This window comes from Cricetulus griseus, chromosome 3, assembly GCF_003668045.3.
Source record: "Cricetulus griseus strain 17A/GY chromosome 3, alternate assembly CriGri-PICRH-1.0, whole genome shotgun sequence".
NCBI lineage: Eukaryota > Metazoa > Chordata > Mammalia > Rodentia > Cricetidae > Cricetulus > Cricetulus griseus.
Window position 1 is genome coordinate 92,639,477 of NC_048596.1, and position 288,358 is coordinate 92,927,834.

A 288,358-nucleotide genomic window follows, 5' to 3' on the forward strand; every position below is an offset into this window, starting at 1 on the left:
CATTAGGATGACAAGACAAGGACACTAACTCAACCTCAGAACAAGATGAGGTAGAAACAGGCAAGAAAAAGCCAGGACAGCTAGACAACTGTCTTCAGCTTCAACGTAAATTCCCAGGACAACTGAATTACTGTTTGAGTTTGTCAGCTATCACATGCCAAGTAATAATTCCAATAGTGTCACCTACATTAACCTACCTACCTCTGCCTCAGCAGATGGAAGTGATCTCTGCCTTGAGGTCCATGACAAAGGCAAGACTGTCTAGGAAGGCCAGCATCTGGGAAGCTTGGCTGGTCAGAGAAGTGTAGAAGGGATGGGTGAGGAGGAGGAACTTCTGGCCCTAGAGCCACCGAGTCTCTCATAGATATCTCTTGCCATCCATCACTCAATCATCAGAACCCCTGTCCTTTTGTGGGCAGGAAGTCCTTATGACTGGTTTGCTGTCCCCAGCTAGCTGTCAATCCTAACACCTTCCCCTCCCTTCTCTCATCTATTCATCACTACAGTAGCAACATCATATGGAATATTGAATATGTCCCCAAAGTTTGTCTGGGAGAGAAGAGAGTGTTACATCCTTAGAATATACATTTCCAGTGAATTGGTAAACTGATTAATAGTTACACTCCCAGGAAAACCTGAATATACACATAGCAACATATACAGAACAGATACCATAAGGGGTTACCTCCTATGGAAAAGCCTCTCCTATGGAAAAGCCTCAAAACCAAGGGGGAAAAAAGCCTCCTGAGGATGATCATGATAGAAGGATGCTAGGAAGCCTGGGTCTCCAACTAAGAATGGTGTGTGGATGGGTACATTGCTCTGGGCTTTGCCATCCTCCTAGGTAAAATCATAAAGGGTAACCAAAAAGCCACTCAAGGCTCTTCTGATTTTAAAATGTATCACTACCCTCTTTCCCTTCCCTATTCTAAGTCAGAGGGTCCTCCATGGCCCCACACCTATTCACAATCACCTCGTTCTCTGCCAGTCAGTATCCAGTATGCCTTTTCTCTGCCTCATGTCCAACCAGTCATTTCTTGGCAAGCCCACTTCTCCCTTGCTATTGTCATTCATTGCCTTGGTTCAGGACTCAAGATTCTCCTATGGGTTAGTCCAATGCAATGTCCTTGTAAGTAAGTAGTCCCACAAGTCTACTCTTCACAGTCCAGAATCGCCCTGAAGACAGCCGTGCACAGAGCCTTTTCCATATTACTCAGAGCTTTCAATGTCATCAAAAAAAGTAGTACCAAAAGAAACTACTTTTAGGTGAGTTTTATCATGCTGCTAAGGACCTGAGATTCTCTCTCTCTCTCTCTCTCTCTCTCTCTCTCTCTCTTCTCTCTCTCTCTGTGTGTGTGTGTGTGTGTGTGTGTGTGTGTGTGTGTGTGTGTGTGTGTGTGATAATGCAAGTCAAATTCTGAATTCTTTAGCTACAACCTTCAGGGCCTTCCACCATTTTTTCCCTTCCCAAACTCCAGCTTTTCCTCTCTAACTGTCCCCATGATGTTGAGCCATTTCCACTGAATTGAAACACTTCCTACTGGTGGGAGCAGGGAGACTCACACAAATCAGAAAGCTGGTGAAACTTACCTAGGGGGACTTTACCTAGGGGGACTTGGGAGCCTCAGTTGGGAAAGATACAGGAAACATAAGCCCTCCCCCCGAAGTTATGAAAGCAGTAAGTAATTGCTGAAGAAAAGAGACTATCTAGTTGTGCTGCCTGCAAGTTGAGCAATGAGCACCAGGGGTGCAGCCTTCCTGCGTTCTCACACACACTAAGGGATGTAGCTGCCCTAAAGTCGCACACATTCCTGTCAGTAACCCCTCATAAAATCCATTGGTTCACCAAGCTAGGCTGGGTGGAATCATTTCTTTAGTGTGTCATCAGTGTCTTATCTGGGTTGAATAGACATCTGTTCATGTCTCCCCAGGAAAGTCATACAGCGCCCCACCACACCCAATAATTCTAGCCATTGAGCCATTCTTCCATGAGCCTGCCCTTCCTGTCTTTTAACTTCTGTCCCCTTTTCTTCCCTTCTCTCTCATAAAACAACCTGTTCCTTTCCCCCTTTACAGAAGCAAAGCCTGACAGCCAACATGGGACCCCGAACATGGGAAACTCTTGCTTATATCTGTTAGGTACTGAGCCTCACACAAAAACTAGTGTAGCTATAGCAGCTCAGAGTATGGACAGAGAGGTGGAAGGAACACAGCAGAGAGCAGTTTCTATTGTAATTCATATATGATATCCATGAATTCTCACATGCACTACAGAGCAGTGCCAACAGGTACCTCCGGGAAAAGGAAACTGTCACATTTTGTACAGGGTTACAATTGGTCAATGTTTGAACATTGTGTCTATCCTGTTTGTGTTCACTCTTATTTTGCATTGAGGGATCCACCAAGGGACTTTAAGCAGATAAGGATCATGAATAGATTTGTATTTCAGACTCATGGCCAAGCAAAAAAAAAAAAAAAAAAAAGCAATGTTCAAACATTATAATCTAAGAAGCATAATTCCTCAGATAAAGAGGCACAAAAGGATAGGGACAGTCTAGCTCCTCAGTTTGGGGAAACAGTGGAGATGGAGTTAGAAAACAAACTAGCCTAAAAGTCACAAGGATATTATAGTTTATCTTATCAGAAAGGCAGTCTTATCCTACCTATGTCTGCAGATGTGTTACAGACATGTGCAAATGAGTACCAGATTGCTATATAACATGGGGGGGAGTTAATAAAAGGCATCATACACAATGGATTCTTAATTCTTTTGTGCATAAATGTGCACAGGGACATTACCAAGGAGCATCAAATCAATGACATTAAGGTCCAGAGAAATTATCAGTTTGCTGCAGACAAAGCTCAGAGTAAGAATGCCTCTGGAAGTCTAAGGCCTTCTGGAGATGTCAGCAGGAAGCTCACCAGGTTCCTTTAAGGTACCCATCTCCTCTAAGGCTTTTTATCACAAGTATCAGAGATAATAACAGCTCCTGGGGAGAGTCACTAACAGACTGCCCAAAAGACTGCCCTTTAAGATTGTATAGAGGGACAGAGCTCACCTCCCCTAGAGTCCAAAAATAAACACACACAGGTGCCTTCAAGCACAAACAAAACAACATACTGGGATAGCAATGGGCAAAGGAAGTAAAACTCCTCCGAGGAAGGAGGAAGCAAGAAAAATAGTGACTCAGGAAAACCCAAGCCCAGAGTTTTAGTTTTAGTTTTGGTGTAGTTGGGCACATTGAGGGGTTATTGTCATATCTTACAAGGAGGCATAAAGTCTGTGAGGCTTAATACATGTTTAAAAGTGTCATCTGTTGTGTTTGCATTCATTCTTCCACTTCATAATTTTTACTAGAGCTCCATGAGGGGATCTGAAATAGGAATGAATCATGAACAGGTTTGTAACTCAGGAGACAAAAAAGACCTTATGGACAAGTGCAAATCAGTTGCTTACCATTATGACTAAGCAGCACACTAATCATTGCATCCAAAATTGAAATACAATTCTCCAATAGTTGTTCCTTCTCCTAGTGCCTTATTCTGCCAAATCAATATGATTGGGGCATTTTAGGCTGACACCACCCATTCCTTGGCCCCAACCCTAAAGACTCAGTATTTCTAGGGTCTCTTCTGTCTGCTCACATTCCACTCTCATCACATTTGCCTGAATTGGCCTGCTAGTCTCCTAACTGGTCTCCCAGCTGTGATCCTCCAAGCACTGCCAAGTCCAGGAGCCTATCCCACCGGGCTGTTACCTCGGGAACTTGGTAAAAATGCCTTGGACCCACTTAATCTGAAAAGTTTGGAAAAACTCCCCCAGGCAATTCCAAGGCCTTCAGTGCATGGTTTGTAGATCACTACTTTGAATTCTTGATACAGACAGGAGAGAGATAGGTTAAAAATGCAGAATGTCAGGCTCTACCCCTGACCCACATTTGATCAGGTGATTCTCAAGCTTGTGTTTGAAGAGTGATGCTCTAAAGTGTCATCTGACCACTCACTCCACAAATGTTTACTGGGTTTCATTCAGTCTGGGGGTTGGGAAGGTCAAGGTTCAAGGTCTCTAACTTTGATAAGCTCAGCTGACCACAAGCCAGTCTCTGCTTAACATCCCATGCATTGAGGCCCAAGGCCTTGCTTGTACCTGCCTCAGGCACCAGGTAGGACCATTGGTTTTGTTTGTTTGTTTGCTGTTTTGTTTTGTTTTGTCTATCACTCAAGCCAGGAACCAAGGAGGAACAATAATCGCTTCTTGGAGACAAACTGAGTTAGCCTTATAAGCCTCTCTGTGGCCCAAGTCATCCCTAATATCTTCCAGTGGGATATCTCACATAAATTGATCTTCTTAAAACTACCCCAGATTTTCCTTATTCTGATGAAAAAAACTAGAATTTCTGCAAGTTTGTTCTAGCCTTCTCCTGCCACTCTTAGATGTATTGCTTAAATTATCCACTTACTCTTAAAATCATAGTACATCTGCCTTAGTTACCACAACACACAGCATTGAGCCTGTCTCAACCAGAAGCAATAAACTAAAATTGGCACATCATCAAATCTCAAAGTAATAGCACTAACATATTATGTGAGGGCTGGGAGGCAATGCTCAGTGGTAGAGTATTTGCCTAGCTGGCATTCACAGGGTCTTAAATTAGTTTATCAATCCCTACCACCACCAACATTAAATAAAATCTCAAGTTAAAATAATAGCAAAAGACTTAATAATATTCCACTTTAAAGTCATTTCAATATGAATGTAAATAGAATATGGACAGGCTAGTTCTCCCAGGATGAAGAAAGAAATTTTTAATCATATATCATTTTGATATACCAATAGTAATCCAAGACTGTAAGTTAATTAGGTCTGTGGTGACCTCCTTCCTGTTGTTGAGCATTTAACTTCACAAAATACATGGGAACCTAACAAACACTACAATTTGTAGTATAATCAATTCAGAACCAAGAGATGAAGACTGATAGGAATAAGACCAAAATATGGGAGAGGAAGACTTATCCATATCAAATATCTCTACGCTCTAAAAGGAAGAGTTGAATGTCTTATTGAATCCTACCCAAATCTTGAAAGTGCTTGTTTTTAAACACATAACCTTATTTTCATCGGTCTGGAGTCAGGATGGAAGGAGGGAAGAGGACCCATTTTTTAAAACAGAAGCATCCTGACATCCCAACCCCGTTCTACAGAGACTCGGTGCCTCAGAGTCTTGGGAAGCTTGTTGCACTTAGCAATTGGTGTACAAAACTGCTCCTGGCCAAGGTGCTGAGGACCAAGGCTCTATAGAACAGAGATTAACCTGGGTGAACCGTGCTCAACTTCCTCACCACCACCAACTGACGCAACTACTGCTCTCATGGGGCACCACGCTGGGACATAATCGCCCGGAACACCCCAGTATCACGGGACCACCCTTGCACCTGTAGAGAAGCACGAGGCTGGTGGCACATTCGGAGCAAGGTTGGGTGGGGAACGCAAGCAAACCCCACTGGAGTTACAACGTTTAGTCTCCCAGTCAAATAAATGTGTCCCCAAGTCTTGAAAATGTTCAGAGGTCTAAAGGCCCACGAACCCCCAAACCACCCATGTGTTCTCTTGAATCTGGGGCTCTCAGTTGCCAGGATAGCGGTGAGCCTGCACCAGGAGAGCACACTGACCTGGATGCCTGAGCGCAGCTTCTCTCCCGAAGGCTCAGGTGTGCGGGTCGCTCCCGTGTCCCTCTCACCTTCCAACGTAAAAGCCGGGAACTCAGAGACAGGCCACTGGCCCAAGGACCAACTGCCAACTAACCAGCCGACCCGCCAGCACCGACCCGGTCCGGCGCCCACGTGACGGAGGCGGGGGCCCCGAGAGACTCGTCCTGGAGTGTGGCTCTCTGACTGCTTGGGCCTTCCCCTAGGACCGCCCCTCTGTCACCCCTCCTCTCTCTCCCTCTGTGGCCCGCTGGGACCCAAGAAGCTACCATTCCAGTTCCACTTGCCTGTTCAGCCCCGCCCCCCGGCAGTGCTCCGCGTGCGGGTCTCAAACTCCACCCCTCCCACGAGACCACGCCCCTCCCTGGGTCCAACCCACTGGTTGCACCTCGGACTCTCTCACCCTTCCGGCCAGCAGGGCGGCCCCTGTGCCTCACCATACTCAGGTCTCCTGAGCTTCTGCAGTCTGTCAGCATTGCTCCCGGGACGCGGAAAGTGACAGCGTGGAAGCAGGACAGTTGTGCGTAGAATTGCAGAGAAGAGCACCGAAAACCACACACACACACACACACACACACACACACACACACGTGTACACACAGTTACAGCGTGGAAGCAGGACACTTGTGTGGAGAATTGCAGAGAGGAGCACCGACCCTACCCCCCCACACACACACACACACCGGTCCGTGTGCGACTCCATTGAAATTTGAGGTTGGGCTAAGGCCTGCATCATTCCTTCTCTCAGACTAGACTACCCCCACTTTGGCGGGCTCCTTAGGACTGACTGCGCACAAACCCCTGCGACCTCTCATGACCTCTAGTGGCTGACAACCTAGGAAAAGCTCTGGTGTCCTGTCTAGAGAATAACACTTCCTGTGTCCAGCAAGGTTGGGTACAAGTAAGCCAAAGAAAACTGTGGTGGTGTCTGCCCATAGGGGCTAGATTTTCAAATCCCAAAGGACTGTGCCCTGGAGACCGAGTCCCAGCACCTACCTCCAGTGTGCAGGCCTGCGGTTGTATCACAGGTGTTTACCCTACTGGGGCCTCCAGAGGAGGGCTGCTCAGTTTAGCTGCTTAAAATCCCCAGGACCTCAGATGGCAGTGACACCAGGGACTCTGGCAGGAGTTCCTACTAAGCTGGACTTACACTGGAGTGTTGACATATTTCTACAGGACACAGTCTTTTCTTTTCTTTTCCTTCTTCTTCTTCTTCTTCTTCTTCTTCTTCTTCTTCTTCTTCTTCTTCTTCTTCTTCTTCTTCTTCTTCTTCTTCTTTTAAACCCTGGTAGTCTAAAATTACTGGTGTGGCCAGAGGATTCACATGTGAACAGAACATAAGAACTCTGGCAAACAGGTGTGTGAGCACTGCAGGGACCTGGCCAGCAGCAGAGCAAAGGCAAAGCCAGCAGAGAAAAGCTGGGGCCCAGGAGACTTGTGTCACAGCAAGACACCCTTTGGTTCTTTCACTTCCTTAAAATAGCTGAGAGGTCTTTGGAGACAGAGCCTGTGCAGTTCACATGAGTTTCCCTACATTAAGTGAGCAGTTCTAAATCTCACTTGTAGCCTAGGGGTCCCAGTTTCTTGCCAAGGCCCACAGAAACTGCTAGTATTTTCTCAGAAACATACAATTATTTTGCAAAAAATGTTGTATGACCTTGCCTTTCTCAGCCTTATTTGCAGTTTGGGTAGGAGCTTTAGACATACAGATGTTCTCTGCTCTTTGCTCCCACCTCCAGAGGGTCTGACTTAATGGCATTGGAGAGTATAGCCTGAACATTAGAGTTCTTAAAGCTCCCCAGGGGGTTCCTATGTGCTACAGTATAATAACCATTGATGTGGGTCATGGAGACATCATCAGTCCTCATTGAAAATCCAGCCAGACTAGAGCTGCAAAGCACATATGTGAAAGACACCGAAGCAGGTGTTTCAGGGCCTGCATGCTGTTAGGAAAAGTAGCAATCAACAGGTCCTTCCTGAAAAACATTTTTTTTTCACCTAAAAGAGATACTCTGCCTGTAGGGATTCTGTGCACTAGGGTGAGCAGTTTGGGATAGGTGTATCCTGCAGAGCTGTCGATGAAACATTTCCCAGCTAGAAGCCAGAAAGCATGATACAAGCACAGTATTCTCTTGACTTCAAAGGAGCCATGTGTAGAGGACTCATTCCTTTGATAATGCCCCTGCACCCTTCCATGTGAGTACATCACTTCTCAGTGAGGTAGGTAATGTGACTCTACCCATAAAGCAAGTATTGATTATAGATTCATGGAGTAGTTGCATCATGCTTATTCATTCATATCTGCTTTATTCTGCAAAATATTTGGGTTCTCGGGCCATTTCATCAGAACCGTGGGCCGTTCCTTTCTGCCAAAAATCTACTCAAATGGTATGTGGTAGTGGTATCTCTCTTCACTGCCTGTGGTCCCAGCCTGGACTTGGCAAAGACAGATAAACAGCTGCAAGCACACAAAGCAAGCCTTCTCATGTGACCAACCTGGAAAAGCAGAGACCTCAGCACATGACACAGGCTGGCACTGCAGCCTCACTTGTGACCTAGACTCAGCCAAATGGGACACACATGTGGCCAACACTTCGCAGATGCCCCTCTCAACTACTCTCTATAATGCTCGGCATGCCTGCTGTGGCAAAGCTGCTTGTCTGCTCCCTGGCTTCCATCCAGACTAGTATATTTACCAAGGGCCTCGGTGTGTTAGGGATCCGTTTACAGTAAGCCCAATACAGACAATTCTGGAAAGCTTTTGTGCTGGGGGGGATACAAGCAAATACACCCGATGATGTTATTTGTTTACTCTCACATTTATTATATTTAAAGCAAGAAGAAAGAAGCAGGCAACAGAAAGACAAGATGAGGCTGGAGTTTTGGCCTTACCCTTGGGCTGGTTTTCTGAAGAAAGCAGACTTTGAAAGACCTGTAAGAAGACCTTGTGCAGACATGACAAGGGCAAACTATGATTTTTAGGCTGAACTGATGGACATAATGATTAAGGATAGATGGGCAAAAGTATATAATTGATCCTTCCTTCCTTGGATGATGAAAAGACTATGATGTTTGCAGTCTTTTCTAGCTCTTTCATTTTATAGTTTGCTACTTTGAATAACTCACCTGGACTCTCAACTCTGGCTTAGCAACTATAAAGATTTGTACATACCTACAAAGGTAAAAAGAGAATTACAAAATGTTAACAATCTTTGTAACTAGAAAGTAACATCCAACTATTAATGGTTTTAATTTGATACTATATCTACTTGCCTTAGTAAAGGGCAAGGCTAGAGGAAATAAAAATTTAAAAAATCAACAAGAAATAGTGCTTCCTGGGTGCTATGGTCTCAATTGAAAGCTGCTGTGTTTGAACATTTAGTTCCCAGCTGGGTGCAGGCCTTGAAGTGAGGCCTAACTAGAGGAGGTGAGTTACTATGAGTGCAAGCCTAAAGGTTTCTTAGCACAGCCCCACTTCTGGACTGCTCCTTGCTTCCTGATTGCAGATGTAATGTGAACAGCTGCCTCATGCTCCTGCTACAACACTTTCACTACTACCATGATGGACTACATCCATGTTTTTTAAAAGACAAGGTTTCACTCTGTAGCCTTGGTTGTCCTGGAACTTACGTTGTAGACCATATTGACCTCAAACTCACAGAGATCCACCTTCCTCTGCTTCCCTGAGTTCTGGGACTAAAGGGGTGCACACCACTGTGCCTGGCTCCCCTTTAAAACTATAAGCCAGCAAAACCCTTTTGTGTCTTAAGTTGCTTCTTGCCAAGTATTTGGTCATAGCAGCAAGAAAAGAAGCTAATAAAGTCGGGCAATGAAAAAATATTTATAAGCATTTGAAAAAGAGGGTAGAGCCTGAGTGAAAGCTGAAGAAGAAATCAGTGAGGATCAGTAGTGGAAAGATCCTAATTGCTGGAGGAGTAATAGACTCAGAGAAAATGCTGGAAGGCAATAAGAAGAGATTGGGACTACTATAAATCAGATGGAGGAGGCCTTAAACCCCATCAGATTTGGATTAGGATGGAGTATTGGTCAAAACTTCAGAACGATGGTCTCATTTATGTTTTCAAAAGATACCTAATGCAGTGACATTGGGGAAAGGAATAATATGTATGTAAACTTTTGGATCTTATTCCTCTGTGTATCTAGAGGGATATTACACTGTAATGGGGCTGTGATCTCAGTGTCCTGGAAAAACACTGCCCAAGTCTTACAACTCTCCCTCCAAGCTGCCATCCATTACTCCAGAGGCAGCCTTTTCTTAGTCTGGAGTTTGTAAATGATCTGATTGCCTTCATTCCAGGCATACAGCTGCTTATCTCTGGGGTTGTAATGGATCATGGAGTGACTTCTTGGCCGCCTGGGGAAGAACAAATTGGGCAGATGCTCCTCCCTAACAGTGCCCAGTGGATCATACACACAGGTAATACGGTGAGGGCCCTGGCCACCGAAACTGTAGACCACATAGAGGACCCCACACAGCAGGAATGAAGCTTCAGCATCTTGGTTTCTACACGGTGTTTCCCATGAATGCTCTACTCCCAAAGTGTCCGGATCAATTTTCGTGACAACCAAATGGCCTTGGATACCCGGTCCTGAGTGGATGGCCCAGAGCCCATGTTCATCCACAGCAAGGTCAATGTAAGTAGATAGGGAGTGTTGATAGATGGGGGCTCGTCCTGCCCCTCCTGGGAGAAGCATTCGGTCCTCCACAGTCTTCTTCTGCAGATTATATTTAATTATCTCATTAGAAGTTCCTTGATTGTGAAAAAATAGAAAGCTTTTGTAGATCACTTGCCCTGATCCCTGCCAGGAAAGTGGTAAGATTAACTTCCGGGGACCAGGCTTGGTGCTATCTTCCATGAATGCCCTCAAATTTGCAAATTCCCAAACTGTGTTGTTTCTGGATCCAATTAATAAATACACTTTTGCAGAGTTACCACCAGCATCTTTCATCCAAGAGCCATCTGTGTCCATGGTCTTCTTCACTATTTTCAGAGATTTTATACTCATCAGCATGTTGTCACAGCCTAGCCAGACAGGAGAAAAAGAAGAGGTTATTCATGAACATGAGCTGTCTACTTTCTAGAAGACTCACCACACCTGAAGAACTTTGCTTGCCTTCAGATCTAATAGTAGTAGAGACTATCCTTTCATCTCTGTTATGATACCATGGTCTCTGACAGAAGAGTTTTCCTCAGAGAATCCTGGCACAAAAATGGAAAACAGGCATGAACTCCTTTGAAAAAGTAAACACCATTAGAACCGAACTCCCTCCATTTCCTGTTCCTTAATTATAGAATTTTTTAGAAGAAGCTATGTTTTTTAAAAAAGAAGAAGATATGTTATTTCTCCTTTCCATGAGAAATATAATCACTGTATTTTGATTACAGTCTATTCTAGCTTCTAGATTCCTCAATCATCTCGTAATCTTCAATTTTTTTCTTCATAACTAGCCCCTTAGTCTTAACTCACATGCATCTTGCTTATTATTATTTTTAAATCTCATGGTTGGACAGAGTGTGTATGTTCAGCACTGTGAAGCAGAGGCAGGCAGCTCTCTGTGACTCTGAGACTAGCTTGGTCTATATAGCAGTTCCAGGTCAGCCAGGGCTACAAAGTAAGATCCTATCTTAATAATAAATAAATATCTCCAACTTGCTAACCTCTGCATATTTTCTCTTTCCCACCATTTCACCCTCAGCTGCTCCTACAGAACAGTCTATATTTTCCATAGTTACTTTCTCACCTCCCACTCTCACTGTACAACATAATCTGTTCTTGATAATGCTACCAGGGAGCTCCTAAATGAAAATTCCTGCCAATCTTTCATGTGAGCATGTTACTTCATCTTCTGTAGTGTGACAGCATTGATCAGTGCCTCTTCCTTGATTATGCCTTCTCCCCCATCTTTGTCTCTGTTTTTTTCTCCAGTTTATCCTCTGACAATGTGGCAGAGATCATGATCTGTGTTCCTGCAATCCCATTTCTGTTCACTCTTTCTCGTTGCACATGAAACTATATTTCACAATCTCCTTTGTGGTTAGGCTGCTTTTGCCTGGTGCTATATAGACAGGAGTGCCATCTTCCAGATGACCTTAGCCCCTTGGAATCATCATTGTGACCATGTTCAAGAGGTCAACATTTCTGGTCATTTCAGCGAAAGTAGGTCATCAGTTCTAATTTGGGACTTTTTGGTAGATCTCTATAAATCTGGCCAAGAATCCATGTTAGGGAGCCACAGGCCACAAGGGTGAAACAATTATTATTATTTTGCTAAATGGATATAGATTCAAACTGCTCTCTAAATTGATATCTGTAGACCCAACCATTAGCACAGCTCTCAGACATCATCAGAGTAGTTTCTTTGTGCAATAGAAGTCAGTGAGCTTACAATTGGTCAATGCATGGAAAGTAAATGTCTGAAGAGTACTCAGCCACAAAAGGGACATCCTCCCTCCCCTCAAGGCTCAGGGACCACCACAGAAGAAGGCCCATAAATATTATAAGAGCCAGGGGTCAAGGAGGACTGGAGGGAAACCCTATCATTGGTACTAGACAGAACTATTGCACTCACTCTATCTGCATAAGACCAATCCAATCACTATTCCAGCTGTGGGGTGTGTCGGGGGGGTGGTACTTAGGGTCATGAGCTACATCCCTAGCTAGAGAGCTATTGATAGTTGAGGGTATCTAGGGAAGGGAATGCCAGATTTCTTTATGGGTGTGGTTCCTAGTAGGTCAGTTGTGCTCTGGTGATGGCCTCATATCCATGAGCACACGGGCAGTACAAAATGGACTTTGTGGGTTATAATAATGTTTAAAGGACGTGAGGAGGTGGGTAGTGAGTGGGCTGAGAGGAGCTGGAAGGAGTAGGAATGAAAATGATCAAAATACATTGTATGCATGCATATATGAAATCATCAAAGAATTAATATATTAAAATGTTTTTTTTGCAAAATCCAATAAAAATATTCAACTGTATATCTTACTGCCTACTCTTCCCCTGCAAACCCTGAGTCATAATTTCTTGTGTAGATCACTACAAATGTATATGATTTGTCTCTAGCTTGCTCATCTACATGTCAAGTATACTTTCCACAAAGCAGTAAGAAGGATCAGACATTTTAAAATGTTTCTCCTTCTCCAACAAACTTAGAATAGCATCCTAATCCTCTACCCTAGACTGAATTCTCAAAGCATTGGTTTAGGCATTCAGTACAATACTGAACATGAAGTTGAAGACCCTGTTTTTGGAGATTTTTTGTGAAATCTGACACTTGTTTATCATTAGTGAGCCACCCTCTGTGGCTCACTGTGTTGTGATTACATAGTTTCTTTATGTTCTGTGAGCATGCCAAATTTCTTTTTGCCTCAGGAATCTTGCACTTAGAATTCTTCTACTTGGAACACTCTTTTCCTTGAACTTTGCACAGTGGATTGGATCCCATTCATTCTTCAAAGAATCCACCTCTGAATATCTCCAACTCACTATGTCCCATAGGATGGCCTCAAACTCACAAGTACTAGAATTATATGCCTGCACTACCATACCTGACCAAATCTCACTTGAAGTTTCATCTCCTTAGTGGGCTTCTTCTTTTCTTGAGATCACCCAGTACACTAACTGTTTTTATCTGCTTCATTACTAGCTTAGTGTCCACCTCCCTCACAAGAATCTCCAAAAACAGGGTCTTCAACTTCATGTTCAATATTGTACCAAATGCCTAATCCAATACTTTGAGAATTCAGTACATGGCAGTTGAGTGAAGAAAATAAAAATCTCAGATGTTTTGCTTGGGTCTAAACCACAGAACCGTCTTAAGTAAATAATCATTCATAAAGCACTTCAAAGCTTTTAGGATACTTTCAAATCCATTATTTCATTTAAAAATGGATCCCAGGTTTTATGAAAAGAAAACATGGAATGGAGAGCAGGCTTAGCTGGACAGAGCCAAGTCCCAGAAAGCTGGTTCTTCAGATAGAGACACAGTGGCTTTACCTGGCTCATTGTGTGCCAGAGACCAGATTTAGGAAGAGAGTTGCAGAAGTCTCTCAGCTACCAGGAGCTGCCATGTCCTCCTACCATGCTCCAACAGCATGATAGTTTGCTTTCATGTATCAAAATTGTCCTGGTTGACCTGACTAAAGGAAGGTAGACACTAGAAAAGGAATCCAGGGACTTTAAACATCTCAGGAGCACATGGCAGAAGGTGCCTCTGCTGTAGTGAGCTACTGGGGACTGAGGGAATGTGTGGAAGTGGAACAGCCACCGTGATTCCCAGGGTGCCATCTCTACTGGAACACAGCTGAACCCAGCTGAGGTGAAGCCACTGCTCTTCCCTGATACTGTGCTGACTGCTGAGGAGAGGTGGGTGACTTTAAGCTCTTAAATAACCATAGACTGGTTGTACAAGGGAGGGCAAGGAGGGTCTGTGGGTTCCTAAAGATACCCATATGATATTCCATGTTAAAGAATAAGTTCAAGGGTTGAGTAGGTTATTAAATATTTTGCAAATACATAGAATATGTTTGGCACTGTACTGCATAACTTATAATAATTTATGTGATTCTTATAATAAGTAACCATGCCATATATTTTAATCACTAGTTTCCAAGTGAAGAAAGTTAAGGCTTGCATTAGTTTCTTGGAAAAGTCACACAGCTAGTCAGTGGTGAAGGGGTCTTCTTAACTCAAAGTTGGGAGCCAGGACACTTCCAGTGAGGGAAGTGTGTGGGGTAGGAAGGGTTGGGAGCCATGTATATTTGTGTGCCCAGAGAAAAACCATGGAAAGCAATGGGCTCTCAAGTGTGACAGAACATCTATTTCCAGTAGTTGGCCCCACAGTGCCTGTCACTTCTGCAGGGGAGGAACAGACTTGAATTTAAGCTGTATAAGGACTTTGTCTTAGAATGAGGAACATGTGTTTCTTGTCTATAAGAAAATATTCTTGTGGATTGCCTGCTTGGTGACATCTGGGCCTGGGTTGCTGCCAAGGGCCATGTCTTGGTCTGTGGCCATACCACAGCAAGGGTATGTGTTGATGTCTGTGGCTCCTGTTACCTACCATTGAAGGCCATGTGGATGCCTGGGATCTGGGCTGATACTTGAATCCATGTTGGTATCTAAGGTCCATGCTGCCCCTGGAGCCTGGCTGATCTGGGTGGCCTGCTGTGCAACCACTGGGGCCATGGTGACAAACAGGCCCAAGCTACTGCCAAAGGCCATGTCTGAGTCACTGGTCCTGCTTCAGCTGGGGTCCATTGTTTGACTTACCACAGGGGCCCATGCAAACCATGCATGTTGAATTCCAAAGGAAATTCCATCTTACACCAATCAGAATGGCTAAGATAAAAAACACCAATGACAGCTTATGCTGGAGAGGGTGTGGAGAAAGGGGAACTCTCCTCCATTGCTGTTGGGAGTGCAAACTTGTACAAACACTATGGAAATCAGTTTGGTGATTTCTCAGAAAATTAGGGATCAACCTATCTTAAGACCCTGCAATACCACTGCTGGGCATATATCCGAAGGAGGCACATTCACACCACAAGGACCAAACTAGACTCCCTTAATATAGGTGACAATGTTGTGACTGGGACAATGCATGAAGCCACTGACAGTGGGTCCAAGGTCTAACACTAATGCACAAACTGACTTAGTGGAGCCTATTCTATATGGAGACATACTTTGCCCAGTTTAGACACAGGGGTATGGGGGTGGAGAGGTGTCTTTCCTGCCTCAACTAGATGATGGGACAAATTTAGTAGACTTCCTAGGGCAGGCCTTACCCTCTCCGTGGAGCAGATAGTAGGAGGGGGAGGAGATGAGGGGGAACTGGGATTGGAATGTGAAAAAAATAAATTAATAAAAAAAGAAAATTCATCTAAAGCCATAAGCACTTCTCACCACATTATGAAACTTTGTTATAAATCTTGACTTTTTAAAGCCTTACTCTTGTCCCAGTTAATGAATGGTTCCATCTGTGTAGCCCTCTTTCAGGGTGGACAATATGGACAATATGGTAGTTTGAATGAGAATGGCCCCATTAGCTCATATGTTTGAGTATTTAGTCCCCAGTTGTAACTGCTTGGGAAGAATTAGGAGACATGGTCTTGTTGGAGGAGGTGCAGCACTGGGCTTTGAGGCTTTAAAAGCCCAAGCCATTCCCAGTTAGCTCTCTCTTTCTCTCTGTCTCCTGTTTGTAGATGAGACGTGATCTCTCAGCTACTGCTCTAGTGTCATTCCATCTTGCCTGCTGCTATGCTACCCACCAGGACGGTAACTGACTCACCTTCTAAAACTATAAATGCTAACAAACTTTTTCTTCTATAACAGTGGTTCTCAAATTTCCTAATGCTGAGACCCTTTAATACAGTTCCTCATGTTGTGCTGACCCCAACCACAAAATTATTTCTTCGTTACTTTACAACTGTAATTTTGCTACTGTTATGAATGGCAATGTTAATACCTGATATGCAGGATATCTGACCTGTGATCTCTGTGAAAGGGTCGTTTGAGCCACCAAAGTTGAGAACCATTGTTCTATAGGCTGGTGTGGTCACCGTGTCTCTTGGCAGCAATAGAAAAGTACTAAGACAGGCATTGTGCTGTACTGGATATTTGCTTGCAAGCAGGCTCCTCCTCCATCACCTTCTCCTCTTCCTCACCCTTCTTTTCTTCTTCATTTTTCTGCTTCTCACCTTCTTCTTCCTCCTTACCTCCTCCAGAGCCTAGGACACAATATATACCTGCCTCACTATCCAGACTCTTTCTGCTTGTGCTCCACACTCAGGAACCAATTAGTTTCAGATAGTGCAGTTGTTTGTCACTGCCCAAGCATGTGCTCTCAATTTCTACTATGCTAACTTAGAAAGCAAATAGATTTACAAGAGCTATCTCACTGTCTGAGTGCTTCAGAGGATGGATGGCAGGAAAACAGAATGGCTGTCTTTTGTGGGATGTTTCTCAGTGATCCACATGGATTTGGTGTTGCTGCAGAGCCATGCATTTCATATTAGGGCTTAATCAGGGCCTGGAATACAATACCATTGTATGTGTTGATCTTGATGACCACACAGAGCCTCTCAGTAAACACTTACTGCAGATGTTTCTAGGTGCCTACATTTTCAGTTGCTAAATTCAGAATACTCTAAGGTACCTAGAACCAAACCTAGTCAGCCTTATTGGCGATTAGCAGTAGAGTATGAGGAAGGAAACAGATTTGACCCATGCATCTTCACTTATTTAGGTATATGCCATTCATCAGCATCAAGCAGAGAACACTAGGAAAATTTCTGAAAGCCAGGAAGATGTCTAAGCTCTGAGTGTGAATCCAGCCAGCTTCTACCTTGGGGCTCCTATAGTTGGACCGCAACATGGGCAAACTTCCTTCTGATACTGTCTTCTAGAAGAAGCCAGCTCTCCATAACCTCCTTGTTGTAATAGATTTTCTTCCCTTGAGTGTCTGTTATGTTTTTATGATGCATTATATACTCATCTGCTGACATATTTATTGTCACAGTTCCTTCAATTGAAAGTAAATGTGGTGATATTCAAGACTTTGTCATATCTGTTTCATTCATTACTTTGTGTTCTCCCTGGAAGAACATCTGGTACATGCTACAACCTCACTAGCTCAATTATGAATGCGGCAAAGTCAGTATCTGTAACTAAATTCAGCATGCCCTCTTTGGGGCCCTGAATAAGTTTTAACATGGCAAAGGAGTTTTTGTGGCTGAACATTTGAGAACTGCTGCTCAAGAGCATTGTGACTGGAAAATACTCATGTGAGGCAAAGCAGGGAACTGGCCAGTCACTGGGGGATTTCTGATCTCAAACAACTGCCACTCTGCATCAGGTATCTGCCTATTTCAACTTCTCAAGCATCCCAAAGTTATAATGGTAAACTCCTTGATTCCATCTTTTTCTCATTTGTAGGACAAGTTAGTTACACACACACACACACACACACACACAGAGAGAGAGAGAGAGAGAGAGAGAGAGAGAGAGAGAGAGAGAGAGGGAGAGAGGGAGAGAGGGGGGAGGGGGAGAGGGAGAGGGAGAGTTTTCAATGTTTCACTTTAAATTTTTTCTGTGTATTTCCTCTATGTATGGGTGTTTTGCCTGTATGCATATATATGCACCACATGTATGCCTGTTATCTTTGGAAGTCAAAAGAAGAACTAGAGTTACAGATGAATGTGAGCCATCATGTGGGTGCTGGAAACCAAATCTGGGTCCTCTCCACAAGCCATGAGTGCTGCTGATCCATATCTCCAGCCCACTTTTGTTCGTTTTTAATTAAATTTCTTAGAAACTAAAAAAGGATAGACATGTTCTCCACTTCTAGTTGTGACATTGCCATTGTCTTACGTTTTTGGATAGAAAGCAAAGTCATCTACACTCCTCTAAAAGAAATGCCACTTTCTTCTCACCTTTCCATCTTGCCTCGCTGTGTGACCATCTAAGACATACTCATCTGAACCTGAACTCTAATAGCATTCTTGCTGGTTCTCTTTCATTTCCTCAAACCCATCAATCAACAGAGTGTCTGTTCTCACACACACACATTTGCATAACTAAAAGCTGATTTTGATTGCTTCCTGCTTCCATCAGCATCAAGACCAAAAACCCAATATGCATACAACTAGAGTTTGAAGAGGAAGGATGGACCCTGGAGTCAGAACTGGAATTTGGCCAAAAGAATGTGGTAAAAATGGCCAAGCAGTGGTGGCACACATCTTTAATCCCAACACTCAGGAGGCAGAGGCAGATAGATCTCCGAGTCTGAGGCCAGCCTGATCTACATAGCAAGTTCCAGGACAGCCAGGGATACACAGAGAAACTCTGTCTCTAAAAAACAAAACACACACACACACACACACACACACACACACACACACACACACACACACAAAGAATGTGGTAAAAATGACTAAGCTAATTCCCAGGGAACTTCTGTCCTCTCTCTAAGACATATGCATTCACCATAAAAATGAGCTCAGATTAGCCTCCAGGAGAGCCAGATGGCATGTCGAGGACAACCAAGTCATCTCAGAAGAGGTCCTCCTCAACAAGGCATTCCTAGGCAATGTGCCAAAGATGGAAGATATGCAGGCATGCCAGTTCTGGCCCATATCAACAGAATGTCCTCCCACCCTGCAATCTCCTGAGTAATAAAAATTGGGTGTTGCTTTAACCCAAATTTTGGAGTGGTTTGGAGTTCCATTAATGTGGTGAAAGGTAGATGATGTGCAATGAGGGTATTCAGGATGGAACCTGCATGGTTGGGGTGGTATGGACCCTAGGCTAGAGCAGGAATGTGGGGGAAGGCTATCTGAGCCACAGTGTTTTTATCTGGGAAAAAAGGTGTGATAGTATCTACAGAGCAATAGTAACTACAGAATGAGTACTGGACAACAGAAAAAGAAAGAAAAAAAAGGCTTAGTATGATCCCAAATAAACAGTTGCCTCCAATTTCTAATGAAGTCCTTTGGGTCAGAGCATACTGATCTCACGTTCATTCTAGGCACTCTGATAGCTTTTGGAAACACAGCATCCACAATGTGGGCATGAATGGATGTATGCATTATGTTTTTAAAATAGCCGGTTAAATAAACAGCACAGAACATCAGGGATGGGTGGAAATGAAGCTGAGAAATACTAATATTGGCTGTGTTTGCTAGTTTCTCATCTACCTTTATAATTACAGAAAACACAATAAATATAGTTTCAACAGTATCTGTAGTTTTTATTTCATCATCAGGCATTCCTTTTGTAGAGAAAAATTAAGTATTTAAAGATATCTATAGTAGGATAGGGCTGTAAAGAGCATTTTTTGTTTGTCCTGGGGTTTGCAGCTGCCATCAAAGGGGAAAGTGATGATGTTGAAATTCTAGTAAGATGATCATGGTGGCTATACAAGTCAGAGTGCTGGGGCAGGATAGAAGCAGGGAAGGATGCTTGTAATTGTGTGAAGAGAAAGAGCGGTGCAGATGGAGTGAAGGCATTTGAGAAATAGTGGGAAGAAACACTTCAGAAATGGTAACTGGTCAATTGAGGGTCACAGAAGTGAGTAGGGGGCAAAGCAAGGGGTGTTTTGTTGCTTAAAAGTCAAAGAAGGGGACCTGGAGTGGTAGATGAGTTGGTAGAGTGCTTGCCTAGCATGCCTGATGCAATCCTGTCATCCCAGGATTCCAGAGATAGATAGAGGTAGGAGGATCAGACATTCAAGGTCATGCTCAGAAAGGCAGTGAGCTCAAGGCCATCCTAGGCTACATAAGACCCTGTCTCAAAAAATAAAATAGTAAATTAAAAATATCAGGGGAAGGAAATTAATTTTTCTTAGCTAGGATTTAAGTAAATCAAACTTTTGTTAGATGGAATCATAGTCTTCATATGTGACCCACATTGAGTTTAGAAACTTCTAGCATAGACATCTACTCTTAGAGCAGAAGGCTCCAAGCCCATATCCTTCTGTGGCCACACTTGACACACCTTTGCTGGCTCTAGTCTTTACCTTCTATATGCCCTCAACCTCTCCTGTCACTAGGCTGTTCTGTACTCTGTTCAGAGTGACCTTTCCCAATCCTCTGTCTGACCTGTGGCACTTCCATGCTGATCACTGCTCAGCCCAGCAGTGGGATGATGGGAAGAGCTGGCATGTGTGCAAACCAAGGTTGGTTTGAATGTCATCCTGGGCATTTCTTTAGTTATGTGAGCTTGGGCAATTTTCCTCCCACAGTCTTGTTTTCCTGATATATAAATGGGGTGATGGGGTAGTGGTTATTCCCAACTGGTGGGATTGTTGTCAATTACATGATAATTGTCATTAAGATACACACATTGCCTTGAAGATGCCCTAAAATGTAGAATCAACAAATATTAGCTGCTATTCTCATTACTCCCATTGTCCAGTTGGCAAATGGGAGATTGTTTAGCATGGAGAGCTCAGATACCATTTGGTTCTTCCCCGCCTCTTTCCACAGCATCCTGCTGTGCCTGAGTTCTATAAACCAAACTGCTCCATGTGACGCAACAAGCCCCATTCCACCACTGTGCTGCTGCATGCAGCTTCATTTACCGAGGGTGCTCTTAACTCCAGTCCTCATCTAATGAGTTCTTTTCTGTGATTAAAACTGAGCCTGAGGGTTACTTCTAGTTTTATAGTCCCATCCCTATCACCATGGCAACCTTGATCCTATGACCTTATACATCCTGTGATACCTTATACATCCCTCCATCAAGTACTCACTCTGGACTGTTTCTTCTGTGTCTAAATTGCTTCTTCACTTTACTGTAAGTGGTTATAAGAACGACGATCATATGGGACCTCTTGTAGTGGATCAGTACTTATCCCTAGCATAGGAATGGACTTTGGGAGCCCATTCCACATAGAGGGATACTCCCTCAGCCTAGACATACGGGGGGTAGGGGTGGCCCTAGACCCTATCCCAAAGGATATTACAGACTCTGAAGACCCCCTGTGGAAGGCCTCACCCTCCCTGGAGAGCAGAATGGGTATGGGATAGGTAGGGTGTTAGTTGGGGGTGGGGCAGGGGAGGAGGGGAGGGAGAGGGAACTGGGATTGACATGTAAAACAATCTTGTTTCTAATTTAAATGAAAAAAATGGAGGGAAAAAGAACAAAGATCGAAGCCACGATTCCATCTCAAATGCTAGTACAAGTCCAAAATGTATCTGGAATTTAGTTAGACATTTATTGACCTTATGGAGACTTGAGTAAGAAAGAGTGAATGAATGAATGTCCATACCAACTGGAATCAAAAGCTACCAGATGACATGTTTGGAGACCTTTTGTTAAAACTCATAGTACCAGAAATAGCCTTACAGGAAACAGGATTTTTGATGAGTAAACAAAAGAAATTCTACAAATACAGATCTTTCTGGACTCATTGTCATGCATTTTCTAGGGAATGTACAGTAGCAGCTAAACTGTACACATATGTCCTGTGTTGTTGGTCTTGAGAATGCAGCAACACTGGGTTTGCGTGCACATGCACATACATGCACTCTTATGATCTCCTCCATTTCTGCCTGCAGACAGACCTTCAGTGTCATCCTATGTAGTTAATACATCTTTTACAAGTTAGTCATAGTTCTCTTAATGTTTTTTCTCTACTCATCAAGAACCAATGGACCTTGAGAGTTGTCTCACAGCAATGTTTTCTTTAGTTTTCAGTGAGTGAGGTGTTTCAGTGAGTGAGCTGTTTGTTTTGTTTGTAGTGGGTTTGAATACAGGCGTGCAGCTGTCTACTTGAATATATTCCAGAAGCATTCAGATATTCCACAGACTTCTTGGAAATATGATCTAACAAAAGATATGAGTTATCTAACAGCAGCAGGGTGAAGGTTACATGAGGTTACTCCCATGCTTCCTTGCAATAAAAGGAGCTGGACTAAACAAAGAAAATAAAATCTGTTATAATGGCTTGTTTTGACTGCCCTGAGAATTCTTTTTCAAAAGCTACTTACAAGTTAAAAGGAGGTCAATACTTTTATCCACTCAAGAATGCAGCCTGTGGACTCTCAAAGGCTTCAGCTGGATAAATTCTCAATCTAGTCTGGGGCTATGTGGCTGTGGGGTTGTGTAATAACTGACAACTATAATGGGCAAAGTTTTATTTTGACAATGATATTAGCACAAAACATTGGGAATGACTTTAAAATTTGTCAGTCACTTCAATTCTAAATCATGTATGTGTGAGAAAGGGGTTGGGATAGAAGGGGGGAGTTAGTCTAAGAATTTTGGGAGCTCCCTGATCCCTGAATCTGGTAGCACCCCACTCTTCAATCCTTTCCACCCACTGACCCAGGGACCAGAGCCCTCATCCAGTGGCTGATGGAAGCAGAGACAGACATCCACAGATATACACTGAGCTGAAATCGGGAATTTAGTTGAAGAGAGGGAGGACTGAAGAGTGAAGGGGTCTGTACCAGGTTGGAGAAACCCACAGGAACAGTTGACCTGAACAAAGGTGAGCACATCAACCCCAGATGCTGTCGGGGAGGCCAGTACAAGACTGATCCAGACCCCTCAACTTGGATATCAATAAGGAGGCCTCTGCACTCCAGGGAGCCTCTGGTGGTGGATTAGTATTTTTCCCTGGTGCAAGAAGGGACTTTGAGAGCCCATCCCACATGAAGGGTTACACTCTGGCCCTGGACACATGGGGAAGGGCCCAGGACCAGCACAGGAAGATTTGGTGGACTTTGCAGAGACCCTGTTGAGGGCCCTACCCTGCCTGGGGAGTGGTGGGTGAATGGGGTGGGGGGTAGGCTGGGGGTGGGGGAGGAGGGATGGGGATGAGAGGAGGGAGAGGGAGAAGAGACTTACATGTGAAACAAGCTTGTTCCCTAACTAGAACTAATAAATAAATTAAAAAAAAAAGAGTCTAAGAATTTCACTTCATCTCAACATTCCTCAGATTGGGGACCCATATTGACCTCATCTGGGAAAACAACTCAAAATAAAGGTTGAAGGCTTTAGAACAGCTCGATGGGGAATTGTTCAGTAAAAAGTTATGTTGTCTGTCCTTCAGGACATGGTCATTAGTGGTTGCTGAGAAATGTCTGAAAGAAGATGACCATTCTAACATGCATTAGAATTCACTTGTATCCTGAGGTACAAGACAGAATTTTCTAAGGTAGTTTTACTGCCCATTCCCTAAAAGTTTCCCAAAGAAATGTTCAGAGACAGAATGTCTGAATGAAACCCTGTAGCACGAGCCCTCACTGACCCATAATCCCAAGGCATTTGTCTGCACACAGGTGCTGACTTCAGCATTGGGATTTTAGTGAAAGCTGTTCAACTGTCATAGTCCTTGTAGGCAAAGAAGATAGGAATAGTAGAATCTTATAGAAAGACAAGTTCAGTTAATTAGTAGCAAACTAAGGCATGGTGGTAGGTGGAATTCCAAAATGGTCCCTGTGATGGCTAATTGTGACAGCTTGATGGGATTTAGAATCAAAATGGAAGGATGGAGACATGGCTCAGAGGCTGAGATCACTGGCTGCCCTGGTAGAGGGTCCGAGGTCTATTTTCAACACAGAGGCTCGCTGCCATCTGGAAACTCTAGTTCTAGGGGATCTGGTTGCCTTCTGACTTCCTCAGTATCAGGTGGTGCTTTTTCATAATGCAGGGAAAACACTTGTATACATAAAATAAATAAACAGTAAACTAAAATAAAGTTGAAATGAAGACAAATTTCTAGGTATGTCTGTAGTGGCATTTCTAGATTGAGCTCACTGAAATGGGAAGACCCACCCTCAAGAGGGCAGCACCACTCCATGGACTGGGGGTCCCGGACTGTATAAAAAGGAGAAAGCCATCACCAAGGGGATAGATATAGTTGAGTGGTGAGGTCCTAGGTTCAATCTAGCTCTCCGAAAGAGGGAGAGAGAGAAAGAGGAAGGGAGGGAGTTAGAGAGATTGATTGATGATTGATTTGATGTTCCCTACTTTCTGACTGATAACACAATACAACCAGCTACCTGCTGTTTCCATCTCTTCCATGATGGATGGTATCCCCTGGAACTATAAAATAAACCCTTTCTTCCCAAAATGGATTTTTGTCAGTATTTGTTGCAGCTATGAGTCAAATAAATAATGCAGCCCACAAGATTGTCCTGTATAGACTCCACATAACTCTCCCCAGAGCATGAACAGGACCTGGGCATATGAAAGGGTGTACACTGTAATCACATGGCACCATCAGACAAAAGTTCAGGGATTCTGTAATTAATAAGGCTCCAAATCAGTTGATTCTGATTAATCAAAAGGTTGATTATGATAGACAGGATGATGTGATCAAATAAAGAAATTCTTAAAAGAATTTCTTGAAGAAAACACTGCCTTTCAGTGGTATACTGTGAGGAGCCTACAGAGCTAGATCCTCATGAAGCCTCTGGCCTTGGTCATACAGTTAGAAGCCATGTGTGAACTTTGCAATAATCAATCCATATTGTTTTAGGACACTGGTTTTATGATGACCTGTTATACAGAGTTAGAAAACTGATCTGGCACAGTCACTACCAGAATAGTCAAGCAAAACCACTACCACCAATACCACAATAAAATAAGGGCAGACACATCATGAAATATATGTAGGACAGGGGACTAACCTAGTATTCTAAGTCTAGCCTTGTCTGAAAATAATGGTCATATGCTGATTAGTTTCTGTCAACTTGACACAAACTAGAATTACCAGGGAAGAGGAACCCTCTGTTGAGTTATTATCTCCTTTTGATTGGCCTGTGGGCCAGTCTATGGGGGGATTTTTTGATTGATGGTTGATGTGGGAGGATCCAGACCACTGTGGGTGGTGCCATCCTGGCCAGGTGGTCTTGGGCTATATAAGAAAGCAGACTAATCAAGCCATGAGGAAAAAGCCAGTAAGCAGTGTTCCTCCATGATTCCTGCCTCTGCTCCTGCTTGAGTTTCTGCCCTGACTTAATCTTAGTATTTGACTGTGATCAGGATGTGTAAGCCAAATAAACCCCTTTCTCCCCAACTTGCTTTTAGTTAGTGTTTTATCACAATAGAATAGCAGACTAGAACAGGTCAGGTCTGGGGACCACTAATCACAAGGCCGGAACTGTATTTAGAGTCACATGTCCTTAATCTGTTCTTCAGGGCCATTTTTCTTCTAGGAACAATTTCTTTGGCCTTCTCCCCCCATGCTATGTTCTACCCTCTATGAATACAGAGAAGATGATGTCAGGATCTTTAGTAATGGTCTGGTCAACCCTAAGTTGACCTCTGGCCTTCACATTCATGTGTGCATGTGCGCGCTTGAACGCACGCTCGCAGACACACACGCACACACACTCGCCTGCCCATATGCACACATATACAAAAAAAATAAATAAAAGGGGCTTCTGAGCTAGTTTGCAATGTGTTTGCATGTCATAATGCAGCAAGATGGCCTCCCCTGATGCCAAATAGACACCCACATCATATTCTTAGACTTCCCAGGCACTAGAAAACTTTTAATTAATCTAAGTAAACTTCTAATTTTTATAAATTAGCTTGTATGATTCAGTTATAGAAACAGAAAACAAATGAAGACATAAGTGCTTGGGTGAAATTTGTCAAGTTGAACATGCTTCCAAACTACTCTTGGGTTTGTTTGGTTTTTGTTTTTTAAAGATTTATTTATTTATTACAGATACAGTGTTCTGCCTACATGCCAGAAGAGGGCACCAGATTGAACTGGAGATGGTTGTGAGCCACTATGTGGTTGCTGGGAATTGAACTCAGGACTCCTGGAAGAACGGTCAGTGCTCTTAACCTCTGAGTATCTCTCCAGCCCTACTCTTGGGGTATTTTTTTTTTATCTTAACAGATTTCATACCAATCAATTAATGACCTAAGTCCCAAATCTTGGAAGTATCCTGGATTCATGTATCTCATTTATCCTATACTTTCAACTATCAGTTACCAAAACATGTAGATTTCAACTCTGAATGTCTTTTAAATCTGACAGCTTTTTTTTTTCTGTCTTGTAAAACTTCATGCTGAGTCATAATTTGCTTAAATTACTTCAATATTCCTGACAGTTCTTTCCTCTCTGGTCATAGTCTCTTCCTTCATATAATTTCCCTACTTAGAATACTTGAGGGGTTTCTCTAGTCACATTCAATCTCCTTATCATGGACCACATGATACTCATCATCTGCATCCAGTGCCTGAACTAGTATCTCTGTTCCAGTCAATAATCGTCAGTAAATAAGTGAACCAATGCAGGGATGGGGTGATTATGCCAGTCTCCCTACAAGGATCTAGGTCCATGCGTCTCCATTAAACCAAAGCCTATCAGGAGAGGACCCCAAAGCTGTCTCTCAGACTATAGACGTGACCTTCCATGAGGTTTTTTAGAAACTCCCTGAGAAAAGAAAGCCACTTTCTTGAAGTGGGATTGGGTTGGGACATGGGACCCCTTCCATGTGGCTCCCAGTCCATACACATAGGAATGCACCCAGTTCTCACTCATCACTTGATCACACTTTCTAAACTGCACACTGTCTGCATCTGTCTAAGAGTATTTGGCCCTAGAAGGAGTGGTAGAAGAATCCCTTACTTGCATTCAACAGAGTTCGGATCTTCTTTTCTTCTTCAGCTTCTTGAAGTACCTTTTCAGCCAGCGTTTTCTCCTCTGATTCGATACATATGTCAGCTTCCCGGAGGTATTCCAGGTAGTCAATCTCCCGCTGGGCACGCTCCACTCTCAGTGCCAGGTTATTGACTGCACTCTTATATTCACTCGTGTGGGTCTGACACTTTCCCAGCATGATGGAGATGTTTTTTGAGAATTCCTGGAAGTCTTGAATGTATGCCCTTGTTGTTTGGGTGCATTTTTCCAGCCCTTGCTTCAAATAGGAAATAAATTACCGAAGTTACCAAATTACTGTAAATTATTTCGATTATTCAAGTAATACAAATAGTTATCATTCTAGAAAAAGATTATTAGAAAATTATAACTAAAAGGGGACAAATAACCCATAATCCTAAATTCATAGGTATTACTAACATTTAGTATACTAGTTTTTAAGTTTTCCAAAGTATATCATAATGCATATAGACATATATTTGCAGGTGATTTTACTAAATATCTGTTTATTTAACTTCCTGATATATTGTTAACATTTAAATATCATTATTATATTATTATAATTATGTATTATTTCTCATATTTACTTTTGAGGTGGTAAAAATCTAACTCTCAATATCCAGGTATCAGCATATTGCTGTTTTCTATAGTAATGATAGGTACAATAAATCTCTTGGACTTAATTCTTTCTCTCTTGTGTGTGTGTGTGTGTGTGTGTGTGTGTGTGTGTGTGTGTGTGTATCTGTGTGTTTATGTGTGTATGGTATACATGTGGAGTCCACAAGGCAACATCAGGTGTCTTTAACAATCTTTTGGACCTCTTATGTTCTGAGGCAGTGTCTCTCATTGAATCTGAAGCTCACTAGCTGTCTAGACTGCCTAGCCAGCAAGCCCCAGAGAACTGCCTGCCTCCACCTCAACAGCACTGGGCTTACAGATGGACATCACTACACCTGAACTCAGGTCCTCATGCTTAGGTGCACACTGTATTAATTGAGTCAGAACTTATTCTAACAGAAACGTTGTATTCTTTGAGCAATATCTCCTCCTTCATTCCTCACGCTTCTCTGTTTTTATGAGTTTGGTTTTTTTCATATTAAATGAATAGTGAAATCATTCATTCAGTGTTTATCTTCTCATGGATGGCCTATTTCATTGAGCAGAAGATCTTGAAGTCCATCTATAGTATCATGTAAGAGCTCCATTTTAAAGGCTGAACAACATTGTATTGTGTATATGTACATTTTCTTTATCCATATGTAACATAATTTTAATAAGATGCAAGCTTTTATTAAATTGAAATCCTACTGTTTGTTCCATTAAACAGAAACATTTAGTCTTCATTTTTTCACTGTGTCAAGGAAAAAAAGCTATGCATTTACATTTTTATGTCCTTAGTTATTTTCTTAGGCTTGATTCCCAGAAATAAGTTCCATTCCCTTACATCTGGCATGAGCTAAGGCTATAGTAATACTCAATGAATATTTGGTGAATGAAGAGTAAATGAATGGAAATGGGTTGCTGGGTCACAGAGTTGGTAGTTAAAACTCACTTGGCGACATTGACCAAAACCTTCTCCACAAATGTAAAACTTTTTACTCTAAACATAATTATGTAGGGCACCTTCACTTGGAAGAGAAAGAGCTAGAGACATGAAAAGTAGCAGCAGCAGCATACACAAGAGAGAGAGAGATAGACACACATAGAGAGAGAGACAGAGAAAAATAGAGACAGAGAGGGACACAGAGACAGGGGGAAAATGAATATTAATAATTCACAAGTATCCAAGTATCTATTTTCCTTTTTCCTACTCTCCCACATACCCCTCTCAGGACAGACCCTGATCCCTGAGTTGTCAAGCCTCTGCATTAGCCAGCAGTGATTGTCACCTGGGACTTGGCTTCTCTTCCAGGTCAGAACCTAGTGGTCAGAGAAGCACACATCTTTATCTCCTACAGAACATATCTAAGCATCTACAGAGCAGATCTGATCTTCCATGTCCACATTCAGGGTTGTGAATGTCTTACTCTGTGTGTTATTCTTTTGTCTGAGACAAACTCTCACAGTACCAAAGGACAATGCATAGGAGTTTAGCTGCTGCTGAAGCCTGAGCAGATTTTTGGCACTTTTAGCAAGTGAGGTTGGTGGTGGGTCTAGAAAGAGAGCAGTAGAGCAGTAAGAGGCCTGAGGCCTGGGAGTGCTTCTTCCACAGCTTCCAAACCTCCACCTGCTTACTGGACAATGTGAGGAAATGTGTTTGGATTGCTCCATGGGCTTATTTTTACTGAGACTATAACTAGGTGACACCGTCATTTTGATTTACAGATTCTTTTTTTTAGGAAAACATAGAAAATAAATGTTTGAGGTAAGATTGTCCTTGAAAGAAGATGCACAATATGCCAATCTAACTTGTGCAAGAGCCAGTCATTCTAAACTGCAAGGTTGGGTTTGTCCCTGAGAACCTGAATGGCCTATAAAAATACTGGATTTTGTTCATTTTTTTTTTTGTTTTAAGATAGAGACCTATGTAGCCTAAACTGGTCTCAAATTTTCTTTGTATCCAAAGATGACTGAACTACTTGGTCCTCTTCCTGCCTCCATCTGTGGAGTGCTGACATTGCAGGTACATGACAACACATCTGGCTTATGCCGTGCTAGGCACTGAATCCAGGGCTTTGTGCCCTGGATAGGTTTTTGCCTACTCTAATGAGGTGAAAGCTCAAGTGCATTCTCTTTGTTTAATATCGCCAGACAAAAAATCTCATTTCTAAGCCTAAATCCAGTTAAGATTAAAAAGCAAAAATTCATGATCAGGCTCTGTGTATACTACATTTTATGGTCACTTAACAGTTTGTCATAAAAAGGGAAAAAGAAAAGCTGGAACTAGTTAGCACCCGAATACAATGAAAGATGAAAGAAGTGTGACTACAGTTATAATATTTCATACATACTTTGAAGACTGAACTGTTGGGTTTTAAATGTTCAGCAACCTGGAAATTTACTCAGTCCATCAGGCCATGTTCTGAGTATGGATTAATGACCTAAAATCAAACAACCCCAGTTTCTCAAAGTTGAAATCTCTTCATTAAGTCTTCAGAATACCATTTGAAGTGAAATTCTATGTCCATTTTATAGGTGAGGAAAACTGTCAGGGCAAAGTGTAGAATGAAGCCTCCCTCAAAGTCTAGAGCGGCCTGGACTGGAAGTGTTATCCTGAGCTGCTAGGCTATGCATGTCTGTAAATGTAATCACAGCAATGATTCATTCTGTATCTGGAAGACATGCATCCTAGCTGACAAGAAAATCTGGGACGATAGAGTGACTTCCAAGAGGCATCCTCCCAGTGAAGGGAACACACGTCACCTACCTCCAAGACTTGGAAGCGTTGGTAGATGTAGTGTACCATAGCTGGGTCCTGGGCATGTTGTGGTGGGGGCAGAAATGCTGCGAGCAAGAGAACCAGTAAACAAGCTCCCCGATGAGCCACCATCATCCTTCACTCTCCCCAGCAGCAGGGTTTCTTACACTTTGGTTCTCTAAAGAGACTCAAGGGTCCAGGTAGTGATCTCTGCTTTTCTGTTTGCTGCTGTGGCAATTCCTTGGAAAACAACGCTTTGCACAGCCAGAGAACAAAGTCCGCTTGTTATTCTATGCAGTGCATGATCTCAGTTTCAAGCTGGTGATCAAGTCCAGCTGTTGGCACGTCAGTCCCTGGAGGCCTTGCTTGCTCACTTGGTGCAGAGAGCTCCCTGGGTCCAGCAGCTGCTGCCCTCGGCCTGGACATGCATAGACCCTTTCCAGGCTAGTGGCTGCACATTGCTTCCAGGTCTAGGGTATATGGATTGGGGAAGGGGTGGGGAGGTCTTTCCACCCCTCCCCCAGCTCTTTTACTTTTGTTTTCCTCCTCCCTAATGGACTGTGCAGTCCAATCATAGGCCTAGCTCAATACAGGCCACCCCCTAGTTCTCGGCGTTGGAATTTCAGTTCAGTTTCTGGCAAACATTTCTAGGATCCTTTTCCAAGAAGTTCTGTTAGGAGACCCCACCTCTCTTTCCAGACTTCCCTTGCATTCTTGTAGCTCTTAAAGGCGTAGCAAGGAAATGTGAACACTAGTCTATAACATCTTGGAAAAGCCAGTGTACAGGGCTGCATTGCTTTGGGCAGAGAGGTATAGTGGGCCACAGGCCTAGCTACCCGAGCTGAGAGCTGAGAATTGTCAGGGTTGAACTTAGAAGAAAAATTTCTTTCCTTTTGTTTTTAGACTTTTTTTTGTTTTTAAATTTATGTGTATGTGTATACATGTGAATATGGGGCCCCACAGTGGCTGGAAGGTGGTATCAGAGATCCCTCGGGCCAGAGTTACAACCTGTCTCATGTGGTTGCCCAGAACTGAACTCCAGTACTCTGCAAGAACAGCAAGTGCTCTTATTGGCTGAGACATCTCTCCAGCCCCAGAAGAAATTTCCTGGGAGGAGAACGAATGATTGACTTGCCATACTGAGCCATCAGGAGATGAAATTTCATTGTGAGGAAGTCCTAGGGTTTCCTCAGTGACCAGTGTCAGAATTCCCTTTAGCAGAAGGCTAGAAACAGGACGCTTAGTCCAGCTGAAGATAAATCATATGGCTAGAGCAAAGCCATGAAACCTTCCAATTTTACGTCTCCTGTTCTGCTGTTGTCTACCTGTCTTTACCTCTTCTTCAATAGGCAGGCCCTGGACCCCACCATCATGTTTTCTTTTTTAATGAATCGCTTTCAAAAATATGGGAAGTTGGAGCATCTGTGAAGCATGGAAAGACCCCTAGCCACAAGTCAGAAGACCTGGTTTTGCATTTGGTCCATACACGAGAAGTTAAAACCTAAAATCTGAGAAATTCCCTAGTAGCTCTTGAATATCCTGGTTCTTAACAAATGTTCCTCTCCATGCTTCTTTGATATGACTTCTGTCCCTAACTGGTTCTCCTCCACGTCCTTGGTAAAATCATGAGCTATAGCTTCTTATTCTTAAGAATAATTGCTCCTGTTTCATAGAATAATCTTTGAACTCCTCCCCAAACCAGCTGAACATTAGCTGACTCCCTTGAAATCGTTATTAGAAACAAAATAAAAAACATAAATGCCCTCCAATCTGTGTCTTTCTACCCTTAAATAATTGTAACTCTAAGCATCAGAGAATTTTTGTTGTTATTGTTCAGTGGATGTTGGTTGATACACAAACTGACAACTGATCAAACTACTGAAAATGAGTGACTATGGCATACTCAGCTACAAATGGGACATTACATCATAGCCCTTCCTCAAGGCTCAAGTACTATCAGGAAAAGGGGACAGAAGGAGTGTAAATGCCAGAGGCTGGAGAGGACAAGAGCAAAACAGTATCTTTTGGTTATGGCAGGACCTCTGCACCCATTAATTCACAGGAAGTGTGGGTGGGTTTCCTACAAAAGATCAAGCCAGACAACTGCCAGCATGGAGTAGGAAGGGGTTCATGAGCTTCCACCCCTCAGGAGCTGTGGATCGCTGATAGCTTCTGAGGGAAAGAGAGTCAGATTTTAAGGGTTTGTGGTCTACCATGTTCCAGTGGGCAGCCCTAGACCCAGAGCTGCATGGACAATGCATATTGAAGGTGAAGCATTATTTTTAAAAGGTCTGAAGGGCCGAGGAAACAGTTCAGCAGTAAGTACTTGCCTGGCAAGCCCACAGCCCTGGGTTCCATCTCCAGCACACACACAAAAAAGAAGTCCGCCTGATTCAGTATCCTTTTCAAAGTGGGAATGCTCTCTCCAAAGCTGCTGCTGCTTCTTCTCCTCCTCCTCCTTCTGTTTGTTTTGTTTTTTGAGACAGGGTTTCTCTATGTATCCCTGGCTGTCCTAGAACTCCCTCTGTAGACCAGGCCAGCCTCGAGTCTGGGATTAAAGGCATTCACCACCACTGTCTGGCTCCACAGCTTCTTGTACTAGACATTTTTAAACAAAATGCCCCATACTGCTCTGGTTTACTTTCACAAATGCCTCAAGCCCTCACATGGAATTGTGAGCTAAGATGCAAACAGATCAGTGAAGAAGACCTTGAGTGAATTGCAGTTAACACTGGTGGTGTGGCTGTGCATAGCCTTCCCCAAGCATTTCTCTAACATGCTTACATTATTTATTTTTTAAAAACAAGGAAACACACAGCAAAGTCTTCAGTCTGTCTCTTGCTTACTGCTACTCTTTTGTTGTTGTTTTTGGCAGTGGGGAAGTGGGGGGAGGGGGAGGCGGATTCTAAAGAGCCTGGCCCCTGTCTTGGCACACTCGAGCTCTTGGAGACCCACTGCTGTTTTCTCAGGGTGAATAATCCTGGATGTGTAAGCCCAGCTCTGATCTAAGGGTCTTCCCTAAGTGACTGACCAGTTAGCCACCTTCATTGTTGGTGGCTCCTTTTGTTACACTTTCTTCATGTTGACTAACCACTCACTTGACTTGCAGAGCCTTCTTGCTCTCAGCATCTTCCACTTTGCTGAGAGATGCTGAACAACTCTGAGAATGTCTGTGAGCTGGAGAATCTGCCTGATCAAGGAGGCAGAACCCAGCTCAGCAGAACCCACCAGGAAACAGGCATTCCTGATTTAGATGTTGAGTGACTTAGGTGTTGAGTGGGGAAGTTTTCTGCTTCCTTTTCTCTCCTTTCTGATTCCTTTCTCTTTTCCCCAGCCTTATCTCTTTACCGGCTATTCCCCACTCCAGCTACCCACCCCCACCTAATAGCTATTGCCTTAATGTCTGCTCAAATCTTGCAACCTCTTACAAGTAATTGCCTTGTTTCCTGCATGAGTGATTGCAGTGGCCTCTAATTCCCTGTGTTCATCTCTAGATAAAGCATTGACTGATTTATGGCAAAATGAAAAAAGCTCTTTACAATATGACCTTAGCCAACCTTTTTTACTTCAACGTCTACCACTGCCCACATTCATCCTCCACAAGAGCCACTTGTGATTGTTTCCAAACATCACAACAAAATTTAACAATGTGCTGGTTTCTATGTTTGAATTGGGGGAGTGGTACAACTGAGCATATTTCTCCCATTGTAACTACAAGTTCTTGTTCATCCTCCTTCAGGTCTTCCTACCATCTGATTGCCACCCAGACAAAATAGCCCCCTCGTCATCTGTTCTAGAACACATGGAATTCTGAATTCCGGGAATTTGAGGGAAGGTTCTTCTGGACATGGGTGCTCTGGTAGAGAGGAATGGGTAGACAGCCTCTGGGCAGTGGATGTGGGAAGAGGAGCCATTTTTATGAGCTGAACTGCATCCCTAGATTTCTGTTTGCATCCCAGTCAGTGTGATCTCAGAATGTAACTGGAGACAGAATTGTTCTATTTGGAGACAGAGGTGGTTAAGTGAGAGTTGCTGTGATGGATCCTAAACCTGTTTAATTGATGTCACTACAGAAAGAGCAGAATTAGACATAGGTACAGATATAGGTAAAAGACTGTGTGGGGGAACAGTGAGAGTATGGCAACTGTAAGTCAAGGAGTATGGCCCGAGAGAGCCAAATGTATGGACACTTTGATCTTGACCTTCCAGACTCTGGAAAAGAGAGAAACTAATTATCTATTATCTAAGTCACCTGGTCTATGGTATTTTGGTTTGAAAACCCACAGCAACTAATATAAGCACTGACTTATAAAAAAAATTAAGAGTCTAATAATGGTGTTACTGGCCAGAGTGAATTGACAAGGGGGATGACCTGGGTGAGATATTGTTGAGCCTCAACTCCAAACTTCCCAGTGGACATTTGTGCTTGGATAGGGGCTAAATACCACAGATGTGTCCTGTTTTATTTTCTCTTTTTCATCAAACTTCCTTCAGAACTATTTTTTTAACTATTTATCTCTAACAAATGTAGAAATGGAGGTGTTATCCTGGATTATATCTATTACTCAATACCAAAAATTAAACATATCCTTTTCTTTTTTATACTGCTAATTCCTCATTTAATGATATTTCCTACTTTTTTTATTTGTTTAGCAAGATTTTTTGCTACCTATTTGTGCTCCAGGTATTTGAGTATTTGGCTGTACTCTATAGGGATATAGTGACAGACATGGTAGACAAAATCCTTGTCCTAATAGGTGAGTCAATCATATGGGTTCTTAAATATAGTGTACCATGATTGTTATAATTGCATAGTTATAAAGACAGCACTAATTGCCTTGACAGTACCAAGGAGGGCTCAGTGAATCTGGGATGACTTCTCAAAGGAAGCAAATCTTAACTGAGACCCAAAGGGTGCATAGAAATGAACTCCACAAGATGGATAATGGGGAGAAGCAAAAAAAAAAAAAAAAAACAAAAAAAAAACAAACCGTCCCTAAGGTAGAAGCAGCATTTCCTGCAAAGGATAATAACCTAGAGAGGAGTTTAGTGGACTTGGGGAACTAATGCAAAGGATACATGATGGCATTTCTATGGGGGATAAGAGAATGCTGTATTTTAGAACTCCCAGGAAATAGACTCCGAGGCAATTCATATTCATGATGTCTCTGAGGGTGTGCTTCTTGGAACAATTCCGTGAGGGAGGAATGGAAGAAGACCAGGAAGAGAGAGTAGTTGAATTGTAATACCAATGTAACACAAAGTCTCAACTGATTCCACAAGGAAGTTGGAGTCTGGATGTTCTATTTTAGTTATGTGTCTCACTGCTGTGAGAATAATGCTTGACAAGGCATCTTAAGGAAAGAAGGTTCTATTTTGATTCACCATTTGACCTAGAGGGAAGCGAGGATGGTGGGAGCATGAGGCAGTTGGTCACATTGCATCAGCAGTCAGGACACAGAGAGTCAGGTGCTGGGGCTCAGTTGCTTTCTCCTTTACACAGTCCAGAAACCCAGCCTACTCAGAGTGACTCTTTCTTCTTCACTCAAACCTTTCTGAAAGCATCCTCCTGGACACACCCACAGGTGTGTTTCCATGGTGATTCTGAACTTAACCAAGTTGACAATGTAGATTAACCATCACAAGAGCCCATTAGGTATGCCCTAAACTGAGGCAAGAAGTCCCTGCCTGACACTAACCCTAGTCAGTTCCTTGATGAGGTAGCTTTCTTTGCTTCAGGACAATTCCCACAGAATGCCTCAGTTGGGACATGGGAGTGGTTAAGAATTGCAAGAGATGAGCATCCTTGTCTTTAATAGTAAATTCAGTCAGTGTATTGGTGACTCCTTTAGCATCATAAGGAGAACCCAGACATTGTAAAGTGTGTAGGACAGGATGGATATTGCAAGAGTTACCACAAGTACAATAAGAGAACCACAGAATTTGAAGTAAGTAAGCTAAATAGATCTATTGTATGGAGACCCCTGTTTGGAGGCCAGGTAATGATTAGTTGGAGAGATGCAAGACTAAGTTTAAGGTACAAGATGGTTTATAATGTTGTTACAGAGATTTGTGGGAAAATATATGAGAGCTAGAATAGTGTCAGTGTAGAAAGTTCTAAATGAATGTCTTTCATCTATAGGATGTAGAACTGACAGAACTTAGTTATTGGGCTGGAGAGATGGCTCAGCCATTAAAGGTTAGGCTCACAACCAAAAATATAAGAACTTAGTTACCGATGGAGTGAATGAGGGGCATGGTGATGAAGGAGTCTAGCTGATGGTCAATCTCCATTCTTACTCCTTCAATCTATTGTTTATACTGTAGCCATGGTGATGAGTGAATGTGCCAACTTACTATATAATTTTCCTGCTCAGGAGCCTCAGTTGTCTGCCAATTCTTTCCCAATAAAGTCAACATTCCTAAGACTCATTGAAACCCTTGCAAGTAAACTATATCTTAGCTCATATTTATAGGAGTAAGTAATGGTTCATAAAAGGAGAGGGAATATGAATGAAATATGAGGGGACCCATATATGCAGTCCCATGTAACTCAGCTTTGGCCAGCAAGCTTCTCTCTTAGAACTGGGCACTCTTTCCAGATCCAGTCTCTGTAGTGCTGCCTTGTCCTTGTCACATGTCTTCCACTCAGTCTTGGAGCCTTGTTTGAACACCACACCCTTGCTTGGACTAACCCCTTTCTTCATGGTCTGGGCTCAGATTTGCTTCTGGAACTGACTCTTCGTGTAAGTCACGATTTCTTAAACCTTGGGTAATGCTACTCAGTAAGGCTCACATTGCTGGATATGTGAGTGGTGAAAAGTGTCAATGGTAAAAAGTTTGGAATACTCAGACTTGTGTGAGCTGTCATGCCTTGAGATTCTACCAGTGCTGCCTGAGAATCTCTGCTTAGACTTGACACTGTTGTGTGTCAGCAGTTTCAGCTTTTACTCTCCATATTAGGATTTCTGCTCTCATGAAACATAATGGTTTCATTATAGTGATGACTTTTAACTGTAAGTGGAAGGTTTTTTGTGGGATGGAGGTGAGGGCTGGGACAACAGCAGGTATGGGAGAGGTTAACCAAAACCAAGGATGTATGAAAAAAAAAAAGCCTGTGGAAACCTAATATTTTTGGTAAGGTAGTTAAAAATATAATTAAAAAGTTTGAATAAAGGTATCTTTTATGAGAGGAAGATGCTGCTCCCAGAAGCCACATATTATTAAATGAAAATCTCAGTGCCAGATGTGGTATACCAACCCATGAGTCAGGAAGTCCTCAAAGCCCCCCGCCCCCCAAACAACACATCACATTGCCATTGTTCTTGGTTGCCAACCAGAAGTAGATGGAAAGACTGTTGGTGAAGATACTATATACTTTGGTGGCAGAATATAGAAAATCAAACTGGAACTGATATGGAAGCCTCTTTCTGGATGGATAGGTTCAGAGTATAGGAAGATGCTATACAGGCTGCTGGGAGAATGCAAATCAACAACCACCTTACCCAGCTGTGAACTCTGTAAACTACAGTCCTGACCTGACAGGCAAGATGTGCCCACCGGAGCAATAGTGGCATTATGGTTACTGTGGGTAACCAACTGTTTTTGTTTATATTTGAGGCCTGCTTCACAGGAAGGAATTCATGTCTGGCACTGTAAACCCTGTCAAAAGTCCATAATTCCAAAGATAATGAGCAAGGGGAAATCTACTACTGTTGTTTGGCTAAATGGACACAGGGTCAAACTGCCTTGTAGATATTTATGTTTATACTCAAGTCTAGTGCTGCTCTCATCTTTGAGAAGTTTGTGTAGTGGATGATGAGTCATCATCAAAGAGCTTGCAACTGGTCAAAGAGCTGAGAACAAGTGACTGCTGGGCCCTGGAGGAGAACAAGTGACTGCTGGGCCCTCTAAAGGAACTTTGTAGAGAGGAGACAGAATGTGAGAGCCGGAGGATGCAGAGGGGTTCTGTCAACATTGTCTCCTGGAATGATATCGTTATTACATATGAACTCACAGTAGGTGTGGTAACCTGCACTCGTTTCTACAGCTGCTGGGGAATGAGATTGGCTCCACAAATAAATAAGTTTTCAGAAGACAGGAGGCATTTTCCCCCTCCACTGGAAAATACCAAAACATTTTTAGGCTTCTGTATTTTAATAAAATTCCTCCCAAGCATATTTCAAACTTATTTACTTTCTATAATACATTATTGATTTCATTTTAAAAATCAAGTATATTGTTATCGATATTATTACTGAGGCGCTCACCATAGCCCATTGTGGAGATGAGAAAACAACTTTGGAGTCAGTCTCTCCCATTTCCTTTACATGGGATCTGGGGGTTGACTCAGATCGTCAGACTTGCTTATTGATTGATTGAAATGGTGAGTCATCTCATTGGCCCATTTATCTTTTTTTTCCCCCCCATTTTTTTATTTTATCTTATTATGTTGGTGTTTGATAGCTTGTCTGTCTGTGGACCACATGTGTGCAGTGCCCAAAAAGGCCAGAAGAGGGCAGTGGATCCCCTGAGACTGAAGTTATAGATGGTTGAGAGCTGCCATGTGGGTTTTGGGAATTGAAACCCGGTCCTCCAGAGGAGCAGTCTGTGCTCTTAACTGCTGATCCATCTCTCCAGCCTCACTACTTGTTGTTTCTTGCTGACATAAAATCTCAGAATATTTGCTTCTGTACTCTTTTAGAGATTGTGAAGGTATGTAGAACAATTTGCAAGGGTGCTTACCAGGTCGGACTGCCAGGGAATTTTAGTTTCTGGATCTGCTTTTTATATGTTCTCTGACCTTCTGCCCACCTTGTCTCCATAAAGTTCTTTTAATGAAATGATCTAATGCTAGGCTCGTTTTCTCCTAGCATGTGAACTAGCCCTGTTTGGGATTAAGTTAAATGATGCTTCAGCAATTATTAGGGACTGTGTATTCCTTTTCTTATGCAACTGATCTATTTCTTCCTTTTCCTAGACCACAATTTGATTTGGTGACTGGTCCCTATAACAAGGTTTACAGTAGGATTTGGGCTGATTGTCATGAGTTCCCCCACCCCCCAGAAAGGATGCCAAAGAGCCATTGGACCCACCGGCCCCACACAGGTAGATGCTCACCTCTGCTCTCTCCTGAAATCACATTCTACTCTGAATTCAGTGCCAGAATTTTTTTTCACACTCTACTAGGCTACAGCACACACTTGTCTCCAAGGAAAGCATGAAATTTTGACAGAGAAGGTTGGAAAGGACTTTGCAGTGTTAAGGTTTCTTTGTTGTCTCTGAAGACATACAGAATTCCTTTCCCAAATATTGAGCATATTTTAGGTCCTATCACACTTCAAGGGGAAAACATCCTCCCTTCCTCCTCTCTGCCACCCTGGAGAGACAGGAAAAGACCAACTTGAGCTGATGGCCTTTGTGATAGCTGTGCAGAGAGACCTTTTCAGAAAGAATCAATGTTCACAGTCCAGCCTTCTTTGGTCAGTATGGCTGATGTCAAAGGAAGCATTGTTGGCTTGGAATACTAAATTAATTCTTTAATGACTTTATTTACTTATTTATTTATTTTCCCATTCATTTATTTAGCTCATAAATAAAGTCATACACAATTATGATACATGATATAGTATGTTCACAATGGCATGACTAAATTAAACCAATTAACATGTTATATCACGCATATTCATCATTTTTGTTTTGAGAACACTTAAAGTATACTATCTCACAACTTTTAAAATATAGCATATTGTTATCAACCATATTTATCATGCTCTCAGTAGACCTCAAGACATCACAGAGTCCATTCCTCTTGTCCCTTTAATGCCTTTCATAAGGCTAGGGAGGTGGCTTGGTTAGTGAAGTGTTTGACATGCAAGCATGAAGACCTGAGTTCAGTCCCTAGACCATGCAACTTCAAACCCCTGCTGCTACTTCCCCGGTGTTGTGATTGCCGGCATCTCCACTAACACACCAAAGTCCAACAACATTCGTAATTCGCTACTCTCGTGTTTTGCCACGTATACCTTTATCAGATCTGTCTGCAAAGTCCTTTTGCTGTGAGTCACCAACTGTCTTTGCTTTGCTGTAGCAAATACTGTAGACTCTTAAACAATAAGCATTTATTTCTCATGGTTTTTGAAGCTGGGAAGCAGAGGCTAAGGGGCTGCTGGATTCCGTGACTGGTAAGGGCTCACGTTATGGTTCATGTACAGCTGCCTCTTGATGCATCCTCATGTGCGCAGCATGCTCTGTCTGCTCTTCCAATTTTATAGACATTTTTAGGGCAAGGTCTATTATGTAGACCAGACTGGTCTTGAACTCACAGAGATCAGACAGACTCTGCCTCCTGAGGGCTATGATTAAAGGTGTGTTCACCACAGTAGGCTCTCGACCTATTTTTATAAAGATGTTAATTTACTCATGGTAGCCCTACCTAATTAACCCTCAAAATGCCAAAGCGCCATCACATTGGGGGCTGAGGATACAACATAAGAATTCAAGGGAACATAAACATTTTAGTTCATGATATCAACCTCCATTTATCAGTAACTTGTGAATAGAGATGAGTGAGGAATCTCCAAGCTGCTCTTGACATGGATCTCTATAAAAAATTTATGTGTGCATGTGTGCCTTCGTGTGTGCGTGTGTGTTTGTCATGGTGTGCATATGGAGATCAGAGGGCAATTTGTAGAGTTAGTTTTATTTCAGAAGTCACTTTTGTGTAAGCCTCTCTGCTTGCATGTATGTGGGTTCCAGGAATTCAACACAAGCTGTCAGGCTTGTACAGAAAACTCAGGCTGTCAGGCTTACTTGGTAAATGCCTTCACATTCTGAGCCATCTCAGTGGACCTTCGGCTATCTCTTTTAACCCTAGTTTCCTCTGGCTGAATCTGTTTAGAGCAGCCTCTCAAATCTGGATATATAACTCCAGCATTGACTCATGTTTTACTGGAAATGCTTTCTGCCCCAGTACTTTCCAATGCCCAGCAGTGGTGCTATTTCTTCTCTTTCAAGCAAAGAGCCAAGTCCAGCTTCCCCCAAGTCCCAAGGGTGAGGCAACTGCTTACCCAGCATTCATGTGGTAGAATAGCCTCCCTTTGTTCTTTGAAATTAAGACCGTGTACCCCAGAGTTCCTAGAACTGTCACACCTCATCATGATCATTCTGTGTTGGCTTTTGAAAATCACCTGTGCAGTTTCCCATTAGCTTATACTCTCTGGAGGCTGAGTCCTGTCCTACCTGGCATTCATCAAATGCTGAGCACACCACGTGCTGAGCTTCAGATGCATGCTGAGTCTGTTCTTTAGCACCTGATAACCATTGCTCTGCCAAGCACTCCCGAAATCTTTCAGATTGCCATATAGCTTGTGTAGCTTGAGAATAGAATAGGGTGGGGACTGCAGGGAAGTGAGAAACACTTGAGGGTAGGATGTGGGTTAGTAACTTTCAAAAGCATGTTGTGTGTCTTGATCATCATTACCTGAACAGGGCTTCTTTGTAAGACTCAAGGAGGAAATGGCTCTTACACAGCTGTGTCTACTAGGTAGTACTACTTACCCTTCATCTCTGCTGTGCAGGTTCCCAATTGAGGTCTCTGGGGTTCTTAGCTCATGGGATTCCCCAGAATGTAAAGCTTTCCTGTTGCTCTTATTGTGTATCTCTGGGTAGTGTTAGTGTTTCCTACCTAAACACTGAGTCAAATTTCGTGTCAACTATTTGGAGCCTTTCACCACTACTTTTAAGGTAGTCATCTGAATTTTAGACTGAATGAGAATGCATTCCATATAGAAAACATATCCCTGGCCATGATGGCTACTGCTTGTGTCCTCTATGTTCATAAGCTTTGGCAGTGAGGAGACCCCAAAGAAGACCTGTAGACTCTATCCAGACAGGTAGATGCTCAATTCCATTCTGTTGGAAACATCCCTTGTTCTGTCTTCCCATTCTTCTTATAAACCTCTCTTCTCCTCCAATCTTACTGATCTGGATTGAACTGAGCTTTGAGTTTTTGTTCTTAAAACATTGGTTAAGGTAGGAGGATGATGGGTTTTGTGGTTGACAGAACATCAGGCCCTTGGAATGCATATCTCAACCCAATGTACACAGGGATAGATACTGCGGCCTTGTGGGAGCTGTGCAGTTTGAGGAAGGAGGGTTTGTGCTTTGACATTGCTAGGCACCTCTGCCCTGGTGTTATCAGAAACATAGATGGTGAGCTGTGAACAAATCCACAAGCTTCCTGGGATGAAGACTTCTATCAATGCCTTAGGTGAGGGATCACAGGCTGGTGCTTAAACAAGTAGGCCAGGAAAGAATGCTCAGTGCCCTCCCATCTCCTTACCCATTGCTATGCCATCCACGGAGACATAATCATTCTTATTTCATCTCTATCTAGAGGTGGCCCCTCCTGAGAGCTCTCTCTGTGGCTCAGCTTCCTCCCCCTTTCCTTCCTTTTGGTGTACTTGCTGGACTATGATGAGCTCTCTGCAGGGTGGTTATAGGGAGAACCTGTTTGGGTTTGTAATTCAAGATAGAGTGTATAAATCTCAGGTTTATGGACTGCAGTTGTCTTTAGTGGTTATTATAGAGGCTTTCTGGACACTCAAAATCAAATTCCTTTCAGATAACTTGTTAAAAAACTGAAAAGACTTTGAAAAGGGGATGGAAAAAAAGAACAAGGAACACAGTAGAGAGGCTGTTGATGTCCTTTGACAATCAGACCCCTGCCACCCCCTCACAGAGATAGACTGAACTGGGGTTTCTAGACCATGTATGTCTAAAGCTACACAGCTCTGCCCTAATTTCATACCTTCCCTAGTGTTGCACACAAGAAGTCCCAGATGCAGAGATAGGAACTTTAAAGGTAGAAAAGCACAGGGCACACTGTGCCAACCATTTCTCAGGGGAGAAGAAAGAGATTTTTCCCAGAGAAGGCTTAGGAATCAGAGGCAAGAGAATTCTAGGCCCCAGCTTGCATCCATAGCTCTGTTTTCTATCCATAGCATATAAGGTGTGTCTTGGTCCTTGTTCTGTGTTCCTTGCAAACACTACCCATGAGTGGCAGCCTTTCAGATGAAATGACAGCTCTGATAAACTAACACATTGATGCTGGAGTCTCCGACATCCCTTAAAAATCACACATCATGGCCTTGAAGAGGTGAGATCACCTCAGGGATACATTTTCTGCCTGCAACATGATTAAGAAGGTGTTATGTAGAATCTTGTCTGAAATGAGAAGGGGAGGCTGTTGTGGCTGTAGGTGGTATTTAGGGAGATGGAAGTTTCCTGAGAAGACTGCCTACCTGCACTAAGTAGGCAGGTGCATTCATAGGCCCCTGACTCATTTATACAATTCCCATTAAGCAATTTCTGTAAGACCTAGAGAGCTCCTTGCTGCAAAGGAGCCAGAGCTCCTAGCCTTGACAGGGCCACAATTTCTATGTTCCCCTTGGTTGTTCTGAGCCCTGGACTCCATCCATGCTTGCATGTGTGCACATGTGTACAGTGGCATGTACACAAAGAAGCTAAGCACTATGATGAAATAATAGTGAAGAATTGGATCAAGAAAAAAGTTCTAGACAAGGGGTTCCCATGGCCATGCTTCTGTTGTCCAGCCCTCTGGGGATAGCTAGAGTGCCTTTTAAGCTCAGAAGAGCAGGGGTCAAGCACTACCATGGGTACTGTGTGTTTGTTAGCTTGATCTTTGTGACCTGGTAGCCCTGGGATTAACAAGGACCTGAGTGGGACTCATGATGGTAAGGAACATTGATGGGGATGTTTCTCCTATTGGTTGATGAATAAAAACACTGTTTGGCCAATAACCAGTAGAGGCAGGAAGATAGGTGGGGCTAGGAGATGAGGAGAAGGCTGGGAGAGAGGTGCCACAGGAGACACCGTGTAGTCGCCAAAGGAGTAACAGGTCTGGGCATTCTCTGATACGTCAAGACCACGTGGGAATATATAGATTATAGAAATGGGTTAATAATTAAGACAGAGCTAGCCAATAAGAATCCCCAGTCATCAGCCAATAATTTTATAATTAATATAGTGTCTGTGTGTTTATTTGGGGCTGAAAGGCAGCTGGGGGACCTGGCAGGACAAGAAACCCCAGCAACAGAACAAATAGGAACATATAGGAAGGGGCTAGCCAGTGACTGAGTAGTCTTTAGCTCCCTTCAGTGCAGATGTCTACAGTTTGTAGCTCTCCACAGCTCATGGCTCTCCACACAGCAGGGCTATCTATAGTTCCCACTGTACCACAGAGCAGGGTTGTCTACAGCTCACATTTTGCTTGGAGATAACCGGTTTGAAGTGCTATTGTTGTTTTGTTTTCCATTTTCTGGGAATTAGTCAGTGCCAATCACTGTGTCCATCCACCAGAAATTGGGTAAGGATTTTATGGCTAGAACCCCAAACATCAAGTTTATACACTGTAATAGTTTCAAGTATTGGATAGGAGTTCAATCTTCCTGCCTACCCGTTAACCCCTGGGTAATTATAGCTTCAAGCCTGAACTCTGTGTCTCCCAAACTGGTAATTTTACCTTGTCCCCTAGAATCAACAAAGGTCATAAAATGAAGGCTGGCAAAAAATTTTTCTCATTTATATAAACACTTTGCTCTAATGGGGCCTTCCTTCCTCTCAAAAATAGAAAACTTGAAGGCCATGCTGTTGTCCTGAACTGCCCATTTCTTCCAAGCCAGAAGAGAAACCCACCCCCAAGTCATACAGAAGCTTCATATGTAGGAATGGTCTTTTATGAAGGCAACAGCTGACAGCTGTTTTCACATGAGCTGGAAAGATCGACATAAGAGACAATACAGGAAGTGCCAATTTTTGATCTATCAGCTATAATAAGCATTTGAACAACTGACTAAATTTACTGGCTTTATAGGACTCTTTAGGCACAGATATGTACCTTCAATTTCCTTTTAGTTTATAGGTGTGTGTGTGTGTGTGTGTGTGTGTGTGTGTGTGTGTGTGTATTTTTGAGACATGGTCTCTCTACATAGCCCTCGATGTCCTGGAACTCACTATATTGAACAGGCTGACCTCAAACTTAGAGATTCTCTTGACTCTGCCTCCTGAGTGTTGGAATTAAAGGCCTGGCCTCATTGTGTAATTTTGAAATTATACTTTTATTTTTTCCTGAAACTTTGAGATAGTAAACTTTAAGGACTGAGGCTTGAGCTCAGTGGTAGAGTATTTGTCTAGTTGGCTTGATGCCCTGGGTTTGATCCCTAGCAAAACACATATGCACACAATCTTCAGGATAGCAAACTTTAAACATAGAAAAAATAGCGACACTGCATTTGGGTTTTAGATAATGTTCCTGACTGTTCTGCATGTGTACCTGTATGAGAGAGCAACACACACACACACACACACACACACACACACACACACACACACACGTAGACCATACAGGAGTTGTTCTTGTTCGTATCATATTTAGTGACAATTTTCCTTTGCTTTTTTCTCCCATGCCCCCAGGGTTGGGGTAGGGAGTGGGAAAAAGCCTTTTAGTAGTTTTAGAAAACAACAAAGCCCTTGTCATTGCAGCCAAGATGGTGTTACCTCAGTGCAGGACCCCCAGCAGGTTTGTTTAAGCTGCTCAGTAGATGGTTATAGCAAGGGTAGTCTCACCCATCTAGATGGTCACAGTGAAGGGCAGCAGGTACTAATAGTGAAGACACAGAGGTCCATCACAGCACATTAGGCATGTAGCCTCTTCTTGTCAGTGCTCCAGGACCATCTGCATCACAGTGAATGTCACTGACTTCTCACCATGGATTTCCAGTGTAGAAAGTACCAGAAGACTTAAAAATCTTCATGTTAATTTCATGATAGCAAATACAGTTATTTCAAAATCAGTAGTGTTATTTAAGATAACATGATATGCAAACTTTGCAGAGAACATGGTAAAATTGATGTATTTTTATACTCTCTCTCTCTCTCTCTCTCTCTCTCTCTCTCTCTCTCTCTCTCTCCCTGTGTGTGTGTGTGTGCATACATGTGCAGAGATCAGAGGATAACTTTTAGGAGTTGGTTCTCTTCTTCCCCTTTGTTTCAAGGCAGGGTCTCTCAATGCTGCCACTGTGGTTCATAATCCAGAGTAGTTCTCTCAAAAGTTTCCAGGTGATTCTCCTGTCTTCACCCCCATCTATCTCCCCATTGGAATGCTGGGATATGAGATATGCAATTTGGCTTTTGGGGGGTTTAACTCCAGTCATAGGCTTACATAGCTCGAAATTTTACCTGCTTAACCATCTTGCCAGTCCCACCTTCCTTTTTGAGATGGGGTCTTTTGTTGAGATTGGGTGTTGTCTGTTTGGCTAGATTCAGCTAGACTGTTGCCAAACAAATCCCAGAGTTCCTCCTGTTTTAACCTCCCAAGTGCTAGGATTTTAGGTGTGTGCCGTGGTGCTCAACTTTTTACATGGATGTTGGGGATTTGAACTTAGGTGCTCATGCTTATAAGCACTTTATAGACTGAACCATTTCTCTAGCCCCTTTTCTTCCTTGTGAAGAGCTGGCCAAAGCACCTTTTCTTCAGCAGGTGTTGCACAGGGTTGCCCAAGTCTCCTTTTCAATGGAACATTTTGTATTCACTTTTTTCCTCTTGAATACCAAATTGGAAGATATGGACCACAATATTTGGGCCACTCTTCAGCGATTGTTGCTTGGCTAAAAATGATGATGAACTTGCAGAGACCCAGCCTGTGTGGTGAACACAACCTATAGCCAGAGTAGTGCATTTATTTCTTTTAAAAATGCAGTATGGGGCTGAGCAGATGGCTCACCAGCTAAAGCATTTGATGGATGAGCTTGAAGGCCAGTTCAGATCCCACATGAGCCTCCTGTAGTCAGTTCCACTGCACAGGAGGCAGAAGCAGGGATCCCCTGAGCAAGAAAGGCTTGCTAGAGTAGTTGAATCAGCAAACTCTGGGTGTAAGGATGAGATTCTGCCTCAATAAATAGGACAGAGAATAATTGAGGGAGATATTGATGTCAACCTCTAGCCCCCCCAGTCATGTACATGTGTAGCTCTCTCTCTCTCTCTCTCTCTCTCTCTCTCTCTCTCTCTCTCACACACACACACACACACACACACACACACACACACACACACACACGTGCACAGTAATGCTCCTCTTTATTAAGTTCTTATGTTCGTTGTGCTTTCTAGTTTGCTTTTAAGAAAGGCTTGTCTGAAAGCTTTATTTTAAACATAAATTCCTTTAAGAGAAAGGTATGTATTTTCAAAATCATTACTTTTTTGCAGCTTCCTTCTGGAAGATTTATTTATCAATTCATACAATTTAGAAGCTCATCTCTGAAACCCTCAAGAGTATCTTCAGGTATTTGAAGAAGTTGTTTTTCTTTGCATTTAAGTATGTTTGGCAAACTGATGAATTTTTGACAAATTCAAATCTAGGCAAATCCTGAGTTTAGCCTCCGATGCTGTACTCATGAAAAAGACATTTTATCTAAATTTTAAGGGAGTTAGGATCTTAAAGATGATGTTTGATGGGCTGGAGAGATGGCTCAGCGGGTAAGAGAATTTGCTGTTTTAGATGATCTGAGTCAGTTCCCAGCACCCACATTGACCCACAGTTGTCTGTAACTCCAGCTCCAAAGGATCTTGTGTCTTTTTCTTGTCTCCACAGGCACCTGTACACATGATGTATATAAACATATTTATAAACAGACATAAACACACATATGCACAAGTAACAATAAGTCTTAAAATAGTGTTTACTTGATAGGAAAATCCATTAATATTCCCATGACAAATGCTGGCTTGGAAGTAGCTTGACTGCAATGGATAACCACTGGGATAAGGACTACAATAAACTTAGCAATGATGCAAAAAGAACAGAACTTGGTGGTGATAACAGACTGAATTTTCAAAGTTTATTATCTGAAAATATATTCATAGATTTTAAGATGTATCACCAGTATATTTCATATTGATAAACATTTTTCCTGCATTGTCTGCTAAGCTCACCCAGTTGTTAGGGTGAGCTTGGCAGACTTATAAAGTGTTTTTTGGTGGCTTTAACCATGACACAGGAGGGCAGAGTGGGCCAGATCTCTTTGACCTGTTCTTCCCTTTCCCACCAGAAGGAGGTGCTGTAAAAGTCGCTTTCTGATATGAAAGTTTGACCCTGGCCTGTGAGGAAGAACTGGGGACCTTAATGGCACTGAAGTTTACTTGAGAAGACTGTAACACAGGGCTGGATGCCTGGGGGCTCTCTTTTTTTGTTTTTTGTTTGTCTGTTTATCAAGACAGGGTTTCTCTGTTTAACAAATTTGGCTGTCCTGGAATTTGCTTTGGAGACCAGGCTGGCCTTGAATTATACAGATCTGCTTGCTTCTGCCTCCCGAGTGCTGGGATTAAAGGCATGCATCACCACCACCCATCTTTAACTTGAGTTCTTAATCCTTCCCAGAACCAGAGACCCTGGATCCAAATGGGGGAAATGGGACATAGGATCCTACAGCCAGGTGAATGTTGCAGCTCTGTGTCTAGAAGATATTGGCAGCAACAAGTAGGCCTTTTGGGTGGGGGAAGGAAGCAGCTCCTGTCACCACCCTGGGAATGGCTTGTCCAGTCATGTGGGAGACTAAATAAGGGGCCTTTCATTTGTTATCAAGTAATACCATGCTGGCCCACGATGTTGACCAGAGCTGCTTTGCTGCTGTTCACCTTTAATGTGTCTTTGACTAAGAGTGGAGACCAGGGCTCACCTTCTGCATCTCCCAGAATACCAGGCTGCCACCCCTTTGTCAGCTTTTCCTCAGTTTCTGCTGCAGGTTTTCCCTGGAAAGGCAACTTTCTCACTGTCAGGTTAATTTTTTTTCCCTTTGACAGTTTTCTTTTTTTCTCATGTTTTATTTCAGTTCCTTCATGAAAGTTTCTTGTGAAAGTTCTAGCAAGGGAGATGGATTAGGAGCAGGCTAAGGAATAGAGAGAAGCAGTGAACTAAACCATTCCGTTGGACAAGACAACTGCAGGAGAGATGTAGGCAGACAGTACCATGGCAACACAAATGACAGAAAGGCCTCCTGCAGGGGGGCAGCTGACAAAGACTTTCAGGTTCAAACTAGATTTGGTAAAATCCCTCTTAATTAGCCACAATGATTCTTTGTGAAGTCTTCTAAAGAGGGACAGACAACTTCTATCATCACTTCTATCTCTAGGGACAATCCCAAGCATGGTGAGGTCCTGTTTGCCCCTTTGGTTTGGTGCAGAGATGAAAGAAAAATTAGGTATCCACTCTAATTTCTGTATTGTTAGAATACTGATAGTAATCATAGTTGCCATCCATGTTTCTCATATCTATTATGCTCTATCACTCATAACTAGCTGCTTTTCTTTAGTTTATGCTATTGAACTCTGTATGGATAGCTCTTTCCCTTTCTCTATTCTTTGCTACCCATTGCCAGTGCATGTTAAGTATTGTGTTTTTAAAGTGGCAGCCATCTAGGCTGAGGACGTAGCCTGGAAACAGGGCACTAGATTACCACAGTCAAGGCTCTCGGTGGTTTTACCTCCAGTGTCAGCTACCTAGGGAGTTCTTTGACTCTGTAACTTCCCTATCCCCACTCCTATCCCTACTGTTCTCAAGATGACACCATTGAGTCATAACACTTTCCACTGTTGTAGAACTGCCCCCTTGAATTTGGGCTGGTCCTATGACTTGTTCCTCACCCACCTCATGGTGTGGAAATGACTGTTACTTCAGATGTTATTGAGAAGAACCACGACCTCCTAAAATATTAGTTCTGGCTGCTCTAGAAGTCTGACTGATGTGAGAGCTCTGAGTTGTGAGGAATCCGAGCTTAACACGTGGAAAGAAAGGTCCATTCTCCTGGTATCTTCCGTCATCCCAGCTGAGGAGCCAGACATGGCATCCAGCCCAATCAAGCTTTCAGATGGCATCAGCCCAGCTGCCATCTGACAGAAGAGAGAGAGAGAGAGAGAGAGAGAGAGAGAGAGAGAGAGAGAGAGAGAGAGAGAGAGAAAGAGAGAGGGAGGGAGTGAGAGAGAAAGAGAACGCTCGAGAGAGATATCACCCAAACCCACAGAATCAGAAGAGTTATCACATGACCATTTAAGCTGCTATAGTCTGCTGATAGTGGATGTGTCTACTCCCAGCACCCACGAAGCTGAGGCATGAGACCTGTGAGTTTGAGGCTAGCCTGAACCACATAGAAAGACTATCTAAACACACACACACACACACACACACACACACACACACACACACACACACACACCACTATATCTTGTCATGTTTTCTTATATAGTAAGATATATAGATATCTAGAACACCCACCATTGCAGGACAGTATAACCATACCAATAAGAAGCCATTCTCCACCTGTCTGTCAGTTCTCTTTAAGTGTAAGTGACTTTCTTCTTTTCATATGAAACATTGGCTACTAATGGCCACGAAGAGTTTGTATCCTTTAGAGAGGTTTAGAAACACGAACTATAGAGAAACACCTATCTTTCCCACCTCCTCAACTCTTGTCAGTGCTAGTTCATGTGCGGGACATTACATTCCTGCTGAATTCACACAGTTCATTAGCTCAAGAGACACTTTAGTGGCAACACACCCAGGTGCATTTCTCTGAAGTGAGGGCAGTAAGGAGAAGAGCTGGGGATTGCTGGGAGGACACCTGGTCTTTTTCTCTTGCTTAGCACCACATCTCCCCAAAGGGCTTTCCTAAAATCTGATCAAGGTGTTTATCTTTCCACCATGATTCCATTTTTTTTTTTTTTTTTCCGAGACAGGGTTTCTCTGTATTGCTTTGGAGGCTGTGCTGGAACTCCCTCTGTAGATCAGGCTGGCCTTGAATTCTCTGCCTCCGGAGTGCTGGGATTAAAGGTGTGAGCCACCAACGCCCGGCATAATTTCCATTTTTTTTCAAGATATTGTAGTGTCCTTCTGTCCTGGAAAAAACAAATGCCAGAAACTCACCTTCCCCCACAATTCAATGAGTCAACAATTATATTTTTCAAAAGGAATATTTACTAGGAAACTAAAGGGAGACCAAACAAAACACAAGAGAACAGAGGCAGAGTTGCAAATGAGCTGAGGGAATTCAAATTGATAGGCAGCTTCTGACCACAGCTGCACTGGCTGGGTAAAGCTATCCACACACAAAGCCATCTGCTCACCATGTGGGCAGTCTTTGACCCAATGCCCCTGCAAAGCTACCTTTGAGCCAGTAGCTTATTCACTCAAACCTTAGGGCTGCTAGCTCAAGGCAAGGAGATCCTGAGCTGGGAACAAAAGGCTATTTCAGCATCTCCAACCTGAGCTCCCATTGCCAAGGGCATGTCAAAGCTTAACAAGATGGCTGCCTGATAATCCTTTGTTGGAATCATTCTAGTTTCTTTGGGACCATTCTTCTAGGTGCATCTGCCTGGATGTAGTGACAATATTTCTGTTCACTATCCTGTTGGCACGCACCCTTCATGCTTTGGTTCTAAACACTGGTATGATGGAGGATGTCTGAATGGGAAGGGAATGTGTGGAGAGGACCCATGGGGGGAAAGAAAGGTGTGTTTTTCTCATTTGATCAGACATAGGCAGAACTGGGATTCCCTTTGAACCCCCTGCAAATGGAAGTTGGAAAGAGAAGGGAATGGATTAGGCAGGCTGGGGAATGCACTAAGCTTGAGTGCATTAACATTGCCTTACACAACCAAAGGCTTCCGCCCTTTCAAGATCTGACAAGATCTAACACTGGCAGTAGGATTTCTTGTACTAGGTGTGCATGGCAACCAGAGCTTTCCAACAACATGCCACGATGCTGCATCTATCCAGTGCAATCTACACTGAAACGCGAATTGAAATGAAGAGAAGGCTGATTGCAGGATGGTTAACTGCAACCCAACTCTGGATTCTGTTACAGAGACTGTATGAAAGGTAAATGCAGTCATGGAGTAGTGATGCAGGTGTGTGGAGAAGGTGCTTTGCACCCACAATGAGGACCTCTAGGTAACAGCTCCTGAGCCATCCAGGGTATGATGAGGCCTTTGGTTTCATTTCATGGAGGGAGAAGCAAGGAGGATGAGGTGCAGAACTGGCAGTAGACCGGCTGAGAAGGATGCTGGGTAATGGATGAGCTACCCTGGGGAGAGCCCTTGGCCTTCATTCTTGTAGGATTTCCATCCCCCAAGTGCTGCAAAAGTGATATGTGTCTGAAATGAGAAAGAGCCTCTATCTGTGGCTGCCCAAGTCTATACTCTGGGCTGTTGCATATGGAAATATCCAGAAGGCAGTCATGTCAAGAAAGGCCAAAAGCTATGTCTTTTCTTAGTGGATCCCGTGTCATCTCTTAGTTATCTCATAACACACACTCCTGTGCCCAGGAAAGAATATTCCAGAATGCACATGCATGCCATTGAGAGGCATGATTCTCTAATAAGGATGACATGTCCTATTCTAGTAATGTCACTGCTGGAGACGAGGTGGCTGCTGGCTACCTGGAAATAATGGTCTAGAATCCCAGAATCTGGGCTTAGCTGGTCATGGCTAAGTGGGACTCTGCCATGTGCATGGGAGGGGACAGTGAGTTTGCCTTGCATGAGACTTACTCCAGGCTTGCCTGGCCTAGTATTCTCTTGGGCCTTTCCTTGGAAAATTGGGGCAGTTTTGGGGGTGGAATTATTCTCTGAAGACAGTCATTAGCTCACAGTTAGTAGAGTTTGAATTGAAATCTGCTGCCTATTTAGCACCTGGATGTATTTTTAAAAATATTCTGTCTTTCCAGGGCATTCAATCAAATGACTTCCTGCTAGACTAACCACTACTGGGACCAGAATCATGCCCATACAACAAAAGGCCTTACGTTAGTCACTAAGACTCTTGGCACTCAGGACTTTCACTACGACAGTTGCTTTCTTCCAGAGTCCAATCTGGTTTTTGACAGTGAGGATGAGCTTCCCTAGAGCACATGAGCTTGGGCCACCTGAAGAAACTATGGACCATTCAGATTCACCAAATCCAATTTGGAAAGAGGGCCAGTTATTGCTGCGGTTACAGCTGAGTATTTCATCACTGAGTCGTCTGGGTGTTGCTAGGTGGGAAAAGTTACTTAAGATCTTTGTAACATAGTTGTCCAACTGTGTCCTTGGCACAAGCAGTCTTCTTATCCACAGTCACCGTTTCTGTAGGATGAAGAAACAAAGAGTGATTGGTTTTCACTTGTACATTTCTAATGTGTACCAAACAAATACCATGTACCATGACAGATGTTGGGAACACATGTGCCAGATATTCATCCAAATTTCAAAGGATGCTTAAAGGGATAAGTGAATCATAAAAGTGTACATAAACTTCTAAAGAAGCCTTTGAGATGATAAGGGGATTTTGAAGCACATGTGCCACTTAGGATGAATATGAGTTTGAGCCATTTGACTAGAAGAGAGAGCCTAATGCAGAGGCAGGAGAAGGAATTGGAGCTGTGGAAGGATTATCAGAACTGAGGTGAAGGGACTGTATTGTGAGGAGTAGAGCAGTAGCAAGTATGACTGGGCTGGACAAAGGAGGTCTGAGTGATGAAATATAACACTCAACCATTGTTTTCCAACTGTGAAAGGTACACGTATGTATGTACATGCATGTGTGTTTTGCTGGGGATAGATCCTAGGTCCTTGTGCTGGACAAGTGTTGTATCATTAAGATACAGCCCTGAACAGTGAACTTTCTTAGTAGAACCTCAGACTTAGATAATCATATTCTCTTGTGTTGCTTACTCAATCCAGTATTCTACTGAAATTCAACTCATGGTGTTACCTCTTAATACAGATTAAAGGTATTAAAACAGCAGACACAGATCGTGAAAGAGAGAAGCCAAAGTGACTTCTGTCGATATAGTAACAAAACTTTACACACATCCTGAGAGAACAGAAAATGTTCTCAAATTGGAAGGTACAGAATGCATTTCAGAAATCAAAGGTCTGTAATAAAGCTACCACATAAGTAAAATAATTAAAGGCAAACAATGGAGACAAAAAGCCACTTCTGGCTTTGAGGTATGTACATGCTTATATACATACGCATCCCTCAGGGAAAAGCAAGTAGATATTTGTCATTTGAACAAATCTTAACAGATTTCCTTGGGTGCATAAACAAGCCAGTACAGAGGTGTTCAGACCTGGAAGTCACCTCTATACTGGGTTGGTTATGACCTGTCTGGAGTATGTTCAGAGGGCCAGGCTTTTTTTCCTGAAGTCCCCCCTATTTTCTCTCCACTAGATCTACACCTCCTCTTTTCCCCTCAGAAAAAAGCAGGGCAAATATGGTATAATATGCTACAATAAGACCAGGCACATACCATCACATCAAGGCTGGACAAGGCAACCTAGTAGGAGGAAAAGAGTCCTACAAGCCGGCAAAAGAGTCAGCTACCCCGTACCCCCAACCCCACTGCCAGGAATCCCACAAGAATATCAAGCCAGTCATCCACAACATATATGCAGAGGACCTAGGACAGACCTAGGACCTACAGGCTCCCTGATTTCTGTGAACCCCCATGAGTTTCAGTTAATTGATTCTGTGGGTCATGTTTTGTGGTATCTCCAACTCCTCCGGTTTCTTCTATCCTTCCTTTCCTTCCTCTGCAGAACTCCCCGAGCTCCACCTAATGTTTGGTTGTGGGACTCTGCTTCTGCTCCCATCAGTTGCTGGATGAAATCTCTCTGGTCTCTTTGATGGGGATTCTGCTGGTCCCAGAACACTCTGCAGGCAGGACAAACTCTAGGTCAAAAGTTTAGTGGCTGGGTTGGTGTTCTAATTATTCCATTTGAGGCCTTGCCTGGTTACAGAAAATGACCTACCTGTTCAGGCTCTGTGTCCCCAATTACTAGGAGTCTTTTCTAGTGTTACTCTCATAGATTCCATGAGGCCTAGATTTTTAAAACTATTTCCCATATCCAGGAAAATCACACACAGAGGCCAGGCTGCCAATGACCCAAGTAATAGCATAGCTCCAAACAGACACTGTAGCAGCAGTGTTCTTATTTGGTGCCTCTCTTTGTGTGTGTAGCTACCAGTCTCTGACATAGCCTCAGGGAATGCTATGGAGAGGACTGCTAGTTTCTCCTGTTTCAGATGAAACCTTCCTGTTCAATGACTCTTCTGGGACCAGTCCTGTCAGAGTCTAATGTCCCTTGTTTTTCCTCCCCGGAATACTGACACTAGGTTCTAAAACACTTGTGGCCAGGGATCAAGCCCAAAGGCTGATAGTAGAAAGGAGTTTTGATATATCTGAAGAATTGCTGGTCATCTCTATCAATAGTGTTTACAAGAGAAGATTTTTAGAAAGATACCCATTCTAGAGAAAGTCAGATGTCCAAGTTACGTCTGAAAAAAAATGTTTGGCTGTCTCAGGAGAATTTTGAATTTAACATATAGATGGCTTATGCTACCACCCAATCCCCTTTTGTCTCTCATTGGGGAAAAAAAAGAGGGGCTAGAGAGATGGCTCAGCATTTAGGAGCAATGACTGATCTTCCAGAGGACTGGGGTTCAATTCCTAGCACCCACAGGGTGGCTCACAACCTGTCTATAACTTTAGTTCCAGAGTACCCAACACCCTCACATAGTAAAACACCACTATTTTATTTTATTTGCACATAAAATAAAAATAAGTAAATAAGTAACTTTAAGAAAAGAAAGAAGAAGAGAAGGAAGGAAAGACTGATACAGTTCCATCAAACAAAACAAACATATTGCAACATTTTTCTAACTTATATCATCCAATGAGTTGCTTCTCATCCAATCTTTTTATAAAAAGATCTTAGGGAAGAGCTCTCTCTATCTCTGAATAGCACTAACCCAGTGCGCTATGGTAGGGATGGAGAGTGAAGACAGAAATGGTGGTTTCAGCACTGTGTGTCCAATCTTGGCCTTGCTGGTTCCATTGCTACCACACTGAGCATAGCACCTCTCTCCCTGTTATCAGACCCAATGGCCTTCAAGGCTGTGTCATGGGTTTGGAAGGCTTCAGGAAATTCAGCAGCATGACAGGAAGTGGTGGTTACAATCTGATCAGAAAGGTTTCTAAGTGAATTCAATTGTACTGAGACATAGGACTTGATTGGAATTAAATTGAATTGAAATCAAAGATGAGAACTATCCCAATGAAAACTGTAATGTGCAATGACACTTCAATCATAAAAATGACAGCTGATGTGAGACAGGGAATTCAAACTGACCCCAAATTAAGAACATAGAAAGATTGAGTGGAGCATTCGATTATATCTCCCTGTGAATTTGAAAATGGGTTCTGATTATAGGAAGTTTCTAAGGGTTTTGAACTAAGGAAGTCTGTCAAAAATGGAAGTGGTTCTTATTGTCTGATCTTACATGTACTTAGTATTTTTATTCTTGTATTTGTTTTATTTAATTTAAAAGGTGCAAAATCCTCAGCATTTTGTTGGCTACTGTTTAGTACAGCTTTACAAATATTTATATAGAAAACATTACATAGCCTTCCCACCTAGGATTAGGTGTGCACCTCCTTCTTCAAAAAAATGGCATTAAAAAAATTCTTGTTTTCCCCTAGTAGAGCTATCATGTTAAAGAAACAAGGCAGTGTGTGGTAACCCATGGATGGGGAGGTCAGAATCCCTAAAATAGGACCTACTGCTATTGTGCTAGCTAGGTGGACACAGGATCAAAGTGACTTCTAAATACTTTCTTGATCCCCTGCTGCACCTCTCAGCCCTCATCGGATGAGCTTCTTTTTGCAGTTGGCTTTGCTTTATATAGCGGCTACAACTAGACAAATGCAGAGAAAAAGTGACCCTGGGGCTCAGTTCTAAATGTGATCTCTATCTCACTCCCTTCACTTGGGAACATGGCAGAAGAGAGCTGGGAAGAATGCAAGTCAGAGGTTGGGCATGAGTGCTGTGAGAGTGTTTCCCGGACATGTCCATGGCTGATAGACCGTGAACTCACTGCAGCTGGACTACCTGCATAAGAGCTGCACACCTGGTAACACTTCATCAAGAAAGGAGGAGGGCTGATGAGGCCTCACTCCTCCATGAGGGACTAATGAATTATTGGTGGCCGAGGGAAGAGGGGTGACTTGCTTCATTGGTGTAGTCACTGATAACCTGTCCATGATTCTGTAAATAACCTCCTGCCCATGCCCAGGCAACTTAATTAAACTTAGTGGGTTACCCACACCAAACATACAAGAAAGTAGGAGGGATACTAAGAGGAGGAGAGGGGATGAGATGGGATAATAGGTTAAAAAAAGACTATAATTCATTATATAAGTATATGAAACTGTAGAGGAATAAAAACTAAAACAAACAACCGAAGAAACCACAAGATAAAGCAGTATAAATGGAATGCATTTTCCATTAGGAGCTTGGGGTAACAACTTAGAAAATGGAGATGTCCATCTGAGTAAGAGTATTATGTTAAGTACCTGGGCTCCATCTTAAGAACTTTGTATACCCTATCTCATTTAATCCTTTCTCCAAACCTTTATGTCAGATGGACAGCTACATTTTTCCTCTGGTGAGGTTAAGGGATTTGACAAAGGTAGAAAATAGTAGGGCCAGACTCTGCCACCATGCCCTCATGGATCTAAACACATGCTCTGGAGGAACACACTAGGCTTGGCATGCCACTAGAGAACCTTTCTATAAAAAGGGTCTTAGGGGGCTGGAAGGATGGCTCCGCAGTTAAGAGTGTACAGAGCTCTTGCAGAGGATCAGTTTGCTTCACAACATCCATGGCAGGTGGCTCACAACTGTAAGTCCAGGGGAATCCAACACTCTCTTCTGGTTCCCATGGGTATCTTCTCTCACATGCACATAATAAAAAATTAAGATAAATGCTTAAAGAAGTCTCATTCTGGAAAAGAATAGAAATAGTGGATCAAGTCCACTGTCAAGTTGGCTGTGAGGTGAAAGGAGGTAAAAAGTAGTGTGTGTATATGTGTGTGTGTGTGTGTGTGTGTGTGTGTGTGTGTGTGTGTGTGTAGGGGGCTGAGTGTGTATGTGTGTGATGACATGTATATGTTATTCACAGAGAGGAACTAATTAGCTACACTCAGAGGCAAGGCTCATGTAACAATGCAATCCAAAAGGTAAATATCACATTTTTTTCAAATGAAGTAGCACAGTAGAAAATTACTAAAAAGCAAAATGACTACTTATTGAGATTAAGTGGAAGATACATGGAGCGTGATGCTCTATGTTTGTATCATTACATTTATTCATTAATAAATTCAACAAACATCTACTGAAAACCAGAACATAAAGATGAACCAACCATGTCTATTCATATCTTAAAGATCTCCAAGCAACGAAAAGATGGCAAGGATAATGAGTAACTGTCAGCAGAAAGCTTTGTGCATGTGTGTGTGGCACATGATATCATCTATCCAAATCCCAGAATCAGAAGGGAAAATATTACTATAAAAAATGGGTCAGAATCTAAGCAATAGTGGAAAGGCTACCCTAAAAGCCCTTCCCCTATAATGAGACTGATGACTACCTTATATGCCATCCTAGAGCCTTCATCCAGTGGCTGATGGAAGCAGAGGCAGACACCCACAGCTAAACACTGAACTGAACTCTGGAACTCAGTTGCAGAGAGGGAGGAGTGAAGAGCAAAGAGGTCAATACCAGGCTGGTGAAACTCACAGAATCAGCTGACCTTAACAAGGGGGAGCACATGGACCTCAGACTGAGTTCTGGGAAGCCAGCATGGGAGTGATACAGACCCATGAATGTGGATGTCAATGCGGAGGCCTCGGGACTCTATGGGGCCTCTGGTAGTAGATCAGTATTTATCCCTGGTGTAAGAAAGGACTTTGGGAGCCCATTCCACGTGGAGGGATGTTTTCTCAGCCTGGACACTTGAGGGAGGGCCTAGGCCCTGCCCAGGATGATATGACAGACTTTAGGGATCCCCCATGGGGGGGGCTAACCCTCCCTGGGGAGCAGAGGGTGGATGGAGTGGGGGGCTGGAGGGGGTGGAGGAGGAGGGAGAGGGAGAAGAGATTGACATGTGAAGCAGGCTTGTTACTAATTTGAACTAATAAAAATAATTAAATAGCAACAAAAAATGGGTCAGGATGGAAGTTCAAGGATATATGTGATGTAACGGATTATGAGATAAAATCCACAGTCTGAATTGTCTTTTAGTAGAGGGACTTGGCTTGTTAATGCCTAGCATTGGTAAAATTCCCCCATGAGGCAACTTGTGCCCATCCTGTTTCTGTGCAGTTATCTTACCTCTTCAGTTTGAGAGGCAAGTGTCTAGATGGCCACATGCATTTTCCATTGCTATTGAAGACCTAAACTTGTGATTCTATTCTTATTAATTAGAAAATTAACCTTGTAACACCAGACAGGTGCAATGTATACAATTTGTGAATAATGAAGTAATGAAGCTTTTGTACAAATGTTACTTACTCAGTAGCAATGCCTTTTCTGTGATACTAATTCTGTCTTATATCTTACTTTAAATTTATTTATTTAGACATGGTCTCACACAGACCACAACAATGTCCGACTTGACACATAGCTGAGGCAAGCCTTAAATTCCTGATCTTCCTACCTCCACCTCCCAAGTATTAGAAGTATAGGTCCAAACCTGTATGATGCACAGCTTGTTTTATAAGTCACATGCCTAGTAATCCTCTATACTAGAAAATACATAATTCATCATTTTAATGGATATATTTAGGATAAATTATTTTCTCTCTTTTTTGGGGGTGTGTTATTTCAGACAGGTGTCTATGTAGCTCAGGCTAGCCTCAAACTCTTGGTAATCCTTCTGCCTTAGCCTCTGGAGTCCTGGGCATGTGCCACTATGCCTGGCTTTAACTAGTCAAGTCTATGGACAAAGTCTAAATGCTCAGGAGAGCGTCTTCTAAGCTGATTTCAAGATGTTGATGCTAATTTAACTCAAAGATGTGTGGTCTTATGGTTTAAGCATCATAAGAATTATATGTTTGAAAACTACTTTGTTTAGAAGTTTATGGATATTAATCTCTTACATTAAGGAGCTGAGAATTCTAAAAAGTAAAGTGAATATTTTAGTTTAAAGACAAAACCAATTATCTCACCAGTTCACACTGTATAGCATGTGCTAAGTAAGGACTGCTTTGGAACTATCACCAGTAATTTACTCACCAGCACCATACTGGGGCATGTGTTGTTAGTCTAGTTTACATGCAAGCTCACCATACCTTTAAACATCCTTATTTTATTTTTATAAAACTACCTGAAATACTTCACAACATGCTCCTTTAGAATGCTTATTTTCTATTTTGCCCCTAGGAACATAAGTTCCATTACAGGCAAGGATTTCTGTCTATTCCCACCCTCAAATGTGTCATCAGCACCCACTGTCAGTATTCAGTTGATATTTGTTGAACAAATACTTGAAGTCAGCATTTCTATCCTCAAAGTGATTGTTTGAAAGGAAGTCTGGCTAATCCTTGCTTGAACAGCATGTCACAACACAGCAAATGATGTCACACAAATGGGAGTCTAGAAAGATCACAGAGACAAGCTGACAGCAAGGCAGACGGCAGTGATCCTAAGAATCAGGACTTCTGAGTGTTCTAGAGAAAGTACCTGCCCCACCCCATTCTGCCTTTGAAACTATGATAAGCTGATGAGGACCATCTGAAGCATTATGCTTGAGGCTGCAAAAAATCTCATCTGAGATGACAAATAGGCCCTTGACTGCCCTTGTCTTTAATGTGTTGTCCAAGGCTTGGAGAAGTAAGCGTCACAGAGAAAACAGGGCTCAACGAGTGCAGCAGGGCTCACTCATTATGTATTAAGAGAAACACTACACTTGCAGATTTGAAAGTTAGCATTCGGAGTCTGTAAGAAATCAGCAATCATTTTACATGTCACAAGATGGGAGAAATTGGTATTCCACCCAACAGGAATGTACTCAGTGCTGACTCTGCCAGGCATTGTACTGGGTACAGGTTATGCAATGATGAATAGCATGCTCCAGTCTCAAGCAGCAACTGGAAGTGCTGGGGATGGCATACACACAAGTAATATAAATGGCATTAAATAGTATGTCATGGTTAGGTACAGTGAGCTAAGAAAAGAAGCACAGACAGAAACCATTTAGCTCACACTAGAGGGTCTTCAAGGTATTTCCTGAGGATGGCAGCTAGCATCCAGCTGGATCCGCCCAGGTAATAGGGGCAGAAAAGAGCACAAAAAAGTAAAGCAGTAATGAGGATGTGGGGCAAATAAAAAATGTTAAGTAGATCAAGAGCAATTAAGTACGGCTCCAGTATAAAGTGTGAGGGGCATAAAGACAAGGGTTACAGAGGGGCTGGACAGCAAAAGAACTCTGATCTTCAGCTTGTTCAGGACAGAGGGCAGTTACTAGAGGATTTTAAGCAGTATGGGCATGGGAGGGATCTGGAACCCTGAACTCTGGGTAGGTCTATGGGAATGTTTCCTGGAAGGACTATGCCTCAGAGTGGACAGCGCCTTCTGCTGGCTGCCCAGTGACAAAGCAGTCTGAGGAGATACAGGCTTCGCCTGCTCACTTTTCACTCCCTGCTGGTGAGTGCATGAGCTCTATTGCTGCTGCTCTCCTTTTCTAACACGGGGATCTAGCTTCCTTCACCTTCCAAGATGGACTCAAGACCAGCAAACCTCCAGAAACCCTCCAGGCCTTCTTCAGTGCCAGCCAGGGACTGCTGAAGTATCCAGCCACGTGGACAGAGTAGCTGTCACATTCTCAACTCCTCTAACATACAGTCATTGCTGGGCTACCTGGCCTGTGCTGCGTAAACCAATCTAATAAATCCTCTTCATAATCTAGATTCATTCTATTGGCTCTGTTCTTCTAGAGAACACTGACTAATGCAGGTGGTGCTGTGCGAAAGGAAAAAGTACATTTCGTCCAGTTGTCCTATTTTTAGCCATTTTAAGATGGATCACTGCCTTCAGATGTTGTACCAGTCTAACCCGCCCCTCATCACATCATGTTCTCACCAGCATTCCCCTTTTCCTAACTGAGGCTGAACCTGAGACTTGCTTGGATGATGCAGGAGTTTTACACAGAAGTATATAGATCCAAGAGAATACAAGAGCCCCACAACAGAGGTCCTAGACACTGTAAACTGCTAGATTAAAACAGTCTTCTTATCTTTAATTTGCATAAAGCAATAAATTATTTCATTCTTCAAAGTAGTTTGAACTGAGGTTTCTGTTCCCAGAAGCCCGAAGTATGGCTTGTCTCAGGGTATGAGAAATGTCCCATTCAAAGTCCCCTGGACCAGCTAAGGACAAAGTTCTTCAGTGTGGGGTCCGCTGGCTAGACTGTGTGGGATTCCCACTATGCTATGAGCCACCTCTGTATGGAAGGATTCTGGGTAAGGCAGGTATCAAAGTTTGAAGTTCTCCAAATCCCACAGGGATGTTTGCCCTCAAAAGTCATAGTTATTGCAATTTGAGAGGTGAGATCTTTGGGATGTGATTGGTCCTGAGGGTTCTTGTCTCATGAATGAAGTTATCCATCATGGATTAACAGGTCTGTAGACTAGTGGGCTGTTGAGGCTCTGCTGTAAGAATGAATTCTCTTTTGGTCACCTGTACTGTCTGGTTAATATGATGTCCTGTGCAGCCTCGGGACTCTATTATTGAGTTTCCACAAACCAGGAAGCAGGGATCTGTATATGCAGCCCCTTGACCCTTTACCTTTAAGACGGCCCCTACCTTAGTATCTACAACCCAGTGGGAGAGGGGCCCTGGGCAGAGTCTGAGGTAAGTTCTTCATATGGGTAGAATTATAGGTCACAGAATTGTAGCCCTGTAGGTACAGTCCACAGCACTCCTGGCAGTCCCTCTGCCCATTAGACCTATTATGACAATCATTTGTGATACCCTGAAGGCCAGGTGGCACCAAGCAATAGTATTAAGGGACAGATTTCCTAGAAGCTAATGGTTACAGCTTTTGATTTGTTCTTCATTTGATGGTGCAGTCTCTTAAAGGGTTGTTTAAATTGTGTGGATGTTTTAAGTCTGCTCTGCTATCAGCTCTGTTCTATTTAGTGACCATTAACTGCATTCACAGTTTAAAATGAAGAACCAAGTGTGTTTGTATTGTCTCTCCGTGTTTGTGGAGGGTGGGGATTTTGACCAGGAGCTGTGTCAGATGAAAGGCTTCTTACTTTTCAACACAGGTCCATTTCATACATAAGAGACATATCCAGGGGCAGCTGGATCCAGAGGTTCAGACAATGTCATCAGGCCTCATCACTTTCTCCACCCTTCAAGTGACCTTTCTGATATTGGGTGCTAATGTTTAGAAGCAAGATATCTGCTAGGAACTTTACATTAGCACCTCATAGCTCTAGCTGCAGTGGACAAGTGTGGCCTTTCTCCCCCTCCTGCCTTTCCTTCTTTCAACAGTTCCAATCCTGGGCCTACTGGGTCATGATCTTACCCTAAAGCAATCCTTGGATGTGCTAACTGAAGGGGACAGAGACACTTAGGTTTGGTTATCTTCTCCTAAACTACTTGTACAGAGGGGAGGGAAGCTGAGCCTAGAAGGGAAAGGAGGTCCTTTTATCAGAACAGGAGTGCTGCATTAGCAAATCCCAACTTTTTCCCTTCAGGGTGTTGCAGGCTAAGAGAACTAGGGAAAATCAGGTATGCTTTAGAAGAACCAAGCCTTGCATCTACAAAGTCAGGACTGATCAGAATACATTTTAAAAGACACTAGTGGGTGGGGGAACTACAGAACACAGCATAGCACTAAATTAAAAAAATCCATTTGCTTTTCAGGTTTTTAAAAACAAAGGGCTTATGGTTCCCCAGCTTTACTGCATTATTGTTCACCATGCATCCTACTGAGTTTAGAAATTATGGTGATATTGAAGCAGATGATTAGGTGGGAGAAGAAATAGCAGGATCAAAACAACTGAAAGTAAATTAGCAAAAAAAACCTCCTTACTCACAAACCATTTGGGAATGTGAGGTCATCAGAGGCTGTGAATCTATGCCAGCAGGAGAGAAACAAAAGAATTTTTCCTGAGAATTCTCAGGCTTTGTTTTCATCTCACATTGTTAAGTGAGCCAAATAATAATAACACAGAAGGGGAAACCAATTTTTAGAGCTAGTTTATTTTGTGATCCCTAAACTGTGCAAAAGCCTGCTTGAGCTCTGAGTGGTATAACCATGTCTTCTAAACAGCTGAGATGTGGGGTTGCAAGTTGTGAGGAGATGTGTAGGCATCTGTATGCTTTTTCCACAGACACAGTAATAGAGGAAAAGGCAAAGTTCAAGTGTAATATCTACAGGTTGAGATTCATCTCAGTGATCATGATGGTTAATAATGAGTGTAAACTTGACAGGATCTAGAATTCCCTAGAAGACAAGGCTCCAGGAATGTCTGAGGGATTTTCTAGTTTGGGTAAATTGAGACAAGAAGAGCCACCCTAACAGGGGGCAGCACTCCCTGGTTGGGATCCCAGACTGTATAAAAATGAGAAAGCAGCTGGCCAAGACCACTCTCCTCCCTGTTACCACTCCGTGAGAACTAAGGCCTCTCTTGCACTGGGGTTTCCTTTCCCTCCAATCCCTGCCTCTGAGCCACTCCAATAAAGGAGGCCTGGTTGGCATTTTATCCTTGAGCATTCTGGCCAGCAGTCTGGGGAAGCTGTAGAGACCTGACCTCATATTCCATATGCCCACTGAAGAACTCTGCCTGAGGGATTTTGAAAGGTGAGTTATTTGGAAAGAATTATCTGTGTTCTACCACAGAGCAGATGATGTGAGGTTATCAAACTACTTCATGAATTCTGAGAACAGAACTCTGTGTGACACAGTGTTGGAGGCACAGTGGGTATGGCTGCCATTCTCAGGAGAGTTGAAGCAGAACAATCACAGCATGAGATAGGAAGTAAAGTCTGGTATCTCACTGCAGTCTGTGCCCTCGTGGAGGATGCTCTCTTCCTCAGAGCAGGAGGCTATGCTGCTGCCCTGTTCTTCCACATGTGGTAGGACACAGCAGGGATGAGCATTCTTGTCTGAGGAGATAAGATTTGCTTACAAGGCCAGTGTAAGTATCCAGCAGGGGCCATCAAAGAGAATGACACCTCAAGCCTGTCCCCTCATCTAAGTAAGGCCCCTTTCAGTGTAAAAGCTGCTCTCAGAAGAGTGACAAGACTGGAACCACTGGCTATAGAGGCCAGACTCTTGGTACCTCCATCTTGCTGTCCTTCTCTGTTGTCTCTGAACCTCTCACCTTCTCAGCTTCATACACAAACTCTCAAAGTGTCAAGGTCCATAGGATACTGAAGCCAGACTGCACTCCAGAGTCTAGTAGTGTTTCCGTCTTTGTGGGTCATAAGGGCCTTTTCTTAAAGTTCCTTCCAAGGGGGAGGATCTCGGGCTATGAGAGAAAGCATGGGATATTGCCAGCAGGGAATGTCACAACTTATACCAAGTGCCGGCCAAGCCACACCACTGCAGCAGAGTCTTGTCTCTCCCAGTAATAGTTAAACACATATATTCCGTAGGGAGGGTGGGGATCTCATTTGTCTTGTTAATCTCACACACTCCAAGATGGAACAATAGTTGGCCTGCTCATGTGAAGTGCTATGACAACACCTGCTCTAATTTCAAGATGGCAATGGCTATGGCATGCCTGGAGGACAGGGTTCACTTGCAAGGGAAGGTCATCTCTCTAAGTGAGAAGCCAAAGATGTTGGCAATCCCAAAGTCCTTTCTGGACCCCAAGGACTCAAGGACCCCAAGAATATACATTTAACATTTAAAGCATGTCCAACGTATACCAGGTAGAATCCTGAAGAAGTCAATGTACCATGCAGCTGGAGGCAGCCCAAGCAAAGGGAAGCACATGCGCAGGGCAAAGTGACTGCACAGAGTGCCACATTTCTAGGGTCTGCTGGGAGGCCCTGCTGGTCAGAGGTTGCAGTCTACCATGTCTGGACAGCTCTCTCAGAACTCAGTGAAAAATAGAAGACTCCCTCCCTCACCTAGTGAGGATTTCCTGCTCTCTACCTAACCTTATTTGGAGAATGAATGTAGGCCTGGATGCCTGACTTATCCCAAATGTGGCCCTTGACATAGCTCCCTGCAAAGGCTTTCCCCCCCTGCTACCCATATGGTAATCAGACATTGTGCTAGGAGCTTTGTGATAGGAGAGTACTGCCTAATGCAAATTAGGTGATGTCACAGCTGTTGTCCCTGTCCTATAGATCTCCCTGACTCTGGAATAAAGTTGAAGTGTAACACTGCAGCAGTCTCCCAGTAGGCTATTTCCATCATGCTCACAGGCCAGACAAAGCCCTGCTTGCTCATCTGCCCCTTTGCCCTGGTGGCCCAGTGCAGGGGAGGAAAGGGACCTCAAGGGTCCTGAAAGTAGCTCATATGTAAGTACTATGCCAAGAAGCAGTGATATGCTATAGACTCCAGAAAGGAATGAACCACGTTGTAGAGGGTTCTGTGTACATTCTAAGATTTGTATTCAAAGCAGAAAAAAAGAAAAGCTGAGGAGAGGCAGAGAAAACAACAGAATTGGGGTGAGGTGTTGGGGTGAGTCATGAACTGTCATCCCTGTGGTAAGAGGGAACCATCAGCAGCCATGTGCTGCTGAGAGGGATTCAGATCAAGGTCAAGACTGGTCAGACCTGAACCACACTGTCTCAGAGCACTGGACTACTTCAGAGGCGCTTCAGCCACAGTGCATGACTACATTTTCTCTGCAAACCTTCAAGCTTCTGTATTACCAAACTCCATGTCAACTCAAGAGGACACCAAGATGGATACTCCGGAGTCCCAGGGTGGATGATGCTAGGCAATGCAGGGGTGCCCCATGTTTCCTTCAGTACTTCTCTAAAGGACTGGGTCCTGATGTCCACTGCCTGGCACCATTTCATTCCAAATGTTCTTGGGAGCACCTGGGCCAAGGTGAGCTCAATGACAGAAGGGAGGAGCAGCTGAGAGGTACGGTTGTACCAACTGCTTTTATACCTCTTGACCTAACTGCTTTCCATCCAAGGAATCATGGTGAATCAGTGGGGATGTCAGGGAAGGCCTTCCCTTTCCCTGCTCTGGGTTTGCCAGGATCTGCTTCTTAAGGGACTACCCAGGACTTCATTAAGAGATCAGTATATTGTCATGATAGCATTGGGCTAGGCAGTCACCATATAGGAAGGCTAGTCTAAAGGGAATCCCCTGGGACCTCTCAAAGGAGGAGAATTGGGGTTTCTGACCAGATGACTACACTAACTGTAACTATTATACATGCAGTATACACTAAGTAATCTGTACCCTTGTAGTTCTTCTGTAATATTAACTTATTCAATTCATCTAATTTGTGAAGGCAGCTAGAAACCAATATCCTTTTTATATTCCTCCCAATGACAATCATGATTATTTCTGAGCATAGTCACTGGACATTCCTGGGATCGTGACTTCAGGGGTGGGAGGCCTCTCACTTTCTTTGCAGCACCCAGCTCAGTTAAGCTTAGCTGTAAGGTCCAGTGTCTGATCTTCAGGATAGCCTGGCATGCAGTTAGCATCCATGCTATGCCTGGAGGAGTTTGTTCCCTGACTGGCACTCCCACAGAGTTGTTGGTCATCCTAGTTAAAAACAAAAACCCAGCCTTGTGGCCAATTCCAAGCTAACTACAAAAGCTGGGCTTTTCAGTGACTTCAGCAAGGAAGTCATGTGCTATGGACAGGATGGACTGAGCCCACACACTAGCTGAGGATTGGTGTGGCAGTTTTGAAGATCTAGCTGAGAAATAGAGGACTAGCCTACAGTCCCACTGTATAGAGAGCATCTCTGAGATCCCAGTGCTGGGTCCTGGGTTTGAGGGGCTGCTTGTGTGCACGCAGCCATCTCATTGGAAGAATTATCTCTGGGATAACTTCTTGCATTCTACAGCACAGCTGGGAAACTGCAGCTAATAACAATTAATTGATATGTCTTAACATAAAGAAAAGATACATATGCCAATTACCCTCATATGATCATTACCCACTGAATACATGTATTAAAATGTTATATATTATAACTCATGAATACATGCAATTACTACATGTCAATTGAAATATGTATTTAAAAGCTTATCTCTCTGGGGTGAGGAGGGCAGGAAGCAGTTGTATCCTCATGGATCATCAGCCCCCTTGCTTAAAAACATGTTCATCAAGAAAACAAAGAGTGATTAGAATAAACTATGGGACATGGCCATATTCGACTGTTAACCCATGATAGTTGGTGAGAGAGTCAGCAGAAAGCAGGCTGGTATAGGAATCAGCAGAGCTCCAGGCTCCTGGGAAGGAATCAGGGCAGGAGTTGATGGACAGCTGGGTTAGGGTAGATGGGGTATCTTAGTTAGGGTTACTATTTCTGTGATGAAACACCATGATCAAGAGCAATTTGTGGAGGACAGTGTTTTTCTCATTTATATTTCCATATAACAGTTCATCTAAAGCAGTTAGGGCAGGAAACTGGAGGCAGGAGCTGATATAGAGGCCATGGAGGAGTTCTGGTTACTCATGCTCATGGCTTGCTCAACCTGCTGAATTACAGGGTTGGGAATCACCTACAAAGGCCCAGACCCTCCCACATCAATCACTAATTAAGAAAATGCCCCACAGGCTTGCCTACAGTCTGATCTAATGGAGAAATTTTCTCATAGGGGTTTCCTCCTCTCAGATGATGCTAGGTTATGTCAAATTGACACACAATTGCCCAGCACAGGAGTATAAAGAAGGGCAGCAGTCAGGGCTTTCCGGTGGACCACCTTGAAGAAGGTGAGAACCAAGAGGTCTGAGGCTGTGAAGTTCAAACCTAGAGAGTGAGGCCCAAGTGTCGGCACCAGCCAGACCATCACAGAGGCTGAAATCACATTTTTTTTGGACTCTCCAGGTCTCCATATGTATATACTTACATACTAAATAACAATGACTCCTAAAATCTACATAGCACCTAGTAAGTTCCAGGCCCTGTGCTAAACTAACATTACATTCATGGTCTCATGTAAAATTGGTAACAGCCCTGCTTATTTTCTAGGATCTATGATTGTGTGTCTAAAGTGTTGACTGATGTGGCTTAAATAAATTTAGCAACTTGTTCAAGGATACACATCTCAGAAAGAAATCAGGCAAAATCTGAATTCAACAGTCAGACTCTGGAGCCCTGAGGTTCCAATGTGAAAAGACCAACTTCTGAGTTTGAGTCAGTGGGGAGTTGCTTGCGGCTCCTTTAGAAAATCAGCAGGAGAAAGCCCATCTAGAAACTTCTTTGAGGAACACACCTCCCACCTGCCCCCTAGCTGCCGACCTCTAAGTACCAGGTTCTAAAGAACCTTGCTTTAGAGAACATGAACTCCAGTAAAGATCAAAGGCAAAGCCAGGGCTCTTGCCTGCAGTCCACCCCAGTTCAGCCCTCTATGTGGCACAGGCCACCAGGGAGGCAGTGACCACAAGCTAAGACACTGGCTCTGCCTTCACAGGGGTAGCACACACATGGAACTGTGTGGGCTATGGAAATTGAGCAATTTTTCACTTAAAATCATCTGAAAACAAACTTCAATGTCTTCAAAATTATATATTCACAAAACATTTCTAGACTCTGGAATGGGATTAGATGGTAATAATTTAATTGATGGTTAAGTGTGTAGATAAAATGAGTGTGCTGAATCCTTCCCGTAATTATCTCTCTGAGGAGAACTGGCAGCTCTAATTACTATCTGAGGCCAAAATTACAAACCAGCTGTAGTTTTAAGCAAACTACATTGCAGCCTCTGCTGGATCTTTAAGGAAAAGTCAGCTACCACCAGTAGTCGCATCACCATAGGGCCAGTCAAAGAGGAAGTAGAGCCTTGGAAAGTGAATGTATTTTTATAGGTGTTAGAATCCTTGCCCATCTCTGCCACTGAGCACTGCTCTGCTGTCTTTCTTGCCACAGGAAGTCTTTCCTCTTGCTCTTTCTTTTGCCAGGAAGAGTTCTCAGATCAGTTAGTAAGTATTACTGATACAGTGCCCCAGAGGCTGGACAGTAGACTCAACAAGGTGGGGCACTCTTAAGTTAACTTAGCAGTGGTGCTGGAGTCCTTACATTGAGAAAGACTAGTGGCAGCATGACAATTCTGTGCCTTGTTGGTGACCCACAGGTCAAATTAGATTCTCTGTCCTTATTTGGTGAGAACAGACAGGAATGGCTATCTCCACAGATCCAATGAGCCCAATCATGACAAATTCTTTCCCAAGGCTTAGTTCTTGCTTGGATAGTTATGCAAACTATTATGTGTTCATTCAACACTAACCACAGACATCTGGAGATGAGTAGAAATGAATGAATTCTTCTGTTGTGCCTCCGAAAGCTTATATAGGTTCATCATTATGAAGAGTTTCACAATGTTATGCCTAACATCTTCACTTAAAAAGTCATTTCTTGAAATTTGTTATTCTTTCCATGTTGAATGCATAATTGGGTATCTTTGACTTTCCTCTAGTCTGTGGTTAGGCTCCTTATAACTACCCTCTTTCTCTCTAGCATTTTAAGAGTTGTTTTCAAGTAAAAGACAATGTTCTAAGTGCTATATGAAAGACTACGTAATTCCATGATATATAGAGCAAACATAGTGCCTGTAACCACACTTGACTGTGGCTTTTGGGTTATTCTGCACCTGACTTTGAATTCAGCAACAATCTAATCTGAGACATCAGGACCTTGGGCTAAGTGGACAAGCTAGAGTTAAAGAGAATGTAATAAGCCACTAACTTAGGAGCTGAGATGGCCAGAGACACTTGCCTCTGTCAGTCCCTACAGCCTCTCAGGAATTTAGTATTCCTGGGGTGCTTTCCATGCTCACAGGTTGTGCTTCTCTGTGATTCAGTCACAGTATACCCCAAAATATGGGTCCTGAGTTATATCTTTGCCACATGGAACTCCTGTTAGGTATGAATCAGTCAGAACACAGCACAAGGTAACATCAGACTGTTATTAAACAAACTGTCTCCTTAGCTATAGGAATGAAATCAGCATTTGCCTTAGTCTGGCAGAGTGTCAAGCACCTGTTCAAAGATATTTATTTTATTTTTAAAAATGAGTCTTCAAATGCTATGGAGGAAGAAGGCAGATACGATGAACATATACACTGACTAGAGGAATGTCAAAGACTTCCAGCCCTACCCTCAAAGGGGGAAGAGAGGTCAATTTCAAGTGTTCTCTCTCTCCTTTTTTCTCAAAATTTTTAAAATTTGAATTAGAAACAAGATTGTTTTACATGTCAATCCCAGTTCCCTCTCCCTCTCCTTCTCCCCTTCTCCTGCCCCCCTCCCAACTAACACCCTACCTATCCCATACCTTTTTTGCTCCCCAGGGAGGGTGAGGTCTTCCATAGGGAGGGTCTTCAGAGTCTGTCATCAAGTGTTCTCTTTTAAGTGAGGATCTTGGGCAGTGGAATAGTGAGAAGCTACAAAATGATGAATAAATCTCAGCTTCCACGGGTACCCTAGCAGAATCCATTCATGCCATCCATTCTGTTTATCTCCTCCTATGCAGCCATTTTTCCTTCTTTATTCTTACTGGATCATACATTTATTCCTCAGTGCATGAACCTTGTGTGTAGTGATTGACCCTAAATATTTATTGGAAGAATGCATCCTTAAACCTTCAAGAGGATCTTGCACTAGTATCAATGGCCAGGGGAGGGCAGCAAAGGGTAGTAGAGTGATGGTAGCAGAGCTCCACACCCTCTGCCTCTTCCTCCCAGCTATGTACTCTTTGGTAGACAGATGCTTGGCATTGATACAAGGGTCCCATAACTCACTTTGACTATTTGCAGACATTGAGGGTATTGGGACAGGAGAAAATTGCTGACAAGTACCAATTGAATCTTAGTGTTATAAAGGAGGGAACCCATTTGAGTGAAAGCTGGAGAAGCCAGTGTCCAGGGCTGGGATTGAGATATGCAGATAGTTGAAAACCAGGATTCCATGTGATGTAAGTTAGCATCATGGTTCTCTTCCACAGGCAGAATAGGGGATTTATAGAAACAGCCTCTTGTCCTCCATTTTCACCAGAGAAAAGAGTGTTGACAGCCATATGCAGAGATGTGACATGCTGCAGTGGGGCAAGAGCCATCGGGGTCTTGCCCGACCCATCTCTTGTCTGGAAAGGTTCCATGGGACCTGCTGGTATGGGAAGGGATTGGATCTTTTCTTGACTTGCTGCTATGTGGCACCCATGCTGGGTTGAACCTCTTGGAATCCCATGATGAATTCTCAAGTTGAGGCTAAACTTTGAGTGGATAGGGAGAATCAGCTGGAAGGTTGGACAGGTTTTGCCTGGGAAAGAGATGATACTTTTATGTTGTCTCAGAAGGCAATTCATCTTCAGGGTTGGGTCTTGTGGTCTACATTGTTTCAATAACTAGCAAACTTAGGGCCATGAAATACAAGTGGAAATTCTGACAGGCACCTGAAGTTTTCCCTCATTCCTAAATGAGAGCTATAACAAGTGTAGTTTTACCATTTTCTCTCGACTTGATGTCTACTGTTAATGTCACTTGTCTGAAGATGAAACAAAGGAAAGATGTCTACTATCTTGGCATCATCCTTAGCTACTGAGTACCCAATCCCTCAGCTCTTATCCTCTCTCTGGACCCTCTGGCCAGATAATACATTTTCTCCTTGCTTACTCTATGCAGTCATACAATTTCTATTGTTTACATCCAAAGTAATGCAGTGACTTCATCTCATAGCAAAGTCAAACTGATCACTTGTCACATAGCATGTCCTTACCAAAAGAAAACTTCCACGAACTTTGATTTTCCTCATGACTAGATGGCTGTCTGCACTAGGGTTATGGCTTGTTTTGGGAGTCTAAGTTCTCACTGGATATTTCCTTATGGATAATTTCTGCTCAATCCCACACTTCAGTTTTTCAAGGCGTTTTCAACATGAGATGCACGCTTTCCAGGAAGCACTTCCCATTTATATATGTGTGCCACTAAGTGGCCTGCTGGCCTTTCTGCTTGGATACCAGTGATGCCTACAAGGTTGAAACACTGCCCTGGGACATTCTGCCCCTTTTCTGTGAAGGATGCATTCATACATATTTCAAGTAGATGAGCTTTCCATCTTATCTCCTGTGATTTACTAGACACTTCTTGTTTTAAGTTTCTTCTTTCCCCCATATCCAACTTAATGTCAATCATATCAAATGGTATCATGGGTTATTTGATTCTGTTGGCTCTTTGTCTTCTAATAACAGGTTTTAGTATTGATGAAGTTAGCTGACCAATGTCTGAGAAACAGTTCTTTGTAAGAAGAACTATGTTCTTGGATAGGAAATGATTCCCTTTGTTATCTGAAAACCAAGATACTGGTGGAAGCTTTGTAAACATAACTCTAATAGCACAGGAAGTAATCCCAAGACTAAACAGATGGGATTTAATGAAGTTAAAAATTTATGCACAGAACAGTATCAACCGAGCACCCAGCCCATAGAATGGAAGAAACTTTTTACCAATTATATCCTGGACAGGGAGCTAATATCCAAAATTTATAGAGAACTTCAAAAATGCAGAACCAAAACATCAATAACATCTGCCAAGCAACATGGGGCCCTGTGAAAAGGATATTTCTCAAAAGAAACCCAAATAGCCACAAATCATCATCTCTGATTACTTCGCAGAGTTCCAGAGTTGCAAAGGGCAGCATATGAAAAGAATGAGTGTGGTGATATCTTATTTACGATTTAATAGAGTCATTGGAGATCAAAATACAAAGCTAGCCACAGTCATAGAACCAGGCAGTAGTGATACACACTTTTAATTCAACAGCCATATTAGTTAGCTATACCGTCTTCAGTGGTAGCACACACCTTTAATCCTAGGACTCAGGAGACAAAGGCAGGTGGATCTCTGTCAGTTCAAGGCCACCAATGGTTACCTTAGAGTGAATCACTATAAAAGAGAAACAGCTCTGTAACACAAATAAATAAATGACCCAGAGACTGATATTGGGGTCCAAACTTCAAGCTGAAGAACAGAAAAAAGCAAAGTGGTGGGCCACTAACTCTTACTCTACCTCAGGCTCAATGGGCTGATTCTGCTGCCTCTCCTCATAGTGGCTGGAGAATCCTGAAACTGAATGTCTTTCTCAATGTGGCTGGAGAATGAAACCCTGATTGTGGCTGGAGAATGAATCCTACTGACTACTAAGACCCTGCTTCTATCTTTATTGCTGGGATTCAACATGTGTGATCTGTTACTCTTTTAGACTGATTCAAGCTTGTGTTTCACTGGGTGGCCTTGAACTCAGAGAGATCTGTCTACCTCTTAATCCTGATTAAACGTGTGTACCACCACCTCATTGCTTCTGGCTGCTGGGATTAAAGGTGTATGCCTGGCTTCTATGACTTGTGGCTGACTTTACTTTCTGAATCCTCAGAATAGCCTTAATAAATCATAAATAATATATTACCACAGAGCTCACACAAAAGAGATCTCAGCACTTGGGTTCCCATGCTTTTAATCCCAGCTCTAGAGGGGTATATAAGATAGGAGCAGGACATTCAGTATTCAGTCTCAGAGATTTATTTTCCAGCCACATTGAGGACAGGACAGCCCTTTCAACCTGAGGTAGAGGTAAGAGCTACTGGCTTAGCTGTTTTGTTTTACTGATATTCAGCTTGAACCCCAGTATCTGTCTCTGAGTTTATATTAACCATGTTCCAATGAGAATTCCACCTGCATGGTGCATCCCTCATTTTTCCAACTGTATTGTGAATTCATAGTTTTTTCCAACTGTATTGTAAATTCATCATCTTCCCAACTGAAACTAAGCAAGCCAAACCCAATCCAACTGTGCCTCTGAAGACACATCCAGGCTCACCCCAGTAGCTTTTACTATGCCCACAATAGGCAGTGAGTTTGACCAATTTTAGCAGACTCCAACACACCTTATTCAACAGCAGGATGGCATCTTGCTTTGGGTCCACACAGTAAGTTTTGCTGCTTTGTCTCTGTCTCCCCTTTGTTTTTCCTTGTCTCTCCCTCTCTGCTTCACTTCTCTCTTTTCATAGCCCAGGTTGATCCTGGAACTCCTGATTTTCCTGCCTCTACTGCTTGAGTGTTGGGGTTACAGGCATTTGCCATCACACCCTGTTTCTTTATACAATTCTGGAGAGGAACCCAGGGCTTTGTACAGGAGGAAAGTACTCTGACAACCGAGCTACATGCCCTGACTCCAGAGTTTCTTCATCACAACAAAACATGATTAGTAGTGATCTTTTTAGCTTGTCTCCATGCAGCTTTATTCACACTGTGGTGGAGGATCTCTCAACTGTTGCTTTTTCAGACAGTCTAGCAGACAGTCTAGTCCATCGGGATGAATCTCATCTCTGCTTGTATTATTTTTTTTCCTAGTTTCTTTCCTACTCAGGGGATTCTACCATTTAAGATCTCATCTTCAGCACAGCTAGACTGCAGAATCCTATGCATAAACAAGTGTCTAGAGCAAAGATTTATATTTCCTTGGCTTCTGGACATGCAAAAACCCACACTAGTTCTGGTGAGTATTGGGTTGCAGGGGGTGGGAGGACTACAGGTTCATTCATGAATGTTTAATATACATTTGGATGGCTTGCTTGAGATGATTTAAATACTCATGAAAAATAATAGCAGTGGATTTTTACAGAAGCTCCACAGAAGGAACCATGATATAAATGGCTGCAGGAATTCCCTTTGCCATCCAAGACAATCCCCAGACCATAGCATCAGAACCTCTAGTGTTTTGAACTAGCCTCTGTTATTAATAAGACGAAGATTTTCCTAGTTGATTGCTTCTCCATCTTCCTTTTTACCTCTTAGGTTCTTCATCCACTAGTTTTCATACATTTCTTCTCATTATTGTTCTGTAATGCATACAATTTATCTTTCATCATGGCCTATTAAGCTTTCTCGGATCTCTTTGTAAAATCTGATGATTTCAATTTCTGGTTCTGCTTATGCCTCATTGGACATGTTCATGACATTTCCAAAGTTTGCTGATAAAACACAATTGTCACAATATACCATGGGGTATCAAACTGTATCATAAGGCTTAGGGAAGCTCACAGAGTGAGCCCCCCTGAGTGCTATAGGAACTTTGAGCTGAGACAGGGTGTTCTCTTCTTCCAGACTACCTGTACTCCCATAAAGATTCTCCTTAGCCTCTTTTTCTTTTTTCTCACAATGTTGACATTCACATTTTAAATGAGGTAAAGGTCTCACTCTACCAGGTAACAGTGGACTGGGGGACTTTTCCTTTTCTTCCACATTATATACATGCCCGCATGTCCTTATTGGTCAGCATAAATCCAATCTGTATACTCTCTTCCTTTCACCACTGATTTTCTGCTTCCTACTCAACTGGGTTTTTATTAACATGTTTTCAGACTGATTCCTCTTCTGAGTGTCTTAGGGGTTGTCTGATTGAAACAAAGAGGCACAATGGCTGCTTTCTGACTGGTGAAGGTTGTCTCTTGCATCAGCACTGGGCTTTTAGGGTTGTAGAACAAATGCTCAAAGCCTGCCCACAGCTGGACTTGCTGAACATGAATGGAAGTTTGGGCTGTGAAGCAGACTTGGGAGGAGACGACTTAGCAGGAAAAAGTTTCTGTGTCAAGAGCTGATGCTGAAATCAGAGATGAAGTCTGACTGAAAATGTGGCATCCTAGAGTGAGGGGCAGGAAGTGGGAGGTCCATGGGATGACAGTACACACAAGGTCTGATGGAGGAGTGCAGTTTCAAGTGCAGAGTGGAGCGTGGAAAAGATGGGTCATTCTAGGCAATACAAAGAAGGCAGATGAGAAAATGAGTGCAGGGTCTAGAGCAGTGGTTCTCAACCTTCCTAATGCTGAGGTCCTTTATGTTGGGGTGACCCCCAATCATAAAATTATTTCATTGCTACTTCATAACTGCAACTTTGCTACTGTTATGAATCATAATGTAAATATATGATAAGCAGGGTATCAGCTAGGTGACCCCTAACGAGGTCATGACCTACAGGCTGAGAACCACTGATCTAGAGGTTGGCAAATGGCCCAATAAGACCAAAGTGGGAAAGCAGACCTTTCAAGGCTAGCTGGAAGAGGCAGAACTGCTTCCATGACACAAGACTGTGTAGCAATTATACAGAGAAAATCCAGGTAACCAGGAAGCCCTGGTGGAGGGGGGCGGCAGGAGGCAGGTGGTACTAGTTCCAGTATTTGGGGAAGTCCTAAGGAGGTACTGCATAATGTTGGGTTCTTTGTTCCTGGGCCAAAAGCAGCATACAGGGCACTTCCTAACACTGCTTGTGGAATAACACTTCCATAGGGCATGGACTCAAGAGGATATTATGATGGGCCTGTTAGGGGAGGGGCAGGGCATCCTGCACGCATGAGGTATCCCCTCTTTCTCCTGTATCAAGACAGTTTCACCTATTGATATTTTCTTATTCTCTGTAATGTTCACATTTCTTGCTTCTGGGCGAGAAAAACTTCTCTCTCTCTCCCACTACCTTTCATCCTTTTCTATAACCAGCCTATTTCCTGCCTTTCCTCTTTCTATCAAGACACATGAGGACTTGTCTATAGCCATGGACTCCACTTCCTCACTTTCCAATTCCACCATCTTTGTATTGCTTTCTCTCCATTCAGGGTGCCTGCAGATACCACCACTCCTTTGAAACTGCTATCTTCAATGAGAGGCCACCACAAAACTCTGTATATAGTCCAGCCTGTGTTCAGAATGACAAACAGCTTAGGGACAGGACATGATGCTGTGGTTATGTGTGGTTATGTGTGTACATGTATTGTCATGTTTACACACACAGATAGGCACAAGCAAGAAGACCTCAGGTGTCATTTCTCAGCTACCTCTACCCATTTTCCTTTTGAGAACAAGTCTAACATTTGGCCTGGAGCTCAGCAAGTAGGCTAGACTGGCTGGCCAGAGACAGGAATCCACCAGTCTCAGTTTCTCCAGCGTTGGGATTCTAAGCACACACTGCCATTCCTGGCTGTTTAAATGGGTTCTGGGGACTGAACACTGCCCTCATGCTTTCAGGGAAAACTCTTGACTAAGCTATTTCTCTAGCCCATGGAACAATTTAAAAATATTATCAAATTGAAATAGAAATTTATTTGAGTAGATTTCAGGCCTTTAATTTGCATGGCCTGCTGTGTATATTAATATAATTCATGTATCTTTCCCTGGCCCCTGCTGTAACTATGACAGCTACCACTGAACCATAACCCTGCCCCAAATACACACACACACACACACACACACACACACACACACACACACACACACACACGAGGTCATGATTCAGTTCCATATATTCCCCCATCACAGGCTCATTCTGAAACAAAACTGAATATGCTTCTCTGAATGTATGCATCTTTTAACTCAGCAGTTTTTGCCCAGAAAAATACTTACCCATTGCTGGATATGTTAAATTCATTTAATGATTCTAACAAGCATTCCTTTTTAAACTGAAATAAAAATGTAAAGAACCCAAGCACACTACATACATGAACATTTTTTTTCATTGAGTCTTTAAAAAAAGTTTTACAATTATGTGTCTACAATAATGTCAAATACATTTATTTTCCCTTTTCTTTTTCATTTTTTCTTTTTTTTTTTGGAGGGGCTCGTTATTAGGCCAGGCTGTCTCAGCCCCTTGAGGGATTGGATTATAGGCACATAGTACCATGCCCAGCTTAAATGTGTTTCTTACTGTTGGTCAGAGGCAAGCATGACTAAGGAGTAGATATATCTCACGCTAATCTGCGTGCGATGGGGAACTTGTTCCAATATTATGCTACAGCTTACCTTTCAGACACCAAAATCTCCATGAACCACTGAATACTCCAAAAGGGGGCAGGAAAAAAGGGAGGGGGAGAGGTAGGAGGAGATGAGGATGGGAAGGCGTTGGAGAGGAAGAGTGAAAGAGAAACTTGGAGTGAATCCATGCAGGTGTCCTCATCTGAGTGCACTGTAATAACACCACAGACATTTAGCTGCTGGGGTGAGGGATATAGCTGAGCTGGCAAAGCTCCCACCTAGCTGTTTGTCATCACAGAAAAACAAAACAAAAGCATAAAAGTCTTAAGCTGTGTGCGGTGGCATACACCTGTAATCAACTGCAACATTCAGGAAGCTGAGGCTGGGGGATCATGGGCTCAAGATCAATCTGAGAGAGACTGTCTCGAAAAAACAATAGGTGGAAGGAGAAGAAAATCATTATTTCCTGGGCTGAAAAGGGAAAGACACTTGCTGAGCATATTTTATTGCCAGATCCTTTGTCAGTCCTTTTCCTATGTCTCCATCTAATCACAACAGGTGCTTACAGCTTCGCATTAATGATCCTGGTGACAGGGCAGGAAGCTGATCCTCAGAGAAATTGGGTAACGTGCTCAAGCTCAGCAACTCTAAGTGGCAGAGCTGGCACAAGACGCATCCTGTTAGACATCAGTGACAGCAGCATACTGGGTAGCCCACCGGGATGTTTAATTGGGTCATGGGTTTCTCTCTGATTAAATGATTTTGCATTCTCAATTTCTGGTTGCTTCAATCACAGCAGTATTTGCATGGATCTGTTTTTGACATTCCTATTTCAAATAAGACTTAGGAATGAGTTTAAAAAAAAAAAACCCTAAACAGGTAATGGTTAGTTAATGGGAGGGTGCATTTTTTTTCAGTGGCATACCCACTGGCAAGATGCCCATGCTCCAGTAAGCAATCCTAATGAAACTCATTGAGTCATTTAAAAAGGCATTGAAAACAGGAAGGGGACTGGTTGGGAAGAGAAAGGATTAGTGGGAACAGGATGGGGACATAAGAAAGTATTGGGGAAGGGGATGAATATGATCAAAACACATTATATACATGTCTGAAAATATAATGAAGTGCTTCCTGAACGTAACACCAGTAGCACAGACACTGAGATCAACAATTAATAAATGGGACCTCCTGAAACTGAGAAGCTTCTGTAAGGCAAAGGACACAGTCAGCAAGATAAAACGGCAGCCCACAGACTGGAAAAAGATATTCACCAACCCCACATCTGACAGAGGGCTGATCTCTAAACTATACAAAGTACTCAGGAAGCTAGTCTCCAAAGCACCAAACAATCCAATTAAAAAGTGGGGTATAGAACTAAATAGACAATTCTCAATAGAGGAATCAAAAATGGCTGAAAGACACATATGAAAGTGTTCAACATCCTTAGTCATCAGGGAAATGCAAATCAAAACAACTCTGAGATACCATCTTATTCCTGTCAGAATGGCTAAAATAAAAAACACCAATGACAGTTTACGCTGGAGAGGATGTGGAGAAAGGGGAACACTTCTCCACTGCTGGTGGGAGTGCCAACTTGTACAGCCACTTTGGAAATCAGTATGGCAACTACTCAAGAAAATGGGAATGAGTCTACCACAAGATCCAGCAATTCCACTCCTAGGCATATACCCAAAAGAAGCACATTCATATAACAAGGACATCTGTTCAACGATGTTCATAGCAGTACTATTTGTAATAGCCAGAAACTGGAAGCAGCCTAGATGCCCCTCTCCCAAAGAATAGATAGAGAAAATGTGGTACATTTACACAATGGAGTACTACTCAGCAGAAAAAAAAAACAATAGAATCTTGAAATTTGCAGGAAAATGGATAGAACTCGAAGAAACCATTCTGAGCGAGGTAACCCAATCACAAAAAGACAAACATGATATGTACTCACTCATATTTGGATTTTAAACATAGAGTAAGGGATTACCAGCCTACAATCCACACTGCCAGAGAAACTAGTAAACAAAGAGGACCCTAAAAGAGACAAACTTGGTCCCCTGGAGAAGGGGAAAGGGTCATAATCTTCTGAGCAAATTGAGAGCATGGGAAGAGGGGGGAGGGAGCTACGAGATTGCCAAAGGAAGAAGAGGAAGGATGCAGAGGTCATGAGGGAGCAGAAAGGATGAGTCAGGTGTAGATTAGAAGAAAGGATATGTGATAGGTAGGGTTTTAGTTGGGGGAGTGGTAGGGGAGGAAGGGAGGGAGAAGAGAACTGGGATTGTCATGTAATTCAATCTTGTTTGTAATTCAAATAAAAAATGAAAATATAATGAAGCACATTATTATATAATTAATATACATTAATACAAATTTAAATAATTCCATGCCTTGTGTCTGGTTGCTGCTCTGGCACTTGTCTGTGTTCCAAGTCTATTCTAGTCTTTTAGTTTCTTTAGTCATAAGAAGTAGTCTAATGTAACAACCCCCAGCCCACCCCAATAGCTATCCAGCAAGCAAATCCCATTAGTCACACAAAACCTAAAAACAGAGAGCATATATTGAGTGTGGAGGGTGTTAGAGTCACAGGGAGCTCAGTGCTCAATTCTCATTCCTTCTAGGACTGAGGGGAGCCTGAAATCTGGTCCAGATATACTGCTTAGCTGCTTCCATATTACCCTGTCGTATGGAGTGCTCATTATAGAACTTATGGTTCTACCATTGTCTGTGTGTTCTTAGTGTCCTCTTCCCCTAAATCACATCATAATCACGTAACAAAACTATAGCTGTAGCTTCTTCACTAGGGCCTATGATGTCCTTATCCACAGGCTCTTAACTGGCATATAGTGATTTCTGTCAGGTGGAGCGGGCCTTAGTCCCAATCAGAAAGCCGTTGGTTACCCATCTCACAGGGTTGCCACTATTAATCCAGGGAGCATACCTTGCCTGGAAGGTCAGTAATGCTGCACTCAGGGTCCACAGCTGAGTAAGACTTGATGAATTTCCTCCTTTAGCACTGTGCTTAGAGCTCAACACCATTTATTTCTAGGGTTAATTTTAGTACTGATTCTGCTTAATTTCTGCTACTGACGGAGCTGACACTCAACAGGGCAGTGTCCTGGGCACCTATGAATTCAGACACAATCAGTGATGATGGGGAAGTTATATATCTGTGCTTGGGGGCTTGAGAGAATTATTGGCCTAAAACTGTAAGAGGAACATCTTCCAGACTGAGTAGTCCTCAAATAGTCCCATGTGATCCAAAACTCCTTTTTTCCCCCTATTATTCCCTCTCTTACTTTTCAAGCAGCTCCTCCGACAGCAGCAACTGGAGCTAAAAGTGATTTTCCTGTAACAAGGAGAGACTTTCTCAAGGTCTTTGCTGTTAACTCTTTTTATGCCCACTGCTGTATGGAAGAAGCAAAAAAGCTGGGAGCTGATGCAATGTTTCGCCAGGGATAAGGACTTAGATTCTGTCTTACTCAAACAGAGAACTGATGTCAGTGTGTTTAATTTTTCTTTGTTTCTTTGATAGTATAGGGCTTCATTCAGTTGTAATTTCTTTCTCTTTACTGATGAGATTTCTATATAGGTAAGCCTGAAGTCACATATGTTGGTTTAATATGTAAAAAATAACAAATTCCACATTATTTGTAAATAGCAACATAAGAGCCATTGGCTTTAATCCTGGAAGTGAATATTCTGCAACCTTTATGAATACAGAATTTAAAATGTACTTGAAAGATCAAATTCTACAGCCTCAACCAGAAACCCAGGTATGGTGATATCACCCTGAAGGCTCAAGGGGGAAAGAGAGGGCCTGTTCTCCTATGGCTATGCTTCATGCTTTGGGATCCTGTGATGCAATTTCCATAGCCAAGGGGCCTTGATTGTCAACTCATTCCTGGACCTTGTGTACTAAAGTGAGAAGCACTTACATACAGTTCAATTCTATCACCCGAGTGACCCAGCCTGATAGGCCAGGATCCTCTATGCAAGACCCTACACCAGTCCTTAAAGTTTGCAGTGAGGAGTTCTTCTATCCCCTTCTGGGACATCAGTTCCACTAGAGGGAGGCTTACTCATCACCCCTGCACAGAAGGTTCTAGAGCTGGGATACAAAAAATGATGCCCAGTACCATGCTGATGAATTCTGAGTGTCTATCTAGGGCAATTTCATTTTCCCTTACCAAGGAGGTATTGCCTGAACCAAGTCATCTTTGTTTCTTAATGTGACTGTGAACAAAGATAATATGGAGGGACCCTTGGTCTTCTGGGCTTCAAAGTACCTTAGACTAGATCATCTATAAGCTGCAGAAATTTACTACCCACAGTTCTGGAGACTATGAAGTCCAAGGTGAAGGCACCAGTGCTCTGATATCTGGTGAGGGCTAGCTCTAAGCCTTCACAGGCCACACCCTTCTTTCTGTGCACTTATGTGGTATGTTTCCATTTTAAGTGCCTAGTTCTACCCACTGGGGCAGAGACTCCTCACCTATCATTCCCTAACATTTAATACTACTTCATTGGCAAAGAAACAAGATTTCTTTCTTTTTAAAAAACATTCAGCCCATCACCGAGATAAAATATAGATAAGGCCCAGAGAAAAACACAAACAGATGTGGATTTCATTGGATCCAAATTTCCATGTCCCCTGCAGAGACTTCATTAAGCATTAATAACAGGAAGAAAAATCCAGAATGTTTACATTTTACAATTTGTAGTCAGTCTTAATCTTTTTGGATGGCATTTACTTGCTTGATTGGTTTTATGACCTTTCTCTAATCAACTGTCAATCTGAACATTTATTTATCAATATTAAAGTACCTAATCAGGTGACATTCAGATCCTCAGCCACACAAAGCAAAACTACTTTGATGTTTCCTGTCTCATACAGAAAACTTGTTTTGGACAGTCAGAGTATGATTCACCATTGTACTTGCAATTTGAGATTTTTTTTTAATGTAATTGTCAACAATTTGTGAAGTTTTCATAGTTTTGAGAAAAGTCCCCTTTAAGATTTTCAATTATAAATGTTATCACATATCATGTCCCCAACTATACTTAAAATGGGTGAAAGGTGTTATTCTACTATTTCTGACTGCCAACTTTCAACACACAGCAGGGATTTATTAAAAATCAGTGATAGGAGTAAAATCCAAAATTACTAAAGGTACTAATGTTAAATTATTTTCAAGTTTTAGTTATTTGTATTTATTTATTTATTTATTTATTTATTTTTTTTTTTGTGTGTGTGTGTGTCTGTGTGTCTGTGTGTGTGTACACGCATATGAAGTGCATAGGGAGTGTGCATGTACCACAGCATGCGTGTGGAGGTGAGAAGACCACTTGCAGGAGTTTGGTCCTCTCTTCTGAGGGTTGAGTCCTGGGAATTAAACTTAGGTCATCAAGCTTGGTAGCATGTGTCTTTCCCAGCTAAGCATCTTGCTGGCTCAATATTCACTTTCATTTTAAATCAATTGAAATATGGGGGCAGAGATGGAGAAATATGGGCACATGACTGAGATGAGAAACTGTCTTTTCAACACAGGGAACAATCCTAAATGAAGAACTTTCTGTAGGTCCTTCAGTTCCAAGTATGAATTGAATTCTCCCTGAAAAGTATCACATAGAAACAAAAGGAAAACAGGTTTTTTTTTTTAACTGTAAACAACATTCATGTATCCTGAGAGTGGGATGTCTTTCTTTTAGTTATGTTGGTGTCAACATGCAAGCTGTTTCTTGCACATTAATAATTGTTTCTTTAGGAAAGTTTTGTAGAGAGTTTAACATGTGCCAAGTGTTCTTGCACACTGTTACACTATATCCCACCATTAAAAAGCAGTTTATTTTTTAGTTCAAGAAATTTCAAAAGCAGGTCTTTCCTACTATCAAAAAAAAATACCTTTCTTTTCCTCTTCTTCATCTCCAGAGATGTTGCATCAAGGAATGCCTTTGTACAAAATTGGTACAGAATTATTTTCCTTGTGAGAAAAGCCAACTCGAGGGCTAGTGTTCTTGTCATTTCCCATATAGCTCTCACTCAGGGTACTGCTACTGGCCTCCAGGGTGTCTGTGTGTTACCTCTTTCTTATGAACCCAGCCAGCCATATCAGTTCATGGGGAGCCCCATGCTTTACTAAGGACTCTCAGTTGTACTGAATATTATCTTAGTTGTACTCAAAATGCAAAGCCATGGTGATTGGCTAATTAATGGGGAGGGTAGAGGGAAATGATCTTTATTCATGTACTTCTTCTAAACAGAGAAGTAACCAAAGCTTTAGCACCTAAGAATCAGCTCCATTTAAACACCTGTTACAGAGTCACTCTCAGAAACTTTTACACCTTGTCTGTTTCTACTTTGGATTCCACTGGATGGAGATTCTGCAGTTACAGCACAAAGGGAATCCAGTTGATTCTACTATACAGCTCATTTAATTTTTCCCTACACTCATCAGCTATAACTCACTATCTATGTAAACAGGGTTGGTTTTTCATTGTTTATGAATAATGTCCTATGCACTGAATTAATGCAAAATGAAGGGAGATAACATAGTCAACAACTCATAGAAAAAGTCTTAGAGATGGGCTGCGTTGACTTCTAATCTCTAAACATTTCCTTAAAACCTTCAGGGGACACCTTGGCATATGGGTCATAATCCTTAGGTGAAGAAGAATAATACTATGTTAGAAGGGGAGTTTCTAGAGAACCTTTAGCAGAGTCCCATGAACACACAGAGTGACCCATCAGTATGTACTTCACACATTAACAACAAAAATTTTATTGGGCACTGGTTAGATACCAGCTGTGGAGCTGCATTTCTCATAGCTTAACTTGGGGTATGCAGTGAAGCCATTCCAAGTCCCAGAGCAAGAAAGTCTGGGAGCAGAGAGAAGTGATTCTGGTTCACCCCAAATTTGAAACCATATGTTCAGATGGACTGAAGGAAGAACTAAGTGCAATCATGGGCCCTGGATTAACAGGAGCTACAGGGAAGAGGGAGAAGAAGGTATGTATCTGTACAGGCCTGTGATGGCACCCAGGCTCCCATAGCTCCATGCATCCTTTCCAATGACATCCTTCCTTGAAAACTGCTCTCATTGCCTTCCTCTGTTGTGAATAGCAACTTTCCCAGATGATTTAAGTCTCTTGCACCTTTGTGAAACAGCACAATTACTCTGTTGACTTTCCTTGTCTTGTCAGTACCTTACTCAAGAACTATACTCCCTACACTGTTGGGTTACGAGTTACATTTCTTTGACCCAGTCTGGGAGATCAGATGTTTTATCCTGGGAATGTGTAGATTGAAGACTTCTGTTGAGCACTAGATAGAAAATATCTAGAGATGCTTTAAAGGGGGACATTGGTGTAACTCTAAGGTGAGACTTGGTGACTGATGTATGCTTTAGGTTCTTCAAAATTTATAGTCTTACTGAGCCAGAGGAAGACAAATGATAGGGGATATCTTTCTGTGTGCTGTGAATATGCGTTTCTCTTACTGGTTAATGAATAAAGCTGTTTTGGCCAATGGACAGGCAAGATGTAGCCAGGAAGGAAGTATATGTGGGGCTGCCAGACTAGAAGAATTCAGGGAAGAGGAACTCAGAGAATGAGTTGCCAGGGAGATGCCATGTAGTTGCCAAGGAAGAAAGAGGCTTGGGCATTCTCTGGTAAACCAAGACCACATGGAGATACATATATTAATATAAATGGGTTAATAATTAAGAGAGAGCTAGCCAATAAGAAGCCCCAGACATCAGCCAAACAATTTATAATTAGCATAAACCTCTGTGTGTTTACTTGGGACTAAAGGGCTGCAGGACTGGGTGGAACAGAAATGTCTGTTCAGAGAAAAAGCTGAACTCTGATCATTACAGGATTGTAATTGTCCTGGGGAAAGGGTGTAGCAGGCTTAATCAGGTGATCTCAGCAGCTAGCCATGCTGGCATAAATCTTTTCTGGCCTGATGTACTTGTCTGTACAAAGTCTAAGCAATAGGGCAGGGAGATGAATCCACACAGAGTACCCTAGTATAGGATTATTTATATATATAATTATATAAATATATGTATTATAATAATATAAATGAGGCTATTTTACACCCTATGAATCAACATAAAATTTTCACTATATGTTTTATTGGCTTATCTGTCATTATCATTTTAGAAAAATAAGCATAATTCCATCAGATGTCATCTGCATCTAGTTTCTTATAATTCCAAGTCTTAATGAAGACATTATATAGCACTTTACAGGGAAGCCATGAAAAACATAGAACTATTGCCTGCTAATCTCTGGAAACTCTGGATGCAGGTCAACCTGACTGTCAGGAGGGTGAGAAAGGGGTGAGGATGTGACCAGATCAACACCATCTTATCTTGGATGCACAGAGGAAGATGCTATGTTAAGGGAGCCCTTAGTACTCTGTCATCTTCTGCAGTCCCAGGGAAGTGCCTTTCTTACCTTCAAGCCCCAGGAGAACTGCTCTGGGAAGTTTACCCAGTTTTCTGAGCTGATGAAATTATGAAGAGTAAAGGGGGAGTGTTGGCTGACCTTTGGGTGTGCAGAGAAGCCATGCGGAGTCCCAGAGAGAGAGATGGATTTTGAACTCATTGGTTCTGTAGATTCCATCTGCTATCTGCCCTGGCAATGTCAGGGTATATTGGATATAGCCCTGATTAGATGGCTTGATCTCTACAGGAACTGGGTTCATTTCTAACCTAGTCCCTTGGTCCCTAGCAGCATGGAGTTTCTGTCAGGTCAACCTCTTTTCACACTAAATCCAAACTCATGCTCACTTTTATTCCTTCTGCTCTGTGCACTTTTTGGTTTAAGAGAGCATAATAGCAGGTTATCTTTATAGTAGAGTTAAAGAGGAATAGGAAGTAGACCTTAAGTCTGTATACCAGAGCCAGGTGGTGGTGGCACACATCTTTAATCCCAGCTTGGGAGGCAGAGGCAGGTGGATCTCCGAGTTTAAGGCCAGACTAATCTACAGAGTAATTTCCAGAACAGCCAGGGCTACACATAGAAACCATGTCTTGAACATAAACAAAAAATCTATATATCCATGTCTAATCAAGTATTGAGTGAGCCACTCTTTTAACCTGGGATGATGCTCACTGGGGCTCCTAGCTGTCATCATGAAAAGCATCATGGTTATATTTCCTTATGTTACAGAGTCCCATGAAGACAGCAATCCATCAGAATATATGATACACAATAAAGAGAACTTTACTAAGCACTGGTTAGGTGCCAGCCATGGAACTGCATTCTCATAGATTAACTTGATCTGTGCTGGGGATACAGCTCAGTGTGTAGAGTACTTGCTCAGAAGAAAAATACCAAGGTTCAATCCCCAGAACTGTGTAAAATAGTTGTAGTGGTGTATGCCTACAGTATCAGCACCGATGAGGTGCAAGGGGATTAGAAGTTCAAGGTCGCCTTTGACTACATAACAAGCTTAAGGCTAACACTGGCTACATGAAAACCCACCTCAACCATTCCACCCCTTAAAAAAATGAATCTTTACAATGACCCTTAGAGACAGGCATTATGGCAACTTTACAGATGAGAAAAATCAAAGATGAAGAACAATCAACCAGCACGTGGCTGCACAGCAGTGTGAATCTAGGTCCATCCTGCTCCAGCACACATACTTCCCAGACCTGCCTGTGACTGCCTCCTTCCATACATTGGCTGACAAAGCACAGTCCATCTCCCACCTTCTTTAATCTCATCTGGTACCAGTGCCCTAATTTTGCCAGCTGCATGTTTATTTTTAAAAGAGAAGGCAGCATTCCCCCTCTGGAGATGGATTTAGAGTTCAAGACATGACTTCAAAGACAGGCAAGAGGCCACGGAGAAGGAGCAGCCTCACTTGCCTTTCATATCAGGGACATAGGCATTTCATTTCCTTAGTTCCACTGCAACCATTGAGAAACCACCAGCCACTGTACAAATGATTCCCAAGTTTTATTACTTTAACCCCCAAGATGTTTACTTCTCACTTACATAACTGTTGAACACAGACTTGCAAAAAGCTGGGCGCTAAAGATTTAAGGAGCACCACCCAGGGACCTGAATTGCATAACATTCTTCCCTCTGAGGTGGAGGAAACCTCCACCGTGCCTCCTAGCCCACACCTGGCATGCCACACCCCACCAAGGATAACTGTCTCCCAAGGCCACTGGTAAAAGTCAAGGCTCATCTCTCAGTCCCTGTGGACCTTACTCCTTTCTCAACTCTTGTCACAGAGCCTTGACATTTCTGACCACAAAGGAGAATTGAAGTCAGAAGTGACGTCTAAGGGTACAGGAGGTAGATTGCAATGGGTCTCATTGCCACTCATCAATGGTATCCATGGGCAATTTACTAAGCCCACATATGGGGTCCTCTGAGAATTCCACCAGGAGCTGAGCAAATGAGGCATAGTTCCCTTGGTTCTTTCTCAAGTGGCTTGCAGGTCTTGATGTCTCCCATAGGGATTAATTTTGATGCCAGAAAAGAGAGGTTTAGCTTCTATAGCCCAGGGCAGAGACAAACTCAGGGCCTGTAAATTACAGGATCCTACTCTATCACTGAATATAACTACTACCCTTCATGCTTGGAGTCTCACCATTCCCTCAAAGGAGGCAACCCCTTGTCTGCAGACCTGGGATGGAGCCTTTCTTCCTTTCTAGGTGCCTGTATGTTTACTCCATCACAACTGCCTGTCAAGAGCAGAGGTACCCACACTGGGCAGTGCTCTCTTTTGCTCTCAGGATGTCTATGTGGTGAGAAGCTGACTATACTAGGAAAAAAGAGGAAAGTTCTCTGCCTGGAACCCACATGCCTTTGGTCAATGACCCTGCTTGCTTCCTGGTGTTCCCATCCCCAGGAGCTCTAGTCTCCTGCAAGCTCAATGAGCACCTCTCCTATGTATCCTGGTAGCCCATTCTCTGGGGACAAAACTTATGGCTACACATTTATTTTAATGACTCATACTCCACTACCTCTCTTGGGCCAGTGAGATGGCTCAGTGGGTTAAGGTACTTGTTTCCAATTTTGAGAACCCCAAATCCATCTCTGGGGCTCACCTGGCAGAAGGAGCAAACTGACTACCAAAGCTGTTCTCTGGTCTCCACATTTGCCTCTACATGAACAACACCAACAAGTAAATGAACATATACATTTATTTTTAAAAAGCTTCTGTTTTGCAGTGTCTATAAGAGCTAAAGAGAAAGTGGCCTCCTCACCGTCCCTGGGGAGTGGATGGGGGATGGGATGGGGGGTTAATGGGGGGCATGAGAGGTTGGGAGGGAGAGGGAAATGGGATTGATATGTAAAATAAGATTGTTTGTAATTTAAATTATATATATATAAAAGAAAGTGGCCTCTCACTCACATGGGTGCTTCATGTGTCTATATCATATGGGATCCTCAGAAATGCTGCTCAATCAAAACTAGCTTTGGGAGAATACCCAAATAAAAGAGTCAATAAGCAAAGATAAACAGAAGAACAAGTGAGAAGTGACAGGGAAGTGCGTGGATGAGGGGAAAGTAGTAGGATGATGGCCTGTATACATTCTTCCTTTCTTTGAAAATAAAAACCTACTTCTTAGTTAGACACATAATAAAAAGAATATATTTATTGCCCTTCTCTGAAACTGGACATGTCCAAAGCCTTGTGACTAAATCACACATGAGAAGCAGTGTCTTGGGAGACCTCAAAGTGAACCCTGAAAGAAGCACTGTGTGTTCTTTTGACCCTTGCCTTGTTCCACATTTTTGTGGCATGAAAGAGATAATGTGTTTGAGTTTGGCAGTCACATTGCATAATGAGGTAACTTCTGGGACAGTTAAGGAGAAAGGTGGGAGAAGTCTAAGCTTCTGTTGACCATGGTGCCACACCCTACACTGTCTTCTTCTTCTTCTTCTTTTTTTTTTTTTTGGATTTGCTGTATGTAAAAAAAGAGAAAAATTCCCTTTACACAGGTTGTTGTTTTCTGCTTTGTTATTTTTATTAAATTCACCCAGCAGCTGGTGGAAGTAGAAGAAGAAGACACCCACAGCTAAACACTGAACTGAACTGGAATCCAGTTGCAGAGAAGGAGGAGAGATGAGCAAACGGGTCAAAACTGGGCTGGTGAAACCCACAGAAACAGCTGACCTGAACAAGGGTGAGCTCTTGGCCCCCAGACTGATAACTGGGAAACCAGCATGGGACTGATCCAGACCCCATGAATGTGGGTGTCAGTGAGGAGACCTCGGAAATCTACGGGTCCTCCTGTACTTATCCCTAGCATAGGCATAGACTTTAGGAGCCCATTCCACATAAAGGGATACTCCCTGAGCCAAGACACATGGGGGTGGGCCTATGCCCTATGCCAAAGGATATGACAGACTCTGAAGACCCCCTATGGAAGGCCTTACCCTCCCTGGGGAGCAGAAAGGGTATGGGATAGGTAGGGTGTTAGTTGGGGGTGGGGCAGGGGAGGAGGGGAGGCAGAGGTAACTGGGATTGACGTGTAAAACAATCTTGTTTCTAATTTAAATAAAAAATGGAGAGAAGAAAAAAAAACTAAAAACAAAACAAAACAAAAAAACCTGAACCTGATGCTAACCAACAGAAGACTTGCACACTAGGGTCAGAGGCAGTCCTAAAACTCATAGTTCCCTCTCTGTCTCATGCAGATGCCCTCTGAATGCCAGCCCAAAGTTGTAACATGGAGTCAGAGAATCCTGATCCTTTTAAAAGTTATTAAAAACGAGGGATGATCCCTGATCCAAACATTCTACACTGGTGGAAAGAATATACTGGACCTTAGATTTTATGCAAGTCCCAATAGTCCTGGGAAATGTCACCAGGGACAGTGCTGGTGATAGAAGAGCCTGGCACATTCATGCTGTTAACAGCAGCACAGCATTTAATCCACAGAGTAGAACATGTGGCAGTAGGTCTTACCTCCATCAGAGAGTGCCAGTGTGCAATGGGCTTCCGAGGATATGACAGCATCTCACTCCAGTGGTCTCTGCCCAGCCGCTCAGCTTCGTTGCCTACATGACACACGCCAATGACCTCATTGTGACCTACACTGTGAAAATGGGCCACAATAGTTTTTTCTTAAAATTTTGGCATGTGGAAGCAAAAGCAACAACTCAAATGAATGGAGGAAATTCAGAAGTAGTAAACTATTTTTCTTAAAATAAAAACTACAGTCCAGGCTAAACAGCAGAAAGACTTAGGGTTTAATACTGTATCCAACTCCCTAACACTGACATGGGTTCATTTGGTCCTGAGAACCTTTGCCCAAAGAATTCCCTGATGTGTGCTAATGATAGCACTTCTGGGTCTGGAGGCTAAGCCGGCTTCCAGATATATGGAATGGAAAGGAAGCCCTTAGGAATAAGTGTGTGATGTAACACCCACTCAAATTTCCACAAGAGGCAACCAAGGATGGCCAGGGAGAGCCCAGTGAGGAGAGCTACTGGGTGCTTCAATAGAGACCACTACCGCCATCCTTTCCACATCTTTCTTTCTGCATTCCACTTTGTTTCTCTGAGCCAACTTGAGTTCTCAACTGTGAAAGGCACCCAGCTCCTTCAACTTAGGGCTAACAGCCTAAAACTTTTTGTGAGTAAGTCTTGCTTTGAGTCATTTTACATTTTCCTCAACAATAATAATAAATAGTCCCTTGAAATAATTATTAAGTATGTGGCCCATTCTTTGGCTCTTTGGGGTGAGTTCTTTTTTCCTCTTAGAAAAGATGAGTGGTTTCTATTCTGTTTGTGTGGGGAGAAGGAGAAGGGATGAGGATGTTGTGTTTGGGATATTTAAGTCTGTGCTCATTAAAATCAAATGCATGCAGAGGCCCTGTGGATACTGCCATGGGTTTTTCCAGGCCAGATTCATGAGTTTACTGATAATTAAATTGAGGCAGAGATCATATAATCAGATTTGTTGATGCAGGAGCCTTGGCAATTGCTTGGGAAGTGCTAGCCCAGCCTCCCACAACTGGTGAACAGCATCCCCTCTTGGGAACTGGCACTATGGTGTCGTGTGTGTCCAGAAAAAGACAGGACAAGGTCTGTGCCCAGGATGGGCTGTCACACTCATGGGCAACTGTGTCAGAAGACAAAACATGCTTTGTGTAGGGATCTATTGGAAAAGCACTGAGGTCACTGGTACCGCTATGCTGACATTTCAGAGGTAGATGGAAAAAATTTTAGGTACAAATAATATTTGTGAGATATTAGAAGCCAGACTGATTTTTTTCTTTTATAATTGTGCCCAGACCACGTGGGAGGTTTCTAATTAAAAAGAGACTTTGCATTTCAGTCTAATGACTGGTTTAACATGTATAATTCCCCGTTGGTACTTCCTTTGCATATTAAAATGACTGTTTTTCAAATCTGTCCTTTAAATACACAATTGGCTACAATGCAGGTTATAAATATCTTCTCTGTGCTGTATTAATTAAAAAGTCTAGCATCTTATACATTTTAATGTACCCTGTCATCTATACTGATCCTAGCATTTTCAAGAGAACATTTCTGTGTTTGCTTTCAGACTTAAGTGGATGGAAATGATCTTTATTAAACACAGTGCAAGAAGGAAAAAAAAAAGATTGAAGTTATATATTTAGAAACATTCATGGTGTGGCTAAAGTAATCATCCTGTGTTTTGAATAGAAGCTTTCCACTAAAGGAGTCAGGCTGCTCAACGGAAAACAAGGCCTGTGGGGCCTGTGTTTGACACATAGGGACACCAGGAAGTGTGCAGAAACGGGAATGGAAAGAAGTGTGACAGTGGGACGTGGGAGGGTGGAGGAGAAAGATAAGGAGAGGGGAAGGAGAGATGAGGGTATTGGAAGTACTGAAGTGAAAGGGCTCCATAGCATGGTTTGGACAATGTGACTCCCTGTCAGCCTGTCTTCCACTGGCTTCCCCTTTGGTCACTCTGTGTCAGATGAGCATATGGCTGCTCCCTGATCTGCCCACCCTGCCCAGAAAACAGTGAGACTGTACAGAGAGAGAGAGAGAGACAGAGAGAGAGAGAGAGAGAGAGAGAGAGAGAGAGAGAGAGAGAGAGAGAGAGAGAGAAAGAGAGAGAGAGCTCATGGCATCTCACCGGTCATAGTCCATGACAGCTATGGATAGGTGAATCTGGTCGATGCTTTCAGGAGGGACATCAAAGACTATGGCTTCATTGTAAACAGGATTAAGCGTGTTCCTCTTGGTGGATGTTTTCCTTTTCTTTAGTCGCCGGCCATCACACATCAGTGAGACTTTCACGTAGGGATCTGCATAGACATGAGAACAGGGCACTGTGAGGACAAATGCAGATGCTGGAGGGGTGGGGTGTGACCAATGGAGGAAGACCTCCTTCCTCTGTCTGGAGACTAGAGTTTGAGGATTTTAATTCATGTGATATGTGATGTGGGCAGCAACTGCTTAGAATGATTAAGTCATTCATTCAAGAAAAAATACAGGACACTGTCTCCTCAAAATTCATGAAATTTAAAAATAGGGTGAAAACATCTGTTGCCAAATTAGAAAATATTCCAACCATAATTTAGGACCTGTCTGTCTGCAAAAGGAAGAGAAACAGAGACATTTCCCAGGAGTGGGAGATAGGACTCAGCACCCTGACTCTGGGCCACCCATGGAGATTGGGCTGCTAAGAAGGGGATGTTTCTCTCTCTACGTGCTCTGAATTTCTGGAGAATGGGACAGTCTGTCAGTGGATGGATGGCCTTAAGTCCTGGAAGCTCCTGGAAGTGTTTGCAAAGGGAGAAGCTGTTCATAAATCAGCAAGAGGGAGGACAGGGGACTGTTCACAGCATAACCATGGTAGAGGGACAGGTGTGACCAGGCTGACTGTGTTCTGGTGGGGGCACTTCTGGTCCTACTAGCCCCTCACTACTATGAAGCTCAAAAGGCAGGCCTGTATCTCTTTGCCTCACCAATTTGCCCTCACTCCTCATCCCTTCTGGAAGGGATGTATCCCATTTTGTTGTTGTTTTCCTTTTTTTTTTTTTTTCTTACTTAGAAACAGCTTGGAGTGTGGAACATAGAATGTGTCAACATCTTGGAGTAGACATCAGTCAGTAACAACCTGGCCATGTAAGCATGAGACTTGAGTTAAATCCTATCTTCCATTAGCACACCTGGACGTGGTGGGTGACATGCACTTGTAATCCCAGTGCATGAGAAGCAGAAGAGCATCCCTGGTGTTTACCATCCAGTCACAGCCTATCCAGTGAGCTCAGGTCTCAATGAGAGAACCTTTCTTAAAAATCAGAGTCAAGGATGACATTTCCTTCAAGATGTTGATATATTTTATGTTCTATACTCCAGGATGTTTTTAAGCAAGAAAAAAAAAAGATACAGCTCATCTGGTTTAAAGTACCTTCTGGAAGGGGTGAGAAGTCAGGGTGGCATGTGGTTAGGCAGAGAGATATCGGACAGTAGTGATTGGCTAGTGGGGGAATGACTCCTGGGGAGTGACACATGAGGTTGACCTCTGGTCTTTATATGTACACACACACACACACACACACACACCAGCAATAACAAAAGAATACATTACATCTCAGGCCATTACATCTCAGGCTCTTTGAGCTCAGTCAGTCTGTGTACCAGTGGTCTGTGTATTAGTGACCACTTGGCCAAGACTGGTATGAATGAGAATAGTATGTACTGTGTATTGAGACATTTTGTGTCAGGGTTTACAATTAAAAGGTAAATAAATGCTTGGTTCACTGAAAGAAAAAAAAAAAAAACTTTTATAAGGATTCAGAATTGTCTCCAGTCTTCAATGAGCTCAAGAGAGTGAAGTCTGAGGAAAGGACTTATTGGGTAGCACCAGTTAGAATATGCAAACTGTGGGTTGAATCCCAATTATGGGAAGGGAAAGGCTCAAGATTCAATTAACATCATGTAGTATCTTAATACACCACATCATATACATTAACTCAGTTCATCATACAACAACTCAATGGGTCAGACACTCATCTTACTCTTACTTTACCCATGGGAATTTGAAGTCTAGAGTGGTTAAGAGACTTGTCCAAGGTCACACAGCATTTAGATTTGGTAGACATTGTGGTCAAACCTAGGCAACTTGGTTCCAGACCCAAGGTACCATAATAGGAGTTTCATAATATTCTGAATGAGACCCAGATGAGGACCTTAAGAATGCCCCACCTGATGCTCCTGTTATGTCCATTGCCTTTAAATTCCTTGCTTTTATAATGGTGATGGTCAGCCTGCCAGCCGTTGGAAGATAGCAGAGTGAAAACATAAGCTCTCCAAGATCCACATTGTCCTGTTGAGAAAGCACAGACAGAAGCATTAAAAAGTATCCTCAGCCCATGTGCAGCCAGCAGCAGGGAGGTGTTAGAAAAGACACCTGTTCCTCTTCTTCAGCTTATGAGGTCCTAATGGCACACAGAAACTGCATCCCTGAACTTCCACATCGACACAGCTCAAATTTAAGATGGTAGAGCTGAAGAGGCTGTTCACAGGAAGCCACCATACACCCAGCCCACATGTACACTCTTTTTTTTTTTTTTTTTTTTTTTTTGGTTTTTTGAGACAGGGTTTCTCTGTGGCTTTGGAGGCTGTCCTGGAACTAGCTCTTGTAGACCAGGCTGGTCTCAAACTCACAGAGATCAGCCTGCCTTTGCCTCCCGAACGCTGGGATTAAAGGCATGTGCCACCAATGCCCGGCCACATGTACACTCTTATACACGTTCCCAGAGTCCAGAATGCAGCATTCCCAGATTGCGAAACCCCCCCCCCCCGCCCCCCATTGCTCTATTCACATGGCTGTTGCAATTCAGAGAGAGCTCTCAGCACAAAGTCAGGTAAAAAGGAGCTAACAGGGCTGTTCCCCCTAGCAGAGCTCAGGGACTTTTGTCTGCAACCTGCTGAGCTTCCTGTGGTCTTTCCAGCAGTTCACTCTAGCCCATATGCTTGCCCTCTCCACAGAACAGTCAAATGAGGCACATTTTCCCCACAATTCAGGCATAACCCAGTCTCCCCACATTCTACATTGCCATTTGTACCCTTAGTAGTGCAAACCACCTCTGTACATCAGTAGCATGTGGTTTGTTGGATCATGGAGTCTTCTAGCCCCTAATTAGCTTTGGACAAGGATACTGTTCCCACATAACTTGACACACTGGGACACAAACTGAGTCTTGCACAATACCCATGCAGGGAGAAAAGTTCAGAACCTAGACTTTAGGGAGCTTTGATGTCTGCTCCTTGAGGTGCCACTTAGTCACATCCCATTGTGAGTATATCTCAAGGAGTTCCATTCTCTCTACTGGGATCCTGGGGAAGACATCTCCTTGGGCAATGTACAGCCAATCCAAATAGGTCAGATGATATGAATCTCTGCCCTGCCCCTCCCCTCTTTTAAAGCCTTGGAGAGTATAACTAGGAAGAGTAAAAAAGCCAGTTCATTTAGTTTCAATCTCTGTGAGACACCTGAGGTTATAGATCTGGGTGTGCGTGTCTAATTAATACGGTTTCATACTGACAATGCTCCGGGGACTCGGGTTCTGGCCCTCAACATCCACAGCCTCCCCTCCCTTTCTGGATTCTTGGAGGATGCTTCTATTTTTAGAAGCACAGATTCAGCTTTGGAAGGTCACCTTGCCAACCTCCTGCCTTGACTGCTTCCACAGGAGGAGGAGGAGGTAAAGGATCTGTTTGGTAGCTAAGGCAGATGGATTGGTCTGTGTCTTCAAGCATCGCCTGGCTCATGCAAATAAATCACCTCACCTTGCAGCCCAAGCTGTCCTGGTTTCTGGAGCCTTGACCTCAAGGGACTTGGTGGCCAGACCTTTCCCTGTGGGAACAGGCTGGGGACCATTGCACAGGAGTGAGGTTTCACACACGGTAGGTTCTTGCTGCTGTGTGGTGCTGTGTTCTCTTCTATAGAAGCCTAACCCCCTCTTTGCTTGTCATACCCAAGTCCACTCCCATGTCCTTGATTTCTGGTCTTCCTTTCCACAGCACCTTGCTCTCTTATCCTACCCCATCTTGCCCACAGAATTCCAATTTGAAAAAGGAATCCTAGAACTGGCCAAAATCATGCCCATAAAGGCTCCATAGTCTATTCTCTCATCATGTATTTCCTGGGGGCTCACACTGTGTACCTCACTCTGAAAGATTTGCAATGTGAAACACACTCATTCTACTTTTGTCTCTCTAGGAGCATAGTTAAATGTGAAGTGTCAGATTCCTTCTATACTAAGTATGTGGTGGTATTCCCCCCTCACCCCCGCTATGAGTTCCATTCATAAATATTTCTATTGTAAGACTGTGTACTCATGATTTAAAAGGAAAAATAACAACAACCAAATTCTAAGACTAAAATCCATAACTGTATTTTTAAAAACATATAAGTTAAAGAAATAACTATCAAAGTGAACATACTTTTTTTAAATTTTTTTTCATTTATTTTACAAACCAACTGTGGTTCCCCTCCCCCCTCTCCTCCCATTACCTCCCCCTTCCTCCCCCACTTCCACTCCTCCTCAGTCTCCATTCAGACAGGGGCAGGCCTCCTCCCATGGGAGTCAACAAAGCATGGCCAAAAGGGAACATTCTTGATCTTCAAGTGATCTAAAAAGAAATTTTGTGTGTGTGGGATGTGACTCAGTTAGTATAGTGCTTGTCCAGCATGCAACAAATAAACCAGGGATAGTGGCATACTGCCAGCACTTGGGAAGCAGAGGCAGGAGGATCAGAAGTTCAAGGTTTTCCTTGGCTACATCAAAGTTCAAAGGCAGACTGGGCTACATGAGACTGCGAAGGAAGGAAGGAAGGAAGGAAGGAAGGAAGGAAGGAAGGAAGGAAGGAAGGAAGGCAGAAAGAAAGAAAGAAAAAGGAAGAAAGAAAGAAAGAAAGAAAGAAAGAAAAGGAAGAAATAAAGGAGGGAGGGAGGGAGGGGAAGAAGGCTACCCTGTAAAGCTTTTCTAAAATTTTACTCATAGAAGTACTTATGTATAAAATAATTAAATAAAAATAAAATGACACTGGAGTGATGGCTCAGTGGGTCAGAGTGATACTCTCACAACCTCCTGTGACTTCCACTCCAGAGGAACTGATGCTACTGGTACCTGCATTCACATGTACATATTGACATGCTTGCACAACACAGGACATTTAAGGTAAGTATTAAAAAGTAAAATGACAGTAAAATTTGAATACTGAAAGACTTAAGTAAAGCAATAAAATATCCCACCCCCTCCCCACCTCCTAAATATACAACCTATTGCCACTCTTCCACAGAGTAACACTGTGAATAATCATTAGGGCATGCATTAATTCATTCACTTAATTTTTTTTATTTTTTATGCATGTGTTTTGCCTGTGTGTATGGATGGGCACCATGTGTCTGGTGTCCACAGAAATCAGAAGAAAGGCAGCAGATCTCCTGGAACTAGAATTACAGGTAGTTGTGAACCACCATGTAGATGCTGGGAAGTGAACCTAGGTCTTCTCCAAGAGCAACAAGCGCTAATAACCATTGGGCAATCTTTCCATCTCCTTATTTCCTTATTCTTAGAACATCTTTTTTGGTTATAAGACCCCTAGGGTCTTGGGGATGAATCTGCAATAGTAACCCAGAGCCATCATCCCTTGAGGAGCCATGAGCTTCCCAGGCAGTGGGTCAGGAGACCCTGGCATCTGATGGTCATGTTGCTTTCTCACCATCATCTGATGCTGGTTTGGGATCAAGAACTGTGGATTTCTATGTCCATGAATCTTCCCTTAAATCAGTACTTCCCAATCAGAAGTGAATTTGCTCCTCAGAAGATATTTGACATAATCTGGAGTGACTTCTGACTGTCACTTTCAGGACTGGGATGTGTTACTGACATCTAACAGATAGATAGATAGATAGATAGATAGATAGATAGATAGATAGATAGATAGATAGATAGATAGATAGATAGAAAGAATCCAGTGCTGCAAAAATATTGGACAGGTAAGCCTCAGTTATCTAGTCCAAAATGTGACTGCGCCAGCACTGAGAAAACAGTGTGTATAGGAGCATGGAGTTTCTTAGTAAATTTTCTTGAATGCTGAGAAGAGCCAAATATAAAGAAATGGTGGAATTCCTGCCTTCTATTTCAGCCAGACATTATCAGAATGCAGAAGCATCACTGGTACTGAGTCCCCTGGAGGACACAGGGGAAGCAAGATGCCATGCAGAGAAATGCCTCATTGACTCCTGCTTGATGTGGCCAAGTGCAGCACTGTCAGCAAAGGACATTGGGAAACTCTCAGAAGTGTGTGTAAGTTCTTTGACTGCCAACCTGTACTCTGTTGTCACTGACTGTTCTTGTAGTAGTCAATGTTAGTTGTATTTTCTGGATAGCTAGTGCACTTTTATATTCTTCCTGCATTCTCCTAGTGAATTCCGTCCCCAATCTGTGATATCCTAGAAGGGTGCTGCTGGAAACTATGCTAACCACAATATTAGTTCACTACCCGGTGCTTTGTTGGGACAAGGGAGGGGTACATAACCCAAGTGGATTGTGGAATCATCCCTAGGATTGATAACTAAATATTTAAAAGAATTCTCATTTTACTGATGTTACTCACTAGAAGATAGAAGACGAAAATTGTGTGGTTTTTGCATGATGTATAGTAAAAGTAGAATGGCATCACTTTAAGTTGACTTATACATGTTAATGATATGTAATACATACAAGGAGTTTGTGGCTAAAACAGTAAAAACATGAAATAATATAGGTGTGTGAAAATACATAATCAAAAAGGGTAGGTAAACATGGTGAGGGAATAGGGTCAGACAGAAAACTCTAATAGAAATAAAAAGCAGATTATAAGATGATGGATTTAAGCAAATCTTGATAATGACATTAAAAATAAATGGTCTAAATCTTTGTATTTAAAAATCCCCAAAGCTTGGACATACAATATAACTGTGTAACTGATAGAAGCTCAGTTAAAGCCTTGAGTGTTCACTTAACCTTAGATAAGCAATGCCATCTATCAGTTAACTCTTCTCAGATTTCTCCTTTCAGAGATTAATATCTAAACACAGGATATATGGTAGTGGTGCAGGCTTTAATGACAGCATTCCAGAGGCAGAGGCAGGCAGATCTCCAGGTTTAAGGCCAGCATGGTCTACAGGGGTATTCAGAGAAACCCTGTCTGGAAAAACCAAAAAGCTCTATTTGTCCGTCTGTCTGTGGGGTTAAATAACACATAGGGGCTGTTTTGATAGTTCAGGCAGTACAGTCCTTGCCTTGCAAGCATGAGGAGCAGAGATTAACCATCAAAAGCATGGTGTGCTAACATAAGTATGTAACCCCAGCACTGGGGAAACAGACACAAGGCAGATGCTTGGGGCTTGCTGTCCAGGTAGCTGAGCTTCAGGCCAATGAGCCACAAGGCTATGGAAGTCCTGGTCTCCTGTCTATTCTTCCTCCCAGCATCATTTTCCTCAGTGTGACTGGCTCACTGAGAAACCCTATTTTTAAAGCACCCCTTTCAAAAATAAAAACCTTGTAAGAAACAGCATCTAGTACAATCCGAGTTGTGAGATTCCTCCTGGATGTCCTTGATCTTCACCCATAACAATTACATCGAGGGCCTAAACCAGGTCTTTTAGTAGCATGGCCTCTGTTAATGATCTACTCATCCCATATCCTCAGACACCCCAATGGTATTCTTCATACTATCCCAAGACATGGCAAAATGGGCAAAAAATAAAAAGCATGATAGAGGCCCCCTTTCAGCAACAATCCTACTGATAATTAGCATGCACCGTTAAAGTAACTGTTGGTTGCACTTTATTTATAGGTATTAACATGATTAATTGCATTGGAAGTGTGCCTGGAGGATGACACTTTCTGAGCTGCTGCTGGGACACAAGTGAACCTGCAGCCCTCACAGGGTAATGGGGGAGGCTGGGATCAGCCCACACTTCCCCCATATGACATGTTCTCAAAAGATTCTAGGTTGGTTCCCTTTAAGGAAGAATTTTTTTGACCCTAGAAATGGACAAGAGAATTAACAGTGTTCTTTGTGGTCAAAACAAATTTCTCATCACTATCTTACCTGGTCTTAATATGGCACTTAGTAGCTCCAATATTTAGATATCTAGCCTCTTTTCCTCCTTGCATTATAGATTCATACATGTGTGTCGTCTTCAGATCCCTAGCAAGTTGTCTAACAGGCACCTCAATCTTAATCATCCTTTACAATGGAGCTCATTTCCCTCACCTGCGCCCAGCCTTGCTATCCAGCCCTTTCCATCTTAGTGTGGCAGAAACCTCCCAAGAACTCGAGTTATAAATCTAGTTGTCACTGTATCTGTATTCCTCCTCTCACCCTCCCACATCTGCAAGTCATGTCATTTCTCCCTTCAAAAATATCTAGAATCTTCCCAATTCCCCCCTCTATGGTGCTACCCTACTGCAAGGCAAGGTGTTGTTTTGCACATGCACTACAGCATAGCTGAGTCTCAGGTTCAGTCTACTCTGATCATGGGCAAGGACTCAGATGGGGCTGATTCATAAGGGGGTGTCTATCTGGAGATGTGAGGAGACATCGGGGTGCCTGACCATTCTGTGTGACTAGGGCTTTCCCTTCAAAGGCTTCTGGGTGGTGGCTGGAGAACTCTAGTCTCACCTGTGTACACTCGAAGCCAGCTGCATCCCAGTGCTGCAGTGGCAGATGGGGCCGATGGTGATAATAACACTAAGAGGAGCTTGATGGAGCCACTTTCCCTCCCTATAAGAAAAAATGGTTTTGGTTGGTTTGGAAATTTGTCAGGCATTCACTGTGACATACTGAGGTGACAGTAACTCACTATGAGAGGTCCTACTCGGTACACAGCTTTTCTCAGTACCAAAGGCAAATATTTTCTGTCATACTTAAGCCGACCAACTGAGAACACAGAGTACAGCTTCACCATAGAGCAGCAGTCCTGGGTCCCAGATGGCAAAGGAAAGCCATTTTCTCACGTACAAAAAAGTAAGCTACTTTCTTGGAAAAATGAACATAGTTCTCATCTCAGGTATATTATCAGGAGCTGTTACTGATGAGTGCTCTCCAATCTTTCAAAAAACAATTTAGTAGGCTTGCTACACAAGCATGAGAACTACATACATGAATATCTTCACGCACTCATGAACATGTATTCACCCCTTCCAGACCAGAACTCATTTAGTAGTAGGTTCATTCAAAACAGTTGCTATCAGAATAATGTCTCTTCCTTTTCTAATCAAGACACTAGACTCAGAACAGGAAGTTTGTGTGGTCACAGTAAGTGTGACCTCAGCATGACATATGGGGAGTCCTCTTCTAAAATCTTTGCAAATGATCTAGATGATTTAGCTTAGGTAATAGCAAAGGCGAATTCATATCTGAAGTAATCACCATTTATAACGGTAGTAGTGAATGTTTTAATAACCTGGGTCTTATCCAGTTCCATTTTTTTCAATAGTCAAGAAGAAGCAGGATTTTATATGATACAATAGACTTTATGAGTACATGGGAGTCCAGACTCAAAATCCATAAAAATCTTGACAGGTGAGACAGATAAAGTTAATAATAAAAATTTATTTAGACAAATTATTGGAGGACCTAAAAAGTCAGTGGTACAATTCCCAAAGTAGATATACAGCATTGGGAGAGTGGTATGGAAATCTAGTGCAGTGGAAACTTCCTGGAATCTATGAGGGTGACCTACTGAAGACTCCTAATAACAAAGGATACAGAGTCTGAACTGGCCATAATTTGTAGCCAGGCAAGGCTACAAGTGGTGGGACTGGGTTACATCTGGTTGAGTTGTTGGCTGAGGAGGTCCCATGGAGACCTCGAAAACAATCCAGGCTGATGCTAAGACAGAAGGTTGCCCTCTGAAAACTGAGAGCAGGGCCCCATTGCCAAGGAAAACTGCCAGTCAGCTCATTGAACATAGAGAAGTCAATCTGGTGTAGGCTTGAAGACTTCACCCCTACATTTTAGTCTCTTTGGTGTGAGAAGGTACTCTGCAGGCTACAGAAAGAGAAACAAACCTAGGCACCAACACAGACACAAAATCCTCTACCCACAACCTGTCCTACCTGCAAGATGTGCCAGGACAATGGTGGCACAGAACCTGTGGAAGTGGACAGCAAGTGATTGGTTTAACTTGAGGCTCACCCCATGTGAGGGAGCACTGCCCTACACTACCTGGATGGTCAGGAACCAGAGACTGGAGAGGGTGAAACCAAATACACTGGCAAGCAATGGGACGATTTCTAATGATATTTCTGCTATATTTATAGATTAATGCTTTGTCCAGTTGTCATCAGAGAGGCTTCCTCCAGCAGCGGATGCAAGAAGGTACAGGGAGAGTCTAAATTGGAGGTCTCCATCAGGTCCCTCCCCTCAAAGATCAGGGAACACTGCAGAAGAGAGGGAGGAGTCAGAGGGAATGGAGGACACCAGGAGAACATGGTCCACTGAATCAATTAAGCTGGGCTCACAGAGACTAAAGCAGCAAACAGGGGACCTGCATGAGTTTGTACCAGGTCCTCTGCATATATGTTATGGCTGTTAGCTTGGTGTTTTTGTGAAACTCCTAACAGTGGGAGTGGGTGCATCTCTGACACTTTGGCCTGCTCTTGAGACTCTTCTTCCTATTGGGTTGCCTTGTCTAGCCTAAATATGAGGGCTTTTGCTTTGTCTTACTGTGTTGTCTTGTCTGGATGTCCTCCCTTAGAGACCTGTTCCTTTCTGAAGAGGAAATGGAGGGGGAGTGGGTCTGGAGGAGAGGAGAGGTGGAGGAGGGAGCTATGAGGAGTTGAGGGAGAAGAAACTTTGGCTGGGATGTATTGTATGAGAGAGGAATCTATTTTCAATTAAAAATAAATTTATTAAGATAAAGTATTTAAGCCAGGCAGTGGTCGTGCTGCACGCCTTTAATTCCAGCACTTGGGAGGCAGAGGCAGGAGGATTTCTGGGAGTTCGAGACCAGCCTGGTCTACAAGAGCTAGTTCCAGGCCAGCCTCCAAAGACACACAGAAACCCTGTTTCAAAAAACCAAAAAAAAAAAAAGATAAATTATTTGAGAACCAAAAAAGCCAATGATACAATTCCTAAAGTAGATGTAATGCATGTGAGAATCACGGGTTTTATTCTTATTTTAGACAAAATGTGGTATAGCTATCACAAACTAACTTTGCATTAGGCTACACCAACAGAGGTATAGTTTGAAAAGAAGGGTGTTGTATCAGCCCTTCTCCTCTACTTGAAATACAAATTCTATTCTGGGCATCTGGATTTCTGAGACATGGAAGTAGCTGTAATTTAAATATCGAGAAGACAAGCCACCATGGGAAAATCATAGGAAAAGTGAGTGCCTGGTAAGTCTGTGAGCACAAAGGAGAAAATAATAGTCAGGGAACACTATTGTTGGCATGAATAGAGAAGAGGGGCTGGATTTCCTCTTAATGGTTCCAACAAGAAGAACTGGGATCCATAAGTGAGAGCCATAGGAGATCTATAACATTCTTTTCTATCCTATCCCAAACCATGGGCTGTCTTTGAAAGTGATGTGCTTCCCCATCTGTTCAGGAAGTTTCAATGTGTTAGAGAAGAAACAAGTGTCAATAAAGCAGTTGAACAAACAGAAAGGCTTTTCCCTCTTGCTGTTCTGATCCCCTGTAATCCCATGGATCAGACACAGACATAAGGGGACAGGTAATGAGGCAGGGAAACACAGGGGCAAGTTTAGCAATCCCAGTCTACTTGGCTTGGCTATGCACACTCCTAACAATGCACCTAAGAAACCTTTTGGCATACCCCACCTGCATGTATATCTTCTTTGAACAATGGAAATATATTATTCCCCTTAGCAACTTCTTGATAATGCCCTGTTTGATTCAAATATGTCCTACAGTATACCCTGAAATGAAAGGAGATGGGTCCATCTGGCCTGAATTAGTTTTGGGTACATGTTCAGTAAGACAAACTGTGTCCTCTGAGTGAACCTATGAGGAACACCCAATTTGCCATATTATGCCTATGCATAATTGGATATGCATATTATTAAAATCACATGCATCACAGCAAGGGGCATTTGCAATAAGCAGTCTTATGTAATCCAAGCTTGTCAATCAAAAGAGAAGCAATGACATGAATCTCTTTCACAATCTAACTCCTCCTTTTCTTGAGCTCTGTAAAAGAAGACACAAGCAATAACCAGGGTCCCTTGAGTATTCTCACTCACATGGCCTGGTGTCACAATCAGCAGTGTGTCTTTCTTTTTCATCTGAATTATTGCTTTGCTTTTAAATAAAGTTTCCTTGTGACTTTGCAATCTGTGTGCACCCTTGGGACAATTCTTAAATAAAGGGCCAAGAACCTGGAAACACTTGGCCCAGACAGTAAGAGACATAACAGATTTCTGGGCCAGGACTGTTGTGTTATCAGAACTAAGACTAAGGGGGTATGGCTAGGTAGAGTGTGTGGCTGTTTTTGGAGGGAAGAGCTGGAGATGAAGTCTGTTGCTTAATGATGTTAATCCACTTTCTAGGAGCATAAAAGGAGATGGTAATATATGCTGAGTCCCTAACTCTGTGCCCTTGGCAAAGGAATTTGGGGTACAGTACCTTTTTTCCCCCCATCCCTTCCCCTTTCTCTAGTATTTAATTTGAATGTTCAATAACTATTCAGAGGATTTTTTAAAACAGATCCTCCAATGTCAATAGAAAAAAGCCACAAAGTAATTTTAGATGAAAATTTGTTCTTATTTAAAGGCTGTGGGAATCTCAGCACATCCTCAGAATTGAGCATTGTGTGCTGGCTTGGTTGGGTACAGCATGTTTCACTGGCTTTTGAAGAAAACATTAAGATGACTTGAAAGTGGTTTTGAATTCACCCTGCATCCTCAGTGCCTTTGTCATTCTGGAACTTTCCATATAAGAATTCATGCTGTTTATGGAAACTGAAGATGGGTCTCTAGAAAAGATGACCCCTGGAGAGAAGCATGGTGGAAAATGAATCAAACCAACATGTCTGTGGTGTGAACAGTCACACACAAAAGCCCATTTTTATTCTACCTTAGATGAGATCTAGCACTTGGGAGACAGAGACAGGAGGATCAGAAGTTCAAGGTCATCTTCAGCTGTATGATATGTTCAAGATGAGTCTGGGCTACATGACATCCTGTCTTTTTGTTTTCTTGAATTTTGTTTGTTTGTTTTTTGAGACAGTGTTCCTCTATGTAACTCTGACTGTTCTGGAACTCATTCTATAGACAAGGCTGTCCTTGAACTCAGAGATTTACCTGATTCTGCTTCCCATGTTCTGGGATTAAAGGTGTGTGCCACCAGACCCAGCTGAGATCCTGTCTTAAAAAAAAAAAATCTACATTGCCCCCACCACAAATTTCAGTCATCTCTCCTAATACTCTACCCCTGATCCACACCTGAACCCTCCTGTTCCCATCCCCACCTGCTCCCAGTTCACCAGTTTGAGCCCTCCTTGTAACTTAGCCTCTCTGGATCTAAGGATTGTAGCATAAATATCTTTTACTTAATAGCTAATGTACACTTACAAGTGAGTACATACCACGCTTGTCTTTCTGGGTCTGAGTTGCTTCACTCAGGACGATTTTGTCCAGTTCTATCCTTTTGCCTACAAATTTCATGATGCCATTGTTTCTAAAAGCTGAGTAATACCCTGCTGTGTAAATAAACTACATTTTTTTTTATCCATTCTTCTGTTGAGGGACATCTAGATTGTTTCCAGTTCCTGGCTATTATGAATAAAGGTTCTGTGAACATAGTTGAGCAAGTGTATTTGGGGGGCATTGTAGAAACCTAGCATAGTGCATAGCGGACACTCTCTGAAATCTATGAGGGTGACCCCAGTGAAGTCTCCTTGTAATGGGAGATATGGAGTCTGAACTGGCCATCTTCTGTAACCAGGCAAAGCTCCCAGCAGTGGGACTGGGACATAACCCCAGCCACAGAAACCTTTGACCTACAATCTGTTCTGCCTGCAAGATATGCTGGGGTTATGGTGATGTGGGCAACCAATGACTGGTCCAGAGCCAGGGGACTAGCACAAAAGAGGGGGAGGAAGGATTGTAGGAGCCCAGAGGGGTGGAGGAAATCATGAGAACACTGCTCACAGCATGAACCAACTAAGATGTCTCTGGGAGGTCTACTCTTCTCTTTTTGAGGAGAAACAGAGGAGGAGTGGATCTGGGAAGACAGCAGAGGTGGGAAGAACTGGCAGGCGTGGTGGTGGGGTGGAACCTGCAGTCAGGATGTAATGTATGAGATAATAATAATAATAATAATAATAATAATAATAATAATAATAATAATAATAATGATAGTTGTGAGTCTGAGATGCAGAAGGCAAGAGCAGTCAGTGTACTTCTTTTGCCACATTTATTCAGGGAAGTTAAGTGGGAGAGGTTAATTAGTTTTCTCAAGGTCACTGAGCTACTTGGTGTGGGAGCCACACTCCTAACCAGAAGCCTGACTGCATATCCTATAGTTCCCCTGCATGTGGGCCCTGTCACAGCCAACATTCTTGTTGAAGCTTACAGGGAAGGTAGGCACAGGGAAGGTAGTCACATTCTTTCTTGAATAGTGAAGATTTTAAGGAACTTACAAAAGTTGGAAGTGGGGGAAGGGGGGGGAAAAGAAAAGGATCAAGATTCTACCTTTTGCCACATAATATCCTCACCCTCAGGAATGACCTTCTGTCCCACCCCTCAGTTCAAAAAGAACTGCTTTTGACTTTTCAACTAGTGGGAGAAAAGAGAGAAAATCCAATTTGAGAACTGGGGCAAATGGTGCTTTAGCCAAAGAGGATCTACATTTCATCCAAGTGCAAACATCAGACTATTCTCCTCTATGTACAATTTTCTAACACTATTGAGGGAAGAGGAGATTTGGTACAATAAAGGGCTGTTTTAGGAAGGTGTAATAAGGGACCATCTTAGGAACACTTCATTCAGGGGAAATCATAGACTGTGCCTGAACCCACTGTTTGAGCTTACATGTGTCAGGCAAGCCTTATTTGTTAGATCATAAACAAAATATCATCACAGTCAAAGTTTAAGGCTGAAGACTGACAAGGGAAGCAGCTAGTTAGTGAAGGTGGTCCTGAGGCAGGAGCAGGTCTGAGCAATAGCAGAAGGCTGCTGTAGCTGGAGTGGAGAAAGTATGCAGGATGGTGGTAGAGAGGTGAGAAATGAGTGAAAGGACAGGTCCACCTCCTGGAGGTCATGAAGGACAATGGCTTTGTGTTATTCTTTTAAGGCAGGGTGTTATGTATCCCACACTGTCCTTAACTAATTATTGAAGATCACCTTGGACATAGATTCTCTTACTGGGATTATGGGTGAGCATCACAACACCCAGTTTATGTTGTGCTGGGGATTAAACCAGGACCTTCCCAATGGTAGGCAAGCACTCTACAACTGAGCTATACCTCTGGCTCAGGATTCTGGTTTTGCTCCAATTAAAGAAGGAACCATAAGAGGGCTATGGTCAAATTAGTACTAAGATTGAACCGAGAATTGAGAATAATCACCTCAGTTTCTGTAACCAGTTAAGGGGCTAGCAGAGAAAATTAGGATCATGCTATGGCATCCAAGTGCTGTTTGTTTAGCTAAATTCTTGAGACTGTCTTGATTTTATAAGGTCTCTAGTCATTAGAAAGTACTGCTGCATTAGATAATGTGGGGCCTGGAAGGGGGCTACTCTTGTTTAGACAGAGTTATAAATAGGGACTAAGAAAATATTCTCCCCAGGAACCCAGGGATATCAAAGCAAGAGACCTCCAGAGTTTAGGACAATATAGAGGAACCAGATATGGTAGAAGATGTACATAATTCTAGCACTTGGAGGACTGTGTTTAAGGCCAGCCTAGCTACATATTAAACTCTAAGCCAGTTTAACATATAAGTTATACTTTATTATTTTAAATTACATATATGTATGTGGGTCCATGTAATGGGCTATGTGCATATTAGTGCTGGTACCCGCAGAGGCCAGAGGCATCAGATCCCCAGGTGCTGGAGTTACAGGAAATTGGGAGATACCTGATTTGGGTAGCTCACACACACACACACACACACACACACACACACACACACACACACACACACACACACTCACACACAAACACACACACAAACTGAATTAAACAATAAAACAAAAACAAAAGTGAGAGACAGAAAGAAAGTAAGCAAACTACAAAAATAGCTTGAAATATTCACCAGGAAGCCTTTCCTTTACTGATGTGCCCAACTGTACCCACTGCAGGCCTCTCCTTCAGATCTCCAGCAATCAGAAAATGAAGGCTTTCTCAGTTTTCAGGAGTTTCCACACATCTCAGAGAAAACATCCTGAATTCTGTGAAGCTGCCTTTTTGTAGGTCAGAAATAGCATACTGTAAATTTTATGTTGTCCAACTGATGACACGGCTCAAGGTGAGGACTGTGATGACTGCAGCCCTGGATGCTGCCATGAAATGCCCTCCAGCTTAGCTGATGGGAACTTATCCCCAAAGAAAACTGACCCTGGATGACCCAGGCAACCAAGGGTTTTGACAAGAACTAAACTTGCAGAATCAGGGCCAAAGTAGGTAAGGATGTTACCATGGGGGACTGGAGCTCAGCACAGGGAGGCAACAACAATAAGGAAACATGGGATTTGAGGTAGAGAAAAAGAACTCCAGGGCAAAACAGACAGGAATAGAAATGATAGAGTAATATGTGTAGTCAATTTGGTTAAAAATGTGACAAAGAAGAGGATATAACAACTGTGTTTCACCACTTCCACTGAGTTTGGTCTAACTCTGAAACCAGGATGGGAAAGAGATTCACAAAACAAACAGTTCCACCAAAACAATACCAAGCAAGCAAATAAAGTGACAGGTTGACTCCTACATACATGTGGTTGAAAAGTCCCATATATTAATAAATTTTATCAGTATTAATATACTTGGACCAAGTAGGTTTATTTCTAGGCACATGGTGACTCAAAACTAATAAACAATGAATGCAATGAATCACATGAAGAGCTAAAGGAGAAAAACCATTAAGCACCTCAACAGAAAAGGTAACATGGCTAGTGAGAAGGCTGAGCTGAGTGAATAAAGTTCTTGCTTGCAAACATGAGGACGTGCATTTGGAACCCAGCATCCATGTAAAAGCTAAGCATGCCAGGGTACATCTGTAATTCCCCACCCTGTAGGGGGCTCACACACCCTCCTAGCTGCACTGTCATGCTTTGGATTCAGGAAGAGTCCCTGTCTCTAAAACAAGGTAGAATTGCTGAGAATGTAGCTCAGTGGCAGAGTGATTGCCTTACATGCATGAGGCTCAGGTTCAATTCCTGACTACTGCCAAAATAATGATGATGGTAGTGGTGGTGGTGGTGGTGGTGGTGTGGAGAGGAAGACAGCAGGCATTGACCTCTGGTCTCCACACTTGCACATATAGGTGAGGACTCCTACACGCACACATACACACACACACACACACACACACACACACACACACACACACACACACACACACACACACACAGGGTGGGGCACAAGGAGTTGGAAAGTAATCAAGAAGCTAGACAATGTTTCTGATGTTACTTTCTGGCCTTCACACACACACTTGCATGTATATGAACACAAACACACAAGTTTAAACAGAGGAAAATATATTATATATAATTGAGATCCAGCCCTAATAAACAAATATAAATCTTAGGGCTATTATCATTGAATTTAGGAACCGGACCAGAATTTCTGCTCTCACCCTTTTAAAATAGTTTGGGTTGTTCTATGAAATATTGGAAAATGCAAAAACAAACAAACAAACAAACATGGTTTTAAAAAAACAATTGCTATGTAATTATCCAAAGAGGCAATGAAAACTTAGTTGACAATCCAGATAACCAAGTAAAATACTATTGAAGCTAATGAGACAGGTGGCTAATTACAAGTGGGCAAAAATAAAGAGCTCCTACAAATCAGAAGATAAAAACAACCCAATTAAACCTCAACAGCAAAAATAAACTATAAATTTAATAAATGCACATATATAGGAATGTTCTCAGAATCATTAGTAATAAAGAAAAATCACAATAAATTGGCATCACTAGAAGGGCCAAACCGACAATGGTAACAGCAAACACTGGCAAGAATGTGAAGCAGTTGGAGCACACATGCACAGCTGTCATGAATGTAAAGCAGCTATGAAAAACCACCTTCATTTGCCTTTCTGTTTGATTGTGTTTGAGACATGATCTTGCAAAGTAGTCTCAGTTGTTCTACAAGGCACTACAGAAAACTCAGGATGAGTTTAAACTCACAATCCTGTGTCAGCCCATGTTACAGGTATGTGCCACCATACCATAACAAGTGTGGTGTGTGTGTGTGTGTGTGTGTGTGTGTGTGTGTGTGTGTGTGTGAGAGAGAGAGAGAGAGAGAGAGAGAGAGAGAGAGAGAGAGAGAGACAGACAGAGAGACAGAGACAGACAGAGACAGACAGAGAGAGAAAGAGAGAGAGAGACACAGACAGACAGACAGACAGACAGACAGACAGACAGAGAATGTGCATTTGTGCTGATTCTTCTAGAGGCAAGAAGAGGGCATTAGATCTCCTGGAGCTGGAATTACAGGCTGTTAGGAGCTGTCTGATGTGGGTGCTGGGAACTGAAGTCTAGTCCTGTAAGATCAACAACTAATCTCAAAAATGAGCCATTTCTTCAGTCCCCTGGTTTTTATTTTTATAAACGCAAGTCTATCTCAACATCAAGAAACTCTATTTCTATGTGTTTAGTTAAGACAAATAAAAATATAAACTCAGAGACTTAGACAAGACTGTCCATATATTCACATTATCTAACCAGCAATCAATCAAAAATCAACAACCCAAGCTTCCAAGAGCACTTTCTGATACAGAGTGTAACACTGTTCAGATGAAAAGGAAAAAAAAAAAAAACGACAACAAAACAAACAAACAAAACAACAAAGTTACTGCCACTCTCCACAGCACAGCTGAGTACCAAACACACCATAGCAAGCAAAGGAACTCTCCCTGTACACACACACACACACACACACACACACACACACACACACACACACACACACACACACAGTCAAGAGCAGGAAATCTTGGGAACAAAAGTCAAGAGAAGTTATTCATGGGGAAAAAAGTGAGAATGTAGCTGTTCTTGGAGGATTTAAAGGGAGCAAAGGACCAGGGAGCCCTCAGCAGAGACAGAAATATTCTATACCTGGTCTTACATGATGACCACAAATGTCAAATTCTTCAAATTGAACTGACCACTGAAGATATATGCTATTTATTAAATATAATTTATACTTCAATTTAATGGAAGGCTCTATGTTCAGGAGGGAGGCAAAATATTTTGAAAACATGAAATTTTCACTTCTCAATGTCAGCAAAAAGAAAAAGTATGAAGGAAAATATCTTTAAAAACTTATAACAAACTTAGATAAAGAAAGTTTATAAGCTAGGTGTGGGAGGCACATAACTAATCCAAGAGCTCAGGAGGCTAAGCAGGCGACCAACTACAGTGAGTTCCAGGTCAGCCTAATCTACATAGTGAACTTGTGTCTCAAAAACACTTTTTTCCCCCGGAAAAGGAGGAGGAGGAAGAGGAAGAGAAGAGGAAGAGGAAGAGGAAGAGGAGATGAAGGAAGAGAAAAGACTATTGCTGAAAACACCCAACACTTCAGATACAGGACATGAACAAATCAAACTGGTGCTGAACAGGAGGCTTCCTCCCTGTTGGCTAGCTTATTCAGGGTGCTGGGGGACAAGTCATCAACTGTCTTACCCATCTGTGAACCTTATGAGCTAAAACAATGATGGGCATGGCAAAGAAATCCCATGGCTATAATAGTGGCACAAATGTTATGAGGGAAACCAACTGCTTGTGATTAAATTTAAGACCCACTCAACAGGAAGAAAGATAGGCTTGGTGTTGTAAAAATGGTCAAAAACACATGGTTGGGGGAACTCATGGGCCCCAGGGATGAACATACTACTATTGTGCTAAATGGATATAATCTATACCCATAATTTATACATATAGGCTAATATAGCTCCCAGATATCATCAGATAAGATTTTTTTTCTGCACAGTGCATGATGGCTAACATACAAACTCACACAGAGAATAAGTCTTTATGAAGTGCTCAGTCATGAACTATACATCCAGTCCCCCCAAGGGTCAGAGGCCATGGAGGAAGATTGTGCAGAAAGACAGAGCTAGAAGTCATGGCAAAAATGTCTACTGGCCATGAGGGGACTGCTGCATTCATTACCTCACAGCAGATGTGGTTGTCTACACATGACTTGTACAAGATCAAGCTGGTCACCATTGTAACAGGGATGGGAGAGAGATTCATGCATTTCCATCCCCAGGTAAGGGGTATTGGTAAAATTGCTTCTAGAAAAGGGAATGTCACTTTTCTTTGACAGTGTGGCACTGATAGGTCAACTATGCAATGAGGACACAGGCAGCACAAATTGGACTTGGTGGGCTTTAATTTTTTTTCAAAAAAGATAAAAAGTTGAGAGGGGGTAAAGGTGGATCTTGGAGGAGTTGGGGGGAGATTAGGTGGGAAGAGTATGGAGTGAATACGAACAAAATAAACTTCATACAGATATGAAATTCTCAAAGAATTTATAAAAAATAGTATTACAAAGATTAGAAATTTGCCTAGTTAGATGGTAAAATTAATTATTATAAAATACATTTCCTATTATTGCTATTAGAAATGGAAAGATTAACAGAAGAAACTTAAAATGACAAAAGTGACCAAAGTACACAGATACAGACTACTTTGGTATATGATTGTCACATAATAACATATGGAATAAAATGCCTAAAACTTACTCAGAGGTTTTTTTTATTAACTAAATCTTATTGAACCCCAACCTCATACTAGTAACACAATATAAACATATGTACATGTGTGTGCATGTCCATGTGAAGGCCTGAAGCTGAAGTCTGGTATCTTCTGAGATCATGGTCTACTTTATTTACTGAGGCAGAGTCTCTCACTGAACCTAGAGCTGACTGATTCCAGTTTGCCCTGGATCTCCCAAGTGCTGGAATTAGAGTCATCTTCCACACTTGCCCATCTTTTATGTGGGTTCTGGAGATATGAACTCCAGGCCTCACGATTGTATAGCAAGTGCTTTATCCAAGGAGCCTTCTCTCCAGCCCAGTAGCACAATTGTAAACAATATGCTCTCAAACACCATCACTCATTCCAGTAAGTCCCACAACCAACAGGCTTAGAGTAAGAGAACGTCTGTCTGAGGACAACAATGAACAGCTTTTATATTCTAATTATTTCCATATTTATCTTAATTTTATTTCAGTTTTCAGGCTTCTACTTTATGACTGTGCCAAAAGTTAAAAATATCTGGATCTGTTATATGATAATATTGGTTGTTCAGCAAATGTTGGTTTATTCAGCTAGGAAAGAGGTAACTAGTTATTTGCTGGTAATTTAGTTAAGTCATTAGTTTACATATATACCAATTAGCTTCTAATGGATTCCCATTATAAACTAGAGACTGTGGTTTTAGATTGCTGCCCCTGGAGTCAGACTATCCAGGTTTGATTCTAAGATCTGTCACTCACTTTGACTCTCAGAGCATTTTGTGAGAAATGAAAAAAAAAAAAAAAAACAATGACTAAAGACTTCTTAGAGCAGGGCTTAGCAAATGGTTAGTGATCACTTAGCTGATGTTAGTTCTTCACATTGCTATGGTTGCAATAGGAGGTTTGGTTTATAATATGTGCCAAATTTAAATGCAAACCACACACTGTGACAAATTTTCACTTTTGATTGAAGATACAAACAATGTAAACAATATAACAGCAAGTCATACATAGACGTACTTTAAATGAATTCATGATCACTAAGTAAGATTTTATCAAATAATATATCTATGGTTACACATTAAAGCCATATGATGGCACTGGCACAAAAATACAAACACACGGTACATAATCCATTTCTAACAATTATGCAGTGAACTGTGGCCAACCCACCTCTAAAGTGAAAGCAATTCTGAGACCAGAAAGGCCTTGGAGACAAGTTCCTGGAAGGAGACGCTTTACAGTGTGGCAAGCCCAGTGATACTAATTCTTTTTCCCTGCAAGGAAATTGTGGATTGTCAAGAAGCAACTGAAAGCTGTAGTGATATCTTGCTTGTACAAATAAAGCCTGTCTGAAGGTCAGAGAGAAGGATTGAGCCACGGCACACCTTACCTCCTTAGTGTCTCAGCAGACAAGAAAGGGAGTTTCTGTTTCTCTTTACTTATATCCTCTTTCTGCCCAGCTACCTCTCTTCCTGTCTGTCCGCACAGACCTCCAGACCTCTATGGTTAGCTAGTGACGAGATCCATTCTCTGACCTTCAGACAGGTTTTATTTGTACAAGCAAGAAATCACCACATGTACAACCACCACATGTACATTCACAGTACAAACATTCAGACCCACAGAAAAGCTAATTTAATAATAATGTTTATGAGAGAATGATGAAACTAGTGTTTGGACAAGATTTATAAAAACATAAAATAGTAAATCTAGACTAGAGCTCAAACTGACAAGGCATATAGAAAAATCCTAAAATGTCTATATCAGAAATAATCCTGAGAAAATAATTGAATAATGTAAAAATGCACATATGAGAACTGAAATCTTAGTATAAAGCCAAAAATTAATAGTTAAATATTAATCAATATGAGAGTGGTTAAAATAGATTATGGTACATCTGCCTATGCAATGGAACATCAAGATTCAGAAAAGGTATCATCTAAATTGAAGATGTGTATGTCTCTTAACTGACATGGGAAAAGTTCATAAAGAGCAAAATGACATATTATAAAAGGACTATACGCAGAGTAATCTTGGGTTTGTTTTTTAAAAAAGATAGGTTTGCTTAAGTTTAAGCATTGAAGAAATCCTGAAATAAATATACCAAGGTATTAGTAGACTCTCAGAGTAACGATTCTGTATATAATGCTACTTTGGAGGTAACAAGAGGCCAGTACCTGAAAATCTAGTGGGGTAGGAGAGGAGCCTAGACAGGGAAGGCTGCATTTACCCATGAAGCACCAAGAACTCAGGGACATCTGAGAACCTGCTAGACATAGAGGAAACAAGAGGAGGTAGTAGCATATTCTCATGATCAGAATGGGCAATGAATTATGAGAGATGGCATCTCAAAGAGCTATGTGTTCAGAAGATGATCCAGTTAGAGCAAAGCTCTATCCCTGGAAGGGTTGGTAACACACCAAAGCCAGCAGGGCTTCCTTCAAGTGAGATTACATGATGACAGGACACACAACAGAGAAGGATTTGGTGATTAGTGCCAGCACAGGGCACTAATTAGAGACACAAGGCTACCAGTGTGCTGTACCTCTGGCTGTACAGACTATGGGCTGGAGCTAGATAAGTATGGTGTACCAATTACTCAGGGTATACATAAGCACAAAGTAGTTAAGCACAAAACACACATGGTCAGAATATGACACATAACAGACAGAAAAAGAGGTTTTCATTTTTAGGAGAGAAGATACAATCAACTATTCTCTGAAAGTGGGAAGAGAATAAAAGACTTTATAAAACAAGAGTGTTTATTTTCCAGTACAGTCATCTTTGCCCATTTCCCACCCATCATGAGGATTTCTAAGGAATCTCCTTGTTTTGTTTTCCTTCAGTGCTGAAAGCAAAAATGCTTAGGACAGTATTATCACAGCTTTTCATAGGCCTTGTGGTTTCTGGAGGGCTTCAGAGTAAGAGGGAGGAATAAGGAGGGATGAGGGCTGGGTGAGTCTAGGAAGAAGGGTGTTTAAACCTGAGATGCCCAGGAACATGTTCACCCAGACACACCAACAATGCAAAGAACCCCTGGCAATCGATCCATAAAGCCTGTCTGGGAGGCAAGTCTTCCCTGTCTGGCAGACGGTTCAGTTTAGGACAGATTCGTTTTTCTTTCTTCTCTCCCTCTAGCACTTGCTCTCTCATCCATCTGTGACAGCTGCAGAGTTCCCCAGCCATGAAGGGATCTGACCCCAAATTCTATTTTAGTCCTGGTGGTGCCTGGCATTTATCAGAGACATATGCAACTACTGCACACAATGGAACCCTACTTAGGCAAGTTAGACTTTTCAACTGGGTCATAAAGAGACCTTAAATTCTGAGACAGGAAATTCTCAGCTCTATAGCCAGGTTGTGACCAACCAATTGAACAGGCCTCCTATTCCTTCCCAGGTCTATGAATTTTTTTTTCCTATGAGAAAACGGCTTTGCTTCATAATTCACAGAGAAGGTAGATGTAATTAAATAGGCACACACATAATGCTGCCAGCATTTTTATGAAGAGTCTGGCATTGTCATCCTCTTTCCAGCTTGAGATGTATTCCTCAGCTTATCTAGTAGGATGAACACCCCACCCCACTAAGCTCTTCTGGAAACTCTGCACTTCTCAATCTCCAGTATTTCCTTCTCCAACAGGGCCTTTGCATTAGTATTTTTACCATAATTTCTGTATCTTAAAAAACAAACCTCTTTACTGAAAAGGTGGTCTTTTCCCCAGCCTGTCACTATCCTCATCTCTGGCCAAATTTCTCTAAAGGATTATTTGAGCAAAGGAACTTCATTCAATTTATATCCCACCCACTCTCCTGCTTATGTACCCAGGCTCTATCTGGATGAAGCATCTGCCATTTTGTTGAAAAGAACCCCTCCATCCTCATCTGGATTTCCCAGGCATTTGTGGGAAGAGGTGTCGTCTTCCTTGTGAACACTATTCGCTTCTGGATCCCATACTTGCTTGTCTTGATTTCTCCCTCCACATTTCCCCCATTCCTTTAAGGAAACTTTTATTCCATGCTCTTTCTAGAAGGCACAGCTCCCCTTTCATTTCAGATCATCTAGCATGGTTCATCCAATGTGTCTGCACTAGCCATATCTTTAAGTTCCAGGCCCATGTGTCTAATGGTCTATCCAGATTCATTTACTACTGTGGCAACCCAGAGATGCCTCATTTACCTTCACTGTGTACAAGGATGAATTTACAATCTTCTATTTTTTTTTAAAAGTGTCTTACTTCTAGTAGTATGGATTCTGTCAATGGAGTCACCATTCACCAGGATGCTAGTGTAACAAACTTCACTACCACTGTTTTTCTTTTATGTACTGGTGCTAATATAATGGCAAGAATACTCAATTTGATTGGACCAAGTCTTCCTAGTAGCTCTAGCTCATCCAGACAAGTCACTCAGAAAGCATAGAAGACTCCAGGAGGCTCATAAGATAGTTATGCAAAAATAAACAAACTCAGCACAATTGGTAGTTTGGACCAAGGTAGTAGCAGTGAAAATTCATGTTAATTATATGGATAGAGATATAAGTAATTGAAGGAATGTTTGATGGAAAGGTACAAGGGAGCTGAATCCTTAATAAGAAATTGGTGAAAGAAGGTATAGTGCTATCTGAATTTCTTTTCCTGTTTTGCTAACTCCCATGACAAGAACAACTTAAAGGGGAAGGGTTTACTTTGACTCAGTTCCAGTTTACAGCTAATCATAGTGGGGGAGTGTCAGTGTCAGGGGCTTGAAGGAGCTGGTTATATCACATCCATCCACAGCTGGACAGCATCAGTACTTGCATAAATGCTAATGCTCAGCTTGTTCTCTCCAGTCCAAGATCCCCTGTCTAAGAAATGATACCACCACAGTGGCTGGGTCTTCCCAACCTAGCTGAATTAGTCAATATAATCTCTCATAGACATATGCAAGAGGCCCATTTTCCAGGAGATTTTAACTGTTGTCAAGTTGACAGTTAATGATCACAGCTGGTCAGCTATAAAAAATGATCAGTTCAATAAATTACAAGGAAAAGATAAAAGGCAAAAAGTGCCCCCTACCTTAAAAAAAAAAAAAACTCAGCATGCTAACTAGAAGGCAAAAAGATAACATGGTGGAATCAAGCCATATATTCTTACCAATGTATATAAACATTAAAACTGAATAGGGTTAAATCTAGACCTATGTTATTCTATGATACAAGTTCTAAAATATAATAGCATATTAATGTTGAAAGTAATGTAAAATACCTGATCAATACAAGCTTATGTTATATTGGGCAACATGGCATTATTAAAAATCAAGAAAATATAGTATACACTGCTGACTGTCTACCTAACATTCATCTCTTTTCTTCCAAGCCAGGAGAATGCCTGTTCAACAGGCACAGTTCATTCAGTTTTCTAAGTCCACTTTCTTCAAGGGATAAACAGTAAGCCTTCCTTGTCAGCAGCATGTAGGTGGGAATCTACTGAGTGACACGTTTAGGGATTTCCACAATTTTCCTGAATTAAAGAAATAATTGGAATATGGCTGCTTTTCCTTCCACCTTCTAGCGTTATCTTATCTGTAATGTCACATTGTTACTGGAAAGGAACAAGTCATTTGGTGGCTATGACTTTAAAATAAGAATGTAAGATGGAGGAGTGGGCAGTGACAAGGGTGTTTGGCCTTGCCTATCTCCATATCTGGTATGCCCAGCCCTGAGCCATCTATTACTTGTCTTCTTGTTTCTTGAGACAAATGAAATTTTCTTTCAATCAGCCACTTGTTGGCTTACCAGAGCATGCAAGTTATCTCATTTTCAGTAGACATAATGACAGGAGGAAGTGAGCCTGATCCAGGAGATGTGTACTAGACAGGGAAATCAATAAACCCCTGGTGACAAAAGTCACTATATCTCTTTCAGTAAAGGATAGCCTAAATAGACAACATGCATGAGAATATAGATTATTTCAATAATGCAATTATCAAGCTTGATCTAGGAGACACATATGTAACTGTGAAAAACATTTGATGATAGGTAAAAAACATTCTTTTTATTTTATTTTATTCTCCAGTTTTTAATTTAACTTAGAGGGAAACATTCTTTTTATTATTTATATTTATGTAAGTGTATAAATGCTTTACCTACATGTATGTCTGTATATCACTTGTGTGCCTGATGCCTAAGGAGGTCAGAATATGGCATTGGATTCCCTGGTACTGAAGTTATGGACAGTTGTGAGCTTCCACACGGGAATTAAACTTAGTTCTCTATAGCAGCAAGTGCTTTTATCAGCTGGGTCATCTCTTCTGCCTTAGGCATCATCATCATTAATTATTTTTGTTGTTGTTGTTGTTAATTATTTTAAATTAAGGAACCATGGAATAGTTAGAAAACCTGACCTAAGGCCAGGTGTGCTATACTGCTATCACTTGGGAGGTAAAAGGAGGAGGATCAGACCCGAGCCTCACTATAGCAGTGACCCATAGTTGCCTCACCTTCACTGTTTTCAAGGATGCTTATTTTAGATGTGTTTTACATCTATAAAAGAAAAAAAAAGTCAAACAAAACAAAACTTGACAATTTAATACACATTTCTAAATAGTGACACAAGAATGATTATTATAGGGATTAGAAGCTGCTTAGAATCTTGGAGAGTTTCTGATAGGATGCAATAAGGTGTAATGAGGAGGGGTTCTTTTCTACTTGCTGACTTTAACTATGGTAGTTAATATCAATCTCCAGGTAGGCTCAAAATCACTGCTAGTTCTCAGGCTAGCCTTGAGATAGCTGATAAGCAGAAAATAAATTACCATCTTTGGATGACTTAGGCCATTCCCAAATGAAAGTCAAGGGCTAGATGTGACCAATTAGGTTCCATTAAGAAAGATTTCATAAGCTCCTACTCTGTGCAAAACGCTGGGCCAGGGTAGAACACAAGTTGTTCATGAGAAATGGGGCCATATGGGGCTGCTTGTATGGATGGGAGAGACGACCAATGGGAAAAACACCAATGCGTGTTTGTGAACTAGTTACACAAATCCAGGAACTCTGATTTCAGCTTCAGGTGACACTGGGTAAGCTCCAGGTAACCTAGCAAGGATCCTTTCCCAGTCTACATAGCAATGGACAAGATGAGCTCTAAGCTTTATGATTAAGTTTCTCAATGTCATTGACTCCTCCCCACTCTTTTTAAAAATTAATCTTATTTTACATACCAATCCCAGTTCCCTCTCCCTCCAGTCCTCTTACCCCCCCCACTTCCATCCTTCCCACTCTTTAACAGAGTAACAACATGTAAGAGATAACCCTGAGTCAGAGCTAAGTCTCTGTTTAACTATATACTTACTCTGATAGGGGAAGTCCTTCTGTGTATGTTTCTCTTTTTGGTTGATGAATAAAACACTGCCTGGCCAATGAGGCGGGAAAACAGGTGGGGCTAAAATGAGGAGAATTCTGGGAAAGGTAGGCAGAGAGAGCCCCCTCCCCCGCAACAGTCACCATGTGAGCTGCCAAAGGAGTTAGATGTCCGGACCCTTCTCTGGCAATATAAGACCATGTGGAAATACTTAGATTAATAGAAATGCTTTAATAATTAAGACAGAGCTAGCTAATAAGAAGCCCTTGCCACAGGCCAACAGTTTTATAACTAATATAGCATCTGTGTGTTCATTTGGGGCTGAAGGGTGGCAGAACCCCACCCGGGACAAAGAATCTCCTGCAACACTCACTCCATCAGATAATAACTGCAGGAGAAATCTATGGAGGAAGGCAGGCTAACCTGTATCAGACGGGTGTCTGTATTCCTTCTGGATGAGGAATACAGGGAGGAAGGTAGGATCTTGAGTTGGAGTCAAGAGAAGAGAAAGAGGAGAAAAAAGTGAAGTCTGTATGCATGTTTGCCCTATTTCTGGTTTGAGGAAAACCACAGAAAGCCACAACTACAGCACATGCTGGAGTGAAGAAGTGGGGCTGGAATGAAGGGAGCTCACTGTATCCCACAATGGTAAGGAACAATCAGTTTTTTAGCACATTTGGAGGTCACATGTGCCACAGACATGTTCTACACCTGGAACTCTGATTTCAGCTGGGAAGTTCAGAGCCAAGAGTCCCATAACAGTTTTTAGATAGGGTGAAGAGAGAAATAGGAAGAAAACATATGGAATGCACTCATGTTCCTTGTGGACCAAACAAAAGTTAGCAATTTCTACTCAAATCCATGCTCTACTACAGGTATTAGTTCAGACACTGACTCTTGTTTTTATACAACAACTCCATAGGTAAATACAGCTATTAATAACTTCATGAGAAAAGCGATGCTCAGAAAGAAATGACAGCAGAGCACTTATGGAGGCACCACCTGGCAACACTGTCTCTGTGGATGAGGGCTGTGGTGACAGTGTCAAGTAAGATGATGGCTATATTTTGTATGTCATCTTTACCTCCAAGAACACATTAGAAAGCAGCATAGTGGCCTGGTCGGTGAGCAGCTTCTTGACAGAAAGTGTCAAAGCATCTTGCTGAAGAAACAGCAGAGGAGGACACCCATCTGCCAAGAGAAGTGGGAAGCAGAGCCATAAGCCACTTAACTAACTGAAGCGCTGAGGAAGGGGCCACCTATCAGGTTGAAGCCTAAATTCAGACCAGAGTTTCAACAGGAAACACACTGGTGTAAGAATCCTCAGAATATATTTCTTTACTCCATCATGTTTGTGGGGTTAGGGAGAGTAGGTGACAGGACTGTTGAAGAAGACACAGGTTGACCCTCTTAGGGTTTGCATATCAGATCCACTGGAGCCAAAGAACTTTGCTGAATGTATGCTGGCAGCCAGCTCAAAATAATCTATGGGAAGCTGTTTATTTTGTCTGAGAGTAACAAGGAGCAAACAAAGTATCTCAAGGAAGAAGGTGGCATGGTTTTTCTGGGAATCATGTGGCTGCAGTATAGGGAACAGACTACCAGTAAGACTAGGAAGTGACTTTGATCATATGTTCTGAACTTTTCCACTTGTGATACTTTTATATCCAAGGTATTTTTTATACTTTAGGCATTTAGGCATCTAAAATAAGTATGTGAAAAAATGAATTGAGACTAAATCATAACAATTTATTTTAAAACAATCGTTTCAATTCCCATACAAATCAAGAAAAAGCAAATTTGCATAGTAATGAAATAGAAAAAGCCTGGTTATTTTCACATGGTGAATTAAATCTTGACTGGTCTGTTTATGCATGCTGACAATCCAAATACTCAGGACGTGGAAACAGCAGGATCAGAAGCAGGCCTTAGCTACACAGACAGTTCAAAGCCAGCCTGGGCTACAGGAGACCTTGTCTCAAAAAAGCTAACCAAGACATGGAGAGATGGCTCAATAGTTAAGAGTGTTTACTGCATTTCAAGAAGACTGGAGTTTAGTTCCCTGCACCCACAATGGGTAGCTTATAACTGCCTGTAAGAGCACTTTCGAGAATGCATCTTGATTTATAAAAGTGCGCATGTATATCAATTTGCGTTTATATGGGCATATACAAGAGAAATTAATAAAGTTGATAAAAATATACATGGAACATTTAATGTTTTATTCTTGCATTCTAATGTATGTCACTCTTCCACCCAAACTGTGTCACCTGAAGACCATTGCCAAACTGCTTTCTGCATGACAACTGCCATATCTCCCTAGTCCAAAGCTATTGCTAAGTTTCATATCTTTGCACACATCCTGTTTGTATTGCTACTTGTGTTTTCTAGGCTATGCCTTCTCTTTTCTAACAACTTCACACTATATTATTTTATATTTGGCATTGTTTCCACGGGTTACTTGATTCACTGGGTGTTCTGAAATGATATCAATATGGACCCCAGTCCTTTATTTTTGCTTGTTATTTGGATTGGTATAGGTATCATATGTTCTCAGACTTTAAACTCACATCTTTGGCACCCAGGGATAACAAGGGAATGAGTGCTTCACAGAGTAGGCTGTTGAAGACAGTACTGTGAGTTGAAACCCCACTTTCTGCTTAACTTACAGAGACGCCCTGTCAGCACAGCACAGGCATTCAGTTCTGTGTAGCACAGCTACTTTTCTGAGGAGCGGCTGATCTCTTCTCTGTCTCTGATTTGCATAGACAACAGTTGTACATAAGCTCCTGTGTTTACACTGCTCCTGGAAGAAAAAATTAAACCTGCTTTCTTTGAAATCATGTTATGTTAGAAGTCTGCCTGAGGCAGAGAGGGCTCTCTTTGTAAGATATCCTATCACCTCACAAAAACATCTATTTTCCAGCTCCCTGGGGGTGGTCAATGGTATATTAAACTAGTTGGAATTTGGCCAAATAGCACACATGCCCAACATCTGCCCCCCCTTGGGCTGATAGCAGATGTATACCTTCTGCTGTATCAGCTCTCCCCAGCCCCATTTTTCATCCCATTCTTACAGAAAGGTTTATTTCCCAGAAAACACAATCTCAAACCAGTCTCTGCTAGCTTACTCATTCAGATGTTTTAGAATGGAGTTGCTTGTTGTGGAACAAAATGTTTGTTTAACTATGTAAAGATGGGCTGCTTTTACTTATGCAGCATTTGTCTAACTGTGTAAATATGTGTTTCTGTTTCAACTTGCCTGCCTAAGCCATCTGATTGGTCAAATAAAAAGCTCAATGGCCAACGGCTAATAGCTAGGCAGAAGAAGGGTAGGCAGGGCTGGCAGGGAGAGAAAAAAAGGGACCTGCCATCTGGGGGACCAGCCAAAGAGCAGGATGGACAGGACAAAGATGGGGTAAATGAGCCTTGGAGCAGCAGTAGATTAATAGAAATGGGTTAAGTTAAAACAAAAAAACAAAAACCCTAGCTAAGACCACATATTCATAATTAATAAAAAGTTTTCATGTCATGATTTGGGGGCTGATGGTTCAAGAAAGGCTTCTATAGTTGTGTGTTATAACAGGTTTTTTTCTTTGGGCCACCAATCAGCTCCCAAATTGAGACAAATAGACTTATTAGTAATATTAAATGCTCAGCCTAGCTTAGGCACATTGCTAGCTAGCTCTTTTAACTTAAATTAACCTGTTTCTCTTTATCAACCTTTTGCCTGGGACTTCTTACCTTTCTTACTTCTGTATATCTTACTTTCACTACTTCTCTATGTCTGCCTGGCAGGCATCTGCTGGCTTCCTGCTCTGGGCATATCCCTCGTTCTCTCTTCCTCCTTCTCTTGTTCTTTTTTCTCTCTCTTTATCCTATATTTCTCCTCTTATTTATTCTCTCTCCCTGCCAGCCCTTCCCATTCTTCCTTGGCCTATCTATTGGCCATTGAGCTTTTTATTTGACCAATCAGGTGCCTTAAGCAGGCAAGGCAAAACAGATGTAACACATTTTTATAAAATTACATGCAGCATAAACAAAAGCAACACATCTTTAGACAGTTAAAGTAATATTCTGCAGCATAAACACTGTAATATCTTTGCCTAGTCAAAGTAATATTCTACAACAGCTGGTCACTTATTAGTTATTTTTCCCTTCCACTCCCCCTCCTCTTATGCTTGACAGTGACACTCCTGGTGATGTTTACAGACGGGACCCTCCCAGCCTGAGTACTCAAACACTAGCCTGTGTTTCAGGTGAGCTCACTATTTGAGAATATTCTGCTTACTAGAGCAGCAAAATGTTGACAAAACACAGCTCAGCTCCATCTCAAGTTTCTACTTCCATCTTCAAAATCGATGAGGATTCTGGAAAGTGCGTTGTTAATCCCATTACATCATCTTATTGAAGATGATGGCTGGTATTTAGGAAAGGAAATGTCTGCCTCATAAAATCAATAATGACAGGGTAAGGCCCTGAGTGGGAATGGACAATCTGGAGTGAAACAGTCAGACACACAGCTTCCACATGGGCAGTGTCACTCAGGAGTGGTTCTCAAAAGTAGGCTAGGCTCAGGGCTGCACTGGGCACTAGGTAGCTGACGTCAGGCAGGCTGCCCAGAGCCTCAAGGGCATTTTGCACTTACTGTGGGAGCTCAACCCTGACTAGTCACATCTCTGGTCAATTAGCACAGAAGGCAGACTCTCAAAAACATAACCACTGCCCCAAAGGACACACTGATAGTAGTTTTCTTATAAAGATCTTGGGAATTAATGAACTTTTAGTTTCTTTTCCCACCAAATTTCATGAAGCTCAGTCATTAAGAAGTAGGCAGTGGGGCTGGGGATACAGTACTTGCCTAGCATGTGTTAAGCCTTGGGTTCGAGTCTAGTACACACTGATAATCCACTCTAGCATACAGGAGCTAGAGGTATGAGAGGAAGAAGTTCAAGGTCATTCTCAGCTACACAGAAAGTTAGAGGCCAGCCTGGGATACAAGAGGGAGATGGATGAAGGGAGGGAGGAGGACAGGAGGAAGACTAAAGGGGGAGAGAGGAAGGAGAAGAGAAGGGGGAGAGGTGATAGAAGAAGATGGAAGGATGAGTAGGTGGGGGAGAGAGAAAGAAGGGCAGGGACAGGGGAGGGAAGGAGGAGAAGGAAGAAAGAGGCAAAGCCAGCCAGGCCACAGACTGCATTGTAGAGGTCCATGAAACACCTGCTGAGACACAGGAGACACGGGGAAGATAAGATGGAGATTTATGGTCTATGGGATAGACTAGTGCACACATACAACTCAGGCTAGAGATTAATTAGGCCCACTTTCAAAATGATATTATTTACATACTGTTTCAGTACTTATTAGAACAGAGGTCAATTCATTTGCCTAGTAGAGGAGGGGTTTTGGCAAGAAGTGTTATTTTTTTCCTCTGCCACTCAGGTGACCCAAACCTGAAGTTGCGCTGTCAAAAGACATTGTTGGCTGGTGAGCTCTCTACAACCTGAGCTATGCAAAAGTGTCATCACTCTTCCTAATTGGCTTATTAAAGTATTGTTTCCAACCATAGGTAATGCTTTCCCAGAAAGAATACTGATTAATAGTTCTTTCCACTTCAATGTTACAGTACCATTATTGATTAGGTCTCTGGAAATCTGTCTGGCCAGCCTGTTCCTTCTTCTCTTTCTGATGTAGCATCTATTTTAGAAACAACAAAAGTGACTATGGGTATATATAAGACACTACTGGGTGGGTCCCACTGGTATGAGTGACTGACTCATTGGGTATAGTGTAATGGGAACTGCTGAGTGGCCCTCATGAGGGTGCTAGAATCCACTCAGAGTACTCAATCCAGAGTGATTGAGGGACAAGCCAGGCACGGCAGCTCATGCCTGTAATCCAAGCACTTGGGAGGTAAAGGCAGGAAAATGGGGAGCTTAAGGTCATTCTCCACTATATACAGTGAGTCTAGGGACAACCTGGGCTACAGAAACCCTGTCTTAAAATAGCAACAAGAGGTAAACCACCATGCCAGGAGACAAAGTGTGCAGAGTGGTAGATCAGAAAACGAGAAGCTTGGATTTTGGAGCACAGACTTTAAATAGATTTGTATTCAAACTCAGGCTCACCTTTCAATACTAGTTCAAGCTTGCTGAAATCATGGGTCCCTTCCTGTCTACCTCAGTTCCATCCGTTTCTTGTAAAAAGAATCCAATATCATGTGTGTGTAAATTAACTGTGAAACTGGGGCCTGTGATAGAGGAGATATGGATGGATGCCTCTTGCTTCTCCTCCCTGCAGGCTTGTGAATCCTGCCCAGGTAGTAGTTCTACTAGAAAACATGGAGTCTCTCAGCCTGGAGAAATTTTTAATGGTGATTTCTGTTTTGTTTTTTGTTTTTTTTTTTAAGCAAGTGTATTCAGGAAATAACTTTGAATATGGGTGCTGAGATCAGAGAATCAGGGATAAAGAATGGAGCAGGTGGGTTCTGCAAAGTCAGAAGATGACACAATAATGGGGCTGGGTTCTGGGAATCAAAGGAAGTTTTGTTTTGTGTTTTTCATTGTGGTAGAGTAGACATGATACACCATCCACCACTTTAACCATTTCTAAGTGTGCATTTCAGTGGCTATTAGCACATTTGGGACTTGCGGCCACCGGCACTCTCCCTTTCCATTAACCTCATCATTCCAAACAGACACTTTGGAGCCATTAAACAAACTTCCCATCCCCCTCCCCTGGCAGCCCAGAAGAGGTTTTGAACTTGAAATTTCCTATTCCAAACCCAGCTGTGACTTTCTGACAGCCCTGGAAACCACTCCCTTATAAGGTGTAGGCAGCTCAAAGCCACATCAATGTCTAGCCATTCTGCCTGACGGCCCAACAGTACTGCTGTGCAGCTGTGGCCCCGGAATTTCTTTGGTTAATGGAGATCAGACTCCTTTTCTTTTTCCATGGTCAAACAGGCCTCAGCTACTTCTAAAAAGCAATTCTAGTATAGGGGGGAGGAAAGACTGTAAAAGACAGAAATGTTGGGTGACAGCAAGGAAACAGTGTCTTCTGGACACAGCAGGGCAGTTGCTGTGAACTCACAAAGATTGAGACAGAATGTAGGAGACTTGTTACAAGCTCAAGCCAGACAAAACCCCAGCACTGAGAGAGGAAAGCAGGCAGTAAGCCCCACCACTAGCTGGGTAGCCATTTGCATTTGATTGCTGCTGGGGAGTAAGTTTTCTTTAATTCTGTGACCCTTGTAGGTCAACCATACTCCAGGGCAGGCCCCATGTATAAGAGTAGCAAGGCAAAATAAACTGGATTTGAGTAGGCAGAGGAAGAAAACTCAAAGTTGTATGGATGTTAGGGAGGGTGGTTTGGGACGAGGTAGGGAAGGGACTGAATATGACCAAAGTACATTATATAAAAATCTATGGATTAATAAAAACATTTAAAAAAAACATGTCAGAATGGAGACTAACTATACTAGAGCCACAAAGCCCACAACTGGGCAGACATGACATCTAAGAGACAGGGAGTGATAAACTCACTGCTTAAATGGACCAGTTCAATTCCTAAGTGACATCAAGCCACACTCTGGAAATACAGAGGATTTCCGTGTGTGTGTGTGTGTGTGTGTGTGTGTGTGTGTGTGTGTGTGTGTGTGTGTGTGTGTGTGTGTTTGTGTGTTTTAAACCAAAAGGAGGTCTGATACCTGAAAGGGATTAAATGCCAAAAATAGCTCAAGGCATTAAGAATATGCAGGTAGTGAGCAGCTCATGAAGGAGAGGGCAGTGAAACCTGGCATGACATGCTAATGAGAGAGGAATTCTTTAGGAATTGTGGGTCAGTGGACCTTCTTCCACACAACCTAAAGAAACACTATTCAGCAGCAGTAGAATTACAGATCTTCCTCCCTGACCCAGTTTGTTAAGAAGTCTCCAAAGGATGTCAAACTGATCTGCAATGTAGGAAATGAGCTATGGTGGAGATAAATTTTCTAGCACGGCCCTGTTTTCAGTAAAGCCATGCTCATGGCCAGGTGACATTTGCATGGCCATCTGGTGACATTTCTTTTTGGGAACAGATTAATAGAGACTGGGGAGGGCTGCAGAGTTGGTATGGGGGCCAATACAAGATTCTCAGGTGGCTCCATGGAGCTGAGCACATCTCTGAAAGTCCCTATTTTGTTTATTTTCTCTAAGAATGTGTCATACAATAATTATTAATTACCCAGTGACTGGAAGGGGCTCTCCTTCAGTGAAGATGCAGTGCCTATTAATTCTGAAAGTATCAGTGAACATACAGTCTGTGTATTAGTGTGAGTTTCCTGGTAGGAAACTATAAATCTCCTGTTTCAGTGCTCTAGGGTAAGAGGGAAATAAATGCAGCTAGAACCAGTTTGATTCTTCATGGAATCACCCCTGTTCCAGTGTTCCAGAGCCATAGTCCTGGCAGCCTACAGTCCCCTTCTCCAGTGTGTGTGTGTGTGTGTGTGTGTGTGTGTGTGTGTGTGTGTCACTGGGGCCTGGAGCTCACTGATTAGGCTGACCTCGCTGGTTAGTGCCCCTGGTATTTGCCTGTCTCCTCCTCACCAGAGCTGAGATCACAAATGCAGCCACCATGTCTAACTTTTTATATGGGTGCTAAGGACAGAACTCAGGTCCTCATATTTGCATACTAAGAACTTTGTCAAGTGAGCTATCAACCACCTGCTTCCCCAACCTAATCTACTTTCTTCAATTTCTACATATGCCCCAGTGCCCAGTACTTGGCCGTGCTTTTAAAGAACAAATGCTTTGCTGGCCTTTGGCCCACTCCCCAAAGCTCTGCCTTCACTGAATTTCTCATCCCCATTTTAACATGACAAGACAACAAACATCTCTCTGTTCTGCTTCAACCCTCTTAACAAGCTGCTATCCATGTGTCAACAGGGCAGGTCAGTGCCTTTGCTTCCAAGCCAGTTGGGGGCCTCATCTGCCCTGTCCTCCACTTCTCAGGATCTATAGTGGGTGTTACTGCAGAGAAGCTGCAACTTGTGTCACTAACACTGTAAATGAGCTTCCTAAGCCTTATGATTGCCGCCTGCTCTCACTGGAAAGGATCAGTGAGGGTGATTTGAATGCAACATTGGTCAACTGATCAGTGCTAGTTACTTCTCCAGAGAGGAAGATCGGTCTCCAGATAGAATTGAGGGAAACTTCTTTAAAGGCTGTGTAGTTTGGGTATACCTGGCTGGGAGTGAAAGCAAGGTCTGTCCAGCTGTTCAGAGACAGGGCCCCATCCACTGGCAAAGCATCCTCAAATACACATAACTGTTATGCTTCTTCAGTGCACAACAACACAGCAAAGCAGCTCTCTATATGTGGGTTCAGACCCATATTGGGTGGAATGACGGTTTTCCAGGTGTCACATATCAGACATCCCGCATATCAGATATTTACATTACAACTCATGACACTAGAAAAATTACAGTTATGAAGTAGCAGCAAAAGAAATTTTATGGTTGAGAGTCCCCACAACATGAGGAAGTGTATTAAAGGGTCACAGCATCAGGAAGGTTGAGAACCACTGACACAGCTCTTGCGAATGAAGTACCATGGACAAAGGCTAAACCAGGGAAAAGTGGAACTTTAAAGATGGATATTTTTGTTGAGAGGGATTATGGAAGACATTCAGAATGATCTATGCTTCTATTTTAATTTTTTAATCAAGTAGATTACTTAATAAAGGAAAAACGCTAACACATTATTTTGAAAGCAAAAAATACATCCCAAAGTTTTAAAAGACCAAAATTAAAGATTGAGTTTAAAATGTCATATTTTGAAGCTATGCATGGTAGTGCATGCCTATAATTCTTGAATTCTGGAGGCAGAGGGAGAAGGATTAAAGTAGGTTTGGGGCCAATGTGGTCTACATGGGAAGTTCCAGGTCAGTTCCAGAGAGGGAGACCCTGTGAATGAGACAGACACACAGACACATACACAGGGTGGACGGGAGGGGTGGTAAGTAAGGAGAGAAATAAAGAAAGAAAAGTATTCAGTAGTTAAGTAAAAGAAATCTTGTTGTGGAATATTATTTCAAAGTGTGTTACATTTGTTGATGCCATAGAACATTCATTTTAATGATGCAAAGATGTGTTGCCTTCTTTTATGTTGTATTTGTTTAACTCCATGAAGCTGTGATTCTTTGCCTGTCTAAAACACCCGATGGTCTAATAAAGAGCTGAACAGCCAATAGTGAGGCAGGAGAAAGGTTAGGCAGGGCTGGCAGACAGAGAGAATAGATAGAAAGAGAAATCTGGGAGGAGGAGGAGGAGCAAGAGAGAATAGGGAGAGGAGAAGGCTAGGGACCAGCCACACAGCCAGCCATGGATTAAGAGTGGAGGGGCTTGGTCCTGACTCAACTTGGTATGTCAGACTTTGCTTACTCCCCAAGGGAGGTCTTAACCCCTCTGAGGACTGGATGGGGGGTGGGTGGGGTGGGAGAATAGGAAGGAGGGGAACTGAGGATGGTTGTAAAATGAAAAAAAATTGAATTAAATATGAACCCCCTCAAAAAAAGTAAGATTTACAAAAGTAAGAGAAAGACAAAATCCCAGAGGCAAAAGATAGATGGGATAATTTAAGCTGGCTAAAAACAAGCCAAGCTAAGGCCAGGCATTTATAAGTAATAATAAGCCTCCATGTATATTTATTTGGGGAACTGGGTGGCAGGCCACCAAAGGAAAAAAAAAGCAAAAGAGTAAAACCAACAACAAGCCCAGGGAGACAAGTATTCACAAAGATCACAAGCTCCTTGAAGGTGGGGTCCTTGAAAGTGGGGGCATCACAGACTTACTCAGTCTACAGGCCTGTCGTGCATCAGAGAAAAGATAGACATGCCACCTGGGCTTCACTACTCTTCATGCTTGGATGCATAAATACAGCTATCCTCTCCTCTCTGCTTAGGGCACAGGCAGAGCATCTTATCAAGAGTGAATTCCCCAGCTCCACCCTGGACCTCACCTGCTCTTACCTTCCAAAGGGCTCCCAGCCATGGGCCTTCACCTGCTGTTTCTCACCCTCTCCTCCTTCATCTTCAGGATCCTCTAATTATTTAAACAATCTATTCCCTACCATCTTGGGGGGAAAAATCTCTCATTTCTATTCCCCTCCTTCTCTTAATCTAGGCTTTGTCCTCAGAGATCTTACAAAAGTGACTGAACACTTTCCTATCACCGGATTCAGAGGATTCTTTGTGAGACTTTTTAAACTGATATCAGACCAGCTTTTAACCCATCTGCCTTCTCATGCGTCCTTGAAACATCCCTCTAGTGACTTCCATAATATTGTTGACCACTTCACCTCTTGTGCTGTCCCATTTCTGGTTAGTTCAAAGTCTCCTCCACTTAAATTCTACATGTTGGTATTCTTCAGGAATCCATCCCACACTTGTTTGCTTTAAAACTCAACATTCTAATATAAAGTCATTTCACTAATATCTAGTATTCAAATAGCATAAACAGTAGATGGTGGTGATCTATATTTCTACCTTAAGTCCTGTTTTTAATAAGCAACAGTTCATATTCTCATTCATCTTTCATATGTCTGAATTTCTTTTAAAAACATTATTTAAGTGTATATTATGTGCATATGTGTGGGTGCACATATGTGGAGGTCATAGAGCATCTTTTAGGAGTCACTTCATTCCTTCCAACATGTGCTCTCTGGGGATTGAACTCAGATTGTCAAGCTTAATGGCAGGCGGCGAACACTCTACCTATGCTTTATCTAAGGACTTATACTATATGCAACATCTTTCTATAGAGTGATCATGCTAGAAGCCAGAAAACCACACATCTTTGACTTTTGCCAAGTCTGACATGAGATCAATCCTTTGGGAGGGGGTTTTAATGATACAATGGTTCCCAAAACACAGCATCAGCCACTAAAGACTTGGTCTACAAGAGGTGGGAGATGAAATAGTTTGGTGGAGTTAACACTCAGAGTTTCCAAGACACAGCACAGGCAGAAGGGGATCCAGGCAAAGCCCAGAGGGACCATCCATCTGGAGAAATGGTCTTGAGCATCTACAGACAAATCCAGTCAGTTTGAAGGTCAGAGCATTAGAAAGAAGAAGCATGGACACCAGAGGGCCGTGGCTGAGGAGAATGAAGAATATGTACTCAGTGCAACTGGGAAGGCTCAGTATTTTTAAAATTTCAATTTTCCAGTTGATTTTATATTTGATACAATTTTAATCAAAACTTCAAAAAGATTATGTATATATAAGCTGATTATAAAATACAACAGAAATGCAAAGAATGTAGGAAAACCAAAACCATTCTGGAAAAGTAGGACAAAGTTAGAGCACATAGACTTCCTGACTTTAGACTTAACAAATCTACAATTCAAATATGGTGGAATAAAGTTAGATAAATAGAGCAATGGAAAAGAATAAAGAGTTTAGAACAAAATATATGATCAATTGATTTTCTTCAAAAACATAAAAGGAAATTATTTGGATAAAGTATAGTTATTTTGAGAAATGTTGCTAGAACAATTGGACACTACATACAAAACGTATTTTATACCTTATGCTATATCTACATATCAAAATTAGCTCAAATAGACCAAAGTTATAAATGTAGGAGATAAGAATATATAGCTTCAAGAAGACAGTAAGGCCACACCACATGAATCTGGATTATGTAAAGATTTCTTTGACACACTACTAAAACAGCACACTCAAAGATAAGATTAATAAAATCTGCTTAAGAAAATTAAGGACTTCCCCTTCCAAAACACAATGCAGGGAGAATAAAAATATAAGCTTTGGAGAGAATGTTTGCCCATTAGATAGTTGATAAAGACTGGCATCCAGAATACATAAAGAAGTCTCAAAAGTCAAACATATCTAACAGACAAAAGAGTTGAACTGACATTTCATGGGAGATGAAGAGACAGTGGTTATGCACATGAAAACATGTCACCAGAGAGAGGCAAAGCCACAATTACTTCTCTTTCACACCTGTTAGAATGTTTTAAAATTTATGGGCCAGTCCCCAATAACTTGTGGGGGCACAGAACTAGGGTCTTGATACACCGATACCAAGACCAGCACAGCTGCTGTGGTAAACGGTTTAGCAGTTTCTAAAAAATCATAACATAACATGCACCTATAATATGAGCCATTCATCCTGTTCCCAGATGAGTACATGAGAGAAGTGAAAGAAGGTGTCCATATAAAACATGATACTGATGAGAACTTTATTTGCAACATCCGAAACTGAAAACAAGCCAGCGCTGATCCACAGGCAAGGCTTCCCAGTAGCCAGCAGCAGGGACATCTCTGCCATGGAATGACACTGGACAGGAAAAGGGATGGATCTACAGACATCACATATCAGGGTAATACACTAATACATATCATAATAGTTACTCTAAGGATGCTAAAGCTGTATGATTCTAACTTACATAAAATTCCAGAAAACACGTGCAAATCCAGAGCAACAGAAAACAGATCCTGTTGCCTAAGGGCTTGGAGATGAGTGTCAGGCAGTGGAGACAGGAAGGTTACAAAGGGGCCCAAGTGAGTTTTGGGGTAATGAATATGTTCATTATTTTGATTATGGAGGATGGATTCACAAATGTAAACACATGTCAAGTATTGTCAAATTGCATACTTCAAACATATGCACTTCATTGTATGCCAATTATCCCTCAATAAGACTGCTTTGAAATGTATTTAGAATCTGCCACTTTTCTCCATGTCCATAACTACCACACTGGTGAGAATTACCTTCTCCCTCAGCCTTTGACAATAGACTGACTTTTCCCTCTCAGACTAGGAGTCAATTCTGCACTGTAGCTAGAAAGTAATGTATTAAGATGTATCTATTCATGTTACTGTGTAGCTCAAAATCCTTCAAAAATAACTCACCAAGACCCAAACACTTACTGTTGCCTACAAGACCCTCTTTACTGTTCCTGTTTGAGTTCTAGTCTTTCTTCCCATCTGCTTCTATCTTTTTAGTCACCCTGCATGATCTGCTCTGGGACTTGACCACACTACTCCTGTTGCAGGGCTTTTACATACCCAATTCCCTGGATGGAGACTTTGTCTTTATCTAGGCAAACTCCTAACCCATTCTTTGCTCTTTAAGTCTTTAATGTGATTTCTTCTGAGAACCCTGAAGCATTCACTGGCATCTCCTTCACAGTGCCAGCCACACATGTAAGTACCCTGTGCAATTTACTTATGATCTGTCCCATCTAAGCTTCAAGACAGTAGGGACCATTACATCCTCAGTGCCTAGAATGCTGCTTCCCATCTATAGAAACAATGAATGAAGGGCAAGAGATAGAACCAGAGTTTACTTTTTGATCCAGCAATTACCCCTGGACTTCCAAAGCAGAACTTTTTAGCAAGCCACCTATGCAAAAATCCATCCACAGGTATCTGACCCCAGGATGTACTTTCCCCTTGTAGTGATTTAGGTTTCAACTTGGTAAATATTACAAAAGATAATAAAGGGCTGGTGGTATGGTTTAGCAGCAGATAAAAGGGCTTGCTGCCAGGCCTGGAGACCCAAGTTCAATCCCTAGAACCTGCACAATGGAAGAAGAGATTAAACTCCCATAAGTTTTTCTCTGCCCTCCACATGCACGCCATACTGTGTGTGTGTGTGTGTGTGTGTGTGTGTGTGTGTGTGTGTGTGTGTGTATACATGTGCATATGTGCACACTTTAAATAAACACACACTTTAAAGAAACACAACAGAAAGATAGAAGGCTTGGGGTGCAGCTTGACATGTGAAAGGCCCTAGATTTTACTCATAACACAAGGGGAAAAAAATGAAAGGAGGCCATGGGAGGGAAAGGACGGAGGAAAAAAAAGACTCAAGGTAGGAGGGAGGCAGGGAGAAATGGGGAGAGAGAGAGAGAGAGAGAGAGAGAGAGAGAGAGAGAGAGAGAGAGAGAGAGAGACAGAGAGAGAGAGAGAGAGAGAGAGAGAGAGAGAGTATCTTTCAGTGTTAAAAATTTTAAAATCCAAGTACTAGGCTTTTAAGAGAAATGTTAGTGACATAGCTGAATTTATAGGTCAGTTGGAATTTTTAAAAAGTCATTCAAGCTCATCTTAATACTAACATGTATTCTGGATGTTCCATCCTGTAACAGTTAACCAAGGAGGAAACCAGATGGGGATGCTCTGGAGAGGATGGGCTCTGCAAGAAACGAAGCTTGCCTGGCCATTGACCCAGTGCTTCCTGTCTTTAGCAGTGCAATGGCCTAGATTTCCCCTGTAGCAGGAGAGCGGGACTGGGGAGATAAAGACTGCAAACATGGCTGCTTTCCAAAGCAGCTTCCTAAGAAACAGCTCACCCCCTCACTCCCCCACCATGTTTATTTAGACTCCCCTTAATTAGAGCATTTCAGCATGCAGGCATAATCCAATCTGAAGGAACATTTCCCTGGAGAGCCATCTGTCAGAATTAGACCACACTTAGCTACTGGACAGTAAGGCAGTATTGTAAATACCACAGACTGCTTAGATTCTCCAAAGGCTCAAAACTCATTTTCCAAGCAAGCATACGCCAATCCTGGGGAGGAGGCTTTCTGTCAGGAAGCTGGCTTGCTGTTCTGGATAGTAATGCTTCCAAAGGTAGAAGATCATTAAAGCTCATCCCAGGGGGACATTCTATCCAACTAGTGTCACCTTTCTTCAGAGATGAAATTGCTGCCCTTGACAAATCTATTAAGCTCTCCTTGAGTTGTTGCAGGATCTAAAGAACTTTCTCCACTAAGCTGATGTCCCCAGCCACAGGATACTGGAACTGGGAGTGGAGCTATGAAGAGCCCACTCCTACTTCCAACCTCTCTCTCAGGACTAGGCAGCTCAACCAAAGGCAAGCTGACTGGCCTAGAAAGAGTGAAGCGTGGGAGGTGGGCTTGGGGAAGGGGTAATCAGGTTTCTTCTTGACATCCCCATCTTGTTCCTCCATTTCAGAAGTGATGTGAGACACAGTCCCTCTGTGTCTTCCTGGCCCTTTCCCATCTTTCTGCCATGCCATTTTGCTCTGTTTAGATCTTTACAAGGCTGGTATGTATATCCCTCAGATGCCATTCTTGTAGGATGCTCACAGGTCATGCTGCCTTCTCTTGTGAGAATTCTTCTCAGCTCATAGGAGCCATCTTTAAAATGAATGGCAAGTTCTACCCTCTCCTTTGGGGTGATCTGTAGCCCCCTGTCCTCTTAGTGAGATAGCTCTGGGGTGCTTCATACTCCAGTACTCTTAGACTTCAGCTAGCCAGCCATTCATCTTTCCCAGTTCTCCGACCTAAGCTTTCTGATTTCCATTCATTTTTAGTGGTTTCACCAAAGAGTAGTCACTCAAAAAAAACAAAAACAAAAACAAACAAACAAAAAAGAAACCACTTGCACAAGAATAACTGTCAAAGCTGGAGATATAAAGTGCTTGCCTGGCATGCACAAAAACCTGGGTTACTCCCCAGCACTGCAAAAACCAGTCATGGTGGTGTACATCTATAATTCTAGAACCCAGGAGATAAAGGCAAGAAGATCAGAAAATCAAGGTACTCCTGGACCCCACAGAGTTTCAGGCCACCATTGGATACATGAAACACTACCCCCTCACAATATCCCTCTTAGCTGATGCTTCCAAGCAGTTCAACTTAAGATACACTGAGAATATCATCATAATTTACATTTTATGCTTCATTCATCCACATGCAAATTTACTGTGCTGAGTCACAGGTTTTGCTTTCAAGGGGCATTTACCCCAAGCAAAAACACAGGAGTCAGTGGATTTAGAATAGAACTCTTTTTAACTCAGCTTAATTTAGTTGTTTACCTTTCAAATATAGGGGGCACTAGAAATGTGCAAGTAAAAGGATAGTGAAAAAAAGACAAAAGTAAGCAAAAAGTTATCTGGTTCTATAAACACTGAAGTACACATGAGGGCAAAAAATATTATAAAAAGATACAAAATAATGACAAAAGCTTCAAACAGTGACCAAACACTAGATCACAGAGTAAAGTGCTTCTGGTGTAAGCACAAGGACCAAGTTCAGCTCCCCAGCATTCACATACAAAGCTAGGCATGGCAGTACATACTTGGTATCCCAACAACTGGGTAATAGAGATAGGATCCTGGGGGCTCAGTGGCTAGCCAGATTAGTCAATTGGTGAGCTCCAGATTAGCGGGAGACTTGTCCCTTAAAAAAGATGGATATCAGTGAGATGACCCAGTGGATAAAATATTTGCACAAGCCTGAGCCAGATGACCTGAGTTCAACCCCTGGAACCAACTCCCAAAAGTTGTCCTCTGATCTCTGCAGTTGAGCTATAACACACGTACACCACCCCCATCCATGCTGTAAACCCAATAATAGTAAATAAAGTAAAAAAATAAGGTGATAGGTGACGAGAAACAAGAATACAGTCTACATTGACCTCTGGCCTCTATAAATGCATGTATGGACAAACACACACACACACACACACACACACACACACACACACACACACACACACACACACCAACTGTCCAGAAATAAAGAGGTATTGTTATTAAAACTTTAAATGTACATGAAGTGTAAGTTGATAGAACTACTGAGGAAGGAATGAAAATCCATCACCACAGTAGGAAATTTCAATTTTTTATCAATAATTGGTATGTGAGACTGACAGAAATTTCAGTCACTATGAGAAAGTAAGGTGGTGACCTTCTCAAATGCACCCGGCACCTTTATAAAATCCAAGGTGTAACAGAACACAAACCAAATTTCATGAGATGGTAAACCATCTGTAAAACAAGCCATGTCATCTGATCAGAACTGCACTAAGTTACAATCACTAAAAATGAAACAGAACATTTAAAAATAGCATATAAGAGTCACATTTGACATTAGAAAGATGAAAACATAGAATTTCAGTATTTGTGACATGTGGCTATAATAGTACTTCTGAGAAAATGCAAAGTCATAAATGCAGTTGGATTAGTTTACACAAAAGCCTATTTCAAGGGCACCCAAAAGTTAAAAATAGGTAGAAATTGACCATTTTTCCAAAGCTAAATACTATTTATTAAATGCACATTTTAACAGTGGAAGATTGAAAGTTACTGAAGATGAAAATTCTTGGAAAATGATGGGGAAATTGAATAAAAAAAAGACAAAAATAAAGTAGAGTAAGTAAAAAAAAGTTAGTGCCTTAAAGAGCCTCCAGTGGCATCAATCAAGGAAAAGCTGAATAATATTAGAAAGGGGGAAGGTGTGAGTACAGACAGAAAACACATTAAGACTGTGAAGAAGTCCAGTCAATACATTTAAAACAGATGAAATACATTAACCAACAAGTCTGAACCATCAGTGTTTTAGAAAGAACTAGAATATGGCCACCCCAGCCATCAATTGTAGCTAAATGATTTCCTTCAAAGAAAATACCTGACCCAAAACACTGCAGGCCACATTCCACTAAATACTGTGGGAAAAAGGATTGGCCATTATACAAAACTTCAAGAGAAGAAGAAAAGATACAATCCTCCCTAAATTGTTGATTAGTTTAGTTTTTAAAGACATGTTATATGTGGCCCAGGCTGACTTACTCCTGCCTCAACCTCCCTAGTAGTGGGTTCACATGGGTATGCAACAATGTCTGGCTTCACAACTCATTTTAATTATACAACTAGATGAACAGAGACCAAGAAAATAAAATCACAGGCTGTTTCAATTCATAAATCTAGCTGAAAAAAAAATGAACACTGTAAAACAGATTAGCAGAAAACACGCACACATATGCATGTACATCTGTTTGTGAAGAACAATAGATCATGAACAAGTTTTCAATAAAATTATAAAACAGTCATATAATACAGTAAAAGATAAAAGGCACCATTTATAGGCTTAGTGCAATAGATTCAGAAACTCAAATAATAAAATTCAATGTCCATTCAGGTTTTCAAACAGTCTAATTTGATGTGTCACCTGATAATGAAATATTTCAGAGCATTTCTTCTAAGATTAGAAACTGGTCCTAGAAAATACCAACGCATCAAGTAATAAAGATGGGGTGACAGGAGACATCATCAGAGTTAGAAAGGAAAGGACTAACAAAATGGGGCTGGGGAGGCGGTTCAGTGGGTAAAGTGTTCTCTACATAAGCATCAAGACCTGAGTTTGAATCTCTAGCACCTGTGTAGAAGGTGAGTGTGTTCACACACGTCTGTGATCCTAACAACTGGGGAGGGGCAGAGACAGGCAGATCCCTGGAGCTCACTGTCCAAAAGGCTAGTCTTTCAGTGAGGGTTCACAAAAAGCCCCTGTGAACCCTCACTATCATGTGCATGTAAACACACACACACACACACACACACACACACACACACACACACACACACACACACAAAAGATCCTTATCTACACATGCTACAACTGTCAATGCATAAAATACAAGCTATCTGTAATAAAAATGATTAGACATAGTATATAGCAATACTATGTGCTGCCCAGAATACAGTATGAAACAGGTCATCAGATCCTGCAGTGTTACTATAAACTGGCCAGACAACTTAAGGATTTTTTTTTGGACCATTCCCAGATATATACACTGGACAAATCCTCCCTGCTATTTAATAGGAGTATCCATAAGGAAGTATAATGGCAATAGTTTCTAAAGTAGAAACAAACTTAGTAATTCAACTGCAAAAATCATGGTGTGCTATACAAAGATACTAAAACATCACTACAGAAAATAAAAGCTGGCCAGGGGGCTCATTCCAGCAATCCCAATACTGAGAGGTAATGGAGATAAGGGAATTGGGTGTTCAGTGTCATCTCAGTTTCACAGTCAGAGCAAAGGCAGTGTATGTTACAAGATACTCTGTCTCAAAAAATAAACAAAACCCCCAAACAACAAACAAATTCAATTAACTTCAAAGGACTGTGGTTATATACCCAATTATTCTAACAACATAATAGTTAACATAGTTTACAGAATAATATAGCAAATGTTATTTCTTTCAAATAAATTTCAAAAATGGGAAAAAACTGTGCAACCAATAGTTATATGGTAATTTTTTTAAGAAACAAAGGAACTGTAAATCTGAACTTCAGTATATTGATTAACTCCAGGAGAGATTTGGGGGACAATCAAGGGACATACAGAATGCTGCAAAAAGCCTGGTAATGTCCTACTTATTCATCTAAGTTCTGAACTAACCATGTTTGTTTGTTATTAGTTTAAAAGGATATGCATCCATTATACTCATTGTTGTCCCCATTAGAAACTCTATGTAGCTCAGTGGCTCTCAACCTTCCTAATACTGCAATCCTTTAATACAGTTCCTCATGTTGTGGTGACCCCAACTATAAAATTATTTTTGTTGCTACTTCATAACTGTAATTTTGCTATTCTTATGAATCCTAATGTAAATATCTGATATTCGACCCCCATGAAAGGGTCTAGGGGTCATGGACCACAGGTTGAGTACTGTTGATCTAAAGTCAGATGCTTTGGTCTGTTGCAACAATCATGCTATCACAAAAGCTCCTGGGGTCTGTCTGTAAGAGGCCTAGAGCTTCATCCATGCTTTGTTTCAAGTGCTCCATCCCACAGCTCTTTCCTTCTGCCATTTCTCACTCTAAGTAGTCCAAACAGCAAGGTGATTATGCGTGTGATGGGTAGTGAGTAGGAAAACAACACAGAGTGAGAGTCAGTGGATTCTCCAAGGAACACAGCTCAGTGGATCCCAGCAATGGCCAGATTCTCGAGATCCACTTAGATGGAACTTGGTTTCCTGGGTAGTGAGTCCAAACCAGGGCTTTCTATAGAACTTTTAAGTCCTTAGGATCAGTGAACCAAGCAGTCCTTAGGATGTTTAGTCCCACTTATGATATTCGGAGCTGTTGTTATTAGCTGGAACCAGCTAGAAAAGCCAATTGCCAGCATCTTCACCCAACTTTGCCTTCAATGAAGTCACACTGGCAACTTGAAATTAGGCTTGAAATTAGTTACTGGGAGTAACTACAACACAAAAATTAGCAAATGCCACATGTCATCTATCCTTTCTCTGTTGGGCCCTGCCCTCCAGCTTGGTGACACCATCTATCAACATACCCTTAGATATGACACAATTGTAAAACTGTATGATTATTGCTTGTGACTTGGAGAAAAATGAGATGATTTTACATACCCCCTAGTAAGCTCTGATTACAGAGTGTGCCCACCTCACCTGTATTCAACTATGCAGAATACACACATTGGACATCCTGTACATCCTTTCCTGTCTGGGCAGAATCATATACCCACCTCTATCAGATCTGGAAATGGTCTGATGCTCATGGAAAATATAGGGAAATTCCCAATTAGGCTAGTAGAAATTACTGGAAATGGCTTAATAAGTGACATTTAATGGAAACACAGGCATTAAAGTATTAAATTTTTTAATGGCCTATGTTCCATTATGTTCCTTTCTGAACTCAATCAATCCATGTTGGCAGAAAGGGGTTTTCCTAACTTCTACTGTCACCAGGTAAGAACTGTGACACCCTCTCTCAGGAAAAATCTGAGGGGACCACAGAAAGCCTCTGAAGTACCAGCCAAGAAGAGGAACACCAAGAAAGGGTTTCCTCATGTGTTGTGGGTCTATTTGCTCTGGAGCCAGTAATAAAAGTCGAGGGCATGGGCCTGTAGTCAGGGTTCCTGCTGAGCACCAAACTCAGGCCTTCTGAAATGCTGACCTCCCACCAGGAACTGTCCTCTCTATTGACTAAGAAAAATCTCCACCAAAGTCCATTATTTTATTACTGATCTGGTTTCCATGGCTGAGAGCAAAACCCATCATTTTTGCACTCAATAATTTCAATTTTACTCCTCCCTAGGAAAGCATGAAGATTGGTTTTATTTTAATGTGAATATTTATAAATCTCACACTCTCCAGGGGGATAACAGATTAATTGGTTCATGAGTTTATCACTATATAATACCTTCAAGTTCAGTATCCCTAGAGCCTCACCAAATGAGTCCTTCACAGGAACCGAATTTTATTCACTACCTTAATAAGATAAAAGAAGGGCTTGAATTACCATGCAGTACACATCCGAAATCACAATACTCAGGAGGCAGAGGCAAAGGCAGGGGATTACCAGTTCTAGGCTAGCCTGGTCTACATAGTGAGATCCTATCTTATAAAAGTAAACTTATATATCTTATTTTTAGATACGATCCTGGAGGTAGGGTACCAGTCAGGAACAAACTGAACTTGGCTTTTGCATTTAACAGCATAGTTGACCAGGAGAGAAATAAAACTGAACAAATGCACAGAAGAAAACAGTGTTTATAGAGTTTTATTAGATGGCAAAATGAAGATAATAAATAGATGTTCAGTTAGTATAAGCAAAAAAAAAAGGATTTTTTAAAACAAGCTTCAAGCAGTAAAGCCATTTCGAGCATTAATGCAAGTATTCACAGAAACTCAAGGTAAGAAATAACACTAGCTTATAAATTCCTTCTAAGTGTGTAGCAAAGCTAATAAGGCAGAAATAGAAATTTTCAGTGACCAGAAACAATAACTATGAATCCACAGAGTAAGCAAGCCCTGGAGCTGGGGTTGGGAGAATGTGCTCTAGTGTTTAGCTCCTGGTATTCAAAGACTGTGAGACAATCCTGCCTAAAGCTAGATTCCCAAAGCCTGAGGGTCACACTGTTAAAAGATGAGTGATAAAGGTAGATGGTGGGGATACATCTTGTCTTGAATTTGACCTAGAAAAAGGAGAAAAACATCTCTGTAACCAGTTTCCTACTGATAATACAAACTGCCAATCACCTAAAACTCTAAAGCTCAGGATTCATCTCAACATCTTATAGACACATTCTTAAATCATGGTTGGAGGAATGTATTCTAATTGGACACACTGAAATTTCTATAAAGTTCCAAGCTAGATAAACTTACAGTCACAAATAAAATAGGCAGTAAGACCTGATGAATAGTTAGCCAATAAAAATGCCAAAGAAAAGAGCCAAAGCTGCCCAGATCACAATTGTAGCCATGAGGAACAAAATACATAAGCAATACAAAAGGAAATGGTGAAATACATAATACATGTTTATATACATGCATACATACCTATATATGTGTATGCTTGTTTGTATAAAAGACATGGGAAGTATATTGAGGAAGAGATGAAAAAATAAGACAAATGTTTAAATAATGGAAAAAAGAAATAACTAAGAATTTTTCAGAACTGATTCTAGAAAAGATGCTCAAATTCAGGAGTATATCCTGACCAGGATAAACAAAAAGAAATGCCTAATTTGCAATGTTGTAAATACAGTATAGGACACAGGATGAAAGGAAAATCAATGAAAAAGGAAAGTTAACATATGAAATAAAATGGCACACCAAATATTAACTTTCAAAAGGAAGTTGGGTAACAATGGAATGATTGCTCCACATTGCTAAAATCAAAGTAACAGAGAGTTTTATACACCTAAATTTTTAATATAAATTTTTATTTAAATCAGAAACAATCTTATTTTACATGTCAATCCCTGATCCCTCTCCCTCCCATCCTCCCATGCTCCCCACATACCCTTCCCATCCATTCCCCCATCCACTCCCTAGGGAGGGTGAGAATTTTCATGGGGGATCATCATAGTTTGTCATGTCATTTGGGGCAGGGCCTAGGCCATCCCCAGTGTATCTAGGCTGAGAGAATATCCTTCCATGAGAATGGGCTCCCAAAGTCCATTTGTGCACTCGGGATAAATACTAGTTTCACTGCCCAGGCTGCCTAACTGACACCCACATTCAGGGAGCTTGGTTCAGTCCTATGCTGGTTCCCCAGCTGTCAGTCTGGGGTCCGTGAGCTCCCACTTGTTCAGGTTAGCTGTTTCTGTGGGTTTCTCTAGACTGGTCTTGACCCTTTTCTCATCACTCCTCCCTCTCTACAACTGGATTCCAGGAGTTTGGCTCAGTACTTAGCTGTGGGTCTCTGCTTCTGCTTCCATCAGCTACTGGATGAAGGCTCTGATTCACCTAAAAAAATAGCCTTCAATGAATAATCTCAAAACAAAAGCTATATCTGGGAGCAGTGGGTTTGAATGGAGGTTATGGCCAGTCTGTGGACATTCCAAGAAACAGACATCCCAGTTTCACTCTCCTCACTTCTTTGTTGTCTGAACCTCAGGAGAAACTAGATCCCAAGGGAGTTTTACAGCATGGAAACAGAGAAAGAAAAACCTCAAGGCCTCCAGGGGCACCAAGCAGGAATGAATGGAAGGTCCAAAATAGTCCTCCAACTGAGGTGATGAAGTAAAAGCTACCCAGCTTTCATAGCAAACAGCAGTAACACACAAGAACTCCATGTACCATTCACACTCATCAACAATGAACACATCAGCAAGCTGAACTCAGCAGCATACAGAAAAGGCAACACATCAAAGCAAGTTTGGATTAATCTAGGAATATAAGATTGAGTGAGAATTAGAAAACTGGTCAATATAATTGACCATAATAGTGGATTAAAGGGCTTCTCAAAACTGTAGCATTTGAGAAAGGTGCAACACTCCATAATGTAATCCAGTCCACTCAGCACAAAGAGAGACTTTTCTGAGACAGGGTTTCACTATGCAGCTCCAGTTGGCCTCAAATTAGCGATTCTCTTGCATCCATTTCTTGAGTGCTGGAATTGATGGTTTGAGATATCATAATTGGCAGAGGAATGCATCCTGAATAAGATAAAATTGCCCACGAAACACCTCTAGGAAATACCATACTCTATAGGAATGTAAAACGATTCCATCTAAAATATGCAACAAGTCTAAGATGCCTGCTCCCATATTTTCTAGTTCATACCCTACTGGATATCCTAGTTTATAATTAAGCAACAACAACAAAACCAAAAGGATTAAGAAATAAGAAGTACAGACTAGAAAGCAGCAAAGTCATCATAATTCATACATGACTGATTATTTACAGAGAAAATTCAGAAGCACCTGTAAGCATTAAGAATTTCACAAAAGAAACATAAAATGCTACTTTAGAAGATATCACTTCGGGTAACAAAAACGAGCAACTAACAACAAATCCAACAAGAGTCTGGCAAGAACTTTATGTAGGAAAACCACAAAGCCTGAAGGCAACGCTTTAAATAGAGTATATAAATAGAAAGAACACTGTGAATTCAGAGATATAAACTTTCCTTAAAATGCCCTGTAGACTTCATACATTCCAAAAATCAGACAAGAACAAACCTTAGCTCATGCTAGGCAAATGCTCTACCCAATCCCTCAAGGACATAACATGAAATGCCACTCAGTGCTACACAACTGCATTTTAAAAATATTTGCAGTTGAGTGTGAGGATTCAGAGTCCCTTGGAAGGCTGCAGAATTGTATCAACATATGATTAAGACAAACTGAAAATGAAAGGAAGAAAATTTTGACTTTTTAAAAACTATTTCCCTGGGATCTGGTTCTTGTAATATATTGATAGCTTAAGATTCTAAAAGAAAGAATTTTTGTTTGACAATGAAACTCAAAAAAATTTAAAAAGCATTATCGAAAACTGAAATAAGAGAAGTTTTTGCTTTTTTGGATGGTAAGGTGCATTCTGGAATAAGAGTAATTGACAAACCATGCAATTTGAAAGTGCAGTCCAGCAGAACCATATGGGTCTTATAAGGTTAGAGCTCAGGCTCTCTTCAGTATGTGAGGATGCTAAGAAGGCAAGAGGGGAGAGAGCCCCATCAGCTGTGAGCCTTGCCTATACCTTGAGTTTAGACTTCTCAGGCTCCAGAACTGTGAGAAATCAACATCCCCTTAGTTGCTCAACCCATGGGATCTTGTTATGGCAGCCAGAGCAGACCAATTCAAGATGCCTCTGTTTTATGATTAGAAAAATCTATTCTGATAAGACAGAAATTATATTTGATATACATATATGTATACACCAATTTAAAAGGTAGTTCTGAGGCCATAAATTTGAGAGAGATATGGGGTATATACATGGAAGAGATAGAAGGGAGTAAAGGAGAAAATGAAGTCATTACATTTTAATTTCAAAAAATTAAGATGTCAAAACTTCGAAACTTCTGTCCATGCATCGTAGCATCCTCCTGAAATCCCAGCTCTTTGGAAACAGAGGCAGGGGAATCTTTATAAGTTTGAGGACAACTTGTTCCACTCTTTATAGTGAGTTCAAGGTCAGCCATGGATACATAGTGAAAGTCTATCTCAAACACATAACTAAACAAATCCCACAAACTCGAAAACTTCCAATAGAAAATAAAGGAGAAATACATTTACAACATACTGAGATTTCTTATGACACAGTCATGCTACTTTACAATGGGAAACACTGATACATTTTATGACAATATGCATAAGAATTTATACTAAAAGTCACCATGGGGTCCAGACAGATAGTTTAGTGGGCAAAGGGAGGGATTGAACAAGCCCGGAGACCCAAATCCCACACCTACAACTCATGTAAAAAGCAGGATGGTGGCATGTATGTGTGTAGTCTAAACACTCCTACAGTGAGATGGGAGACAGGCTCAAAGGCAGCCTAGCCTAGAGTATGAAGTCAAGGAGCAAAGCCAAAAGAGACCTTGTCCTACCTAATGAGATGCAAAGCTAGACCCAGCTTCACAAAGTCATCTTTTACCTCCACATTTGGCACACATAAGTACCCACTCACCCTGCCCTGCACAAATAAAAATTATAATAAGTTACCACAGAATCAATACATATACTGCCATAAACTGACAGATGACTATAGTGCATTTAACTAACATAGGCTTGCATACAGACTAGAAAAAGAACTTAGATCATCATGGAAGAGAAGCACCAGAAAAGTGTGCAGAACAAGCATTTCACAAGTGAGGAAGGCAGACAGACAAATAAACACGTAAAAAGATAGTCAACCTTGGCAGCCAAGAAAGAAGTAGTCATATGGCACTTCACTTGGACACATACACCCTAACCAGCATGAGGACAGCAAGAGTTCTTGAGAAAGTAGAGTGCTGGGAATGGTGACATCTCACCATCAGGGGGATCTATTTGAACAGTCACTTTGGAAATGGCCTTGTAACTACTTGGGAATGTTGAACACCTTTATCTTAACTTTAACGGGGAATGCATTCTAAAAATTGTGGTACCTGTGAACCAATAAGATGAACATAAAATGATTCTCTTTAAACAAGTAATAACATGAATGCCATCAATGTAAGAATGCTAAAAGGATGGAACAATGTCTTCATAGTTAAGAACACTTACTGCTCTTTCAGGGCCCCAGGTTCAGTTCCCAGGATCCACAAGGTGACTCCCATCTGCCTGTACCTTCAGTTCTGACACCCTCTTCTGGCCTTCATAGATAAGAGGCACAGACATACATACAACCAAAACATATTTAACCATAAAATAAAAGTCAATGGATAAAATCTTTCTAAAAACAATGCTTATTTCTCATGTTAGCACAATTGTATACATGAAAATATACAAACCAAGCCCACTGCAATCATCTCTATTGTTAAATATTATAACTAATGTTGAATGTAAAAAAAGGTAAGTCAGAGAAGAGCTATGAAAATCAGGAGCAAAACTTCAACACACACACACACACACACACACACACACACACACACACACACACACACACACACCACACGTCACAATTTAAGTAAAACTCAGGGTAGTGGAAGGGACTATGGGGACACAACACCAACGATACAATTATGAGTGTGTTCTCTTCTTCAGCAGGTGGATTTAAGCATGTGTTTAAGCATGTGTTATCTTCTTCAGCTGGTGGATTTAAGCATGCTCATTTAACTTTTATTGTTCTGCTTATACACATGGTATTTCATGCTTCTGCATTGTAAAGGCAAAGCCTTAATGAATCTCAGATCTCTGTTCTCATTTTCTGGACATAGTCATACAAAAATCATAAGGGAGATTATGAAACAGTCTGTAATTCCACTCATGTCACCTCCCCTCTCCCACGGTTTTCCAAAAGCCTGGGTAAATGCTTCATGATAAATCACAGATTCTTTACTCTTTTGTGTAGGGGAAATGTTAGCAATGCCCTCTTGGGGGCTGGCACAGGTGATGGAGCCCATGCACACTGGGGCGTGGTCAGAGTGATGTAGCAAGACCTTAAATATGAGGGTAGTATGCTCTCTCTATTCCCTGACCAGCCTGGTGGTATAAGACTGACTCCATCGCGTGAGTACTTTCCCAATAAAACATCTGCTCATCAAACTTGCTCTGACTCCTTAGGAATCCGCATTTATTGAGTTTCACTTTATTTGTCGGATTGGGATTTTTATTCTGAACCAGTGGGCAGGTAGTGCCTTTTGGCGGGATTTATTACCCTGCCGCATTGGAGCACAGGTACCCGCCACAGAGTGTTTCCGGCACCGTTTGCCCTGAGAGGAGCCCACGAGGCCTTCTGCCTGCTCCTCTGCACCGTTTCATTTCTTCACGTGTGCGGTCTGCACCTCCAAGCCCATTCCAGCTGGGCCTAAGAACCTGCTCGGGTACTAAACACCATTTGGACCGACTTTGATTTCTACCCCATGGCTTCTGTGACGTGGGACTGCAACAAGCCTGGCCACGTGGGCTTTCAGTGGGCCTCCTCCATTTTTGGAAACCTGAGGCTCCTCCCCTTCTGTATTAGCCTTCACAGCCACTATAGGCACAGCCTGCTGTACAGCTCCTTGGCACCAACAGGATAACGCTAGACCCTGCCGGGAGAGTTTGTTTTTCTTTGCAGGCTTCCGCCCATGTGCCAAGCACTGCCACGGCTCATGAAATTTCCACCCGGCTGAGCCATGTGATTGCGAGTCATCTGCCTGTACCTGGAACCCCACTACAGCCCTGCAGGTTATCCAAAACTTTTCTGCTATCAACAGTCAATTTCTTCTGTCTGTTCTAACTCGGTTTGGAAAGTGTTTAGGTATTTTTCAGGTAGTCTTGAGGCGGACTTCACCTCCAGTTGCCGCAGTTGAATGCTGTAACTTGCTCCCGCCCAGCTCTCGCACAACGCCCAGCTGCTGCTCCACCACAACCTGCAGCTGTCTGTGGCAGCTGTGCATCCTTTGCAGGGACCACTCACCGCCACCCACTGCCAGACTCTGCCCAAGCCGCGGGCCCAGCCACTGCACCATCACAATCGGCCACCTGCGCCATCTTCTGGTCAAACACAGTTACTGCAGCTGTACGGTACAGATGAACTTGCAAGATGGCAGAATGTTTGAGCATGCAGAAAGTTGGGAATATTCTCACTACTTATATGAATTCAATGTTAGAGGAAGCTTATGAATTGCCAGTGATGCACCTATATGCTTTGGTAGCAATCAGGTTTATAGTTCATTTGACATCTCTAACCAGAGGGCTGAGACGCAGGAAAATGGCCAGTCCAGCAAATTGGATGCATATATAAAAGCCAGCCAGGAAAATTTGATTTCTAAAATGGAAGAAATGGAACATTTACGAAAGGAAGTTGAGAATAGCCATAATACATTACTAACATGAGTAGAAAAGACAAATACACAAATAGAAACCAAACTTTGCTCGATGTCTGATGATTTGAATCTAAAAATAGCTAGGAATCAAGACAGGATTAGTGACCTAGCACAGGCGGTTAGCTCCATGTCTGAGGAATCTACTGCTGCAGATGACAAGCTTGGAGTCTAGGACTGGATATTTGGAAGGCAGTTTACATGCCTTTCAGATACTGTCTAAGGATGATAACATTAAAGAATTAGAAGCACAGGTAGATGTAAAAATACAGAAACTTACTGATTCTGTGAAACTTTTAGAATCTAAGATGTCTCATGAAAGTCAATCTCTACATGAGACTATGGTTGCCAGGTTACAAGTTTTGGATGGCACAGAATCAAATTACTCCCAATCCGATGCACCTACTCTGTTCAAACATCAGGAAATCTTTCCTAAGGTTGTTATGTGTATACCAATGGTGTTCCCAGCAATTATGACAGAAAAACCGCCATCTAAGAAACATCCACATGGTCAGATAGCATATCAGTAAGAATGCATAAATTAAAAGACCTTAAGGGAATTAAGGAGTCAGTTGTTTTGTATGGTCCCCATAGTCCCTATTTGAAAGAATTATTGACTTAATGGGCGACCTTTAATAGGGTGACACCCACAGATTGGGAACACCTCGTATCAGCTGTACTTGAAAATTCATCTCAGATACAGTGGAGGGCTCTTTTCAGGGAGGAAACTAAGGCCTTAGAGCTTCAAGGCATAAAGAATGGTTATGAAGCTTCTCAGGCTAAGATCTTGGGTGAGGGCATTTATGCTAATCCACAGGTTCAGGCTGAATATGGTGACCATATATCGTCCTTATGCAGGACAGCAGCCTTGAATACCTGGGACAAGGTTCGTGAGCCAGGAGAAAGGGGAGAAAGTTATACCAGGATAGCACAGAGACCGACAGAACAGATCCACGACTTTTTACAAAGGTTAACTAGGGCAGTAGAATTACAGGTAATAGATTCAGAAACAAGAAAATCAATCATATATACAATAGCTTATGAAAATGCAAACCCAATATGTAAAAGAATACTTTTGCCTTTAAAGATCAGATCAGCTTTGCTGGAAGAATGGGTTTTGTATACAGCTAACCTCGACTATAATGTACAAGATACAGGTGCTTGGGTAGGAGAGGCAATCTCAAAAGGTTTAAAGAGATCCCAAGAGGTTAAATGTTCTCAAGGTAATGACGCAGGAGCTTGGGAAGAAGCACCTTATAGAGATCAACATAGGTACCAAGAGACCAAAGGATATCACTCCTATGAAGGTAGCTATAACCATCAAACAAAAGGAATGTGTCATATGGTTAACTTTACAGCTGTCTCTCAGAGAACTCTCTATCTCTATTTCCTAGTCCCTATTCAATTAAACCAATGCTGGCTTTAGAGTTGGATTTGGCTTTCCTCCTCTAAATCCAAGCTTGTTGTTAAAATAACATTCAGAGTTTCTGTATTGTATCAAGAAGCCAATTGACGTAATACAGAATAAGAGGAAGATTAGGGTCTGTCATTTGTCTTTTCTTGGCTTTTTCTCTCAAGGTGTACACCCTCTCATAATTGTTATTTTCTCATGGTTGCCTTTCCCGCTATGCACACATATACAAGCAAACATTTCTCTACTTATATTTATGTTTGAGTCCCACACAGCCAGTGAAGACCTGCCTGACAGCAACCCCTGAATGCTCTGGAAAGAAAATGGGCCACAACACCTCCTCCAGTACACTGGATCCAACTTGCGTCATTTCAACGGAAACTCCTGCTAGAACTTCAGGTACTGACTTCAATCAACACAAGAACTCCAATCAAGATAAGGACTTCAACCTAGACCTTCAATCAAGCCTCTCCCACCAGACACAGACTGGATATAACCCATTCAGGACTTTCATTACACTAACATTTCTTCCCACAGGACCCCACGAGGCTTTCGTCACCCCAGTTCAGCAGGAAGTAGCATAGAGAATACCACACCCCCTTTGCCCACTGTTGACACTCAGTTTATGGTTGAGTTTGGAAGGAGATGTTCAGGTTTGGACATCTCTTTCAGATGACTTTAAGGTTTAATTGGAATAGTTATAGTTAAGTGACATTGGTAGATCATTATAACTTCGTGTAATTCACCCTTATGATTGTTAATGATAGATAATTTACACTGTTAAGTTTTAATCCTCTTTTAGACTAAAAGGGGGATTGTAGGGGAAATGTTAGCCATGCCCTCTTGGGGGCTGGCACAGGTGACACAGACCACACACACTGGGGTGCGATCAGAGTGACATAGCAAGACCTTAAATATGAGGGTCGCACGTAGGCGGCTCTCTCTATTCCCTCACCTGCCTGGTGGTATAAGACTGACTCCATCGCATGAGTACTTTCCCAAAAAAACATCTGATCATCAAACTTATTCTGACTCCTTAGCAATCCGTATTTATTGTGCATCACTTTACTTTTGCCATCCAGAATTATTTTCCAACAGTGATATAGAAACTCTTAGTTCTGGAAGAGGGCTGCAATGGTATTGATCTCATGGCTAGAAGGTCTCTGTAGCCTGACACTCTATTCCTGTCCCACAGGAACTTTTTGAGGAGACCTTCCAACCAGGGACCTGCCTCACCTGGACTGTGGTCAGCCTCTCTGCACACACTGTTGCTTTTTCCACAAAACCCCTAGATGGCAACTTCCCAGATCCCCACTGAGCTTCCTAGAACTTCTCTAGCTAGTTTACAGTTCTACTTGCCAGAACATCACAAAGAGTCTATCTGTCTGGATGTCTGCTTCCCTACGCAAGCCTGAGGTCAGAACTCATCATCATGGCTGGCTTCTATACCCATATAGATTTGTTAAATGCCCAGAGTGTGTTATTTTGGTGACACCAAATCTTACTTATAAACATTCTTCTATTTCATTTCTTTAAGCCTCTTCAGTTGCCTCCTGATTTGGGCTGCTGGGATTTGAAGATAATCCTTGCTTTCCCCAGCATCCATTTTTGAGTATATAAATGTTATAACTTTTCAAGATGAAGAGGTCTACTCCTTCCACAATATCCCAAATCACTCTAGTTTTATCAACAGCTATTCTCTACAACTTCTCTTCCTTCCAGAAGTTGGAGGCCACCATGACCTTGGCCACACTTTCCTTACCTAAATATAGCACAGCAAAGTTGGCATAAGTACTTTAGGACATGTGGAAAGAACTACTAAGATGTGAGCAAGTCTCCAGATCATAAATATGTCTGAGGGCTGAGGAATACCATAGGGGTACTTGGTCCTGGGGTAAAGATTTGAGGGTCCTCTTCTTTAGCAGACTCACTCAAGGCTCATTTCAAAGTTGGATTAGTGCCTGAGCCAGATAGTGACTTGGTCCCTTTGGATGCAAGGTGAAGAGGGCAACACTGGCTTCAAGAAAAGGCACTAAGGGTTGCCTCAGGGAATCTGATCAGGCATCTTGAAATCATCAGTTCCCCAAGAAAATCCAGTTTTGCTCATCTTGGAGCTTCAGGATTGCTAAGCAGGTAGTGACATGAATGAAAACGGAGTAAAGGCATTCCATAGTATACCATGTTTGAAATGTAAATATGTCTACATAGACTTTTTGCCTTCTCCCCTAAGTCTGACATGAGACTTGACCTTCTGTGGATCAGTTTGCCATCTTTTCAGACTGACTACTTTATAATTTTAATTAATGAGTTTTATGTTTGAGATTAAAATGCTAAGTCTTCTCTACCATACCCAGCCTGAGGGTTAAAACTGAGGATCTGATTCTGGATGCACTGTTGAGCCAATAGGAGAACCCTATTGGCTCAGGGACTTGGTGCTGTCAATCAGGCAATGGAATTTCACCTGGAGAACCTAGTGAACAGGACGCCAGGACCCAGTTAGTACAACCTGAGATAGCCTTTAAGAAAATGTTGTGAGGACTGATAGAGAACAGCTGAGAAACAGAAGTGATTCCTTCATAGCTTCTGTAAATAATTATTGTATATATCAAAATCAATGTTGTTAAAAGCCTATCCCTCCAGACATACAAAGAGCTTCTAAAGAACAGACAGAATTAATGTGACTTCTATGGTTTCCTCCCATAGAAGTTTGTGTAAGCAAACTTTCTGTGAAAAACAAGATGTAACCCTTCCACCCCAAGCAAAGGACTGCTAGACTCACGTTAGTGACATACTCGATATCCTTCCAGAGGATGCACTCCCTGGGGAAATCAGCCAAGTCGAAGAAGTGGTCCACCACCACTTGACCAATCAAGTCATGGCGAGAGAACCTGTCAAAGTCATACACAGAAAAGTGAAGCTTCCGAGCTTCAAGGTCATTGTAGGGAACAGGAAATAAAAACACCTCATCAAAAACAGGGTTCAGGGTCTTCCTGTGAACTTTCGTCTGGTGTTTTGTTTTACGGTCAGGAAGCAAGTAGATCTTCACATAAGGATCTGATGTCCCAGAGAAGTCCTTGGCGGGCAAATTGACAGCTTTGTGGATCTTCACGATGAGCTGTTCCAAGTCACAGTCATATTTTAAAATGAAATTCAGTTTCCCACAGGCTTTGCTATTACTCCTCCGCCCATCGTCATTGTCCAGCGACCTCTGCTTATATAATTCTGGTTTAATTTTACCAATCCCAGTCAACTGCTCCTGCCTCTGAAGCTGGTGGATATTAAAGTCCGGATTTGACAGGTTGAGTTGTCTTCGGATTGAGTTGGGCCTTAAAAGGAGAGAAAGACACAGCAGAGTTAGAACCTCATTAGCTATCTGTCTTTCAGAAATTTGTGCTGGGGACATCAGCGTGCTGTTGTATTTTGAGAAGAGTTTATGTCTGTGGGTCCTTTCTTTCTTTTTCTTTTTTGACCTAAACTCAAAATTGTCATCATATGAGTCATGTGCTCCCTACAGCTTTAGGCTTAAATTTGAGGCTTGATATCAGGAAATGAACTTACCAACATGTGAACCAAGAGCTTGAAAAGTTTTCATGCACTTTCTAAATGGTCTAGTGTTCATTAGAGCCTATTTGGCTGGTAGGATGTGAAGATTTGCATGAACATCTTTTTTATACAGACACAGTAGCTCCCTGAGACACAGAGAGCAACTTCTCTGATCGGTCCAAGAGAGGATCCCTGAGGCAAAGACACTGACTGCAATGAACAGACCAAGAGACAAAGACACTGTCTGCACCAGCTGGAGCAAGAGATGGGTAGATGCCAATTCAGGAATATATTAAACAACCTAAAGAGCAACATGGTACCACCAGAACCTAGTGATCCTACAATAGGAAGACCTGAACATTCCAAAGCAGAAGAAAACAACCTTAAAAGTAACTATGAAGATGACAGAGACCCTTAAAAAGGAAATGAAAAATTTCCTTAAAGAAATTAAGGAAAAGACAAACAAAAAATTGGAAGAAACCAATAAATCTCTTAAAGCCAAACAAAAGCAATCAAACAGGTGAAGGAAACAGTTCAAGACTTGAAAATTCAAATAGAAGCAATAAACACAAACCAAGGGAATTCTGGAAGTGGAAAATCTGGGTAAACAAACAGGAACTACAGTTGCAAACATACACAACAGAATGCAAGAGATAGAAGAGAGAACCTCAGGCATTGAAGATATGATAGAGGAAATAGATTCATTGGTAAAAGAAAACTTTAAAGCCAACAAAGTAATAATGCAAAATGTCCAAGAAATCTGGGATACCATGAAAAAACCAAACTGAAGAATAATAGGGATAGAAGAATAACAATACCAGCTCAAAGGTACAGAAAACATATTCAACAAAATCATAGAAGAAAACATTCCTAACCAAAAGAAGAAAATGCCTATGAAAGTACAAGACGCTTAAGGAACATCAAATAGACTAAATAGACTGTATCCCTCCCAAAAGTCCCCTTGCCACATAATAATTAAAACACAAAATATACAGAATAAAGAATATTAAGAGTTGCAAAGAAAAAAAAAAGGCCAAGTAACATATAAATGCAATCCCATCAGAATAACACCTGACTTCTCAATGGAGACCCTGAAAGCAAGAAGATGCTGGACAGATATTATTCAGACACTAGGAGACCATGGATGCCAACCCATACTACTATATCCAGTAAAACTTTCAATCACCATAGATGGAGAAAGCATGATAGTCCATGATAAAACCAGACTTAAACAACATCTATCCAAAAATCTATCCAAAAATACAGCTCTACAGAAAGCACTATAAGGAAAACTGCAACCCAAGGAAGTTAGCTGTACCTATGAAAGCACAGGCAATAAGATAATCTCACACCAGCAAATCCTAAGAAAGGAAACACACACACACACACACACACACACACACACACACACACACACACACACACACACCAAAACATAACAGGAATTAACAATTACCAGTAATGAATATCCCTTAGTATCAATGGACCGAATTCTCCTATAAAAAGACACAGGCTAACAGAATTGATATGAAAACAGGATCCTTCCTACACTTCCTCAAACTAAAGAGTTGGGGAAAAAACTTTCCAACCAAATGGATCTAAGCTGGGCAGTGGTGGCGCACTCCTTTAATCCCAGCACTGGAGAGGCAGAGGCAGGCGGATCTCTGGGAGTTCGAGGCCAGCCTGGTCTACAAGAGCTAGTTCCAGAACAGCCTCCAAAGCCACAGAGAAACCCTGTCTCAAAAAAAACCAAAAAACAAAAAAACAAACAAAAAAATGGATCTAAGAAACAAGCTGGTGTAGCTATCCTAGTATCTAACAAAATAGTCCTCAAACTAAAGGTAATCAAAAGGGATGAAGAAGGACATTTCATATTCATAAAAAGAAAAATCCATCAAGATGAAGTCCCAATCCTAAGCATTTATGCTCCAAATCCAAGGGCACCCACATATGTAAAAGAAACATGACTAAAGCCTAAATTGCACATCAAACCCCACACACTAGTAGTGGGAGACGTCAACACCCCACTCTCACCAATGGACAGGTCTGTGAAACAGAAAATTAACAGAGAAATAAGGGAAATAACAGATGCTATGACCCAAATGGGCTTAACTGACATTTACAGAACATTCCACCCAAACATAAAAGAAATTACCTTCTTCTCAGCACCTCATGGAACCTTCTCTAAATTGACCACATACTCAGTCATAAAGCAAACCTTAACACACACACACACACACACACACACACACACACACACACACACACACACTGGAATAAATCTTGTATCTTATTGGATCACCATGGCTTAAAGTTAGAATTCAAAAACACAAACTCCAAAAAGCCTAAAAACTCATGAAAACTGACTAATATTCCACTGAATCACCAACAGATCAAGGAAGAAATAAGAAAGAAATTACAAACTTACTATAGTTCAATGAAAGTGAATGCACAACATACCCTAACTTATGGGACACTTAGAAAGCAGTGCTAAGAGGAACGTTCATAGTACTAAGCACCTACATTAACAAATTATTAGAACAACTGAAAGTTCTAGGACATAAAGAAGCAAACTCATCCAGGAGGAGTAGACTCCAGGAAATAATCAAATTGCAGGCTGAAATCAATAAAATAAAAACAAGGAGAACTTTATAAAGAATCACTGAAACAAAGAGTTGGTTCTTCCAGAAATTCAACAAGATATACAAACCCTTATCCTAACTAACAAAAAGGCACAGAGATAATATCCAAATTAACAAAATCAGAAATGAAAAGGGAGGCATAACAACAGACACTGAGGAAATTCAGAGAATCCTTAAGTCATACTTCAAAAACCTGTACTCTACAAAATTGGAAAATTTAAAAGAGATGGACAATTTTCTGGAAAGGTACCATATACCAAAATTAAATCAAGACCAGATAACAATTTAAAAAAAGTCCATGAGTAGATGGCTTCAGAGCAGAATTCTATCAGAATTCCAAAGAAGAGCTAATTCCAATTCTCCCCAAATTGTTCCACACAACAGCAACAGAAGGAACATTGACAAACTCCTTTTATGAGGCTACAGTTACCCTGATACCCAAATCACACAAAGATGTAAACAAGGAAAGAGAACTACAGACCAATATCCCTCATGAACATTGATGCAAAAATACTCAATAAAATACTGGCAAACCAAAACCAAGAACCCATTAAAAATATCATTCACCATGACCTAGTAGGCTTCATCCCAGAGATGCAGGGTTGGTTCAATATATGTAAATATGTCAATGTAATCCACCATATAAACAAACTGAAAGAAAGAAACCACATGATCATCTCACTAGATGCTGAAAAGGCCTTGGACAAAATCCAACACCCCTTCATGATAAAAGTTTTAGAGATATCATGAATGCAAGGAACATATTTAAACATAATAAAAGCAATTTACAGTAAGCCAGACAGGCAACATCAAATTAAGCTGAGAGAAACTCAAAGCAATTCCTCTAAAATCAGGAAAAGACAAGGCTGTCCACTCTCTCCATATCTACTCAATATAGTACTCTAAGTTCTAGCTAGAGCAATAAGACAACAAAAACAGATCAAGGGGATACAAATTGAAAGGAAGAAGTCAAGGTATTGATATTTGCTGATGATATGATAGTATACATAAGCAACCCCAAAATTCTACCAGGGTACTCTTACAATTGATAAACACCTTTATCAAAGTGGCTGGATACAAAACTAATTAACAACAACAACCAAAAAAGCCAATATCCCTTTTATATACAAATGATAAAAGAGCTAAGAAAGACATCAGGGAAACTATGCCCTTCAAAATAGCTACATACAATATAAAATATCTTGGGTAAACTCAAACCAAGCAAGGGAAAGATTATATGACAAGAACTTAGATAATAAATAATAAAAATGGCAATCTTACCAAAAGCAATCAGTGCAATTCCCATCAATATACCAACACAATTCTTCACAGACCTTGAAAGAACATTACTCAACTTCATATGGAAAAACAAAAAACCCAGAATAGTTAAAAACAATCCTGTCCAATAAAGGAACTTCTATAGGCATCACCATCCCTGACTTCAAACTCTACTATAGAGCTATAGTAATAAAAACAGCTTGGTATTGGCATAAAAACAGCACATGGACCACTGGAATCAAACAAAAAACCCTGACATTAATCCATACACCTATGAACACCTGATTTTTTGACAAAGAAACCAAAAAGGTACAATAGAAAAAGGAAAGCATATTTAACAAATAGTGCTGGCATAACTGGATGTCAATAAGTAGAAGATTGCAAATAGATCCTTATCTATTACCATGTACAAAACTAAAGTCCAAGTGGATCAAGGACCTCAACATAAATCCAGTCACATTGAACCTGATAGAAGAGAAAGTGGGAAGTAGCTTTGAATACATTGGCACAGGAGACCACTTCCTAAACAGACACTGAGAGCAACAATCAATAAATGGGACCTCCTGAAACTGAAAAGCATCTGTAAGGCAAAGGACACAGTAAATAAGACAAAATAACAGCCTACAGGATGGGAAAAGACATTCACCAACCCCACATCTGACAGAGGGCTGATCTCCAAAATACACAAAGAATTCAAGAAACTAGACATCAAAACACAAAATAATACAACTAAAAATGGTGTACACAACTAAACATAGAATTCTCATCAGAAGAATCTCAAAAGGCTGAAAGAATTTAAGGATTTGTTCAATATCCTTAATCATCATGGAAGTGCAAATCAAAACAACTCTGAGATACACCTGTCAGAAAGGCTAAGATCAAAAATAATAAGGACAGCTAATGTTGGGGAGGATGTGGAAAAAGGGGAATACTCCTTCATTGCTGGTGAGAGTCCAAACTTGTACAGCCATTTTGGAAATCAATATGTTGGTTTCTCAGAAAATTGGGAATCAATCTACCTCAAGATCCAGTTATACCACTCTTGGGCATATTCCCAAAGGATACTCAATTACACCAAAAGGACACTTGCTCAACAATATTCACAGCAGCATTATTCATAACAGCCAGAACCTGGAAACAACCTAGATGCCCCTCAACAGAAGAATGGATAAAGAAAATGTGGTACAATTACACAATAGAGTGTTACTCAGCTGTAAAAAAGAAAAACTATGATATCATGAAATTTGTAGGCAAATGGATAGAAAACAAAAACAAAAACAAGCATCCTGAGTGAGGTAACCCAGATCCGGAAAGACAAACACAGTATGTACTCAATCATAAGTGGATATTAGATATAAAGGGAGGGAGGACTTTGGTTGGAGAGCAAAATGAAATTTAAACAAATTAATAAAATTTGAAAAAAGAAGAAAATTATTTACCTTTGAATAAAATCCCCAAACTGAAATAATTGGTTATGTGTTGTGTTAGAAAGAATGTATCTTTCTCAAACTAGGTGTTGTGGTGGTTCATGACTGCAATTCTAGCACTGGGGGGGGGGGCAGAGATGGAGTGTTTACCACTGAGTTCAAAGCCAGCCTCAAAAGCCAAACCAAACTAAAATATCTTTCTCCATATTACAAGAAATTTTCTGCCATTTGTTACAGCTTTATAAAGACACAGTTTCGTACTGGTTCAGATAACATCATTTCATTGTGAGAATAGAGGTTTTACATTTGTAAAGACTACTGGGACTGGGGTATGTATGCTGGCAAGGGATTGTGTTGGTTGTAACTGGTGCCTCTGTCAGGACAGAGACTATGCTGTTTGCTGTTCCACATGGGTTATCAACAACAAGTGAGACGTTTCTTTCTAAAATTAAGTGTGTGTGTGTGTGTGTGTGTGTGTGTGTGTGTGTGTGTGTGTGTGTGTATACATGTGTGTAAGGGTGTCCACAAAATCCTGAAGAGGAAGGTGTCACATCCTCTGAGCTAGATTTACAGGTTGTCGTGATCTACCCAATATGGTTGCTGGACCCAAATTCCAGTCCTCTAAAAGAGCAGCAAGTGCTCTTAACTGCTGACCTATCTCACTAGGTTCAAGAGGTTCACTTCTGAAATAAACACTGTTGACAAAAAAGTTAAAGATGAGCTACCATAAATTAGAGATAAATTGACAAAGGTTAGATACTGATATTAGCAAATTAGACTTTGCTAATGGAGTATAGTCGTTACCTCTAAGCTTTGAGTTAGAAGCTTCTCTAACGTTCCCTTTAAATCCTGTCTCATCTGAATTGGTCCTCATAAGGAGAAAGAGGTAGCCATTACACATATGGCTGGTTATTTATTTAACTGCTTTTTTTTATGGTGCTTGGGAGTGAACTTAGGGCCCCCTACCTGCTATGTAAATGCTCCATTAACTGAATTCTAAGATCCCAGTTTTCCTTTCCTTTTTGAGAAAAGCTCTCAAAAGTTTCTCTGGCTGTCCTTAAACTCACTCTGTAGTCCATGTGGGCCTCAGCCTCTTGTAGCCCCACTAGCTGACATTAAAGGTCTACATCAACTTTTTCTTGTTTTTAACTCAGAGTGAAATCTATATGCTAAATAGCCAGTCAATAACTTGAATTAAAATAGTATCTCTAGTGGAAAGTGGGAAGGGCAGCTGAGTTGTCTCTAAGGGACTAGTGACTAGTAAGAGAGGCAGAGCAAATATTTGCATTTGCTTTCCTTTCCTTCCTTGAGACTACCATATGAAATAATCGTGTGAAATGGGATTTACAGACCCAAAACATGTTTGAAATCATTCTCCTTTTTATAACTCAGATGTCTTCATGGTGAATATTCTGACTCATCCTAAAATAGCCCCCTGATCACTAATCCCCATATAGCACCCCAAGGTTGCTGTCACAGAACTGTCACTTGTACCTGTCACATCCAACACAGTCCACAGCAAGCAAGCATATCTCAGCTACAAAAATTCCCAAACATGCAAAGACTGTGCAGTTTGAAGGCAGCTGCTGTAGATTATAATTTCTCCCAGAGAAATCTAGTGTTAAAGGTATTTTTTGTTCCTAATGATTTAGGGAAGGTCAGAAAGGCAGGAGCTGCGTTTAATTGACCAAAGTGGCTGTCCATTAGTGTAGCCAGGCCACTCCCTCATCCAGAAGTGGAGCCACTGTGGAGCTAGATAGAGCTTTAAGCTTGCTCTGCTGGCCTTTGTGTACAAGAGGGACAAGCACAGGGTAACAAGCATCCTGCCCTAGGCAGAAACCAGAAGAGATGAGGGTACCAGCTCCATCTCTTCGCTCTTCATCTTTCTTTTCAAGTTGTATCCAGAGGTCCATACTTTAGTCATTCTTTCAAGGACTAGTTAGTAGGACTAACAGGTGATAATAGTAAGCAGTTCTGTTTATGAAATAATATTGCACCCTTGGTAGCCACTGGGTGTGGCCTTGGAATGTGGTTCAGTTCGTGTAGTGCTTGCCTAACACACGATAAACACTAGGTTCCATCCTCAGCACAACCTATATCTAGGGATGCTGGTGCATGCCTGTCATCCTAACACTCAGGAGGTAGAGATTAGGAAGCTCACAAATTCAAGATCATTCTTGACCACATGGCAAGTTGGAGGCCAGTGTGAGATACATGAGACACTTTCTCAGAGTCAGCCACTGAGTGCTTCTACTCAGGACTTCAGTCTGATTGAACCAGCACTGGGCCCAGTCACTGTGCCACACCCTTCCTGGGTTTCTGCTAAGCAGGCTCTGTGCATAGGAGGTTACCTTCATGTTTTTATAGTTCTGGCTGCAGACACATCACAGAAAAAAATGTGTCTACTCTCCGGTCTGTAGAACTAACCTGTGGAGCAGATTTTAATTTAAATTTAAACAGAATTGCCTACTTAGCAGTGGAACATATTCCACTGAACATATACATTCCCTTAGACATAAAATATGGAGATACTAATGTTACATGTTCTGCTCTTCCTAACTACAAGGGATTGCCAATGAGTAAAGAGGGTGGGCTGGAAAGGATGTCATGGACATTTGTACTTCAAAGGCAGAAGCAAAATCTCATTCCCTGAGAATGTGCAGGAGGCCACTTATTCCAAATCCTAAAACAAATTCTGACCGTAAAATGCTTGCCTTGAAAACACAAAAATCTGAGTTGAGGGGAATGGAGCTATGGTTCAGTGGTTAAGAGCATTGGCTGCTCTTGCAGAGGACCTGGGTTCAATTCCCAGCACCCATGTGGCAGCCAATAATCTTCTGTAATTCTAGTTGCAGGGGATCTAACACCCTTTTCTGACCTCTCAGGTACCAGGCATGCACATAGCACACACACACACACACACACACACACACACACACACACACACACACACAAACCTTTCTCTTTCTCTAAATATTCTTCTAAAAAATCAGTCACAAATATGAATGTATTTCACAGTAAATGTTTTACATGTTAATTCATGCTTACTAGAATTTCTCTCCAGAATTACTATTACTATTGGGAAAACAGTTGAATCTCACTGTAGAGTAATGGATTAAATATGTGTCTGTGTCTCTGTATTGCATATATGTCTGTTTCTCTGTGTTCATGTTTATCTATGCTTGTGTGTCTGTGTGTGCATGTGTGTTTGTGTGTATGTCTGTGTGTACATGTATGTGCTGTATGTGTGTATCTCTGTGTCTATGTGGCACACACATAGAATAGAGAGGTTCAAAAGGGCCAGAGAACTGACAACTTTGCTGCATACCTGCTAGCACTGAGAAATCAGAGCAGAGAGACTGCCCTGGGGACATGAAGGAGAAGATGAGGTAAAGGAAATAGAAAATCAATATTCCATAGCTCTCGTGGGCTACAGATAGAGGCAGGACAAAAAGGCAAGTCTAAAACAATAGGAAAGACAGAAGACAGAGTTCTGACCTGCACTCCCCATGGGCACCCTGGGTGCCCAGGTTCTGAATGATCTCCAGTGCAGTATACAAGAGGTTCCCCAGGGAGGGGCTAGAATACTAGTGTCTCTGCATGACACTGTAACATTCAGTGACTATGGAAGGAGGACTTTGTCTAAAACATAGTCTTCTACCTTCTGAGTAGGTCTGAGGAGTGCTGTACTCAGGGTTTAATGTACATAATAAATGAAGAGGCAAAGCAGGGGTAAAGAGATGGCTCAGAATTAAAAGCTTGCTGCACTTGAAGAAGATCTAGTACAGTTCCTAGATCCCATGTTGTGACTCACAACCTCTTCTGGTATGTAGTGAGCATATATACATATAGGCAAACACTCTTATACTCATAAAATAAAAATAATCTTAAAAAATGAAACATACACATGCACACACACAGACACACATACATACACACAGACACACAGACACACAGACACAGACACAGACACAGACACAGACACACACACACACACACACACACACACACACACACACACACACACAACGCATGTACAATCATAGGGAGGAAAGGGTAAGTTCCAAGGATGATGGGTCCAGGAGTTGAGAGACAGCCTCCTCTGTGAACAAGCAGTGCCTTAGTGCTGGCCCTGAGAAGCTGGCTGCTAGGGTGGCAGTTCTCAGCTTTCTCCAGCTTTCTCTCAGGGTCAGGAGATGCAGTTTCTTCTCATGGAGGAGGCAAGGAAAAGAACTTAAAGACTGTCCTTGGCTGTCTGGGAGCTTAGCTGAACCTGGAAGAAGTCTGGATTCAAAGATACTCAACACAGTTTGTAGAGCAGTTTTCCTGTAATATACAAGCAAACACATTTCCATATCTGAAGGAGTCTGAGCCTTGGGCTGAGTCCCAGCCACAGGGCAGGAGGGGGAAGAAGCCCCAGGACAAAGGGCTTTTCTTCTTCCCCTTTCCTTTAAAGTAAACTAACCAGTTCCAGCTGTAAGAAGTATCACCCTTCCCACCCCCCCTCCCCGTGCCAACCATTTTCATCAAATCCTAAGGAAGGAGCGAGGACTTTACTGCAATTAGCAGATGAGAATGTGGACAAACAGACAGTGAATGAAAAGGTGCAGAGAAACAAAAGAGTCTATCTAGTCCAGGTTCTGAAAGTGTCAAATGGCCTGGCAGGTGAAGACACAGTTCTACAGGAGTGCAGAAGTACAACAGGTAAGGATAAGTACTGGTCACAGGTTAGAGAGTCTGGAAACAGAGAAAGAATAAGAAGCTCTGGCCCAGGAAATTTTTATGTTAGAGATAAAAGTTGTGCTGGCTTTGCCCCAACTGTATTCTCTTCCAAAATGATGCTGGAAACTTCAATAGCAAAGCAATTGAATTTTCATCATGGTCCCAGCTCTCTCTGTGCCTAGGCTTCACAGATCCCACAGATGTTATGCATTCCTACCAGAGTAACCTCTAAGGACTTGGTGCTCTTATTTGGGGCCTTTGAGGACAGAGTTATGTTTTCTTTGCCTGTTAAAAAAACTATTGGTACCCACTATAGAGTTTTCCACATAACAGATGCTTAATGTGCATGTTTATATACAGTAAATGCATTACTGCCATGGATAAAACAGCTTCTCATAATTAAATACGAGTAGGGAAATATGCATTTAAATATAGTTTGGGTTTCATGGGAATTCAGAGAGGTCTAGGCAACTTCCTTTTCAAAATCATCCATTTATGAAAATCTAAAGAAGAATAATACAAAATCTTTTTGTCCTCAATATCAAAATAGGACTTAATAGAAACATGCCATTAAAGCCAGGGATATAATGCAGTGATAAAGTATGTGTGAGATTCTGGATTCAATCCCAGCCATGAAAATAAGAATGTCACATAGAGTTATGACAACATTAACCTCAGTACTCTTTACTGGGGTTGTAGCCAAAAAAGGGATCTAAATGTGAAAACTGATGGTTATCTTCATCTTCAATCTCTGTCAGTTTATTTCCATGACTCTGTGGATTACTTACTTCAGAGATAAGGTCAAAGGTCTACAAGGGAGGCTCTTAACAAATGTGAAGGCTGAGATGAATGACCTTCCACCAGCCTCACACCATTAAAGGCCCTGTGTAGTCTATATTTCTGACTTCTGCCATCCTTGTCAGAGAAATGGGGCTTGCTACTGGCCAATGTATTCTGTCAGCCATTCACAGAAGAAAGTCTGCTGTTCCCGAAGCTGTATCAGGGACTAGACACAGAAAAAGAAACAAAATAGATATGGTTTTTGAACTCACAGAGCAGTCTAGAGAAAAGAATGGGTGCTAAAGAAACAAATGACTTGGAAATAGAGTTGAATGTCATGAAGGAGTGAAAACAAAACACGCAAAACAAGAATGGGAGGCAATAGAGGATTGAACATATCCTTCAGTGGGTGTCTGAGCCTCCTGAACAGGGACATTTAAGCTAGGACATTAACATTGCAAAAGCAGGAAGATAAGGATAAAAGGAAAAGCACATCAGTGGACTGAGAGAATAGCATGTGTCAAGGACTCTAGGCAAGAACAGGCTCAGATACAGCAGGGAGCAGGGAAGGCAAGTGTAGCTGAGAGTACTGAGCTTTCTAACAGGTCCAAGTGAACAGTAAGTCTAGAGTAGTGCATCATGGTGGTCTTGGCAGGAGGATACAGGACCTTCACAGATCTGAAAAGGAGTTGTGGTGTGACCTGTTCAGTTGTTATAAAAACAAAGTGTTAGGCAGGAAAATTAAGGCTTAAAAAAGCCTGGACTTTCATCATGGGACATGATTTAGGAAACTGAGGAGATGACATTTTGGGTTCCCACTACTTTTGGGACCCAGGAAATTTCATTTTTCAAGCTTTCTTAGAAAGCTCTGATAGGGAACAATCCTGAGGAAAGTAAGATATTCACATTCCCAAAATATTAGGTCAATACTTCAAGGACATTCTCACCCAGATGAAAAAAGTTAACAGGAATTTTGGGTTGTTGTAGCAGCAACTGAGAATTTTTACATGCTTGGACTTGGGAGAACAGCAGAAAGTCATGCTGACAAGAAGCATTCTTTTGCTGTTTTTTTTTTTTTTTTTTTTTTTTTTTTTTTTTTTTTTGCGTGTGATTTCTAGAGACAGGGTTTCACTGTGTTGTGTACTCCTGTATAGTGGGAAATTACCAATATGGAGTCAAGTGGAAATATAAGGGTATTTAATAGGGAAAAGCCTTACTTACAGAGCAACCTAGCTACAGCTTCCCCTACAATTCCCCTTTTAGTCTCTAAAAGAGGATTAAAACTTAACAGTGTAAAGTATCCAAAATTAACAATCATTGTTGCTGTATAAACTGGACATGCAGGACCCACAAGAAAGTGACTGCTGAACTTACAAAACAAGGCAGCACTAAAGGGTTCCTGTTAAAATGGAGAAGTGTGCTAGACAAACTGTGGCCTATAGGATGAAGATGGATGCCCCAATGTCACAGAGGAACTTTGGGTGACTGTCCAGGTAGCGGATGTCTCTGTTAATTCTAGAGTTTATGTATTATCCTTCTGTGGTCTTTGATAGAGTTGAAGACAGATAGTTATGGTTATAGGTTTCTTCAGTTATTATAAAAGTTACCCTTCTTTTTATTTAGACAGAAAAGAGGAGATGATGGGGAATGTACTGTGTATGTTTATCTTATTGATTGTTAAATAAAATACTGTTTGGCCAATGAGACAGCAAGTTAGAGGAACTAGGAGTCAAAGAGGATTCTGGGAAATGTAGTAGAGAAGTGCTGATCCAGGCAGGAAGTGACATAGCAAGGAGACTCATATTTAAGCGAAGGAGAAGCAGGAAGGGCCCTCTTTTCCCCTCTGCTCCTGCGACAAGATGTGATCCACCCAACAGGAGGGACACCATAAGGCGTCCGATAAGATAAGTCTTATAAAATATATAGATTTATGATAATTAAGACTGAGCTAACAGATAAGGAATCCTAGTCATTGGCCAAGCAGCATTGTACCTAATGCAAGTTTCTGTGTATTCATTTGGGCCTAACTCGGGTGGGAGGCTGATGTAAAGCTCACATGTGGCGGTGGGGCTCAGGAGGCTTTTGGCGGAAAGATTTATCGTAACACCCCTGGCTGTCCTGGATCTCACTGTAGATAATGCTGGCCTCGAACTCACAGAGATCCACCTGCCTCTGCCTCTCAAGTACTGGGATGAAAGGGGCATGCCATCACTGCCCAGCTGACATTCTTAGAAGATAAAGCCTAGCTCATCTTTAGCCCAACATCCCAGAGGGAAGAGGCCAGGTAAAGTGGTGATTTCCTATGTAAATGCTGCAACAGAAGCTATGACAGCTATGGTGACAAGGAGGGTACCCTGAAAACTTGTGTGCACTGAGCCTAGGAGCTGCCCTAGAAACCAAGGGACAAGAGATAACAGTGGCAGGATGTAAACAGCAAGACAGTGCAAAAGCAAAAGACGTAAGGGGAGTGAAGGCAGAAGGGGTAAAAACAGAAAGGGAAGAAGGTTCTGGACCATCTTGCAGAGCCCACCCTTATCCCTATAACCATGTCACTTAAACAGAGTGTTGCAAATGGTTTAGAAGGCTGTATATGTAGCTCAGTGAAAAGGCAATGCCTAGGATTTCCAAGCTCCTACATTTGGTTCTTAGAGCCATAAGAAAATACCAATCTTTTGAATGAAAGAAGGAAATTTCATTTATTTTTCCATTAAAAAGTGTGTGTGTGTGTGTGTGTGTGTGTGTGTGTGTGTGTGTGTGTGTGTGTGTGTGTGTGTGTGTGTTGTAGAGTACTTCCTTCAAGCATACAGACATCATCTTCAGCAGAGCAGATATGACTACTCAAAAAAGACCCCTGAAATCCAGCTTGTTAACTGCTGGGGTTCCCTCATAGAAGACAAAGAGGGTCACTGGACCCTCATCTGAGATTCCTGGCCCTCCCTCTGCAACTTCTGCCATTTGTATGCAGTTCTAACCTAATTTCATGTGGCCTCATGGTCCTAGGAACTAGTAGAGAATTTAGCCTGTGACAGGTTAACTGAGGCAATGGGTGAGGGGAGGGGGGGGATCTCCCTCTCTGTAGTCACTGGTCATGCTAAAGTGAGACTTTCTGCTGGTGTGGCTGCTTTGTGGTCACCCACACGCCTGTAAGTAACCCAATAAGCTCATTGATTCCTTAGGTTAGACACTGATGGAATTATACTTGGTTTGTTGGTGGTGCTGTATGAAGAGTTTGTTTACAACTCCCCAAGGAAAGCCCTCACAGAAAGCACACACACATCCACACAAGCACACACTCTCTCTCTCTCTCTCTCTCTCTCTCTCTCTCTCTCTCTCTCTCTCTCTCTCTGTGTGTGTGTGTGTGTGTGTGTGTGTGTGTGTATGTGTGTGTATATGTGTGTGTGTGTGTGTGCCACATTCTAAAAAAACAATTGCTAATAAATTTGAAGATCAGTGTAAGATACCTGCTAAACAAAGATGCATTTCCAGGAAGAACGCAAGGAACTAGGTCAGTAGTAATTTAGGTATGAATGTTTTAAATGCATAACAATGCAAATTGTTAATACTGGGTCAAATGCAGCCAAAAAGCTTTAGATTGCTAATGGCAGTTCTTCTGTTACTGAACCCAATTTTCACTGTTTGAAAGATAATTTAATTGCATATCTTCAAATCTAAAATAATCTGACTATAAAATGCACTTCACAGGGATTAGTCTTTTGTTGTTGTTCTTTAATTTCTTCTACTGAGTTTCCACAAATCTATTGTGATGCTCACAGTGGGTTTTCTCTTTTAAACACATTTCTTCATATAGTCTATCTAAATATTTTCATGATAAACACTGATAATTACAGAGATATCATTGATATCAGTTTGTAAATGATAGGGCAGGATGCACAGATCAAATCTATTAGGAACATTTTTTATCACTCTGTATCTGAAGGAACTCAGACAGGAGCAATTGAATGAGCAGTGACACACAAGAAAAGCTCTAAGGTCTTAGGAACACTAAAAAGATCTTACTGTGTGAACTCCATGATGATATCAACTCTAGTTATCTAAAAAGAAATTCTTGTGATAAAGTCTGATGATTTCTTGTAAATCAAAAGGCAAACAGCAACTTCCTTAAGGAAGACTATTTTAAGTTTTGGGTTTTGATACAGGACTAGAAATAATGCTAAAATAAGTTTCTGGAAAAAATTCAAACCATAAACTGTCATATTCTATCACACTTAATGTGAATGAGTGTAGTCTCTAGGATAAACTTCATTATCATTCCTGTTTCTAGAGAACAGAAAGAGCTTTTGTAAAACATCCCAAACTATGTTCATATGTTATTCCTCTGGCTATCACTCAAGCATATATTTAAATTTTAAGAACAGGCTGATTCCCATGTCTTTTTTCCTAAAATCTCTCCTAAAAAATTAGGTTTATAACTAGTGATCAGAATTTGTTTTCTTTGCACAACCGTAGCATTTTGGAAGAGGAGTGCCTCAACCTCAGCATCTTAGAAGAGTTATGGTTCAGTGATATTTGCGTGAAAATAGCAATGTGGAAGACAAAATGACAGTATCACCAGTGCAAATCTGTGCTACCATTTCGTTCTCAAAATCACTCCTAAGTTAGGACTTCTACTATCCTTCTGCTACAGAAGCCAAAATGAGACAAATGGAGGTTATATATTTTGTTCAGTGCCATATATGCCACACATGTAAATAAAGCAGTTCTTTACATCCCAGATTTTTAATCAGTATACCATTATTCATCCACTGCTTAAGAATACACAACATTCAGACAATAGAAACCCTGCTCCTAGCAAGCTGCACTTGTTACAAAGCCTGCAGGGTGGACAAAGACTTCCAGTTATATCGTGGCAGCTGAAGTAAGCCTCTTTGTGAATGCTAGGATAGGTCAGAATCACAATGAGTCAATTTTATGGTTGCAGGAAGACACCACAAGAAAAGAACCTAACAGCTCAGATTCTAATGTCCAGATCCTGACTTGGGTACATAGTAATGTACATCCTCCTTACTAAAAAATTAAAATAATAGTTCACATGTCAGAACTGTAAACCATACAAAAATAAAAATAAAAATACATGATGTGAGAGCAATGTTAATCATTACTTTTAAGGATTCCATATAAACTAAGCAGAGCTCTGGAACTAAGTCCAGCAAAGAGCCAGAGTTTCACCATTTTCATGTTTCTGAGACTGAGTGGACATCTAGATGATTACCCGCTACTCAGCTACTCAGTACCATCACTAGCAGGAAAGGGGGATAGGGTGGTCCTTGCCTTGCATTCATAAAGGAAGTGACATTACTGACCGAGCTGATGGCGTTGGCTCTGTGACTTGTCGCTGCACACGGATGGCATGGGCACAGTTCTCTTGGCCACCCGGCTGGGTGGAAAGGGGAATGTCGGGGGAAGTGTGGCTGATCTTCATGGAGGAGTCAGGGCAAGGTGTGGGTGGGTCTAGGAAGTCCTCGCTGTTCTCCTGTTCATTGGTCTCTGTGTCTGTGCAGTTAAGAGGCTCTTGGTTGTCTTTGCTACCAGAGAACAGGCCTCGCTCCCGCCATGGAACCCAGCACAGTTTCCAAGACACGAAGAGAGAGACACCAAAGAGGGCAAGACCACAGGCGGTAACCACAAGAGTTAGCAGGCTCACAGAGATATCTGCAAAGAAGAAAAAGAAAGTCAGTTAGTGCAATGATGTCTCTCATGGCCATCCACCATGCAATCCAGACAGAAAGACCATCTCATCCACTCATTCTGAAGGACCCAACTCTGAAGGCCAGGCTGGGAGATGCTGCAGTGTTAACTGACAATGAGGATTCAGATATAAACCAGAGGCTCCAAGAGCTAAAGGAGGAAGAAGATAACACTGCATGAAAATTTTGTTTAGAAACAACAAAACACGATGTAATTAAGGAGATTCTAAGTGCTCCTGCAAGTTGAATGAGACTATCATACAGGAACACCTATCATTAAAGTTTTCTGAGCATGGAACTTTTAACTGTCTTTCAAATTTACCCTGTCATTTCAAACAACCATACAATTTAGGAATTAAAGCACATTTTTCTTTCTATTAAATTCTTAAGGGTCTGAGCTCACATGGTTAGTGTACTTTGTAGCATCAAGAGTATCTACCACTTATGTTTTCAAAAACCAGACTATCAGTTTGAGTTTCCCAGTAGTAAATCCTGGGGAATCTATTCAGGAGCAGGAGGTTTTCTTAGAAGGGCGAAAAACAAAGACAGGCAAAGTTGGGGATGTAGTATATTGTGCATCATCAAGCCAGTTATCAAGAGTGGGGGCCACAGTTTAAGCTGCTGGAGGAGTTCCATGCACCTCAGAGCTATCCCACTCAACAAGTGAAGGCCCTGGGTTCCACCCACTCCTTTCTATCACTGACTTGAGGGAAATTCTAAAGAACACTTCATATCAGCACTTCAGCACACAGCCTAGAAGGAACGCGAGCTTCAATGACCAGAGGAAAATCCCACACTGAAGCCAATGCTGAAACCTCAGAGGAGGTCGGCAGGCATGCTTGAAGGGGCAAGGACAAGAGGATACAGTTGACAATGATGGTGACTGTATGTGGACCATAGTTCCATGGCTACACAAGATTCTACAACTATACTCATACCTTTCAAGATAGACTCTAGTCTCTCCCAGGTTCCTATCTCACGGTAGGGTCAGAAAGACTGCAGCAGGAATTTGATCTCATCTCTGACACCACTACTTTAAAGGCTGCTCCTATATGTTCTAGGCCCTCAAAATTCTCCCCAGGTTTTGCCCCTACCAGTCATTTTTTAAACCTGTTCCCCCTGGGGTATTCTGAATGTCTATTATTGACAGATAGTAGCTAAGTTTTGGAGACACAGTAGGATGGCAGACTTCATACCTTCATAGGTTCATATTCTAGAGAAATTAAAAGAAAAATTAATCCCATAAGTGTTCTATAGTTTCTGACAAGTCATATTCCTGTGAAATCGTGTAGGACCTACATCACTTACCCACTGAATAAAGCTGACCAACTACTAGCTATGCTTTTCACCATGACTTTGATCATTCTTATGAAATGATACTCATTTTGTTATGAAAATTGCTCTTGAAAGGAGCCAGCTGCCAGGCTGCTGATGGAACAAATGGATAACCCATGCCTCCCAATCAATCTTTGTTGTGGCATACATGTCTGCTTGTAACACTGGGATTCCTGTTTCAGTGCATCAACTGAGCTCAAAATCTCACTGAAACAAGAAATGCAATTTCCTACAAGGAATAGCATCACCACTGAGTCAGTAATATGAAGGAATTTCTGGAATTGTAGAAAAATCCAATCGATACCAAACACAAAAGACTAACCAGTGAAGGGATACTAATCAAACCAAAATAGAAAAATCCCAGGCATAGGGATAGGGATGTAGCTTAGATAGCAGAATGCTTGCCTAGTATGCACATGGTTCCCAGCACTGCATAGATCAAGTATAGTGGCACATGTCTGTAATCCTAGAACTGGGGAGGTAGAGGCAGGGGGATCAGGAGTACAATGTCATCCCTAGTATAATAGTGAGTTCAAGGATTGTTTGGAATGCCCAAAACCTTATCACACACACACACACACACACACACACACACACACACACACACACACACACACACACACACACACATTCCCATACTCCACTTGGCTGTGACATCTCACATAGTGAAGTGAAGTCTTTCTTGATGCAGACTTTTACAGCAGCTAGGGTCACATTAATGGCCATAGAAAACATCAATCTCCAGCCCCCACAGTAGCATCTGAGCACAGACTAGGCTACACATTGTACTGGAATCCCTTGACACATTCTGTACTCGATATACAGGCAAAATTCCTTCATTAACTACTGTAGCTTTGTTTTGACAAGCGCTGCAAGGAGAGCAGCTGCAAAGGCTAGAGGAGGGGGATAGTAGGAAACTGTGGGGTTAAGACTGTGATGTGGTCACTGTGAATTATTTCCTGAGTACTTTCCCATGTCATAATACTCTCCTACATGGAGCAAGTTTAAATCAGAATTCTATGTATTGGTCTGTGATACTGACTTCTACTGCCAATGGAAGATGACCCAATACAGATCATCAACCTCAGACCTGAGGTACTTTTGAGCTCTGACCTAGTGTGTGAAAGTAAGAGCCCTCTTGTGAGAGTTAATCTTCAAGCCTTTGCACCCTAAAAAATTATTTATGGCATAAGCCCCAAGTCTAGAATGAGGAATAAATTTAGCACAGACTCACAGACTGTGGCACAGTTGCAAGTGAGGTACAGACCCATGAGGAAAACCTAAAGAGTTGGCGTTTTGAGTCTCTATGACTTTAAAAAGATTTGTTGTTATGGCAAAAAAAGTTGGCTAATATATGTGACCATATAAATTACTGTCCAAAACTGGGATGCCTTAAAGAAAAACAAAGAGTTACATTATAATAAATAAATGGGGATAAGATTGTTAACCCTGGATTGCCCAGGGTAAACTAATACTTTTGGTTATCTGAACTTAATTCAATGTGGTGTGGGAGAAATGGCTCAACAATTAAGAATGCTTGCTGTGCAATCATGAGGACAAGATTTTGGATCTCAATATAAATGTAAAGTCCAGGCCTTCCACACACACCGCTGATGCAGCTCTGAGGGGGTAGAAATAGGAGTATCATTCAGGCTCCCAGGCTTGCTGAGAAAACATGATGTTCAGGTTTGAGAAGAGACTGCCACAAAGGAATAGACAGAAATGGGGAGAAGACATGATGCCTTATGATCTCTGAACACATGAACAGGTACACATATAAATGCAGACACACACGCTGTCCCTCCCTCACACGCACAAAGATTTAAAAAAAATGAATTCAACATGACAGGCCAGGTATAATGATTCATGCATCTACTTTCTGCACTAAGAGGCAGAAGTAGGAGAAACATCATAGTTACAGACAGACTGGTCTACATGGCAGGTTTCTGGGCAGCCAAGGCTACATGGTGAGATACTATCTAAAAATAATAAATAAATAATTATATCCCACATGAGCCCTGAGCTCATTTGGCTTAGGACACTACCTCTCAGGATTCTACTGGGTGTGCACAACATGTCAAATATATGAAGCCTGACCCACTTTTAATAGTAGTCAGTTGGCCTCTGATCCAGTTCATAACAATTCCAGCTTGCTAAATGACTTTTAGGCTATGCATTCAAAAAAAAAAAAAAAAACAGCTTGCTCTTAAGTCCAGTCATGGGGCAAGGAGCATGAAAGGAGAGAGTTTTCTACCTAAACACTGAATGCTAAGCATTTCAATGAATTCCTGGCATGAGTATGGCATTTGTTGGGATGAAACCCCTCTGAGAAGTTCTGCAGCCACTTGTGTCAACATTGATTTGTGGAAGGGTGGGTTGTGGTCTGTTAACTCTGAGATTGCTAGAATCTTATGGATTCAAGTTCTTATAGATTTTTGTGCACACAGTCACTGCAAACAGCAAGAGTAAAAAAATTCATATTTACACAAAGACAGCAGGTGAGTTTCAGTGCTTTAGAACACCTGCCAGAATGCCAGAAAGCAATAGTAGCCTATGTGACCTCACCAGCCTGCAGTGTAATCATATGATTGTCTGTTACCTATAGCTCAATGTGTCCTCTAGACACTGTTTGTACTTTTGTCTCTTGCCACATCAAAGGACAAATCAGTAAGCCCACTCCCATCTCCTTATAATTTGACCTCAGCAAATTGGTATGGGGAAGTCAGCCTAGAATCACAGAATAATTTATTTTATAAAGTTAGGTAGTAGGTATGTGGTCATTTGTTTTATAAGTTGTAAATTACATACACACATATTGTCATTGGCATTTATGGAATAGTTTAAAGATGGAAAAGAATAATGATAAAATATACTGCGGCATATTTACTAAAGAATAGGAAGAGTATAAAAGTCTTTTTCCCATGGGTCAAAAAAATAATTAGATGGTGATTCGGGACTTGGAAGAGGCAAATACTACAGTTCCCTGAAGGCTGGCAGTGGTACAAGCAGGGGACTGTGTATGAAAGTGTAGCAAGAACTATGTGGTACTTTCTCAAGAGTGTGGCACAGTGTCCTGAAACTAGGTCTTAACCACTGCACTTGATGTACTATAATGGCTTGTCCCTGTGTACTAAAAACAATATTGTAGTAAAGCATCCCAGGTAGACAGGTGTAATTCTAAAGGATAGCTGCAACATGTAACAAGTGGCAAGTACTGTTGACCAATGAAAAAAAGAGCTTGTTCATCCAGTGGTTAGGTACAGACTAAGGAACATCAGCCATTGTCTTAGTTACTTATCTAGTGCTAGGATAAAACACCATGACCAAGGCAATTTGTAAAAGAAAACATTTAACTTGGCTTATGGTTTTGCAGGATTAGTTCATGATGCAAAGGAGCAGCTGAGAGCTCACATCTTGATCCCCAAGATGGAAACTAAGACAGACATTGAGAATGGTATAAGTCATTTGAAACCCAAAGCTTGCCTCTGAGTGACACACCTCCTCCAGTAAGGCTATGCCCCCTAATCCTTCCCAAACAGTTCCACCAATGGGGAACCAAGTACTCAAACATATGAGCCTGTGGGGGCCATTCTCATTCCAACCACCACAGGCCAGAAGGAACAATGAATGAAACCAAACAGGAAGATCAGCAGCTCAAAGGACACCAGTCAACCTGAGGCATCAGAAGAAATGGCCCATTACATAAACCAAGTCAGAACAAGAGACAATATAATTCTACACTGACATTTATGAAATAGGAGTGCAGATTAAGGAGCACTGATGCAGCAGTAACCAATAAAGAAGAGCCTGGAGATTCCATCTGACATGGGAATAAAATAAGACAATTCCTCAAAAAGAAGAACAATGCAGCAACAGTACAGCTAAGGAACTTGATTCAAGGTAAACTTAACCAGCAAGAACAAAACACCCATCTCAGAAATACAAGCAATGATAGAGGTTGTTTTCCCCTCAAAGATCTAATGTTTAAAATTACTGAAAGACTAAGACACAGAAAATGGAGGCAAAAATCAAAGGAGGAAAGGCTTTAAGTTTCCTAAAACTGAAGGATAAGTGGATGGAGATCCACCCAGCATCTGGAGCACAATGCTATGATCTTAGATGTTTTTATTGTGAAATGTAATAAATAAAGATTAGAGAAAGGCATAAAGTTGAGTTACAAATAATAAAGACACAGGAACTGGGGAGATAACACAGTGAGTAAACTGCCTGCTATGCAAACAAAAGGACCTGCGTTCAGATCCCCCAAATAAATGTAAAAGTTAGATACGGTCATGCATATCAGTAACCCTAACACTGAGAATGTGCAGATAGATCCCCAGAGCTCACTGGCCAGTGAGCCTAGTGGAATCAGTGAACTCCAGGTCAGAAAAGACCCTATTTCAAAACACAAGGTGGAGAGTGGCATATGGTCTACATACACACACTCATGCACGTGCACGCACATTAAAACACTAAGAACCTGGAATCACCATAAACTGATTTACCAGAAACTAAATACAAGAAACAACATGCAAATTTCTGAAAGAAAAAAATACTTTCAACTTTAAATTTCTACTCAAATATGCTATTGATCAAGTGTGTAGGATTACAAGAAACATTTTCAGAACTGCACAGTGTTAGAAGGGTTACTTCCATGTGCCCATCCTGGAAGCCCCTTATGGATGACTGTAGAAAATGAAACATATATACAGAGAAAATTTTATTCAACTCAGGAGACCTGTAAAGGAAAACCACAGCACAGAAACTGGGCAATAGTCCAGAAAAGAGCCAGTTCTACCTGCAGCAGAGACCTGACTGAGCATATAGTACACTACCAGGTAGCAAATGTGTGAAACAATGAGCATGTGGACTGGAAATATAATGATATTGGGTGTTATTAAAAACTCTTAAGGATGATCATTATTATGTTATGTGTCAGAGAAATGTATGGAACAATTCTAGGTGATAGAAAGTCTGAAATTGGCTTCAAATTACAGATCAAAAACACTGGCTAGGATTTATTACTGAGTTTTAACTTGTGGACTTTATGGTATTATTTTTTCTACTTTTGAATGTTTGACAAGTTCCTAAAGGAACATAAAAATGTAAAAATTCTTCAATGGAGAAAAATGTTTACCTGTGACTTCAACCTCAGACATTCATATTTAATAGGTGTTGTATGAGGTCCAGAATCGCTTTTAATTTTTTTTTTCAGACAGGGTTTCTTTTTGTAGCCTTGGCTGTCCTGGAACTCACTCTGTAGACCAGGCTGGTCTGGAACTCAGAGATCCACCTGCCTCTGCTTCTGCTTCCTGAGTGCTGGGATTGAAGGTATGTGCCACTATTGCCGGACTCAGAATCTCCAATTTTAACAAGGATGAGTTTGATACACATGACTTACGGATCACAATAAGAGATAAATCCCTAAAATTAATCTTAATCCCTACATGTTAATCTGTGTGTGTGTGTGTGTGTGTGTGTGTGTGTGTGTGTGTGTGTGATCATATGCTCATGCATGTGCTCCTTTCAGAATACAAGATGCTTTACCCACCACACTAAGACAGTTATGTCTTTGGGACCTAATACAGATAATACCAGGAAATTGTTTGGAAATTAGGCCATGGAGAACTTGAGGACATCACATAGTGCCTTGCAGGGAAAGTAGTTAATGTAATTAGATAGAGGAAATAGGCAAGACCAGACAGCTCTGATGATGGGATGTTAAGAGTTTCAGAGAACAGAACCAAAAAGGACATTGTGTATTAGTATGAATCTTTAGCATCACCCAGAATATTTAATGTGAGAATTCCTTTATCAGCATTCCTTTCATGTGACTACATTTAACACTTCATTATGTACGTAAGTTTATACAATGGACTCTTTTTTTTTTTTTTTTTTACTGTTACAGTTAAAGAGATAATATTAACATGAACCTAAAAGTGTTCTCAAAGCAGTCTATTCCAACACAAGTGAAGAGGAGGAAAAGGACAAGGGGAAAAGGACAAATGCTGCATTCAAACATCCCAGGCCTCTGAAAATACCCAGTGCAGGGGAACTCAGATCCACACTTCAGGAAGCTCCAGGGCATCTTCTGAATAGGATGCTGCAGAAGACAAGTGTCATAGATTGATTCCAGGTTAAAATTAAATGCTTTCATGTTAAAGCATTTTCATGTTAAAGACAGGCTCATGACTGAGCCTGTCTAGGAAATGCAATCGTGCAATGATATTGCTATGTAAAATTGCAGGCCCCGTGCACAGCAGTTAGAAGTAGAGCTGCAAGTCAGAGTCACTTTGTGTCTCTGAATTGGATGTGCTGACACACTCCTGTAATCTCAGCACTCGAGAAGCCGGGATGGGGGGATTAGAAGCTCAAGCCCACCCTCCACTACAGAGCAAATTCAAGGCCAGTCTCAGCTACACAAGACCCTGACCCAAAGCAACAACAAAAATGATTTTCATCATAATTGATTGTATAACCTTAGGTTCACTTCTCTATATCTTTGTTTGTCATAGTCACATTGTTGGTCTCTATATCTTGGAGATATATCTGAGTAATGTCTACTCAGATAGTTCCTGGTGCTGAGGATGGAGTGATAGAGCACTGATAAGAACACTTGCTGTGTAAGCAATGGGACCTGAGTTGAAGTCCCTAATATCCATGTAAAAAATGCTGGGTATTTTTTCTTCGCTACACATGCGAAGAAGCCCATATCAGGAAAGAAAGAAAGGTGGATTCTGGGAAGTGGCAAGCCAGCCTGGTCAAAACAGTGAACTTCAGGTTCAATGAGAGACCCTGTCTTAAAGAATGATGCAGAGGTGATAAAAGAAACCAGACACCCTGCTCTAGCTTCTAAATGTGTACATACCCACACAATCACATGAATACATCATATACAATCAGAGTACATAGCACACACCAAAATTCTTTTTTAAAAATTAAATTATTTACTGGTGTAAATAAGTATAAATTATTTTTGTTTTTTTAAGTGTCTCAGAATCAGGGTGCCCCATGTTCAGATCTAATATTGCCACCAATAACTGATCACTTCAGCTAAACAGTAAGGACTTTATGAGGTGGAGCAGCTATGAACACACACTGAACGCCTGCTCAGTGCCTAGTGGATTTAATTGCTGAGGACTAGAGAAGGCGCTTCTCCCATACAACTGAAATATTCTAAGGCCTAAACTGAAAGCTTAAAAAAAGATTAGTCCTTGCCCTTAAGAAACTGCTAGCCAGGAGAATTCTTAGATTAATATGCCCAATTCAGGGCACTCCTACAAAATGAAAGTTGGGGCATAGAACCAAGGCTGAAATTCAGATGACTCCTCCACAGACTAAGACTGAATTTGGTATCTGGAAGCAGGGATGCTGGGGAAGTAGCACTTGAACTGTGAAACAGGTAGACTTGGGAGAGTTTTGACATGGGTGCTTGCAAAGATCTGTGAATGGACAGTTAGGGTGATTCTGATGAGAACTGAGAAAGAAAAGAGAGCTGTTCAAAGGTCCCTCTTACTGAGTCCCTAGGTGACCATGGACTAGTTATTAGAAGTTACATGGTCCTTGCTGCAAGGTATGAAGAACCAGGGTGAACTCTGCTCATATGCAATGGTTTTATGGAAGACAGAATGTACAACCAACAAAATGAGACATTTAGCTCCAATTATTTCTAAGTAATGTATTAAAGTATGTCTCCTGGTTAAAGGCTAAGAGAAAATTTAGAGATGACAGAAATCACTTGATGACAAATTTATTTTTTCCCTTTTTAAAATTTAATTAGAAACAAACTTGTTTTGCATGTCAATCACAGTTCCCTCTCCCTCCCCTCCTCTCTTGGCCCCACCAACCCCCTATCCCATCCCCTTTCTGCTCCCCAGGAAGGGTGAGGCCTTCCATGGGAGAGGTCTGTCCTATTATTTGGAGCAGGGCCTAGGCCATCCCCTGTGTGTCTAGGCTGAGAAAGTATCCCTCTATGTGGAATGGGCTCCCAAAGTCCATTCATACACAAGGGATAAATACTAATCCACTGCAAGAGGCCCCATATATTTCTCAGACCTCCTAACTGACATCCTCATCATTCAGGGGGTCTGGATCAGTACTATGCTGCTTTCCCAGCTGTTAGTCTGGGATCAATGAGCTCCCGCTTATTCAGGTCAGCTGTTTCTGTGGGTTTCTCCAGCCTGGTCTTGATCCCTTTGTTCATCACTCCTCCCTCTCTGCAACTGGATTTCAGGAGTTCGGCTCAGTGTTTAGCTGTGGGTGTCTGTTTCTGCTTCCATCAGCTACTGGATAAAGGCTCTAGGATGAGATCAATCTCATTATCGGGGAAGGGCATTTGAGGCAGACTCCACTATTGCTTAGATTGTTAGTTGGGGTCAACCTTGTACATCTCTGGACATTGCCCTAGTGCCAGATTTCTCTTTAAACCAATAATGGCTCCCTCTATTATGGTTTCTCTTTTCTTGCTCTCCTCTATTCTTTCCCTGACTCAACCATCCTGCTCCCTCATGTCCTCCTCACCCCTCCTCTTCTCCCCTTCTCATTCTCCTAGCTCCCTCTCCCTTCCCCACATGCTCCCACTTTGCTCAGGAGATCTTGTCCCTTTCCCCTTCTCTGAGGGACAATGTATGTCTCTCTTAGGGTCCTCTTTGTTTCTGAGCTTCTCTTGAGGTATGGACTGTGGGCTGGTAATCATTTGCTCTATGTCTAAAATCCATATATAAGTGAGTTCATACCATGTTTGTCTTCTTGGGACTGGGTTACCTCACTCAGGATGGTTTCTTCTAATTCCATCCATTTGCCTGTGAATTTCAAGATTCGATTGTTTTTTTCCACTGAGTAGTACTCCACTGTGTAAATATACCACATTTTCTTTATCCATTCTTCAGTTGAGGGGATCTAGGCTGCTTCCAGGTTCTGGCTATTACAAATACTGGAGTGAACATAGTTGAACATATGTCATTGTATGAATGTGCATCTTTTGGGTATATGCCTAAGAGTGGATTTGATGAATCTTGTGGTAGACTGATTCCCATTTTCCTGAGGAACCACCATACTGATTTCCAAAGGGGCTGTACGAATTGGCACTCCCACCAGCAGTGGGAGAGTTTCACCTTTCTCAACGTCCTCTCCAACATAAACTGTCATTGGTGTTTTCATTTAGCCATTCTGATAGGAGTAAGATGGTATCTCAGAGCTGTTTGGATTTGCATTTCCTGATAGCTAAGGATGTTGAGCACTTTCTTAAGTGTCTTTCAGCCATTTTAGATTCCTCTATGAGAATTCTCTATTTAGTTCTATATTCCACTTTTTAATTGGATTATTTGTTGCTTTGGTGACTAGCTTCTTGAGTTCTTCATATGTTTTGGAAATCAGCCCTCTATCAGATGTGGGATTGGTGGAGATCTTTTCCTATTCTATGGGCTGCCATTTTGTCTTGTTGACTGGGCCTTACAGAAGCTTCTAAGTTTCAGGAGGTTCCATTTATTGACAATCTCAGGAAGCTGTCTCCTGTAGCAATTTGTTCAAGGGTACTTCCCACTTCCTCTTCTAAGAAGTTCATTGTGGCTGGATTTATGTTGAGGTCTTTGATTCATTTTGATTTAAGTTTTGTACATGGCAATAGATATGGATCTCTCTGCAGTCTTCTATACGCCAGCATCCAGTTATGCCAGCACCATTTGTTGAGGATGCTTTCTTTTTTCCATTGTATAATTTTAGCTTATTTGTCAAAAATCAGGTGTTTGTAGGTGTGTGGGTTAATAGCAGGGTTTTCAATTCAATTCCATTGGTCTACCTGTCTATTTTTGTGCCAATACCAAACGGTTTTCAGGACTATAACTCTATAATAGAGCTTGAAGTCAGGATGGTGATGCCTCAAGAAATTCCTTTATTGGACAGGGCTGTTTTGGCTATCCTGGGTCTTTTGTTTTTCCATATAAAGTTGAGTACTATTCTTTCAAGCTCTGTGAAGAATTGTGCCAGTATTTTGATGGGGATTGCATTGAATCTGTAGGTTGCTTTTGGCAAGATTGCAATTTTTACTTTGTTGCTCCTACTCATCCAAAAGCATGGGAGATCTTTCCATTTCATGGTATCTTTTTTATTTCTTTCTTTAAAGACTCAAAGTTCTTGTTATACTTGTCTTTGGTTAGCGTTACCCCAAGATATTTTATGTTGTTTGTTGCTATTGTAAAGGGTAATGTTTCTCTGATTTCTTTCTCAGCCCATTTATCCTCTGTATATAATAGGGATACTGACTTTTTTGAATTAGTCTTGTATCCTGCCACTTTCCTGAAGGTGTTTATCAGCTGTAGGAGTTGCCTGGTAGAGCTTTTCGGATCACTTATGTAGACTATCGTATCATCTGCAAATAGTGGAAGTTTGACTTCTTCCTTTTCAATCTCTATCCCCTTGATCTCCTTTTGTTGTCTTATTGCTCTAGCTAAAACTTTAAGCACAACATTGAGGAGATATGGAGAGAGTGGACAGCCTTGTCTGTTCCTGATTTTAGAGGAACCGTGCTGAGTTTCTCTCCATTTAGTTTGATGTTGGCTGTTGATTTACTGTATATTGTTTTTATTATGTTTAGGTATGTTCCTGTTATCCCTGATCTCTCCAGGACTTTATCATGAAGGGGTGTTGGATTTTGTCAAAGGCTTTTTCGGCATCTAGTGAGATGATCATGGGGTTTTTCTTTTTCAGTTTGTTTATATGGTAGATTACATTGATAGATTTTCGTATGTTGAACCATTCCTGCAACCTGGGGATGAAGCCTACTTGATCATGGTGGATGATTTATCTGATGTGTTCTTGGAATTGATTTGTCAGTACTTTATTGAGTATTTTTGCATAAAAATACTCTTGAGGGATATTGGTATGTTGTTCTCTTTCTTAGTTGTGTGTGTGGCTTGGTCACCAACGTGATTGTTGCTTTGTAAAAAGAGTTTGGCAATGAACCTTCTGCCTCTACTCCATGGAACAATTTGAGGAATATTGGTATTAGCTCTTTTTTGAATTTCTGGTAGAATTCTGCACTGAAACCATCTGGCCTTGGGCTTTTTTTGGTTGGGAGACTTTTGATGACTAATTCTATTTCATTAGGGGTGATAGTTCTGATTAAACTGTTTATCTGTTCTTGATTTCATTTTGGTAAGTGACATCTAACCAGAAAGTTGTCCATTTCCTTTAAATTTTCAAATTTTGTGGAGTACAGTTTTTCAAAGTATGACCTGATGATTCTCTGGATTTCCTCAGTGTCCATTGTTATGTCCCCCTTTTCATTTCTGATTTTGTTAATTTGCATGTTCTCTCTCTGCCTTTTGGTTAGTCTGGACAAAGTTTTGTCTATCTTGTTGATTTTCTCAAAGAACCAAATCTATGTTACATTGATTCTTTGTATTGTTTTCTTTGTTTGTACTTTATTGATTTCAGCTCTCAATTTGATTATTTCCTGGTGTCTACTCCTCCTGAGCTTGCTTCTTTTTGTTCTAGAGTTTCAGCTGTGCTGTTAATTCTGTGGTGTGACTATTCTCTAGTTTTTTCATGTGGGCACTCAGTGCTATGAATTTTCCTCTTAGTACTGCTTTCAAAGTGTTCCATAATTTTGGGTATGTTGTGTCTTCATTTTCATTGAATTCTAGGAAGTCTTTAATTTCTTTCTTTATTTCTTCCTTGATCCAGGGATGGTGCATTTGGGCATTGTTCAATTTCCATGAGTTTGTAGGGTTTTTGCAATTTGTGTTGTTATTGAATTCTAACTTTAAACCATGGTGATCCAATAGGATACAGGAGGTTATTCCAATTTTTTTGTTTCTGTTGAGGTTTGCTATGTTGCTGAGTATGTGGTTAATTTTAGAGAAGGTTCCATGTGGTGCTGAGAAGAAGGTATATTCTTTTGTGTTTGGATGGAATTTGTTCTATAGATGTCTGTTAAACCCAATTGGGTCATAACTTCTGTTAGTTCTTTTGTTTCTTTGTTAAGTTTCTGTCTGGTAGTCCTGTCCCGTGGTGAGAATGGGGTGTTGAAGTCTCCCACTATAAGTGTGTGAAGTTTTATGTGCGATTTGAGTTTTAGTAATGTTTCTTTTATGAACATGGGTGCCTTTGCATTTGGGACATAGATGGTGAGAATAGAGTTCATCCTGATGGATTTTTTGTGATGAATATGAAATGCCGTTCTTCATCTCTTTTGATTGATTTTAGTTTGAAGTCTAATTTGTTAGATATTAGGATAGCTACACCAGCTTGTTTCTTTTGATTGAAAAGTCTTATCCCAACCCTTAACTCTGAAATAACGTCTGTCTTTGAAGGTGAGGTGTGCTTCTTGTATGCAGCAGAAGGATGGATTCTGTCTTCATATCCATTCTGTTAGCCTGTATCTTTTTATAGGCAAGTTAAGATCATTAATATTGAGGGATATTAATGACCATTGATTGTTCATTCTTGTTTGTTTTGGATTTGTTGGTGGCAGTGGTATTGTGTGTGGATTTCTCACTCTCTCACCGCTTTCATTTGGTAAATCCATCAAGTTATTTCCCATCCTTCCTTCTCACAGAAAGGTCTTTCACCCGTTCATCTATGAGATAGCCACTGTGGACAAAGAAGCAATACTCACCAGATATCAAATCTGATGGCACCCTTGTCTAGGGCTTCCCAGTGCTAGAATTGTGGATCATTGTGGTTTGTCATGAATAAGCTGACTTGTCTATGGTTTTCTGTTACAGCAGTATGGACTGACTAAGACCAATAAGCCAAGTCTTACATGTACCCACTTCTCATAAGACCAAACTCAAGTCATCTGATTATGTTTTTTAAAAAAAATGGAGAAAATAATGATCAGGACTTCCCACTGTAGGTTTTACAGTGTCTTAGTTAACTGTTCTATTGCTGTGAAGAGATACGATGAACAAGGTAATTTGTAGAAGCAAGCATTTAATTGGTGATTGCTTGCAGTTTCAGAGGGTAAATTCATGACCATCATGGTGGGAACTGTGAGGGAGGCATGGGGCTGGTGTAAGGATTCAGGCATTATGCTGGCTGGCCTGCCCCTGTCACCTGGCAGAATGCACTCAGGCAGTACCCTGGTCAGCCCAGGGTTCCATGGCTAAGTAGTCTGCATGCAGGTGCAAAGGACCCCTTTAAAAGATCCCTGCCCACTTATGCTCTCTCTCTTTCCTGCTATTCCCCTGGGGCATTTTCCCTCTTCTCTTCTGTCCTTTCTCTGTCTCTGTGTCTCTTTACCTCCTTTCTTACCTCCCCCTCAATAAAACTTTCAATATAAGTCACATCAACAGGTCTCTGGTTCCCCATCCACCTGATGTCTATCACCCACCCTAGGAGGATCATGGTCCTGGACCAGAGATCTGCCACCTGTGGTCCCAACACATTATTCTTTATTCCTAACAGCTGGAGGAGTAGCTGACAGCTTGTATCAGAACTACAAGGCAGTGAGCTTGAGTCTGAGCCTGGAGTGGACTTTTGAAACCTCAAAGGCCACCCCAGTGCCACACCTTTTCCAAGAAAGCCATACCTCATAATCCTTCCTAAATAGTCGAGTAACTGGGAACCAAATATTCAAATACATAAGCTTTTAGGGGCCAATCTCATTCAAACCATCATTTGTAGGTCACTATCTGCTCAAATGTACACAGTGAGTAATTAGGAAAGAACTTTCATATTCTAAGGGACCTAGACCTGACCTTGCACCATTTATGCATTGTGACCAGGGTTAAGTCTTTACCTCACTATAGTCTTCTGTATCTGTCCTAAAGGACCTAGAAGACACACGTACACATTTTGTTGCTCATGTGAAGCCTGACACTGACCTTGAGCTCACAGGACTGCCTCTATCTGGGGGTTAAAGTCATCATAATAGTTCTGGTTATAACCCCCATCCAACAGGAGGCTACAATTTATGGCCATTCCTGCCTTTTATTCCTGCAGTAGGCATGAGATTCTCTTAGCACTACCTCATGGTAAAAATTGCAAGGATTAAGGAGCATTAACTCAGGCCTACAGGGGCCCATTATTAAGGTGCTGAGCCAGGGAAACAGAACACACAGCTGCCTTAACTCTAAGAAGTCTGTGAGTAAAATGAATTAGAACATGGAGCACAACAAATGGCATCAACTGAATGTTTTTCTGTTACTAATGCAGAGCATGGTCTATCTGTAACCAGACCGTGTCCACAGATTCCTTTCTTAGGAGGCTGCTCAAATGATTCTGCCTGTGTAACTAAGCAGCTGTCCTAAAATTAGCATGGGAGACATGTTCTTTTGCACCTTAATTTGCCAAGTGTTGTTTCATGGGTGTGACCAGCTCTTCTTCACACTAACTTTGCCACCTCTGCCTCAGCCAAATGAGGCTACACAGGGGCTGCAGGTGCAGGCACTCATGGCTGGGCTGCAGCAGCTGTGTTTATAATGCCTCACTTCTAAAGCCTGCTGTACCTAAGCCTTCACTGTCTGCATATCAGGAAGGCTCAGTCACATGGTATGTTTGGCTATTGTGCTCCCATTCTCTTTGTACTTGCTCTCTAGAAATTATTTGATTGTAGGGAAAATCTACTTATAATATCTTATCACTTACTTAGTTGGAAGAAAATGCTTGTAGAATCTACAATTTCTCTTTTGTCTTTCCTTTTGAGTTTTTCAGATAGGGTATAGATATGTAGCTCTGGCTGGCTGGAATTATGTAGTCCAGAATTTTATCCTTATTATTATTACTCCTTGTATCTTTCACAAAATGCCTCTGGATCCCACCCATCTCCCTCCCTACTCCAAAATAAAATGAAATAAAATTTAAAAGAAAAAGAGGGAAAAAAGAAAGAAAAGAAAAAGGAAAGGAAATCTCATCATGGAAGCTGCAGTGTGACACAGTGAGTCAAAAAGTAAAACTCATTATTCATATATTTTTACATATTGCAGTCCTGCATCTGCAGACTGACAACCTCACCCCCCCACCTCCACCCCCACTGCTCCAGCAGATCACAGATGGGATGGATGTTGGGGTGGGCCAACACATAACACTGGTTCTGGGTCTGGGTACTTTCAGGGTTGGTCAGCCTGGCAGCTCTTCCCTGTCTATTGAAGGGACCAGCTCCCCATTTCGGCAGCCATGACAGTAACACGTGCTTGCCATGACCTTGCCTTGGTCAGTAAGAGGTCAGATGCCTGCCTCGTGGCAAGGAACCAATCAGAAGTTAGCTAGTGGTGCTATGCTTTACGGCTCTGGGAGTGCTTTACGGACAAGTGCACAGCAATGATGCGCAAAGCATAGCAACCACCCTGGGAGGGACCATGTGCCAAAACAACCAGCTGACCAATCAACACAGGGCAAGTCCTCCAAGCCTGGAGCCACACCAATCCTGAGCCTGTGTGTACCCCTAGACACTCCCCTTACGCTGACCTGTAAGATCTCTATGCAGCCGGTTCCAGCTGTCTTTTCTAGCCATTTGCCATGGCGGGTGGATATAAGACCCAAGCTAACATGGGGTTAGCTCGTTAAACAACTTTAATAAAGCCTCATGCAGTTTGCATCAAGCTTTCGAATCCGCCTGGTGATTGGGGTGACCGAGGTCCTGGGCTGAGACCCTGGAGGCCTGAGCTTTCTGGGGTTCTTACACTATGCCAACAGGGTGGGCTCTCGAGGATTACCCTGGCTAGTTCACCATTTGCAGCAATAATGAGGGAACAGGGTCAGTTCTCAGGCTTTCATGTCCTCAGGGCCATTCTCCCACACCTACACATTCAGAGTCACCACTACTATGTTGCCCAGGCAAGGTGAAAGGGCCACTCTTCTAAGTGCTGCAGCTCATAAGGGACAGGGACCGTTCTCCTACCTGCCTCAAGTGTTGATGTGGTGGGGAGGGGCATCTCTCCCAACCCATGCTGCCACATGACAGATGAGTTATATGGACATCTTTCTCTCCAGTTCTCCACCAACAGGGTTGCCTCTATTGTGCTGCCTAGGTGAAGTGCAGGGCCTGCTCTCCTGAGAGTTGCAACTGGAGGGTGGGGGCGGGGCGGGGACAGTTCTCCCATCTGCCTTAGGTATTTATGGGCTCTGCAGGGGAGGGGTGGTATCCAGGCTGTTTTTGAATTTACAGTCCATCCTCCTATCTGCTAGGATTACAGATTTTCACCACCATGCCCATCCCCCATGTTTTGTTTATATTGGGATTCTGACCCGTGTGGAATAAACAGAAACATTCAGATGTGCTAGAATTGCTGAAAAATCATAGAAGATTGATAGGCAGATGACCTGAGACAGAGGAAGACATCTGCTTGATGCCTGAGAGGGAACATCTTGAAACACAACTTAAGAGCAGGTGGTGACAAAGGACAGGCTGAAGGGGTCACTAATCGTCCTTGGTGTGTTTACAGGAAGGTACAGCCCCACCCCGCCCACCAGTGATCAGTGGGGTTTCAGTGAGGTGGGAGCTAAAACAGGATATGCAGCTGTTACTCAGAAACCACAGTGTCTTACAGTTCATTCCTCACATCTGCCATGGGGAGACATTCCTCTTCCCCTGGCTGAGCACCTGTGTCTGCACATCAGCTTACCAAGGCGCTTTCATTCTGTTTCCTGACATTTCTTTGAAGCTGGGGCCTTCATTGGCCCAATAATTCACACCTCCCAAAGGACCCTTTCCCAAGCTTTTCAGTCAGAATCCTTTGCTAGGCCAGATCTGTTCTCACTTTGATCCAATTTTTGTTCACATTTCTCATCCACACTGGGAAACAAGATCAAAAGGTTGCTGACAAGCCCCATTCTGAAGTAGTATTTAGAAGCATCTCATAAACCAACGTGTGCTGTGGGAATGCTTCCTCCCATTTGGATCTGCACGAGGATGAGTGATGTTTCCCTAGATGAACCTGATCACTTCTCCCAGCCCTTCCCCACTCAGCAAGTGGACTGCTTTATTAGACTCAGTCATGCCTCCTGCCTCTACTGGGCATCTGTCCATCTGCACAGGGCTTGATGTGCCACTGGGAAGTTGGTTTGGGCTTTAGATCCCAGAATTAAGCAGACTTTCCCTTTATGTCCTTCTTCAGACATGGGTAACACCTTTGAAACAGATACTTGCCCTTGAGGCATCTGGCCTGGTTGAAAGCAGACAATGGTACTTGCTTTCTGCTGGCTGGGCCTATGCTGGTGTGGCTGGAGAACTCACCTACTTGTATTAGTATGAATGGAGTGCCATGCTATGCATAGGGGAGGTATGAGGAAACAACCTAGAGATTGAGTGCAGCCTTGCCTTATGTGGACTTGATTTAAGCACAAGCTGTTCCTTCAGAGTTTCCTACTATTTCTTTCGAGAACACAGTTCCTGGTGAGTCCCAGGATACTTTGGGGACAATGAACCAATGGATTTTATGGGTAAGTATCTGAAGGCTATTTAGGCTGTAGCCATAACACAGTTCTGGTTTTAAAATATTGTGTTCTTTTAAAATAGGGTTGTAAAAGCAGTCCTATAATCATCACCAACTCCTCACTTATACATGACATTCTTGATTTTCAAAGACCCTCATTTAACACCTGCTTATGAAACCCTTGTCCTCACCTCTTCCAATGGGAGACACTGGAAATTCCACCATCACAAAGAGCATACAATGACCTCTATTCTCTTCATTGCTTTCAGCCACTCTAGCCTGACCCTCATGAATTACATCTCAGGCTTCCCATGTCTTTTGCTATAGTTGATTTTAGGCAATTGGATGTCCCCAGTGGGATACTGGATGGTAGGAGGAGATGCCAGCTAAGGCATTTATCCCTCAGCTGCCTTCTTGTTGCCATCATGTCACCTCTGTTCTGCTGCTCAAGCCACAGCTCTTCTTCTAGGTCCTTCTCTATCCACAGGTGGTGAAAGCTCCCTTCCGTGACTAGCGCTAGAGTATGCATTGTCCCTCAATGGTTCCATTGAATCCTGACCTTAATACTGCAGAAGATCATGTGTTAAACTTCCCACAAATTACTCAGTTTGATCATGCTGCCAGCTTCCACCAGGACCCAGACTGTAGAACTGGTTATTTTCTACTCCTAGCTCAAGCTACCTGGATAACATCAAAGGAGCTTATCTCGAGATTCCTAATATATAAAACAAAAACATATTGAGATGGAAGAGCCTTCCAGATCTCATCTTCTCAGAGTGAAAATTTCCATTTCTAACATATCTCTACGACCCAGCTTGCATCACTTCACAAGGCACACTCTTGTTTGATAAGTGATAAAATCATAAGCTATATATCATTTCTAGTTTATATCTATTCTTACTCCACTAAAAATATGTTCAAGGAAGAGAGGCTTCTAGGAACTCTGTACAAGTTTGAGTATTTATAGAGAAGCATCATTAAGATTACTTGTTCTGTCCAGGAATCCAGTTGTAGACAGGAAGGATTGATGAACAAAGGGGTCAAGACCATTCTGGGGAAACCCACAGAAACAGATTACCTGAGCAAGTGGGAGCTCACAGACCCCAGCCAGACAGCTGGGGAACCAGCATAGGACCAAACCAGGGCCCCTGAGCTTGGGTGACAGTTAGGAGGCCCTATGAGACCTCTTGCAGTGGGACCAGTATTTATTCCTAGTGCACAAATGGACTTTGGTAGCCCATTCCCCCATGGAGGGATACTCTCTCAGCCTAAATACATGAGGGAGGGCCTAGGCCCTACCCCAAATGATGTGACAGACTTTGATGATCCCCCATGGAAGCCTCACCCTCCCTGGGGAGTGGATGGGGAGTGGGATGGGAGGATGGGAGGGAGAAGCAACTGGGGTTGATATATAAAATAAGATTCTTTCTAATTTAAATTTTTAAAAAAAGATTACTTGTTCTGGTTGGGCATGGTGATATGGGCCTACAACCCCAAAGTCACAAGGCAGAGAGGGTAAGTTCCAGAGTCTGAGAACAGCCTAGACTTTGTAGCAAGTTCATGACAAGCCTGAGCTATATTAGGCTCTATCTAAAACAAAAAAGTTACTCATCCTCAAGATTGAAAACGAGACAATATTTTAGTCTTTTCTGAGTATTTAATACTTCATATAGCACATAATGTAAGAAACATGGGCCATAGAGACAGACATAAATTCATAAACTAACTTCATGGCACACTATACTGAAGTGCCTCTCAGGAAGACATTAGGTTATCAGAGATACCGTGACCTCTGCAGAAGATGCTACAGAAATGACATATTCAAAAGAGGCTCTTAACAACAGCAGATGTCTTCAAACAGCCTCGTTTCCATGGTCAAGACTAACCTTGGAAGAACTTGCCCTCAAAGATTTCCCAGAGTCTAAATATAGGAGATTCCCTTCACACTCCTCCACTTTCCCCATCTGGTTGTAACCCTAGTAAATGGTTAACAGCCGGACACAGTCTAACCTATAGCCCTTACCAGTGTGGCCCTCCATACCTTACATTTAAACGAACTCCTAAGTTATTGATGGGCCTGTGCCAAAGTCAGTCTTGGACTACTAGTATGTATTTAATTATCACAGTTCCTCCACAAGTTATATGATTTAAAATCAATTTCCTTATAACCATATTTAATGCTACTAAAATACAGGCAGTATCTTTTCAATCAACCATTTCTACTAGCAGTACTATTAATTGAATGGCCAAGATAAGATGAAGAAATACATCAGTTTTTCTAAGGAGCACCAACCAGGAAAAGAAAACATGGTTAAGATGTATAGGAAGGTACAAGGATACCAGCTGTTCTTACAGTGCTCTCCTGAGGCTTGTCCTTCATGAGTTGTAGGCACTCCACATAACAGGCAGTGGACAGAACTTTACTGTAAGCAGGGAATGACAGTTTCACCCAAGACATTTCCACAATTCTTATCTCCTTTTATGTCTGGTAGTGTTTTCTACATTTTAAAAATTCATAGTAAAATACACATAACATAGAATGTTATTAAACCATACAATTATTAAAACATACAATTCACTGGCATGACAAACACTCACTGCTCCTATTTCCAGAACTCTTTTGTCATCCCACACTGGATCTCAATCCACATTTTCCACACCCATAACTAAGCTCCTGTAAGTACTGCCTATTTTATGTCTCTATGATGAACCAAGTATTTTGTGTTATTTGAAAGCTGATCACATGACAAGAGCTTAACTTTGAAAAGAGGTACAGAAAAGAACTGGAGTCATAGAGCACAGGCAAGGTGGCAGGTTACTAAGGTAGGAGGTGTAGGCAGGACAGTAAGGTGTGTAGGCAGGAGGCACAAGTGAGAATACAGGATGCTACACAAATACCCAGTAAAGAAGAGACTCTCGGGTCACAACCCAAATGATACTCAGGACATGGGTATATGAAATATAAACATGTGATGTTTAATAGTCTCCAAATCCTGACCCTTAATGTAAATGGTCTCTCCTGAGGGGTTACACAAAGCTCACACTCTTGTGTCCTGTATCATGAGAAGCCCAAGCAGTTGAGGACACGAGACACTATCCAAAAACTGGCATAAGTTTGAAGTGCTTTCTACATACCAGAAATGTGAGCACTGTAGACAGGAGGTCTCCCTACAGCATCACAAGAGAGTAAGGTTCTTATAGCTAAAGGACTGGAAGAAACCAAGGCCATATTGCTGGTAGTAGGCTATAGAAGGTAGACTATAGGAAGAACAGGCTTGAGCAAGAAACTAACACAAAGAAAGCAGAAGAAACATCAGTGAAAAGAAAATCAATGACAACATAATGAGAAAGTTTTAGGAAAGCTATAGGCCTAGTCAAAATACAACAAAGCCAAGGAAATATTTCATTTATGTAGTATATTATTCTTCCCCAAATGCCTGATTGTGGACTCAGGAAAGCACAATGGATGACAGGCCAGAGGTCCTTCCTAATCTGGTGAGGTAGAGATTAATTACTGATCCAGAAGGTCAATTTATGTCCTAGGTCCTCAAATGGGTCATATGCTGGAAGACATTTGGATTACATAGTAATTAATGATAAATAAACAAGAGGTATTGAAAAAGTTGAAAAAGATGAGACATTATTATAATATGTAAGAACCACCTAGCAGTGGACAGTTGATGGACAGATATATTTGACAAAAACATACGACTTTTACTAAATACCAGTAATATCTATATACAAATTCCCTCTTAGGTCCACTGCCAGAGTATTACCTAAGGCAATACCATCTCCTCACCTAATTTCTGAGATCTCAGGCCTCCCAGGGTTTCCTAGACCCTTGACAAATGCCTACTTATTTTCTACTGTTGTGACTCGAAGTACATATCATAAGGTCCTTGGCCAACACTGAAAAATTAACTGTAAAGGCCATCTCCTTCTATCTCTTGCCATGAATCCATGGTGTCCCTCAATGTTTAAGTTTACATAATTTTACTTATTATTTACATGAAATAAATTTATTCTTGAAAGTATACAATTATAACATATTTTCCCTTTGCTTTCCTTCCTCTAAGCCCTCCCATATACCTGTCTCCACTCTTCTTCAAATCATGGCCTCCTTTTAAACTATTATTCCATGCATATAAACTCCTAAATATAACCTGCTCACTCCATATAACGTTACTTGTATGTATGTTTTCAGCTGACCATTTGGCACTTGACCATCACCTGATGTACTCTTCCCTGGGGAAGACCACTTGTCCTCCCAACTTTCCTCAATTGCCTATATAGTTCTCTAGGTAGGATGGAGGCCTCATGGGTGTTTCCCTGGGCAATTTAGCATGTCCTTTGGTTTCACCATTATTCAGCTCACATTTGGGTAGTCACACTGGTGTGACTTTAAGGGTGTATCTTCTCATATTTCTAGGAGACAATCTCACAGCAAACTCCCTGATCCTCTGGCTGTTATGATCTTTCCTCCCCCTCCTCCACAGTGTTTCCTGAGTGTAAGAATGGGAGTTTTTTGTACATGTATCTATTCGGAGTGAGCTCCATTTGAAGTAAGGAAAGACATACACTTGTTTTTCTGCAAAGTACCAGGATAGAACATATCATGACAGTGTAAGAAACACAAGATGGCATAACAGAAACCAATAGCCAAAGACAAAATGGATGCAGTATTAATATGCTCAATTCTAGAGAGCATATAACTGAAGATTTTAGTTACAAGTGACTAAATTCTTCCACTGGTTCAAGAGTAATGACATAAACTCTTTCCATTTCTGAGGTCTCAATACACTTTGTAGCTTGGTAATGAGTAGCTTTATAGAAAATCACAATATTGTAACAGATACATTAGGTCAGTTTGCAATTAATGGTGTTCTTGAAGATAGTACTGGAGGTTGTTTTGTGGTGTCCTCCCTCCACTTTTACATGTATACTCTCTCTCTCTCTCTCTCTCTCTCTCTCTCTCTCTCTCTCTCTCTTTCTCTCTCCTCTCTCTCCCCTCCCCCCTCTCTCTCTCACACACACACACACTTGAAATGGGAAAATTCTCCATCGTGTGTATATGTACATAGTCTAGTGTCAGTGAACAAGATTTGAAGGATTATTTGCAGTAAGGAGTGAATTAGTAGAAAGCCAAAATTAGGCAAGGGTAAATAGTTATGGGTGTTTTGTAAGTTGACTTACAGGAGTGAACTGAAGCTTGTCCCACTCCATTTTTAACAAATGCTGTACTTATATATTGCTTGGATTACAATTAAATGTATAAATAAATTTACAGAGGTTAAATTAATATACGGACAAAATGCTTTAAAACGGGGAGCTGAACCATTGCAAATTCTGACCAATAAGGACTACAAAGTGCCCAGAAGGCCTCCATCTTGGGAAACTGTGGCCAGAAAGTATAAACACCTGTGGAGAGTATTCTTGGAAGTTTCTGCCCAGCACTGTCACAGGCTACCACTGGGTGGAGCACCAGATGGCCTGGGAAGGGTCCCTGAATCCAAGAAGTGCACAGTATCCTGGGAGGTGTGCTCCACTGAGGAACAGTAATTAAGTATGGCTTACCAAGAGGCACACCAATGCCTCTCATACACAGTCTGCCATCTGTGTATCTGTGTGCTTTTGTGACCGCACACTTCTTTCCTACCTTGCCACAAGATGTTTAGTGGAAGTCCTTTGCTGTGGTCTCAATTTCCCCCCTATCCAGAAACATGGAATCAGCTCCACCAAACCCACATCTTCCACTTGCAGCCAGTGTGGCTTGTGTGGAAAGATGCAAAATGGAATAAAAAATGCTCACAAATGGCTTCCTCATCTTCTCTAGCCACAGGTTCATTTTGCTTTCTAAGATATTAAAAAGTTGCTTTTCTCACTTTATAGTGCAAATGTTTATTAAAATATTCAAATAGAATCTTCTTTACTGCAATTAAGAACCAGTAGACCTCAGAGTAATTTTTACTTGAGGTAATAATATTCAAGGGCCTGCAACAGGAGAGCTTACATGGTTGAACCAGAGCCAAGTTGCTGGGTCATAGCCAATGTCACAGCAGGAAAGAACAATTAGCAACTTGAAGCAATTTTGTGCTTACAGTCATTCAGCAAGCAACGTTTTGTGTAAATAGGCCCCAATGCCATAATTACAGGGATCAGTTCAGAAAATATTGATAGAGGCCAGATACCTACAGTGGAACATTCAAACATACTCCAGGAAATGTTCTCAGGGAACATAATAAAGTTATTTAACAGTTTGCGTGCAAGCAGAACAGCAAGAAATCACGATGAGACTTAAGTCCACTAGTGGTATACCACTTATTCTGTGACTATCCAAACTCCCCGCCACCACCAAAAAGATACAACATTTCACAACATTGTATTAAACAAGAATTTTCATCCTATATTTTTGTATATGGCAGAGAGCTTCAAAATTTTAACTCCTGAAAATTAACTTTAGTTCTATATACATACTTCTCAAAGAGCTCCAAAAGGCTGAATTTGTGGCCACAGCACCCACAACGCCATCAAATTTTAATTGTAATTTATATGTCCTTTTACAGAACAGGTATAGAAGTAGAAAAGTAAAAACCAAAAATATCATACTATTTCTGTATTCAGAAGAGCGTAGGGAGAGTGTAAAGGCATCAAAAGCCAGCTGGATGGTGCGCCACAAGCGTTGTACCTTTCCATGTTAAAATATCTACTGATACAAAACATAGACTGACACATTGTTTAAATCATAATTTCCCAGACATGACAGAGGGAACTTCTCTATTGAGGATGTTTTCTTCTAGGATTGAAAAACAATTATCAGTTTCAACAAACAAATTTCTTACATTAATGGCCAACAAGTGTGGTTTTGATATGGGATAGTGGTGCTTCACTTTGGTCTTAACATAAATGAAGCTATCAATCAATATATATGGCAGACCTACACATATCTTTGTCAGTTGTGGTCAAATATTGCTACGGAAACATCAATTTGATAAAAATAAAGCATTCTCTGTGAATCAATTGTAATATAATTGATAAAATGGAATGTGTGTTTTATTATAAGCTGCTTTGCATATTCTTTGTATGGGCAACATTTATTATGAACTTATGGGTGTGCTTACACACATGTGTTTTACTCTAGACAGCTAGTTGCTACTTAGGTACTTAGGTATGTCACCCTTCCCAATCCATGAGGTGGAGAGTCTGACTTTCCTGCAGAATCATATGCACCTATGTTTCTTCTCACATCCCTGCTGTTCTCTAAATATTTAAGTCTTTAATGAAAAATCCTAGTTTTGTAACTCAAAAGACTTGCCTCAGTAGCCTTTCTTTTGTAGCACTGGTGGCTGTCACCAGATAGCAGCAAGGCTGGGTATGACCATGGGCAGTTAGATGTAGAGGAGCATCAGAAATCTCTTCATAATCATATGCCAAAAAAACAAAACAAACAAACAAACAAAACCCAAACCTGAATCTACTCATGAGATGACTAGCGAATCCCCACACTTGTTTATCTGGATGACTTTCTTCATGGCAAATAATTTCATCCTTGAAGAAAAAGCTACAAAATCTTATGTGTGCTTGATGATTGCCTCAAAAGCTTGTTAAGAGTGAATTCCTAAGCTAATGCTTAGTGAGGCTCAGGGATCTCCATTTCAAATAAATGCCCCCAAGTGTCTTGAAGGCAGGGGATAGCTTGAAATTCACAGTGAGAAAGGCAGGGTTATGGCACACTCAACATAAGCATGGTAGTTACCAAAGCTCCTCACTGCTATCTGAAGCCCACTCTGGTTCCATCAATCTAACCATAGGAGCTATCTTCCTGTCTCTCTGGCTTTTTTCTTTAGCTGGCATGAGACTCTCCTCACCCACCCATTCCCTAACAAAGTTTCTTTGTTCTCAGTTTTAAAAAAAAGACATACGTTGGCTATCATAAACAGTCTTATGAAAAGTCTCCCTGGTCCAGAGGGACAGGAGCAGAAAAGAAGCCCGGGAGGTTCCCTATGACTTGGTTCAAATCTGGAACACCCTTTCCAAATGCTCATGAACCATCTGCTAAGTTGGCTTACAACTGCCAGGGATGGACACTGAGCTGACAATCTTCCATTTCTAGATTCCATGTTCCTCCACTGAAAGGACTGGGCTCTGTGCCCAACTCTATCTGCTGGCGGAGCCACCTCTATTGGATGTCTTCTAGCATCTGTCACCATTATTCTCACTCCTGGGCAAGGAGATACCTTCTTTTTCAGTTTGAACAGAAAGTAAAATAACATTTCTGATTATCCTTTGGATGTTTCCAAGACTCCATTAATTCTAGCTATTGGAATTCCTGAAAATATCTCCACACCATATGCTTTCTAGAAGTTCCTGGATGTATATTTGTCAGGCCCTTTGATTTGTATGCCTTAAAGCATTTTAATTTGTACTCACTGGTAAGAATGGAAAGATAATGGGGTCTCTTCAAATCTACTTAAAAGAGGAAGAATGAAAGAGTATGAAAGTTTCAAAAATTATTTTCACTTTTCTTTAGCTATTTGGACTCTAACTGCATAAAATGTACCTTTTATTCACTTGAAAACTATGTCAAAAATGTAAAAACTATACCTTTGTTAAGTCATCTATATTATAGAATATGAACTGAGCTATATCCATGCAGCCAAATCAAGAAAACCAAGAGTGAAATATGACAAAGTCATGTTCAAGGGGTTGGAAGTAAATAGTTCATTTGATACAGTGCTTAACTACTGCAATGCACAAAGCCTCGGTTTGATCCCCAAAACTTCATAAACCAGACATGGTGACACATGCTTGTGATCCCAGCACTCAGGAGAGGGAGGTCATTGTCAGTTACATATCTTTTCTGGGGTGCAGAGGGGCTCACAAACCCTGTCTCTGAAAGGGGAAAAAAGGAATCCACCTTCTATGAAACACATTCTGGTGTTGCTGTGGGGGCTGTAGGGGAAAGCTCAGCTTCAGCTCCTTAGCACTCAGGTATCCCCCAAGACAGTCTTACAGAAACCCAGGACTTAGTGAACCAGGAGTTTTAAAACCACTGTGCAGATGCAAAAACTCAGCACTGACTTCAGCTTAGAGTCTGCTCTTCTTTGCCATCTAAGTAATGCGTCACATTCCTGGCTTTTAACATGTCTACAGCATCCTTGGCACAGTGCCTTTCTTAGTGCCTTTACACACCACTGTGACAGAACTGTTCAACTGAAAACATTCTGAGCATGATTTCCAGCAAGTTGGTAATAGAGTTCTACAACAAAAACATGTGTTTCAACATTGAAAACTCAAATCTAGCATGTAGCTTTGGGAAGAGGCATCAAGTTTCAACTAAACATACAGGATTCTTAAGGAACTTTCTACTAAATCATACTGCCCTGAGCCTAACACAGTGCATACGACTACAGCAGCAAAGTTACTTTAGTACTAAAAATGCCTTTTGAGAAAATCCTTCAGATTTATAGTGATAGAAGCAATCTTTCAATGGTCTCTCCTTGTCCTCTTCTCATTCATTATTTTCTAGTTATCAATGTCTTCTGATGAGGAAGGTAAGACAGGGACACTTCCTAAGAAATATAAATACAATATCATTTATCCCACAACATGTAACAAATTTTCATTTTACAAGACTCTCATACCTTTCAGGTTTGGAAAATGTAACTGCATGTTACAACCTGATGACAATGACCAGAACTCAACCAAAACCAAATATCTACTGAGACCATCCACTCTTCTTACATCTAGTCTAACGTTTATCAAGCACCTATTATGCTTTGAGCACTGAGTAAATGGGGGGAATAAGAAGATGAAAATATGTATCACATTTCTTCAGCAAATTCCCAGGCTACAGAAGGAAGCAGACACATGGACACATAGAAGAGCTGATACAAGGATAGGGAAAGAATGGGTGAACAGACAATTGGGGGGAGCGGACTCTGAAGCAGAAGGTTAAGGAGTGATCATGAAAAATTAATGAGCAAAGAAAAGGAGGGCCAGGAAAATCAGTCTGGGCTTAGGGACAGTATAAGAGTTAAGAAACAGCAGACAATTTAGCATAAAATGAGGGGTGTCACATAATGCAACCCAGTTAGCCTAGCATGTATCACACAGAACACCTTGGTCTTGGTCCATTCAGCTGCTGACTGGAGCCACTGAAGAGTTTTCTAAAGGAAAGTACTGAGTCATATCTAGTTTTCAGAAAGTCTACTCTTGCTCCATGAACGTAGATTTTGGCAGTAAAGGACAGAGGCAGGAATCGGATAGGAGCTTCCTCAGCTCAGGGAATGATCTGATGTTGTGAAATTGGATAAATCATAACAATGGGAGATATGAGGCAGACATAAGGAAAAATTACAAGGTAAAGCTAGTGGACATAGGTGATGTTAAATATGGATGCTGTAGTGGTAATGGCAATGAGGTCTCTGAAATGACTCCCTCCTCTTTATGATTTGAGTGACTGGGGATGAGAGTAGTGTTACCCACTGAGATGAGAAAAACATAGAATTGAGGGAATGCCTTATCCATTTATTTACTATTCAAGTACCACAAGTTGGTCCAAGTTTTGTGAGCACACTGAAGAGGATAAATGCAGTTTATATTCTAGTGGGGGAAGTCACACACTAAACAAGCAAAGAGTATTCTGTAAATGATGATACATGTTCTTTGAAGAAAAGAAAGCCTAGGAAAGCAAAGGCCCATAAGACCTTTCTAGGAAGTTACTTATTAAGCAATGAGTGTAATTAAAGAGATGTGAGGCACATGGGACCTGTGAGGATGAGATCATGCCGAGTCACATGTAACTCTGTCCGAGTGCAGATCTGAAGCTCAGCAGAATCCAGGCTAGAATATAGATTGGAAATTAACATTACATGAGAGTCTTCCAAGTTTTGGGATGGGAGAGGACAACTTGGGAGACGTGCCTAAGTGAGGAGACAGTGGGTCAAGCCTACAGGGGCAAAATGCCAATATTTATGATGCAAGTGGAAGACAAGACACCAATGAGAGAAGAAAAGAATAGTTTTTGAGGTTAGAAGGCAGCACTCATCACTTTAAAAGCAGCAGCATTCTGATGACTGAAATGTGCCTCCTGGGGTTAGCAATTGGGCAGGTCACTGGAAACTGTAGCTGATGCAGCCTCAGGAGGGGTGGGTGTAGGAATTGGAGTACAGTGGTGTGAAGTGTGTGTGATTTGGGGGTTAACCTCAGCCAAGGGATGGTGTCTCATTATCTGTATGAAAACAGGGAGAATGTCCACATGAAGACTAGGGACTACCAGTCAGGGAAGATGAACTGAAGCCACACTTTCCAACAAAGTGCATTTAACTAGCTCACTGTGCCTGCTTATCATGCACAGCACTGGCTACTGGAAACCAATTCCAACAAATGACCCTGACAAGAGCAAGCCAGAATGGCAAAGCTAGGACACATATCATTCTTCCTCAGATAGATTTGTAAGAGTTTTTAGGAAACTATTCCTGAATATATATGTGGAGTCTTGTGTAACAGAAATTGTAGCATATATGAGCTTTCCATGGAAAAGGGGCTGGGAACCTATTGTTAAGTTTCTTTAGCAGGTGGCTTTCCATGTGGGTGCTGCATCCTGCAAGAGAAAACTCATCCCATCCTCCATTTAGAAAGCATGGGCCCCAGAAATTCAAGGTCATGTTCAGTTGCATGCATATAAAAAAGACGCACTAACACAGATCTGAGCAAAAACTAAGCAATCATAGCAAGCGTGAGTAACAAACATGGTTTTGTGAATGGAAATTCCTAGAAAGACACTATGACTACAAAGCCTGATTGACTGACTAGAATGTTAGTGATGTAGACATGTTTGAATGTTGTAAGCCCAGAGTCTAATTATCCTGTACCACATTCAACTTCTTAATAGCCATGTACTACCTACCTGCATATATGTGACCTAACATTTTTGTGAGTACTGGGTAGATTCTTAGACTGCAGGAACAGATACATAGCTTTCACCAACCTAAAGGCTAAGAATGTTGTCAGATAGTGTCTGAGGTCTACAGCAGAGATTCCCCCACTTTGATATAACCACCTATCTGATGTTCCCACCAATGTAAAGTGCCTTGACCTATGACTCTCTTTGTTCTGTTACCATAACATTTCATGAAACTTTTTCCATGCTAGAGAATAGAATTTGGGATAACCTGATTTTGTGTTCTTGGGCCATGGTCACTCATATTTGGCTCCAGAATAAACTACCTCTTATCTCCTTTGAGGAAATGGCTGTTTCTTACACATACAGTCTGAACAACACATCCTGAAATATCAGAATGAGGCACTTCACTGCAAGCATAAGAGAAATAAAGCTTGGGAGAATCAAAGGCAGTTTTACATAGCACAGCAGGCAATAAACATATCAGAGGACTTTATCTAAAAGGGCAGCAATAAAAATAGACTCCAAGGGTTTTTAGATAGATCCAACAAGAGAGCAAAACCATGGCTATTTCTGAAATTGGGCAATGTGGAAGGCTCTGTAATCTTAGCAATTGAATCTACTTAGGATAAGACTTGATTATTCCCTCCATAACCCCATTCACACACTTCTCTGACACCATCAGGTCTGAGATTCACTTAGAATGGCACTTCTGTTTCTTGGAAAGATGCCAACCTCTGAGTTCCTTTAAGCCACTCCTGGGCACCATAGGCTAAACATACCCCTGCTCATTCTAATCCCTTCACAGAATGTGCACACTGGGCACCCTCTCCCACTCTACTGTATTCTTGTACTTTGACCTCTCCTGGGAGCATACAACTGAGCCAGGATACATAGAAATTTGAGGGAGTGTAGAAGCACCAGAATCATGTTTTTAAAGGAAAAAGCTGCCAGGAAGAATGAATGCAATTATTATTATTATGATTTCAAAGTAATAAATTGAAACAGCTCTTTCATTTTAGACTCACCTCTACAAGTCCTACACCAATCTAACCCATATTTCTGAAACCCAACACAATCTCTGTGACTTCCTCAGACTAGTCCCATCCCTGCATTGTGTACAACCCAGATGCCTAAGTAATAAGCCCCAGACTGTCTTTATACCTTTCTCATATTCTAGCCCATGCCCTATGGATTTGAGCACAAAATAGACTATTATTACCATTAATGTACAATGTAAATTCTAATGTGGCCCACAAGACCCTTACATAGCTTTCTGACTTTTGTATGTCAGCACATAAGCTGACATAGTATAATTTCTTGGTCTAACTCTGTTAACCTTCAACTTACTCAGGTTCATTCAAATAGTTTGCCTGATACCTCCCAACACTTAAAAGCTGATCCCCCCCTTTTCTTGACACCACTCCTTCAGTGTTTTAGGTGTCTCTTATCACACCACACTTTCCTTTACTGGACTCCACAGCTGTGCCTGTTATCCATACTATCCAGGACAGGCACCTAGTCCTAGTTAGTTCCAGCACCACGGACAGTGCCAAGGAAGATTCTGACACTGCACTTAAGAAAAACAGTAAATGCTGACAGTGGTTGTGCACATCTGTAATCCCAACACCCGCACAGGAGGATCACCACAAGTTCCGGGCCAGATTAAGGTATATAGCAATATCTGTCTTAAGAAACAAACAGAAAAGCAACAACAAAAACATCGAGCAAGTTTGGAGGACAGAATGAAGCAGGAGGGGTTAAGGAGAAGAAAAGACAAATAATGGGCAGAGCCCAAAAGGCACTAAGAAAGAATGATGCAGTCAAAGACAGAAAGAATGAAGGTTGTGCTGGGAATTGCTGTGTCTACCTTTGGGAAGTGAGTGGATTAACAACAGAACATTGATCTCTGAGTGCCACACCCCTTCCAAACACTCAATCTTCTCTTCACACCTCACAGTCTCCCCTAGAGGCTATTCTCATCTTGTAGAGAAGAATGTTGAGACACCATGATGTCAGGTAACTCTTTTGACACAGTGAAGCAGTCTGTGAACCCAGGTTACTGCCCACACATGTGTTCTTTATTAGAAGTGTTTATCTAGGAAGTATTTATACATGAAACAAAGGCAGTATTATATTTGCATGTGACTTCCCTTATCTCTTGTTGCCCCCAACCACATAAATTTCTTGACTGCTCCTCTGAGAGAAAGCTGAATCACCTGAAGTTAACAGTAGCCAAAATCCTGGGATAGGACATGTAAAGGGAGTGCCCCTTCCTTCCCAGCTCCTCCAGGGTAATCTGTAGAATGTGGGCCTAGGCTGGGAACTGAGATATGTCTGTTTTGTGTGCTACTCTCATTACCTTTACTACAGATCCAGATGAGATTGGAAACAGAGCTATATATGGCACAGACCAGTAACCCACACTATATTGCCCAACTCTGGCCTTCCTCTTTTTTTTGTTTGTTTTATTTTTTGTCTGTTTGGTGTTTTTGTTTTTGTTTTTGTTTTTTGAGACAGGGTTTCTCTGTGTAGCTTTGGAGCCTGTCCTGGCACTTGCTCTATAAGCCAGGCTGGCCTCAAACTCACAGAGATCCACCCACCTCTGCCTCCCAAATGCTGACATTAAAGGCCTGTGCTACCACTGTGTGGGTTGGCCTCCCTCATTTTAGCAATACTGTCAAAAGTTAACTTCTGGAAATGCAGGGTGTATAGTAGATATGGCCCTCAAGCAAGGTACCTATCAGGAGCCAAGGAAAGATATTCCTTAATTGACATTACAGATGGGTCTGAAGCTACAATGTATGTTGCATTATTATACACACTTGGGGAAAATGTATTCTCTAATCTTTTCCAAACTTTTGTGACAATGAAACAGCTTTGTCATGACTGTTAGCACTCACATATGTGGGAAAGGAAGGCTACTCCTCCAGCTGAACAAAAGCTCACACAGTGGCTACTATTCCTCAGGTTCCTGCATTTATGTAAGTCTCCCCTCTCCAAACAGAAGCAAAATATTTAGAGGCAGAGCCCTTTGTAAACTTCCTTCAACCTCCTCCCTTTGTACTAGGCTTTTGTTATGAGGCTCTGAAAAGTTAATCTATAATATTCATCATATCCGATGACACTGCACATACATGCATCCATATGTACGTCTTGTGCTTGTAAGTACCAAAGTCAGTACCCTTTTGATGAAGACAGATTTTTCACAAGAAATTAATTTTAACTGATTCAATTTGCCATATAACAGTGGTTACCAAGGATACCAAATAGCCAGGATCACTTGGCTCCAACTTGCTTGTTAAATCAGAAGATGTTAAGAGAAAACTGTGAAGAATTATTATTGTCTAAATAATCTGGCCAGAAATAGTGGCCCCTCCCAATGTTCCTAAGACCCAAACTCTGTTAAAAACATTCCAATCTATAATTATTACCAAGAATGTGCAAACATTTTTCTAGTATTTGAAGTTGAGTGACTAGTATGTAGGAAAATGTCCACTAATGGTTTCACTTTCATTCACTCCTGATAAATCACTGGACTGAGAATGGCCACTGATCTGATCTTCTTATCTATCTCAAAGCAAAGGATTCTCGAGGTGGCACTTAATTGAACATTTAGGTAATCTTGCTGAGTCTGCCCTAAATTAAACAGCCCATATCTCTGTGTTTAGTAATACAGGCAAGCATTTAACAGAAGAACCTAGAATGTGCCCTTAAAGGCAAAGAATTAAAATGAAAATACTCAAACCAACAACAACAACAACAAAAAGCACACATAAGACTAAGACAAAGAGATGTCTATCCAGTGTCACTGTAAAGAAGAATCAAAATTTCAATATTTTCTTTCCAAAAGACACAGTCTTACTAGTAAGTGTGAATTCTCTAACATTTATTGCTATTAACATGTCCTACTTGGTGGTATATTTTGGTTTTGTTTATAGTATCTTCTGCACAAAGGTTTTTATTGTTATAGCTGACAGAATCTGCCAACTTTGTGTTCTGCAGTTCTGAGGTCATGCAAAGGCTTCACATACCTTAAATATGATGGACACAGGTACTTGCCACAAAATGTATCCCTCCAGTTTTCTAAAAGAACAGGACATTATTTGTATCTGAAATGACACCTCTCAAGCCAAAAGACTTCATTTCTCCATTTTCCCATAACTTGGTAAGGCCCCATGACTGAAACTGACCACTGATGTGAAAGCAGTTGGCTGAGTGGGACATTCAGAAAGATTTTTCCAAAAGAGCAAGTTAAGGCCTGGAGAGATGGATGGCTCAGCAGTTAAGAGCACTTGCTGCTGTGTAGAGGACCCCAGTTCAGTTTCTAGCCTCCACATGTAGTCCACAATCATCCTTAACACTAGACCGCACCTCAAGGCTGCAGCACCAGTGATTATGTAAAAGCTTTAATGCAGTGCATGGTGCCAAGTCCTTGCATGTATCATTGTTATTGTTATAATTGTTGCTATCAGCAGCACCCTTATCACATTCAGATACTAGCCTTGTTTCAGAAAGTGTTATCAGGAATAATACTGCTTTCTTGGTACTACCTGAGATGACAGTATTTATTTCTCCAAAAACTTAGCTACCATGAATAAGACAGCTTTTCACACCCACTGAAATGACTGTACTAAAAACAACGAATAATGGCAAGTGTTGACAAGGCTTTTTTTGAAATGAGAATCCTTGTACACTATTGTTTGGAATGTACAATACTACGGTCATCATGGAGAATAGTTAGGCAGTTTATCAAGATGTTAAATGTGCATTTGCAATACAACCCAGAAATTTTATTTCTAGGCACACAGCTAAGAGAAATGAAAAAAATGTATCAAAAAAAGCCAAAAAACTTGTACTTAGGGAAGCGGGAAGAAGATTCAGTAAGGAAGTTGCTGTCCACAAAAGCATGATGAGTCAAGTATGGGTCCCCTATACCATGGAAACAGACAAGCTTATATAATGGCACACATCTATTAACAATGTGAAGGAAGTAGAAAAGGGGGTACAGTAGTTTGAATGAGAATGGCCTGCACAGACTCATATTTGAATGCTTGATCCCCAGTTGTAATTATTTGGGAGGGAGTAGGAGTTGTGGCTTTGTTGGAGGAGGTATGTCACTGGGCTTTGAGGTTTCAAAAATCCCACACCATTTCCAGTTAGCTCTCTAGTCTCATGCTTGTAGATTAGATATAAGCTGCTCGCTGCTGCTTTAACACCATGTCTGTGTGCCTGCTTCATGCTATCTGCCCTGATGGTCATGGACAAGCTCTCTGAAACTGTAAGGCCCCATTAAATTCTTTCTTCTATAGGTTTCCTTGGTCATGGTGTTTTGTCATGGCAATAGAAAGTAACTAAGACAAGGAGGACACTTGGGGCTTGCTGGCTAGTCAGTCTAGCTGAATCATAAGCTATAGATTCAGTCAGAGACCTTGTCTCATAAAACAAGGTGAAGAAAATAGATGAATATGTCCAATACTGGCCTCTGGCCTGCGCATTTGGGTACATACCCCAATGTGCATGCGCGCGCGCGCACACACACACACACACACACACACACACACACACACACACACACACACTCTCTCTCTCTCTCTCTCTCTCTCTCAAATATACACATACATACATTGTTTTGAAAACTTGTAAAGAAATTAATTAGTAAAACTCCCTTGCACTTGAATTTTGTAAACACCATTATCAATAATACCACCAAAATGGAAAAATGCCCAAAAGTGGTAAACAAATAGAACACAGTACAGCTATATAATGGAATACTACCAGCAATAAAAAGAACTAATGATACAGAGAACATGGTTGGACTTCAAAATTATGTTCACTCAAAGAATCCTGACACAGCAAGCTCTTGTGTAATTAGATAGCATTTATATATAACATCCAGAAGAAATAAATTTAGAGATGAAAAGTTGCTTAGTAGCCGCCTGAGGTGAGAATTAGCAGAACATATACATGAGGAACCTTTCTGGAGTGATGGGTATTTTCTAGAACTGATGTATGGTGATTGTTGAACAACTGTGACTTATGGAAAAGAACTAAACTGTGCACTAAACAGGGATGAGGTGCATTATGTGGAAAATATGCCCTAATGAATATTTTTGGTGAGACAGGATTTTACTGTGTGGCCCAGGCTGGCTTTGAACTCATCATAATCCTCTTGCCTTACCCTTCCTGTTAATTCTACCCTCTAGTTATTTGTCTATTTGGCATATTACTGCAGTAGGTTCCTAATTCTGATTTTCTTAAGTTGTAAAGTCTTAGTAAACAAAGTTTTACACATTTTTCCTTTTTTTTTTAAATTTTAGAGGCACTCATATTAACATATCCATCCCCCCATTCCCTCGCCCTCCCATCCTTCCATGGTACCCACCAACCCCCCCTGACCCACCCCCAACTCCTCCCCAGGGATAGTGAGGCCCTCCACGGGCCGTCAAAGTCTGTCATATCATTTGAGGGAGGGCCTAGGCCCTCCTTGCTGTATCTGGGCTGCATAAAGAATGGGATCCCAAAGTCCATTTGTGCTCTAGGGATAAACACTGGCTCCACTGTTAGAGGTCCCATAAACTGGCCTCCTAGCTGGCACCTGCATTCAGAGGGCTTGGTTCCATCCAATGCTGGTTCCCCAGCTTTATGACTAGGGTCTCTGTGCTCTCACTAGGTAGTTTTACACATTTAATTGTTGCCCTACTAATTAAAAGTTTATGGTTGCTAAGCCCCCACTGTTTATCATATTATGAATAATAATTAGGTTTTATGTGATGACTTGCTTTGCATATAGTTATTGGAAAAATAATTTAATTAGCATGAAGCTATGTCAAAAGAACAGATAAAGACAATAGAAAATCTATGGATAAGTATTTTCACTTATTAATTTAATACATCTAATGAAACTTTTCTGAAGAGTGAAAGAGTCAGACACTAATTCTCTTTGACACTCCCCATGCTTTCAATGGCATTATGAAGGCCACTGCCTGCCACTCCCTTCCTGGGGCCTCTTTGGATCCAATCTGTTGATACTCCACCATCTATGCCCTAAGACATCACCATTTATGTGCAATGGTGTTCCCAATTTAACTTCCCAGTTCCTATAGACTGAAGTACTGGGCAGACAGCTAAGATTGAGCTACATAACTATAAATATTAAAAGATATTTTAAAAACCAACATAATGAAAGAAAATTGTGACTTTAGTCGTCACCACTTTTCAGAGTGGATCCTCTCAAACTGAACCTGTAGGGACTGGACTCCCAACCAGAGCAGGCTCCAGTAATCCACATACATATGGCCTCAGCAGTGCCCATTAGAAGAACCAATGGATGTTTTTACCAAAAACATATGGAAAAAAACACTTCAGGGATTTTCTGATTCTCTTTGTAGACTCTCTCTGAAACATATAACACAGTGTGATGAATTTTAGCTACCTCAAAATTAAAGCAACACACAAACAAACAAAAAAAAAAAAGATTTAAAGCCCTAGAATAAAAACAGCCTATAAATCCTGGATATTACAGTAACATGAGAGCAGAAGCAACGGTTCAGAAAGAAGAGACTGAAGGGCTGGCAGCCTATTTTCCTCAGTCCCTGGGAAATATTCTGGGAAGCCTGCAGAGTGAGTTCAGCTATGCTGGCATCTGACATTCATAGTATTTGAAAAAATAAAATTGAAAATATGTTTAGCCTGGGATTTTCTGAATCACTTTATTTCCTGACTATAATATTAAAAGTGGTTCTCACATGGTTTTCTCAATCCAATCAAATCTGTTTTCTGTTCCAGGAATATTTCTGGCAAAGATAAAAAGTATTCCAAGATGATTTACAGCTAGCAAGACTCAAGCAACCATACTGTCCTCTAACCTCATGACCCAGACTTCTTGCAACCATATCTACTGTATAGCTATCCTAAGTTATGAGCAGATGTTATTCATATTATATGCTTTGTGATAAGTAAGACCAATGTTTTCCTTATTGCTGGGATATCACAGCTACATCCTAAAGCTAAATTTTCTTCAAAATTTATCATCCATGTTGCCAGTGGGTCTGTACTTCATAATCTAAGGTTAATTTCCAGTAGGGTTTTTTAATTACTAATTTTATGAAGTAAATACATTTGTATGTCTGTATTTTCTTGCCCAATATTTTATAAAAGTTCTACACAGTTGATTTGAGCACATTTTTCTTTTATAAGTGGGCTGCAAAAGCCATCTCAACTCATGAAGGCCATCAATGCATGACATTTACAACCCTGACAGTTCATCAGGCTCAGGAGCACATATAATTTAGGTGTCGTCCTGATGATTCCAATTCAACCAACAAGGGCAGGAAACTCTTATCTTTGAGGATTCCCTGGGTTCATTCTGATGTTCATCCTACACAGAGAATCACTCTACAGAATCTCTGTATGGTAAAGGACTTCAGACTTCTATTAACTTCTCCCCATAACCCTGGGTACCCACAGCAGATGCCATATGGATCGTTGAACTTCATGTATTTAAAACTAATCTCATTTTTCTTTCACACAAAATATCCCCAACTTCCAGTAGTAAGCCTCATATCTCATGTGACCACTTTCCCAGGGCCAGCACCAGACACCCAGAAGGCAGGAGCCCTCTATTTTGTATCAGCGCACTGGCTATTTCGTCTCTTAAATACTTTCTAAGGTATCTGTCTCCTGTCTTCAAAAAGCCATTCAACACTTCTGCCTGGTTAAAAACTAACTTGCCCCACATCTGACAGAGGGCTGATTTCCAAAATATACAAAGAATTCAAGAAGCTAGTTTCCAAAACACTAAACAATCCAATTAAAAAGTGGGGTACAGAACTAAATAGATAATTCTCAATAGAGGAATCTAAAATGGCTGAAAGACACATAAGAAAGTGTTCAACATCCTTAGCCATCAGGGAAATGCAAATCAAAACAACTCTGAGATACCATCTTACTCCTGTCAGAATGGCTAAAATCAAAAACACCAATGACAGTTTATGCTGGAGAGGATGTGGAGAAAGGGGAACACTCCTCCACTGCTGGTGGGAGTGCCAACTTGTACAGCCACTTTGGAAATCAGTATGGCGACTCCTCAGGAAAATGGGAATCAGTCTACCACAAGATCCAGCAATTCCACTCTTAGGCATATACCCAAAAGAAGCACATTCATATAACAAGGACATATGTTCAACCATGTTCATAGTAGCATTATTTGTAATTGCCAGAACCTGGAAGCAGCCTAGATGACCCTCAACTGAAGAATGGATAGAGAAAATGTGGTACATTTACACAATGGAGTACTACTCAGCAGATAAAAACAATGGAATCTTGAAATTCACAGGCAAATGGATGGAACTAGAAGAAACCATTCTGAGCGAGGTAACCCAGTCACAAAAAGACAAACAGGGTATGTACTCACTCATATATGGATCTTAGACATACAGCAAAGGATTGCCAGCCCACAATTCACACCACCAGAGAAGCTAGGTGACAAGGAGGACTCTAAGAGAGACATACATGGTCCCCCAAGAATGGGAAAGGGACAAGATCTCCTGAGCAAATTAGCAGCATGTGGAAGGGGAGAAGGAGCTAGGAGAATGAGAAGGGGAGACATGGAGAATGAGGAGGACATGGGGGAGCAGAAAGGTTGAGTCAGGGAAGAATAGAAAAAACAAGATAAGAGATAACCATAATAGAGGGAGATATTTTAGGTTTAAAGAGAAATCAGGCACTAGGGAAATGTCTGGAGATCTAAAAAGATGACACCAACTAACAATCTAAGCAACAGAGTAGAGGCTACCTTAAATGCCCTCCCCTGATAATGAGATTGATGATTATAGCCTTCATCCAGCAGTTGGTGGGAGTAGAAGCAGACACCCACAGCTAATCACTGAACTGAACTGGAATCCAGATGCAGAGAAGGACGAGTGATGAGAAAAGGGGTCCAGACCAGGCTGGTGAAACCCACAGAAACAGCTGATCTGAACAACCTCTTGGTCCTCAGACTGATAGCTGGGAAACCAGCACGAGACTGATCTAGACCCCAGGAATCTGGGTGTCAGTGAGGAGACCTCAGAAATCCATGGGACCTCCTGTAGATCAGTACTTATCCCTAGCATAGGTGTGGACTTTGGGAGCTCATTCCACATACAGGGACACTCCCTGAGCCTAGACACTCAGGGGGTGGGGGCTGGGCCTAGGCCCTATCACAAAGGCTATGACAGACTCTGAAGACCCCCTATGGAAGGCCTCGCTCTCCCTGGGGAGTAGAAATGGTATGTGATAGGTAGGGTTTTAGTTGTGGGGCAGTAGGGGAGGAGGGGAAGGAGAGGGAACTGGGATTGACATGTAAAACAATCTTGTTTCTAATTCAAATAAAATAATGAAAAACAAAAAACTAACTTGCCAGTATTTTCGCTAAAGCCCCCCAGCTTTAGCTCTCCCACTGTAGGACCAACCACACCACTGGTCCCCAATTGCCCATCCTTGTCCCAGTGGTTTATTGATCTTTAGGCTGCTTCCCCCATTCCTGGCACAGTTCACTTGCTGGCTTCCTGTCACACTCCCTAAACCACTTTCATCACAATTCCTGGTTAATTCTTTATCTCTATAGTCATATCCCTTTCAAAGCCCTAGACTTAGTTCTTTGAGCTTTGCTCCTTCAATATCTTGTCCTCCACCCTATTTCAGAACATTATGTGGTAAAAATGCCCTGGATCCTTGTCTCACCAACAGGGCAGCATTTCCACAACCCTGAAAATTAGAACCTCACCCTCTCCCCTTCTTCAGTGCATTACCAATAGCCAATCCCTGACAGAGCCTATGACTGTTTAATGTTCCTCATCCTTAATTCCCTCTTTTATTGTCTTACAATATCATCTCCCATTGATTCACTATATAGCTTGGGATAATTTTGAATTGGTTCTCCTGTATCTACCTCCAGGATACTGAGATTATGGGCTTTATGCCTTATGCCTGGTCTTATACAGTGCTGAAGATCAAACCCAAGGCCTCATGCGTGCTAGGCAAGGACTCTACTAATTGAGCTACATATATTCCCAGCCCATCCTTAATCCTCTTAGATGTGCACTTTTCTCTCCTCATTATAATGAAATTTCAGTCACTCCAATCACTGCATGTTATGTACTCTGAACATTTTTGCTGCTCTTTCATTTTTATGCATACCCATAATTCCTGTTTAAACACAAATATCAGGGTGACAGATGGCTTAGGGTAAAGGAGCGTGCTGCTAAACCTGATGAACTAAGTTTGGTCCCCAGGACCCATATGGTAGAAGGCAAGGACTAACTCCCAAAAGTTGTCCTCTGACCTCACATGAACATTGTGGCATACATGTAACACTCACACATACACTCAATCAAAATAAAAATGTAAGAAAATAAACACAAATCCTTCCTTGTCTATAGAAAGACAAATAAAATATGTACTCACTCCTAAGTGGATATTAGACATAAAGCAAAGGACAACCAGCATACAGTCCACAACCCCAGAGAACTTAGGCAACAAAGGGAAGCCTAAGAGAGACATACATGGATCCATCTAGGAATGGGAAAAAAGACAAGATCTCCTGAGTAAATTGGGAGTGCGGGGGGCATGGGGAAAGGGGAGGGAAGAGGGGAGGAGGGGAGTGAGGAAAATGTATAGCTCAATAAAAACAAGGTTAAAAAAAGAAAGGAAGACAAAAATAAAATTGTGTATCAGTTCAAAATACAAATATGAAAAAAAGAAAAGAAAAACCCACAAATGTGGCTGAATGAGGTAGGAGAGTAACACACACCAATGCGGATACATTTTATGAAACCCATGATCTCCAACCTGAGGCTGGACCTCAGTATTGGCCATAAGTCCCTACATCCATTCACTTTCCCATTCTTCTAGGTAAATTTTATCACATTCCTGTTTTCAAAACTCTACCACTTCTGACTCTCAGTTCCTCTCAGAGGCTTTGTTATCTCGTTCACTGAGAAGGGAAGAATAATCACAAGACAAATGACTATGGAATCCCTTTCCCACAGCTACCCACTGTGCCCATGAATTCTGTCTTGACTCTGTGACAAAGGGTGAACTGCTGAGAAGCACACCTCCTACCCAGCACTTCACTCCTTTCTGTTTGATTTTCCTTCTCTCCAGCATACAGATGGTTTTCTTTCCATTAGAAATCATCTTTTCAGTCATTGCTTCTTTCCTGTTACAAAATTTGTTTTTTCTTTCATTTTTCTCCTTCCAAGACACTAGACACTCCCCAGCTTTGTTTTTCCTTCAAAATCACTTAGTTCAAGGTTACCATGACCTCCACATCTCTCATTATGATGGTCAGCCTGGTTGCTACCTTGCTTGGCCTACTAGCTATATTTCATGCAGAAGGTCACTCCGATGCCTCCAGAAATCTTTCTTCATGTTTAGCCACACACTCCTATTTCTTGCTTCCTCTCCCATTGGCTGGTTCTTCCCAGTCTCCTTGATGGTATTTTCTCCTCTCTGATAAGTTGCATGAAGTCTATCTTCATTTGCCTTTGGTCAGTGATGTGGTTTGAATGTTCATTCATATCCTACCCCACATTTACATCTTGAAACCTAGTTACCGAGTGACAACATTAAGATATGAGGACTTGCTGGGTAGTGGTGGTGCACACCTTTAATTCCAGCAATCGGGAGGCAGAGGCAGGTGGATTTCTGTGAGTTCAAAGCCAGTCTGGTCTATAAAGTGAGTTACAGGATAGCCAGGGCTATTACACAGATAAACCTTACCTCAAAAATTAGTAAATAAATATAATAAGAAAATAAGAAGTGAAGACTTTTAGGAGATGATTAGAAAATAAAGACAGAAGGCTGGGGGTGTATGTAGTTCAGTGGATGAGTGCTTGTCTAGTATGCACAGAGCCATGGGTTAATTCCAATTCCCACTACTGCTAAATATAAGAATAAAGGCAGAGCACACAGAGATAGGATTAGAGCTGCTTTTGAAGAAGCCCATGGGTGACACATGCCTATAATTTCTGCACTCAGGAAGCAGAGGCAAGAGGATTGAGAGTCAAAGTCATCATTGACTATATATAGTAAGATTGAGGTAGCCTAAACCACATAAGACTCTGTCTCAATTCCTGAACTCCTGGGAACATCTGGCAACATAAGGATGCCAATCCAGCAGCCCTCTCTCTGTTCTTTGTCTGGCATCAAGAACTATTGCTTACTATACCAAATTATTCCTATCACCTAAGAACTGTCAGCTCTCCCACTCTAAAACATGCACAAGCATTTCTCAGGTCTCTTACCAGCAGCTATTTCTCCAATTTCCTCTCTTCTTCTTCTTCTTCTTCTTCTTCTTCTTCTTCTTCTTCTTCTTCTTCTTCTTCTTCTTCTTCTTCTTCTTCTTCTTCTTCTTCTTTTCAGAAAGCATCTCATGAAGCCCATGCTGGCCTTGAGTTAACTGAGGACGACCTTGAACTTCAGATCCTTCTGCTTCTACCACTCAGTGCTAGGATTGCAGGCATGCATGGCTTTATCTAGTTAATGAAGTGCCAGGAATCCCCAGAGCTTCATGAGCCTTCTACCAACTGAGCTACATACTCAGCCCTAATGGTTCCTGGACCCTATGATCTGCCTGTCATTACCTTTCTGCCCTCCTCCTTGAGTATGTCTCTCGCTATAACTCCACTGACACCTGGACATGCTAGGCATGCTCCTGCATCAGAACCTTTGTATCTATCATTCCTCTGCCTGAATGCTCTTGATGCATATGTCTTATTCCCACATCTCCTTCTGACCTTGACTCATAAACAAACTACACTCTTTCCACTTTTATTTTTCCTTAGCATATAGTAATACCTAACATACCCTGTAATTGATTTATACACAGTACTTCCCCCCATCATGCATGTTCCATGAAGAAAACTGTTTTGTGTTGCACACTATTACTGTATATACTACTGCATGCATCTATGTACAATACTCTAAACATCTATCCATGGTGTGTGGTCATAAGGTTATATGACATCTTGGTCAATATCAGACTACTTACATGACAGCATCATATAGTTATAATGATAAGAAAAACTCTTGTATCTTGACTGCATAGAGGCTGTGAAGAGACTGGTCTATACCATCAGACTTGTATGAGTCTATTCTGGGTTTACAAAAGAAAGAAACTTCCTAATTAACACTGCAATTCTCAAACCATTTCCCCATCAATGACATGTGACTGCACCTACAACAGCACCTGGCACATAGCAGATGCTCAATAAAATGTGCTACAGAAATGAACAACATCTTTAATAAAATATATATTCAACCTTCATCCTTACTCCCGAATAATCGAATTAAGTGGTGAATCTGAACTGGGCATGGTAGTACATACCTGTGATCCCTGAATTCAGGTGGATGAGGCAAGAAGACAGAAATGAGTTTAAGGCCACATTACACAATTTCTGACCTGGTTGAGCTACACTGCAAGAACCTATATCAAGAAAAACCCCCAAATAATTTAAAAAGAAGTAAATCTTTTCATGCCAGTCTTCAGGTCAAAGCCCTTCAGTGTTTCTGACCACTGTAATGATGCAAGCTGAAATGTCTTCTGAAGTCAGGCATGTCCTTTAAGTGTGAAAAGTAAAGTGTGTATGTGGTAGGGTGGGGGCGTACAGGTATGAAAAGGAGATAGCCTGTTACCTGTAGGTATTTAAATCAGTTGGTTTTTATTTGTTTGCTTTCTGTTGTTTTGTTTTGATATGCTTATTACTTGGTAGTTCCTTTACAAAGGGGAAAAATCATCTTCACAGTGTGGTTTTGTAGGCCCTGGACAGGCCTCCTGTGCTTACTTCCTCCTGGCCTCTGTTGACACAGAGAAAACAGACTGTGCTTGTCCATGGACTGAGTGACTCGTGCAACAGAACATGCAGTCTTTTCAGTGTTGAATAACGAGGCAAGGTAGCAAGATGTCACTGTTGGCATCCCTGGAAATTATATCTGGAATCCAGATGTTGGAACCAGATGTTTAAGCTTGCTAAAGGCAGTTTTTACAACTATATGAGGTAATTATACTTGCATTTTGCAGGGATTCGACTTGGAATCTAAAATTGGAATCATTTAACAGATTTTCTATCTGTCAGGACCCTACCTTGGACAAGAAGAACATGTCTCCCAAGAGAACACAGAAGACTTAAAAAGCTACACTACGGAATTCCTCCTGTCTGAAAACTTCTGCCTCACTCTGCAGAGAACGGGTCCTTTGGGCTCACAGTGGGTCAAAGTATTTTCAGGTTTCCTGTCAGTGCTCAAGCACACCTAGCTCCAGGCTCCCTGGACTCTGACAATGGCCCACAAGGACTTTTGGCCACCCTGGACTCTGACATCAGCCCACAAGGACTTCGGTGATGGAGCAGCACTAACTACAGTAGTCTCATCTCTCAGCCTTCCTAGCATGCATTGCACTTACTATCACAGAGGATCCATTCTCTCTGGGTTATGGGCTTTGAAATTTCCTAGAATGCCCATCCCACCCACAAATAGACTTCTCTAGGAAGTCTTTAAAGACCTACTCACGCCAGCTAATTACTTCTCTTTTCCTGTACTGTATTCAGCCCATAGCTCCCGTCCTGCCTTTATTTTATTAATTGCAGTTATTATTTTATCTCAGTTCCATAGGGGCAGTAAGCTTGTCTAATGTGTCTTTCAATTACTCGTGCCTAACCTGGTACAAGCACTTAAGAGGCACTCAATGAGTGTTTCTGAACTTAATTTTCATTAGGAAAGAGTGATCATATCAGTGTGGCTAACATAAATGTCACATGGCATAAGAGTGAAATGGGGTAAAGTCACAGATGAATTATATAATTCTTTCATTTTCATATAAATAAAAGCATTACTTAGCACTGGAAGAGTGTTACAACGGTGGCAAGAGGACAAGGAGCATAAGATCATTCTCAGTAGTATAGTAAGTTCAAGGCCAGTTGGCCTGTATAAAACCCTGTCCCAAAAGAAATTTAAAAGGGGCTGAGGAGATAGCTCAGTGGATAAATTACTTCCCATGTAAGCCTGAGGATCTGAGTCCTGGGTAAAGCCATATGTGGTAGGGTGTGACTGTAAAATGTAAAGTAGTGAACAAAAAGAGACCCCATCTCAAGAAGGTAGAAGACAAGAAGAGACAGCAAGGTTATCTTCTGATTTTTCACACAGATACCTGTACTCACATACATAAATTTTCACACATCATCATACATGCATATGCATGCACATGCACACCAAGATGAATAAACAGGATGCACAGTACAATGGGTTGATTCTAGTCAGCCAATCTGAGTTAATTAAGTCACTATACAGTGCTCCCTCTATGAGCTAATTGGATAGAACTTTTACATTTTAATTAATGCAAATTTGTAAGGAAAGCATTAAGATTCTAAAACAAAACAATTAAAAACCAACAACACACAAATGCACACTGTCAACAGAAAATTCATCTGGGAGGAACTGCTTAACCAGGCCTAACACAGTCAAAACACTCAGTTCTACCGATGACAAACTAAAAATTAAAATCACCAGGCAGCCACTTCAACCGTATTGTATCAGCAGCCTTCTGTTCATGTTGTATCTCCCACTGAGAGTGAATTTACTGCTGATATGTAACAGGAGTAAATGACATAGGTCCACTAGAAATCAATTTAAGCTCATTATTATTTCAAAAGCCCCTCCAAAGAAAGCAGGGGCATATAGATAGAAGTTATGATCATACTATAAAAAACACAGAAGCACCACTGGGCATGCTGACACATATCCATAATTCCAGCATTCTGCAGGGGAGGCAGGAGGATTGCCATGAGGTAAAGACTAGCCCGAGCTACAGAGTGAGTTTGAGGCTAGCCTGGGATACAGATTGAGAACCTGTCTCAAAAGACATTAAAGAAAAACAACAACAACAACAATAAAAAAGTTAGAAATAAAGAAGGAAGTAAGAAAGAAACAGAAAAATTAGAAGCTAAAACGTCCTCAAAAAAGTCATATTCATTCTTTGGAATGTATATAGCAATCACAAGTACAATAATAATTACAACTAGACAATAATCATAGAAATAATGACTAACATTTACTCAGCATTTATTATGTAAGTATTTGATATAGATTATGATATACTGAGTTTGCTTGCCAACCTAATCTCATAAAAATATGGGACACTCGGTTCAAATTGAATTTCAGAAACACAACAGCTAACTACTTTGTTTTAGTATGTCCCATGTAATATTACATGTTGTTTATCTCAAACTTAAATTGAACTGGAAACTGGTGCTTTACCTGGATCCTGTACTGGGAACCCAGTACTTGCAATCCATTTTTATTCATGAGAAAACAAGGATACAGAAGTGAAGTAAGTTTCTCAGAGGACTACAACTAAAAAAGAAAAAAGAAAAGAAAAAGAAAATGCTATGCCTACAAAAGAGTAAAACAGATATACTGACTGAAAGTGATTTCAAATAGAAAAAAAAAAAAACTAAGTGTGATCATGAAGCTATAAAAAAGTGAGAAAATGCTATGTCCTACAAAAGAGTAGAATAGAAATAGTGCCTGCAAGAGATTTTAAATAGAAGAAAAAAAATAACCCACATGTGATCATGAACCATCACTGAAAGGAAAACAGGCAGGGAAATGACGACCTGAGCATTTATTCTGAGCATGGAGCTGTCTTAACAGGCTACTCCCATTTTATCAATGAATAATAGAGTGAAATTGTTTGCCCAAGGTTACTAAACTAACTAATGCTGGATTGGATTCTGACTCTAAAGCTCTTGCCTAGTCCACTTTACCATACAGTTTTCCTTAGTGTAGTCTTCTTGTTTGTTTTGTTTTCTTCATTTAATGTAAAGCATTTAATGCTTTCTGCAAAAGATCCAGCACCTCCATGGTAACCCCAGCTCTAGGGCATCCAACACTCTCTTCTGGCATCCAAGGGTTCTTGCATGCATGCTCTGCACATAAACTCATGCACACACACACACACACACACAGAGAGAGAGAGAGAGAGAGAGAGAGAGAGAGAGAGAGAGAGAGAGATATGTTTTCTGAAAAGTTGTTCCTTAGGTACAACCAATCCTACTGATTATTGATACACAACTCCTTATGTAAGCCAAGCACAGTGACACAATATCAGCACTTTGGAAACTAAGGCAGGAGGATCAACCTAGGTCTGAGGCCAGTCTCAGCTACCTTGTCAGAACTACAAAATAAGATCCAGTCTCAAAAAGGGGGAGGGGGAGCCTGGAGAGATGGCTAAGAGATTAGAGCACTGGCTGCTCTTCCAGAGGACCTGACTAGGGTTCAATTCCCATCACCTAGATGGCATCTTACAACTCTCTACAACTCCAGCTCCAGGGAATCTGGCATCCTCACGAAGATATATATGCAGGAGAAACACCACTCAAGACACCCACAGAAGTCTTGGAATATATATACATTAAATAAATAAATAAATAAATAAATAATATCCCTTTGTCTAGAGATGCAGCTTAGTTTGCCAACAGTTTGTCTGCAAGGCACAGGTCCTGATTCCTTGTCCAACACCATGCCCAACAAATTCATCTGATAAAATCTATGCACTGGGTTCTATGAAGGTTTCAAACATACCTTCAAAGCCTGGACCTCTGAGTTTGTTTTGGTTTAAAGCCAGCTTCCTAGAGTCAATGAATTAAACACATGAAAACAAATTTAGAAACAGGCATGATGCTGCTTCCTTGCAATCCTATTACCCAAGAGGTGGAGCAGGAGGATCAGAAGTTCAAAGTCAGCTTCACCTACACATTGAGTATAAAACCAGCTTGGCCTAAATGAGACCACCAACCCCCACAAAACAAATAAATAAGTGAAATAAATAATAGAGAAACCACAATACACAGTGAGAGCTCCAGGAAGATCAATTCCCATAGGGAAAACTTCTGCACACTTCACATTGTGACTTCATTTAGAATGCAGAGATACACAGTCCACACTTGAGAGTTGTGACTTCATTTAAGATGCAGAAATACATACTCCACACTTACCCTCTCACAATGCCATTGCTCTCCTGACTTGGTCCCTTTAATGCACCCTGATTTCAGAACTTGGTCACCTGATGAAGAAATCAGTGTATATTTCTTCTCAGCCAACCACATGGAAACCACACCTATCCACACAGCTGTGCCAGCATGCCTTCCAGGGATATCACCTGTACTACACACCACACACACACACACACACACACACACACACACACACACACACACAGACACACATACACACACACAGAGAGAGAGAGAGAGAGAGAGAGAGAGAGAGAGAGAGAGAGAGAGAGAGAGAGAGAGAATTTTAAAGGGAGTTCCTTCCATGCTCAGCTTCATTTTTCTGTGACACTCTGGCCCACATCAAAAAGTCTGTGCCTTTCTTTGTTTATTCTGAAAGACGCACCTGGCCAGGGGTCTGTCTGCCTGTGGTGCCTGCCCCAGGCTTTGCTTTGTTTTTCTCTCTTGATAATTACCTCCTGACTAAACCACTCACTGGTCCATGTAGAGGAATCCCACAGAGATGAAAACACATTGTTTAAATAAAATATTTATGAAGAAACCCTAAAATGTCACTGAAGTAAATGCAAATGAGACCTTCATACACTGTACATCTGATGCCACTCACTCTTTGGAAGGCCTTTTCCCCATTACAATTAATGTTAACTTTTAAAAATTAATCTCACTGTGCATAATCACACCAATAACTATCCCTAAAAAGTCAGTATCTTTCTTTTTTCTTTTTTCTATGAGACAGGATTTGTCTGTGGCTTTGGAGGCTGTCCTGGAACTAGCTCTTTTAGACCAGGCTGATCTCAAACTCAGAGACCCGCCTGCCTCTGCCTCCCGAGTGCTAGGATAAAAGGTGTGCGCCACCATCACCGGGCAAAAAGCCAGTATTTTAAGAATGGTTAATTTTACTATTTTTGAAAGTTTGGCTTCAGGGTCATATTTAATCACAATGGTCACAAAGATTTTCCCTTAAAACTATATTTAACTATTATTTTCCACACATACCTCCTGATAAAGAGATTTCACTATAATTCAATACAAGGTTTCATCAGTCAAAGTCCTACATTCTGTTTCTCTGATCCACAGACAGGGTCTCATATAACCCAAGCTGGCCTTCAACTGACTATGTAACTGAGGCTTTGAACTCTTGTTCTGCTGTCCCCAGCCACCAAGTGCTAGGATTGCAGATACAGGATATATGCCATTGCATTTACTGTGTTTTTTTTTTTCCCCTTAAAAGAGGAAGGACATGATAAAGTCTAGTGACACTTATTAAAAGTCCTCGAGATAAAAACTTGGCAAAATACTGCCAAAAGCAAGTTATGGATCAGCTGATATGGGTTCTAGTTATGCAAAGGCAACAGTCAATTTCTCCTAGTTTTTTAAATCATTTTTTCATACTTTTGCAGTAAGGAAACATAAGCTGAGAAGAGTTAAGTGGAGTTTACCTTCACTTATGGTCACAAGAGTTGTCCTCTACCTGACCATAAGACAAAATCAACCAAGAAATATAAGGGATATACTATGCTGATCCCAGGTACCACCACCCCTGAGACTTTGGTTTAACTGGTCTAGAATACAGCCCAGTCATTGTTAGGTTTTTGTTGTTATTTTCCTTTCTGTTAGAGTCCTTAAGTATTTCTAATATGGAGCCAAAGTATAAAACCATGGAGGTAGGACTTTCCATAATATAGTAGTATTTAGCTGGAAGGAAGGGTCACTGATAGCATGACACTGAAGTTCTGGTTCACCCCTGAACTAATAATAAACAAACATTTTTCTAGGCGTTTCTTTGGTACGATGATGGAAATATGTGAAAACCCTCTAGACATGACAGCAGAACATGAATGGAAAACTGACATTGGATAAAGAATTCATAACCAAAATAGTAAGGTGACTCTACATAAATTTAACCTACACTTGGGGGATTTAATCCACTGTACATGTTGAAAATAGACAAAGCAGGTCTAAGGATGGCTGTTATGAAGTATTTTAAGAAATATCCACTGACAATGACTTCTGAGTTCTGAATTCAGTTATCTCCCAGAGGTGTCCAAGGTCTCCACATCTATGGATTTTAAAAATGTATAGAAAAAAATGTTCAGGGGGCAGGGTGCATCTGTATTGACAATGGACAGACTTCTTTCTTTCCATTAGTCTGTAAATAACACAGTAACAACTGACATGCCATTTACATTTTTAGGTATGAAAATGAACAGATTATTTGGAGTTCATGGGAGGAGTTCATAGATCACATGCAAACATTAAATCATTTTTCATGAAAGGCTGAAAATCCTCAGATTTTAGCACCATGGAAGCCCTGAACCAAAGTCCTTCAGATACTGAGGGACAACTGTAAATGTGACATGACTGATCATCATGCTACTTTGATTTAAGCCCAACTTTTTCTGTAAGTGAAGAGTGTGGTCATGAACTAACTTGCTTCTGCATTGTACTTTCCCTATATATGTCAATCATTTTGACCGTGCTTCTTGAACTTGAATTGAGGATCCTGCAAAAGCAAAGGTGCAGACTTGGTAAGATGGAGCAGGACCTGGGCCTTGCATGTCTTACAAGTACTCAGATGCTCCTGGCACATGGCAAATGCTTTGAGCAGCCGTATCTCAGAAGACTGTTAAGAGGACCAAGTGAACTGCCCTACATGAGGCATCTTTGCAGGCAGTCCATTAGTGTCCTACAGAGCAGAGACAGGGGAATTACACAACATGTTTGAAAGTAGGAAGTGCATCCCAGCATCCTGTCTGTTTTAGATTTAGAAACAATGGGCCCAGAGTTCCAATCCTTTCCCTCCTAACAGCCAAACATGCAGAATGGAGAAAAAGAAGGTGACATTCAAGATCAATGAAGGCTGTGGGGGGAGGGGAGTGTAGCTCAGTAGTGGAGAAGAGGCCCTGAGTTCAATCTGTAGTGTGGCAATAGCTCAGTGAGGAGAAGCTCAGAGAGTTTTCAATTTCCTAGAAAGGAAAACCTTTGAAGCACTAGCCAGCCTCTTGACAGTGAAGTCTCCAGTTACAAACTGAGCATGGACCATCAGCTTCAGGACAGCTTGGCTAACTCAAGAGGCATGGCCCACCTAGCTATGTACAAAAAGCTAGACACCAAAGAGAACTTCCCCGCTTTCCCTCCCTACTCCAAGCCTCTTCCTGAAACCCGCTGCTGGGTAAATGGAGTTGCTTAGGTCAGAGGGCCTGCGAATCATCCTCAGCTCTTTCCATCCTCCTGATACCTCCTGTCAACAAATATTAGTGGTGGTGCCTTCAAAGTGGTCCATAATCGTTACATCTCAGTGCCTCCATTAAGACCATGCTGAACTTGCACCTCTCCCTGGATTTCTGAAACAGATCACTAACACATCTGTCTTCACCCTTGCTCCCCTACAGTATTTTCTCAGCATGGCAGTCTGGCTGCCACTTCTCTAAGAACTTCTAATGTTCATATCTCATCCAGAGTAAAAAGCAAGGTCCCTCTAACAGTTTACAAGACCCTACATGATCTGACCTATCCAACCCTTGGCCAGATTTGCTACTATGCTCCACTTCCAGTCACCCTCAAAGTCAGTGTTTCTTGAATCATAGCAACAATGCTCCTGCCTCAGAACCTTTCCACAAGTTCTTTCTGTTGTCTCAAGGACACTGGCTTGAGAACCAGCCTTACCTCCACACAGAAAAGGGGAAAAGCATCCTAGATGCAAAGTTACTCTGCTGCGAATTACTTATTTTCTCCTTTTATAACAAAAATCTTTAATGGAGTTTGAGAAAACAGCTACAGTGGGGTAGCCATAGACAGGCATCAGGCATAGAAGGCTGGAACATGGCATTCAGGTGGATTCTTTCACAGAACACAAAGTCACCCATTTACAGAAAGGACTCTCTGGGGACCATCAGGGCAGCTGTACATGGTTGTTCTGGGTCACAGCAGAGACACTGTTGGCTTAGCATTGTACAGTGCAGCCCCTCCAGTCACTCAGCTCTTAGGGCTCAGAGATAAGGACACTCTTGGCTTGGCCAAAGAGCTTCAGAGGAATGGACATAAATGCATGCATGTGATATATGTATGAATCACTGTGAACAAGGTGAGGAAGGGAGGGAAACAGGGAGATCTGGACTGAACAGGGCCTTGAGGCAGAGGGTGGCATGTTGAGTGCCATCTTCAGCTGTATTTCCTCCTACCTTTCACTTGCAGGGCTCATCTCTTGTCTCATGCTCAGGCTAGTTCCTGACACGACAGAAGGAGCCAGAGGGGCAGGAGCTACATCAAAACCATGTGCCCTAGTTTAAGCAAAACACTGCTTTCAGGAAGTCAGGGAGCAGCAAGGCAGTCTCTCAGAAAAGCGATTTCCCAGTCAAGGAGCCAGAATTCGGCTTGTGAGGAGTATTCCTTGCGACACTTCCTTCAGGTCCACCCAGTGTGGGAACTGGGAGAACCTGGGCACATGAGAAGCAGCCCCTGCATTAAAGGGAAGGGACAGAGAACTGACCAAAAAGATGTGGCATTTAAACCCCAATTCAGAGACAGGCTGCATTCCCTTTCTCTTGTAAAGCCAAAGATGACAGCGCATCTGAGATCACAAGGAAAACCTACCACACAGGGGCACGAGCACAGAGAGATGGTTCGGCACTCACATGTGCTTTGGGAAAGTGTATTAATAATGGGCTTGGTCCTGATATGCACACACAGAACACCCCCACACTCCTGTTGGTGAGGTGAGACACTTCCCTATCTGTGGTCTGTGAGGCACATTAGCATCCAGCAAGAAGCCACACACAGAGGGGACAACCAGGCCTCCTAGGACATCACGGGAACCAGTGTTTCTCCACTTAAATCTCCCCTTTGGAGTAAAACATTAATGATCATTTGAGAAACGTATTAATGTAATCACTGGCATGAAAAATAAAGCCTTTAACTACAGGAAAATGTGACAAACTTTTAACACCAGCCTTTACCACACACATTTAGAATATCTTATTAAAGGTAGGCTATTTACATGAGCTGGCTCCTCTTTGAGAGTCAAGTAATTCTCTATTCTTTGAGTAATTGTATTTTTTTATATAATGAACTGGCAGAAAATGAGAAATACTAGTACTTAATAGTTTGCACAGCAATAGCATCACCAGTGTTTAACACACATGAACATCAAGGCAAAGATCATTCTCTCATCCCATTCTTAACAGCTCAACCACGAGGTGCCTCTTAAAATTTAAAACACTGTATTGGAAAAATATTTGAGAATATGCTCAGGAAACATTCGAAAGGAATGTGTCTTCTGGTGACCAGTGATGAATGACAAGACACTGGGACCCAGGGAAGTTGGAAAAAGCAAACTGCTCAAATAAAACGCCTTCTTCTAATCTTAATCAGTCAGATGCCAAAGTAAATGAACTTTCCAAAGTTAGGCGCCTCACAACTTTCACTAGGACAACTGCCAGCTGCATACCATAACCAGCCAGCTCACCACTCTACCACTCTAGTGTGCCAGGCTGCAGCAGCGGGACAAATTGGGAACTAAGGCCTCAGTGCCTGCATACCTTGCAACATACAGGGAAAGGGTTCAGGCCCAGCTGCCCTAGATGTGAGGCTCCGAGGGAGCTGGCCCATGCAAGATCTTACTCCTCCCTTCTCACCCCAGAGCAGGGAGAGGAACTGGGCACTCAGGCTGAGCAGGTTTCGGTGGGAATCAGTTAGAGCCAGGCTGTAACGAACTCCAACTTCCCAGAGTTTCCTTGGCTCTTGGATCCCCTTTCCAGCTCCAAGGCCTCGGCGGCCTCCCCTAGATCCCGGGCGCCTGCGAGTGAGGTGGCGGGCGCAGCTAGGAGCTCAGGAGCCGCCCTCAGGAGCCCAGCGCAGGTGGCGGGCGTGGTTCCTACAAGCCTGCCCCAGCTCACCCCAGCTCGGCCTCCGCGCAGCAGCCTCTGCCAGGTTCCAACATCAGGCCATGGTGCGCTGCTTTTGGAGACCCCGTTGAGCTCAATGGTCACCCCCTGCCCTCCTCCAGTCTGCGTCGCTCTCTTGCCTCAGGCCCTGACGCTGCCCCAAGTCTCCATCCCAGGGCCCTTAGGTCGCGCTGGCGGCGGCGCTTACCTGGGTCGCGGAGTCGGGGTCTGGCACGGTCCCGCAGGTGGTAGATGAAATCTTGGCAGCTGTCGTGCTCCAGGGCCCCTCGGGCACAGAGCTCGGCCAGCAGCTGCAGCGCCTGGTGACAGAGCGCGTCCCTGGCCCCGGGCATCGCCCCCCCGCATTCTCGGACCGCGCCGGGCAGGCGGGCGCGGGAGAAAGCCCTCCGCCTGCCAGCTCAGAGCCTCTACCGCCACCGCCGCCGCCGCCGCCGTGGGCGGGTCCACGCTCCCAGCCCGAGCCGCAGAGCCAGCGAGGCCAGCCTCCCACCGGTTGCATGCAGCTCTCCGCTAGGCGCTCGCTCAGGCTTTCTCCGTCTCCCGCGCGGCCCCTCGTCCCTCCCCCGGCGCGGAAGGGAGGCGGCGCCCACAGCCCTGCGCGCCTCTCCGCGCTCCGCCCGCTACTCGCGGCCGCCGGGGGCGGGGCCGGGTCAGGGGTACGCGCGGCGGGCGGGGGATCGCTGAGGCCTCAAAACAGACACGCCAGCGGGGGACCGAGACGGGGGTGCGAGCTCGCCGCCACAGGAGTGCCTGATTCCTCTCCGGACCCTAGGCTCCGAGTGGCCGTGCCCAGGCTCAGGGAGTGTGAGTCGGTACGTCTGTCAGAAGCTCTTGGCACCTAATTCCTCCTCCCAGATGCAAACCTACCATCCCCCGACACCCCCCCCCCCCACACACACACACACACCCAGCCTCTGGAGCTCCGCATGGGTCCAAGGCACGTTCCTGGGTGTATTAAGCTAAGGCTGGGAGGTGGACCACACCCGCCAAGATCTCAGTACCTTCTTCGAACTTGGAAAGCACAGTCTAAGCAGAAACCGCGTGCCTAAGGATGTCCCGAACCCAAATGCGAGATTTGGTACCAAGACTTGTCCACCGCGGTGGTGATTTGGAGAAGGTGAAGGTTCTGATCTGAACTGAGGGTAGATGGAAAGACGCTGAGGCTCACTTGGAGCTTCTCAGGTCCTGACTGGTTTTCTTAGCAGCTGATTGGAAAGGCAAGGTTGCCAGCATTTCCCAAGTACAGGAGACAGAGGATCCAGAATCTGTGGATGTTTGGAAAGACCTCAGTCACCTCTCATCTACCCATTTCTTCAGGGTTTGTTTGTTTTTTTTTTTTTTGTTTTTTTTTTGTTTTTTTTGTTTTTTTTTTTTTGTGGCTCTAAGCCAAGAAATAACCACGAATTATTGAGCTTGTTTGTGTGCTCAAGGCACTGTGCCACAGACTTTTGTATAATTTCATTTAATTCTCTAGATAGCCTTGAAGGTGTGTGTGTGTGTGTGTGTGTGTGTGTGTGTGTGTGTGTGTGTGTTATCCACATTGTACTGAAAAAAGCAGAATCAGAAAGGTGATACTTGCCCAAGTTACTAATAAGTGACTAGTTTTCCTCTCCTTCTCTCCCTCTATCCCACTCCTTTTCTCCCCGCCTGCCTCCCTCCACCCTCTCCCCTCTCTCTCCCTTTCTCCCCTCCCATTTTACATATTTATATAATCCTAATGTCAAACTTCATTGTAGAACAATTAACAAGCACTCTTAGCAATAAGATTGTGCTGTCTCTAAGGATGTCTTAGAAAATCTTTTGCACACAGAGGTAATGTAGGGTCCCAGAGAGTATTTGCTCAACACACAAAATCTAAGGTTCTGTGGTGAGTGGTGCTAGGCTTTGTGGAGTTTATATTGGAGTAATAGAGAATGGACAATTGTTGTTATAAAGGTAACTCCAAAGAGCTGTGAAAAGATAGTTAGGCTCTTCTATTTTTTTATTTTCTATTTTTACTTTACTTTTCCTACTTTTAAAACTGTTTAGTTAAGCAAGGTGGTGGTGGAGCACTCCTTTAATTCCAGCACTCAGGAGGCAGATCTCTATATACCACCCTGGTATACAGAGCAAGTTCTAGAACACCCAGGTTTACATAGAGAAACCCTGTCATGAAAAAACAAAGCAAAACCAAACAAACAAACAAAAAACCTTTGCATTAAAAATAAAGCATAGGGCTGAGATGAAAATCAATTGGTAGAGTTCTTGCCTACCATATAGAAGGCCCTGGATTTCATCCCTAGTATCAATAAACTCAGCAGAGTGTCACATGCCTATAACTTCAGCACTCAGAAGGTACAGGAAGGAGGATCAGAAGTTCAAGGTCATCCTTGACTATATAATGATTTTGAAGTAGCCTGGGCTACACATGCCTCAAACAAACAACACATAAGGCAAAACTACACATTTTTAGAGATGAAACCAACTGAGAAAGAGCCCCTGGGGAAGACTGAGGGGTGCTTCTCTTCCAAAGGAGGGGATACTTGGGGGGATGAGACAATGGAGGAGACTCAGACTGGAGGATAGTGTCTGAACAGGGAAGGTGCATGTTAAATCCAGTAGCAATGTAACTCTTAAGCCATGATATCAGAAAGTAGATGAAAGCTTTAAATTCAGTTAATTAATAACTTGAAAAGTTCAAGATCTGGTGACAGCTCTGACCAGACAAGGGGAAATGGCTAATGTCAAAAACACTCAACTTTGAAAGACATTTCAAATATTAAAAAGACTGTAACCAGTAGAATCTGAAAGAAACAAAAACATAGAAGTTTTAAGAGCAGAGCTGGGTTCTGTTGCCCAAATTGTGATCCTAGTCCTCAGAAAGGTAGAAGCAGGAGGATTCATTCAAGTTCAAAGCCAGCCAGGTCTACATAGCAAGGTTCAGGCTAGCCAGCTACAGCATAAGACTCAAAATGCAAAACAAACAAAATAAAGCAATTTAAACCCTAAAATAAACCAGGAACCAAACCAAAACACAAAACTATCCTTCAAATCTCCCAAAGTTTCAAAAGCATACCTGGGACATAGGAGTTAGTAATGGCACCTACAATGCTGGCCTAGAGTTTAATGACAGAAATCTGTAAGTCACTAATGGGATAGAAACAGTTGCCACATTTAAGTTTACTCCCAGAAAAAGCTGGATAGGAGATAACTCTGGTCTTTAAAATGTGACTCAACAAAAATACTGAAAAGGAGCAATTAGAAAATTTGAAGGAAATTTACAAAAGTACAAGGAAGAGTATTTGATAGAAGTGATTGACAACTGTCAATTTTAAGAGTTTGAAGGTAGAGGGAAAGCTCAGATGTGTCCTTAAAGCTGGGTATCCTGGTGCATGCTAATAATCACTGCCCATTGAAGGTAGAGGCAGAAGGATCAGAAGTTTGAGGACAGCTTGGGCTCCTGTCTGAAACACACACACACACACACACACACACACACACACACACACACACACACACACTTTCTCATTGAACTTGTTTTAGTGACTCTCAGAATTCTCTGACAGATTTTTGATTCAGTTGTTTATCTCAACAGTAAGGAACAGCTCTCTACTTGGACTTAACATCCGCTCAACAAGAGTGTTACCATACCTAGTGCTGGAAACCTATCTAACTACTCAGTGCTAGTGAAATCGTATTTAGTGGAGGAGAATCTACAACCACTAATTGACTAAATCAGCATAATCCCTAACAGCAATCCATAAACATTTGTCCTATACCCACAGATAAATGTAGTCTTCACCCCTCATCAAGGAAATGTCTCTTTGCAACAGGCAGAAACCTCTGCAGAATACAATAACCAATCAAAATGCAGCTTGGTGGAGCTCAGTCCCAGCTGATACATCTACAAAACACTCCCACATCTAAGGCTCAGGGAACACTGCAGAAGATGGTCATAAAGATGGTAAGAACCAAAGGATCAGGGAGTTTGTTGTGAGATTGTGTCTCCTAGTAACATCAGAAGCTGTGATGGTAAAGTCTCACCAATATGACCTCCCCAGTGTAAACTGAACAAAGATGACACTAACAGACATGTGTAACTGGATGGAGAAAAGGAAACCAGGCCTCAACCCTACACAAAGAACTATAAGCAAATGAGTAAAGCTGAGAGTAGGAGAGGTAGTCTCCCCCAGGGAAGAGCACACCAACTGGTTGTCCAATGTCAAACAGTCAGCCCTGAAAACATACATACAAGTAACACTATATGGACTCAAGAGGTTATAATTAGGAATGTGTATGTGTGTGTTTGTGCAAATACATATATGTATACAATAACAAGTAGTGAAAATGAGGCTATGAAATTGAAGAAGAGTGGAAGGACTTGGAGGAAGAAAAAGGAAGGGAGAAATATAATTAAATTATCATCTCAAAAACAAAAAATACTGTTTTTTAAAACTAATAACTTGGCCGGGCGTTGGTGGTGCACGCCTTTAATCCCAGCACTCGGGAGGCAGAAGCAGGCGGATCTCTGTGAGTTCGAGACCACCCTGGTTTGCAAGAGCTAGTTCCAGGACAGCCTCCAAAGCCACAGGGAAACCCTGTCTCAAAAAAACAAACAAAACAATAGAAAAAATAAAACTAATAACTTAAAACTGCCACACACATGAACAAATAGTCCACAAAATATTCCCCTTTCATTCTGCAGGTTTTACAGTATATGTGATCATTCTCTAGCCTTTTACTCATACTTAGATGGCCAATTTAGGCAAACAGTTCTGAGACCATTCCTCCACCATTGATAAAGACTGGAGCAGCCAGTGTTAGGGATGATATTCATGTAGCCTTCTGAACTTTCTGGATGATTTGGTGATCTTGCCAACTCCATCAGCTTTCTTGTCCACAGCTTTGATGTCACCCACAGCCACTGTCTGCCTCATGTCACAAACAGTAAAACAACCCAAGGGAGGATAATCAGAGAAGCTCTAGATGCATGTGGGCTTGCCTGGGACCACATCAACAATGGCTACCTTGACCAGATTCCAAGAGAGTGAGACCATTTTCCAGCTTCTTACCAGAATGGCGATCAATCTCCTCTCTAAACTCAGCAGACTTGCATGCTATGTAAGCTGTGTGACAATCCAGGACAGGGGCACTGCAGTGTGAATTTGGCTGGATGGGTCAATCATCTGAGCAATGAAGCCACCTGCTTCCACTGGTAGGTCATTATTGCTGTTACCAGCAATGTTGTCACATCTAACATCTTTGACAGACCTGTTCTTTACATTGAAGCCCAGGAAGAGCTCCACTCAAAACCTCATGGTTTGTTTCAACAGACTTTACTTCAGCTGTGACATTGACTGGAGCAAGATAACCACCATGACAGGTTTGAAAACATCAGTTTCTACTCAGGCCACAGGTATAGTTACAATACCACCAATTTTATAGATATCCTGGAAGGGCAGTTGCAGATGTGTCAGTTGAAGAATTGGTGGCAGGATACAATTCAAAGCTCCCTGCAGTATGGCTTTACCCACACCACCATCTTTATGGGTGACTTTTCATCCTTTGAATCTAGGCATATTGGTACTTGTCTCTAGCAGTTTGTCACTATTCCAACTAGAATTTGGCACAAATGCTACTGTGTTAGGGTTGTGACCAATTTTCTTAATGTAGGTGCAGGTTTTAGTGTGGATCCATAGGATCCGCTTTGTTGACACCAACAGTTTCACACAGTGTGTAAGCCATAAAGGCATGCTCACAGGTTTGCCCATTCTTGGAAAAACCAGCACCACAACTTGGAAAAACCAGCACCAAAATTCACCCACACCAGCACCACAATCTGTAATCATGTATTGTTTTGATTTTTAATAACATTACTGTGTCTGGGGGCATCAATAGTAGTAACATAATGTTTGCTGCTTGCAAATTTCCACAGGGAGATGTCAATAGTGATACCAAACTCACACTCAGCTTTCAGTTTGTCCAAGACCCTGGCATACTTGAAAGAGACTTTTCCTATCTCAGGGGCCCCTTTTTCAAACTTTTCAATAGTTCCTATCAAGTCTACTGTCAGGGCTGGTATATTGGAAATGTCTTCCATCCTGCCATGAGTTCTGAGAGCCTCAAGTCATTTGTATTGTCTTTAAGTTGTTAGCTTAATGGCTTCAGGATGCCCTGGCTTCAGTGGTGAATGGCTCTTATCTAAATGACAATAGACCTAGGCCCAGGCGAGTTTACATTCATCCTGAAGGCCAGATGATACATGCAGCTATGGAGTGTCTTTAGGATTAAGGGAAATAATTGCTATCTGCCCTTTATACATGATAATAGAAGTCTTTTGCCACTGTTCCCACCTTTGGTTGGTTACTTAAGATTGATGCATAAATAAACTGTGCACATTCAGTATTAACTGATCCTGCCCTCCTGATATGATCCTATGTCTCCATCTTTTCTTTAACCCCCATAGCTAGCCTTCCCTCATCCACACTCCTCCACTTAGGAACCGACCCGGGGCTGTTCAGCTGGTCCTGATCACAGCTCCGAAGACACCAGTCCTTCACAGTCTACCACATTTGTAGATCAGATGGCCAGTAGTGGTGGACTTGCCATTACATAAAAGTAGAGGGTGTACAATTATGTATAGTACATAATACCAAGTTTAAAAATGACTGCTACAGTTCATGTGTATACTATATATCATTTAGGGTTTAGAAACTTCTTATTAAAACAACTGTCACACAGCCTCAAGAGGGCAGGTCCTTCAGGAGATATTCCAGAAAAAGGTATTGTTAGGATAGATTTATCTATATGTGCGCTGACAACAATGTTGATGTCTTTTCCTTTCCCATTTGGTTTCAAGGTAGCAGTGGTTTTCACAACACTCACATTCTGATAGCAAACCCTTCACCAAATAAAACAAAACAAAACACATTTTTTTAACAAATAAAAATTTTAAATAAAATAAAACAACTATCCTTGGGATGCAACATATTCTAAGACATTCAAGAAGTAGAATAGTTACTAAGCAACCAGCCTCTTGCAAGTTAAAATGTTTATACCTGGAGTTTGTCAGATAATCCTAATATGTGCACAATTGAATTGCTACTGATATTAACTAAAGCAATACATTTGAATCTATTAATATACAAGTAAATGCATTTTGAATTGTGCTGTTGACTATGGTGTGGTGATGGTGGTGGTGGTGGTGGTGGTGGTGGTGGTGCGTGTGTGTGTGTGTGTGTGTGTGTGTGTGTGTGTGTGTGTGTGTGTGTGTGTAGACACATTTATACATACATAGACACATAGACAGATAGAAGTGGATAGAATCTGTCTGACTGGTAGTCTCAAACAGCTCAAGACAACCTGGAACTTACCATGTCCCTAAGAATGACCTTGAACTTATGATCTTCCTGCATCTACTTCAGGAGTGCTGAACTTTCTGATGTGCTCCACCATGCTCAGTCCTATGTATTTTTCTTGTCGATGTTTTATGTCTACTGTAATGTGCTTGGTACAAAACACATTTCTTAATCTGTTATTCATAGCATCCCAAACTGGGAGATGTCATGAGCTACATAACATTTTCATTCAAGAATAGACTATACTGCAACAGAAAAATTCCTATCACTCAAGTGATGTCTTAGCTATAAAAGTGTTGCATCCCACTGTACTGCTCATTTTGGCAATGTTGGCATAAACAAACCTACTTATATTGCTAGTTACATAAAAGTAGAGGGTGTACAATTATGTATAGTACATAATACCAAGTTTAAAAACGACTGCTACAGTTCATGTGTATACTATATATCATTTAGGGTTTAGAAACTTCTTATTAAAACAACTGTAACACAGCCTCAAGATGGCAGGTCCTTCAGGAGATATTCCAGAAAAAGGTATTGTTAGGATAGAGTGACAACTCCATGTTCTAAATATCTTCTAATAGAATGAGATATGAAATTAGAATCCATGATATTGATGACCATGATCTTGTGAGCTTGTGTATGACTTTGAGCTTCATAGTGGGTCCCAAATTCACTTAAAAAAAAGTATAATATATTCTGGGGAATAAAAGCCACCAGTACTCTTACCCAGATATTAACCTTGAATATCAATCTACCATGGAAGATGTTCCCATTGGTTCCATAGTGACATAATTGTTGTGGGAGTGGCCAACTACTTTCTGATTGGATTTGAGATCCACACTCCACAGGAGGAATTCCTACCTGTAAGTCCATAGCTTGGAAAATCATAGGTCCTAGGGAAGAACATAAAGCTTGTGTTGAATAGACATAGTGTCAAGCTGCCTTCTATGTATTTGTGTTTATATCCATAGATTAGAGAAGCTCAGCTTTGGTCAGAGAAGCTCCTGTTTACAATGGCAATGGTTAATGCAGAAAATCATAACTTGCTATAGTGTTGAGAATGAGTGACTATGGGTACTCAGCCCTAAGTGGAACATTTGTGTCACCACTTCCAAAGTTCAAGGAGCATCATGGAATAGCGGGAGGAAAGAATCTAAAAACCAGAGGAGGGAAAGAAGTACTGTGATATACTATCTTCTGGACATGACCTGGCAGTTGTACCCATAAACTCATAGCAACTGTAGCTACCCAAACAATGTTTATACAAGACTAGATCTGATGGGAGATGTCCTTCCGTATATATGTTGCTCTTATTGGTTCATGATTAAAACACTGTCCAGCCAATGAGGCAGGGAGATAGGTAGGACTAAGATGAGAATTCTGGGAAAGGTAGGCAGAGCAGGCCCACCAGAACAGATGCCATGTAGCCCTCCAAAAGAGTAATAGGTCCAAACATTCTCCAGTAAGCCAAGACCTCGTGGAAATACTTAGATTAATAGAAATGGGTTAATAATTAAGACAGAGTTAGCCAGTAAGAAGCCCTAGTCACCGGTCAACTGTAGGGGGCCGTTTCCTGCATTGCTCCATTACAATAATGGTGCCTAAAGACACCAAGATGTAAATTACTTCACAGGCGCTGGGTAATCTCCATTCCTTTGATCTCTGCCTATCCCGTGGCTCATTTGGCCTGAGGAGCTGAAGCCATTCATAGGGTAACACGTCCCAGGCGGCTGGTCAGCCTTTATAAGGGATGGTTTTCTTGGTTCAGTGTCTCCGCTCTGGTAAGATGCATTAAAGCTTGTCTGCAGAAGGATCCAAGTGTCCTGCGTGTATTTCTTGCCGGCCGAGAAAATACAGCGCGCGCGGGACAGTCAACAGTTTCCTAATTAATATAGCATCCATATGTTTATTTGGGACTAAAGAAGGTGGCTGTGGGCCCAGGCTGGGAAAGAAAATCGAGCAACAAGATCCATCAACATTCTATCATGGATGGTAAAGGGGCTCATGAGCCCCCATCCTTCCCTAAGGGGCTATAGGAAGTTCATGCTTGCTACAGGGAGAGGAGGAATCATATTCCTCAGGAGTATTATCACTAATAAGTAGTCCTTCCTCAAGTAAAATCTACCAGCCCTACACACCCACTCTCATGCAAGCAACCCTAAATACAGTGTCACATGCAAGTGTACACACACACACACACACACACACACACACACACACACACACACACACACGTAAAATAGAAGAGGAAGTTGTTGGAAAGAACAAGTGGTTCAGTAGGGAAGAAGAAAGGTATAAGAGAAGCTAGATAATAGGGGCAACACAATATGCATATACGTATGAAACTGTAGAACAATAAATGAATATATTTTTAAAAGAAAACAATTCTTTATAAGTATCCCAAACTCACAGTGAGATATTATTTCCACTATAACAGTATTAGAGGATGGAACCACAGAAAGGTGATCAGGTTTAGAGGGCTGAGAATGGAATCAATGTCATTGCCTAGGGATGAGCTTGCCTCTTTTATTTCTTTGTCTTTTCACATTCATCTATATCATGGCAGCATGGAGGCCCTTGCCTTCCACTTGGACTCCCCAGCCTCCAGAATGGTGAGAACTCTTGGTAATTAGGAGTGACTTGGTCTTGCAGCAGCATGTGATGGCACACGCCTGTAATCTATGCAGGAGGGCTGAGGCTATCTTGGCCTGCTTGAGACTTGACTTACACAGCAAGTCAACAACATTCTGTCTCACTTCCTCCATCACAGCAACATCACACATATTAGACTTGTGGTATTGCTGCTGCAAATGCTTCTGAAGATGAAGCTTAAGAACTTTTAGTTTGCATGCTGAGGAAAAACACCTTCAGAAAATGACAGTTGAAGGCAGCTATGGCATCCTCTGAGTGATGTCATTATAATTGATAGTTCTTAAGCATCTGTTACATACTGTGTACTTTACACACATTACTGCATCTGACCTACATTAGCCCTCCATTTTATATATGAGGAGAGAAGCACAGAAAGGTCTGGTAACTTCTCCAAGTAGCTTAGTCCTGACAGCAAAGATACTGGCCCAAGGGCCTATATTTTTTTTTGTGGGTGTTGCTGTTCGTTTTTATTTTGTTTTTTGTTTTTTATGTGAGTCTTGAGTAGCTGATTCTTCCCTTACTTCCTAAATGATGGTATTACAAGAGTGACCCACCACGCCCAGATAGAACCTGTTTTGTATGCCACACTGTTGCATACAAAACTTTTATACCTGAAGGGTGAAAGTACTCAGTATCTTTACTCTTCAGTTGATGTTTCAAAGCCTCTTAACAACTAGTCTATTGTCTGCTACATGACTTCATTTCCCAAAAATCCTTTTAGAAATGTGGTACCTAAGCTGAACCTAGCAAGCCAGTGTCAGGCAGCATATTTGGTGTCACCGAGAATGTGGTGCTGTGCCTCTTGCCTCCTCTGGGTCTCAAGCTTTTACTTTGCTGCATGGATGGCAGTACCTTGGATGCAGCAGATGAAACCCATCTTGTCCCGTGCATCTTTGATGCTGCTTATTGATCACATCTTACTACCCACAATGCAGACCCTGTGTAAAACCAAAGAGGTGATGCTTTGAATGAGCTCTCAAGGCTCAGATTCCATTCTGGAGGAGTAGTCATGAATGCCTACTGACAGAAGTTCCATCAATCGTAATTTTTGCTGATTCAGTTCTTTGCCAGATAGTTGCTTTATATGAAAGGAAATGAGAGCCAGAGCTATCTTCTAATGATTAGCACTGGCCTGAAGTACTCACAAACCTCCTTCTCATTCATTATGCACTTGCTGTTGAGCTTGGCATACATTTCACCTTGACCAAGAGATTTGCAATGACTTGGAGCTCATGTTCTTGACACCTGCTTTCTCATCTTGGTCATTAGTCTCCTTTGAAAGCTGTTAGCTTCATCTTCCCTGTTTGAGTGAACTTTTCTTGAGAAGAAATGGAAGCAATTTCGAACTTGGTAGCGACGGCTTCATCCATCTGAGTGTTCTTATTTGCTTTTATAGCAAGAAGGGGATTGTTCTACTATATTCAGGATACTTATTCCTCCTGCCTGGGTTGTGTGAGTTTCTCCTTATTTTTATAGTTGATGAGTACAGAATTGTAACTACCATTTCCTTCACTTTAAAGAATGCAGAGTCTTATTAGCTCTATCATTTAAAAGCCACACCACTGGAGAGACAACCATGAAAGGCAAAACACTGGGCCCCAGGTGTAGTATTTCTTTACTGTGATGTGTCTCTGGTCTCACAGGCTTATACTTTACTTGTTCATTTGTTCATAATGAGGCCAGAGGAGAGAACCAAGGTCAGATTCCTGGGCCTTATCTCCCTCCACCACCAGATAAAATTATTTTTTGATATAGTATCACATGCAGCTAAGGTTGACCTCAAAATCATTATGCAACAGAAGATGACCTTGTATTTCTGATGGGCCTCCCTCCTACAGTTGGGATTATAGTCTTGTAACTAGTGTTTGATTTATGCTGGGCTGGTAAACTAATGCAGGACATCTGGCATGCTAGGCAAGAACTCTACCACACCCCAACCTCCAGGCCCCATATAAATATATTTACTTTAAAAATACTTTTTAAAAAAGTGTGTGTATGTGTGTGAGTGAGTGAGTGTGTGTGTGTGTGTGTGTGTGTGTGTGTGTGTGTGTGTGTTTAAAAACAGTGCTCAAATAGCCCAAGCTGGCCCTAAAATTGCTATGTAACTGAAGCCCAGGATGACCTCCTGCCTCTATTTCCCAAGTTCTGGGCTTACAGGCATGGTGCCATCTCTAGCTTTTCCTATCACATTTATTTAGCTAGTTCTTCTCAATACTAGTATTTATTTCTTTTATTTATTTTTTGAGATTAATAACATTATATTGTTAATTTTTTTAAAAAAATCTTATTTTATATACAAATCCCAGTTCCCTCTCCCTTCCTTCCTCCCACTCCCTCCTCCATCTCCCCATCCTATCCCCGATCCACTCCTCAGAGAGGATGAGGCCTCCCATGGGGAATCATCAAAGTCTGTCACATCATTTGGGACAGGACTGAGGACCTCCCCTCTGTATCTAGGCTGAGCAAGGTATCCCTCCATAGGGAATGGGTTCCAAAAAGCCAGTTTGTAGACTAGGGATAAATTCTGGTTCCACTGCCAGTGGACCCATTGGCTGTGCAAGTCCCCCAGATGTCACCCATATTCAGGGGGCCTAGTTTGGTTTTATGCAGGTTTTCCAGCTGTCAATCCAGAGTCAGTGAGCTCCCACTTGCTCAGGTTAGCTGTTTCAGTGGGTTTCCCCCAGCATGGTCTTGACCCCTTTGCTCATCACTCCTCCTTCTCTACAACTGGACTCCAGGAGTTCAGTCCAGTGCTTAGCTGTAAATTTCTGCTTCTGGTATCCCATATGACTTTAAGGTGAGTTATCAATCTCATTTTAAGGGAAGGGCATTTACGGTAGCCTCTCCACTATTGCTTAGATTCTTAATTGGGGTCATCCTTGAGGATTCCTGGGAATTTCCCTAGTGCCAGATTTCACATTAACCCCATAATGGCTCCCTCTATCGAGGTATCTTTATCTTTGCACTCCCTCTCTGTCCTTCCCCCAACTTGACCTTCCAAATCCCTTATGTTCTTCTCCCTCCCCTTCTCTCCTTCTCTCTCTCCTACCTCCCTACCCCAATGCTCCCAATTTACTCAGGAAATCTTGACAATTTCCCCTTCTAGGTAGGGGGGTGGTGTCCATGTATGACTCTCTTAGGGTATTCATTGTTTCCTAGCTTCTCTGGGGTTGTGGATTGTAGACTGGTTATCCTTTACTTTATGTCTAATATCCACTTATGAGTGAGTACATACTGTGTTTGTCTGTCTGTTATTGGGTTACCTCACTCAGGATGGTTTCTTCCAGTTTCATCCATTTGCCTTCAAATTTCAAGATGCTATTATTACTATTTTTTTTTATCGCTGAGTAGTACTCCATTGTATATATGTACCACATTTTCTTTATCTATTTTTCAGGTGAGGGCATCCAGGTTGGTCCAGGTACTGGATATTACAAATAGCCAGAACATAGTTGCTATGTTCTGCTGCTATGAACATAGTTGAACAGATGTCCTTGTTATTGTTCATTCTTCGGGTATATGCCCAAGAGTGGTAATGCTGGATATTAAGGTAAATTGATTCCCAATTTTGTACGAAACGACCATCCTGATTTCCAAAGTGGCAATATAAGTTTCACTCCCACCAGGAATGAAAAAGTGTTCCTCTGACTCTATATCCTCTCCAGCATAAGCTTTCATTAGTATTTCAGCCATTCTGACAGGTATAAGATGGTATCTCAGAGTTGTTTTGATTTGCATTTCTTTGATTGAGCAATTCCTTAAGGGCCTTTCAGCCATTACAGATTCCTCTGTTGAGAATTCTCTATTTAGATATGTATCCCATTTTTTAATTGGATTATTTGGTGTTTTTGGTGTCTAGGTTTTGTTGTTGTTGTCGTTGCTATTGTTCTTTTATATTTTGGAAATCAGCCCTCTGTCAGATGTGAGGTTGGTGAAGATATTTTCTCATTCTGTAGACTGCCATTTTATCTTGTAAACTGTGTCCTTTGCCTCACAGAAGCTTCTCAGTTTCAGGAGGTCTCATTTATTAATTGTTGATCTCAGTGTCTATGCTGCTGGTGTTATGTTCAGGAAGTGGTCTCCTGTGTGTTTAAGGGAACTTCCCACTTTCTCTTCTAAGTGGATCGGTGGTGTGACTGGATTTATGTTGAGGTCTTTGATCCATTTGGACTTAAGTTTTGTGCCTGGTGGATCTATCTGCAGTCTTCTACATGTCAGCATCCAGTTATGCCAGCACTATTTGTTGAAGTTGCTTTCTTTTTATCCATTGTATAATTTTAGCTTCTTTGTCAAAAAACAGGTGTTCTTAGGTGTGTGGATTAATATCAGGGTTTTCAATTCAATTCCATTGGTCTACCTATCTGTTTTTGTGCCAATACCAAGCTGTTTTCATTACTATAGCTCTATAGTAAAGCTTGAAGTCAAGCATGATGATGCCTCCGGAAGTTCATTAGAGTTGCTGTGACTATCCCGGGGTTTTGATTTTTCCATATGAAGTTGAGTATTGTTTTTTCAAAGTCTGTGAAGAATTGTGCTGGGATATTGATGGGGATTGCATTGAATGAGTAGAAAGTTTTTGATAAGATTGTCATTTTTACTATGTTGATCCTGCCTATCCAAGAGCATGGGATATCTTTCCATTTTCTGACTTATTTTTTAATTTCTTTCTTAAAGACTTAAAGTTCTCGTCATACAGGTCTTCCACTTAGAGTTACTCCAAGATATTTTGTGTTGTTTGTGATATTTTTGAGAAATGTATAGTATTATATACCTCATTTCTACTCATTGTCCTCTCCTCTAACTCCTCCGTGTTCTGACTCTACTCTTTCTCAACTCCATGGCCTTTTATTCTTTAATTATTATTGTTACCTAAATATATGTAACAAAGTATGTATGCAATGTATAAAGGCATATGAATCTGTTTATGCAAGCAGTTGAGTCTACTTAGTGTTGCTTATATGTATCTTTTAGTATTGACTACTTGGGATTAGACAACCAATCAGGGGTATTGTCCCTGGAGAAGACTGATTCCAGCTCTCTGTGCAGTCCTTGTTTTTCTTTTTTCTGTTTATGTCATTTTTTCTCAAAGAACCAACTCTTTGTTTCATTGATTCTTTGTATTGTTGTCTTTGTTTCTGCTTTATTGATTTCAGCCCTCAATTTGATTATTTCCTGGTGTCTACTCCTCCTGGGTGAGTTTGCTTCTTTTTGTTCTAGAGCTTTCAGTTGTGCTGTTAATTCTCTAGTGTGACTATTCTCCAGTTTCTTTATGTGGGCACTTAGTACTATGAATGTTTCTCTTAGCACTGCTTTCAAAGTGTCCCATAAGTTTGGGTATGTGTGACTTCATTTTCATTGAATTCTAGGAAGTCTTTAATTTCTTTTTTTATTTCTTCCTTGACCTAGGAGTGATGCAATTGAGCATTGTTCAATTTCCATGAGTTTGTAGTGTTTCTGCAATTTGTGTTGTTGTTGAATTCTAACTTTAAACCATGGTGATCTGATAAGATACAGTGGGTTATTCCAATTTTTTTTTGTATCTGTTGAGGTTTGCTTTATTGCTGAGTATGTGGTCAATGAAGGGACCAGCTCCCCATTTCGGCAGCCATAACAGCTTGTCTGACCTTGTCCTAGTCACTAGAAAGTCAGATGCCTGCCTCATGGCAAGGAACCAATCAGAAGTTAGCTGGTGGTGCTATGCTTTATGGCTCTAGGTGTGCTTTACAGACAAGTGCACAGCAATGACACACAGAGCATAGCAATCACCCTGGGAGGGCCTCTGGGCCATAGCAACCAGTTGACCAATCAACACAGGGCAAGCCCTCTAAGCCTGGAAAAACACCAACCTGAGCCTGTGCGTTCCCCTAGACACTCCTCTAACGCTGCCCTACAAGATCTCTATGCATCAGTTCAAGCTGTCTTTGCTAGCCATCCGCCATGGCGGGTGGGTGAAAGACGCAAGATAACATGGGGTTAGCTCGTTAAACAACAATAAAGCCTCATGCTGTTTGCATCAAGCTTTCGAATCTGCCTGGTGATTGGGGTGACCAAGGTCCTGGGCTAAGACCCTGGAAGCCTGAGCTTTCCAGGGATCTTACAGTCAATTTTAGAGAAGGTTCCATGTGGCTCTGAGGAAAAGGTTTGTGTTTGGATGGAATGTTCTATAGATGTCTGTTAAACCCAATTGGGTCATAACTTCTGTTAGTTCCTTTATTTCTTTGTTAATGGACTATAGCTCTTCATCTAGGGGTGGGCCCCTTGCAATTTCCCCATTCACATTGGCCTAACAACTGACATTGTTATTCAAATCTTGTTGAAGCAACCACATTGTTGGGATTTCATGGGTGCAGTTTCCCTATCAAGTACAAAGGTAATCAGCATACATCCTGGACCTCTGGTTCCTACAATCTTTCCTCCCCTTCCTCTACAATGTTCCCTGAGTCTTAGGTGCAGAGTTTACAAAGTGGATGCATCAACTGGGGTTTGGTACCTCACAGGTTGTTGTTTTCTGCACTTGGACCAGTTGTGGATTTATGCAATGGTCTCTGTGTGCTGTAGAAAGAAACTTCTTGATGATGTTAGAGAAATACACTTTTCAGGAAAGCCTGGTGCAGGAACTGCATGACCAGAGTTATGGCTGGGGGAGTGGAGTCCTCTTTATCTCATTTAATCAGTCAACTCAACCAATGTCCAGTGAGTGCCATTAAATGCAAAAAATTTTTAATATAACTTCTGTGTTGGACTTTGAATTCCACAATTAATAAGCTTTCTTCTTATATCTCACATGAATTAAATATGCAAAGGAATTGCTATCTTACCTAAAAAATATTTCTCTGAATATATATAAAACCTTTATCCTCTTGGTATTACTCTTAATCTCTGTTTCTTGCTACCCCCTCTTAAGTTCCTTCTTATTTTATTTCCAGAAATATATTCTGCAAAGCATATCAAGAAGCAAAGTAGACTTTAGAATCCTAGAGGCTTATTTTTGTTATTTTAATTATTTTTACTGTCGTTTTTTAGCTCATGCCATGTGTCAGTTTTAAAAATGCTATGAATTAGCTCATGTAATCTCCATAACAATTCACTGGGAAAGGTGTTAGTCACTCTCACTCTTCAGTAAGGAACTAAGTTTGGAAATGTAAGTAGCAGTGGTTTGTATGCCTGTAATCCCAGCATGTGGTGGAGGTGGAAACAAAGTAATCAGGAGTTTAGGGCCAGTTTAGGTTAAACAGTGAGTTTTCTATCAGGCTGGTCTACAAGAGACACTGTCTAAAACAACAAGGAAACAAAACCAAGACAAGGAGTAGGAAGACATTTAACTAGCCTGCTCAAATTCACACAAATAGTTGGTAGCAGAGATGGCCTGTGTGACTCTCAAACCTGGCTGTTGATCACTTTTCCACTGCAGGTGGCCCAGGTGAGAACCCAGGTCATAAAGTGGCTCTCATGGCCAGAAATAGCACTTTTGACCTGTGCCTTCTCCAGCCCTGCTGGATGCAGTAGACCTTGATTTTGTTTTCTGCATGTGAAGATGATTGGGCTTGACGACATGCATTTGTGACCTTCGTGGTCTTTGCAGACTGTCCTGTGCATCCATTTATGGGCGAAACTCATAGAGTAACTGTTGGGTGTCCCATGGGGTATGCTGTGCTTAATGTGGTTTGCTTTAGTTTTATGTGTATGGGTGTTTTGTCTGTATGCATGTCTGTGGACCAATGTGTTCAGTACCCGAGGAGGCCGGAAGATATCATCAGATCCCCTAGGACTGAAAGTACAGATGGATGGGAGCCTCAATATGGGTGCTAGAAACTGAACTCAAGTTCTCTGCAAGAGTAACAGTGCTCTTAAACTGCTGAGCCATGTATCTGGTCCCCAGTTAATATGCTTTTAATTACTACTACTGCCAAATAAAATCCTTAATATTATCATCATCCTGGTTTTATAGACAAGAATATCAAAATTCTGAGGTTCCAGTCACCTGCTAAGGTCTCACCACAGTATGCTATGGAGCAGAGATTCAAATCCAGGATAGGGGCTCCAAATTCAACTGCTGCAACATGCCTCCCCATGATTCTCGTGTTATAATTGCCTTACAGGAGCCTTTCACATTCTTATATCAACTTCTGAAGACTTTTATGATCACCCTGGAAAATCAAATACACATTCTATAATGAGTATTTATAGTACTTAGGAAAATCAAATACACAACTTGAAAATAAATTATATGTGACTCCCTAAAGAATTTATTAAATCCCAGGGGATTACACAGACTTCAAGCAACACACTTTGATCCTTTATTCTGCTCAGCCAGTCTCACCTCCTAAGCAGGAGCATTGCCTCCAGACTATCTCTTCCTCTACTTCCTCTCCTACTTCTACAATTCTGCCTCATGCCCATATGTGTTATCTTCTGCCAACAGAGAGATGCTAATTTCCCTATCTCAGCTGTCAGATTTCAGACTTTGCAAGCTCCATCTCCACTAAGACCACCTATGTTTTACCCGCATTTGATAATTGGGAATAAGTGTTGTTCTCTATTGCCAACACAAAGTGAAAGACCCCCAGAGGCTCAGGCCCCCAGGATCTCTGCCCAGCACCTCATCCACCCCAATCACCAGGTGGAAGCGAAAACTTTATGCAAACAGCACGAGGCTTTATTGCAGCTGTTTAATGAGCTGTTTAATGTTAGCTCCGGTCTTTCATCACCCACCGTGGAGGATGGCTGGGGAAAGACTCTGAGAAGCCACGGGACCAAGATCTTATAGGGAAGGGTAAGGAGAGTGTCTAGGGGAATGCACAGGCTCAGGATTGGTGTTCTTCCAGGCTTGGAGGGCTTGCCCTGTGTTGATTGGTCAACTGGTTGCTATGGCCCATAGGCCCTCCCAGGGTGATTGCTATGCTCTGTGTGTCATTGCTGTGCACTTGTCTGTAAAGCACACCTAGAGCCATAAAGCATAGTACCACCAGCTAACTTCTGATTGGTTCCTTGTCACAAGGCAGGCATCTGACCTCCTAGTGACCAAGGCAAGGTCAGGCAAGCATGTGTTAGGCTGTTATGGCTGCCGAAATGGGGAGCTGGTCCCTTCAAAAGCACAGAGGTCACTCCAGAATCAGTAAGATGTAGCTCTTTTCTGAGTCAAACATGAGTGAGGTGAACTGGACACAGATTCAGGTTGACCTGGGTGGACTTAGTCACATGACTTTTTATAGTCACGGAACAAAAGAATGACACATGCATCATAGAGATATTAGGTAAGTGGTCTAGAGTAAAACAGGGAAATCTTGGCAATTGGTTTCAGATGTTCTCTGATGTCTTTCTTAGTTTCTGAGTTGGTGGAAGCTAATGGCCAACTAAGAAGACATTCCAACAGTTTTGCCTGATAGTCAAAAGGTCAGATTACAGAGGTGAGCCATGAAAGGCTATGAAAGGGAATAAAGATACCCAAGATTCTTTTGGCTCTATAACTGAAGCATTCCAACACTATAACCATAAAGTTCTAATTAGCCAATAAGTCTTGTAGAACCTTGAAATCTTTAACACAGACTTCTCATGAATATCAGCTTACACTATCACACAAACATGTTTTCTCTCCTCCTCTCTGGGCAGTACTTTACAGAGCTCCCCCCAGCCTTTCTTCCCCCTCTCTGTCATCTAGTTGGGGAAATCTCTTTTCTGAGCTTAGCCCAGAGTGTTTTCTCTGCCTGTCTCTGTCTTTGTCTGTGTTTCTGTCTTCCTCTCTCTTCCTCTCTATTGTAATAGAAAGCACTGTCACTGGAGACATGCATGAACCACTTCATTCCCTAAGAAGGAACATTGGTTTCCAGGTGGTCAAAGTCCTTGAGACTCAGAGGACACCCCAGTGAACCAAGGTGACAGCTGATTTTCTATTTCCTGAAGAATCTTTGAGAGAGTTTAGTCTGTTGAGAGGAAAGGAAATCTATAAAGTTCAGATATTGAGAGCGTTATGCAAATTATGAACTTCACTGACCTGGAGGTGGCTGTCAGACTTCGAGCATTTAATTACGAGGAGTGACACACCTTTTACATTATAATTTTAACCTCTATTGATTGAAATACAACTATGCCTTTGCTTTATTTTATGCTAAAACCCCAAAATCATTACGTATCAGTTCTCCTATTTGAACTAGTGCTATTACAGCAGTATGTTGCACATGACTTGTTTAGCTTCGTCATCTGGATAAAATAGTAAGAGGTAGTTTTGTCCACAGTTTTGTCTTAAGGTGTTTGGGGTTTGAAAAGAGAGATTCAAGGCATATTTCACAGGATTTCAGTTTTTAGCTGCCTTTGCCATTACACTTATGAGGAAAATGTCTTACAAATATTATTCAAGAAAGAAAAAAAATAGATGGGTTTTCTAAGGTATTCCCTGCCTCATTTATGTTTCTATTTTTCTATAGTCTCCAGTGGTTATTAGGCTCAGCTGGAAGTGAAACTCACTTGGGGTAATTCTATCTGTGAGGTCAGATACAAGTTGAAATGAAAAGGCTATTACCTTCAAAACAGTCCCACACAGTGGAATCGGTGGGCAGGGTGAGGAGTGGCTGGGATGGGGAAGTGAAGAGCAACTGTTTGGTCCTGTCTTTTTTGTCTAAAATCTGCCTTGGTTTGTTGTTTGCTTTCTCTGAATGAACTCTTCCTGCTTCTGCAACTACCCATGTTCTGTCCAATTCCTTCTATCTGGGACACAAGATCCTGCAACTTCTCTGGAGGTGCCCTTTGAATGTTGACACCCATAATATCAATAGGTTACATTGACAAACACACCTGGAGTGATTACCATGTCTGTGCAGAGCTGAGCAGGTGGACAGAGTAAGGCAGACCCTCTCTCATGGGAGCTTTTGTCTGGTTACTGTGTAGGTCTAATCCAGGATCCAGAGCTTTTTAGCAAAGGCAGTTTCTTAGGTGCCTGCTATAACACTTTGGAAGTTTTACTGTAAAAGGCAGAAGCGTATGTCCTCAGCTCTTGTCTTCCCCCCGGATAGTTCACTCCAGGGTGGTATATCTTGAGATCACTCATGGGTCTCTGCAGAAAGGCTGCCCTGCTGAAGAATTAAGACTTAGCCAACAGCCAACTAGAAAAAGCCCTTGAAAGCAGCCTCAGTTAAACCAAAGTGACTGCAGTCCAGTGATGTTCTTGATCAGATCCAGATGAGTGGTTAGCAGATCCCAAGACTTGGAGATTGTCGACAGTTCTGTTCCTTGTTCTAAGTTGCTCCCTGATGTCATGTTAACAGATGCATCATCCTTTTGTGTTCTGCAAAGCACAGGGCCGGGGCTTTCTTTACTAAGCTCCCTAACAGGACAAGGCAAAGTACCTTTGTACTTGGCAATCTGACCCAGCTGACTAAAATTTCAAGAAAGACTGTGCTGCCACTTTCCCCCAAAACACAGGGGGCAGAGATTGGCGGGAGAGGCAGTTTTTCTTCAAGTCCAGACCTAGGGAAATGACATTCTGTATCAAAGTCTGCTCTCCATTTCTGAAAGGTAAAATAGTTTCACAGAGCCTAGGGATCTAGTTCAGTTGCAAGAGGTGTTTGCCTGGTTTGTGTGAAGCCCTGATTCAATTCCTGGTACTGCATTGGGCTACTCAATTATTCACACCTTTTGCCCACGTCCTATCTCTAAACAAAATCCCATAAACCCTGAATATGGACTGGGGTTACTGGACTTCTTTAGTGTTTTTCCTAATGTGGTCATATTGATTAAATTGTCTGTTTTTCATCATTATGTATCCCTTTAATTAACTCAGCCTGTTGGGGCTGCCCAAGCCCTAGGCTTTTTCTCAAGTTCCAGAAACAAGGATACATCACCATCTCTGTTCTACTGGCTTCCCAGAGGAAGTCCTGACACAATGAGGGAGAAGATTGCACAGTGTGTGGATGCCAACTACAAGGGCTATGGTTAACCACAGTGGAAAACTCTTCATATATGGAAGGAATGTGTTGTTTAAAAAAAAATGGCCAGAATGCAAGAAAACTGTTCAGGCAGCACTTTCTATATGTTGGCAGACAAGGACAAGGATACTGCTGATTCAGCATGGTCAGGTTAAAGGATAAGTCTCACCAAGGCCAGACCAACTCTGCAGATTTTCTCAACCTAGTCTTTTCTTAGACTAGGGGGAATTATACATCATAACATCCCTTCCCTCTTTGTTCTCATAACCTGTCTCCTACAGTGCTTTCTCCTTATATCAGCCATATTCCTTATGTGAGGGGTAGGGGGAAGCCCCGTGCTGCAGAATCTTATATGACCTGGACTGGTCAAAGACTAGAATATGTAGCCTACTGAACTTCTGATCTTTCTGCCTCTATTTCCTGAGTGTTAGGATTATAATCATGTACCACCATGCCTGATTTTTGTGATACATGGGTTTGAACCCAGGACCTCATGCATTAGAGATACAATACCATCCCAGCAATGACGTCATTTTACTACTTAATTTGCAGATGGTTTCTAGTTGTCCTGGAAATGCCTGTTTGATGGTAATACTGGATTCTCCTCCATCTTTCTTACACCACCTTGAGCTAGTCTCCCCTCACTCAGGTTAACTCAGTTCCATTTGTCTGTTTCTAGACAAATTAGCCTGTTACTAATACAATGACTTTTCCTTTGTGCTTCCCTTTGCTTGGGCATGTGCTGTGGCTGGCCCCTGAGATTTCTTCATATATTACCCTGAAAAATGCTTTGTTCAACAGCCTTCCATTGTGACCATACCTTGATGCTCCATTTCACAACAGTCCTTTTCCTTTGTAACCTTAGCACTATCAGACACTGCCTTCTACATCCCATCAAACTTATTTATATATTCATTGAACATCTTTATGTGCCAGGAACTGCTTGAATGTTGAGTATTTATTACTTCAGTGTTTTTGTTTATTTAATTTTGTTGTTGAGACTAGTTCTTATGTAGCTGGCCTTGAACTTACTATGTAACCTATCTTGGCCTTGAGCTCCTGATCCTTCAACCTCCACCTCCAAATGCTGAGATTATAGGAGTGTACCACACCATCTGGCTATTTGCTTATTTCTTGCTTAGTTCACACATTCTATTCCCTTTGCCAACTTAGATGTTTGCTTTATAAAGGCAAGAGCTTTGTCCCTCATGCCTATCCTGAGAACCTGGCATCCAAATGCATGCCTGACATGTCTAGTGAATAATTGTTAAATGAAAAAACAGACAAGGAAGGACCACACTCAGATTCAGAAGAGCTGGGGTACTTGAGAGAAGAAGGGATGGATAAGATCCAATGTCTAATCATCTGAGTCAGGTGACAGATTCCAAGAGAGTATTCTGGATGTGAACAAATTCAGGAAAGCAAAGAGAACTGTGCAGAACCAACAGCAAGATAGGAGAAGCATCCATGCAGACCAATTTAAGCTTCCCTCCATTGTCATCTTTTTACTCACTCTGATGAACACAGACCCAAGCTAGAAATGAGAGCTATCATGGATTAATTTATGACTATCCTTTAAATTTGTGTACACGTGGAATCTCAAGATACAGCATCATTCAGAAATATGAATCTGTATGTGTGATTAGTTTTGTAGGATGAGATGAAACCATCCTCAATGTAGTGTAGGATGCACAGCCAGTGACTTCTTCCTTACAGGGAGATAAGAGATGCATGAAGAAGATAGAAATTAGAGCGATGAAGTCACAAGCCAAGGAATGCAAAGGAATCGCCACTACAAGCTAAACAGCAAGGAAGCATTCCTGGAGCCTTCTAAAGGCCCCGAGGGTACCTGGATTTCTGACATGTACTTTCCAGAACTATAAAGAGAGTTAATTCTGTTGTTCAAGACACAAAGTTCCGATAATTTGTCATAGCAACCCTAGGAATGTAGTGTGATAGTTAAGATCTTTTTCTCTTTCTGAACATAAAACAATTGTTTAATAGCTCAGTCAGGCAAATTCAAAGGCAACAGCTTTCACAGTATGTGACAAAGTGCAGAAACTTTAAACAGTTTTTGTTAGAAGAAATGTCTGATGACTGAGGGACCTAGTAGAATTAAAACAAATGAGCAAAAACATCTTATGAGACAGACAAGTAAAGCTTTCCATGATTCTTTCCATGAAGAATCAACCGCACCTAAGGAACCTGAAGTGGAACTTAAGATGGGAAAGAAAGCACAAGGGCTTAAAGACAATTCTGTCACTCTTGGGCTGAGTTTGCAAGTTATACCTTGAATTTGTACCCATGATTCATGTTCATCACTGCTATAGCTGTTGTAATGAATGGTACTGTAGGCCAGGCCTTGTTTTCCAGGCTGCTCTCTCTGCTTCCCTCACATCATGATGGGATGGTGACTTGAGCACTCCCTGCATAACTGCAGCTCCATCAGTCACCTTGGCTCCATAGAGGTGTGAGACCATCTTCTTGTCTATGGACCCCAAGATTCTGGAGGTGGAGCAGCTGGATAGACCCATTTAAAACAAAGCATAATGTTTTGTTGAAAACAAAGCTTTTAAGGCGGTGAGATGGCTCAGTGGGTTGAAGGGCTTGTTTATACACCTGATGACCTGACTTAGATCCCCAGATTCGACAAGGAATTAGAAAAGAACCAACTCCCAAGACTTGTCCTCTAGCTGTCCCATACATACTGTGACATACATGCTGACAACATATATACACTAAATAAAAAATTAAAGCTTATACAAAGTCACAAAACAATGCAAAGGAGTGCAGAGGGAAATTCTGTTCAGAAGAATTGGTCTACTTTCTGTTGCATCAACATAAGAATATCACTCAATATCTCTGACATATTTGTCTCACTGGCAAAGGAGGCACTGACAGTCTAAAATTATCCCAGATTCAGTCTGTCCCATGTTTACAAGAGTCTCATCTCCTCTGTTAGGCTCCCCTGGGACAGGAATCGTGTCTCCATTTCAGTCCCAGTGCCAAGGACACTGCCCAATCAAGATCCATGGTAGGCATCAGCTAAGTGTTTGTAGCTATCTCCCCATCCCCTTATTCTAATTATCTCAGGGTGGAATAAAATTCAAGACTCCAAACTAAAAGAATTCAACAACAAATTAAAGATAAATATGTGATATGAACAGAGAGTTATTTCTTGCCTGACACCTTACTGTCAATGAATCCTACCTAAAGGATTTGTGAAGAACTCTGTTTCATAGTTTCAGACTTACTACCTCTAAGAAAACTTCCTTCTCTGAAGGGAGCAAATAATCTCACTCATTCCTCTATGACCTTCTCTGATTGTACCCATGGATACCACACATCTGAATGTGTGCACGTAACTTGAAGATATGTCTGTGTGTGAAAAGTTTGTGTGTGTGCGCACGCATGTAAGATAGCTCAAAAAAAGTTCTGAGAATATGCTCACATATATTGATGAATACAGTGAGAAGGATGAGAGAGCTATAATCCTGAAGATCTATAGTCTGAAGAATTCCCAGACTAATGTCTAAATTTGGAAGCCTTTTCCTGTCATGGAGCTTATCACAAAGAACTCCAGATCCCCCTAACTATACCTCCTCACTACTGAGATTATAGGCATGAGCCACCATGTCCAGTTTATGCAATACTAAGTGTGGAACCCAGTACTTGATGCATGCTAGGTAGGCATTCTACTAATTGAGCTAGCTCCCCATCCCAATTCACTGTAAAGCTTTATATGAACACTGGGAAAGGCACAGGTCTCAGGGCTTCCTTCAGCGTTTTGACAGACACTACACCAACATTGGGCTTTCTGTACTGAATACATGATGTTCCAACCACCAGGACTGCTGTCTGAAAAGTTCATATGCACACAGCTGTTTTAAGTGTATGTCTTTCTCTGCTCCCAGAGAGACAAGGGAATCAATCATTTGTTTTTTCAAAAGTAAACAGAAACATAAAATGAAAAACAGTGGGCCCAAAGCAGAATTTTCCTAGAGGTTAGGTCATCATTGCCTGAGTAAATATGTAGGAGTCAAGGCTCACCAGAGCTAAAGTGTAAGCAGGTCTAAGTGCAGGCCTCCAAGGACTATTCCTAGGGCATTAATATTAATATGAGATTTTCATGGAACACAAAGTAGACTAATGTTGTACCACTAACACTGTTTCTGGGTCAAGATGACTCCTGAGGCAAAAAGGACTTCTCTGCACTGCAGAAGCTTAAGGTTTCTTTTCTTGTCCACAGTCCCAGCCCCCCTCCCCTGCATTGGCTGTCTCATTGCCGAATTAAGTGTTAACACACACAGAGCCCATTTGTGGAGCTGTTGCTGTTCTAAGCACTTTGCAAGCATTAACTCATTGAATCTTTAACATAATTCCTTAGGTTTGTTCCAGTATTACCTCCATCTCACAGACAAGGGCTCTGAGACCTGGAAGACAGTGGATCACTTGCCCAAGGTGATACAAACACTAAGCAGAAGAGCTGGGGTTCAAACCCAGGCAGTCTGCCTAGTGACAACTTTATTAACTAGGATACCACACTTGTAATTGGCTAATTCACTGCTGCAAGCACCCTCTCAAAATAACTTTCAATATCAATATTAAATGAAAAGCACAGATTAAAATAGAACAGACCTTTGGCAATTACATTTTGCATATTAATTGATTGTAAGGATTATAACAAGGAAAGTATGGTGGAAAGCATTGAATTTGTTGCATAGCTCAAAGGTATGATAAAAAGTGTAGAGCTTTTCTGTGTTTTCTTTTCTTGTCTACCAACCACTTGACATCTGGATACAAGGCTCCACCTATCTCTCTATGATTCTGCTGTATTGAATCCTTGGAACTGCATTCCACAAAAGCACAGAGACAGTACTTAATACATGTGGTTGTGGCATGAAGGTTCCATAGATGGTTTCTCAGCTGCTGTTGTAGGGAACCAACCTTTGACATTTTAGTATCCTCCAAATTTATGGTCCATATACCATTGCTTTCCTTAGGATCTGTTGGAACTTTTGCTAATATTTCCTTGTAACTATCTGAGTTTTCATGTTAGCAGTCTTTTGGAAGTACTAGAAGACAAGTCAGAAAGTTGTCTCACTAGGTCCCACTTCAGCCGTGGTGTGTGTGTGTGTGTGTGTGTGTGTGTGTGTGTGTGTGTGTGGTGTGGTGTTTATTTTTTTAAGGATTTATTTATTTAATCTTAGGTGTCTGTATATGTGAGTGTTTGAGTATATGTTTGTGCTCTATGTACATGAAGAAGGTGTCAGTCCAGCCCTGCCCCTCAAGATTTATACTTCTGCTTTTCAACTGCACCTTTTCCAATATTATCACAGTCTGAATAAATAGGTTACATTTTTCTTATACTCAAAAAAGAAATAGCTTGCTTTCCCTAGTACCAATTCTGGTAACTTCCTTTCCTAACCCTATTCTCAGAGTCAGCCCTCCCCTGGAACTAACTTGTTTCATGAGAAACAACTGTGTCATCAGCGGTGGCCAAATTGCCAAATGACACCTTCCTTTCTCTCTGATGTGTTGCCATCCCAGGAGTTCAGTTTAGCAGTAATTTGTGCTAGGGCCCAGAAAAGCACTAGTTATTATCCTTTATAAAGCTCCAGGAAGAGCTGTAGTCAGCTACTTTTTTCCCTTCCCCCAGGCAGTGCTATCATTTTATAATGTAGTGTTTGTATGTATCTACACACGATGTGCAGTACATGGTATGCACATATTATGTACACTGGACTTCCCAAATAAAGTCACAATCCATGAGAAACACTTTTAACATGTGACTAAAAAATGACTCTTCCGTATACTCCTGCTGTCTTTATTGATTTAACGAACAAGAATTTTAAAGCATTATCTCTGTCCTGTCATTAGAACAGCTTTTTTCAGCCAGTCCTTTGACATTTAATCAATCTCTAAGAGACAGTGATGACCCCGAATATTGAGAAGCTGAGCAGAGGTGTAGAGAATATCAGAAGACTGTGAGCTGAGAGCTATATTCGAGAGCGATTTCTGGAAGCCTAACATTATTGGATGACTTAAAAGTACCATGTGTGCTAACTTTGCAAAGATGAGTGGAAGCCCCAGTGACATGTAAAATAAGGACAGGCAATGCTGAAAGTGAAGTAATGCTGAAAGAATAAAAACATCCTGAAGAGGGTGGATCAGGACTGTGTATTGACCCGTGCTAGTTGTCTTATTGCTGCTGCTAAAAAAGAGGAGGAGGAAGAGGAAGTAGCAGCAGCAAATAATGCTAAGAATGTGAGTTTTTCTGTGGATTTGGAGGCTGTCCTGGAACTAGCTCTTGTAGACCAGGCTGGTCTCGAACTCACAGAGATCCACCTGCCTCTGCCTCCCGAGTGCTGGGATTAAAGGCATGCACCACCAACACCCTGCTCTTCCTTCCAATTCTATTTATATGCAGACTTCAACAGGAGCATAAAATCGTTTTTGTTATCAGCTAGGAAAACACTTAAAGTCTTTCAGTACCAATAGTTTGCAAGGATTTCAGGAAAACAAAATTCTTATACATTATATATGACAATCTCAGAAAGAAACTGTCAGGATCTGGTAAAATTAGAGCTCTGCAATCAAATACTGGATACTTAATCGAGTTTTGAATGAATTTAAACATCTACAAATTAACCACCATAAAGTCTAGGTTGCAGATCAATGTGTATTTGTCATGTTATATTTTCCCCTTTTAATGAAAGTAGTTTTCCCCTCTCATATATATGTATATATCCTAATTACTGTTTTTCCTTCTTCTACTCCTCCCAGTTCCTCGCCACTTCCCCTTCTATCTAGATGCAGCCCCTTCCCATCTCATTAGAAAACCAACAGGCTTCTAAGAAATAATATATTATAATAATATAATAATATAATATAGTATAATATAATAATAAGATAAAACAAAAACACATCATAATGACAAAACAAAGAGAGCCCAAGAAAAGGCAAAATAATCAAAGACCTGTAGTAGGCTTTCTCTGGGACACCAACCAGCTCCCAAGAAATGACATGGTGACTTATTAATTACAAATGCCCAGCCTTAGTTTAAGCTTGTCTCACTAGCTTTTATAACTTACATTAATCTGTATCTCTTCATCTACATTTTGCTTTGAGCTTTTTACCTTTCTTTCATTCTGTATGTCCTTTCCTGCTTCCTCCATGTCTGTCTGTCTGGCAGCTGCCTGCCTGGCTGGCCCCAGTCATCTCCCTCTATTTCTCCCTGGTTCTCCTCTCTTGAGCCTAGATTCCTCCTCCCATTTATTCTTTCTGCCTGCTAGTCCTACCTATCCCACTACTGCCTGGCTATAGGCTGTTCAGCTTTTTATTAGATCAATCAGGTGCCTTAGGCAGGCAAGGTGAAACAAATTTAACACATCTTTACATATTTAACCAAATGCAGCATAATAGTGAAACAAAGCAGCATAAACAACTGTAGCACATTTTTATAATTATTCTATTCCACATTTCCCTCTTTTTATCTAAGTAAAAAGGGAAGGTTTTGACTTTAACATAGTAAAATTATGTACAACAAGAACAATTATCAAGTAAAAATTACATTTACATTATCCATTCCATTTGCATTTTGCAAATTCGGAGAAAATACTCCATTATCTATTCTATCTTGGTGAATCCAAAGTTTTACCTGATTCAAAAATTTTGTACTAATTGACCATTTATCCTAACTAAGGAAAATTATAATTATCTAGTCTTCAACTCCTTCACAGACCCCAGAAGGGTATAATACTACCCAAGTAAACAGGAAGTACAGTGCAAGACACTTTCAAAACTACAGAAATGACAGAGACATCTGGCTGCCTGGGCAGTCACCCAACTGCAAAGGTTCCTCTGCAACAATGGGACATCCGTATCTTTGGTCTACAGGCTTGTGCTGTTTTACTGTTTTCATATCAGTTATCTGGAAGCAAAGCTTGACTTGATTTACTTTATAGTGCATGTTGTCCATGGAGACCAGAAGCAGCAGAATGCTTCCCCATCCTCACATTTGGTACTAACGCCTCCGAATTCCCAGTGTTACAGCAGCTGGCATCCACATGCTTACATTGGCTGCTGTGCTGGCCCCAGTCTCTATTTGTGCTGATGAGATTTTCCTTTATGGTTATAAAATGTGGTAGGTAGGCAACAGCTCTCCAGTTCAAATCCTTGAGGCACATAAGTACAGTGAAAGGACAGCCATTTTTATTTTCTTAGTGTCTTAGGTTAGCTCCAAGGAAGGGCTTTGATTTTCTTGTTTGAGTCCTGTGTCCCACTCACTAGAAAAATTACAGCTGTCAGGAGGAATGGGCACCATGATGGCAGCATACCAGGCCAATGGAATGGAAACAGTGGTTTCTCAAATGGAAGAGGGTGTTAATACCAGGCAACGAAGGGAAATTCTGGAACTAAAAGTGAAAATATCTTTATAGAAAAAGCCATTTGTACAATGCACCCACAAATATTCTTCACTAGAATATTCACTTTAACTCTTCACTAAATCACTTAAACTCTTCACTAGTTATCCCTAAATGTTATTATACATATTTTCTCTTGTTCATGGGTCTCTGGAGAATTATGGTGGTACTCTAAAAGATAATAACAGTTCTGAATTGTGTTTCATGGAAGCTGACATGGCAGATGAATGTGATGGAGGATGGCAGTTACAGAACTCTAAACAATGGCACAGAGACACCTGAGGCACATGTTACAGTAGGTGTGGGACTAGATGATGACAGAGATGTTTTCAAGCATGAACTGACCTAGAAATGGATGTCATACAAACTATTCCTTTCCCAAAACACACAGAAAGTGAAAAGCTTTGGGATGTGGTCAGAGATGCTCCTACTTTTATGTGTTTGAGATTTTCCAGCAAACCTGCTGCCAACTCTCATCTTGTTATTTTGCTTCCCTGAGACAGGATCTTGCTATAATACATCCTTGGATTGCTTAGTACACACTAGGTAGCCTAGGCTAGCATTGAACTCATGGCATGTTCCTGCCTCAGTTTCCCAAATGCTGAGATTCCAGTCATATGCTACTATGCCCTACCTCTATCTTTTTTTCATTCTTCTCCGCCTCCCGTACCCACTTCCCTACTTTATGGCACACCTCTTTCCATCTTCCTATAAGAACCAAGTCACTGTGGGAAAATACCTCTGGATCTTTGGGAAAAGAATCCCATCATTTTGCTTATATAACTAAATGTGAGAAGACTTCATAGGTAGGAGATAATGAAAACTGTCCTGTTTCAAAGCAAATGAGTGAAGACATAGAAGAGGAGGATAAAAACACAAGCATAACAGTATTAGAGAAAATCTAATACAGTTTGTACACGTATAAAATAAATTAGTTGTTTCTTCTAGCACACTATTTTTATTTATGAGAACTTTACACACACAGTGCATTTTGATCATATTCACCACCCTTTCTATCTTCCTTCTCAGAGCCACTCTGCCATCCTCACCCCTCCCATGAGTTACTTCTGTATCATTAAGACAGAAGACCTGCAGAGACAGAAAAAATAATTTTCTCTGGCTTTAGAGACCTCTGGTTTTAGAGACCTCTTTTCCTCCTGGGAAGAACATCATGATAGAAGGACTTCATGGCAGAAAAGCAATGGACAAAAAGCAGAGCGAGGAAGGGCCAAGGACAAGATACCCCAGGACCCACTCCCAATAAACTATTTTTTCCCAACTAGATCCCACTGTCTAAACTTGACAGAACCTCCCAACACATCGTTATCAGGTGAAAATGCTTAACCTGTGACATTTAGGGGACATCTTGGAAAGGAATTATAACAGAAAGATACCTCCTTGGAGAGTGAAGTCCCTGGGAAGCATGTCTGAGGACTGTTTCCTAAGGCCCCTTGACTTCTCACCAGAGTGGCTGTGCATGAGCCCAAGACACAGAAATGCCATTTGAAGTCCCAAATGCAGGCATCTTCAGTGGTAAGGCCCAGTCCCAAGAGGCACAGGGACTCTGAGGCTGCATGACTGGTATGCACACTAATAACACATCAGTCTAAGCTGCACCCATGGTTGTTCTAATACATCTCTCTAGTGCAGCTTTAACCCCAGTGTCCATTATGGGAATGTGTGAGGCACAACTTCCCTTCTACTTTCTACTGACTTTACAGCTCTCAGTCAAATGGAAGTATGAGTGCTCTTTTATTCTCCCAGGGGAAACAACTGCACTCCCTGAGCGAGGCCATGCTGTGAATAGAGACATCACAGGTTTGCTCTGCAGCCTGCTTCCTCAGTAGCTGATCACCAGGCAAAATGTCAGAGCAGCTGGTGCTCATCAATTCACCCTCTGTGATTCCAAATACCAATTACTACTGTGAACTCCTAATTGCCTCATTTCTAGCCACATTTTAAAGTAATTAATAAGTAATTGAGTAATGCGTTAATAATAGCCTTAATCATTTGTCTAATGATCAGCTCCCACATATAGTCATCTTTATGACCCGAGGGAAGCATTGCATCTCAGGTCATATCTTGTTAATAGCCCCCAAGCAATCATTTCTTACCAGAGCAAAATGATTTACTTCCCAAAGCAGCTGTGTGTGTGTGTGTGTGTGTGTGTGTGTGTGTGTGTGTGTGTGTGTGTGTGTGTGTGGCGGGGGTGGGGGTGGGGGTAGTGATTCAAAATAAAGCTTGTTAGACCTCTGGGAACTCCCCCCTTCTCTGCTGGCCCTATGCTTTCTTTTCATTTAATTTATTCTCCAACTGAAACTCAAATAGAGGTGTCAGCATCCAGGAGAGATTTCTATTTCCAGTGAAGCTTTATCTTAGCTGTTAGATATGGAGGCATTTATTAACCTTTGGATTTTGATTTAAAAAGAAGGGTAGCTACTGTAGAACTACCCAGACCGTCCAGATAGCTAGAGGCAAGAAGCAGAGAGTCAGAAATAGAACTACGAATATGCTGAGACTTACTTTCATGGTGATCACCAAGGGTTGAGATCCAGGCAACCAACCCATCTGGAAATGAGTTAAAGCATTGTAGTCCCCATCAAATCTCACCATCCTATGGGGCTGAGCATAGGTATGGAGACACCATCTCTAATTGCCTCAAATTAACTTCTCATTTTGGAGCCCTTTAATCAGTCCTGAAAATGATGTAATTTTTTGGAGGTAGATCTAAATCTGATGATATAATAATGATTTCAAGGCTTTTGGGCTAAGAGAATGTGGAAAATGATATCCTATGTACTCACCCCTCTAATAGTTTGCATTTTATTGCTGTGATAGAGCATAATCAAAAGAAACTAGAGGAGGAAAGGGCTCATTTTGTTTATATGTCCCCATCACAGTCCATCATGGAGGGAAGTCAGAGCAGGTACTCAAGTAGGAGCCTGGAGCCAGGAACTGAAGCAAAAACCATGGAGGAACACCTCTTACTAGCTTGCTATTCTGTTTACTTGGCTTGCTTTTTTTTTCTCTACCTGCTCAGGGGTAGCACCACCCACACTGGACTGATCCCTCCCACATCAACTATAAATCATAAATCAAGAAAAGGCAACTACAGACTTGCCTACAGGCAAATCTGATGGAGTTTTTTTGCTTTGTTTGTTTTCTCAGTAGATGCTCCCTCTTCCCAGATGAATCTACTTGGGTCAAGTTGACAGAAAACAAAAACAAAAACCCACTAGCCCAGCCGCTTAGGCTGAGAGCGTCAGAAACAAACTCTGTAGATTAGATCTGATACAGGATGTTTATAAAAGATGGTTCTGAGCCTGGCCTTGAACTCCTGATCCACCCTGGAAATAACACTCAGGAAGCCCTAAGGACACCATAATCTGCAAAGGAAAGGCAGAGTGTGGGGCAAATCATGCTGAGGCTCCAGACAGTCACCCAGAGCACAGAAGTTGGAATGGCCCCGAGAACCGGTCCTAAACTGACACAAGGAGGCTAGACCCTGGTTTCCTACACTGACTGGTGCCTAACTTCGGGTTGCTGTGGGGAAGAAGCCCAACTTCTCACATGCACAATTTCTGGGGAGGGACTTGGTCATGCACAACTTGTATTTTGCCTTTCTGGAGTTAGAAAACTGAGGCCCCTATTCCTATCAGTGAACCTAGAAGATACCCCAGCATCTAACACCAGCTTCCTCTCCAGATATCTCCCTCCCCAAGCCTGCTCAGTTGCCTTAGCCTTTCCCATCTGCTTTTGTTGTTTGTCTAAAGTCAAGAGTCTCATGGAGTTCACACTGGCCTCAAACTTGCTATGCAAGTGAGTCTAACTTTGCAAACCTGATCTTCCTGCTGGGATCACCAGAGTGAGCTACCAACCTACGTTTCCACCTATACTTTTGCAGAGGTCAGGTGGGCTCTCTGTGAAACTGAGGTACTTTCCTTCATTTGCCTCCACCCACTCTGTGGGGACAGGATTGTCTCAACCTTTCCTCATATTTTCAAGACTTAAGTGCTATTTCCTTTCAGCAATAACAATCATACATTTTCTTCTTAGACTTCCTTCCAATCTTGAGTACTTCCTCTAAAACCAGTTCAAAGAGCAACTAAAAAAAGCCAAATGCAATTCTAAGGGAAGAAATTGGAACTCCTCCACATTCTGAAGCTATCTTGCTCTTTAATTAAACTTTTAAGATTTATTTATTTTTATTGTATATCCACAAGTGTTTCTCTCTCTCTCTCTCTCTCTCTCTCTCTCTCTCTCTCTCTCTCTCTTCTCTCTCTCTCTCTCTCTCTCTCTCTCTCTCTCTCTCTCTCTCTCTGTGTGTGTGTGTGTGTGTGTGTGTGTGTGTGTGTGTACCTCATTCATGCCTGGTGCCTGCAGAGGCCAGAAGAGAGCACTGGATCCCCTGAGACTGAAGTTCCAGGTGGCTGTGAGGCTCCATGTGGGTGAGAAAGGGAATCCAGGTCTTCTGCAAGAGCAGCCAGAGCTCTTAACTGCTGAGCGAACTCTCCAGCACAAGCAGTCCCCAACTTGTTTGACATTACTAGAATGACTATTTCATACTTTAAATCTCCCTTCTCTTCCTTCCCCACCTTTTATTTTTACCTCATATTTCTTTTATGATTATGTTCAACTTTTGGCTCTTGGGTCTGAGATTCTAGATTTCTGTCTTCTGTCTATCTCTAATACATCAGTAAAGTATTAAGAAGCCTAGATTTGGGGGACTAGAGAAATGGTCCTGTGATTAAAAACTTGCACTGCTCTTGCAGAGGACCAGGGCTTGGTTTCCAGAACTCACACTAGGTAGCTCACAACTGTCTGAAACTCTAGTTCCAGAGACCCTGATACTCTGTGTCTCCTTGGGCATAAGCACACATATGATGCACACAAACTCAGGCAGCCTGAACCACACAAATAAAAATAACTAAAATAGATCACCAAATTGTATTTGTCTTAACAATTGTTTGCCTGTAAGCTAAACATATGCTTTTGATACCTCCATATATATGGTTCAATATGCCCTTACTGAGCCTTTACATATGCCCAACCATGACACATGCACTCAAATATCTTGGGCAAATTAGACACTGTGTCTTCTTCAATTCTTAGTCTGATTGCTTTCTATAGTCCCTGCCTCTGGTAACAGCATCATCCAGTCATTCTATGTTCTGGCTTCACCTCATCCTACAATGGAAGAGCAACTTTGTTTATCTCACTTGAAGAGAAGCTTTCAAGTCTTCCCACTCCTCCCCACACTGCTACCGAATCTAGTGGTGCCTCATAAATTCTCACCCAAACCTCTTTAATAGCTTTCTAATGGGCTCTCTCACTCCATTTCCCCTCCCCCTCTCATTTCCCACACTGCTGCTAGAATGATCTGCTTAAAACACATGTCTAAATCTTATTGCTCCTTCCTTAAAAGCCTTCAAGTTCCGATTGCCTTCTGGATCATATTCAAAGTCTTTGTCATGGCATTAAAACACCTCATGGTCTGGCTGCTGCCCAGCTCTCAGAGCTTCGTCTCTTGCAGACAAATCGGACGCTTCATAAATTCAAAATGTTCCAGATTCTAACATGCTTCTTGTACCCACGGTGTCTTATTCCTGTTGATCTGTTTTGAGCATCCTTTCCTATACAACTCAGAAGATAATAGATTTTTGCTTTTACATTTCTTTCTTCATAGCACTTCTAACTTGACTTACTGTCTGAGGAAAAGAACTCTAGGGGTTAGGGTCAGCTGGTCAGGGTCACATGAACATCCTGTGGCCCATGCTACTTGGGTGGTAGAGAGAATTAAGACCATAATCAATTATTTTTTAAAGGCGTGTTTATTTTTATTTTATTTGTATGAGTATTTGCCTGCATGTATGTATGTGTACCACATGTGTGCCTGGTGCCCAAGGAAGCCAAAAGGCATAGGAACCACTGGAATAGGAGTCCAGATCTTCTGCAAGATCACTAAGCACTGTTAAGCACTGGGACATCTCTCCAGTCCCCAGTGGTCAGTCTTTAAGATGAATTAATATACTTCTATTACTACAAACTTAAAGTTAGGAAAAACTTAAGTATAGAACTATGTGCAATTCTGAGAAGGGAGAAACACAAGGTTCATTTATTACTGGGGCAGTCCAACAAAGACTGAAGGAAAATCAAAGCATAGTTATTATCTTTGGGATACAGAGAGGGGGCAAACTGGAATGTCTGTAACTTCATGTGCACTCAGAGGGAGAGGTGCTGAAGAACCTTATGTCCATTGTCTGCCGTCAGCTGCTGATCACAGGCAGAAGGTGGTCAGGTGGCATCTTTTGGCTTCTCACTCAGGTCTGTGCCACCTGCCCGTAGTTACTCTGTTTTCCCAGAACTAGTCATAGCTGGAAGTCATATCTATGTATATAGTTGCCAGCCAATTCCACAGGCACATTTCTGACCCTCTCTCACTCATAGCCTGGCAAGGGGGTTAACTTGTCCATCCATCTACTGCAACTTCACAGACAATTATATCCTCTTTTGGGCTAGAAAATTACCAGTGTTGAAGCTCTACTTACCCACTGGTCATGCATGGGAGTGCCTGCTCAGTTCTCACCTATGATCTTTTATTTACTTTGAGACAGGGTCTTTTTGTTTGTTTGTTTTTCGAGACAGAGTTTCTCTGTAGCTTTGGAGCCTGTCCTGGTGCTTGTTCTGTAAACCAGCCTGGCCTCAAACTCACAGAGATCTGCCTGCCTCTGCCTCTGGAGTGCTGGGATTAAATCATGTGCTACCATCACCCAGCTTGGAACAGGGTTTTATATAGCCCAGGCTGGTCTCAAATTTGCTACATAGCCAAGGCTGACCTTGAACTCCTGATCTTCCTACCTCTACTTTTCTGGTATTGGAATTACAGAAGTGTGCTAATACACCAGGCCTTATGCCAGAGGTTTTCAACCTGTGGATCATGACCCTTTGACAAACCTCTATCTTCAAAAAATTTACATTATGATTCATTTTTTTGTTTTGTTTTTTTTGAGACAGGGTTTCTCTGTGTAGCTCTGGCCCATTTTGAATTCATGTTATATACCAGGCTGGGCCCCAAACTCAGAGATCCCAAGGTCTGGGATTAAAGATGTGTGCCACTACCACCCTGCTATGATTCATAACAATAGCAAAATTACAGGTATAAAGTAGCAACAAAAGCAATTTTATGGTTGGGGTTACCATAATATGAGAAACTGTATTAAAGGGCTGCAGAATTAGTAAGGTTGAGAACCACTGGTTTATACTCTGCTATGGATTGAACCCAAGACTTTGTGCACATTAAGTAAGCAGTCAATGAATTTATCTGCAGCCTCTGCCCATCTATGACCTTTTAGGGAAAAATAAAAAGAACCAGGTATTTCTCTAGATTTATAAGATGCCAGAATTATATGAGCTTTTGCAGAAGCCTTGCCTATAGTGGGGTCAGGGTGGGGACTTAGATCTTCAAGGGGGAAGCATCATGGAGCAAATAAAACAAAGATCTATGGAGAAAAATGGCAATAAAAATTGAATTGGAAGAAATTTTCTCCGAACTGAAAAAGCAAATATTAGGCAAGATTATTGAAAAATATGTACACACATGCACATCCTGGTGACATTTTAGAAATAAAAGATAAGTTCCAAATGTTTATGCATTACTTTAAAAAATGAGACTGGCACAAATGTCTTCATTCATGATATTGGAAATACCATCCCAATGGAATGATATTAGTGGGTTTATAGAGGGAAATAAATGGTAATTTCACATTACCATATCCAATCAAATTTTGTTCACTCATGATAGCAATAGATTCATACTTTTTAGATGTGGAAACACTCAGAAAAGTATCATACCCATATTTTTAAATAAAAAAAATAGAAATCCAACAACTCAGTCCAGTCAAATGAAAATTGCATTAGCATAAAGTTCTCAAAACAGCAAAAATTTGATATATGAGAAATAGTGGCAATCAATGACACTAGTTAAAATTCAATTTAAATAATAGTTGTTACTATGGTCTGGAACTTCTTTGGAATTGTTCAGAAAGAGTTCTTAAAATAGAAAAGGCACAATGTAAGAAAAACGTTAATACCCGATGTGGGAGTAAATTGGAGTGCAGGTTCTCAGGCTGAAGCACTGCTTCCATTATGTCATAGCTATTCTAATGAAGGGCAAATTATTTAGCCTCTTGTGCCTTGGTTTCCTCCTCAAAAATAATGAGATTAATAATTGCACAGGCTTCATAAGACTGTTTTTGAAAAATACATAAATTGGGACACATAAGGATTTAGAAGAGTGTTTAACAGGCAGTCAGCGCTTAACAGGCAGGATCTATCATCATTGTCATTATCACAAGGGCTATTATTATTATTACATCATCCAGAGGAGAGAAAAATAATTGCTATTTAATTCTTAACATTGCTAAGAGACAAAAAGGTTCAAATACTCATTTAAATTAAGCAAACCAGTAGAAAACTTGAGATAGTGTATAGAGCTTTGAAATGAGTGGAAGAAAAAAAGAACAAAGATAATTCAATTAATTAACAAGGATGACAAGGAGAGCACAAGGGGCTTGTTTGGGGGAGGGTTAGAAATTCCATTTTGATCTTTGAACTTGAGGTACTTCTTAGGCAAGATGATATATGGGACTCAGCTTAGGGATATATATTTTAGATAGAGATATATATTTTAGAAAATTAAATTTGCATGGGGGCATTTTGAGAAGGAAGATTGGGCTAATGTGTGGCTGGGAGGTCTGATAGAACAGTTTGCTGTGGCCAAGAGAAGACAGATGGGTAAGGACAAGCCTCATAACAGCAGACTGGAGGAGGCTGGTGCCCTGGATGCTTGGAGAATCAGATGGCTAAATTGGACTACCTTGCTTGGGAACTGCTCTACTCAGGGAAGGATGCATCTTCTCAGTGCAGGAGACACAATCACAGACAAAATAGCACTAAGAGACTAGGACATGTGCCATGAGGCAAAGACATGGTCATTATTTTGCCCATTCAATAAATGTATATTCAATACCTGTGTGCCAGAGACTATGCTAGACTCTGGGATATATGGATGAATAAAATATACCCATGCTATCCACTTGGATTGTGTTTAATATAATTTTTCTTTTCATTATTCTTTTTGACACAAAGTCTCATATAGTCAGGATGGCTTTATGCTTCAGATACTCCTGCCTCCACCTCTCAGGTGTTGGGGGTACAAGTATTCACTCCCATGCCTGACTGATGTAGTGCTGAGGACAGAACTCAGGGGCTTTGTGTATACTAGACAAGTATTCTACCCACTAATATATGTCCTACCCAAAGACCTGCGTGAGAACAGTTGGTCCTTGAGCGGGTGGTGCTACTTCAGGAGGTTGTGAAACTTTGGGGCAAGAGGCATAGCTTTTCAGGTGAGTCAGCAATGGGCAAGTATTTGAAGGGTACAGCCCACCCCTGCTTCTGATTGGAGCTCTGCGAGGAGCTGTCACCTCATGCTCCTGGTGCCATGAGCTCCTCCATAGTTCCCCTGCCATGATGAGTGATGACTGTGAGCCATGGTAAATCTGCTATCCCTTAAGTTGCTCTGACAGGTACTCTGTCAGAGAGATGAGGAAAGCAGCCAACATGAGGTTCATAACCATAAGAGAATGAAGTCTATCAGCCTGTAAAAGGGACAAGTCTCCCTGAGACATTCAATCTTCCAGGGATAAACATTTATTTTTATCAGTATTCAATATTACCTGACATAGAACTGCCAACTACGTTGTAACTTATATTCCAGAGTCCTAACCATCCCGGTGAAAGGGGTTACTCTTACTAGGAATACCAGCCACCCACTGCCCGTTAATTCCCCTAAGATCAACTCACAGCAAGAAGGGTCTGCAAGCTGCCTGCAGACTCTGGTTGGCCTATGTATGGGTCTGAGTACTTCTTAAGAGCAGCCCTTCATCTCTTCCTCAGATCAACCCAGGGAGAAGCCTGGGCAGGAAAGACCCTCACCCACAGTCCCTGTCATCACTCCAGCACAGCCTGGGTGTCAATCTTGTGAAAAGCCATTACTATTTTGTCTGTGAAGCTGCACACTCTGACATGATTTCCTGGTGTCCCCTTCTACAGGAAGGGCATAGTAATTGTTTCTCCTCCATTCCCATGGATGCATGCTGGAAACCTGTGGAATTCCATATATGACTCCTGCACATATACTGCTGCACAGTAGGGCTGCAAACGGGAACATGGAAATCTTTATTTACAAGTGTAGAACAAGGAGCACCCAAATCAAAGGCAGCTGTGTACAAAGCATAGCTGGGAGGGAATGCCAGCTCTGCAGGGGATCAGGAGGAGCTGCCCTGCAGGTGCTGAAATCTAGTGAGACAAGAACTGAGGCTACTGCTGGCGATAAAACTCAGTAAAAAATGAAGAAGCAACAGCCACAAAAGGGTTGGAGTTGATGTGTATGAGACAATGTACAGTTTAATTGAGATAATGTTTGCAGAGCTTCTGAAATCTACTAGAGTCTTGTGTGACATCCATGAGCATGAAATCATTTTCTTGGAGTAATTAAGTGAGAGAACGTCTGTGCAGCTTGCCGAAAAAAATGAGGATATAAATTTGTGCAAGCACTAAGATGCAGCCCTTAGAAACAGACTGTTCTAATTTCCTGGAAAATTCTTGTTGGGCTCTAGCATATTTCATTGAATGGATACATTACTATGAATATAGCTATCCCCTTATTAGAAAAAAATATTCTTGTTCTATTTTCACTGTTATCTGTTATCATATATAGCATATGCACTCTCTTTTCTAGTCAGCATTATTGTTAATAGGAAAGACACAGTTGTTGAATTCTTGCTCTCCTATGGTGTACAATGTGCTCATGTGGTATATACATGTACATACATGTATATGCTTGTGCTCATGTATGCAAGTGCATGAAGAGGCCAGAGATCAAGTCTGTATTCTCTTTAATGAAACTCTCCACCTTTTTTTGAAACAGGGTCTCTCATTTAATCTGGGGCTCATGATTCAGTTAGGCTGGCTGGCCAACACAACTCAGGGCTCTGATTGTCTCTTCCCCAAAACCACAGCACTGTGGTTACAGATGCATATTGCCATGCTCAGCTTCTTACGTGGGTGCTGGTTCTCATGTTTGTGAGTGTAGCACACATTTTACCAATAGAGCCATCTCCTCAGCACAGTTGTTGAATTCCAATAAAGAAAACAATCTAAACACATGTCAATGAAAAGATAAAGGAATGACAAATTTAGAACAGTCACGGTCTGAGTTACTTTTCTATTGCTATAACAAATACCATGACCAAGACAACTTATAGAAAAAAGTTTATTGGGGGCTTCCTTACAGTTTCAGAGGGTAAGTCCATTCATGATGACGATAAGCATTACAGGCAGCATGGCAGCAGGCAGGCACGTATGGCACTGGAGCAGTATGCTGAGAGATTACATCTGATCCACAAGCACCAGGAAGAGAGTGAGAGAGCTAAGCATGGGAATGGCCCATCCCTAACAACACACTTTCTCCAAGGCCTCCTAATCCTTCTCAAAAAGTTCCACCAACTGGTGACCATACATTCAAATATATGGGCCTATGGGAGACATTCTCATTTAAACCATAACAATAAATCATATAAAAATTGTAATGGCTGGACAGGCAAGATGGCTCAGTGGGCAAAGATGCTTGGCAATCAGGCCAGGCAACCTGAATTTAATCCCCATGATTCATATGATGAAAGAAGAGTATGCCAACTCCCATAAGTTTTCCTCTGACCCCTATATTACTGCTGTGACATGCACCCACTCCCAGACACGAATAAATAACAATTAACTATGAAGTAGTAGGCACAATGACTAGGAGAAAACTTAACAGAATGGATGCCTGAGCAGAGAGAGCAGGAGGAACTTGGGAAATTCTTCTTGGCTTATACAAGGTAAACATGTTGAATTGGTTGTTGTTGTTTTTGGGTTTTGTTTTATTTTGTTTTTAAAGACATGGTCTCAGGTAGCCTGGGCTGGCCTTAAACTCACTAGATAGCTGAGGATAACCTTGAGCTCTTGATCCTCCTGTTTCTGTTTCCTAAGTGCTTGGATTACCAGCATGTGCTACCATGCCTAGAATGAGCATGATGGATTTTGAGACTCCTGTGAGACATCGTAAGGACAATATGTGCGGCAGATGTATCTACTGATCCAGAACGTAGACATTGCATTGAGTAGAAGAACAGCTGCTATTTGTCTACATACAGGTGACACCTGAAACTGCAATTATGTGTAGATATAATTACCTAGGAAACAAAAGCCCAAAAGGAGTCATAGTATTTTCTAAGGCTAGAGAGAAGCCAATGAGATAAAAATTAGAAACCAGTTATTAGGAAATTTTATTGTGTTTCCTTAGTCTTCTGACATAGTTCCTACTTTCAAATGGGAAAGAACTTGATTTTCAGTGAATTATGGATAGGAAGGGTCATGTTAATGAATGATGCTTATTCTAGGCTTAAAATCTACAGTCATGCATACTCTTATATGTATAAAGCAGATTTAGTTCTTCCATAATTCTTTTTTTTTCTTTTTCGAGACAGGGTTTCTTTGTGTTATGTCTTCTATAGTTCTTTTTACTATTGATTTATTTTATATCTTTATTCCATAAGCATGTATTTGTTTTAAAAATGATCATTTACAGCCCAGTGTGATGGTGAATAGTCATCATTCCAGTACTTAGGAGACTGAGACAAGAGAATCACAAGTTTCAGGCCAGCTTGGGCTACACAGCAAGATTTCTTCAACAAAACAAAATCAAAAAAACCCAATCATTTTTAAATTAAAGGTATATAAACTTAATTTATTTCACTAGGAGTAATCCTTGATACTTTATAATGCCCACTAAAATATTTTGATTATCATTTCTTTCTAAGTATTTATTTTAATATATGTATTTTACTTGATGGGTACTTAATAAGTGTGTAAATGTTATTAAACTATTTGCAAGCTAGATAAATAAGTGAACCTATGAGTCTAAAGACTTAGTCCAGTCACAAAAGTTCATCTTCCCTCTTTGAAAGACATGATGTTATGATCTATATAGGTACATCGATGCTGTCAGAGACAATGTCATATAGCTAAATAAGAAGGTAAGCATGTTCATCAATCACTTGAGATAGTCTCTGGGACAAGCATGTTATCTACATCTCTCCATTTACCAGGATCTGCAATCTGTGACCACTTCAGGTAACTAAGAATTTCACGCTCTTCTTTCCTGTGGTTAAAAAAGTTCAGATTATAGTCTTTAATGATTTAAATGGTGTAAATGGTACCAGCTTGGCCTGTTCCAAGCTAGTCCTATGATATTACTGGCTATGAATAGGGAAGAGTTGCTAATAATCTGCTGTGGGGAGGCTGGACCAGGTGGGCTTGGGGCACCTCTCATGTGCTGGGTCCCACTCCTTGCTGAATTCAAGGACAATAATCTAGTGATTCTCACCTCTCCATCTTGAAAGAGCAGCTTCTCTCTACTCAAACGTCTTCATCAGCCTTTGAACGCACTACACTGTTTTCCTACTAAAATGAAAAACAAAAGCATACACAAGCCAACTTCTGTCTCCAGTTACTATGCATTTTCTGCTCTCTGCATGAAACTTCCTGAAGGTATTTTACATATTTGTTGCACACAGGTAGTTCTTTCCTCTCCATTGTGTTTCAGACTCATTCACACATTGTCCAACCATACCACCAAAACTATTCTTTTTCGGATCAATAATGACCTTAGAATTGTAAACTCCAATAACTAGCCCAATACTGAATTCCATGTTTAAATTTCTTTGAGTCAATATTTAACTCTACACCCTCATGTTACTTGGCTTCCAATAGCCATTTCCTTTCTCCTATTTCCTCTCTGTCCCCACTGACCCTCCCTCAGTATCTTTTCTCTCTCCTGATTTCTAAGCTGGAGGAGAGGGCTCAGCCTGTGGATTTTGAACTTATCACTGTTTATGCTCAGTACATTTAAGAGCTCTTTTGTGGCTTAAATGCCACCCATGGAAGAACAACTCTTAATTTTATGTCTCTAGCGCAGACCACTAACCAAAATTCCTGATTCATTTATTTTTAAAATGTCGGTCCTCAAATGCTAAATTAGCACCTAGAGTTTACCATGCTGAAGCTAGCACTTCTTGCACAGTCCTACCTGTTCCACATATATAAAGGACATCCCAGTCACTGGTACCCTTTCTATTTGTGGCTCAAATCAAAAACACCACAGCCAAAAATGATGCTCTCTCACATTTCACATCAATCTACAAATAAATTCTGCAATATCCACATTCTAGTGACTTCTAAAAGTATCTTCCTTCACATTGCCTTTTATGACTATTGCTTACCTGGGCATTTCCTAAATGGTCTCCCAGCTACCACCTGCCTCTCTTTATAACTCATTCTTAACTCTAGTGAAGAAAGTAGGTCTTCTGAAATTAAAATAAGATCATGCCCTTCTCTGGTCAAAACCAGCCTTGTGCTACTTTGTCCCATTGCAGGTAAAACTATGACTCTTTCCATGAGCAATAATATCCCAGGTAACCCAGGCCTCAGCCCCCTCTGATTGTATGTTTGGCGGTCCTATTCATTCAGCTCCAGCCACACACTGGCCTCTTTGTCAGTCCTTGAACAAATAGAAAGGTTCCCTCAATATTATTGTATTAGCTTTGCCTTCCCTGGATGTTGCCTGATTCAGCCTGATGAAGCTTTCTGATTGCTGAAATGTCACTTTCTTAGTGACAGATCTCAGTATCTCTTAACCTGCCCCACATCTCCATTACACTGTGTTATGCTGTAACAACTGCTATTTGCTAGAATCACTAGTTTCTTGATGGTAGGAATCTCTCTCTCTCTCTCTCTCTCTCTCTCTCTCTCTCTCTCTCTCTCTCTTACTTCGCTCATCAGCACATCCCCAGCACAGTTACTAGCATGTAATAGGTAAATCTTGAAGACAATGAATTATCTCATTTTACTCTTACAATGCTCTGAGATGGATATTATCAATTTCCTTGTTGCAAACTTAGAAACCAGGCTAGGGCTTTAGCTCAGTGGGTAGAATACTTGACTGGCATTCAGGAAGCCCCAGATTTGACCTCCATTGGCACATGCTTGTAATTCTAGCAATCAGAAAGTGAAGCAGGCAGACCAGGAATTCAGAATGATTCTTGGCTCCAAAGCAGTTTATGATCCCCATTCATAAATTCCAAAATCCTCATAGGGTCTGAACCTCATTAAAATATGAACCTTTGATTATAATATGCAGAATTTTCTTTCATTACATTTATGAAAATGATGGTTATAAAATACTTGTAAATAGTAATGTCTTCCAAAGAGTAGAAAGGTTAGGGAAAAAAAACAAAACAAAACCTGATTCTAAAGATTTGGAGTAGACATGACTACTCTGTTTCCTCTTGTTAAAATTTAATAAAAGCTGGGCATGGTGGCACCATGCCTATCATTACAGTTTCTTGGGAAGCTGAAGGAAGATGGCAATTTCCAGGCCTGCCTGATCTATGGAGTGACTTTAAGACCAACCTGGATAATTTAGTGAGACTGTGTCTCAAAATAAATTGAAAATGAAACAAAACAAAACAAACAAAAACAGTTAGGGAGGTACTCAGTGGTATCAGTGCTAGAAAGTACATGCCGGGTTTAGTTCCCAGTACCAATGGTAGATAATAGTAATAAAATCAGTAGCCACATGAGTGGCACACATCTGCCATCTCAGCACTCAGGAAGTGGAGGCTGAGGACTGAGTCCAATCCCTATCTGGGCTATTTCAAAAGTGTAAAAAAAAGTAAGAAATTAAGAAAACCATATATATCCTAAGACTATCATTTGGTTTGGGTGATGAAATTTTCCCTTTTCAACTGAAGCTGAAATATGTTTCTCTTATTAGAAGATACTGTGCTGCCCAGCCAGGAGAACCAGTAGTTCAAGGCCAGCCTTAGCTACATACCAACTTTGAGGCCAGCCTGGGTTACAATAGACTCTATTGCAGCACCCCTCCAAAATTATAAAGAATTATGTTAGACTAACATACTCTTAAAACAGCTCACATGTGGCCATATGAGATGTAATTTTGATAACATGCCATTTTTCTGACTGTCAGATGTTCAGACATAAGAGGCAATGAAGAGGAGAATGAGTGGAAGCCATGATGACTCTCATCTTTGATGGACAGAGAATAAGGATTTCAGGGCTTTATTCCTGGGTGACCAAAAGGTTTAACAAGCAAATGAACTGGGAAGAAAATTTGAGAGAAATTTGGGCGCTGAGGACAGTGAGCCCAAGCTGTTTCTCTAGCAGGAGGTTTTGCTTATTTTTCTCTATTTACTTATTTGCACGAGTGTGTGTGTGTGTGTGTGTGTGTGTGTGTGTGTGTGTGTGTGTGTGTAATGATTATGAACAGCCAGAGGAGAGGAAAATCTGTTAATGGTTTATGGTTGGTGTTGGTATTGGTGGTTGTAGTTTTATAATTTAAGCCATAGCTGGCCAGTAGGCTGTTGCAGCCTTCTGGAGGTAGGAAAGGGAATGGTGACAAGACATCTACTTGAAGGAAATGGGAGCAGAAAGCAAGCAACCGAAACATATGACAGTGCACTGACATAAATGTCTCTGAGACAAGTTATGGGGAACACCCATGCATACATACACCACACTGCATTGCATACCTAGAAGAAGGGGCTTGATTCATATAGAGATGGACACCCTGACAGTCCTGGTGCCAGCAAGCTTCAACATATTGGGCAGTCACTGTCCACATCTGTTAATTGTGCACACAGAATGGTTTATGTTGGTTTGTTATATAATTCAGTATACAGTGGCTGTGAATTAGTATGCAGCGTTTTAGACTGTTAGAATATAAGAAAGCTAACACACTTTGGGCATTTATTTTGCATTCTGGTCTGCTAAGATGTTTAGGATCTACTGCAATGCTGGGTGGATACAGGGTAATATAAATGTCTCTCTGTCCATAGTAATCTACCTGCTATGATTCATGTAATGCTGTCTTAGAAGATACTGAGTAGTTGTCAGAGAGCATCCAGGCTCTTAGATCTTGGACCAGCACAGAAGGTTTTTATTATAGATGTCTCTTGATATACTCTGCGTTGTTGCAGCAGATACGAGGCTGTCATGGTATGTGAGGCTGATGCTCTCTGGTCCTGCACGGTGCTGACCAGCAATCAGTATAATGGTGATCACATCATACTGCATGCAGATTGCTCCATGGGGGCATTCCAGTGACAATGGACTGCAGTGGTAATACACACTGATACACTTTAGGCTGTTAGGAGTGTGTGTGTGTGTGTGTGTGTGTGTGTGGCCACCATGGTACATGTAAAGAAACACATACTTTAGTATTAAATGGGTTTTCATGGCATGAACATGCCTACACAACATGATAGAGGTTGTGGTGTTTATGGGCTATAGCATTCAGGCAAATAGCAAGTTGCTAAACAAGTTTCTTATTTTGAATCCTAGTAATGCATGCCCCTCGCTATATGATAAACAACATGCAATTGTTAATATTCCTTTTAGCTCAATCAGATTTGTGAGGTGCATACTTAAAAATCTCTCCATTTTAAAGAAAACACTAATGCAGCTGAAAAATTATGTTTTCTCCCCAGTACCTACAATGATCTTTGGTTTTCATTTCTCTTTCAGTTATTTCACTTTATAATTCTTTCATTTACCCACACAGATGGTAGAAAACATATTTGTTTCCTTAACAGATAATTCTGTTTCCTACTCACAGAGTTCACTGTGTTTACAACCATACATTGCAATATTTATCTTTCACTTATTATGATTAGATATATTTTCCAATCTTTTTAAATGACTGATAACCTTTAATAGTTATACTTGTCAAAATGCCTTAATAAAATATGTGCTATGCACAGAAACTAAAATACAAGATAAATATCTATGAATAACATGCAATGGTATAGTATCTTTGGTCTGTATGACAGAAATGTTTACAAAACTTCAATGTAATGCAATGAGACAGGTAATACAAATTCTACCACATCTGCCAGGGCTCCAACAACCTGGCTTCACACTTCTGTCAGCATGAACACAAGATGTGCTGAGATGTGCCTACTGCTCTCCCACCTCTATCTCAGTGGCTAAAGTCCGGTTTTAAAAATAAGCACAGCTGGGAATAAACACAGATAAACTTATACAGAACAAGGAAATGGGACACCAACCTCTCAGTTACAAAAATCAATTCAAAATGGATCAAAGACTCAAATAAAGGTAAGGCCTGAAACCATGAAACAAGGCAAATAAACACAGTGAAGATGCTTCAGGACATTTGTAAGGGATTTCCTGGATAAGGCCCAAAAAGCAAGGGCATCAAACCCAAAATAGACAAGCAAAATAACATCAAACTAAAATGCTTCTGTACAGGTAAGAAAATAACCATCATAGCAGAGAGAAAACACAGACTGGTAGGGAACAGTGTAAGTCTTTAAACAGGACATAATAAAATATCGATGGAATTCAAACATCTTAACAGTGAAAAAACAAACAACTCAATTTAAAATCAAGTAAATGATCTGAATAAACATATCCCAATGTAGAAATAAGACTAACAAGGTGGCTCAGTGAATAAAGGTGCTTGCTGCCAACCCTGAGGACCTGAGTTCAGTTCCTCAAATCTACAAGGTGCACTAGGAGAACCAACTCTCACAAGTTGTTCTCTGACCTCCACCCATGGGTCATTGAATGTGCATATCCACAAATACCAGTATACCTCCCTTTAAGCATGGAGATCCTTGATGGCTAGATATGAACCTCTTAGTCTTAAAATTAAAGAACATTATCTTACAGACATTTCCTTAGTAGTTTCTTTTGTTTTTTATTTTGCTCAGTCAACTCCAGTTAACTGTTATCAGTGAGTCTGATAGTTAAACTAACCTTTTACTAGCAATTTTAGAATAGTTTCTCTGTTTTCTGCCAGTTTCCCTAGTTCCACCCCACCATGTCCCTTACAACAAAAGGATCTACCTTAGAATTACAGCATTATAACAACAGGGACCTACTTCTTTTTTTTCTCCTTTACTTTGGAATAGCACCGCCATCCTCGGAGTTCAAGCCTTTCAAAGATGACAGACTAGTTATTCTGCAGTATGTCTGTCTACTTTGGTACATGTGGTATCTTATCATGACCAAATTTGAGTGATATGACTTGGAAAATATGTCATATTTATCAGAAATGCTAAGGGATATCAATGCTAAGGGAGCATTGATTTTAATTAAGATAACACAAACACTATCTTGTATGCTTTGAATATGGTTTAAATGTATCTTCCTGAAGTTTGTGTGCTGCGAGCTTGGCTGGCCTTCAGTGTGGTAGTGCAAGGAGATGGTGTAAAACCTTTAACAGGTGGGCCTACAGGGATGGCTCTGAAAGTGCCCCCCCACCCAAGGAATTACAATGACCCTTGAAGAATTTCTTTAAGGTTGCTCTCAAGAGACAACAGGAGGAGGGATCTTGCTGCAACTGAGAAACATGGAGTCCCTTTTCTGGGTTCTTAGTCTTACAGATAAAAGCATTTGAAAATGGGCTCAGATGGAAACTTTAAGATAACTTTATTAGAGTGGAGAAAGGCACAGGGCTGGAAAGCTAGGCTCTCTGGATGAAGGAGAAAGAGAGATTTATGCTTTATGAGACAGAGGTCAGTAAAATAAATAGTTTCAGCAATGGGTGTCTGTGAGCAGCTGCGTATGGTGATAAGAGGAGAGGGGGATATTTAGAGGGTGAGCAAGCATGGCCAGTGTATCAGGGCAAGCAGGTTTAGGATTAGACTCATGTCTGAAAAGGGGAGGCAGAGAGAGAGAGAGAAAATACAAAGCTATGCTTCCTTATCTGGAATTCAGAAATAGGGCAGGCAGAGTGGGGGTCTGCTGGCGATTGCACTGAGATGGGCTTCTGGCATCCACAAGTACATAGCTCATCAAGGCAGTAGTCATTCTTCCCATGTTCTTAATGTCTTCATGTAGATCGTGTTCTCGAAGTTCTAACTTTCTAAGGAGAGTCACCCATCCACACAGATGATTGACAGGCCTATTGGATTAAATCTTAAGGGAGGTGGCAATAGTGTGTTTTTATATCCTTGTGATTTCTGAATGGCTTAGACTACCATGTCTCTTCCCAGGGCCAGGGTACAACTCAGATCTCATTTCTTTAAACTAAAAATCATTCAATAGTACAGATAGAAAAGAATGAAAGAAAGAAAGAAAGAAAGAAAGAAAGAAAGAAAGAAAGAAAGAGGGAAAGAAAGAGAGAAAGAAAGAAAGAGAAAGAAAAGGAAGGAAGGAAGGAAGGAAGGAAGGAAGGAAGGAAGAAAGGAAGGAAGGAAAGAAGGAAGGAAGGAAAGAAAGGCTAGCTTGAAATTTTCTATATCAGACTGACCCAAAACTTGCAACTATCTTCCTGCCTCTGCCACCTGAGTGCTGGAACTACACATATGCATTCATGCCAAGCTAAAACAGTCAAGTCTCACAGAAGCCTACTTCCTCCACTTTCCTCCCTTCCTTACAGTATTTTAAACCTTAAGGAAGGAAGTTGTGGTGCTAACTTCCTCCTTTCATATGGCATTTCCAATACTAAGGAGGGCAGTTGTCATGATTTCTCTTTCTTACAATTACTGTGTTACCAAGGATACAGGACGTAGAATCCAAGGCTCACTATGAATGAGGAGCCCATCATCAATGACCAGAAAGCTTGCTAATGCTTGTCTAGCTGCCTAGCAAGGCCACACATTGGTGTGATTAACTCTACATTTTATTTTGAAACATTTTCTATAGCAAGGAAATCCTCAAACTGAATGATTTAATCCAGTAAAAAGTAATTTCTTCTTCACTTAAAAATCTAAGGTAAATATTCTTGGCAGGTAACTGTCATCTACCAATAATTTAGGTCACGGGTCCCTAGTGCCAGTTTCACTTTCTTCTAGGCTTTAGTCCTTAGCATTCATCCTGAAGGTGGATAATGAGCAGATGTGGTATCTTTTCCAAGGCCCCAGCATGAACCCACAGGACAACCTAGACAGCTAACCCCACTTCAGACTCCACGTGAGAGTGGAGTCTGCACCTCTGACTGCCTGGCTATAAGTCAGGGTTTCCATGCCTCCCTCAGGTTTGACAATTTACTGGAACCACTCACAGAAAATGGCTTCACTGCCTATCACTCATCTATGACTCAGGAAGAGTCAAAGAAAGAGATGCAGAGGTCAGGGCAGGGTGGGGAGTAGGGATTTGACTTTCTTGTCACTCTCCAAGTAGGGGGTTCCTGAACACTGTCCTTAGGGATCTTGATGGAGGCCTCTGGAATGCATGGTGAGCTGATTAGCTAATGGAGACCAGCACAATCTCTTACTTCCTGTCCCCTCCCTAAGGCACTATGACAGGTCCCAACTCCAACCTCTTAGCTTGGCCAAACTACACCTTGTCCCAGAGCTATCCATGTAGGGTCCTCTCATCCTAGTTACCCCATTACCATAAAAGAGACAGGACCTTAAGTGAGACAATTCCAAGGTTTTACATGTCTGTCTGTATATATTCATTTATGTATTTAGTGTGGGGGTACAGTATGTATGTGGTGGTTAGAAAATAACTTGTTGGATTTAGTTGTCTCCTAAAGACATTTGAGTTCTAACAGTCAAACCCAAGGTCATCGGGCTTGGTGGCAAATGCCTTACTCCCCTGTCTTACCTCACTCTTCCCCAGACTGTGTGCAGTAACTTAGGCCATATTCTAAAGTAGAAGCTTTTCTCATTCCTACCTACTTCATCTGGGAAAGGACACATATGATTGAGCTCATATCCCCTTATCATGTGGCCATATCTAACTGATTTGGGATATGAACATCATGGAATAGTTGTGTGCTTAGTAAAAAGAGAAAGTGGGCATGTTGAACAGTTTGAAGCCTTAGCCTCGGGACATTGACACAACCTTGCAGAATGATGCTTGCCTCAGTTTACTGGTTGCTCTGACTCTTGCGTCTGGCTCCCCACAATGACTACAAATAGGTTACAAACTGATGTGAATCATTCTTTATCAGTTTACTTTGGATTGCCATCAAGAAAAGTCAGTGCACACTATTCTTCAGGAAACTGAAGATCCCAGATAACAGATTAGGCCTCCTATATAACAGTTTTGCAACATGTGCACTGTATCTGTGTAAAAGGTGACCCCTAAAATTGCATACCAAACAACTTGGGCAGCTGCCATGTGACAGCTCTGCTGTAAGTATTGGAAATGAGAAACCAGGGGTCATAGGCATGGGAATTACAAAAAACAAAACTTGAGACAAAACCCCTCTCTGTATCCTCAGAGAATTTAGAGGACAAACATTCTTTGAATCAAAACATCAATGAAAGATTAACAGATCAAAAGGAGCCAAGATAAACCAAGGAGGAAACAAGGGTCATGCCTCAGGAGGTTGATTAAGCCAGCTGAGTCCACATTTCATTTGAAGACACAAATGTGCAATAAGAAGAACCTTTTGTAAAGAGCGAAAATGACAGGATCCTTACCCAGCAGATGTGGAATTCTCCATCAACTTTGAACAATAAGATGCTGTTATGAAAGAGAGGACAGACCAATAAGAACAGAAAGAGTGCTCAAAAAACAGGTCTGACTACAAGTCACACTTTACTATTAAAACAGTGACATTTAAAGTTCATGAAGAAATGACTATTATAAAGTAGCTCTGACTGACTATTTTGGAGAAGAGGAAGGTTGAGTCTCTATAGCATTTTAAATATGAATCTTATATGGCTTGACAGTTCAAAAGAAGAATCTGCAACTATATTAAGGTTAAGATGAACCAAACAGCATCATTTTATCACCTCAGAGGATGTCATAGGACTGGGAGATCATGAAGAAGATGCAAGTCAACTGCTTAAGCAACCAAAGCTACAGGGTAAATGGTAACAGTAAGAACATGCTCCACCTAACAGACAGAGGGTGAGGTTTGACAAGTGACAACAATTATCCACACACCAGCTCCCCAGGGTGAAGAGGGAAGGAAGATTACAGTTGTCTTCACTTACAACTGTGGAAACTGCGGTTTTGGGGGTTTGCACAATTTTACCAAGGTTATCCAAATTTACAGCTCATTCCTGTAGTCTCAGCTATGCAGGAAGCCTGGAGCTGAAGGTCAGATGGAGCTGCTTTGTGAGATCTATCTTGTAAGATTTTTGTGACAAACAAAATACATGTAAAACAACTGAACTCTGGTTCCAAGACTACTTGCTTAAGCAGTATTCTCTGTCGCCTCCTAAATGTACAAACGCCTGGAGGGGTATTTGCATCATAAATTATTCAATATAATATCTGCAGTGCCTAAGGAACAACCACATATGATTCAGAAAGAGACTAATTCAATAGGAAAAGTAGATACAAACAGAAAGTAAAATATACATAACACAAAAAATTTATACATGACATTGAATTGCACCAGGCAGATAAAGAGATGCAAATGAAGTGAAAACCAGATAGATTTTCAAAATATAGCTTTATTGGCAATGGGGTAGAGAGTGGGTATCATTGCTTGGCACAGTGGGAACATGCACTGGTACATATTTAGACACTTTGGAAATGCTGGCCACCATTTAAAATAGGTGTTTGAGACCCCAAATTTCAGACCCAGGAATATAGCCTGAAGAAACACCATATTTTAAAACATTCCTGTGCGATTTTTCATTACGCTTATTTATAGCCATGGAAAACTGAGATGATCCAAATGTCTGTTATTGGGATGTAGTTAAATAAGAGAAGCTACAAACACATGTCATCTATTGAAAAAGAAGAGAAGGAGATGGAGAGAAAAATGAATTTCTTAGCAGCCCTTTGAGATGCAACTTGAGAGCCACCAAAATAATACACAGCCAATGCTCAGCTGCTTAAGAGCAACTCACCCTTAGAAATGCCCACACCTTTACCCTTGGTTGTTTCTTTCTTTGCAAGCACTACTTAGGAAGTGAAGCTAGGGAATCTCTGGAGCAAGCAGGATAGCCAGAGCATCCAAAATATCAAGCTTCATGTTTAATGAGAGACCTTGCCTCTGTATATAAGATGAATAGCAACTGACGCTGATGCTCAATGCCAACCCCCAGTCTCCACACACATGCACTTGAATCAGCACACACACATGTAACCACACAATGAACAAGGTCACTAGCACACAACACGTACATACATATGCAAAAACAAAATTTTAATAAACTCTGACTCTGTTTCACACTGGCTTGTCCTGTAATTCTTTACTACGTTGTTGCAGGATATTTGATCACACTGTGATACCCTGAGACTGTGTTAATAAAGTTAACATTGAATCAGGGGGTGGGGCCAGCAACTACTTGACAAAAATCTGTCATAGAGTATACAGAAGACCCAGGATATGGATAGAGAGACACAGGAAAGAATAGAAAAGGACTTGGAGATTCACGGGCTTTTTGGACTTCCTTTTTGTCTAGGAAGTATGGAGAGAAGGTCAGCTGGTTGCTCCTCTACTGCTTCTTTGATCTATCAGGTATTCACCCCAATATCTGATTTCTGAGTCTTTACTGATAATAGAACAATTTAGATAAACACAACACCACATTGAAGCCAATGGTTTTACTTGCGTAGAAGTTCCTAAAGAATTAGTAGAACTCCTCAGGCTGCTCTGGGTTGTGGTGTAGAGTTGTGTCTCAGTCCCTGCCACAGTGACTAGAGCAGACACTAGAAAGGACAAGGCAGTCTTCTGGGATGCTAGGAAGTCTCAGATTCTTTGTTATTGTTTAACCTTGGAACTAGTTGTCCAAATGAGTTCAATGTGTGGAAAGTCATAGACAGATACAACTGTGATAGGTACATTTTTATACATGCAAGCAAATACCTCCATGAAAAATAAAATACTTGAAATTAGGACAACTTTTGTCATTTGGTCATGTAACCCAGGCTGGTCTAGAAGTCATTATGCGCCAAGCCTGAGCCTTGAACTCCTGATCTTCCTGCCTCTACCTCCAGAGGGCTGGGATTATATGTGTGTGCCACCATACCCAGCTCAATATAGACTCTGAAATATAATATATCTCAATATCCATCTGTGCTAGTGAAACAGTAGACACAAGTGCTGAAGTTGTGATCTTAGCAATCATCAAATTATTGACCATTTGATTGCTACCAGTGGGGCACATGTTGTAGGGACTTAGAAAAATAACCAAAGCATGCTAACCTATTTTCACACCTCTGTATAATTTGATTTATTTTAAAATATGGTACATGTATTGCTTTTATGTTTCTTTAGGGGGGAGGGGTGGACATACTTTCAAATATCTATCTGTTCAGAAGTAGACATAAAACTACTGCTCTAATTTTACACAGCCTGTGATCTAAAACTTCCATTTTTCATTCAATAAGATCTTTCTGGTCAATAAAAAGTTCATTTTTGAGAATATGAATTTTGTACATCATAATTTATATTGCCAGTCTATTATTGATGGACATTAAGGTTTTTCACACCCTTTCAATGTTTGAAACAGAGTAGCAATGCATATGTGACTCTTGATGATCAATTCCCATCAAGTGTGATGCAGGGAGTAGCCTCTTACATTTTAACGCGGACTGCAACATTATTCTCTGAGGCCATCTGGCTGCTTCACACCCTTAAGAGTTTTAAATATGAAGGCTTGTTGTTGCCTCAAAACCACATACTTGGGTTCATCGGTAATTTTAAACTTTTCTGATTTGATGCAGGGATATCCAAGTTTTGCCAGCATTTCTTTGATTATTTGTGAGACCAAATACGTTTCCTATGCCTTGTATTTGTATTTCTTTGTTGATTTACCTTAGAGTATTTTGTCCATTTTTCCATTAAAACATTTAACATTTTTTCTTATTGATTTTTTAAAACCTTCTATTTATCTGGGATATTGATTCTTTGTCTTCATTTTACTGCAAATAGTTTTCCAATTCACCTTCTACCTTCCAACATTTTACAATGTTTATTTTTGTGCAGAACTTTCATTTTTTAAAAGTAGTCAAATTTACTGGTCTTTCCTATTATGTTTTCTAAGACTTAAGACAAACTTAGAAAGGTCTTTCTTACTCAAGACCAACGACTTAGCATTTCAGTTTCAACAAGAATTAACTTTTGTATGCAGTAGTAGCAGATCTTTCTTTTTATTTTCAAATGGCTAATTGTCTTAACTTCATAACCATTATCATCCCTACCAACCAAAGGTATTACTTTACCAGGATACATGAGCCCCATATAACTTGGTTATGAACCTGGAGTTATAGCCTTTCCATTGTTCTTTCTGGTTTCCATTAGTGATGTATTTTTTCTTTTTTTAATTTTTTTTTGTTTTTTTTCAGTGATGTATTTTTTATTGCTTTTGCTGTATAATACATATAACAATATGTGCTAAGTCAAGCAAACCCTTGTTCTCAATATTTTTTAGTATTTTCACTTGAATATTTTTAAATTGTTTTGCAAAGTTGAAACAACTTTTTATTAGAATTTAATGGAGTTACACTGAATGTACAAACACATGTAGGATTTAAGCTCTCCTCCTCTTTTCTCTCTCAGGTGAGGTCTCACTCTGTATCCTAGACTAGCTTTGAATTCTTGGTAATTCCTCTGCCTCAGTTTCCTCAAGTGTTAGAATTACAGCTATAGACAACAATACCTGACTAAGAGTAACACAGATTTTGTTTTGAAAGAGTGTCTTACTTTGTGTTCCTGGCTGACCTGATAATCTATGTAACATGGGTTAACCTTGAACTTGTGGCAATGACCCTCCTCAGAATCGTTAAGTGCTAGATTACAAGTGTGCACTACCATGCCCCAATTTGGTCTCTTTGTTGTAGAAGTCTATCATAAAAAAAAAAAAAACCTATGTGGGTCTAGTGAGATTTCACAGTGGGTAAAAGTGATTGCTACAAAAGCCTGATGACTTGAGACCAATTCCTAGAAGTCTCACAAAAGTTGAAGGAGAGAACCAACTCCACAAACTTGTTCTCTGACCTCCATATGTACACCATGGCATATGAGTGCCACCATCGACATTACACAAACAATATACACAATAATAAACAAACTTAAGACAAAAACTAATATTGGCTTATTTATTATGAATTTTGGTAAAGTTTGTTTATTTCATGAATTTCACTATTCATACCATGATTAGTTATATTATAGGTGTTATAATAATGTTATATATTTAGGTGTTTACTGATTGTTTCTTACTGGTATATAGAAGACACATTTCTTGACTCACAATTAATTCTGCCACCAGTTTTTCATTTATTAGATCTCTCAGGTCTTAGTGCACATGTGCATTTTGTTTCATTATCTTCTGCAGTAAGGTTTATACTATGTCTTTTGTCTGTTTGCTAGTTCTAGAGATGGGACCCTGTTGTCACCCAAGCTTCCCTCTTACTCCTGGGCTCCACTGATCCTCCCAAATCAGTATCCTGAGTATGTGATCAACATGTCCAGGAGCCACTGCCTCCAGCTTAGTGATTGCATTTGCTAATGGACAGTGGGGGCAGCAAGTCCCAGAAGCCTTCCATGCCTCATTCCTAATTTCAGTAAGAATGCTACAGTATTGATACAAATTGACATTTAATTTCAGTTTGAATATTTGGAAATACCCATTTGTTCAAATGAGAATATATTCTTCTTAAAAAATTTACTTTTAATCCTCATATGTATAAATGCCATGGCACATATTTGGATGTCAGAGGACCCTTTGCAGGAGTCAGTTCTCTTGTTCCACTGTGTGTGCTCTGGTGATCAAGCTCAGGCTGTCAGACTTGGTAGGAAGCACCTTTACCTGCTAAGCCACCTTGCCAACACAGGGACACATATTTCTAATACTCAAACAACTAATTTTCAATGTAGGTAAATATTTTAATATGAAGGTACAAAAGACTTGATGAAAATACATAGTGCAAGGGACAAAAATCTCTGTTTAATAATACACATTTCTTCCATTAAGAATGCCATGACTACTAAGTCAGCCTTCTTTGGGAGGTGCTTGCTATTTAGCAACAAGATAAGTGGATTATGATGAATGCCTTCCACCAAATATTCTAGTCACAGAGTTAAATTCTGTGTTCAAATGTCTCTTTTCTGCCCTCAAGTACTTTATCATTACCACGTGGGAATTTCAGAACATTTTATTCATTGCCTGGTTATTGTGTATAATAGTACTTGAACCAAATAATAACATTTTATGGAAAAATGTTGCAATGAATGCTAATTATATGATTTCCCCAGTCTCGTGTGGTTCCCACCACTCAAAAACATCAATCTAATTATCTACCAATCTATCTTTCCTCCAAAGAATATATTAGATTGAGAACCATGACGTAAAGGTGAGAAGCCCTCTGCTCTTAGGCCTTAAGATTCACTCTTGTAACTACTTTTTCCCCAGGTCTCCCTTGCCTCTTTGGGGTTATGGCTCATCAGAGCCTCCTGCTCATTCTAGTGCCATATGTTTCCAGCCTCTGCCTCTCAATTCCTTTATGAAACCCTCTGGAGTAAAAATTATTTGAGTGTTCCATCTGTCCACTTATAGGACTCAGCTGTTACAGCCAGCAGCAGCAGCAGCAGCAATGCCTTTGCCAGTCTGCTTTGACAAGTGATTTACTGGTAGCAAGTTGAGTACTTTGCCTCATCTCCTTCCTGTCTACCAGTTTCTTGTGGGTTTTTTTGTGGTTGTTGTTGGTGTGTGTGTGTGTGTGTGTGTGTGTGTGTGTGTGTGTGTGTGTGTGTGTGTTCACATGTGTTGGGTATATTGCATGTATTTATGCATATTCATATGTACGTGGGTACACATGGGTGTGCATATGTGTGCACATGGGTGTGGAGGTCAGAGGTGGACATTGGATATATTTTTAAATTGCTCTCCACTTTATATATTGAAACAGGATCTTTCACCTGAACCCAGAGTTCATCATTGGCCCACTTGCTCTGGGACTCTCTTGTTTCTGACTCCTTTGTGTTAAGACTACAGGTGATCCTCACACCCAAGTGACATTCCATGGGTCCTGGGGG

The 288,358-nt window shown here is 41.6% G+C and overlaps 2 protein-coding genes and 1 pseudogene across 2 annotated transcripts; all 3 read right to left on the bottom strand.

Annotated features, from left to right (window-relative positions):
* Positions 1 to 9,960: 9,960 nt before the first annotated feature.
* Olfml1 (olfactomedin like 1) lies at positions 9,961 to 30,348 on the bottom strand. Its single transcript, XM_027404969.2, has 3 exons — positions 30,223 to 30,348; positions 26,826 to 27,114; positions 9,961 to 10,751 (listed from the first exon to the last, which is right to left on the bottom strand). The coding sequence occupies exons 1-3, from the start codon at positions 30,346 to 30,348 to the stop codon at positions 9,961 to 9,963; spliced, it is 1,206 nt and encodes a 401-aa protein (XP_027260770.1).
* Positions 30,349 to 85,667: 55,319 nt separating this feature from the next.
* On the bottom strand, positions 85,668 to 229,256 carry Syt9 (synaptotagmin 9). The gene is made up of 7 exons (XM_035441624.1): positions 229,112 to 229,256; positions 172,974 to 173,322; positions 156,040 to 156,586; positions 96,258 to 96,378; positions 94,180 to 94,351; positions 92,014 to 92,143; positions 85,668 to 85,727 (listed from the first exon to the last, which is right to left on the bottom strand). The coding sequence occupies exons 1-7, from the start codon at positions 229,254 to 229,256 to the stop codon at positions 85,668 to 85,670; spliced, it is 1,524 nt and encodes a 507-aa protein (XP_035297515.1).
* Positions 229,257 to 233,723: 4,467 nt separating this feature from the next.
* On the bottom strand, positions 233,724 to 239,793 carry LOC100764210 (annotated as a pseudogene).
* Positions 239,794 to 288,358: the final 48,565 nt, after the last annotated feature.

Excerpts from the sequence above, each read along its gene's own strand:
- Olfml1 (XM_027404969.2), bottom strand. The coding sequence starts at position 30,348 with ATGATGGTGGCTCATCGGGGAGCTTGTTTACTGGTTCTCTTGCTCGCA. Across the intron at positions 27,115-30,222 it reads AACGCTTCCAAGTCTTGGAG|CAAGGGCTGGAAAAATGCAC; the intron begins GTAGGTGACGTG and ends TCCTATTTGAAG. Across the intron at positions 10,752-26,825 it reads CCGAACTCTGTTGAATGCAA|GCTGTGACAACATGCTGATG; the intron begins GTAAGGGATTCT and ends CTGTCTGGCTAG.
- Syt9 (XM_035441624.1), bottom strand. The coding sequence starts at position 229,256 with ATGCCCGGGGCCAGGGACGCGCTCTGTCACCAGGCGCTGCAGCTGCTG. Across the intron at positions 94,352-96,257 it reads GGACATAACAGGAGCATCAG|ATCCCTACGTGAAAGTCTCA; the intron begins GTGGGGCATTCT and ends ATGTCTATGCAG. Across the intron at positions 92,144-94,179 it reads GCTGTCATGGACTATGACCG|TGTAGGTCACAATGAGGTCA; the intron begins GTGAGATGCCAT and ends CCATTTTCACAG.